This window comes from Anguilla anguilla, chromosome 2 (genome assembly GCF_013347855.1).
Source record: "Anguilla anguilla isolate fAngAng1 chromosome 2, fAngAng1.pri, whole genome shotgun sequence".
In the NCBI taxonomy this organism is placed as follows: Eukaryota; Metazoa; Chordata; class Actinopteri; order Anguilliformes; family Anguillidae; genus Anguilla; species Anguilla anguilla.
Genome location: NC_049202.1, coordinates 45018440 through 45305764, shown reverse-complemented (window position 1 = coordinate 45305764; position 287325 = coordinate 45018440). Strand labels below are relative to the sequence as shown.

Sequence of the window (287325 nt, the reverse complement as noted above, 5' to 3'; positions counted from 1 at the left end):
TACACCTCTTAAATCTTCATCAGCCCACATCAGTTCACGCTGAAACATTTTAGTCTTTCAGAGGATTAAGTTTTAATACGTTTTCACGCCCCAGCAGTTCAACCTTAAATAGAAAACTTGTTATCTCATATAGGAGAAGACCTGACCGGAGTTCACATCCTGCAGTGTCATATGTGTAGCAGAAAAAGGTTCTCGTAAATGTCAGTGATTAATGAGACAAAGGTCAAGGCTTCATACACATCTGTGGTTTTCAACAGTAATTATTCTCATTGATAATGAGCTTTCCTTTTTGAAATCTTTTGAAACAACCTTATGATTTTTTCATTCAAATTAAAAAGCCCTAAGGCTACCATTTGTTATAGTGGTTTTGGAGATGGAAATAGTAACGTTTCAAGCCACCTTTATGCAAAATTAAATTACTGAATATCTAACTACAACTTGCAATTATACGCTAGCAAACGTAAAACAATTAAATAAAACTATAAAATAAATACTTATTAGAGAAAATGAACTATATATTGAGGTAAAAATTTTAGTGAACACATTTTATAAAAACTAATGATTTCCATCAAAGTCATACAATAGTATTAACATTAAGAGGTATGTCTAGGGGGCATTCTTGTGTTTGAATGAACAAAGAACAATTGATTTCAACAGTACTCTAGTTTTTGTAAGTTGAGCACAGGAAAATTCTGCTTGTATGTACAGCTTTCAACATTAAGAGATGCCCCCTCCCCCCACCCACTCCCTCACCCCCAGCCCCTGGCCATCTATACTCTCTCCCAGAGGTGCTTGTTTATTCCTCCCTCCAGGCTGCGAGGAGAGAGCCAGGTCTGACAATGAAAGAACACACAGAACAAGAGAAGATTAAAGAGCTAAGATATAAGAAATGTACTGCTGACCAAACCATCTGTGCAATGGTTAGATTCACACACACATACACACACACATACAGGCACGCACTCACACACACAGGTACACATACAAGCATACAGTGCCGTGAAAAAGTATTTGCCCCCTTCCTGATTTCCTTTATTATTGCATATTTGCCACACTGAATGGTTTCAGGTATTTTGACAAAATGTAATATTAGACAAAGGGAACCTGAGTAAACACAAAACACATTTTTTAAATTATTATTTCACTTATACAGTGAAAAAAGGTATGAAACACCCATGTGAAAATGTAACTGCCCTCTTAAACTTAATAACTGGTTGCACCACCTTTAGCAGCAATAACAGATGCTTCCTATAATTTGATACCGATCTTTCACATCGCTCTGGAGATATTTTAGCCCACTGTTCTTACAAGAACTGCTTTAATTTCAGAGAAATTGGTAGGTTTTTTTTTTAGCATACAGACTTTGACTAGGACACTCAAATACTTTAAATTTAGTCATGAACACTGACCTTATCTGAAGCAAAAGAGGCTTCTTGAAGTTCTCTGGATGTTCTTCTGGGATCTTTAGTGACTTCCTGGAAGAGTTGTTGCTGCGCCCTTGGATAATCTTCAGCAGGCCGGCCACACCTGGGAAGATTCATCACTGTTTAAATTATTCTCTATTTGGAGATAATGGCTCTCACTGTGGTTTAGTGGAGTCTTATCGCCTTAGAAATGGCTTTGTAACCATTTCCAGGCTGATATAACAACTGATTGTAACAACATTTTCTTTTGGAATGTCCTTTGATCATGGCATAGTGTGTTTGTAGACATTTTGTGGTGACTACTTCACTCTGCTGGTAAGGTTCAATGAGTGAGGTTTAGATTCAACAGGGCTGGCTGCAATCAAGCCTGGTTGTATTCAATCAGTTGAATCTAATTATATTTGGTTAATTGGATGATCACATGGGTGATAGATAACTTTTTCATTAAATAAATGAAATAATAATCTTTAAAAGGTGTTCTAGGTTTACTCAGTTACAATATAAACACCACTTCATTAGTTACATTAAATATTATATCAGGATTGTTTAACAATTTAGGCCCCATACCTAATTATGCATTTTCAAGCTTTTTAATTTTGAGAGTTCTTCCTTGTAGTTATTTTGGTCAATTTCAATTGATTTGATTCATGGGTTGTGTGCACCCTGTTAAGACTCAGGGGTATTGTAAGATTCAAATTCAAAATCAAATCAAAATTATCCATAAAAGTCACTGAAGAAAGCAGGCTGTGTTCACAAATCACGTATCTAATTGTACATTTCAAGATTGATATATTTTTATGAATAAAAGAAAAAATCAAATACTGTTTATAAAATGAAAGTGGACTGAACCATCAGCTTTGGTTCATCACTGATCTTGTCAGATATTTCCATTAAATGCACCGTGTAGCAACTAAATGAGCAGCATCATTATGCACAAAACATACTGTGAGCACGTGTCCCAAGGTTTAAAGAAACATTACGATTGCTTCTATTTTTTTCTGTGAAAAAAGCAGTAACATCTTTCAGATATACTTAACAGGACGCACCTTATGTAAAGCTGGTAGAGAGACCACAATGGTATATCTCGGAATTAGAATTGCCTACAGGCATAGCTCAAAGCATACCATGCCTGGGGAATCAACAAGGTTAGACAGGATGACACAGTGAAGGAAGCAGCATTCTCAGATGCATGAAGAATGTCAATCAACTGAATATAAAGTAGTCCATAAAGCATATCTCATATAACTCAGAGATGCATTTTGCAGTATAAATTATATGCATTGTGTGAGAGCACAGTATTATTAAAAAAAGAATTTTAAGATTAAAAACATAGTCATCTTGAATTATCCAATACAAAACATGCTTCTTAACTTTCCAACTGGCTTCTAAGCATCTTTCACGAAACAACACATTTAATTTTATATAAAACACTTGGCACAACAATGGGCAGTTTTTCCAATTTCAGTGTCAGTGGAAATGAAGAAGTACTCAAATAAAAAAGCAACTGGAACAAAATGGAACAAAAACTGTTCGTTTTCTGAAGACAGAATCTGTAGAATTTAGGCCTATGGGAGAAGCAAACAGTGCAAGCAATTGTGGGGGCAATATTCTCAATTAAAGCATTTAATTGGTTATTCAAAAACTAATTCGACAGGGCTCAAGGGTTGAGGTTGTATATATGTATTCATACATAGACATATGCAAGACATCACCCACAAGTAAGCGAAATACTCTATTTTTTAAACCAATTTCCCTGTTTCTAGATTCTTAATCCCTTCCAGTCTAATCAAAACAGCATCATTTGGTTATTTAGACTCTCTGCAAGCATGTGTCCGGGGAGACTGACAAATAAATAGGCAAATCAATACCAGCAATGAGAGCACCTGCTGTGTTGCATGGATTGTTATAAATAAAAAATGAAGAGCTGTAAAATGCTGATAAACATTCCTCATTATCAAGTCATTTTATAAAGCAATACACAGTGGAGGGATTCATTAAGGCTGTATTTTTTGTGGAAATGAATGCAAACTACGTTTTGCAACATGTTGAATGGAACCACATGTTTCTTTACAGATATAAATTTGTGAGTGTATAAATATAGTGCATTTTAATGTACAAATGAGAATGTGTGTAAGCACTGCCAAAACGTCCACTGTTAATGCGCACTCTCTCGTCTAATTCCCCTCTTCACTGGTCTCACAGGTGTGTCAATTCATGCTGCTCGTCAAATTTGAAATTGAAAAATTGGGTTACCCTCAGTTCATTGAAACAGACAGTCTGACAAAACAATGGCACTGCACAATATGCTTACACTATATTTTGTAAAATGTCTGCAACTGACATCATGCCATTTTGCATCAGACCACCAGTAACGTAAAACATACAATTGATATTTGAATATTTACTTTAAAAAAACAATTAAACAATATTGTATTACCTAGCCGATTAAGTTAATTAGTTAGTCTCTAAAAGGCAGTTATTTCTCTTTGTTTCTCAAATTTAAAAAAACAATTGGTCCTCAAGTTCCTTTAAATGCAGTATGATGGACACAAGTACTGTAATGTGCACTGTGACTTCACTGATCTTGTGATTTACCTTTTACAATTACAGTTTTGCGAAGTATGATCATTTGTTTTTGTTTAACTGTTAAAAATGTATATGGAAGCACTAAATATGGGCTGTCAATAAGGAGAATGTGCTAAAAAGACAGTAGTACATGCCCATATTCATCTGAATCTCTTAAATAATCATTGTCTTCCCTGACACTGAAATAAACGCTTGTGAATGCCAAAATCTTGTGTGAAATAATAAATATTGATCACTCACCGATGCCCCCAAAATTTCATTCTTTAAGTCTGAAAACAATGAATTCACTGTACAAATATGTTTAATATAGTCTTTACTTGTGCTGGATTCCTGAGAAAAAAATAATCACAGAAAGTACAGAACAACTACTATTTTCTCAAAGAAATGAAAATGTATACGATAAATCATTTTGAGGCTAATATTAAAATCACAATTAAAATACAGTGTAATAAAAAAAAAAATCTGCCCAGGAAGTATAAGAAACAAAACAGAAATCAACCAACTCTTGATTATATTTTCTGGAGAAAATGCTTGAGAAACTATAATTTGCAATTGAATTTGACTTGTATAATGTATGTTTGATACAATCAACCACTGTGTCATATACAGTATATTTTATAATAAATGTGTTGGCAATACTTATTTGGAACCTTCCTGGTGTTCTTCCTGGTTGTGTTATTTAGTATGTTCTTGATGATTAGTTGTTTCACATTGTGAACATGTACTGTATTAGCTAGTACAGCAGGGGCAGTGCTCAATGACATTGAGTTATTAGCATGCTGCTAAAGTTCAAGTGGCATGCTATCTAGGTACAGTATCTTGCTCTTTTACATTCAGATCTGTATGCATTCCCTCAAGTGGAAAGTGAATCATTTACGAAGATAATACGACTATGAATAGCGTTCATACAGTAGCTCTGGAAGCCAACTGAAGCCTGTATACGTTTGCAAAATATTATATTTGTGTTTTCAATATGGCATTTAATGGTCTCCCAAACTATTATTGAAATAGCACATTTGAATGCATATACATAAATGAATAGATATTTTATTCTTAGCACACATACACATTTTAGTGTATTTCTAGGGAATAGGTTCAGCTGCCAAAAGTTAGGATAATAAAAGTCAAGTTAAAGACCCAGGGGTATTGCAAAGGTCTCCTTGGATCTTAAAGGTCAATCAGACACTAAGAAATGTTTCTAATGAATGTGAATCTTGTCACCTGGGAATATGTACTCGTGGAGCTTGTATCATTGTTTCAAATATCCGTGACCTTTAACACAAGTATTACTCCCCGCAAAGCCCGAAAGGCAGATTTGACTGGTTGGACGCCCAGGCACCACAGGGAGCAGGGATAATTATCTGTATTCAGTATTAAATAGGTCTGAAAGAGTAATTAAAAGAAAAACCTCTGGTGTGACTTCTGCAGGACTTCTTGGGCAGTCTCTGGAAGGACCTTCTTTTGAAAAGGTAGGCAGCAGCAGTCCGCTGAGTGATGCAAATCCCTTATCAATTAATGCACAATTAATCAGCATTGATAACACAGCGCTAACCTTTCCAGCTCCTGCTGTTTGCATGACATTTTGACAGTGCTTAATGGAGCGAGACAGATTTAGTCAGATCGAGAAAAATTTGGCAGTCTGCATGAACCCAAGCACTACACATTTATCCACAACTTAATTCTTTTAAAGAGAACAATGCAGTGCCAAGGTTTAGGCCAACTGTAATTAGTTATCTGGAATTGAAGTAATGATAAAGCTATATCCTGTCACAGTTGAGTGTGGACATAATAATGATTCTGCATTCCAGTTTGGTGATATACCATGTGCTTTATATGCCTCAGTAATTCTTTGCAACTAGGCTAAATAATAGCTACAATGAAATAAAAATAAGTGTTGCCTAAAGCACAGGGAAATATAGCTTTTTCCATGAGGTAGAGAAGTTTAAAAATGCATTTTAAAAATTACACAGCATTTTAAAAATTACACAGCATTTTAAAAATTACACAGCCATATAAAAATGAATGCCAATTTAAAATAATTCAATTTGGAGAAACTCACTCATCCAAGGTCCTCCAAAAGTCACAGAACAAACATGCATTTTTATGATTGTTCAGAGAAGCTGATATTTAAATATGGGCAACATGGTAATCATATAATTTAGATAACCGTGCTGAATTAATGAACGCAATGTCTACATGACACTTCAAGAGCTATAAGTCCATCATATCTTTAGTTGTCACATTTTATTATTTTGACACTAAAAAATTAAATGTGAAAAGCATTTATGGATATCATTTGATAGGTATTTTACTTTTCATAAACTACAATCAATGAATATGTGAGTGAATGGCGTGTAGGCTGCAGCACTCCCCAAGACAGGATAAGCAGATTAGATAATGGATGGATGTATGGATAATGCACTATTCAGAACCATTTAGAACCAACCAGGATGGTGTTGTCGACACTCCATATAAACGTACTATTTCAGGAGCCCTCAGCTCAAAATTCAGGTATATTTGCAATGCTAATGGCCATATTAAACTCTAGCTGACCAGTATGTGTGTTGAGGTTGCTGTTGGAATTGAAATTGTACATCCTCTATATTCCTCCACACTAGGTAATCATTACCAATGTTGTTTGATATTGACACCTGGCAAAACTCCTCTGAAATATGTTTGACTCTGTGCAAAATAACAATACGAGGAATATTTTCTATGCCATCTGATAAAGAGCATAACTCTCTTGCACCCCTTCCACATAAGCCTCCATTAAGCAAGCTTGAATGAATGAATGAGGCGGCAGACATGTCTCGTCAAACACTCAGCAACTAGGATGATTAGCCAATGGCATGTCAGAGCCTGTAGTCAGATCCATTTAACCAACTTAGCTACGCCCTTTTCATAACAATATTGCGGAGCAGTTGTGTCACCTTCTCAAATAGTTGGAGGAAGAATTGAGGAAAAAGAAGAAGGAAAATACTCAATAGGAGAATTGGAAAATAGGAACATAGATGATGGAATATATATATGTGACAACAGTGGAGAAATTAAATACATATAAGAATAAATAAATATGTGATTTGTGAGCAAAACGCTAGATATAACAAAAATATGTTATTAAGTAGAAAGAAATTGGATCTGTACTCCAGCACTCTGGATTTTAAATGAAACCAGGCTGGAACAGCTTTAATTTCAGGGTATTTACGTCCATATTGGGTGATCTTGGTAGTAATTACAGCGCTTTTTAATTATGAGGAATATCATCACACTTTATTCACTGTACGTAACATTTTAGGAATAAAGCAAGTAACTAATGTTACTGTTTCCCACTTATGTCTGTTATTATTTAGGGTATATGGTATGTAAAAAAAAAAAAAAAAATCAATTAAAGGCAGCAAACATTGGCGGATTTAAAATACATTTAAATGATGACAGCTACTACAGCTGGAAACATATATGCAAGAAATTATCCATACAGTGGTTTTGTGTCTGTTCATTCCTGTATAGGATTGTGAATCTCCAAATCAGGATCCAGAACATGTCTGTCAATAACAAAATAGCTTCTATGGGACTAAATGAAACCATTATTTAATTACATCAGCAGTTGCAAATACAAACTGTCTTCAAGCATCGTAAACAATTAGGCTATATTTCTAGAAAAGGAGAGATGACCTTGTCCCAGCTTTTTATGCAACCAGAATTAATCAAATGAATTCATTAACCAGGATGATAGAAAGTCATCATGCTATAGTAATGGTTCATGTTCCCATTTTGATATCTTCCTAAGGTTGTGCTATGGAGAGCATTTGTGACCCAAAGAAGCACACTTAATTGTTAATTTTATCTATTCATGATCAGCTTCTGTATAATGTTGAATAATAATGAATGTTATTTTACCTTGTAGCATTTTTTGAAAGCAAAAACAAAGTTGTCTTTCACTTAGAGAGACTGCAGTCTCAGACAAAATAATAACATTAAATCACAAACTCCTGAATATGAGCTCCACATCATGAGACTGTTGTATGGGCTTCTATGTCTTCGCAAGAGTATTAAAAGCCCACAACTAATATGTTATGTTATAAGAGACAAAGATTATTACCAACCCTGTGGAGTTACAGTGAGAATAGCAATACGTGAAGGTGCCCCTCAAAAGTCCAAAAGTCAGTATTTTATTAAAAAATGTATAAAAATGAACAGTGAGGGCAGACTGGCTCTGGCATGAGTGGTGGGTAGCGATGCCTGTATAATGATCCAGCGGGGAGGTTTCCCAGAGTTCCTGGCAGGAATGCCCTTCACTAAAGGGAAGGACACACTTCCAATGCACCTGCTGCTCCAGCGCCCCCGTGCACCTGCTCTGCCCCCATCATTACCCACCGTGTTTCTCCCACAGATTCATTACAGTGTCTACAAGTCACCACACAGCTTCAAACTGGTGTCACTGAAATTTGACCCTGTTCTAATAAAACACCTTGCCTGCCCATAATTTAACCTGAAGCTGGTGGCCATTTGTCCACAGCGATATTCCATCACTGAACCTACATCCATTCCCCCTCTATGTCTTGAGAAAGTTTTATGATGGACTTTTAGAAGCCCAGGTTTTAATGAACGAATGCATAAATGTCAGGGGCACTGTAAAAAAAAAGGGGCTTGTATATCCTTTTCAAGCACCATTAGGATTCTCATTCTATCCAGTGAATGTCAGACTCGGGGCATCTACAATGCCGTGATTCTAATTCTTGATGAAGTGGGATCCACGTCACAGCCTAATGACGGACAGGTCGCGGAGAATGGGTTCCTACCCAGGTAATTAGCCCTAATGAGGGCAGAGTGTGAATCTCTTCAGGGAGGTGTGAGCCCCAGCCCAGCTCTGGCGCAGGGAGGAAAATCACATTAGGCAAAGCTGAAGTCCTTGGTTCTGGACTCAGGGAGGATCCTGCAGGCCATTAATTAGACAACTCACTGACATTCACTGGCCTGGTGTGTATCCGGAGCAGAGCCACTCGAAACACAGCTAAATTATCACATGCAAGACCGAAGTGAAAAAACCTCATGGGCCTAAAAAGATGCAGGCTACTGCAACGGCACACGTGCAGCAAAACTTGGAAAAGTTATTTGAAACACAGCATCATACACTGAAAAAATGTTTCATTGCATAATCCTAAAATTTTACTTTTTTATTTTACAGTTTGTTACACTGTATATTTTTTATGCTTCCTCAACTGAAAAATGTTAGGTTCATTCTACTGAGAAAAACATACAAATATAGGTGTGACAAACAAATTTTAGGATTATGTTATGATACACTTTATGAATGTAAAATCCTGCAAGGTTTATTTTAATGGCACGGCTTGTAGAATTCAGTCAAATTAAATGTAAATGTGAAACAAGCAAAAACTGTTTATTGGGAATATGATTTCTTTGGCAGATATGCCACAAATGTTATAAATGCTTCAAAACTTGATTTGCTTATAATTCAAAACTATACATCAGTCATTTCAATGGTTCAAACTTACTTGATCTAATTACAACTTTTGAAATTGAATTACAATAGAAAACCTTGAAATGGAAACCTTTAACAGTTGCCATTTTAAATCAACTGTTCATCTCCTTAATTTTCTGCATCTGAAAATACCAGCAGACTTTGATTCCAAAAGAATAAACAAAGTACAGTTTAAATATATTTTAAATGTATTAATCTATATATCTGTATTGATAAATCTCACCAGAGCATGTTATTTGCAGCCCATGCATTCAGCAGTTGCCCCTTTACCTTAACAATGAAGAGATGAATATCACAATATAATTAAAAGAAACCCCTTACTGAGTGATTTTGTTTTTTATCAGAAATTAATTGGCACTGTGCCAAAAAATAAGACAGCCGATTAGTCGGCGCTGCGTGCTGTCACTGGTTCTCATGCTGTAGTTGTCATTGCTGACCAGGCATTGTCCAAGTAGGAAATACCAGTTTATACTGAATTTCCAGACAGATAAAATCATGAATGAATAACTGCATTAACTAATTCTTAAATGAAAGACATGCACATACATGCAACTTATGAAAGGTAGTCGAAATGACAGCTCTTAAATTAAGTCTGTATTATGGTCTAATAAAGGCAGAGACTCTTATATAATCAGGGTCCAGAGGCTACTGAAATTAGAGCAAAAACACAGTCCTACCTTGTATCCAGATTTCAATATTTCTGAACTATGATGTATGAATCTCTGTTGGCAAATGAAATAGCAGCAATACACCTAGCTGTTATAGAACAGTGGCATTTTGTCATTTTCATTTTATGAATCACATTAAGGACTTCTCAGTGTGACCTGGTTTGGATGGTAATGTGGGAAGGATAGATCAGAATTACAAAATACTTTAACAGGACTGTCACTGTGCAGAGGCTGCAGATAGGAAGCAGGCAATGGTAACATACTGTATGCACTGTACATAATCTAAAAATTAAAAATATTGTATATACATCTCTCGTATACATCTCTCTTGTAAAATATTGTATATACATATATACTGTATATGCACACACATATACTGTGTGTGTGTGTAAATCACATTAAAATCGCAAAACTAACATTTGAGAATGACTCAAGAACAAGACCAGGTTAAAACCTAGTATATGGCTGGACCATACCGGCCGAGGTCACAGACATGCGCGGTGTAACTTTATCACTCAGTCAGTCAGTCAGTCAGTCAGTCACAGACATTTGCGTTTATAGGGCTGGCCCCGCTGTTGCGGTCCAGCCAAAAATACATAATTAGAGAGAAATATTATATGGACAAATAAATAAGGCAGGCAAGAAATGAAAAAGGAAGACAAAACATAAACCTATATGCTCTACATAGCTCTGACTCTTACTGTTTGTTATATAGCACATTTTCTATAGATAATATGTGACACCCTGTATCATGCAGGCAGACTACATTCATCCATACAGCATATAGTACATAATACATAGACACGGTGTGCTATATATTTTGGCTACTGTAAGCGGCCTCAGACCTGGAATTTTTCCTAAAATAACCTTTTACCTTTCTGTAGGAGGACAGCCCATCTTTAATAAGTATGATACCTCTAAATCTCAGCTAATTGGTGGACTCTGACAGGGATCTGAAATATAAATGGAAGATGCAATAGAAACACAAATTGGAATACTGAAAGCATTTTGGTTGCTTATTCATGGTGCTCATGGTTCTAGTTCCAAATGTCTCAGATTCCAATAACCTCTATAGAAGGCAGTTTTTCATTTTATTTTCAGAAAAACTGCTGTTTTAGGCCGCAAATCATTTCAGGCCAGTAGTATTAATCTGCGTTGATGCCAGCACTCAGGTGACACGCTCTGGATCAGGTTTCAGTTAATGCATTGGAAAAGCATTAGTGCAGTACAACCCTGCCAGCTTTGGCTCCAGTCCTACGGTGTAAATGGGGTAATCTGATTACTTCATTCAAATGGCCTGCAATCTATACCACACCCCAGTGTTCCCCTGTACCATGACTACAGTACCACAAAATAGTACCATGATTAAAGGATAGCTGCACATGTTCTGATCCTTCAGCTTCCCGTCTTTTGCAGATATATGCTTTTATAATTACCCTTTTATATCCGGGCTGAGTAATGAAGCGGAGGTGTGTCGTGCTCCATGATAAATCACTGCCCAGGGGTTCCCAGTCTGGTTCCCGTCCTCTAGGACACTGAGTAATAAGCACTGCCTTCACACCCCATCAGCTGTTACAGTTGCTGAATAAACAACTACAACTTTTTTATTTTAATGAGCCAATTACAACAGCAAATAACTTCCGGGTCTTCAGAGGCATAATCCTAATTGCGTAACCAGTTTACCTGCATAAAACAATATGCAATGATTTATGACTTCAATCTGCTACAGTCCTGCAGTACTGAAATTGGGAGTAATTTTCACATTGCTGGCCTTTTCATTAACTTCATCTTGCAATTACAGTAATGCTAGTGGGACCAGTATATCTGCAATATTTGGAAAATTGATTACACTGTACAATTTGAATGAAGAAAATAGATATTCAAAATCAGTTAATGCTTTGTGATTCTCAAATTATCAAAATACTCACAAGAAATCAATTGATTGATTTGTGCATTATTACCCAAAATAGGAGAGCATTTTTAAACATTTTACGATAAAAAAAAACATTCTATTGTCTCACACGGTACTGCAAAACCATTTCAGTTTGAACTTTGGCTTTGGTAACAATTCTACTCATGCTGGCTGGGGAATACGTGGCCATGTCCTTTTCCCAACAGCTGGATAAATAGTTTTGCAGCATTCTGGAATTTTAATTAGATGGAAAGCCTGCACATTGAGTCAAGAAGAAAGCAACCAGCATCTTATTATGGACTGAAACTGAATTGTTTGCTTTGTTCTGCGCCTTTTTTGCCTGTGGTACATTATAGGAGGTAGTGGCTTCAAGACCTGGGTCAGCGTGAAAAGGGATTTACTGGGGGGAAAAAGACAAAGCCACTATCTGCACAGGAAAATCAATGTCTACATATGTTTTGCCTCACTCAGCATAGCGAAATTTAAAAAAAAAAATGAATCACAATCCCATTGGTCCCATCAGATTCATCAAATTTATGCTTACATTCTTCAGCATCAATCATTGAGAGAAGCTGCATTTGTGTCAGTATTTTTCTTAAACTTTTCAGGAAACACAAGCTACTAACTGAAGAATAAGCCAAAAAAAAGGAATGATTTTTATTTGGCTTCTTGATACATTTTAACTGGTCCCTCTTAAATATATTCCAAATGTGACTACTCATTAACAAATAAAAAAAGAAGATATCATGGGATCCATTGAGTATGAAGTGTGAATTAGAGGAATTCCAGCAGATTCCATACATCCTAAGATCTCAATCACCTGCTGGCTCTTTTATAGTCTCATTTTCACACACAAAGAGATTTTACACGTGTTACCTCAATTTTTATACCCTAGAGATTAGTGAAACAGGAAGTGATAGAAGGCCACAATAAGGCAACGATTCCTTAAAGGTCTAGGAAACGGGATTCAAATAGTGGTTATAATCCCCAGATGTGACAAATGATTGTCTTAATATTTCTTCCAAGTTTATAACTATTAAATTGTAATAAATGCAATTAGATTATCGTGACCTGTTCAGCAGACAAGGAAAGGGTGGGCGTCTATCCTGCGGTCATTAACATTCATATCTGTAAGACATCTAAACCATTTCTTGTTGCTAGATTATAGTTGGTTAGAGCAGACTGCCCCATGCGGTACCATTACACTATCAAACCAAACTAAAGAAAGCAACATAAACTAGGCTTTACCATCATATTATTAAACTCTTAGACCAGTCAATAATGTTGTAACACTGAGCTACTGTACACTAACATTAGACCTTACAGCAGTCTGGACATTACACCTGAATCAAGAAAGGCTTTGATTCCACGTGTAAGCTTGAAAGCTATTTAATTATCAGTAGTTAAAGGTAGACCTACTTACTGATCCAAATGTCTGTTCTGCAAAATGGGCACTGCGAAAACTACCTATATGGGTTATTGCAACATTGCAATACCCGCAGGATCCAGAAATAAAAACCACTTCTTGCAGGTCTTTTTATTTGTGTGAAAAGAAAAAAGCGTATTGCTTTCTCTACACCCAGAGAAGGGGCAATGGTTTGCCATTTTCAACTTAGCTTGCCTTTCCCGCACAAAATAGTGGCAAAAGAATCATTTACATATTACATATTGAAAAGATATCACTGGGCTTAGCACTTGTTAAGCTAATAAGATGTTTTTGTGGCCAACTAGTAATCTACATCTTGCAGGACAGCCTCAGTTCAGTTCATGAGGTCATCTGTGGACAGCAGTCACGGACACATCCACAGCTGCCTCCTGAAGAGTGTTTCAAATCTGTCGGACAGGTGTTTGGGGTTTTTTCTTTATTACGGTGAGAATTCTTTGATCAACTGTAGAGGTCTTCCGTGCCCTACCATGCCCTTTGTGATTTCTGAACTCACCAGGGTTCTTTCTTCTAGAAGATGTTCCAAACAATTGTTTTTGGTAAGCCTAAGTTTGGCCTATGTCTCTGATTTTGTTCTTGACAAAAGCCAATAACAGATCCCTAAAGCAATCAAAAGGAAGCAATAAAAACTAGACATAAAAATATGTCTTATACCTGCACTAAAGAAGCAACTGATCGAAAACACAGAAGACTAATCAGGACCACCAGTGACACCATTTGTCCTAAGCATTATGATGCCTTGATATTGAGTGTGTGGGGGGGGGGGGATATAAAAAAAGTGATATATTTTCTAAGAGGTGTAACAAATGTACAAACAAAAATACCCTTTAATAAAAGCTTAATAATCTGCACTTCAACCACATGTAAATGTGAATATAAATTCATCCTTCTTGACTTTTCTACAATTCAGATTACCATCCATTTACTAAACCAGCAAAACTGCATTCATGTCATTTTACATTTTGACAAAAACAAATGGAATTAATTTGAACAAAACAATTACACAATTCAGCAATTCATTTAAACAAAACAATTACAACAAAACACTTTTCATAACATGGCAAGCTCATTTTACGAGTAACTTTAGGGGGAAGATATTTTCAATATGGCAAACTAAATTTGATTCCTCAAAGGAACCTCATTAGATGACATGTAACATTATACCTGTCTCTTTTCATTAGTTTAAATGGGCCAAGCAGTGAAAACCATATCTGCTCACGTAAAATAGGGCGACTCACGTCTTTGAAACATCATGCTACATACATCATGCTATTTTCATACCCTATTTTCAACAGGGCTTCGATGATCAAATTTTGGTGAGTCTAAATTGCAGAAATGGCACCATCTTGTGGACACAGAAAATGAGACTTAACTAACCACTGATATAAAAACAATAAGAAAAAAAGTTGAAAAGTGGTCTAGTGTCTACTTTTTCATTAACATTTCACAAAATTCCACCCTGGATCTTAAAAATCGTCATGAAAGTTTGGGAAAAACTGATAAACAGTCTAACCCAGGACAAGAGTTTGGTCAGACATAAGTACACAAAGGAGATGGCACCAACACGCACGATAAACTCTTGAAATATTCAAAGAAAATGTATGAGTATTATGTTGTCCACTTTGCACAGGAAATCCTAGATAATTATTAAAGGAATAGATCAGAATGAACAGCAAAAATAAAAATAAAAAAAAATAAAAAAAAGGGGGCCTGACAACCTGGAATAAAATAAGCATTTTCCCGATTTGAAAACAATATCTCTTTTGCCATTAGGAATAACAATATACAAAACAACATCAAACAGTATTTCTCAATCTCCTTCAGTAAACATGGGATTTCTGCTGTAGAGGGGGAATCCAACATTTAGCATTGATGTATGGAGGAAGGTGGGATAAGCTTACTTCTTCTTACTAGGATAATGCTAAACTTAAGTAATATTCATCAAAGCTCATAGAACAACATGAAAAACACCATAAAAAAGCAAAGTTCTTTTTTCAATTTTATAAGTAAACCCAACCAAATAACAATTAAAACTGCACCACTAATAACACATATCAATTCAAACACATTTCTGACAAATAAAATCACATATTCCTACATTTAGCATGCTGGGTATAAAATGCAGACATTACAAAGATGTTTCTGGAAGCCGTTTAACAACAAAAATACCGTCCTTGCTTTTCAATTCACCTTGAAAATTTTTCAAAGAGCACGAGAGGCCAAATTCTGGTGAAATATTACAAGGTGATGGTGCAGAATAACATTTAGAAAGGGAATATGAACTATTGAAATTCAACCGTTTCACAATGTACATACGTGTTTTAAACCATGAACAGGTTCCAGCTATGTTCTCTATTTACAGAACACACTTAGCACAATAATATCCATTATGTGCAAAGTGCACTACTTCTGGCCAGGTGAGTGGTCTTGCCCATCTTCCTCACCCTTTTTTCCTGATACAGCCTGTTCCTCCTGTATCTCCTGGCCAGGAACGCTGTCTCCCGCTCCGCCGTCCCGCTTCAAATCCTTCGCTTCCTGTACGACAGTCTCCTTGGGTGATCCCTCAGTCTTCTGAGGCGGGGTCTGCACTTTATCCAGCTTAAGCACTTCCTGCACGTTGAACTTTCTGAACAGCATATAGTCCCGCACTACACTCACGCAGCACACATTTTTAATCACTTCAATTATGATGGTGAACTCAGGGTTAGTGAGGTCCACTTTATTTAGGGGGTTCATTTTCCCAACTAATTCTAAAAGAGAAAAAATAAAATGAATAATCAACCATTTGAGTGTGCAGACAAGCAGACAATTTACCTCAATCATTAATAACATTAAATAAATAATGCTTCAAAATGATCTTCTCATGAAGTGTAGGCAATGCTGACATGAAACTCAGTATGATGGGCCTGTGTAATGGGCCTAATATGAGATGTCATGTCTAAAGATGGCTGAATAGCATAGCAGTCAATCATACTGCCATGCATGCAACTCAGCACTGCCAAATCTCATGAACCTGATCAGCATGAAACTGGGTATGTTATGAACTAGCAATTGTGTATCTTGCCCACGTCTTAACTGAATAATCCTATTTTTGTTAGCTCCGAATTGTTTCTAGACAGCCTGCCCAATGACAAACATAAAACTGTGTCTACAAATCCTTGGTTTCAATTCTAGCCACAGCATGCTCAATTCTATATATTTTTAAAATGTAAAATAAAACTATTTAAAAAATTCGCCTAAGTCATTTTTACGAGGAGCTGAGTTATGCATGCAAAACTTAAGGTCCCCAGTTATGAAATGACAACACTGAAACATGAAATCCTTCAAGCTATTTTGATTTCGATTATTTGCAGTTAATCCCAGAAGTTATATTCATAAACATGAACACTGGATGCACAAGAAAGCTCTTATGTGGGATGGCACAACAGGTTATATTGCTGCCTTGTGTGAATCCAGCAAAATAGCTAATCAGTTTGAATCAGTTTTCAAATACTGTCAAAAACATGCAATGCTAAATACCTTTACAGAAACAGATCAACAATATATTTAGGCAAAGATTCATGCCCATTGGGGTGGCCTGCTTGAACAACTGTGCAGTTGAAGGTACTTTCCTCATCTGTACTCCTTAGCCACTCAGCTATGCCTGTGCTCATTTTGAAGTCAGTCTGTATTCTGGAGTTTCTGCTGGATTTCTTATATCAGCATGTTCCCTGTACATAGGCTTCTTTATTCTTTCATGTGTTTTGGCAGAGCATCAATGTAAGTGCTTACCTGCTAAAGCTTTAATGACCTCCTCCCTCTTATTGTGGCTACTGTTGCGGGCCTTGAAGACAATTTGAAAGGTTCCCTGGTTAGGGGTCTTGAACCATGGCTCCAGGAAGTTTTCCAGGTACTTCTCCATGTCCTCAATGAAGGCCTTACAGGTCCCGCTCACTGGCAACATCCTGAGGATGACCCGAGATTTCTTCTTTTTTGTTGTGTGCAGATCTTGCAAAATGTGATGGACAAGCTTGTCAGGATCTGAAGGAGAAGAGAACATATTCAACACAAAATAACAGACTCTGCCATGCATGTAAACACTTACACACCTGTATTTAGAATATTGTGACCATTGTAAAGTGAGAATATTTAGCTCAACCTCAAAAGCCATGCATCCCTCTGTCTTACGGAGCAACATTTAGTACCCATTTACCAAAGCCTTTTTAGTGGTATATGCAAGACACATGTAGTGCGTACTCATTACATTCATTGTTGAAACAGTTTTCTCTCATTGTTAATTTCACCTTTTACAATTCACTAGAAAAACCATCAACAGATCTGGGGGTTGGGGGTTACTTTTATTACCCCTTTGGAATGGTGGGAAGGAAAGAGAACGAGCCCCATATACACAGACTACCAGAGCTGACCAACAAATGTGGTTGTGGGATGGACATCCAGTTCCCCAAACAACTTAAATTGCTTTGGTCAGTGTTAAACTAATTAAGAATAACAACATGCATGGATGACGTAACCAGAATGCATACACAACAAAAATGGCAATCCTCACCTAAGTGTTGTGTCCTAATGAAGATGACATTATTAGCCCCACTGTCAAGAGCCTGGAAGCGCCTCTCCATCTTTTGTGTAGATGAGCGTATCTGTTTAACCTCCTTCTTCAGGGCCGCCTCTGCATCATCCTCATCCGCAGAATTATCCCCATTGCTGTCACTCTCTTCAACATCAGAAAACTGCAAAGAGGATAGATATCTTACAATATTTCCAAATTGGCAATTACCAAAAATTCAGACAGCGCTAATAAAAAAGAAACTACAAATGATGACCTAACAAGATAGCGCCGCACGTTACTACCTTCTCTGGTCCGTATAACTGTTCCGCATACTCGTTCAGGAGGCTGTAAGCTTCCGATGTACACTTCCTCTCATTCATATTACACGTAATGAGAATCCCCTGCATTCCAACCTCGAGCTCGCGTGAACCTTTATACTTTTTGGCTCCATAGTTGCCGTAGTGCCGTTTGCTCCTCTTTCTTGAGTCTTGGCTTTCGGACATTTTTCGCCTGTAAACACAACCAACTCAATCAACTGGCAGACAATACACGGGATAAACTTGACTATTAGAATAACAGATGTTCCCATTAGACTATATCGGTCATGTTAATCGACCACAAATAGTCATGTTCTGTTGCTCAGCTTTCTATACAACGGTCAACAGTTCGCTAGCTAACGTCAGTCATATATTTCTGTTTCATGTTGAATAATTATCACCAGTTAGCTAGTTATACAAAAAACTGGCCCCGTCTACAGTTAGCTAGCTAGCTCCACTTTATGGAACACCATTTCTAAATTTACTTTACTTATAGAAATTTACTTTATTTAGATTATAATTTACCAGTTTATTTATATTCAAAATAAACAGGAAAATGTGAATTCGTATAAACAAACCTATATTGCGTGGGTACAACTCTCGCTCAATTCCACACGTGCAGTTTCCCCGAGTTTCTTCCCACTGCCTTCTCGTCGCATTTGTTGACGTAAGCCTCAGCGACATCGCCTGAGGAACAGGACCATAGAGCGTACATGTGAACCATCGAGTTGAACTGGAAGGGTTGAGAACAGGGACTCCGCGATGAAGCCTAGGAAGTAACGGGAAACGGCCTCTACTGCGCATGCTTGAGAGCAAAATGGCTTGCTGCGAATTGAATTCAATGTAGAAAACCAAAGTGATTTAACAACAATACTTTCAATGGCAGGCCTAAATTTTGCCAATGAATGAATGAGTTATAGATAGTGCTTTGTATGTGAGTGTGGTGTGGGGATGGCTGGTTTAAGCAGCCACACCTGCTCTGGGTCAAGATAATTAGACCTGGCCAATTGGATAATTGGTTAAGAATTTGATAATTGGCCAGGCTTATTGGACCCGGGAACAGGAGTGGCTGCACCTGTGCGTAGTGAGGTAATCAGTGCGCACAGGTTCAATCTGCCATCCCCACACCAGTGAGTAACTTGGCATTTTTGAGATATTATATACTCTGACATCACCACTTAGGGTGAAAAAATATGCCGTAGGCCACAATATATAATAAAATAATGTTTTAAAAAAATCTTTGTGTGGTAAGAAAAAAAACTGACCTCAGAAAATAAGCGATTTTTCTTGTTAATATAATGCACAGCATTAACATATGAGTGGAAGTATTTTTACAGTATATTGCTGTCAAAAATGAACAGAGCCCAAACTGGCTTTTTCTGCTGCCCCTTTTCCACCAAGGCATTTCGAGGGCCGGTTCGGAGCCGGTGCCTAATCGTGAACCAGTTCTTCACTTTTCGACAACAAAAGAACCGGCTCTCGGCCAGGAAAAAACAAGTACCCCTTTTCCACCAATGCAAACCTAGTTCTGGTTCTGGGCTGGTGCTAGTGCCGGTTCGCTGTTGGTGCCACTTTGGTAAATGGACTGCATTTATATAGCGCTTTTATCCAAAGCGCGTTACAATTGATGCCTCTCATTCCCCAGAGCAGCTAGGGGTTACCTGTCTTGCTCAAGGACACTTCGACCAGGGCGGGGTTTGAACCAGCAACCCTCCGCCTGCCAGACAATCGGTCTTATCCCCTGAGCTATGTCGCCCCCTTTGGAACCAGTTTTCCTGGCTGAGAGCCGGTTCTTTTGCTGTCGAACAGCGAAGAACTAGTTCGCGATTAGGTACCAGCTCCGAACCGGCCCTCGAAATGCCTTGGTGGAAAAGGGGCAGGCAGTTCAGAGCTGAAAGGGGGTTGGGCAAAAACATTGCACAGGGGAGCCCTGGTCTAAAAAAAACAAAAAACGGCCGTAGAGTGTAAAAGCCCCAAAAGTAAATGCGTAGGGTAGGCCTAATCACGAAGCTGGTTACCAGGCGTTACTTTTTATGAACAAAGTACGTTTGCTAAAATGTCCTAGCTTTTGACATGATTCTGTGAAACACTGCTCGAACTGCAAACGCGCAGTTCAAAGCAAGCCAGGGCTTGGCTGTTATTTCTTGACATGCCACAGAAGACAGCGCAGCCAAAAGGTGAGCAAGTAGCCTAAGCTACAGGGTTCCTGACAACAGCTCAACTTAAACTTTTTCGGTAAAAAAATTAAATAAAAATAGTATCGGTCAATGTGCAAAGGACTACACTAAAATTGTGTTTTAGTTCACTGTATAAGAAATTACCGTTTTCTTTTCATTATGTTGTTTATTCGGAACTAGTATTTAAGATGGTCTTGCGGGGGGTTGGCCAACCCTGTCCATGGAGATCTTTCGTCGAAGAAAGCATTCAACAGCTTGAATTCTCGTTGTGTAGCTAATTAATAGAATTGGGTGTGCCAAATTAAGGTTGAAATGACAACCTATAGGACTAGATCTCAGGACAGGGTTGGGCAGAGACCCGTGTCTTTTTAAATCACTGGAAAGTGGGGTTTCAGTATCACTTTTTAATAACATGGGATTCCCACGACAAAAAAATAATGTCTTCGGTCAACTTTTGGAGGAAAATACAGTGCAACGTTTCCGGCTATTTGCATTTCTAAGACTTACCTAGGCTACTCATTTTCGGATACTAATCTCCTATGGTAAATTAGGTATTGCGAAAGCCGCATGGGCATTACCTAGCGCGCTAGCTACAACTTATGTGGATAAATAACATGACATGGCGCCCATAGTTCTCTGTTTCCATAGCTTATAGCTAGCCTATATCGCACAACATGTGTAGTCCATTCTCGATGGGTATCGCCGAGGTTCTACTGTAGTAGGTGACTAATGGGAGGTTCTGATGCGGCGCCTCACTCGCCAGTGTTTTGCTGTCAACCCACAGAACTCCACCTTTGGTTATCTCGTCTTAAACCGCCCATATGCTGTATAGTTTCTGGGGCTAGACCAAGCACTAATGTTGCTCAGATAGAGACCGCTATAAAATGCAGTTGTAGGCTACTTAATGGCTAATAATTTATAACTTCTAGGTTAGGATTGCTTGTAAAATATATCTTGAAAAAGTTTTAGACCTGTTAATTATTATCAGAGGTGGAAAGTCCAGGGGTCAGAAAGGGAAAGTCTTGCCATGTGTTTCTTCCATCCATGAATGGGCTCATTTCACAAGTTCCTGGTTGAGGAGTTGTGCTTATTCGCAAATCCAGGTGATTGGAGCAAAATACTGGGGAGGACTTTCTGAACCTGGATTTTCCACCTCTGAACCATATATCAGAATTAGCTATGCATGGCATGAAGAATAAAAATATTTTGTTCACCTTGTGCTTATTGTTCTATGTTGCAAACAATTAAATAAAAAGGTAACACATTTTTTAATCGATCGAGGTAGGCAGATCAATCAGCTCCTAATTAGGTTGGTCAGCACATGTTTGTAGTTTGTTCATACATTTTGCTTTCTTGTTATCTTGTTAATGCAATGCATGTTTGGCTTGTTATCATTTGCTTTGTCTTTGAATTCTTCATTATCTATCAAATAGTGAGTTTTAGTGGCCATGTGTCCACACTTTCACCAATTAGGATACTATGGATTCACCCCAGTCTTTGATCAGTTCAATTATTATGTTACCTCTTTTTATGTAATTGTTTGCAATATAGCATGAGCAGCACAACGTGAACATCAGACTGTTATTCTTCATGGCTTAACTATTTCTGACATAATGTGGCATAAGAGGGTAAATAATCCCTCTAGACATGAAAACAACTTAATTAAGAAAAATTAACAGCTTGTTAAAATAAACTTCTTTATAGTGAAGGGTGTTTCACAAGGTACGGTAGAAACAATATAAGCATTCAAAAACGAAAACGCTCAGAAGTAAAGCAATTAAAAATGGATGTACATGTACAGCTACTCAAAAAGACCAAAAAATAAATGGAATATTGCCCTTGATAAAGATGAGCAAAAAGCTGTAATAAAAATAACAGGTAATGAGCTGTTTTGTATGCTAGCACATTAACATAACACTGTATTATTATGAATAATATTTCATATACCCTGAAAGAATCACAACTTTTCAGTCAAGTGTGACTAACTGAAAAGAGTAAATAAAGATCATGATACACGAGAACACTATGCAAGGCGCTTGGAATTGTTCACATGCATGAGTTTATACTTCGCAGGACCATTCATGATGGTCCACCCACAGTAATCAATCTCCTGTCACAACAACAGTTACTACTTTCATGCTAATGCACAGACAAAATGGCTATCTAATCTGAAAGTCCTGCAGAGATGTAAATAATTATTATTTTGAGAAGCCACCTTCCATTTCCTTCAAGCCAGTTCAGCATTCAATACCATTTGAGGACGCTCACTGAATTTGGTTAAATTCAATGTTGAGTGATTTGCCTTAAATTTGTAATTTGTGATGAACCTTAAAATTTAATGCCCTTAATTTAAATTGGATTGGCAGGTGTAGGCTACATTTTGATTAAGGTTGATTCACCAGATTGCTCTGCCTGTCAATTAATTTGTTGAATAAGCTGGTATTTCTGAATGTAGTGAAGAAATTGAAATAAATGAATTAAAATAAATAATAAATTGGCATGTTAGATGAGTGAGGAGTTTTTGTGCTTTATATTCAGTGTTGAACATTAAATGGGACATTTAATATTGAAAATATTGACCATGACACAAAAAGCACAACCTTCTTAAACTGATGACATTGAACATTGTGCCACTCATTCAGTGCAGTGGTTGTTTTTGTTATTTGTTTGTCCCTTTTAGTTAGCACTTGATCTTTACAAATGATTTACTGCTTTACACAGGGTATTTAAAAAAGGATTGTTTTCTGTTTTTCTTTTTTCCCCCACCACGTTTCTGTAGTCATGAAAGATTCGGAAATTGCTGTACATCTGATTTAATCCTTTTTTGAAATAACATATTGTGAGCAGTCCCTTTTCTTTTCTTTTCATTTCAGAGGATGATGAGGTTTAAGTGCATAATGGGAGCGCTCTCTTTCCGTCTTGGAGTACAAATACAGAGAAAGGACATTTCATGCAGTACAAGGGCGTGGTGTCAGATCCAAAGACATAAAACAGGTTTTCCAAACAACTTCAAAGAATATGAACACCTCAGGCAGCTCTACACCCCAGAAGTACCTGACTATTTTAATTTTGCCAAGGACGTGTTGGATAAGTGGGCTGAGAAGGAGAAGGTTAATCATTTTCATAGATATAAAAAAATGTTGGCTGTGAAATTCGTTTGAATTAGTGACTTATTTGCATGTGTAGTTAATAATTGTAATGACTATATCAAAGTGTAATTCTATAGCAGACGTAATTTTGTTATAATAATTTTTTACATATATAAATTAATAACTTTTTCTTAGCGTGGAGAAAAAACTCCAAACCCGGCCCTGTGGTGGGTAAATGACCAAAGGAATGAGATCAAATGGAGTTTTGAAGAACTTGCGTTCCATTCAAGAAGAGTAGCCAATGTTCTGTCAGGTCCCTGCAAACTCCAGAAGGGAGACAGAGTGCTTTTAATCCTACCCAGAATCCCAGAGTGGTGGTTGGTAAATGTGGCATGCCTGAGAACAGGTTGGTTGAAAATAATCTTTCTATCAGTGTTGTGGCAATACCATATAGTGTGGTAAAAAAATGACAAATACACACAGTGTTATTTCATTACCATCCCAATGCAATGCAAGTCATTGTTTGTGCAGTCCCACCCTGTGATAAGATAAGGTACTTTATATTAAGTTTTCACACAACCTTGCTGATCAATAATTTGTTAAAAGGGTATATCATACATCGTGATATTGTAATATGACAATGTGAAAATCTGGATACTGTCCAAACCATAGAGCCATGTGGAAATTTTTTATATATGCTGTTTTTTTCTTCTTTTTTAGGATATACTTTAGAATATTCTTTTCATTTGATACAGTGTGATTATAACATCGTGGCAGTGTTCCATGCTATCAAAACTTTGTGAATATGTGTGCTACTACCTATACAGTCCGATTTCTCACATAGGTATGGTACTGATCCCTGGGACCACTCAACTTACAGCCAAGGATATCCTCTACAGGCTGCATACCTCCAAAGCTAAGTGCATCATAACAGATGAATCTTTGGCACCTGTACTGGATGCTGTGGCCGCTGAATGTTCTTCTCTCAAAACAAAACTCCTGGTGTCAGACAGGAAGAGAGAAGGATGGATGAACTTTGGTGAGCTTTCAAGGTAAAAACACACATGAACCTACTGAATAATGTGGAAATGAGGAGGAAAGACATACACTAAAGAACATTTTGTAAATTATATTGTTAATATCTGAGCAGCAGGAACTCAGTTTTTCAATGGTATATTTCTTCCAAAAGGACAGCATCCAGTGGCCATATCTGTGCAGAAACTAAAAGTGAAGACCCAATGGCAATCTTCTTCACCAGTGGTACTACAGGTTTTCCAAAAATGACTGAACACAGCCAATGCAGCTTTGGGATTGGGTTGACTGTCAACGGCAGGTACTTGACTTGTTGCTTAACATTTACAAATAAATATTTTGTGCCATCTCTGCCTCAAATAAAACTGTAAGAAGATTAGTTTTGTACTGTAACGCACCTCCCATCTCACTTTCTGTGCCTTCTGGTGTCACTGCATGGAGGTACTGGCTGGATTTGACAGAGCGAGATGTGTTGTGGAACACCTCAGACACGGGCTGGGCCAAGACTGCCTGGAGCAGTGTCTTTGCTGCCTGGATACAGGGAGCATGTGTGTTTGTACATCGGATGCCACGGATGGAGACCACCACAGTGCTTGAGGTATGTCTCGCAGTGGGTACACAATTATGTTTTTGGAAAAGATGACTGGGATTTACAGATTAACATAAATTATTGTGCACTTAAAATAACGAGGTGAAATTTGAATGCATAATTGCTATTTGCTGAATTTAATAGAAACTTCTTTTCACTTTGCAAAAAAAAAAAAAAAAACAATCATGCAATTTGACCAGGGTGCCCAAACATTTGCACCACTGTAACATTGCATTATGCTACCAAGGATTTACTATAGTGAAGTGATTGTGCTACAGTGAAAGCATTTGGCATTTTACCATTTCAACTACCTTTCTGTTTGCAGACACTATCCATTTATCCCATTTCGACCTTCTGTTCAACCCCAACAGCATATAGAATGCTAGTACAAGAAGACCTCTCTAGGTATAAAGTCAGCCAATGTTTTCTGTCAATTATATTTTCTAAATCGTTTAATTGCAATCCAGAGCTGGCTCCACTAAAGCAAAAATCCCATCAGAATTTAGACTGGTGTAAGGTATGTTCAGTATAATAAAATATTTAAAATCTTGTTTTATTATCTCTAAGGTACAAGTTTCAAAACTTGCAGCACTGCTTGTCTGCAGGAGAGCCCATTAACCCTGAAGTGATGCAAAAATGGGAAAGCAACACAGGACTTAATATCTATGAAGGATATGGCCAGACTGAAACTGTAAGTTGTCATTCTAAGTGAAACTCAAATGGTTCATGCTAATTACTTCACATTTATTTAGCAGATGCTTTTATCCAAAGCGACATAAAAAAAATGCATATCAAGGTCATTGGAACAACTATGAAACAGAAGTTTGATAAGGTACAGTACTAATTTTGAACAGTTATTCATAGACAAGAACACACAGTTCACACAGTGAACATTATTCTGACCTAACCTATGCCAAATCCAACTAGGGAGCAGTACAAGCTACTGTACAACATCAGGATGATAATACAAAGTACAATAAGTGCTGGAATGTTAATGTTAATAAGGTATATACAGTTCAGTCCTGAAATGCCGACTTAAGAAAATATAACTATGCATTTTTGTATCCAGGTTTTGATTGCTGGTACATTTAAAGGGATGAAAATCAAACCTGGGTCGGTCGGGAAGCCATCTCCTGCATATGATGTACAGGTAAATGGATCCACGTCATTGCTCAGCAGACGCATATGTATCCATTACAGGGTAACTAAAACAATCATTGCAATTCCCATCATTGAGGAATTGATAACATTTCTTATATGCTTTCTTTAACACTTAAATTCATGTGTTATGATGTTTTCAGGTTGTGGACGATGCTGGTGAGGTCCTGCCTTCTGGATCTGAGGGAAACCTGGCCATCAGAGTGACACCTCACAGGCCCTTCTGCCTCTTCTCTGGATACACTGTACACTCTCTGCTTTGATACGTTTGATCTATTTGATTCATCAGATGCCCTGAAAACTAGTCATCTCTGTTTATCACTTCTACAAACAGGATGACCTGGAGCGAACGGCACAATGCTACAAAGGGGATTTCTATCTGACAGGAGACCGGGGAATAATGGATGAGGACGGCTACCTTTGGTTTGTGGGTCGTTCAGATGATGTCATTCTGTCATCTGGGTAATTGCAAAAGCCCCTTTTTGAGAGTACAAAAAGATGTTGAGCAATGATCGGATGCGGTTAGCGAGCACAATTAAATTGGCTTTTTATGTTTTGTATTGTTTAACAGCAAAGGATGCACTGATCCCTGTAGTACTTAATTATTTTAATTTGTTCATTTCTCAGGTATCGTATTGGTCCTTTTGAAATAGAAAATGCACTGATTGAGCATGAAGCTGTGGCAGAATCAGCTGTGGTTAGCAGTCCTGATGCCATCCGGGGAGAGGTACCTGTTGTATTTAAGTATTCTAGTCAGTGTCCTCTGAAATGAAGATGAAAATAACCAAATTGATGTTTTCCTCTGCAGATTGTAAAGGCTTTTGTTGTACTGAAACCTGCATTTAAGTCACACAGTCAAGATCAACTCGCAACTGAACTCCAGAATCATGTTAAGAAAGTAACAGCTCCATATAAATATCCACGTAAGGTAATGACTAATTGTCCGAGACATAATTTTAAAGACATATTTTAATTGTTCAAATATTTTATACTAAATGAAACACTTTACACCCAGGATGACTTTCAGATGTTTTTCTTGTTCAGATGGAGTTTGTCGAACAACTGCCAAAGACATTGAGCGGCAAAATAAAAAGAGCTGAACTACGGAATAAAGAGTGGGGAAGACCGTGAAGTACAAAAGCCAGGTGTCTTAACTAAAATTGTAAAACTGATTGATTCGATCCTGGATGCTGATTGGCTGAGACCACGTTCTACAGCGATTGTAAAACCAATACAGTAACGGTTATTCAAACAGCCTGTTTGTAAATAGTATCACATCGCACACAAACAGTAGTTATTTTGTAACATTACCTATACCTGTGTCATCAGTGAATTGTTTCTATATGTTCTAACCATTTTATAAAAGCTATACGACACTTCAGGCCATGCTGAATCGTTAATAGTCACAGCTTCAATTCGCGTTGTGCCTAACAATGCCCCTGTAACCATGACTGTATTCACGACACTGCACGGCCTCTCGTTTTGTATCGCTTATGCCGCTCATCTTTGGCTCCTGAGTGGCATATCTGGTTTAAGGCATTTGCATGTACAGTACAGTAGAACACAAGTACATTAGAAATACAAACTTAAGAAGTAGACTGACCAATCAATCGAACATGGGTTGCACCTGAAAGTAGTATACACAATAATGCCTTTTCAAGATCTATTATAGATATGGCAGACTGGGTAAGCTCAAGGGATAATTAAAGGAGTAACATGGTGGTTTTCACACTCAGTTTTGTGTGCTATTTGCACAAGAGGCATTAAAGAAACACGATGAGTAAAGTATTATATGTCCGTTCTTTATTTATTTTTGGAGAAATATGCGTTTTAAATTTATCGTCTGATTTTCAGCCGGCTGTGAAGTTTAGGTAGCAAACAACAAGGCTGAATCCTTCTGACGTAATTTACATAGAAACTAATACGCACAGATCGCATAGTTTCACTCACTGTGGCCAAGTGGAATCGATAGCGTTTCAGAAAATATATAACTTTAAAAGGTTTAATTCAATCTTCTACTGGGACTTTTGCCGTCTATTGAGGGTGTGAAAGAAAATTTCGGTGCCGCTGACTATAATCGAATGTTTCAGATTTACCGTTCGATTGAGCAAGTATCATTCTAAGTATATTTTTATGGGTTTATTGCTGTCCCATTGTGCTAGATACTTCACATTAACCTCGTACGGCGATAAGTAAAGGCTAACAGCACAGCACCACTTAATTATTGTCACTTCTATCACCACTGTAATGAACTAAAAAAAAAAAGGCGACAAACTACCTTTTCTGTGAGAAATGTATTGTCGAGCTCACGCGCATACACTGCTGGCGACATTCTAAAGCTCTATTTTGCCCTCCCTGCTGTCAGCCAGATTGCTGTGATAGCTCATTCTAAATCATATTTGGGGACCCATGTATGACTCGTGACCCATAGTTTGTGCCGCTGGCTTAGAGGCAAGACAATGCAGATATTTGACTAATGTTAGGTTCACTTATTAGAGTGCCTTTTAAGGACTATTAGGCTATCTCTGGTTGGTTATATTAATTTATAGCTAGCTAGCTAGCATTAGTTAGTTATGTAGTTTGCTTTCATAATGTAATGTTATCGATAACGTTAGCTAGTTTGCTTTCATAAGGACGTTGTAGTTGTGGTTTTATCTTAACTTGGCTAGCTAGCTAGCAAAAATTATTATTGGATACAAGTCAATGTCCTTAGCTATCGATACTAAGTTAGCTAGCTGAGTTAGCTTCTCCCAAGATGAGCGCGTATCATGGAGGTAGCTATGGTAACAGGGCACGGTCTGTCAATCATAGCTAACTGACAGTTCTCATTACCACGCCCAGATAGTTTGGGTGAACTTTTATAGTGGGAAATTTAGGCTTGGATATATACGTTTTAAAATACATTTAAATGACTGAATAATAAAAAAAAATATGCACATTTGTTTTGTTGTTGCCTAAAGACAACTGGCAAGTGTCACAATCAACCACCATGTTACTCCTTTAAGTAATCACGTGTGTTCCTGAGCAGTTAGATTAAGTTGTTCTGCCCAGCTGTAAAATAAAGATGTTTTTCTTATGATCTGATTTGGTGGGAACTAGAAGAGTACATACATGCTTGGATCAGTGCAGAATTGTGATCAGTATGAATAGTTTTTTAGAACACAGAGTATACGTATGAGCTTGCTGCTTTGTTTCAGAGAAGGCACCATACTAATGTATTGGGAATTCTCTCCATGTTGCATGTAATAAAGAGTGCCTTATCACAGTTGTCCTTCTAAACCCAGTGTGGATTATTTCCTCAATAATTTGGATATTTTTTCCACGACATGAGTGTTAAAGGGAAACACTTTAAATTGCTGAAAACTGGATATGCACCTTGTGCCACAGTCCATCTAAAATAAACAGATTTTCAAGGGAACAAGGTTCAAAGGGAGTATTAAAAACAAAACAAATGCATAGTTATGCAAATACCATTTCAATACCCTTTAAAACAACTTCTGCAAATGCTCAGGGCAAACAATTTTAACCCTGTGTAAAATCAGGCTAGTTTTACAGCCTATTATAACCTCATCATTCACATTTTAATCCATGATATGAAATGGTAACTTTCTCTTGGTACAACACTGTAAAATTTCTTGTCTAGATGGTTTGGAAAAAAAAATACAGTTTTAGTGCTAAAATCCCATAGTGTCTGATCAAGTAATGCTCTTATGCAGAAGCCTCTAATGCAGTCAGGTTGTTGTAGACTTAATCATGCTCCACAGCTATTGACTAGTTTATGCTCATGTGTATCATTCAAATCCCTACATTGAAAGTACTTTACAGCTATTTTATTAATATGGAAAATTACTTTTATTTAAAAATATAGATTTAAAATTCTTACACTCAAAGCAAGGACGTTAATGTAGCACAGAAACTGAATAAATATGTACAAACATAATACAAGCACTTTGTTCACTTCCCTGTAAGACCAGATTCAAGACAGGAAAACTCACTTGATGTTTTACACATAAAAATGTGAAATAAGCATGTCATTAAAAAATTACATAGTAATACTGGAACACTAATTTCTCAGAGACGGTCTCCGAGCAAAATTTGTATGTGGAGAGAAACTGTTGTTACAGAAACTCTTCCCTGATGATGCAAAGCTAGTACCAGGTATAGAATACAAGGAGTGGGAAGCCACAGCTCTTGATGCAGCTTTTAAAACAGAAGACTCCCATTTGAAGAATCCACAGCTTGTTTTGTTTCCTGAGCCCATTTTCCCAATGGGGCAGCTGAAGAAAACTCTGCCATGGTTGGGTCCTCCATTTCCTACCGTCATCCTCTTGGCTCTGCGGCCACAGGTGCACAATGGAGATGTCATTTTCATAGGGCCCCTTGAGTGAAGAGATGTCCTGTTCACTGATGAAGAGAGGGGCAAGGATGGAACTGAACTCAGTCTACCTGAAGATAACCTGGGCTCAGTGGAAAAGCAGGAATCATCCTTATCCTTGTAGACTGTAAAAGACCTGGTGGGTGTGCTTGTGTTAAGTCCACAGTATTTTTCTGGACCACATGTAACCTTGGGCTTTGCAGAGCAGGACACATTTGAGAGGGGTATACGTTTACCCTTAAGTGTGCCATCTGACAAAAGCGGAGTCTTAAATACACCACTGCTGGAGGAAGAAGGTCTGTGCTTCCCAAGCGAATACACTGTTGTGTTTGAATTTTTGAAAACAATCTGTTTGGAATGGCTGCTATTAGCATTTAGTAGAGAACCATCAGTATTCAGTTGCGTACCATTTGAATCCTGTGATGTAAAAGTGTCCATGAAGGGAGCAGCAGATGTATCACTGTCCTCAAGAATCACGTCATCATATGACCGCGACTCCTCTGATTCTATCAAAAGTGGAGTTTCTGTCCATTCGCACGGCAAAGTTGCAGGGTCATTGTTTAAGTTTGCATCTGCCTCATGTGCATTTGAAATGCAGCCAATAGTCGTGGCAACCAATACCAGGCTACCTTTCGGTAATGAAGCAGCAGTTACAGACAGGGGTGATCCTTTTGAACCAAGCTGACTCACTGGTGTTGGTGCTGAGGTTTTCCCTTTAACAACTGGAGTGCTTAAACCATGAAAAAGAGTTTTTGGCAACACAAAGCTTTGATATTGATAACTCTCATGGTTGGAAGAAACGTCAAGTTTGCCCTTGTTCTCGATTGACTTGTTTTCACAATGTCCAGGCTTTGGTTGCTTCACAGCGCGTTTCTTAATTCCCACTTCTGCCACACTACGTTCACTCACATTGCCAGCGGGCCGGTTCATCTGGAACAGCTGTTTCGTCCTCAAAGGTGCCTGATGACAAATTAAAAGTTTTTATTAAAATGTTACAGTTTCATTATTAAACAATGGACAGTCAGGGGAAGAGCAGGCAAGACTAAATTCAGTACTGCCATGAAAACCTATTCACCTGAAGGGTACTGAAGGATGAGTTGCAGCATTGGGACCCATGACAAACCCACTCACCCTATCCAGACTCCTGGTCACTTTCATCAGGCAGCCATCAGTTATCATTCGCCAAGCCAAATGAGCAGTATTGCGGGCATCGTCCAAACCTTAGAAAGTTACATAAACAGTAAGCTCCATAACGCTTGGGACAAGACAATTTGTCTTAATTTGGCTCTGTACTCCGCAATTTTATATTTTTAATCAAACCTTTCACGTGTGGTTGAAGTGCAAACTCTAAGGTATTAATAAAAGGGTATTTTTTATACATTTTGGTTTCACCATCTGGAAATTACAGACCTTGATAATCTACATCTGAACAAAAACAAATAAATTAATTTTGCTTACCTGAATGCTCCCGGCCAGAAAATGTAATTCCAAGATCCTGTAGAGCCCCGTTAAGTCCTTTTGGTTTTCGATTATAAAAAAGCTGTGGAAGTATAAAACTGCCGTATGAATGTGTCAAATCCACAACACCAACTCTTGTGAACATTCTAAACTGTAAGCAATTACAAGAAAGTTTTGGTCTGCATCTAAAAAATTTGAACAAAGGAAAACATTTAAATGAAAGTTTGAGGGACGGTAAGCAGTTTTTCTGATTGTAATCCGATGTAGACCATTAATGAATAATATGGCCAGTAAATAACAGAAGATAATTAGACTTTTTTTAAAAATTATTGTTGGGACAAGAGAATGCTGAGGATGAGAGTGTTAATTGGACCTTTTTCATGAGAATATTATTTAAATATTGCATGAAGCTTAATTTGTGTGTCTATATTTTCAAAGTTGGACAACACTCAAGTTTTTATCTTGTTAGGTACTTCCTACAACTCAGAACACATTTCAAACCAATACACCATTCTGGAATTATTTGCATGGACACATCTACACATTTCAAAATGAATCATACTATTCTTTGACATTTCCAATTAGACCCACAATTAAAACTTGAGGAAAATCTGAGGAAAAAGGAAAGACCCTTACATAAATGTGTTCTAAGAGGAGAAAACTCTAGTATGAAAATAATTTGGCCTATATGTGAAAGGAGTCACATCCATTTGCATTTTCAACCATCTGCTACAGGAGCTTGGCTAAATGGTGCCATATTGCCATACCCTGTGCTTTGCATGTTTGTCTACAAACTTGCTAAATTTGAGTTTTTGAACATCGCTGTGGATTTTTTTCCAGTGGTCAAAGAAAATGAAAAAAAAAAAAAGAAATGGAACAAAACCAACAGGGGTCTCAGCATGTGTTGTTCTTGGCCCAAATTATGCATCCCGGAATATTCTTCATGGGCTCGTATTAATTTATACATTTTAATGTATAAACAAACATGGCGAGGAAATTGGATAGTGTACACCTGCAAGACTACTTGAATATTCTGACCCATGCCTAGCATTTAGCCTGTGCCCAGACAAAATAATTAAACATATTTTATCGTATAACCCACTGAAGTTCACAAATTTAAATAATTTTTTACCCCAAATTGTCATCTCGAGCTGGCCTTTTTTGGTTCGTATTTCTGTGTGCATTTCTTCCTCTTAAATTTAATACATTCACCTGAAAAGTACTTTGAAATCTCCACATAAAAAGGCTCAAATAAAATTAAGTAACTCCTACTAAATTTACCTTATAGGTTGCTCTGAGATCAATCCAGCAGTTAAATATGTCAGGTTTGCAGATTTGTTTTCTTTTGCACTCATACTGCAGACAAACTCCCAAATCCCAGTCTGTGATTAAGAAAAAAAATTAAATAAATAAAAGCAACAAAAAAACACATTTCCAATTATAGTCCACAATTTCCTGAAAATTTAAATCTTATAGCTTTAATTACAATTATACAAATAATTGGAAGTCTATCCAGTCATTTTGCAAATGTGGGGTGGGAGGGTAGTTAAATTGACTGAAATCTTATTTACTTTGTTTTCACTTTGGTTTGTTATTCAATAAATGTGAATATATTAACTGAATTCTTCTCTACCTAAAGTTTATTTTGTTTTTAAACTACAGGTGGCCTATACACACACTGTATATATACACACATGTACACATACACACACAAATTTCACTTCACTAAGAAATTAGGTCTGAACAGCATGTACTCCACCTGACCAGGTGACAAAGGCACACGGATGGCCAGTGTTTGAACAGACTTTTTCCTGAACCAGCACTATGTTATTTTCTTCCTGCAACATCTGAATCCAGCGGGTGAATCGAGACAAACAAATGTGGAGAGGTACTCCTGCTTCAACCTGTGCCTGAATGCAAAGAAAAATTCATGAGCATACATAAACTACTGAATGGAATTAAAGGTAGCCAGTTCTGAAGGACAAAAATATTACTTGTCTGATTCCAGTGAGTTCTGTACAAAACTTGGAGAGTACAGGATGCTCTTGAGGCTGCACATAGGTATGAAATTCGGATTCAATCTTCCCATTGCCGGTGTTGAGTACAACAGCTGGAAATTCAACTGCCATGGAAATAAATTTTAAAAATGATTTATTAAATCATTCCCTTTCAAGAGTTTTTTTTTTTTTTTTAATATCACTTCAGTTATTGTCTATGTTTTGATTGGCCTTTACAGTTTTTGCATGCAGTGAAGGATATTTTAGGCACTTTCAGGAGTTTGATGACCTGCCACCTTTACAATGAGCATTATTATAGTGGCATCTATAGGTTTGAGGTTTGAAGCTTATACAGTGATGTTTTCCAGAGGCTATACATATGAAGATAATGATTTGATTACATTTATTCAGGTTTATAAACATAGTTGTCATTTCATAACACAACTTATTTTATCTGGTGTGCTAACTATTTGAGGACAACGATTCATATTTTCAGTAGATTTGGGTTGTCTAAAGGTAGTTTGTTAGTGTCGCCAGGAACGTTCACTTTTGGTGGTTTTGGCCACATCTGTGGTGACTGAGGGTCACAACAGTTCGTTTTCATACTCCAAATTCCAGAGTTCCTTTGAAAACAAAGCTACACCCCCAAAGTGGCATGGTTTGCTTGGGGGTTAATTTTCTTGTAAGACAATCCAGCAGTAGCATATTTTGGAGAAATAAAATTGCCTAGAGACAGTCACCAATGTTGTTTGATACAATAATATTGAGAAATATATAAAACTTAATTTTAAAGGCAAAGTGTCAACAGTTGTGGTGTTACATTTGATAAATTGTACTGTTAGAGACATCAACCACAACAAATTAAAAAAATAAAATAAAATAAATAACTTATTTAAGCATCTAAAATATCCTTCATCGGCTGGGCCAATGAAAAACACAAAATAAGTTAAATAAATAAATAAATAAATAAATAAATAAATAAATAAATTCATTAAAAAAAAAAAAAATTAACTAAAAAAAGGGAACCATCCCTTTAATGTAAACAGTTTCCAACATTTAAATTGTAAAACAACAAATCGACTTACTTATTTCTTGACCATAATTATTCTTGTCTCCCCAACAAGTAGATTCAAAGTCTATGACAATCAGGTAAGAAAAGTGCTGCCCTAAAACACACAGAAACTCACATTAGTCAGCAAACGTTCTTTGCATTCTACTAATTATTGACACTGAAATCAACAACGCAAGCGAGTTTACGTAGCAAGCGACAACGCTTACCACAGCGCTTTTTTTCATTATTTTCACTTGAAGGTCGGCTGCGTTTCCTTATCAGTCCGAGTTCACTGTAAATAATCAATGTTACTGTTAGAAAGAAGCTTAATCCAAGCTTTAATTAGATACAAGGAACGTAGACATTCGTTTTGTCTCAAAATGTTTAACTAGCTATACTACCTAGGCTAGTTATATCCAACGATACAACTACATTAACATTAGCTTGCTAGATAAACCTTCAACCTCCTTGAAATAAACAGATTCGTACTTAGCCAGTTTCTTTGTAGCCATGACGTGTTGTACAGTCTGTATGAGTAACTTTGATAGCGAGCAATCATATTATCCAATACTAAAGAATTGTTCCGTTCTGGGCTCACAACACATGGTTCTCCCTAACCAGCTGAGTAGTGGGTGGAGAATTAAATTTAAAAATTACCGGCCCTGTTGACGTACTACTACACGTCACAACGTCACTTCCGTGCTTATCTGGATTCTGGAAAGTCAGTTATATACATAGTAGAAATTGTAGAAACAGTTCTTGTGCATACATTATGACTGATGTTTTATTTGACAGACAAAACAGAATTCTTGATCACAGACTAATTTATCATTAAAGTGACTTCACGGAACCGCGAAAAAAACATACCTAACCCAAGTGAGCGAACAATATCTAGTGTCACCACCACAGCAGTCACCACCGTAGTTAACATTTACCCTTCTCACGTCAATTAAGCAAAATGTTAATCCAAAAAAACATCTCGTTGAGTTTGCAGACGTTTATAAATGAGCCCATGAGTAAACAGTTGATTTCATGGGCTCATTTTGGAACTCCACAGTTCAAGTCTGAACCTGTTTTGCTTAGCTTAACGTTTGAGTTTCAATTTCTGTACGGTCTCTCTTTAGTTATAGTGCAACATTGCTGTCTTGTCATGTCTGCCACCATCTTTGGGAATTTCTTGCTCTACCTGTCTGGCCTGCAGGGGTAAGTAATCGAATTCCGGTCGGAAGCCAGATAGGAGATTGTTTAACTCAGTTTTCCACGTGAGGCGACGAGTACTTGCCAAGGCATGAGGTTAGGAATCCTCATACTTTAACACTATGTAACTGTTATCGTTCACAAAGGGCATGATTTGACTAACATCAATTTACAAGAAAGGGTTGGTATACTGTAGCTTCATGTAGTTAGCTAGGACAATTGCTATCATAGCAAGGTAGAGAAATACTGCAACTTGGGTAAAGTTAGCTGTTCAAAGTTTTAGCCAACATCTATTATCATTAGATATTGTTTATCTTTCATTTTACCAAGAAATGAAATTAAGAATACTTCTAGCTAGCGGAATTTGTCGATGTAAATAACTACAGAATCGATAAGACATTAAGAATTTAAAAGACTGATAATTCGTAGTAAACCAGCAGATACTAGATAGTTCGCTAGCTAGCATAATACATATTCTGTCGTAACACCTTTGCAGGCTGTCTGTTGGCGAATGGTTTCACGACTCGTTGGTCTACTGCCTCGCCTGTTTTTTGTCGTCCACTGGCGTGCAACCAAATGGCTTTTTCACACACGTTTGGACATAAAAGGAAAAGAAATGATATCTCAGATATCAGAGGTGACGTTACGAAATCAAGGAAATTGGACGAAAACACACGGGAGCCAGAATTAAATGTACAGCCTCGGGAATCTAAGGTAATACAAGGTTCTTTTTCAGTTATGTTTTGACAAGCCAATTCAGTGTATAAGACAGTAAATTATGTGAATGTGTTTAACAGGGCATTCCCCGTCTGGCGCTGTCCTGTGACGATATCCAGGAACCTATCACACAGAAACAGCTAACAGAATTAGTTCTGTTTGCTTCCTTGGGAATGAAACAACCATGGTATATTGTTGAGGCATAGTAAATGGTAAAATCTTAGATTAAATGATATTCTGTGTTTGCAATAAATACCATATTTGACATGTTTGTCCCCCTCTTTCAGTTGGTGTCATCTGGATAACCAGAAGAATGTGTCTGGAGTCAGTGTTACTGTTTTAGAAGGTCTCGGACAACTCCATTTTTACAGATATTACCTACAATTCAAAAATCTCAGAAAGCGGTACAGAATTGTAAGTGAACAGTCTAATTATCACTTATATTTTCAGCTGCTGTGTTGTATAGGGCAAAAATTGCCCCTTACTGGCATGTAAACACTGCTCACCTGTGTTTTCTCCATCCTGGTACAGTACTAAAAAGCCACTTAGCTTCTGAGCCACTGTGTTTCACTTAGCTTCAATCTTGTGGCAGAATAGGGGGTACATGTGGTATGTCTTCTACTGTTTGAATTTTCATCTGTAAGAGAGCAGTGTAATCATAGTTTCAGGATTTACTATTATTAATACGGGTGCATATTAATTTATTGCTATCTTACCTTTCAGAGATGCAGTTTTCTGAATTCTTCTGGAGCTTCCCCCGTGTTGTCAGATATATTCAATACTGAGCTGGGAATTTCTGAAAGTACTGGTCCAATACTTGTTGGAAGTGACCCTGTATCCAAAAACAACTTTGAACATCAGGAAGGTGAGATGCAACAACCAGAGAAGGCCAATTTGTGTGAATGCGTTGTGTATGCTACAGTGGGTATATTCTAAATACATGCTTTGAGCAATATAACACACTGCTATGGTCTGTCAGTAGGCACACAATGGCCAGTTGTTTTTAATTTTCTTTCTTTGCTTCCTGTGCACAAATAGCAGACCTGGGTCAAGTAGGTATTTGTTTTGGATTCAAATACATTTCTACGCTTTACTGATCTTGTCTGGTGTATTGGAACCAATTAAATGCTCTCAAAAAGTGTGAACCCTGCCTTCTGGATATATTGGCAGGCTCAGTTACACCAGGCAAGATCAACAGAGCACAGAAAGTATCTGAATCCAAAACCAATACGTATTTGACCCAGGTCTGACAAGTAGAATTGTTCTTTCTCCACAGGAAATCGAAACTGGCACCCCATTATACACAAATATGGCACAGAAACACAGGGTCTCACCAGGTACTTGTTAAGCACTGAAGAGATGGGCAGAATAGCCTTCCCCTTGAAGGGTGAGTGCACTCTTGTAAACGTGCAAACAAAATGGAGAGTGGCATTTACTGGTATGCTGTATTTCTTTGTGCTTTGGTTATTCTGTGTATCTTTGATTAGAATCTTTTCAGAAAAGCACTTTGAATTCAAAGTATGAAAAGCACAGTATAAATAAAGAAAAATGCAATGTGCTTATATATTGGGCAAGTATACAGCATTGTTGTGGTAAGCGGTGTGTTCTCACAATTTATTTGCTTTTCTCACCTCAATTTCAGGAGATCCCAGCTGTGAATCATTTCTGTGCACCGAGAGTGATGAATGTGTCACAGACAGCAGCCCCCTCTATGGACTCGACTGTGAAATGGTGTGTGAAACTCTGTTGCTTTGACACTGAGTCAGGCTGATTTGCCATTGCCATTACATGTAAAACAGTGCATATTATAAACCAAATGCTTATAAATTACTAGGAAATCATTCTTTGAATTAGGGCTGCATGGTATAGATAAAAATGATGCATATTATTGCTTAAGCAGTGGGGTTCCTCCTGGCTAATTCTATAGTTGAACTCAATAGAAAATTAGTATTAACCAAATCCATTGCTTAGGAGTTCCTTTACAACATGAAACCTTGTGGTGTGATGGTGATTCTTTTGGGCTGCTTTGATGCTCAGGATGTGGACATTTAGTGAATCATCCTCCATGTGTTCTACTGTGAAGAGTATTTTGGAGCAGGATGTGTTACACAGCTGAATTCCTGTGTACATGCATTGAAAAGGCCTGACATGATGGTCTAAATGCAAGAAACCCAGAGTAGAGCAATTCTGCTAAACAGGAAGTCCTGAATTTCTCCCAATGTGCAAGACTGCTCGACACTTACATGAAATGTTGAGTTGGTTATTGCTGCTAAAGGAGTTCTTACCAGTCAGTTAAGGAAATTAGAGGGAGACCTACTTTTTCCTGCAGATATATTAAATGTACAATTATTTTTAGTTGAGTAGATTGTCAGTGATTATGAAAAAGTTGTAACTTTTAGTGTTATTTGCTGTGTCACATCACCTATACGAGCACTTGTCGTCCTTGTGATTTAAAATCTGCAGAAAAACAAAAAATTGGCAGAGGGGGCACTGTACATCGCACTGTACCTACATGTACTGTAGCAGTTAAAATGGTTAGTTATTACAGCACATCTGCTTCCTGAAGAGCACTCTAGTCAGAATTAGGGAGCTGCATAGCCTAATCTACTATGTGGAGTTCAAGTTGCATTCAAGTTGCCATCAGTTTTTTCATTCCCACTCAAGCACTCTGTCTTGCCTAATAATGTCATATATATAATAATGAACTTTTCACTGAGTACTCCACTGAGAAAAGTTGCTCTTTGCATTTTTATACAGCCCTAAAGCAAAACAGGATGGATATGTCAATCATGTCAATGATCTTGGCCTTGTAATTACAAGAATCTTGACAGATAATTTAATGTTAGTTTGTATATAATGCTGATATGATAGGACACCCTCCAGACAGTTTTTTTCTGGAAAGTTAAATTTGTAGATTCATCTACACAAAGATTAAAAACCGTTAAAAAATTCTGGCAGCTATTGAAATCAGAAAAAAGTATGTAAACAAAATTATTTATACTGTTTTTTGGTGTCTGTTCATACCTGTTATGATGTTGTATATCTCCAAATCAACCTCACTTGCATGGTCCATGTACCAGTCTGGTCCTTCATTAGTGAAATAGCCTGCTGGAAGTATGAAACGTCTGTAAAAGTATAAGTTTGTGTCTTTGAACAATGGTAGATTTAAACATTAGGCTGTGTTTGTCACAAATACAAGTGGAGTTGACCTTTTCTTGGCTATTTTATTGATAAACGCTTTTTTTGGTCGCATTACAGGACCGTAGAAAGATATATTGAAGTAGCAACCATCCATTTTTCCACAGTTTGATATCTTAACCCAGCAGAAACATGATTTGTTTTATTCATTTTATTCTCCTGTCACTATTCCTCCTGCATCAGCAAGTTCAGCAGACTTAGTCACTGAAGCTACTTCCAGACGTGCCCATTACATTGCATTTATTTGGCAGATGCTTTTATCCAAAGCGACGTATAATAAGTGCATGCCGAAGGTCATTGGAACCACGACAAACACAGGTCCGATGAGGTACAATACTCATTTTGTAACAGTTATTCATAGTCATGAACTCATTAAGTCCAATTCACACGGTAAGCATAGGCTAGGTTAGGAAGTTATGGTAAGTTAAACTAGGCATGACAATGAGCTACATCATCAAAGTAACAATTAAAGTTCAATAAGTGGTGGGTGGAGGTAGAAGTGTAACATGAGTGCTACAGGAACAAATTAGGTTTCAAATGTTAAGAGCGATCCTAGATTGGGAGTGCCCTCCAGAGTAGTGATAGTTAGTCCGGGTACAGTCTGATGAGATGTGTCTTCCGACATCGGCAGAAGATGGGCAATGACTGAGTGGTTTGTAGAGGAACCGGGAGTTTGTTCCCCCACTGGGGAGCTAGGATGGAGAAGCTCTGTGGTTTTGGATGAGCGAGAACCATTCACCCGGATGGCAGGGAGTGCAAGCCGCCCTGCTGCAGCAGAGCGGAATGGTTGAGCTGACATGTAGGATTGAATCGTGTCCTGTAGGTAGACAGGGGCTGTCCTGTTGGCTGCATTATAGGCCAGGGTCAGGACTTCGAACCTGATCCTGGCAGTGACCGGTAGCCAGTGGAGAGACCTCAGCAGGGGGGTGAAGTGTGAGTGACGTACCCCCCACCTCTTTCAGATCACTGAGATTTTTTTCTTCTAGGCATGGTAGCCAAAATAATGGGCAGCTGCCCAACATTTTTATGCATAACCGTGAGCATTCTGTGATGTTAATTGCTTAATGAACTCAGGAACCACACCCGCGTGGAAGCACCTGCTTTCAGTATTCTTTGTATCCCGCACTTGCTCATGATTCCAGTATTTTGACAGTTGAGAAAAAGATTTGCTGCAACACTTCTTACTTGCAACACAGAAACTTTTTTTACTGACATTTAGGTCAGAGACCTTCGTCGGAGCAAACAGGTGTGAATGAAAAAACGCAAAAAAAAGGCAATATATATACGTAGAAACACATGTAAGTGGTTAGGACTAACAAAGTGACACCGTGATCAACTTATGAGATTAAAAAGGTGTGTTTAACCGAAGCAGTCTACAATTAACTCTGGTGTAGAAAAATTAACATCAGCCTATAGAGTTAAAGGGGCGTATCCATCAATCTTCCAATTAATCATGGTTAACTCATAGAGTGTGGCTACCAAAAGGTGTTCAATTTCTCTTAATTAGCGCTAGTAAAAATAAGGTTGAGACATTGTCCAAAATAGTACACCAGTAGGTTTAAACAAGATTTTAATTCATAAGTTAAATGAATTTCATCAACACAGTAGTCTCAACCTTATTTGTCATACCGCAATTGAGTGAAATTGAGCATGTAAGTGGGTAGTAAAATTAATTTGCTTCATTCACACAGCTGGTGTAAATAATGTAGACCCACCATTAAGATATCACACATCTTGCATATTGCAATAATGACAGCTTTTCAATATTTTGTTCTGTCCAACTATGAGTCTATTCCAGTGATATTCACTGTTGACTGTCAAGTTCTGCCTCTTTGTAACAAAATCTTGTGTTTCTAAACCGTATCCTTGTTTCAGTGTTTGACAGAGCGTGGAAATGAGCTGGCGCGCGTCTCCCTGGTGGACAGTGAGGGCCGCTGTCTGCTGGATGAGCTGGTAAAGCCAGAGAGCCGAATCCTGGACTACTGCACAAGGTATATAAGCACCATTACTCATGGGAATGACCTTATGCAAAAGTGTCACATTCAGTAGTGTTAGATAAGAAACAAATAATCCTGGAACAGAACAGGAAGCAGAACATTCTGAGACCTAATAGTGTCTTATATGCAGAGACATTGGACATCAGTCAGATTTCGATCTACGTAAGCATCAAGTGGAAATTTACACAGGAGTTTTAAATGTTAAAACCGTGCTTTGTGGCTGTGCTAAATGTTCTGTGTAAACTCCAGCCTTAGCCAGTTTGTTTTCTGTTACCTTCACATAGGGCATCTGCCAACACCACTTATAAAATCCTGGATGGCTGAAGTTTAGAAATGCAGTTTTCCCAATAATTTCTGGACCCCCCCCCCCCCCCCCCCCCCCCCCCCCCTCCCCAGTGTCCATCTGGATCTCATTTACGGCCATGAAGGATTCTGGGTTCAGCTGAGGTGACGCTGGAAAGAAGGGTTCACAGGGTTTGTCATTTAAGACATATTTTTTTACTCTGCTCTTCCAAGGTATTCAGGAATAACAAAAGCGTTGCTGAGACCGGTAAGGACGAGGTTGAAGGATGTCCAGGCCAAGCTGAAAGAAGTTTTGCCCCGAGATGCTGTGCTCGTCGGCCACTCTCTCAACAATGACCTGAATGCTTTAAATGTAAGAACAGCAGTTAATCTGATGTCCACAATGGCACGCGTATATGCAGGGGAAGACTATTAATGAGGATTAAGGAGTTACAGTTTGTAGTTTGCAGTATTGTTCTGTGGAGCTAGTTTCATAAAAAGATGTTCAAACATAGCACATATTTGTAAGTCATTAGAACTAAGAAAGAATAAATTAAAATACCTGACATGACATTGCACTTTAAATGGACTGTTTCCCCCCTCAGAGTAAAGGATTGAACTTAAAAGTTCAAATGTAATTATTTGCCATGCAGTGATCCCAATGATTGCCATGGGGGTTCACTGCAGTCTGAATGCCCTTAACAATGTTTCTGTTTCTCCTTCAGGTGATCCATCCTCATGTCATTGACACCTCACTTCTTTACAGAAGGGAATCTGGCCAGAGATTTAAACTGAAGTTTTTGGCAGAGGTTGTATTGAAGTGAGTAAGCTTTTTCTACCTTTACTCATTTGTCTTTCTTCCCGTAATTATCGATTTTGGCTTTCAGGCTCTAAAAGACGAGTCGCCTCTGGAGGTAGTCGTTTAGCTTTTTCGCTGTGGAAGTCCGCTTTTCTGGTAGTTCCACCCTTATTGGCACCACCATTCTCTTCATATTTCTCAGCAAGAAGATCCAGTGTGCAGAGAAGAATGGGCACAATCCCACAGAGGATGCTCTGGCTGCCTTGCAGCTGGCTCAGTACTTCATCAGCAGAGGCCCCAGAAAGGCAAGCAGGATTTTGTCCTTCACTGATGCACTCAAGTTATGCCGAGAGCTTACGGATGGACAGGATGGTGGCTGGTTCAGAGCTCTCAAAGTATTTTTTTTCCCTCCCAGGTTGTCGAGTTAAATTTGGATGGAATGTGGCAAGAATATAGCAGAGTAAATGCGACCCCCGTGAACGGGTCTAAACGCGGTCCGGCCCCACCTCCGAGTAAGATCAGGTGTGGCCTATTTCTGCAGCGGAGCACTGAACACTATGTTTGCGGTGGGAATTTGTGCTTGGCATTAACACGGTGCTCTCTTAGGTTCGGAGATGCCCTCCAGGTTACAGGTCGTTCAGCAGTTTATATCGCCAGAGCTTCAGGGAGTGATACGTCACCGGCCGCCAAGCAATTGAAGTGCAACTCGGATCAAGAGGTGAGTCTCAGTACCCTGATGGTAAGCGGTCTATCCAGGTCTTGTTAAAGAAGATATGAGGACGTCACCATAATAGTTTTATTGTTGTTGTTTTTGCTTTTTTGCAGGTCCTGTCCTCCTTCAGAAGGGAGATACCATCATGCTTTTTCACCTTGGTTGAATTCTATTCCTTTGCAGAGAAAACAAGAACCTTGTCTGACGACAATAAATATGATCACCTTTATCAGAAGGTATGTTTTATTACATGGCTAGAAAGAAGGGATCCTTATGTGGAGACACACTATTGCTCTGATTAAGGACTTTTTCTTGTCATGTTCCAGATGCTTGCCCGGCAGAGAGAGATGTGCACTGTGTACGTGGGGCCTTTACCCAAGGACTGTAGTGAGAAGTCTGTGAGGAAGCTGTTTCGGCGTTGCGGACCCATTCACTCTCTGAGGCTGACGAACGTAACACAGAGAGTAGGTTTATTCCTTAATGTCGCAGTGTATTTGTACAGGCTGTCCTTAATTGTGTTTAAGTTGACTCGCAATTACAGTGATCCATCATTTACCTTCCATGTTACTACTTACAGTGCTGGATCTTACACTTATTGGAAGGCAGCACACATACTCTGCTTACTGATGTGTGACGGTGCGTACATTCACATGGGTGTTATTAGGCCTCACTGTTGCATGGATAGTCATTTTGTCAGTGGCACCTCTATTGCGGCACAAAGAATTCTGTGAAGTGTGACCTCGCTTTGCTTTGAGGTGCTTGGGCACAGGGACTGTTTGGTTATCTCTCACCTTGCCTCAGTACATATATATTCTATTCAGGAGATAGGATGGGGGGTATCTGTAGTAGAATGCCAAACTCGGATATTATGGACTGAGAGTATGAAACTTAAATGGCATGCGTCTTACCGGAATCGAGCTAATAACTGCATTTTAAAAAAGCATTTTAAAATAGTCAAAATGGAAAGAAATGGAAATCCCAAGTATTTGGCAGGGACGAGTCTTAGCATTAATGCAGAAGTGTGCAATGTGGGGAAAATGAACTGATTGATATGAAGAATTGCCAGAACAAAATCAAACAATCTGAAAAAGGTAGACAGTCCTGAAAAGGAGATCATTTGGAAAGCCTAATCTAAAAAATTTTTTTAATTTTTTTAATGAGATCCCAATTGCTGCCGGTTTTTTGGTAAATGAAACTAATGTTTTTTAGCAAAAAATGAAAGTAGATTTTTTATAAAAATAAGGCGAGGCTAATTTAAGTGATGTTTAATCAGTAAAGAATTCAGTACATATTTGCATACATTGCTAATGCATTCTCTTGGATGCATTTTTCAATCTAAGGTTTCTCTCAATATTATATTAAGGCCCACGGGTGTGAAAAAAATGTTAAATTTACTGATAAACAGCCATAGCAGATGTGATCACAGAAGAATATTATCTAAATAATACCTAGCAGCTAGTTTTCTTCAAGAGCCGTTTGGCATTACCCTTTTCTCAGTGAATTTGTGAATTCTTATTTCAGTCTGGATATCTCCATGCACTGAGGGATGGAAGTGTTCAATGCGAGGTTCTCGTTGTCCGTCTGTCTGGTTCTTTTTACTGCAGTTCACGAATAGCTGTTCCCGATTATAAACCACACAAGGGAATGGGTCTCTCCAATGCTGTCTAGTTGAGAAGTGGTGTGATGCTACAATTTTGTACATTCATGGGACCATCAGACCTGTCCTTGTTTGGAGCACACTACTGACACCTAAAGGGATGCAGCTGGTGGCACCATTGTCTTTTATGGCTATTTTCACCACAGTTCAACATAATCCTCTGTTTGAACAAATGTGTGGTGTATTTTCTACTCTTCCATTCCAGACCCATGCGGTTGTAGTATTTGAATTGCTGGAGGGAGCTTTCCTGGCTGTGAACTCACTCCAGGACCTCATGCTGGATGGGTGCTCTGTTAAGGTATTCAGCGCTTGTAAAATGTTGTTGGTTGTGTTTTAATGATTTCGTTTGGAATCAAGATGTGCACTAATACCAATCAGTTGTGCTTAATCCCCCCATGTTTACTCTGACACGATGATGCTCCTTCTATGAATTCTTCTTCTTCTTCTCCTTCTCCTCCTCCTCCTCCTCCTCCTCCTCCTCCTTCTCCTTCTCCTTCTCCTTCTCCTCCTCCTGATGTGCTGTCATAGCTGTGTAACTGTTTTGGAATATGGAAAATGGTAAAACTTAATCACGTATCATGTTAATAGCTGACCAATGTTTGTATTATGGTCTACCTTATTCCCTGATATACATGCATATATTGTTCATATACTGAGGGTTATGATTCTCTACCTGCCAGGTTCTGAGGCCTGTCCAGGAGTCCACACTGGATTTGGAGGTGTTTCTGGGGGAACTGGAGAGGGATTTGGAGAAGGAAAATGTCATCTATGTCTCAGGAGTGTCTGAAAAAGACCTTCACCAGGTTTTCTCCCAGTTCGGCCCCATCGAGCGTGTGGTCCTGCCCAGGAAGCCCACCTCGGGAAAGTTCAGGAAGCACGCTTTCATAAGTCAGTTAATAACAAGTTCCTCTGCTAGTGGACTGCATTCAGTTCTCCTTCATATTCATGCTGAATGGAAATACCATCTACCGAATTCAGAAAGAGAAAATTAGTCGGCAGTAACGTATTTTTATTTCAGACTGTGAGCTGGAGAGACTTTGTAAGCCTCTAAATTCTCAAATAGCTTTTTTATTTTTTTATTTCAGAGTATCAGAATGCAGAGAGTGTAGAGGCTGCCTTGCGTTCATCCGCAGAATGCAATGGCGGAAAAATGAGGGTGTGCAAAGCAATGACTCCGCCTCACCTGTGCTCATGGACCGGCCAGACATATCAGTCTGTGGAGTGCGACTCAGGAGAATGCAAATCCACAGAATCTGAAGAACGAGACTGCTCTGATCAGCAGCTATGTCATGTGAGTCAGACTGCAGCACAGAGATTGCACTGGAACCCTGCCTGTTGTATCCTCTTCAGTACGAGTTTAATATCCTGAAAATGTTCTATTTTAAATAGAACATGCATAATTCCTGGAATAATCTTGGTTCTTCGGAAAAATCCATAATTGGTATTTTAGTGCATTTTAATGGTGAACAGGTTTCGTTGTTGTTCGACCAAACGTCTGAATCTAAGGATCTAAGAACCTGCTACCCTCCTGGGATTTTCACACACTACAGTCTCTAGAGTTTACAGGGAATAGTACGATAAACAAAAAAACATCTGTTAAGCGGCAGATCTGTAGGTGAATACACCTTGTTAATGAGAGTGGTCAGAGGAGAATGGGCAGACTCCCAGACTCAAATAGTGTACAGGAAATGAGAAGACAGAATTTCTATTAAATGTAATGAATTGCAGATAACAACATCTGTTTTGCAGACAACAAAAACAAGATCTTTTAATTTAGTCTTTATTTGACTACAATCTTTATTTGTATTTTATTTCTTAATTGTTGTACTGTATTATATCCTTCTTTATGTTGCGTATACATATAATTTGTTTTAATCTGTAAAGCACCTTGTTCATTGAGCTTGGGAGGTGCAATATAAAATTATTATTATTATTATAAAATGATAGGCCTAAGCTTTTGTGGATAAATTCAGTTGCGTGCTGTGCAATGTTTTTTGTGATTCTCGGCTCAGGTTACAGCAGATTAATTGGTTATCCCTTTTAGTCAAGCTCACATTAAAAGCAAAATTGTGATATAAATGATGCTAACACTAAAATCCAATGTTTAAACATGTTTTATTATCGTATCATATAATAACCATATTATCATATTTAATTTTTAAAGCAAAAATCCCAGTTACACATACTTTTTTGGGAAATGGAAAATACATTTTTTGAAGGCCCCAGGATTCCAGTTCCCAGCTTTAAATCCTACTCTGGTGGCAGTGTATTTCAGCTGTGATTGTTAACGGCTTCTACAGCCGCACTGGCCTTGTTTTGTCTTCTGAATGTACACTGTATGTGCCTCTACACAGGAGAGTGAAATGAAAGACCTGATGAGAAAACTTGACAGCAAAGTGGGGAAACTGTTCAAGGCTCTCCCGGATAAGGCCCTCAGTATAATTCTTCTTCCTGGGCAGACAAGGTAATAAAGTGCACTGTCATTGCTTGAGGCCATCGTTTGAATCCATAGTAATCCTGGAATGCTCTTACTGGATATTCTGACCGGTTATGACTTCAGATCTCTTCTGCTAACCCTCTTTAGTGTGTGTACAGTAATTAATCTTGTGCATTTTAGGGTTTGGCATCTTTAGGTTAACTCATTTCTCAAGGCATAACCAGCAAAAATATATTTATCGAGGATCACAGTAAAAGAAACTATACTCGTATATCAATATCAACATATTATATAAATCAGTAGGAAAAATGTTGTTTCAATGTACACCCTAGTCATGTAGCACATTAGTGGTAAAATTCTATATCCAAATAAATATGAATTTCCTCTATTTTGTAGTTGAAAAGGGTTGTCGGGTCTGTGATTTAGTTATTTTAGCACATTCTCCTGGGCCTTGTTTGTGATTAATACATCAAATACATTAATTCCCGCTTTCCGAGGAAGCATAAAATGACCAGCCGTCAGTCATCGTCATGCTGTGAATCAAATTACAATGAGTCATGCAAGACTGCATTGAATATCTGATTAAAATGGCAACGGATGAATTATAGGTGACAGGATGAGAACATTGTTCATTTGAATATTTTATTCCTTCATCCTGTATGAGGGCCAAGACACATTTTGTTTACATACCCTGAACATGATTTCCTCTGACAGCACTTTACATTATTGGCTTAGTAGTTTCATGGGGCTGAGGCATATGTCAAAAGATTGAAATGACAGCTGTTGCTCAGTTGCTACTCAATTGGAAAGCATGTAGACCTGTACCAAATAACACTGTGTGAAATCTAGGAGAACTCTCCAATACAGTTAATGGTCTGTTAGATAAATCTCTATGGCCTGGGTGATAGACATGGCTCCCAGTTGGCTACACTATTCCAGAAGGTTTTTTATTAATGGTGGTGCATTGAAACAGTATTACTACGTAATGCATGTATTGCTCGCCTTAAATTTAATTAATATTTTGTATGTTTTTCTATTGTATTTCAAATTAGTCAAGTTTTTCGGTAAGTACACATGTTAATTGTATCAGCCATTGTCATGCAATATAGTTCATATTGCTTTCAGTAGTAGTCTGGTCATAAACGTTTCTTTGAAAGTATTTCACATTGTTCTTCTGTACATTTCTGTTCTTCTCAACATGCCTCATAAATTGTCATTATTTTTGGCAGGACCAGTGAGCATTTCCCGGGTCTATGTTTGATCGGGGTGAAAAATGGTTCTTCCATGTGACCGAAGAAGAATTCCACGATTTCAGCAGGAATGGGACCATTGACTAGCAGTAGCATGCATCAATGCTTTGCTAGTGCAATAACTTATTTTGGTTTTCATATTTTACTTATTTTACCAAATCTTTTCCTGCAGTACTGTGATCATACTGTGTCCTAATTCTTTGCACAGTTTTAACAGTAAAATAAATTATGTTTCATATCTGTTGGTTTGTTTTATTATGAAATGTACTGATGTGTGATCAAGACTAATAGCCAGCTTGTGTTTTTGTAGGCATTTAGTGAATGTACGCATGTCACTATCAAAGAATGTTAACTAGGGTTAGTCTTTTTCCATTACAAGAGGAGATATCGTTTCTTAATGGTTCATAAAATTATTCAGCATTGTTTGGCATGCCTTGACATGATATTTAGTTTAAAATAGCTTCAGTCATTTGAGTCACTCAGGGCAGGAGAGTCTGGCTTCCGAAAACCAATCACGCAGTCCGAGTTACATTTTTTGCTTCCGTTTCTTACCGATCATGTGCTCTGTCCCGTCCATTTCTTACCAATCAAGTCTTCTCCTCTCTGCGGTTCATTTCCTACCAATCTGGACTCGTACTGCCTGTACATTTATTACCAGTAAAATCTTCCCATCTCTCTGGTCAATTTCTTACCAATCAGAACTCGTCCTGCCCGTCCATTTCTTACCAATCAAATCTTTTATTCTTTTCACAATTATTTCTTACCAGTCAGGACTTGTCATGTCTGTATGGTTCTTGCCAATCAACTGTGGCAGCACAACTTTTAAATGCACTGCGGCAAATTCCCGATGAGTGACAATATTGAAGAAAGCAGTGAAATATGTGATTCTCAGGGTAAGAAATTAAATGGTTAAAGGTTCTAGATGAAAACCAAGCTAACTGTTGTTTTATGGTAACACAATATATTACCTTCTACCACCTGATAGTAGTTTAGCTAGACTAGGTAGCTAACATTATGTTAGTGTCTAGCTAGCTAATTGAAATTTACCCGAAAGATCAGGTAACGCAACCCCATGATGTAATTAGGTTATTAGCTATCGATGTGTTAGCTATTATTATGATGTTTCTCCCTGCCCCCGCCTTTACGGCCCCTGCAGGATCAAATCATTGACCTCTTCCACTTCCTGTTCTGTAAGTTTATCTTTATTCTCCTTTCAAGCAGCTGTAATATGTAATATTTAATTTTTAATCTGACATTGCATGTGAGTGTGTCTCTGTTTCTTTGTGACATGTATGTGCCCTATACTATCAGTCCTGCACCTGCTACCAGCACCCCTCAGTCACTTCTTGTGCTGTCCTGCCTATGATCACTCCCTGTACTGTCCTGCCTGTGATCACTCCCTGTGCTGTCCTGCCTATGATCACTCCCTGTGCTGTCCTGCCTGTGATCACTCCCTGTGCTGTCCTGCCTATGATCACTCCCTGTGCTGTACTGCCTGTGATCACTCCCTGTGCTGTCCTGCCAATGATCACTTCCTGTGCTGTACTGCCTGTGATCACTCCCTGTGCTGTCCTACCTATGATCACTCCCTGTGCTGTACTACCTGTGATCGCTCCCTGTGCTGTCCTGCCTGTGATCACTCCCTGTGCTGTCCTGCCTGTGATCACTCCCTGTGCTGTCCTGCCGGCAGTTGCTGCTTCGGCATATCCTCCAGCTCCATCCCCTCTCTTGGCTTCTGGAAGTGATTCAGTTTGGTTGCCCACAGAGACAAAGCTATGCATCCCGAACCACCTGCCCCAGCTCTGATCTGCAACCAGGCCCCACCAGAGCACTTCTTCAACCACAGGCTCCTTGTGTGGATGCCCTACCACCAGTGGAAGGTCAGTTTACTCCATCCAGAATGTGGCCAGCAGCTAACTGGGTGTGGTATTTATGAGAGGGTGTGGCAGCTCCTGGACAACCAGTATTTCCTTATGTACATACCTTATGTAACCCACCTGTCATCCGGTAAGACTAACTGCAAATTCATGTGGGCAATTCAGAACTGAGGTAACGGGTCATAGCTAGTACAAAGACAGACAGTGTTAAAAGAACAGTGGCTGAAGGACATTAAAAAGAAATAATTAAAAAAAACTTGTTCATACCCTTTTGTAAATAATATTTTTAATTTGGAATTCATATATTTTCGTAACAAGTCTTTTGTGTCAATCTTGAATAAAATCCTTTGTATTAATATTTTGTGCAATTTAATAAGATTATGTTGTATTTTTTTGGCTATTGTATATTTTGCTTTGAATTTAATAGCTATAATGTGTTTTCCTATTTATTTTTTCAGTTATTTAGAAGTGTTTAACTTCTCATGCAGTTAGATATACATTTCAAAAATCCTTTAAACCAAAGGTAATACATTAGAGGTGCGTATTTACATGCTACATATTATTCATTTATTTTTATTCTGTATACATAGATGCAAATAAAGTATGAAATAGATCGTACAAATTCTTTATCTAATCATATTTGTATATGTCTCGCATGGAGATTGAACTCGCGAATTTTGCGTCTCCACCGATGTTCCCTTAAGAGGGAAATATATGCAACATATGTAAAATATATGTCGTCAACATAATTTCTCATTTAAACCGCAATACATGAAGAAAGAGCGCAGGCGCGGTGGCCAAGTGGTAAGGCGTCGGTCTCGTAAACCGAAGATCGCGGGTTCGAACCCCGTCCGTGCCTTTTTTTAAACGCGTAGTGTTCATTTTCGTCTTGCTCACCTAATAAATATTCTGCACAAGTTATTTTTCAGTAATGTCATATAATGAAGTAGTAAAATAAATAGAGCATGCGTGTTTAAAGTTACTCTGGCGCAAGTGCTGGGTGTGGATATTTAATCATCAGCGGGCTGACAAAAAAGTCAATTCTGGGTGGTAACTCTGGACTATGTTTTATTTTACGCGAAAGGATATCACATTGGGCCCCACCTCCCAAAGCTGATTTTTTTGCTGGCACCTGTCAGTGAGGTCTAACCGTCCTAACCCAGCCATAAGGTGCCCCAGACATTTCTTAACGAGTTTTCTTTTGTCCCCAGGTCGAATAAAATTTACTTTTCTGGGAGAAAAAATTAAGGCCAGAAGGGGGCAACAAATCGCCCTGAGCCTCAATATTTGTTATAACACAATATTCATAGGTGAACGCAATACACAGCGAAGCACAAAACCTGTGTGTGTGCGCGTGCGCGCGTATATAAAATTCGATTATTTAAAATATACAGGTCTAGACTGACAGGAGTGTAAACACGTGCTATAAATGTCAGTTCTTAATAATTTGTTATGCCATGATTTTGGATGATGGAAGATGCGAGAAGTGGCAGTAGGCATCTCTAAACTTGTGCAGCGCTTTGTGGCGAGTTTTATAAATGTTGTGACGTCTCTGGATTTCCAAGAATGTCAATTCCTTGTTTCTATATTTGGAGGTTGTTTCTAGGAAAATAAAATGTGTTAGAACTACACACCTCCACTCCGAGCCAGATGCGTGAAACTTGTCTCCTTTTAAAGCACCAGCACTGTCGCCAGTGCTGTCTCTTCAGAACGCTGTTTTCCACTTAGGAGCTGAGTGTCGATCCTCCTTAATTCAAACCATGAGAAGGGAGTGAAATGAGATGATCGTATATTCGGCTACTATTCTTGCTGTGGATACGTTTTGTAAAATGTTGTCTTTTTAAATCTTTATTTTCTCATGCGCCTCCCCCTCGTTTGGCCTCTTCGTACACAGTGGCGTGACCATGAAGAAATGTTTCAAGAGCAGGCGGTGGGATCTTAAAATGAGTTACCAACGCTAGACACGACTGCACTCCGCAGCATATACGTTCTTAAAGAAACAACGACATGAAATGAGACGTACGTGTCATGTTAGGCGGCTGAATTCATTGAAATTATCATGGTAAGTTTGAACGGATTCAATACTATTCTTTTCACATTTCAGAAGGGCTAATAACGTGTTTTATAGCGTGCTCACTCGCACGTCTCCTGGTTCACATGGTCGGAATAACTAGCAGGTGAGAATAATTTCTGTTTGTGGAATACAACTGGCATTATATCTGGAAATATCCGTTAAATGTTATTAGACATTGCGATTTTAGAATCGCCCTGGCTATTTTGGTGAAAATACCATTTCGCAGATGTGTAGACATTCTAATGAATAAATAATGTAGGTTTTATAGCCTTCTCATCATGTCTGAGTACAGACAGATTGTGTCTGAGCGATCTACCTGAAGTCCCCCGGGAAGCACCGAGGACACAGTCTGAGACTCAATCAGGTTAAACGCCCAGTGGTGACTTCATAATGCATAACCAGTCTCAGACTTAATATTTTATTTGGTAGAATACGGTTGGTCCTATTTATAGACTTATGCAACAACAGGCGAAGATCCACGAAAAATGCAGCGCACGTGTTGACGAATAGGCAAGGTTAAGTAATGTTGTAAAATAGTCAAATCGTTACTTCACTGGTCCTAGCCTAATCATTGTCTCAAAAGTTCCACATCGTCATTGTCAACAAAAGCAAACATGGGCCTGCGATAGTTTATTTCATGTTTTTTTAGGCAATTGCAATGTTCGTCTTTATAGCCTACAAAAGAAGAATTATATAAAGCGACTGCCAGGTTAGTTTTTACAGTAGCCTATGGGCTAGGGCTGCAGATCACTGTTAATATGCTTTGGAGCTAAACAAAGAAAAACTTGGTACATTTTTTAAATAGAAATTAACCAAATATAGTCTATTATGCTACGTTCTTGCACAAGTGTAGCCTAGCCTAGTTGTTACAAGTATTTGGTTATTGGTGATACATTACGTTCTAAAAATCGCATTTAAAGTGATCAGGGTTCAAGGCGAGCAAAGCATCCGTTGGATAGCCAGCTACGGGACAAAGAAATGGTTTGGTCGCAAGACCAACAATATAAATTACAAAACACACACACAGTTTAATTCTAGATATGCCTTGCTAGCGTTGAGGGAAATGACAAACAACGAAAAGTTATTGGCCTAGTTATGGAAAAGGGAAAAGCCCGGCGTTTTGCTTGAAATGATGCCTGTCGCTGGTGACCTCAGATACGGGATTTTGGGGGCTAGATGAGTTTTATTACAATCCAACTGGCCCGCAAAGTCCCGCTTCTGGCACGCGCTGTTTCAACAGAGAACCTCCTCCAACTTCATTAAAATTATTTAACTTCATTAATGTATATTGTCTAAGCAGGGGCCCGCTGACATTGATATAGACACTGTATAGGGAATTTGACACGGGTAACTCATCAGTGTTTGGATGCCATGGATTTTCTGTGCAGTGACTCTCTAATCTCGAGTTACAAATAATCGGTGATACACTTTCCTGATATTTTTCTTCTTTCAAAGTAACAGCAGACTGAATCGATGCAATCGGCTGACAAGCAGTAAATTAATGTTTGCAATGCCGCAGGGAGAATGAGGGGCTTTTGGGGGCAGTTGTGTTTCAATTTCACCATCATAATGCCCCTAAAAATCCTTATTGCTCTTGCACGTATCACGGTTAATGCAAACAACTAGGCTATATTCTCCAGTTAGCTTCACGAATTGCAGTTCATTGTCGTAGCCTATAGGTCAAGTTATAATGTATAGCTAGTTCCTGTATTTATTGGAATCTCGCACTTCCGCCGTATTAATAGGCAAATAAATGTGGCAGAATCTCTGCTTTTTAACTGGGATATGCTTTGTGTCCAGTGTTTTTTAAAAAAATATCGATTATGTTTTCTAAGTAACATTGTTGTTTGAGTATAATGAGCAAATTTGACCACAAATATTGAACAAATAACGAGCTGCAAATATAGGCTACTGACAACAACGTTCAGGGGTATTTATGGTAGAAATGCTTTACTCGATTTGTTAAGACGGATTTTTATAAAACTATGATTTATCACTTTGATATGTGTATTCACCCCACATGTTCTCATAGCAAATTTGCTGTTGTAAATGAAAACTGTGAATGAGCATTTTGGCCAAATATGGAATATTTGATATTCTGAATTGAATTATGCAAGCAGAATGTTTCTGTCAATGAATAAACTCTACGATAGTTTGCAACTATTGCTCCTGAAGATGCTCTTATAGAAAAATAATGATCCTTTTTTTTTTTACCTATGGGTTTGCGTGAGATCCAACACGGTGAGCCAGTGATAGCAAGAGCTGTAATTCAGCAAAGATCACGCAAAATGGATGTAAATACCCTCAAAGCTGGCAGTCTGCACTTGAACTTACATTCATTGTTTCATTTCAAATCCAATGTGCTGGAACAGACCTACAACAACAAACATTGTTTTACTGTCCAAATAATTACGGACTGCATGGTACCTCTCTTGGTCATTGAGAATTTATTTACTTAATCATTAACACACACTACACATTACACATTACATTTGGAAATGCCTTCAAAATACTTCTCTTGAACTGTAAGTTTGAATGACACCAAATGCAGTACATGTTGTCAATGAATGCATCTTAACTGTGTGTGGAAAAAGTAAACAATTTGTCATTCTTTTCTAAAAGGGTCTCAAACCCCAGGTTGGGAACTACTGCCATGTAACATGGCATACAATTTGAACAATGACCCATCACTTCATTTAAGCCACAGTGGGATAAAAAGTTAACTGTTTCAATACCATTATGGTGAAGAATATTCCTCCAGGACCGACAATGTCCCCCAAGGTACCCTTTTTTTTCATAATTTTGGCTGTTGTCAGCCTTGCAGTGGAACCTGACTCTTTGCTACCCATGCAGCTATATTTTATTTGTGTATTTATTTGGAAGAATTTTGTTTCTTTGGCAGGCTGGATGGAGGACTCATCAGTTTTCAACTGATGCCCTCTGCTTTCAGTCCTTTGGTACAAAACCCCCTTTATTATTTAATTCTACTTACTAGGCTATCTATTGAATAGTAGCTGGAGTAACATCATTGATGTCAATTACATTTACTGTTCTTTAAAGTCAAAGAGGCCTTCAAATGGATAAGAGGGCAGTATGGCCAAAAAAAGCACCAGCTGAAAAACATCAGGTGACTTAACTACAGAGTCTCATTTATAGTACAGCAAACAATTCTACTGTTGCTGCAATACATATTGAAAATAATATTAAGGAAAATATTATTAAGGAATCAAGTTTACAAAAATATAACAACATTGCAAGCAAATAGCAACACTTAAGATTAGAATTCCAGGTGTCCTATGGACACATCATGCATTATTAAGAATAAATGTGGGTAAAGAGCCAAGACAGGTAAATACAAATGTATTAAATGTTCAATTGTTGACAAAATGTAAATGCAGAACAGTTTAAAGAGGTGTGACTTTGGCAGATTATGGGATGTAAAATTGCTGTATTAGGTACCTTAAGTCAGTCACTGATAAGAGAAATCAGAGAACAAATGTATGGTCTGGTGACAGAAGATGACCTAATGGGATTAGAGTGTGAGACAAAACTAGGCATTATGTTCTTGTCTACCATTGTTTCAATCAAAGACTTCATATAGAGTTTATATCGATGCTCTTAAATATTATGGAAAGGAAACTGTTAAAGTTACTATTCCAAATAGAAATTTAACCACAAAGTTGGTACAAAACATGACATAGCATCCAAATATCCACAATGAATGGAAAAGGCAAAGTATATTGATATAACAGAGGGCAACTATAGTTGGCTTTTAATATCAATAGTTGGCAAAAATTACTTTTCAGTGTGTAATGCATAAAAGCATATATTCAGCAGTATTAAAGTTGATGTGGTTGTTGGTTAATGAAGAATTACCCAAAGAACACTTCTTGATGGCTTAATGAGTCTTCAGCTGCTAACTGAATCCCATTTTAATATCCTGCAACATACACTATTTATGGCTGGAAGATAAGGAGGAAGTCAGTGTAGTTATATTGTAGTGAGCATCTAGCCAGCAGCCATACCACCTACATCTGCCAAATGGCTGAAGCTAAGCAAGTGTGGGCTTGGTTAGTCCTTGGATGTGCAAACTTCCGTCTAGTTGAATAAACCCCAATGCCCTAGTGTGGTGATGGGGAAACTATGCTGTAGGAGATGTTGTCTTTCAGATGAGACGTTAAACTGAGGTCCTGACTCACCGTGGCCATTAAAGACCCTGTAACACTTGAGTAGGGGATTCCCTGGTGTCCTGGCTAAATTCCCAACCTGGTTCTCTCAACCAGCCATTTAATCATCCTGATTTAATTGGCCAAAAATAGTTCTCCACCTTAGTGAGTCAGTGTTCTAGTGCAAAATGGCTGCCATGCTACACATTGGTGGTGGGTGAGGTGAGCAGCTGGAAAAGTGCTATATAAATGCCATGATTCATTCATTCATTCCTCTAGCGAGTGAGAAGGAAGGGGCAGGAGAACATTTTAGTAGTTACACTCTTCCTCCAAGCTATACAATGAATAATGTAGTAGATATGCAATGCACTGCTTTTGGCAGGGGGGTGAAAAGAATGGCAATGTAACATTCGATTTATTATCACAACTGTTTGAGCATTCTTGTGGCCTGACAGCCAACGGTAGGGATAGCAAACGTTTAAAGGCAGTATACACAATATTGCTGAAAAATCTTTCCCTTGATCTTTTCCTTTTTATAATACAAAATAATTTCCTTGTATAAGTACTGTGTATGGAATACCGCATTTAGATGGAACACTAATTTTAATTTTAATATCACATGGCTATTAAAATTGCTGGGGATGCATGCAGATGACCTCGTAAGTCATTGAAATTCTGTACATTCAACAGAAGTGTGTGGTTCCTTCCCAACTGAACTGAATCTACATGACATGGCAGGGTACATTTGTCCCCACTTTCTCAAGTTTGTATTAATGGTAAAATAGTCTAAAGAAATCTCAAGTAGCACAGGGTCTGCTATTATTAATAATAGGCACATTTTTTTGCACCTACTGTATGCAGTTTAGTTTGGAGTTCTCCATATTGTCATACCTAAGAGAAATAGTTATTGCACAAAACATTCAGTAAAACTGATATGTTCAATCAATAATTCAATTTTAATGAAACTAATCTTTGATACAAGGAAAGATGTATAATAATGGAAATCATTTTTCCTCTATTGGGTATGCAATTTCTGTATGCAAGATTTTTGTTTATTACTTGGGGTGGGGGACTGTACAAAGATATTAGCAAGAACACTATTTCCCATTTCCCACCCCTTGACAACAACAAATGAAATGAGCAAATCAAAACATATTAACAACAGTCAACTACCGCAGTGAAGGACTGGCGGATTCCACCGGTGGTCATTTAGCCAGATGCAGATCAGACCAGTCTCTCTAAGTCTGCGTTGTGCAAATTCAACATGTCTTTCACTAGCTGAAACAGCAGTGTTGCTAAGCAAAAAAAAAACATTTTTTAAATGAAGCATTTACACCAGTTCTCACATAAATGTTGGGTTTCCTGCTTGGATAAGAAAGCTTTTCCAGTAGAGAATACCATTCATTGGAAAGCACCCCTTTGAAAAATGGACAGAAAAATAGAGCCATGCTTTTTTTTCATTTTTCATGAGTAAAGTCCTTTGAAAACGTATCAATATTTTAATGAAAATCATGATTGAAAACCTTCGTACAGATTCAGTTTCAGTAGAGTTTTAGGAGCGAAGGACAAAATAATATTTACAAATTGTATGAAATAGTTCCAAGCAACAGTTCGCATTGTCACAACTACAATTTAGATTCCTGACCTGACCACTTTTTTGGCTAAAATGCAACTCCCGTCTTTACAGCATTTATATTCAGCATAATCCTTGTGCAGGATCAGAGGCACAAATGTTTTGCCAGTCACTCAATTCACAAATAATTTCTCCATATAAGCAGATTAATTTACTTATGACTGTTCCGTTAACTTTAGTTGTTTGAACAATGTCAAAAGATGCATTTTGTATTTGAATGATCCGTTATAAGGGATAAGGGGCCTGTTGAATCCTTTATTCATCTGGGTTCTTCTTGGTAGTCTGCAAAATGTCAAGACCTTCATTCCAGCATTCAAACAAAGCAGCAGGCTTTCAAAGAAACTAGATCAAATCAGCCATGGTAGCTTCCATGTCAACAGAGCTCAAGAGTTTAGGGGTACTTGCATGACGACAGGGGTCAGACAGCCTACTAAAGTAAATGGCCATGAAAATAAAACAGCAGCACTTAGTGTCTTATTTTAATTGAGAAAGTGTGTTCGGTGGAGTTCTGTAGCCACACACACTGCCAAGAAACCAGGACCGAACACATTCAGCTGACCATTGCTGACAGGCGAATGGATACAATAATTAAGGGGCTGTAAATCAAGCAAATCAAGAGCGGGGCTTTACCTGCTCACCTAGCCACAGCCACCTCACACACTGGGCATTTGTACAAGCGACAATTGTAATAACCTCACCAAGTTTGAAAATAAATTTCCTGGCTCTTGTCAACATCAAGTAGAGACACATACTTGGAACAACTCTTGGCTCCACTTGCAGAGATGGCACAAAAAGTGGAGTTACACCAGATGATCCAAACATTTACACATATCTGACATTTGGAGAATAGTCTCTGTAAACTTACAGGAGTCAATACCTCAAATCTGAGGTTGGTACCGACACATGTGAATGATGTATTGAGGTGCTCAACAGGTTCCAATTTATTAGCTCTACATTCAACAGAACACGAACAAAAGAAATGCAACACTGGCATACTAAGAAACATTCTTTTATTTTTTTCCCCATTTAAGGAAATACTTTACATTTTATGGTACAAAAATGCACATATTAACACATTTTGCAAAACATTCTTTGACACAGTAGCAATGATCTGCAGGGAGTGGCTAGCACAACAAAGACTGACATGGAACAAAATTTGACATACAAAAAACCCAACTACATAACCTTTCTAGAAAAAGATGGAAAATGTCAATACGGAATAAACAACAGCATTACTGTTAGCTAAAAACTGGGAGGACTGTGGTCTACATATTTAAAAAGGAAAGACAAATGGAATTAAAATCTTACATTTTCTAATGACTCATTTTCTATTTTTACGGTATCAGTCAAGTCACATATAATAAACACCTACACATTCATTAATGTTGTTCTTATTTCAACACCATCCACTCTGTAAACACTCAGTGTGAATAACATTGGAAATTAAAACAAATAAACAAATTACAATACACAACACAACAGAAAGTGAGATCCCCCTCCTCCCAGTCACACAGCACTGTCCAAGCACAGTGAGGCATCAGTATGACCATATGAAATGTACAGCATTGTGTGGAAGATGGAAGTTCAAGGGGGGTGGGGGGTGGGTGGGTGTATGGTGTACAGCACTGATACAATCATCAGAGGGTTGTTTTTCTCCAAGAATGACATTGGGTCAAATGGGGCAAAATCTAAAGCTCTGGGGGGAAAAAAGCAAAAAAAAAAAAACTACACAACAGAAAAAGAGCAGCAGATTCATATTTCTGTGACCAACTTACACGGACCGTTTTTACCCGTTAAACACTGAAATTTTCTTATGGCTTTTTAGACTGTTGGGTGTGGCTGCCATGGGAATTGTCCGGTTTGGGGGATTTCAGCGACCTTTAAGGTTTCATGCTACCAGACATTTGGGACATCAAACAAGGTTGAAGAGGTTGTGTCAGCACCTGCAACAAAACAGAACTGAATTAGATCAAACGAAGCCTTGATCAAATGATTGCATCACAAGCCGCAATTCTGAGCAGAAAACATGTCAGTTCAGTCAGTTATGGCCATCGATGGTGCTTGCATCACCTTGCTAAGCAGGAAATACATGTTTGAAAAAATTTTATTCTTGAGGAGAAACAAAAAAGGTTTATGGGCAGTTTAATGAATCAAAACTCCTGAAAACGTAACATTGCTAGCAGTGCAATTTCCGTTTAGTTCAGAGCAGGTTTGGAAGAAAGTGGACTGAATTACCATGCTTAAAGTGATTAATACAAACAAAAACAGTTCCACATTACTTAAAAAGGAGACCGGCCATCACAGGGGTGAGACTGCTTCAAATACAAAATAAAAAATAAAAAATTCATCCTCAAAACCATCCAGTCCTTTCACAATGGCATCACTGAGAAGCCACACAGACTCCACGTGCTCACTGCTGTCTGTTCATCCCCCATGTACCCGCAGGCACCTGGGTCCTACTGCCTTTCAACAAGCACGGACCCAGCCTCCTAAGAGAGCTGATCTAACAATGCAGAAAATGGGCGACTGCGTGCCACACAACCCTGCTCGCCAGGGCATTTGTATTCAGAGATGCAAGTGGAGCTTGATGAAAAGGTACATGCCCTGCATCAATTCCCTGTAAAGTTATGACTGGCCACATCGCATTCTCTGGCTTTAATAGTCAGGCGGTTTTGACTGTTCTACTGTGTGCCCTGTGCACATGACAGACACGCTGCAGTACTTCATGCTGTCCTTCACATTCTGCCCACACGTGGTGGGGTAAGTCACTGAATTCAACAGGGTAGAGCAGATTGAGGAAGAGAGGGGGGGGGGGGGGGGGGAACCATGACAAGCCACTCAAGTGGAGCAGGGGGATAGGTTTACCCTTTCTGCCTATGCGGTTATATTTAGAGCTTCAAAAGAACCAGTGAACATTGGAAACAGGAGGCCACGATGCGCCAGACAGAAAGCATAAGAAGCCGATCCGGACTCCCAATTTGCCTTTATTCCCATTCTGTCCTAGCATAACAAACATAACCCGTTTTATTATACCGCTCATGTTTGAATTTGCCAAACTGGATTTTCTGGCAGATGCCACCATCTGAAATTATTAAATTATATAAACAATAATGAATAGTCAAAAACCATTTTCCCCTTCTTCACATTAAATTATGATAAATTGATTTGCTTTCTTATCCTGCACAAATCAAGATGTGTAAGTTAATACAGATATATCCAGAGTTTAGAAGATCACGTTACTTTGTTTTTGCATTTGTCTCACATGACTGTCTGGCCCATCAGATATTAAATCACAGCTGAAGTGAACATGTGAGCTGTTATCATGAACAGAGAGAACAGCGTAGACCATCTCAGGGTGGAAATGCTGAACAATTCTCCTTCCGAGTGCCAAAGGTCCAAAGACGACCTCTTGTCAAAATGCACGCTCAAACAGCAGCTATATGACCAGAGGAAACTGGACTTGCAGTGGGATGTTCCTTGGCACAGATGATGGAGCAGCGGGTAATGCTAAATGGACGAGGACATGGCACTGCTTCTCTTGGAAACTTTGTTAGTCTTAAACATAGGAGGGATGGTGCCGAATACAAATACCATATTCGGCAACACTGGAATAATGCATTCTTCCCGAATGTTCTCCTCCCAAATTCAGCCATTATAAGGATTCTGATCTCCCCCCCATCTCCTTGATGCGATTCGCTCAGAAGTCAGAACCAAATTTTCTCAATTAGACACACGCGCACACACAACTGCAGTCTCTGTGACTATTTTATTTCTCCAGTTTAGATAGTGATATATAAAGTCAAAATAATCTCAGAATTTTCAAGTTCTAGTTCTGCTTGGTTTGGCACTTGTGGGCATGGTTGACTTGCTTTTGATTATTAAATTATGAACCTGATTAGAGATCCTGTTCCTTTTTTCCCATGAATTACACAGAAGTTGCATTTCGTTTTTAACCTGTACGTAATCTAGAAATATCAGAATGGCAGTGATTGTATAGGGGGGATCTTGACTTTGAAAAAATATTTATAATGGAATTTAAGTGCTCTTGATACTGAAAGCCATTTCGCGAGCTTGAACTACGGATCTAGATCCGTGGTCATGTCGACAAACCGACAAACCGCTAACAAAACACTGGCCTGCGAGCACTTTTTCCCCCCCATTTCCATAAATACTACAAACGTGCACAAGAAGACTAAAACATATTCTGAAATCTGAGATGTTACAAATGGGGAACATCAATACGAAACACTTTGTGGGATATGTGCCATGGTGTACTTTTTTTTTTTTGTTCGTTTTTTTATTTAAGAGGGCCATAGCCAACCAAATGATCAAAAATCTGCGGGCACCAATCAGATTGGGCAGAGTTCACTTATCCAGACATGGGGAAGCTTTGCAGACTGGGTATATGGAATTGAGGTTGTGACTCGCAGGACCCGACACACTTTAGCATTTTTGTGTTAAGCCAAGGTATCATTTCAGCATGCACATGCCAAATTTCACCAAGAACTGTGGCAACCCACAGCACACTCATCTGAGCAATTGCAAGAGCCATACCTGGCCCAAAATGGCAAAGTGTGTACTTGGCATTATCATGCATATGAATATGGTAATGTTAAATAGTTATCTTTTTTTAAAGCCAAGACTATTTATCTCATGCTTGGTAGTTAAAGATTAGCTTTCCCTTGCAGGCTTCTAGGTCTTAACCATCAGCCTGCACAGTTATTAATACCTTCTATTCTCATATTTCAGCACTTGATTGAAAAGAAATGACCGATTTTGTTTAACAGTTTTGTACATGAGGTATTGTGAGAGAGTTCAGATTTACAAATAAAATTCTTTTGTACTAAATGTAATTTTTTTCCCCCATTCAGATAAAAGGGCTGTAATTCCGTAACATCACAAATAGCCTGGAGATGTGACCATATTACTGTGATCACAGGTATAAAAGTTTCATTTGTAAAATGAAAAATAGGGAGAAATAAGTTTATGAAATATACTGCCAGACCATTAGAGCTGGCAGGCTCTCTCTATAAATTTCAGGATCATAGAATGACATTTCAAAGACAAAAGGATCATGGAAGACAATCCCTCCCAAAATACTTTGTTAGTGCACTGCGCTGGCAGATTCTCTACATAACATATCCATGTCCTTTAATCTAGCTTTAAGAATTAAAGTTAAGAAATTGTTCAGCTACCTAACAATGGCCAATATTACAACACCTATTGATTCTGGATGTCATGGTAACCTTGGGAACATAACAGGTATTCACTAAATTTTTTGGAAACCTTGATTTACCACAGGCTAATACAGGTATGGAATTTGAAATGTCCCCAAAAAGCAAATACGATTAAAATTTCAACGTTATGAAAATGGCCATTCAAACTGGCAGCGGACTTGCTCACCTTCGGTCTTCCTCTTCTTGTTTTTGCGGCCTTTCTTGCCCTGAGTGGCAGACAGCAGAGGCCAGGTGCTGGTGTTGGCATTCCCATCCTCCTCTGTGCCATCGTAGGCCTGCTCTTCCTGAATGGGGCTCATGTTCCTTTTCTCTGCTGATGGCCTGCAAAAACAGTCACGTGAGGGAGGGGAGGGCGTATTCACAGCGGTACTGATGGAAATAGTCAAGACTACAACTCCCATCAGCACCTAAGGAAGGAAGCTCACAGTTTGCCATTCCAGAGATCTCATTCTACGTTCTCATGCTATGTGCACCTTCATGTGATACCCAAAATTAGCCTACACTCGTGCACACATCTAACAGAGGAGGAATTTTCCATTGAAGACTAAAACCTCACGATTAACATCATGTAATCACAATACACTCATCTGAGCAATGAGTGTCTTACTGACAGTGTGATGTGGTCACCAGGCATCAATTTAAATTTCACATCTTCACCTATACATTTACAGGGAATAAATGTGTGTAATGTGTACAATTACAATTTTTTAGAGGTTCTTCTAAAAAATTAGTTCCAAATAATGATTAGAATTTTGGCTACCTTAATTTGTAATCCAGTTAAAGATATTAGCCTTTAGAAGCTATCTTTATTTTAATGTCTATTTTACTTCACAACTAGTTAACAGCATGCATTAATCCATTTCAGGTCAGCCACATTATTCCACTGAAACTCAAAACTACCCAGATTCTCGTCAAACACAGCCCCCCCACCACGGTGCTGCAGGCAAACATAAATTAAGCTGTCTAAACTTAACCATCATGTGATGCCACACAGCAATTTGTGGCGCTTTAGTCATCATACTGATCAAAATGAAACAATCGGTTTTCTTCCCTCAAAGGCCATTTAAGGAATCTGGAGTAGGATTCATAAGGTCTTTGTACCACCAGCTAAACAGGCGCACAGATAGTATCCCGGCACCAGACTCACTGGTACGTGTCGATTATGACTGTAAACAAAGACCAAAGACCCATTCTCAAAGAAACTCTCTGCATGTGAAATCTGCATGTTGTTAGGAGAAAGTAAGGAGATGCAGGGGCAGAGGCAACATACTGACTTTAACCAGCTGTCTTCCGACCTGCTGTCCACAACATCAGCGTACGATGGAACCGGCCCACCCTCCGCCGTCCTGCCAGTACTCAGCGCTGCCAGGAAACACACATTTTTTTTTTTTTTTTTCTTGACAAACCTCCACAAACGAGACTGGCATTTAGTTGATATTGCATTTCGCACAATGTACTGAATACTGAAGGCCAAGAAGCCCAGGGTGCACATTTGAGCAACAGCAAATAAGCAAAAAATTTTATCTGGCACCATTCTCAAAATCCACTCCAACCTCAAGACAGTTTCAGAAGCAAATAAGTGCCGAGATAAATCTGATTCTCAGAAAAAGTATAACTGAATTGGGGGGGGAAAATGAAAAGGGAAGTCTCATTCCTACCGTCGGTTTTCATCTTTTTGTTCTTCTTGTCGACGGTGGAGTGACTCCAGGTGCCACTGTGGCTGACTGCTTCGCTACCCTCAACGTCACCCTCCTCAGGCTCGTCAGAGCCCTGCTCCTCCTGAATAGGACTGATGCTCCTCTTCCCAGTGAAGGTCCTGGCACACACATTCAGAGACATCACCACCCATCCTCCACCGTACAGGGACATGCACATTCTCCTACATAGTTTCCACAGGGCCAGCTGGTACACATTCAGTGCCTCCACATAAACAGCTTCAAGTTCAGAATACAGCTTCATATTATGTGCCAAAGGACTTTCTGGTGAACGATCACTCCTGTACTGTCTATACACTGTACAACATGCACTATCAAATTTCATTAACTCATATTCCAAATATGGCTTTGTTAGATTTCACCACAATTCACCCATTCAATAAAATGTGCATATGGACGTCCAGCAAATTCTTAAATTTGTTTGTATGGGATACTGACTCATTATATTTTACAGAACAGGCCAGTTTTTAAGATGAGCTTTAAGTGTTTTCAGGTCAGTTTGCTTTAAAAAAAAAAAAAATAAACACCAACCTTATGGACTGAAATGGCTCATCCAAGGCATTCAACAAGTACACAAGGCACTGTAATATATAACTAATAAAATGCTTCTGCAGTTCTTGCACAAAATCACACATCTGGACACAAGACTGAAAGGTATATATATATATATATATACACACACACACACACACACACACACATACACACACACACACGATACTGAAATTAGGAGACTAATATTCCCACAGATTAATGAATTTAGCAAGATTATGTAATGCATAAGGCCAATAAATACTTTAGATGAGCAGGCTGTGGGTTCAGCCAGAGTCCCTGTCTGTAATCGGTGAGCCCCTCCCCACTTCCTGAGGTCACAGCCGGGTGTCCCCTCTCTGGCGTAGGCTGTGCAGGCACGGCACACAGCCAGCATACACATTTTACTCAATGAGAAATTACCAAACTGCTATTAGTTTCCCTGTGAAAGACAGATTCCACCCTAAACCTGAGACCCTGACATCAGAACTTGCCTTAAGGTTCCTGCTTTAGTCCTAATGGAAGAACCGTGAAGCAACACTCCAGGAACTGTGAGTGAGTTTTAAGCCGTTGGAAAGAAAGGCAACCTTAACCCTTTCTGAGGAGTGCCCAGTGGCCATGGCTGGAAGCAGAAGCTAAGCTGTGCGACTTACTGGTTGTGGTTGTACCCGTAGCCGGACACTGCCGTGCTGGTGCTGCTGCTGCTGCTGTAGTGGGACTTCACCCAGCCGTCCTCAGGCCACTTCTTGCGGCTCTGCTTGTCATCCTGCCGGCTCTCCAGGTATTCGGCGTACGTCTGGATGCGGTAGCTCTCTGCATAGCGGCTGGTGTTCATGGCTGCAGAGTGGCGGCGGGGAGGGGGGGTGATTAAAAGGAAACCGCACCATGGGACATGGTGCCTGTGAGCTTAGCAACATCCCTGCAGCACAAAGCAATACCTGTAATTCCTCAACACAGATTCATATTGGTGACCAAGTGACCACAAGAGATCAATGCCCTACTGTTTGGAAAAGCACTGCATGCCAGGTAAGCAGTACCCACATTCACAATATTATGTACACATCCCTCCAGGCCCTCCAAGCTTGGCAGAGCTTACCCTTCATGCGACTGCCACACCCTGAGACTATAAAACTGCCACACCCCTTCACATGTCCGGAGTCAAATCCTCAATTTAATATGCAAACGTTTTTAAAATGGTGAAAGGGCAGTCCTACTTATTTTCAGTACCTGCCAATAATGTGTGGGAATTCAGAAACTGAGATAGAACCTAGTGCCCAAACTGGAATCACAAACTGGCATGCCAATATTGTGAGTGAGGAAGCCCTTCTACAAAGGAATCAAATGGAAAAATCACCAGCAGAAGCGTAACATGTAATTTCAGAATGGTGGATGGATCAAAGAATGTGTGCATTACCAGAGTATTACAGTCCCAGTGATTATACCAACTGACAGAGGTAATGAATACGTCACATGACAACTGCAGAAACAACTTCAAAAGCAGGCTCTTCACCTTATTCGCCTATTTAAATATTTGAGGTCTTTTGCTTGACAACAAAACTTGGAGGTCCACTGTACTGCACTCAGCATTTAATGAGCCAAGATGTTTAAACTTGCAGGGACCCTGTAATTAGAAGCAGAGCGGTAGCTGAGCCCACAGGCGGAGGAGCGAGTCTTCCACATGACTCAGCGGTTCAGAGGGAAGCCCAGAGTTCCTCGGGTTGGTGTCACTTATGAATCCTGCAGACCTGAGCAGCGGGGTCAGAGTGTTCAGGTACGCATTTGCAGAACTTCATTTTGCGCAGACCGGGAACATCGGATTTATTACATTTCTAATGCCACATCAAAAGATGACAGATTTAAATTATTATTCAGGTTGTTCAAGTTTATGTGGGGAGGAGAACCATTTTTCTTTTCCATCCTCCCTCATGCCAAATGTCACTGAAAAGCATTCGACTTGCTGTCAGAATGCCAGGGATCTGACAGATTAACAGTGGGCAAGAACATGCATGTAGACTGAAAGCAGGTGAGTCAGCCACAAAAGTAAACCAAATCAAACCAATGTTTAGTCTTGCATCAGTCCTTGGGAAATAATGAAGGGCTAGACTTAGGATAATGGCAGAAATATTTAATTTACACACTTGCCCTGGGGAGGTTGAACGGTGCTTAAGAGATATTTTCAAAATTACAATAAAAATGCATTTGTTAATGACAGTTCTGCTTGAAACATAGCTGTAGATTTTGAAGGAAGTCAAGAATTTGCAGTTTTTAAGGTTTTAGGCTATTACAGGAAAGACAAATGTGATTCTAGCATTTATTTTCCAACCTTCTGACGGTACCCTTTAGGCCTCTGGATAAAACGAAGAACATTTCTGTCGCTTCATATTTTAATCCAAGTGACTGAGCTTCAGATTGAGAATAGAGAAAAGCCCATCAGCATTTGGGAATTGACATCAATCATTTGGGACTGAAATATTTCAGTCAAAAGAAATACACCACTGAAAGCAATCAATATTCTGTCTACCAAACTGCACTGTGATGAGCTCTGCATTATGACAACATATCTGACCAGACACCAACAAGATTATCTGAATCAAATAATTTCCCAAATAACTACATTTCACACAGACATGGATGCTTGTTTACGACTCAATTGCATGTGCCCCGTCATTTATCTTTGTGCTCCACATGGAGTCCATTTCTATTTCATGCATCTAAGCAGTACTAGCCACTGTAATAAAATGCCTCTCCAGCCATTACAATTGAACTTCAGAGGCATTTGGTGAGAAAACAACCATACACTTCTGCGTAAAGTTGTTTGAGAAGTTAGTTGCGCTAGTTCAGACATGGCTAAACATTTGTTACAGTACTAACATGCCCAATTCTACAGATTTATGCCCTAAGCAGTTTTAAAAATTAAGTTACAAAATACAATATTTTATTAGATAAGTTAACACGTTATCAGTTGCTAGCATAAAAAGACTATTAAATGTGACAAACAAAATAGCAGAGTCCGGACTAGGTCTAAGCCTGATTACCAACAAGATGGGAAGCAAGTCCGACATATCACATCAAGCTATGGAAATGAACCTAAACTTAAAATGACTTTTCCAGAATGGTGTCCCCATTTGGCCCCCCAACACATTGAAATCTGTCCTTGTAATGTCCCACAGCATTCTCAAAACCACAGGGTGGATGTTAAAAACTAGTTTATAATCCTGACCAGCCCAAGATCATTTCTGTCTAAAAGCTTGAACTGTGTGCATACTATACTGTAAAATTAATGGAAGCCTATTTTGAAAAGGTGTAGCGCTGTTCATTAGGAGGAAAACCAAATCAATAAACCGCTGGCAATATTCATTCCTTTAGGTCTGACTCATACCATCTGTAAAGACTCATTGAAAAGAATTCTCCATTTGTTCTTCCAAAGTTTCAGGTCTCAAAATTACACAAAGAAATGTTGGGAATTTCCACAGTGCAGAGGGCATTCTCTATGGAGATGATCCACTTGCCAATGTCTCTGACACAAGCCGGTTATAGGAGGAGCCAGGAGGCTTTATGACAGCCCATCAAACACTTATGGTGTTGGCAGCATAACGAATGGGGACCACACAGGACATGGACTCATCTCACAGACTGGTGTTCACATTTTTTAAATCTATTAACATCTATTTTAACAATATGACAATGCATCGGTACATCAACCTCACACCGACCTGAAAATCTTCACACAAGAGAAGGCAGAGTGTCCTTTCCCCAACCACCGGCAGGCAAAACACGAATCTCAGAAAACACGTCGGGACGTGTTACTGCGCACAGAACTCTCCATTTCTCAGAGACCTTGACGTACAGTAAGACAGATATTTGGTATGTCACAGATCCCCAGGTTTCATGACGGGTTAGAACAGTTGTAAACTCACGCGTAATGCTAAGACGATAGAATGATTGACAAATAATAGGTCAAAAGATCTATATATATTTTCCCCTAATCAAAATGAATTGGCAGCTTTTGTTTAAGCAGCTGCAAGGTGAAAGTGTCACTAGGTGCTCCAGGCACTCCAAAGTTGGAGAGAAAGGAGGGAGAGAGAGCAGCCCCTCAGCGAGGAGCTATGGTCGCCGTGGTCCAGACAGAGCTCAGCGCTCCTCTGTCCCCTGCGGTGGGGCAGTGGCTTAAGGCCCACCAGCGTCGCTGGTGAAGCTGTAGTTCCCGTACCCCAGGGGGCAGCAGAAATGAGCTTGGCCGACAGCGCCTTTGTCACACCTGTACAGACAGCTGGCCTGGTTCCGATGACTCAGCCTCCTGAGCGAGGGTGTGGTGGACAGACGCCGGCGTGCGTCCCCACAGAGCGATTGTAAAGCTTATTGAAATTCATTCCGCTGTTCCGCGCGTTCAAACCGCCCTGTCAAAGTCAGCACTATTGTTTTTCAGCCGTACAGAAAAGGCTTTTCCACCCCCACTCCCAACAAACTGCAACTACGGCCAGTGCCGTGGGGATTTAACGCACTGAAGAGAAACACAACCCCTGACTGATGTGCTGAATGTGCATCAACCGAACAGTAAGTTGAGTGGACTTCATGAGCGTCTCGACCAGCTATAACAACTCAACAAAAGCAAAGTGTCTGAAAATTGCAGGCACAATTCAAAGAGGAATGCAACAGGGTATCCGAAAATGAAAAGCAGCAGTTAGGCCAGTGCCGTACAAGCACAATGTCAGCACTTAAAACACAAGCACATGAGCGGTCTCTAGAATAGTATCGGCCCTGAGCAAGTCCTGTGTCAGGTCATGAGACCAGGGGTGCAATGATGCAACACTGCACTTTCCCAATAACCTAAAAACATCTTTGCTCCAAAAAAACAGACTTCTTGGCAACGAGTAGCATATGGACTGCAAGTGGCAGGGAGGACATGCGTGTGCCAGCTGGGGTCCTTAGATAACTCCCACCTCGTGAGCGACTCTGCTCGCAGTCCTTCAGCCACGGCCTGAGGGAATCGGTGTAAACAAGCCCTGCCGATACAACGCAGTCCATGTCACGGACCGCTCAATTCTCCAAGGTGTTTAACAAAAAAAGTAAAAAAATGCATTTGTATAGGTCAGCAGCAAATTATCATTTAAATTTTTTTTTTTTAATCAGTATTTTGGTTCCCTGTGTACCTCTGAACAAAGTGCAGCACGATATGGATTGTGGTTAGAAATTCTAGTAGCAAAGTCCAGGGGTCAAAAAGTAGAAGTCCTGCCATGTGTTTCTTCCACCAATGAACTCAGCCAGCTGATGTCACCAATTAGCTCAGTTCTTCAGTCAGGAGGTGGAACCAATTGGCCAGGTGATTGGAACAAAAATATTTGAAAGGACTTTCACTTTCTGAACCTGGAATTTTCACCTCTGCTTGTGTTAGAAATCAGATGAACCATAATAATTCCCCATTCTAAAGCAGACACCAACTCTGGGTAAATGCACTACACACTAGAACTGAATATTACAAAGGTCTTTCCAAAACTGTAAATCTTCATATGTATGCTACATTTCCTACATGCTGTCATGTCCTACAGCTGTAAAGGGAAAGTGAAGGGAGGCGTTTATTTTGGCCCCTGTGTTCTTGGAGTGTTAATCTTCTCAGTAGAGCTCATGCAGGAAATACTGGACATGCTTTAAAAGAATTCTCATTTCTTCTTCAGCAGGAGTTGGCCACTTCCTGTAGCTTGCACAGCACATGAGCAGTGTGTGTGAGTCACACAAGAATCTTAATTTATCAGATTGCTGATAAATGAAAAAAGATCAGACACCAACTACAAAGTCTAACAAACTTCTAGATGCGCACAAATATCTAAACCATTGTTGCACGTAGTATATAGACGAAATAACTGCTCGCTCCCTCCAGGAGAAATAAGTAAAACAAAACTGCAAATCTTATCAAGATCTGTTCAAAGGAACACGAACACGCACACTAAAGACCTTACTTTCAGTAAGGAGTTAACTAGAAGATGAGTCAAGCTTAATGAGAAATTCTACTGTTGCAAGTCAGCTGTGTACAAATTTGAGGGGGGGAGGGAGGGGGGGGATCTCAAAGGAAATAAACAACCCAACGTGAAAATGGGGAATAAAAGGCAGCCCTCTCTCCTCTGGCCGGCCATGTGACAGCCAAAGCATATGACTTCCATAACTTCATCGCTTGTTATGCAGTGATTGCCGGACACAATCGAGCATGTGTTTCTCGAGCGTGCTCAGTGCCCAGGCTTCCTTCTCCACAGCTCAGGCCATTCGTCAGCCTTCTCCGCTCGCTCCGAAACCCATTCGGGGCCCATTCCCCCGGCCCGCCGCGATCAGAGGCTCTTCACGTGACCTCTCGGAGGAAACCGACAGACGGGCGACATACCTCAGTCTACACAGTGACTTGAAACCGAAATTAATCTAGGGCAGCTTGTGAGCAAGCTGGAATCCTCTATTCAGCTGAATTCATTCTACCGGGGAGGAAAAAAAATAAGCATTGTGCCGGGGCTATTCACGGGTTTGAACAGAAACTTTCATTTTGGGTCACAACTGAATCTGGATCAACGAAGAGCAAAAAAATTAAAATTGTCAACTAGGGTGCTTTAAGCTGACCAATGTCCCCGTTCCTGTCTGCATGTCAAAGTGGCTACATGGCTGAAGACTCAAATGATCAGCCAGTGTAATCTCCAGAAGAAAAATACAGCCATTAAAGAACAAGCCAAAGTGCCCATCAAAATGTTGGTGAGAACTAAGATAATTTACTCCATTCGTTCCATTCAGCTGAAGGCAGACTTCCCCTATGCGTGTAGTTTTAGGGATTAGTGGAACATGAGAAATATGTGTGTCTTGTGAATTAATGTTACTTTGATAGAGCAGGCCACATTACGAGCCCTACACTAGTCAGAACACACATCCATTCCCCACAGAGATGTGGTTGTGAACTACTTCAGTTGCACCCTTAAGTTCAACAAGTTATTGGATATTTTAATACACAGAGTAAACACAGACCTATGCAGCTACTGCTCTCCCACATGAACGACTAACGCACTGCAAAGCAATTTGGCCTAGGCTTTTAACAAATACACATTAATGCGCTTTCCCCATTAAAACATTTTCTTCCCGTCTGAAACAAAACATGGTTTTGCAAAATCAGCCTTAAATGGTAATTGCAACATAAGCCAAATTGCTTAGCAGTCAGACTGAATCACACGACAAGACTACAAAAGGACTTGTAATGGCCTGAAACGTGTGACTGATCCCATCTGCTGGGCATCCAGCATAACTGCATGTCTACTCTGTTGATTACATTTCATCGAGGGCCAAGACCAAAATAGAAGCTTACCAGGGACTCGTCACACACATTCCAGTGCCTTTTATAAACCTTTGCGGGGATATCCCTGACAGGAAGCTCAAAATATCCACCCGGCTTCCTGCGGCAGCCTTCTCGGGCCACAGAGGCAGGTAGCGCGCCGACGCGGTGGGCTGCGTTCCCCGCATAGCCCCCTCAGTCAGGCCCCCCACAGGCAGAGCGCGACTCCTTTTATAAGCATGCCGCGGAAGTTCGCTACTGCATTAGCTTCACATTCCCCAGATGCCCTGCGCAAAGGCGCCCTATCCGGAGGAGTCGGGCGAGCGCTGCCTCACTGGAAACGAATCAAACTGCACGCCGTTACTGAAGCCCCATACGATGGGCTGAGACACTGATGCCACTAGAGTCAAACGTCTTCGAGTTTTTTAGGAAGAGCAGAGGGCGCAGGACTGACCCTGACAACCAGGCCTGCACCTGAAGGTGGGTGCCGTTTATGGGGCAGAGAAGAGCAGCGTTGCGTCCTGTGGCCTGTGCCTGGTGGTAAATCATGATCCTCTTTTTTAACGGCCCGTTCTATTTACCTGCACTATTCTAAATATGTTTATTGAATGCCCATCAGAAGTAAATCAAAATTGAAGCTACCTCTTTGTACATTTGAACACACCCATTTCATCTGATACATGTGCCTTTCAGATTTAGCTCCAAGCATGCTTTTCTGGAGCATCACCAACCCCCCAGCTAATGGAATTAAAGCCATCTGTGCACACACAAACCAAAAAGCTAAGATCTACTTTGACTTGTGCAGACGAAAGGGAAAAAAGTGACTAAACCCCCCCAAATCTTTCCATGGATTCCAGCATTCCAGCACTGAATGAAAAGCTTCCACATCCACTGCTGTTCTTATAACCACTGAACTGGCTTACTAATAGAAGCAGAAAATGTGGTCAAAGTGTAATTTTGTGCACACCAGAGTTCAATGCGAGGTTCAGAAATGCCAATTTTCTGGTAATTTGTAGTGCTTTAATAACAATGAGGGGAAACAGACTACATTCTGCATTGTATCTGCCACCCTGTTATGAAACACTACATTGTTTCCAGTTCTTATGTAGAGAACTTTTCAACAAAGACAGAGGCCACTAATGAGAAATAAAAATGCAGGGTTGCACCTACCAATCTGCACTTGGTCCGTCTGACTCAATGACACAAATGCGGACGTATCATCAATCCAGGAAACCTGTATGTTTCCTGAAAATACGGACAAAAGGAAGTTAATGGGTGGAAGGGGGAGTAACTGAGGTCACAGTGTTAATGTTAAGGGACCCTGTGTAGATCAAGTGCAGCTCACCGAAGGCACTGAAGAGCTGGTAGAGATCGCTGGTCTTCCACTCTTTGGGAAAGGTGACATAGAGGACGTGGTCTCTTTTTGGCTGCACTGCAGAGGAGGAGTAGGAGGAGGACCACAGTTGTGCACGGCAACATGGTCAGGCAACATTGCATGTAGTTAACTCCAAAAATCAATCAATTCAGAGGGCGGATTTACATCTCAAATGTACTCACAGTCTGGACCGCTGATGTTGAGGTATGGAATATCAATGATTCTCATGAGGAAGAGCCTACAGCAAGAGAAAGCACAACATTTCCATCGAATCACTAATTGGACAATTCTGGATCCAAGTCATGCTTTCACTGCGTACATTTGAAGATTTTTGATCCAAGTCATGCTTTTAAAATGTATTGGAAGACCAGTAAAAACAGCCCATTACTTTGAAGATAGAGCCCAAAGGACAAAACAAGAAATACATCTTCAATTTGTAAATTCCAGAAGGCCGATGAACCAAAATGACTTTTGTCATTGCACCACATCAGGTTACAGAACAGACCACGTCCACATATCATAAAAATTGATTAAGGCTGTTAATTTGCACTTTGACAATAAATGACAGCAAATGGTTGGGAAATATACTACAGGCTGAAGGTATATCAAGAGCTCATTAGTTTATCTTGATACTAGCCTCAGCTTCCTTTTAAAAGCTGAGCACTAATCAATTCTCATTGCCAGTGGCAGCTTCATCTAGGCAGCAAATCCTTTCAGCTGCTGCTTACTGCCAAACAGTCAAATCCCCAAGTTATTTCTGCTTTCCATGCAGACACTGTTCATCTATGACCGTTTCAAGTTAAACAATATTGAAATGAGTGTGAAGTTATTTTCAAAATAAAAGTACAATGAAGACACTAAAAGTTGTTCACAAGTCTTTTTTGGCAAAACTTGCGAGCTAGTAGCCAACCATTTCAACAGAAACAAGCAATGGTGAAAAGCACTGACCTATGAGCTTCATCAATGGCTTGAGAAATACAGAGAAATCTTAGTCAACAATGTGGTTACCTCTCCATTAAAACATTTAGACATGATTCTAAACAAGAATTCATTCTTTCTGAAGCATAGCTGATGTAATTACAAGTAATTTGCTGCCCCCCTTTGGTGAGAAAGGAAGCCTAAAATGTAAAAGCTCCAACACAACTGAGGCATGGCACAAATATTAGAGGATATTCCTCTATAAGGAAGTTCACAGCTGTCATTCCCTGGTGGCACGCTGCCATCATGCCCTTCAGCAAGGTACAAAACCTGGATCGCTTCAGTAAACATGCGACCATGCGAAGGGTTGTGAAAGGGTTCCTAGACAAAGGCATCTGACTAAGGGATAAATAATGCTCTCCTTGTACTGAAGCCCTCTGCTTCTGTCAGTGCCAGTGAATCATTCTCAAGGACCCTGCCAGAATTCCCCTGCTACCTGTATACTACAGGACCCTGTCCAGCCAAAAGCAGCCAATTATATCCCGTCCTAAGAATGAATTGTCCTATCAGTTATAAAACCTGGCGATACAGTATTACAGTGTGATTTGTGGGTTATTACTGATTTGTCTATCTCTAGCGGTGTTTGCCTACGATTCTACTTGCTCCTTAAGTAATCTAAAAAAAACATTGCAAATGAGGCACACTTCATATTAGGCCAGCCTCCTTGCCATTAAGAACACTCCGCTGAGAGTATACAGCTATATGTGCACCTCATTTCTTTTCATTTCCTCATGCTTTTTCTCCCCATTTTGGAATGCCCAGTTGTACCCACCAGCAATCACTGTCGCACCCTCCACTATTGACTTGGCAGAGTGTAGACAAGCATGAAGCATCTCCTCCGAAGCATGTCCTCTCAACCCTGGAGGCTGCTTCTCACCACACCACAGTTCCAAAGTCGAGCTCACAGACATGAACCAGAGGAAGATGCTTCATGTGGGAGCCAAACTGATCGTGAGGCCCATCCACACATTTGAACATTCTTAACAGGATGGGCCACCCAGTAGCCCCAGCATACCTCATTTCAAAATTCATTTTGCATGAATACAATCTACTACACATTATCAGGCTATAAAACATTTACTTAAGAACAAATAGTCACAAAACCAAAGGATAAGAGAGTGCTTCCAGAATTAAACTTACTTGTTGAAAAAGGGCTCAATGAGCTTGGACCTGGCTGATATGTGCCCCTTAGGTGGAGTGAGGAAGGACCCTGAGGAAGAAGTGTCAAAAACATGTAGGATGATCCTCAAGAACTAGTCATCATTTAAGAGATTGGCTCCAATGGCCAGAATAAGTCCATTAACTAAAAATAAAACCCAGTACCCAAGTAGTTGGCCATGGAAATGAAGCACAGGCCAGTGATGTAGGCATCATAGCCTGCCTCATGGAGCTGCTCTGTAGCAGTGTCATAGCTTGGAAACCCCTCTGCACTTTCTGGAATAAATCAAACATGAAAAATGATTTCAATACAATAATTGTCAAAATCTTTAATTTGAGGACTATGGTAGCCAAAAACATATAAAAGGCATTTATTAAATGCAGGACACCAAAAATTAAACAATTTTCAACACTGTCCAATGATTTCTTACCGACTTTTGGGGCCTTGAAAGGAGTTTCTTTCAACTGCTTTTCCAGTTCTGCCAATGATGTGTTATTGATAATCTCCTACAGAGAAATGTAATCGCATATTTGTAACTTCATTCATTTTGGTATATTCATGTATATTCAGTGATTCTCTATACAAAGAACTAATCTCGACTAAGATTCTTTATATAGTCATGCATCATTTGAATTTGACTGGCAAATTGATATATCACCACATCCTTTATAAAGGACAGTTCCTACAAATTTTAGTCTGGCCACATGCATGTACCTTAATGAAAGATAACTAAAATAGTTTATACAAATGAACAAAAAGCATTTAAGGCAAAATAATTACTGCTACCACTTATACCCGTTTCACACACAAAACCTTGGAATGACATGGGATACTGAACCCGGGTTCAACCCGCATTTGAGCCATTCACACCACACTATTGTCACAGCCAAGTGCTGGGCCCTCACCGTCCAAACGACCTGGGTCCGCGTGTTAATTTCTGTACACGTTCAGTTTTATCCTGCTGATACAGCTTGGTAGCCTGCTGGCTAGTCGATACAATATATTTGCCATTACGCTGGCTTAACCTAGCATGTTAAGTCCTGAATCGATAGCCCAATGATGTGCTCCAAATATTGCAAATGCTTGGTAAAAACTATGTCCAAGTATTTTAAGTAACATATTTGTTATATAATATTCCCCATTACATATTTACCCGTGACAACTGAGAAAAACCTCTTGCGTGAATCTAGCTGTGAATCTAGCTAGCAAAAATGAAGATCATTCCCAAGGAGCTTTGTACTAATATACATAAATACACGATTGCCATCATTTATATAAAAAGTTTCTGAACATTGTTTCTGCAGGAGGGCAGTTGGAAGACTTGGAGGATCGATTCAGAAAATTAGGGACAGTAAAACACAAGAAGATCAAGAGTCGGTCAGCGAACCAAGATGAGTAACGAGGTCAACGTGGGTTGACCCCAGGTCATTGCTTTATTTTGTTTTGAAAAAGGGGTACTAATGGTCAAAGAGACTCCACAAGAGCCAAAGCCCAACAGTACAGGGTTCAAATGTGGAGAAACCGCAAGAGCCTTACTTTAAATGGTTGTGTAGATGCCATGAGTTTTGTGTCCAAAAGCCTGAAGAATAAGGGGGAGAGGCAATAAATAATCAATTAGGTTGTGGGGAATGAAAACCAAAATAAAACAAATGAAGCAAGATTAAATATTCTTACCTAGGAAAGACACACATGGTAACCTCTTTGAAGTCACTCAGGTCCTGGAATAACAAAAATATTGATATGTTTGAGATAGGGGAGGGGACAAAAATATTGAAAAAACAAATGAAAATTAAACAAAATAAAGGTTGCATTTAGTAGCTGATATTGAAGCTTTATTTTGGAAGTGCCAAATTTTTTTTTTATTATTTCATTTTTAGACGTCTTACACATAAAAACATTGTTTGTGCATAATCATTCACATTCATAATGCAACTCGGATGTAGCTTGCCATCTATACATTCAGAAGGGCAGTTTCAAAAGTTTTCTTCATGCTCCCTGACAATAGGTAATCACATCTGTATACCTGACAATCACGGAAATCAGTTCAGAAGTGCATTCCCCCATAATGCATGCAGCCAAGTAGTATTCACTCTGAAACCCACCAGCTGTGCTGTACAGCCATTGCACTGAAGAACAATTCAATGGAACCACGGCACTTTTTGCACAGCTGGTGCACACTGACTGCAGCTGTCTAACTGACCAGGAAATCACCACAGTGCAATGAGGTCAGGTATACCCTGCTAATTGGAGAACTTGTTGTTTAGCTGCAGATGCCACCTGTGAATATCACCAGACATCCTGAAGTGCTCAAAGGTAAGTCGCAACAAATTACTCAGCCTCCCTGTTTTCAAAGGTGTGAACTCGACTCACTAAGTGAACCAGCGAAAAGTAAGCCCTTGTTTTTCATTTAATGCAAGGAGTAAATAAGAAGTCCAAGCATTAGGTACCAAAATGCAGTCTCAAAGCATCTACAAAATAATTATAACTAGCATCGATTGTACAAATGTAATTTACGTTGTTGTGCGGGCGGGGGAGAGGACAATGAGATGTTGCTGGGCTTAAACCCTGGACCAGTCTAAACAGCCTGGACCACTGAAGAGTTGACGAGCCTCAAGCAACTATGAAGTCAGGATTTCCCCCAGGAAAACAGTTAGCGGTGGGCAAAGCGCCTCAGATGGCAAGTAGTGGCAGCATGAAGGGGTGAGCCGTGGCATGCTTTCACCAGGTCAAGTATAGGCTATAACAGCTAAAAAATTAACGGTTGAGATATTAACAGGTGTTTCATTCTATGACAAATTCACACCCGTTAATATCTGAACTATGAATTTTGCAGCCGTTGTGAAAGTTGCTATATTGAAATTACAACAAACTGTCATATTCCGCAAATGTCACGTCACCACAAATCAAGTTTCATACTAGTCTGCCTGCCTCAAACATAGCTCTGATATAGACAGTTGCTGTACTTCGGTTAGAATAAGCAATTTGATGAAACTGCACAAATTAAGCTCTGTGGATGTTTGTGAGTAACAGAAGCATTGTATTTGGAAATTGCTGTTGAGTTTTTCAAATATAAAATTTTGGCGCCACGAAAATACGCGTCAATAGAGTCACGCTGTCTCAAGGTGAACCGACCACTTCTAGAAAATTCATCAAATCTCTGAAAAACCATCTGGATGGATAGATAGATAGTCCTCCAGTTAAGTGAAAACATACTTTAATGTCATTTTAGAGTGAACTGTCCCTTTAAAGAAGTCAAAATCACTCGAGGTTAAATTATAAATGTGGTCATGTAGAGTTTACCTCAGGCAATGGGCAGTAGAACTGGTGGATGGTATGCATGACATCAAGAAGCATGTTGTGGCCAACAACGAGCTTTGCCTGCAAGGGGAGAGAAGAGCATTAGCACTTCCAATTCCACTGGAGTGTGACTACTTGCAAATACAAAAATGCTTACCAAAAATAATTAGATGATCAAAAGTTGAATTGAAAAAACAAAAACTTATTGTTCTATTGTATTCTTAACCTCGAAATTCAGGAGAACTGTAGCAAATATTTTACTTACAGACTTTGAAATTGCATGTATGACCCTCGAGAATCCAACAGCATCGTTCAGCTCTTCCTACAAAATGGAACAAATCACACACACACACACACACAGCTTCAGCACTTAGGAGACAAAAAACAGAATATCTATCTCTTCCCACTAAAATTTTGAATGAGCCACTAGGCATTTTTAGCGCTAAGTATTGTCCATTTTTACCTGCTCTCTCTCTTGCTTCTGCTGTTCCCTCCTTTTCCTCTCTTCATCATCCACTTTGCTGATCAGAATGTACCGCTCTTTCTAAAATGCACATCACAAGGGTCGGCAAAGCACCCAAATAACAATCAACAAAACAAGGTCTGGTTAAATTAACACGGTGATGTTTGATCCCATTACTGAAAGTGGGGTACAAGTACGGTACTGTACATGCATCAAGTTCAAAGGCCCAACTCAGCCAGCCATGAAAAAATACAGACGAAAGTAATAAAGTTCACTGCATGTGAAACAACTGCAGATATTTTCAGAACTGAATACTACCTGTCAGTAGTTTCTGTGATAGTGTGATAAAAACATGTATACACACATCAATTTTTTCTTTTTTTAAATTGATGAGCAAATAAACTACATGGCCAAAATTGTGGACACCCAACATCCAATTCAACATTTCATTCAAAATTATGGCCATTAATATAGAGTTGCGGCTATAAGAACCGCCACTCATCTGGGAAGGCTTTATACTAGAAGTTGGAGCACTGCTGCAGAGATTTGCTTCCATTCAGCCAAAAAAGCATTTATGAGGTCAGGCACTGATTGGGCGATTAGGCCTGGCTCACAGTTGGCTTTCCAATTGATCCCAAAGGTGTGTGATGGGGTTGAGGTCAGGGCTTTGCGCAGGCCAGTCGAGTTCTTCCACGCGGTTCTTAACAAAACCATTTCTACATGAACCTTGCTGTGTACCTGGGGGCACTGTCATGCTGAAATGGGAAAGGGCCTTCCCAAACTGTTGCCACAAAGTTGGAAGCACAGAACCATCTAGAATGTCACTACATTAAGATTTCCCTTCACTGGACCTAAGGGGCCTAGCCCAAACCATGAAAAACAGCCGCAGACCAAGGGGTGCGCTAGGATACTTTTGGTCATATAGTCTATTACCAAAATTAAGACCGACTTATCAAAGCAATGATCACATGCACTGTAAGATTACCTTTTCGGTTTCCATGGTTTCCACATGAAGCCCCTTAGGATACCTAAAGCAGAAAGAGAGATTTATGAAACTATTGATTTTATAACCATCTAGAACAAAAATTATAGTTTGTACCACATTTATTGAAACTTCAGTAACTAGAAAGTTTTGCCTAAACGCAATTTAGCTTCAGCTGAAAGACTCAGAACAAGTCATGTACCAACACATGATATGTTTCAGTGTAATCATACAGTCCGTGTGTGGAAGTCTTCTTTACTGCAAGTATAAGAGAGCTTTCAGCATCTTGTATTGATTCTAGACTTTTGATTGCCTTTGGAGTCTGTTATTGGCGTTCGTCAGCATAAGGACCAGAGTTGGCCAATGAAAGACAGAGGGCACAACTCTGGTCCTTATGCTTTTTTTGTACGTCGCTTTGGATAAAAGCGTCTGCCAAATGAATGTAATGTAATGTAATGAAACCCCATTTGTCCCAAACATTATGAGTCACCCAGATTCTCGCTTCCCTTCCCTGGCTGCCTGTAATGCAGGGCAGACAAACTCCACTCCTGGAGGGCCACAGTGTCTGCTGATTTTAGGTGTGTTTCATCGCAAGTAATTTATTGTCCGCACACACCTTGTTCTCAGGCCTTAATTGGCTGCTGATTGAAAGGAAACCGCAAATGCCTGCAGATACTGCGGCCCTCCAGGACAGGAGTTTGACACCCCTGCTGTAATGGCTTGAATCAAATTTAACAGACATAACTAGCATTTTCTGCCCCTCCAGTGGAAGAATGAGCTTGTCACAGGACAGTAAAGATGTCGATAGAATTACAATGCAGACTGAGGTCCACCTCTTCAGATTTCTCCTTGAAACCCCAAATCTTTTCTACCATAATATCAGCACTATCTTTAACAGTAAGGCCATTTGGATAATTTGTCAGGATAGTGGACAGTGTTGACCGCACAGTTTGATCTCACTCTCCTTGCACCATTGGCACTCATTTTATAATTATCTTTTTCTATAGTACTGCTGCTCCCATTTACCCATTGAGTGTATTTATACTCCTCAGTTAGCAAATCACTATGAAAAATGATCTGAAAAATCAAAGCAATACCATAATGTTCCATGTCACATACATTGCCACATTGTTGATGGACTGTTGTCACAAAGCCATCACGTGGATTCTGAGTGTAACAAGCATGTACAACTAAAATACAGTAATTTCTTCAAAATCTATACCAAGAAGAATTATATGTAATCTTTGTAATTACATGTAACCTGTCCAAGTATTCCGCACAAGCAAAATTAAACAGTCATCTCACCGAGAACCTTAGGAAAACTCATACTCACTTCCAATTCAAGGTTTGATAGATGAGCTTCCTCTGAAAACTAGAACATACAAATCGATTCTTTATATTGATTAGACTGATTCAAATGGCAAATTTGAGCAAATTTACAGTTAGTCCTCTCATTAACGTTTCCCTTACCCAGTGCAAGGCTCCAATTCCACACTTTTATCCGAACATTCCAGCAGGGCTTCTACCTTTTCCCTGTCAATCATACAATCACATTGTATAACTGAAGGAGATGACAGTACAAACAAGAAAATTTATTCTGAATTCACCTGCATTCTTCCTCTTCAAAAACATTATTGGTACACTTGAGAACTTCAAATACCAGGGAACTACGTAATCAAATTAATACATTAAAACATTTTTAAATCAAATTCGGACAACAAACCAGGCTTATTTAGTAAGGACTACACTTGTATACTTACACCACTTTATTAATGAAATTCTTGTGCTCCTCTGGGACACTAACTGGGCCCTTGCACGAGCTTGGTGAGATGAAAGACAGTGATGCAGCACCATTGGACTGAGACCTCTTCTCTTCAAACTGTTCCCTCAGCTGGCTCTCCTCTTCCTGGTTCAAGTATGGAATCCCTGCAGCAGAAGAGTACAGGCTATTGTTTAAGGAAAAGCAGGTTCAACAAGAACCCTTACTGCATAAAGTAAGCTCTTTAATTGAAGGAAATCTCCTACTTACCATTTCGGAACACTTTATTGAAGTCAAATCCCTGATTTGCCAGAAAATCTATACTGGAACTCTGAAATAAAGGCATGCAATTCATACTTTTGCCCCATCAATTTCTCTGCAACAATGCTGTAAACATAAGTCAAAAGTACCTGACAGATAAACTTGATGTCTGGTGAACTCCGGTTAAATGGCTTTGGAAATATATAAAAATTAAAAGACTTGATCACATACCTGTGAAAAGAACAAGAGTCATTGTGGTGACAAAATAATTAAAAAGCTACATTTCCAGTGGTGTTTAAAGTGACATTATCAACTCACTTGGATTCCAGTTGTTCGTATTTGAATGTACAAAGACCAAACTGAAAAAGTAGGAAGTCCATGGAATGCTTTAGAAACAATAAGCAGAACAAAATGTTTATTACATTATGGAAGGAAAACAAATGGAAATATCAGACAGTTGAACTGAATCTGTTAAATGGCAGTCAGCGCATTGTGCTGAATTAGTAACAACTCCGGCCATGTAACTACCGCTAGCTAAGATTGAACTTGAATGACTGACCTTTATGAAAGGTGTTGTTGCCGAGGACGACTAACGATAGCTTGGTTATAGGCAATATAAAAAATAATCTAAACTAGCTACCTTTTTCAGCTTATGATACCGTTCTTCGGGGGTATCCAATCCGTTGGTTAACGCACTAACGGAGGGTCCATCGCTGATACCTTGAAGATTTTAGACAATTAGAACATTTCATGATGCAACCCATCATATTTGTATTCGTATATTAAATTCGCCAATGAAAAAACGACATCTTTAGAAAATATTTTGAAAAGTATCTGGAGGATTTACCTGAGAACTCTCCATCTATCGCAAGAAAATCTGCTTCTTCTATTGCGCTGTAAATGGTGTTTAAACTCTCCTTAAAATCTGCAAAGGAATTCAGATTTCAAATAAACTTAAGCCGTTCCACTATCTTTACCCAGGTGCACGGTGCAGCTCTAAATGTATAGCAACACATCGATTTAACAAATAGCGTTAGCTAGCCAGTAAACGCCAGTTAGCTAGCTATACAGCCATGATTTACATTAGCGAGATAGTCATGAACAAGTGTGGCATCTAGCAAGGCAGTTAGCTAATTGCCTAAAAAATGATTAGCTAGCTAAATAAATCACGTTACGCAGACGTGGCATTTGGGAGCAAATTGCTTCCACTAAATGGGGCACTCACTTTTTCTTGTTACCTCCATCCCTGCAGAATCACAAACAAACGTATCAAGAGTTCTGCGGTTCCTCGGTCATTTAACCTTTCATTACCAAACACTTCCGGAGCTCAACTTGAAGCACGTGGTTTTACGAAGGCGGGGATGTGCGTTTGGCAGGTGGGAAACAGTGAGGGAGTTAGCTAGATTTCTCTTCTTTATTAAACATTCGATCTTATAAACAGAGATTCAACTGTTTGTCAAATTCATATTTTTCCACTTATTAAGTAATATTATTTGAACGCAGAACACACCGTGTGCATAGCTGTGTGGGTGCACTGACACTAGCTACAGAATGTATGCATTGTTTACGTAATCAAAGATACTCGTTTTTAAGTTTCCCTCGAGTAGGCCTACATAAGTGGTAGGAAAACATCGACTATTTTTTTTTACAAATCTGTTTCTACATTATCGATATCATCACGCATTCCAGAAAATAAAGGACTGTTCATTTCTTCGATTGATTTCAGTGTTAACCAACCAAAGATGAGTTAGCATATTTTGATAACCAATGGAACGTGAGCAGACGATGGCGTTTCAGCACACCGGTTGGCCACAGAAAAGTACGATATGGTGTACGTAATGAGTCTATAGGTCCATATTCGCGTAGACTGATATGCTAAGAAGTGCAGTTCTGGCTAGTTCTGTGATTTTATTAGCTATGTGTTAACTCATGAGAGCATGTTAAGTTAATGTAACCTAGTATGTCAACTGCGCAGCAAATGTCACAGCAGTTCATCGAGGTACGAAAAAGACTTCAGTTATCCAGTGCCTATATGGAATTCAGTCTGCAATCATATCTCTAACAACTTGCCAGAGAGCTGGTTAGGTAGGTGATGGAGGCCGTCTGTGTATTTGAGCACAGCTGCAAATCCGACATTATTCAGGTTTACGTTTAATGTGGTTTAATATCATAGGTGTGAGTTCTCGAATCAAAATGGAATTGACAGGTATTCTAAATTCGTTTTTATCAACTTGTATTGTTTAGCTAGCTACAATTTCCGCTTACATTTGCTTGCTAAATTATAGCTATCTGTGGCGTTTAGGGTTGCAAACGAGCAAAAAATATAGAAGACGCACAAGGCTTCGTTTTGAGGTTAGTTCGCTAAGTTAGATAACAGGCCTTGCGTTTTATTTAGATAGATAAATCGGCTGGCTATTTTACATGCTAGCAAAGTTACCGAGTGAACGAATGATTTCGAAACTGAAGTAAGCTATGTCATACAATCCACTTAACAGAGTATAGTTTATTCGTTAATTTTATGGGAACATAACTAGTCGTGCAAAGGAGCTGACTTCTCGAGTTTAAATTAGTCCGGTTTTGCACACTAGTTTACTTACGGGCTAGCTGGCAAACCAGTGAACGTAGTTTATGGCAGCTGGCAAACCAGGTTTACAGTGAACATAGTTTATTAGTTAATTGGGAACACCCTTTAACTTTTTTAAAATTATAACAATCCCATGAGCAGGCCGAAAGGAATGTACCTAGCATGAAAACATATTTCTGTATGACTTCTTCGACAGACTTCATGAGTAGGGAATTTGTCCACCTGGAGACCCAATCACCAGTTCTCAAATGAAGGGGGACGTTGACACTGATCTTGGACCATTTTCAGAGGACCCTCAGTCCATTTCTGACCCTTGCCCAAAGGCTTCCAGCAGTCTGATCTCTGAACACGAGTTCTTGTGTCACTGCTGTTATGAAATCCTAGTCAGCCCAACAACACTGAACTGTGGGCACAGTTTTTGCCGACACTGCCTTGCTCTCTGGTGGGAATCTTCGAGGAAGAATGAATGTCCGGAATGCCGAGAGAAATGGGAGGGCTTTCCCAAAGTCAATATTCTTCTGAGGTAAGTAGTAGCAGAAATAAGACATACGTTTTTATGTGTATTAGGTAACAAAGGTATAGATGAAAGTGAAAATGCAATTCAGATGGCTAATATGGCTTTAATTTTTTCATTTTCTGTTGTAAATACAAATGAAGTGGTAAAAACTAATCTTGCTGAAGTATTCTGACCCCTTGAAAGTTACCTAATTTTTCTGGATTATGAATTATTTTGGCCAAAACTGTCTTGGTCTCAGGGCAGAACCTTTTCCCTCATTTTAGCTGGATCACTCTCATGCTTTCTTGAAAACTTCAGATGTGCTTTCAGATGGTTGAGTTTTGAGTAATGGCTTCTTTGTTTCCACGCTCCCATACAGGCACTTTTTTCCTTGATTTCACTCTACTCCACAATTTTAGATTTAGAATCAATTCACATTGGGAAAAAAAGTGGTTGAAGTGCAGATTCCTAGCTTTTATGAAAGGGTATTTTTACATTTTGGTTTCACCATGTAGAAATTACAGCACTTTTTATACATAGTCGTCTGCCCCCCCCCCCCCCCCCCCACACACACACACACACACACACACACACACATTTCAGGGCACCGTAATATTAATGTTATATAAAGTAATCATGTTTTTTGGTTGATATTTCTCTTCAGCATATGAAACACATGTTCAGTTTGGTGCAGATAGGGTGAATGACTTGGCCAGTCAAGAATTTTCCAGCTTTTGGCTTGTAAAAAACTTGCTTTAGCAGCAGTTATGACCCCTGTAGTAAGTTTTGTTTACATTTGTGTCTGTTCCGTATTTGTTTCATCTTTCCAGTTTGTCAGGTTAGCTGTTTCCATGTCCGGTTACTCGGCTTGAAAAAACTGCTGTTTGCCACTTACCAGTGGAGACTAGCTCTTCAAACTCATGCTTGGTGGTATGCTTTTGGGACTTCTGGTTTCAGAATACTGAATAATTGTCCGAAGCTCAGTGTTCAAAGCCGCCCTGTGCGCAGTACCCTTTGAAGACTAGCTAGCTTTTAGTTAGATTTGGATAGGCAGATAGGGTATGTTTGGGATCATTGTCTTGCTGTTGGATGAAGTACCATCCATTGAGTTTGGAGGCATTTGCTTGATTTTGAACAGATAAGATACTTTTGTACACCTCTGAATTCATTCTGTTGCCATCAGCAGTTACATCATCAATGAAAACAAGTGAGCCAGTACCTGTGGCAGCCATACATGCCCAAACCATAACACCCCCACCATGTTTCACAGATGAGGGGGTGTTTTGAATCTTGGGCAGTTCCTTTTGGCCTCCAAACTTTGCTTGTTCTATCACCCTGATACAAGTGAATCTTGGTCTCATCTGTCCACAAGACCTTTTGCAGGTACCTTTAGATACTTATTGTAACCTGGCCATCCTGTTTTTGTGGCTAACCTCTGTGGTTCTGTTTGTGAAGTCTTCTGCAGACAGTAGTCACTGGCACATCCATGCCTCCTCTAGGGTGTTTCTGATCAGTCAGACAGGTGTTTGGGGTTTTTATTCATTATGGTAAGAATTGCGTGATCAACTGTAGAGGCCTTCTTTGGCCTACCAGGCCCTCTGCGATTACTGAGCTCACTAGTGGTCTCTTCATTCACAGTGATGTTACAAACAGTTTATAAGCCTAAAGTTTGGCCAATGTCTCTGACAGTTTTTTCTTATAGTGTGTGTATTCATGCATATATATGTATGTATGTGTGTATATAACATATAAAGTTGAAGTTTCACTCATTGCATTTTATGCCTGCTTGTCTCCCATGCTTATTTTCAGGGATGCAGTTGAGAAATTTTTCTCTGAAGTGGTGCATAGAAGGAAGGAGGAGATTCAGACCAATCCCAAAATAGCCCAGAGTCTTCTTGCCTTCCAGAGGTATGGGGATGAGCAGGCATCTCGAGGGGCGTTGTCAACTGGCCAGCGAAGAGGTGGAGGAGGATTTTTCTCTGGAGTTCTTACTGCACTCACTTGTGTGGCAGTAAGTGTTTCTCCCTCTCCCAGCAGTTATCCAGATGCATGGTTGCTTTAAATATCTTATTATGCTGAGTTTGACCTAGTGAAGTCATTTTGATAATTATTTGGTGGTTTTAACAAACTACAGTTAGCTCATTTGATATTCACATTTTAATTTAAAGAGTTGGGTTTATCTGTGTGAATATTAACATGAACATGGCTGTAACCAACATACATATACCAACAGATCTATGCTTTACATTTCATGAATGAGATGAAAATTGACCCACAACCATTTCTGGAAAGCTGGTAATGTGTATGAAATCGTGATACTTGAGGCATTTCCCCTTAACTGTTATTTACTGAAGGTTGTGTAAACAGCAGTTTACAATCAAGTCATCTCAGTCCTTTCTGTTGTCTTGGCAGGTTATGTTCTTGGTGTATCATTGGAGCAGCCGAGAGGCAGAGCATGATCTTCTAGTTCATAAACCTGTAACAAAATGGACCGCAAAAGAAGTTATCTTTTGGCTGGAGAACTTGGGGCCCTGGGCCTCTCTATACAAGGACAATTTCCTAAGAGAGCAAGTCAATGGAAGGTATATGTTTTGTTAGAGTGGAATTGATTTTTAGAACAATTTGAGGTTCGTTAGTAAATTGGGAGTCATTTGGTTCTTGCTCGTGAATTTAGTCCTGCATGGTAATGATCATCATTGAAATCGACAGACTTCTGATCATGTTGGGGGATGAGGAGCTCTCGAGGCACCCATACAGCATTGAGAACCACACACACCGGAAGGCTGTAGTGGCGGAGCTGGAGAGGGTTCGAGCTCTTGGAGTGAAGCCACCTCAGAATCTTTGGGAATATAAGGTACTGTATTGGAGAAGTATAAGTACTATTTTCGTTCTTAAAATTTTTTTTTTTTTTTTTTTTAATCTCCTATTTTATCCCATTTTTTCCCAATCCCGAGCCAAACATGCTCTCCCACTAGCAACCCTATCTGCTGACTTCAAGAGGAGATGGCAGATGGGTTTTTCCTTGCTCAAAATGATCTTTAATTGTGCTCAAGTTAGTTTACAACATTAATGTGTTAATAATGTGAATAGTACATTTTATACAGCTTTATATGGATAGTTTTTCGAAATTGTAATTCATATGCATATTTTTTGCTTTTGACTGAGCGTCTGATTCTTCAGGACATCAACGTCAGATGAATTATACTTTTTAATGGAAGTAACGATCAGATGATGACTGTTCTGTCTTTATCACAAATTCTCTTTCTAAAACAAATAGGTTATTCTCTAGGCCGTAACTGAATAGTTGAAAACATTAGACTGATAGGATGTAGTTTAGGAAACTTGGATACAGCAGCTGTGGCTTTGCATTCTTCTTCGGTTGCACCTTTCCTGGTGCATTGTGCCGATTATGATACAACGTTTTATCAGAGTAATGCCGCAATTGCAGTCACACCCTTGTAATGTTTTTTTGTGGTGACACATGGTCAGAATTTTGTGGAGGTAGCACAAAATTCGATCGAGGCGGCCGCCTCAAAATTTTCTATGCAGGAAAAACCCTTCTACTTCATCTATTCTATATATTTTCTCAAACAGCACTTTGTGTGATCAGGATGGTGGGCATAGTACAGTAGCCTGTAAGTCCTTCTCCCATATCTAAATGAAGTAATCTTTCAACAAAGGTGCTGTGTGTGCGTGCGTGTGTGTGAGCATGTACATACTGTACATTGTGTGTGTGTATATATAGTATTCTTACCCTCATCACGCGAGAAATGTAGTAAATATTTTACTGACAGACTATCACCGGGCAGGACCCCTAAAATATTTGCAGCGTGGATTCAACAAGGAGCTGAAAACTTTCCTTTGGGATATTGTGCCATGCTGACTCATGCAGTTCCTGCAGATTTTTCAGAAATGCATTCATGCTGCAAACCTTCTGTTCCACCTCATCCCAAATGTGTTCTGTTAGATTGAGATCTGTGAGTAGGAGTAGACTGAAGTCACTGTCATGTTTGTGGTACGTTTGCCAAAAAAACATTTCTCAGACCATTACACCACCACCACCAGCCTTCACTATTGATACAAGGCAGGACAGATCTATGGATTCATGTCATTTATGCCAAATTCTCACCCTACCATCTGCATGCTGCAGCAGAATTCAAGATTTGTCAGACCAGGCAAACTTTTCTCCAATCTTCAGTCATCCAGAACTCAACGCAGAACTGCTGCTCACTGGATGTTTTTTGTTTATCGCACCGTTCTCTGTAAACTGTAGAGACTAGTGTGTGTGAACCCGGGGAAGGCAGCTGTTTCTGAGACACTGGAGCCCCCTCATGGTGGAATTTAAAAGTTCTTTAATATCATAGCTTATGAAACAGCTAAATGTTTTTAAATATTTGTTATGTATTCTTTATCAGTGCTAGGACATCCTTTATGCATTACACTTACAGACTTAATTACAGGCTCATTATTGATGCTTGTCAGTCATTGTACAGTTTATAGTGTAATTCTGGTGATTCAAAGCATAACAGCCTGTGTTACTATTAGAAGAGGGTTACTGTTTACATTTATGTATTGATGAGTCGGCAGAGCAGTTTGTAAAAAAGAAAAAAAAAGGGGGACACATCTGAGGTCCGTAGGTTGATTATTGAAATGCGGAAGTTGAATTGAGCCGGGCTTGAATGGAATATTGCGTACATTTGGTTGTCTGAAAGACACAAACCTGTTCCGCTTTTACAGCACTAAGTGGTCATTATCGACATTTGCTACATGTTAATACAGTATGAGGCAGGAGTTAGAAAGCCTCACATGATTCATTTAGCAATTCATTTTAGATGGGCAGCACGTTGGCTTTCATAATTTTATTGACCAAACTGGCTGAGACATGACTAATTCTACCTAGGAACGGCTCATTATTTGAACGGCTCATTTATCTGGCTTTGTCTTTAGGCTTTAGTCCTAACTTTCTGCACCTTTGTAGAGAACAGTTTTTTTTATAGCAAAGTAGAAAAATTTAGTAAGATTTATTTTCCAAGGATAAAGAAAAGCATCTTACAGAAAAATGTAAAGGAAACCACTTTTTATACAAGTGGTTTCATCCTAAATGTATAGCAATTTTTTAAACAAAAAAAGAGCAGCTCACTTAAGATTTCTTTTTATTTAGAAATGGGGGCTGTGCTTCCAGGCCACCAACTGCAGCGAACGGATGTAAAATAAATGCACGGGGAGTTCATGTACATCAATTTCTCATGCAGTGAATCTTTCATTGCAGGCAGTGAATGCAGGTAAATCCCTGTTCTTCCTCTACGCCCTGAAGAATTCCCCTCGACTCACCATTCTATACCTCTACCTGTTCGATTACGCGGAAACATTCCTGCCTTTCCTGCACACCTGCTGCCCTGGGCAGAGGGCGGAGCAAGAGGACGATGCCCTCTTCCCTAAAGCTGCAGTAAGGGGATCAACCGTGTGCATGTGCATGGTCACTTATCTGGATTCTGTACTCATTTTATTAATGATTCTTGGTTGTATGATGTGTTTTCGATAGACTAACCTTGTTACTGTTTGGGTTGTATGTGAACCATCAAACAGCAAAATACGCTTTCATGCACTGAGTTTGGAATGTGTACATACAAGAGATACTGTTTTTCAAAAATCCATCAAATGTATTTGTTGATAAATTGGGATCATTATGTTTGCTGTCCACTCCACCTAAAGCACGGTGACCCCACCTGGAAGCAGTGGACAGAGTTCCTGGTGAAGTACTTGCTGCTCCCGTACCAGCTGATCGCTGAGTTTGCCTGGGACTGGCTGTCTGTTCACTACTGGACGGCGCGTTTCATCATCGTCAACGCCGTGCTCCTGTCCGTGCTGGAGGGCTGCGCTCTCTGGAGGCTGTGGGCGCGGTCAGAGCTAAGGTACTGCTCATCGAACTTTGGATTTCATTAAATGCACTGGCATCTGAGCTTAAAAGGGCCACCTCTTGTAAGCATGCCACTTGCTTCCATGTGCAACGTTTGCTTAGTTCTCACCAATTATCTCATTATATTAAGTGGCACTTTCATTTTCATTACATGAAAGTGGCACTTAATGTAGCCGTGCACCAGAGGTTTCCAAGTATGTATTTGTGCCCCTTGTTTGTTATTATTGGCCTTGCCTAGATGCTTTTAGCCGTTATGTTTTCGGGAAAAACCTGGAAATTGCTTAGCCAACTTTTATGGGTCCCCTTATGAAAGCTTCCCTTCCTGACTGCATAAAGCTGTGATCACAGGAACCTTAGCATCAATCAAGGAACTGCCTGAATAACCCACCCAACACATTTATAGACCTCAAATGTGTGATGCTCACAGACTCACACATTAAGGACTGATCTCATTCTCACACGCCTAGCTACAAATATCTCCTCCAAGTGACTGCTGTCTTCAGACATTCAAAAACTGAATTTTGCAGTCAAGAGTCAAGGTAGTGTTTCCCAAATTTCAATTTATCACTGCTGTGAAGAGTAATGACAGGCTTATTTATTGACCAGGAGATGTCACTAGAGAGGCAGGTGTCAAATGCTGTGCGATTAGAGGTTTGATTTCCACACTGTACTGTGATCCAGTCTATCTTCTGCTCATTCTGCTTTCTCCATATGAATAAAGGGTAAAAATGCATACACACATTTTCAATTCACTTTGCTGGAAAAGCCATGAAAGTTCACGGATGGCTAGTCTATTCTCAACAGAGTGGCACAGACACAGGTTTCAGTGTAGCTCTGTTTTGTTTCCTTGTCACCTGTTGATGTCACCTGTTTTGTTTTCAGTATTTTGGCAGCAGGTCGTTTGTATGTATTACCGCAGAGGGTTTCATTGGTATGACTTTATGTGGGAGATTGTTTGCATTAACAGTCCTTATGTGAACAGTAGCTTTTACAGGCTTATGCATTATGTTCTGTCTTCAATTTCAGGACTCTCCCTCACAGAATGTGGAGCCATTTCTGGAAAGTGTCAACTCAAGGGTTTGCTGTTGCCATATTCTGGCCAGTCATTCCTCAGTTTGTCTGCAACTGCTTGTTTTACTGGGCCTTATACTTCAACCCCATCATAAACATTGACCTTGTGGTTCAGCAACTGCTTCGTCCCGAAACTCAAGTGCCATAAGAAAGCTCGTGCTGGAGGTATTCTGGTAAGGTTTAATAAGAGAGCAACGCAATGTGAAATCAATATCAAATTCCAAGTTCCCACTTGATATTTCTACTTGTGCCACAGTAGAAGAAAACGTGATACATCAAGTTTTTATTGACTAGCTTCAACATGTAACATGCAATGGCAGCTTTTAAAATTAAGGTTTAAAGGAGTAATTGAATTTGTTGCTCACTGTTAGCTGATAAAATCAGTGTTGCAAGGAGTCCCCAGAAACTGTATACTTTGATTCTTAAGAGTGTGGTTCTCATGAGTTTAAGTTGAAAGTTCCCTGAGATACATGAAAGGCTACTGCTAAGCTCTTGGTTTGGGTTTCTGTTATGAAATGAGCAACAGTCTTTATTTTAAGGGAAGGCATATTACACATAACAAGGATATATATTTGCCTGGAATGCTCAATATAAGTGTTAGTATGACTTTGAAAAACAGTTTTCGTAGCCCGTGTTGAAAACTAACTTATCGCAATAAGCAACAAAAGATGATGACTCATCATTTCGTTGAATCCTTCATGCAATATTTTTATTGTTTTTTAAAGCATTAAGAAAATACATTGAGTTTTAGAAGTTTCTTTAACTGTCCATGTTAATTTTATGCAATTGTTCAGTGTAAAGGCCTATCTTATACTTGTTCCTGAATGTCTACCAAAAGTTGCAATTTCCATTGTCTTTTGAAATTGTTCAAGGGACGATCAGAGGTTTTCTGTTAATCATAAATGTTAATTTTTTTTTGTTTTAACTTTTGATTATATTTGCACTTAAATACTGATATAACTGTGACTTATTCATGCACCTGGGTACTTTGTTTTCCAAAATGAGTAAAAGTTTGAAAATATGAATAAAAACTTGAATTTTTAGAAAACAGTTTTGAATCACTTACTTTGTGTACAATTAACAATTTTAATTGAGAGATGATGCAACAGTGATGCAGACTGCTGCATAATTAGCTTTTGCTAGCAGGGTGCGATGTAGTGGACAGGAAGACCATGTCTCAGCATACCATGTCTCATGGACCAGTGACCCCTGGCCAGTTGGGCATCTATACTGTGTCTGTGCAAGCTACACCAGATGTGTCCTCTGACTCCATGACTGTGCAAGCAGAACTGGTAGGCAGAGCAAAAAGAAGCAAAAATTAACACTAAATGTTTCAAAGGAAAGATTGAGGCCTTTTGTCTATGCTGTACCTGAATTTACAGGGGGTATTGCAATCATTATTGGGCATTACAGATTGGAAGAAAAACGGAAAAAAGTTACATTTGGGAATCTGGTATCAACAGATGTATTTTCATAATTATATAATGAGGAGTACTTCCAGCTATACACCTATGGGCTGTGGCTACACAAGACAAGCTTTCTGAATTTCAGAAATTCATACTTAAAATTATTCTGATATATCCAAGGGCACCATTTCATTTAAATAAATGTCCCTAAACTGAGTTGTGCTATAGATACACTGACAAACCATAAAAATTTCATTTGATAAAGAAACTGCACTAAATGTTTATCTATGTATTTTATTTTTTGAAATGAAAGAGCCACGTTTATTGAATAATTCAGATTTTAATATTGTATTTATAGAATTAGTAATAACTGCATGTTGGATATTCAGGTCCACATAGGAAGTCTGGCCATACAGAATATTTTGGTATGAATGGTGCTTTTCGCAAACACCTGGCTGCCTCCTTGTCGCACTTGCAAAGCCTTTTCTCACATTTGTCCTTCAAGGCATCTGGAATAAGAGAAAAGATGAAGACCGAATTAGATCCTGCAAATAATGACCATTGGTGTGAATGGATTTGATAACTGATCCTAATCTCACATGCTGGCACAATGGATGCAGGGCTTTTTATTTTTTAAATTTTATTTATGGAAAGAAAATACCTCTGAATCCGGCTTACTGACTGCTATTTAAACACACAAAGAGGGACAGTGGAGTGGGTGCGGGAGTGAATGGTGGAGTACATTGAACAAGATGAACAATACAACACAAGCATGCTTTAGCTGAGGTACTTTTGGTTGCAAGCCATATTTTATAGTTTAGATTATGCTTTACATTCTAAGTACTCTGTATGTGTACATTGCAGTACCCTTGATTAGTCTTCACAATACGTGTTTTTTTATACAGAATGCTGTTTATTTTACGTGGAATTAAATTAGTCTTTGTGCTTTATTAAATGTTCCGGACTACAATGCTAAGACAAATAAAGTGAAATGCAGCACTTTGTCCCTGCGATGTACATACCACAGTTTGTCTCGGCTTCCTCACACGACCACTGGTACTTGTCTGTCTTTGTGTGGCAACCTGCATCCTCAGCTTTTTCATAGCAACAGTCATGTTTATGACAACACCTTCAGATGGAGAAAAAAAAATGTGTTTTGCCATTAAGTGTATCAGACATAATGATTCTCATCATTATAACTGATATTATAGGATGGTTTTTTTCTCATCACTAACTGTTCTTCCCACTTCCTTCACTTTCCAGCATTGTGTTTTATGTTTGAGTGAAAACAGGAGTTACGACTGAAAATACATGTAATGCCATGAATTAAAATGTCTGAATTATTACATGCTGGGGTCACTTTAAACTTGGGTTCATTTCAAATGAGAAGACTATCATCAAAAAATTTCCAGAGCTGTTAAGAAATATTTATCCAACCGAGAAGGAATACTATTTAATCCACCACAGCTCCCATAAATACTAGTATACCATCAGTTTGGGTTTCATTACACTCTACCTGCAGATACCTCCCATACTAGTCTGCAATCACTCCAGCTGAGAGGGTGTACATTAGCACAAGACCCATTCATTAGAGGTAAACTCTGAGGCTGTAGCTGTAGCATAGGAGAGTGGGACAAGGCCAATGACCGCAGCTTAACTTTCAGTCAGGTCTTTCAACCACACATCTCAGGTGAGCCTGGACTCCACAGCTCAGGAATAGGGCAAACACAGAAAAAAAACTTACAGATTCAATTGGATTCTTCTGATGTAATTAAGTGCATTACCCTTTCTGAGGAAAATCTGTCCAGTGTAAATTAACATATTGTTACATTAATTTATCATAAACTCTTCTCCAGAGTAACTAGAATATAGAAGAAACATAAGTGTATTCATTGATAAATATATGCAATAGTGCCCTATCTGGCTAACAGCATTCCCAGACCAGAAGGTAAAGATGCAACATCACAGAAGTGCTAGTGAAAGTAGCTATGCTTATAATATGATTATTAATCTATGTAATGAAGGGATTTAATCAAAGCAAATGAGACAAGGTATGAAACAGAAAGGAACATGATGAAAATTCAGATCCAAATTTACTTTAATGAACTTTGTACTTTGTTTCTTTTAAAAATTCTTACCTAGCATTATTAGCTCAGTGGTTGGTGTGCATAACACACAAATAAAACGGCTTTCAGGACTAAAAAGAACTGCTGACTGAGCTAAACGGTGTGGAACTGTAGGGCGTGTCTGTTGTACTCATTTGTGTGAGATGTCATCTAAGATTCCATCTTACTCATAAATGCAAGGCCACCATATGTGCTGCAAACATTACTAATTTCCAGTATGAGGTACATGACATAGAGTTGTGAAGTTTAAAGGAGCTTGGAGACCTCTTCCCTAACATTCAAGCACATGCACATGTTCTGTTTATAGTGAATAAGACAAGTTTCAGGTGGCTGTGAAAAGCCTGTGAATACAGGTGGGCCCCCCCAACACTTACATACCAGTCTGCTTTATCCCTAGGCCAGCCCTGACCACCCAGGCCACAGTAGCATCCATACATCATATAGGCAAGAGCATGCCGCCCTGTGCTGCACTTAATGAGTCCAGCCAGCTCCAGCAAGCCCCTCTTACTCCGATGGGACCTCTCTGGAGCCAAGGAAGCCATGTGTACTGTAACCCACAGAAAAAGATCAACTAACATTGCAATCAAGGCGCTAGGGGTATATCCAAATCTGAATAACCCATTTGATCGCGCACTGATAATGCATAGATAATACAGTTATGGAAATCCAATGTTAAAGAACCTACAATCTGCACAAAAAGTCAGTATTAAACTGAAACAAGTCACACTTTCCAATGATAAGAAAAACTGTAAATACACATCTCACTCTATAACTGCATGTTGGTTCCATCTAAAGTAACCTTAAGGAGTTAAGTGAAAACAATGAAAAGAAAACAATGGTGATGCGCATGTATTTTAATTAATTTCTCAATTAATACATATATTGATAGATGTATTTATTGATTATCAGTACAAATAATGGTTTAAGTTCAGCTGGGTAGTCAGAAGCCTCCTTCATGTCTGCAGGCTGCTGCTCACCTTTCCCTTACATGTGTATTATGGCCCAACGAGAATCATCTCTTGATTGCTACCAAAATTTAAAAACAGCTTTGGTAAGCACTGTCATCTCAGTTGTGTTTTGCTGTCTTGTCTTAAACCATCCACATCCAGCACAATGTGCGGGTTACGAGTAGTTTTCATTTTTAAAGATTACATAGTTTAATTGAATTTCAATTATCTCGAATGACTAAATTCACTTTATATAATTTGAATGTAAGTAAATATTTACGTACTTCAAATGTACAGGAAATTAGCAAGATTTGAGAACATAGTTTTTCAATTCACTTAAAAAAAAATACTTGAAGATTAAAATGGCATTCTGGGATGTACTCAAAATGCATTTGAACAGATTTTTTCCAAATAGAATTCTAAACTTTGAAGATAGAACTATATGTTTCGGAACATTTTATAGGAAAATATTGAAATACACAGAAAAGTGCATTTCAAATAAAATACTTGTTTTTGACCTAGGTATTCAATGAGCACGTTTAAAAAGAAACTTTTAAACTATTACTATTACCCAAACGTAAAAGAAAATAAATTGCCCTACTGAGTTACTTTTAAATCTGGTGTGAGATTATTAATTCATTTTGAATAAGTTCATTATTTGATAGCTATTCATCGTAGACCTCACCAGATGCGCATAGTTCAAGTAAAATCTTTAAAAGTACTTTATTTTTCAGGCTTGGAATTTTTTTTTTTTTTTTTTCTTTTTTACATTATTGGCTCACGTGCAGTTTCTTGGGCAAAATAAATGGAATAATGTCGACACACATATAGTGAATATCCGAACATATTTGGAGGCGAAAACTTGTTTTGTGTTCATCTGTAACTTAAAATTAAGAACATAAGCCAGCTCATCGCGATAGCAATGTTTTTGTTTCTACAAATCACTTTTTATCTTGTCATGTAATCGTACACGGTAACAATAGGCTACTTACCGCTGCAAAGAAGGATTAGCAGATACAGTGCGGTCATACTCAGGCAAAAGGGAAGCCGTTCGCGGAGAAACTAACTGATTTAGTCTACGACGGGCTGACAGAAGCGTTCTGTGAAGGTTTTATACTCCGTCGGTAAACTACTTAGGACGCTCCTGAGCATCACTCCCTTTGTAACAGCCATGATACGTCAAAAACAAATGAAGTCCAGTGACGTCTCCTAGAACCGCTCCATATAGCATCACACTTACACAAGAAAAAGTGAGTATGTAAAAGGTATTGAAACGCAGATTAATGCTGGCTTCAACAATGCACCTGAACTTGATGCGATTATACAGTACAATTCTGTACCCAGTAAAAAGATCACTGTTAAATTAACTTTTACAGAATAGGCTAAATATGGTCCCTATTGAACTCATGTAGGCTACTTTGTTAGAGTTGAGTCAACAATGGACATACCACCAATTTTCCACAGGTAATTGTTTGTGTTTTATTTTTATTCACACAATTGTAGTATTCAAGACTGCTTACATGAAAGTAAAATTTGATAACCCCGAAAAAGCAGGGACCTATAGCAGCGCTTTCCAGGATACACTTCTTTTCAAAATTTTAATATACTGTTGGCCTAGTCTACGTGCTAGCAATCATTTTCTGGAATTAAGTGTGAGTCAAGAGCTGATCACCAGTATCAAGCTTGTTTTATAGACTGTAACACAGGAGAACATTCATGTCTCCACTGAGGCATTGTTTATTCACACTTCTGAGTCTTTCCTGCCCCATCCTTTACCACGACACTGAAGTTGTCTTTTGCAGCTCTCGATTAAAAAAAAACAACAAAAATGCATGTAGCCTATGTTAAAGGGCCAAGGCTGTAATAAAGAAAGATCAAATAGACATACAAAAATGTCAGACACATTTTTTCCTCCCCAAAATCTACCTCAACATTCTGTCACGTGTACCCGAAAGTCCTGAAAATAATGTGCATCTGAAATGGTGTAGGTGAAATATTTTCACGCCGTTAAAACTCCAACCTTTTTAGATATCTCAGTTTTTGAGAAAGTTAAATTAAACATCTTTAGAGTCAATAAGAAAACAATTTACCAGTTAAAAGTTTGTTTCCCAGTGTTTTTTCTCTCTCACAATTGTGTTTATCATGATTTACATAAAGTTAATTTAACTACAATAGCAGTAACATATCATCACTGTTCCTTAACACTGTAAGATATTGAAACGATGGAAACACCTTCACAATGGAGTTATTTAGAGCTAGTTACTTTTTAAATGTAAAATGTGTGTCAAAGTGTGTCAGCATGAGGCACGTTGTGACTGCAGTTGTGACTGCTTCTATGCCCACAATCTTGTCGATTTGAAGGTGTAGATGGTGTAGATGGTCCAGCAAGAAATGGGTGAGAAATGGGTGAGTGGTCTGTTCTTAAATGCAGAAGAGGGCTTAACACAAAAGGATGCTGGTTTGATTCCCAAGTAGGACAACAACCAGAGTGTGCTAAATGCCTGTAATATTTGTGGCCAGAGGTCATATGAATTCAATTAAAATTATATATTGTAACAACATTGTTTTAAATATAAGTATGATAAATACTTTGAGCTGACAAAAACCTAAAATTTTCAGACATTGTAGGCCATGTTGATTTCTTTTAACTTATAAAATAAAGAAAATATGCAATTTGACCAAGATGGTCACAACCATGTGCCATTAAGATCGTTGGAGAATTCACAGCCTTTTGCTCTTCAGGTGCATTTCATAAATGTGCCTGATATTTGGGCCCTAATAATCTCAGGCAGCACACCAATTTCAGAACCTTGCATTCCATTCAGTATAATCACCTATACCTTGTTTTATTCAATTATTAACATGCCAATTTGAAAAGGCTTACCCTAACTCACTCTGCCGAGAAAATCGTATGTACGCTAAGGTTATGGATACCTTGATAGCGTAACCACCTACAACTTCAGCATTGTTTCCACGTGTGACTTGCGCGGCTATTCCCCCGCTAAAACGGCGTCCATTTCAGATGAGTTGTTTTGACGGCAACGAACAATATATGGGTTGATGTAAGTGATGACAAAATAGCTACCATCCCTGGTAGTTCATGAATTAACATTACATAGTTTCTTTTGCGACAGTCCCTTAATACGGTTACCCTGGATTTCAAAGCGGAAGTGTTCAGAGTACGTGGCGAAGGAGGGTTGCTTAGTGTGTATTTCAAAGAGCACATCAAGTGGGTCAATTGAAACTCTCCCATTTATGATAAGGCTGTATCCCTCCCCCCTGGTCAAGTGTATGTTTGCTGTGTAAACCTGGGAATATAAATGGGAGGGACAGGATAGCATCTGTAATGCTGCGCCGGTTACGGGTGTCTCACCGGCAGGTGGTCAATCAGATGGCCCGGAGACCTGATCTTCTGTGTGGAGCCATAGCGCTGAGCTGTCTTCTTATCCTTGCTATCAAATTAACCTGCAGGTAACCCCATTGCCGTGTGTGTTGTTGAAATTACATTAGCATCAAAACCCGGACAAACAGTTTAGTCAGCTGTTGCTAGCCAGCGTTCTGTGCAGCAAACACAAATTCACACAGTAAGTCAGCTAGCTAGCTAAATTAAAGTTAGCTTGCAAGCTAGCTAGACTAGTAGTTATAACTGAAATGTACTATCAAACCCGTGTAACGCTACTTATCTGATACCTAGTTATTTAGCTACAAGAGCGAATGAATGTTTTTTCACTCTTGTGGCTAAACTTAATGGCACAACTAAATAGAATGAAAGTTTGCTGGCTAGCTTTTCAGTTTAGACAACAGTGTCTTGTACTATAGCTGGTACAACTAGCTAACGAGCTTAATTTCCAACTGGACCCCACTCTTTTAAATTAGAATATACAGTGAACTTGCTGACAGATAAGATAGTGCTTGACTTTTTGTTTTTACCGTTCAGTCAATAAGCAAATTGTACATTTATAGCTAGATTAGTTCACCATACCTATTTCTTATCGATAAATTAATGAGAATGAATAAATGAACCAGAATCTACATTATCTAGCTAGGCGCTCGATCTGACTGAACTTGAACTTTCCCAAAATTGTAACAGTAATGTACTTTATTATGAAGTTTTATTTGACTGACGTGGCCTTTTCAGGCTGTTCATTTTAGCTGTATGCCATTCACTCATTTGAACTGTAGGTTCATCAGTTACTAACTGACGAATAACTCGGATTACTAATTTAGAATAGCGCATTTTGTGTAATGATGACGAAATAAATCCGGCAAATAAATTGAAACTATAACTTTTTATATAACTGCTTTTAACTTATCTTCCATCAGTTTTTGAACCAAATATTTAAATGAACAGAACCTTTGAACGAATGCACCCGGATATAATCGGAGTGAAGTATTTTGCGAAAAGGTAGTCAATCTCTGGATAGTGGTGATCATTCTAATGTGTTGCATAATTGATTTTTTTTTTTTTAAACCTCTGCAGCCGTGCAAAGAATGTGGTTGCCCCAGCACGACCTCCTGTTCGCTTCTTTTCCCCTGACGTCCCGGTGGTGGACCTCTTCCTGGGGCAGCTGGAGCAGGTGGAGAGGCTGCGGAGCATGGCTGAGGTCTCCCTCATCTTTCTGTATGCCCCTTGGTGTGCCCATTCTATCACTGCCAGAGAAGAGGTCCAGAAAGTTGCCAGGAGGATGTCCAAAGAGGTATATTGGGGCTGCATAGAAAAGGCTACAGAACAGTGAAACCATGTGTACCACAAATTATGTGACATCAGAATAGTGCACTATAAAGTGAACAGTGCACTATACAGTGCCCATGTACATTTTGCTATATACACTACATGGCTAGAAGTATTTGAACACAAGATCGTCACACCCATATGTGTGTGTTGAACATCTCATTCCGAAACCATGGGCATTAATATAGAGTTGGTTCCCCCTTTACTACTATAACAGCCTCCACTCTTCTGTGAAGGCTTTCCACCAGATTTTGGAACATGGCTGCGGGGATTCGCTTCCATTCAGCCACAAGAGCATTACTGAGATTGGACACTGATGTTTGGCTGTAAGGCCTGGCTCGCAGTCGGTGTTCCAATTGATACCAAAGGTGTTCCATAGGGTTGTGGTCAGGGCTCTGTGCCGGCCAGTCAAGTTCTTCCACACCAAACTTGGCAAACCATTTCTATATGGACCTCGCTTTGTACACAGAGGCATTGCCATGCTGAAACAGGAAAGTGCCTTCCCCAAACTGCTGCTGCTGCAAAGTTTGAAGCACACAATTCTCTAGAATGTCATTGTACGCTGTAGCATTAAGATTTCCCTTCATTGGAATGAAGGGGCCTTGCCCAAACTATGAAAATCAGCTCCTGACCATTATTCCTCCTCCACTAAACTTTACAGTCGCTACTGTGCATTCGGGCAGGTAGCGTACTCCTGGCATTCGCCAAACCAAAATTTGTTTGTCAGACTGGCAGGTAGTGAAGCATGATTCATCACACTAGAGAAACTTTTTCCACTGCTCCAGAGTCCAATGCATTGTGCTTTACTTACATACTTTCAAATAAAAAATAAAGCATAATTAACAATAAATACATTTATTTGATGCTCACCTTTTTTTGCATCAGTAGTAATTAGAAAGAGAATCTATGTATTGTATTATAAGGAGATTAAAAAAGCATAACTGCTAATGTTTCTCCCGGGTTCATGCCCTGTTCACTTGATCGGTCAGTCTGTAACTCTCAGGGTTGTATTTCTGAGGTAATATTATTTATTAGACTAACCAACATGACTTTGCTTTGCTCTGTGTGTTTCAGGTGCAGTTTATTGCTGTCAATTGCTGGTGGCATCATGGTAAATGCAGGAAACAGCAAAACCTCTATCAGTACCCAGTTATACATCTGTTTTACAGAAGGTAAATGACCAATATCTTTAAAGAGATCGTTTTAGCCTGTCATACGTTCACGGTATAAGCATTGCAAACAATAGCTGATTTTACATGCCATTATTCTTTGTCTGGGGAAATGTTTGCTGACCAGTAGACAGGTGTAGATTTCTTAGTTGTTAACCATTAATCACAGAAATTTCTTCTTCACATTAAGACAAACTACCTGGTTGTTCTTCGCATACTGTAGCTTACACATATCTGTTTAGTATCAGCGTGAGCTTTTGAGATTTAATGCATATACTATGTCTAGTTCTGTACTGATGGCTCATAAAACTGGTAATGCTAGGGGCTGTTTACACATGCATTTCATATGTAGACTGGAATGGGATTTGGCTAGCCAATGTTCAAATAGGTGATAGGATTTTTGTATAGTTTGACATAATTCTTATTGATGATCAGGAGTTACGGAAGACCTTAAATTTTGAATAAATCATTTCCCATTTCATTAGTCTGTCCTTATTTCAGTTTAATGATCAGAGTCATTTTTTCTCAGTGAATTTGGGCCGTTATCCATGAATAGTTGATTACTAGGCCTATTTTATATGTTTTTATCATACTGCTTGTTAATTGCTTTTTTGTGTCTTTGCTTATGCTGTAATTTCTAAACTTTGAAAGTTTCACAAAAGGGTTTTTATTGCCATCCCCTTCACACTGATAGATATTACTCGCATTTTATTCTCTTTAATATTTACATGAAAATAAATAGGTCCGGCCATAAAAGCCCACACACTGTATTGCCAATGACATCCTTCTCCCTCTGCAGATTTGGGCCAATTGAGTACAAGGGGCCCTACACAGCGGCCTATCTAGAGAGGTTTATCCACAGGGTCATCACCCCACTCACTTACCTTCCGTCTCGAGCCACACTACAAGACTTCCTCTCCTATCATGAGGTAAGTGCTTTGGTGCCAATTATTGGTGTCTAACCAGATTGATTATGCAACAAGAACAGATCCACTGCATGACTGGATGCTAGTAGTGAACTTGTGTTTAATTGTGTGTCTTTATGAAGTGGAGCCAGCTGAGCACCTCTCAGGCTGTGAATGAACCTGACATCATTCTGATGTGTACCCCTCAATAATGGCTTCCTGTGGATCTGTGTGGCCTGAAACTTCAACATCATAGACTTGCTCTGCGCTGTAATACCCAAAGTGAACAGTTTCATCACGTCTTGAACTTGCACTTGAACTTCTGCCTTCTAGTTTTCTGTGGTCACCAAGACCCAGATGGTCCCAAAATGTCACGGACAATGCGCTCAAATGCAGAAGAAGAAAAGGCTTGACCCTACTGGCTGAGTGTTATTATTGGGATCTGGATATGTGAATAGAAATGGCAGTGTAAAATACTAATGATATTAGAGTGACGAGAGGCTAGAGTGGACATAATGCCAGATCAATTTCTGGACATTGGACTGGGCCTTCTAAATTTGTAATACTATGGAATTTTAATTTTGGATGGGACAGACATGCAAGTTAACTCTTAAGAAAGATAATGGATGGATGAATGGATTTACTTATAAATATTTAGAAAAAGTAGTGTTTTATTTTTATTTGCAGTACTAGAAACAGCAAGGGCAGAACTTTTTTCTCAATAACAACTGCAGCATATAGTATTACACACTGCTGCATATTCTTTCTTATTGTCTTATTTTTCCCTCAATGAAAACTGACAGGGCAAGAACAATTCATGCTTTTTTCTATAGCTTCCGAAGCCAACATAAATAGTGCTATTGTGCACAGAAGTTGCTCAACTAGATTTTTTTCTAAATGTGAGCTGGCATCAGTCTTCCACATACCAGATGAGGGCTGTGGTTGTTTGAGCTACTCTCTTGAGACTGCACTATCAGCAGTGAAGCAAACTGGATGACAGGTGTATCCTGTCAACAGTTCCAGTTATTGTGGGCTTATAGTTTGTTCTTTATGTACTGTTTGTGCAAACACAGCCTAACTGAGGTAGCTGAATAAATTATATGAATGTTAGCAAGCTATATAATCTCACTTGCATTACGTTATTCTGTTCAGTCAATTCTTCCTTTCACATTTTAAAACCATTGTGGCATGGACTGCTGTGGTTGAGCTTGTGGTCAAGCTTTTAAGTTTTTATGGTCAGAGGCTCGATTCCTTGTTGTGGCAATTTATGTACTGCAAGCCCATCTCTCTCTGTGACCCTCTCTGCTTTCCTCCTGTCTGAATGAAGGGGAAAAAACATAAGGACGGGTATCTGCTGTCCTTTAGAAATGTGTGTGTATGTATATATATATGTGTATATATATATATATATTTTTTTTTTCCCCCCATACATCTGTTTCTATACATCTGCCTATACTTTGCTATAGCTTACTGAACAAGTACAGTAATGATTTGTTTTGTGGATACAGTGCCCTGAAGATTCTGAACGTTCCAGTGACAGTTCAGTGATAGTTTAGAGAATGTGATGTTAATGTTTGACCAGGAGATGTCTCTGTTTACTCAGTTTACATTAATTTTCAGATAAATTGAAAATTAACTGTAACATTCATTTTCAATTTTAATACATGGTCAATACATTAAATATGACAATTGGTCCAAGTAAATAGCTTTAAAACCCAGTAATCATATTGTGCTTTTTGAACACCAAAATCTGGTTACTAGTTAGATGGCTTGGCAGTCATATTTCAGTGTTGGGCCCTGGGACCCACAAATGGTTTTTGATGAATATTTAGTGAGTTCAGTCAGTGCTATATTTATAATTTAAACCTTTCAGAGAACATTGTTGTGGTCTTTTAATTTATATGGGTAAGGCTGTAAAAACGGTGTTGCTAAAAGTTCTTGTCAGGTAACAGTGATGAGGTACTGTCTGCCTGGAAAGACTAAGCTATCCAGAGATGTTTGTGACACATGGGTGACTGGTGCTTGAGTTTCCTATACCTGGCTATGTGTGAGCTGTTTTTCACATATGAGAGGGAAATGGGTGTACAGCCTCTCTGATCCTGGACCCTTTTTATTTTTAATACCCACGAGCCCTAGATTCTCATAAACTTGTAAAGTATGGCTGTAACATATAGGAATTTATGAGTCTGCTGTTGGTCTCTAAATGCATTACACGGCATGACCATTCAACCAGGTTTGTAGTAAGTCACATGCTGAAAAATCATATGTGGAACACTATATATAGTGTTCCACATCTAACAGTGACATGACAGACGTACATACGTGCCACTCATCAGCCCCCGTGTGAATGGCCATGTCAGGTATGTGTGTCTGACGCAGCCTCTCTCCCTCTCCAGCCTGGAGTAATAGGGTATTTTGAGTTCAACGCCTCGCCACAGCCTCCTGGATATACGGTTTTCCTCACTTCAGCTCTGCAGTCCCTGAGGAGGGGTAAGCCACGTCACCGGACCTCACCCACTGAACGTGGAGGCCATTTACTGTGCACTGAGAAGTAATGAGAAACGCACAATATCAAGTGTTCGTTGAGAATAGGCCTTTGTGCAAGGTGCATAGCTTGACAGTGTATCAGAAGGCATTTCATATAACATAACTTCTTAATGCCTTCCAAAAATTATAGTGAGACCTTGAGCTTATGCCTTTAATTGAATTACATTTGTTGGGCATATAGCTTGAAAATGTAGTATAGGCTGTTTTCTGACTGCCTGAGATATTTTATGATTTATGCTGCAGGAATCTATTGATATTTTTGTAATTTTGTACTTTCTACTGGTAATCACTGTCTATTCAACATCCCTTTCGCACAAGAGGGTTTAGCTATTTTGAAACGATTCAACTCAGACAAAGGATGAAAAATCAACTAAACTTTAAAAGTGACTGAATTATATTTCATAGTTTTGTATAAACTAAGTACTTCTAAGCAGTACTACGTTGGAAGTTAATTGGGTAAAGGATGTTTTTGCGTCTAAATATAGAACAGAGGTCGAGACATATTCCACAGGCAGTAAGCTGGTGATTAGTGATGATTTGAAGGGAAGTGACAAGTCAGGACTGAAATGCTCCTGAAATCTCCAGGCCTGCTTTCAAAATGAGCACTATGAGGGGAAAGCCAATTTTTCTTTGCTGGCTTTCATCTCACCATTTTATCCTACACAGATAATACATTTTAAGCCTTTCATTATTTTTGTTTTATTGATCTAGTGGTCTTAATTTTAGGAGGTAATGTGGCACAGTACTTTTTAGTTTATACATACTAAAACTTCTACTGCTCTGATGTTCATGTTGTGTTGAAGTGTTCACACCTGCTTTTCAGAAGGAATGCAATTCCCATTAAAATACTGGAAATACATAATGCTCATACATATTTTGTGTTGACCGTGTGTGTGTGTGTGTGTGTGTGTGTGTGTGTGTGTGTGTGAGAAAGAGAGCACGAGAGAGAATGTAATTATCACAAAGAATGCTTTCATGGCCCCTTCTAACTGTGACATTGTGCTGTGCACAGATTACCGAGGCGGTGTTAGATTTGGAGTGGTGACCAACAAGCACGTGGCTGAGGCGATCCCACTGCAGGAGGACGAGATGGTCTACCTGCACCGACACTTCAACAAGTCTCTGGTGAATGTGCTGCTCGCGTCATGCTGCTGGTTTTCCACTGGCAGCAGGACAAGCTCTACCTATAGCTGACATTTTTATTTTGAAGTGATTTCCTATAGCTGCTAAAAATTAAATGTGGAGAGATGGCAGCATTCAAGTCCTACTGCAGTGTTTTTAACAGTGCATCATGAAAAGTGTAGTAGGCTACATGATTTAGAGTTAGTCAGCTTTGAATTGAATGCATGAATATGGAGCAATTGAAGTGACTAGATGGCATATCCCCCCATATTTCATGATCTATCTAAGCCGCTGTCTTTAAGTATTATTGAAAAGACCTCTGCGTCATTCTAATTAGAGATCGGTGAACAGTTTAAACAAGATGAAAGCCCGTTTTAATACTGAAATATTTGTATCATTTGAGGTCAGTTTTTTTTTGTTTATCACGCGACCGTCGCTCATTCCTGGGTTATCAGTAAACGTGTCGGCTGCAGGTTGAAATGTTTCCCTGGTTGCTTGCAGGTTTTCCCGCGGGCCGAGCGCAACTTCACGTCGGAGAACATCTGCGGCTGGGCGTACGAGCACAGGGAGAGCGTGCTGCGCTGGCTGCAGCCCCACGGGGCCAAGAGCCGGCTGATGGAGCAGGAGCTGAGCAAGGGCGCCGCGCTGCTCCTCTTCCTGCCCTTTGACCCCCTGGCCGCAAGTCAGCCCCTCCTCCAGCTGGTCAGTTGGCTTCCTGTTGGGCTTTCAACAGGCCTGCACTCCGTCCGTTTTATCAGTCCCTTAACCCATTTAAGCCTGTGGGCGACTAAAGTTGCTGAAGTCTCTACCACTCTTTTTCCATCTGTGATTATTTTTTGGATGACTATAGATGCTTTAAAAAGAAATCTCTGGGAAAAATCTGGGCATTAATGGGTTAAAGTACGAAATTTATAGGGTATAGCCTGCTCCCCATGCTATTCTGTTGTATATTAAGCACACATGATTGGTGTGGTCACGTATACATGTGTTGGTGGCCACCAGTTCTCAGGCCACTTTGTGACGATTTTTTATGATGACTGCAACATATGCGTCCTATTTCCATATGATAACATGATGCATGCTTTTTTGAGGCGAGTGCACTTTTTTTCAGGAGTAGTAGTATAGCCTTGTAGCAACAATTCAGTCTAAGCAGAGTGGTTAAGAAGCCGGGGAAATGTTTCAATGGTTAGGTGTGGTGAAAGACTGTTAAGTGCAACGTCGTATTATTTAATATTTTTAAACCCAGTAGAACTTGCCAGCCAAAACCCATTATGCCATGAAACATAAATAAAACCCGTGTGTTCAGAATCAATGTATGATGCTGTGAAAGGTCTGAGAGCTCAACTGAATGTCTGTTCTGAGCATGTTTGTCTTATTTAATAATCATTTTATTTACTTAGTATTGATCAGCTCTGGTTTGTGTCCCATTACCCATGGTACAAATCATCTTAAGTACATTTTACATTGTGCCACCACTAATTAATCACGCTTTTGACCTGGAATAGTGGGACACTACAGTTATTGTCGAGTGGCACATTTCTTTGTTGTATTTTGTACGCATTTACATCATGTTCGCTGCTATCTCGAAGGTCAGGAGAAAACCCTTACCTGAAAGTACTGGTCGTGGAAACCAGTCTCACATGTTGTACAATTGCTGAGGCCATAATGTCTCAAAACCCTAGTATATATGAGTTTTAGTGCAGTATTTTTTTTTACCAAGCGGAAACCTGCCAATACTGCATGAACCAGCCTGCTAAGCTAAAAATATCAGCGCCCCTCTTCTGAGACACGGTGCGGGTAGCTGTCGCTCTGAAGGGCGAGCGATGTTAATCACATGCGTTTCTTCTGCAGCTGTGCCATTACCTGCTGTATCTGCAGATGACTTTGCAGTTTTCCACACTGAACTCTCAGACTTGAAGACAACCCTACTTAGTATAACTCACGCACAACATTATGTAGGGCATGTCTAGGGCCACCAGTTTGTCTTTACTTGTTTTCTTGCATTAACTTCAGCCCCATGTCAGGATATAGGGTGCGGTGCTTACATGTGCATGCTGATGTATAAACATACCTGACTGAGAGGCTTGGTCTTATATCACATTTGGCTCTTGGATGCTGTGAATGAACCCTGGATGAATATTTGTTTATTTATTTTATTTTCCCTTTCATAATTGTAAAATGTTCACAAGTATTAATTACTGAAAGAAAAATTACTGAAAGAAAAAACTACATTTTAAAAAATTACGCTGTTAATCTCCCCAGTTTTATATTCTTACATGTTCTACATTCTGTGCACTCTGCTGTATAACCATGGCATGATTATATAGTTGTCAGGTATTTTCTTCAATTCACAAAAATGCTTGTAAATTGTTTTGCTTGTTCTGCCAATAGGATTCTATCATGGTCTCCTCTTCTTAGATAGCAGATATTGCGCTGCAGTACCACACCTGCAATGACAGCGAGTGGTGGGAGAGCGGAGAACACCAGAGTTCCTGGGACGGCCTGTGGCAGACGAGCGGACAGCTGCCCTTCCCCAGCGCCCTCTGCTGCAACACGGTGGTCCTCCCCCGCCTGGACTCCCTCTCGCGCACGCACAACGTGTGCGAGCTCTGCCTCGACCGGTCCGCCGGAGCGGAGCCCGGCGCTGCCCAGTCCCCGCGCTGCACCTTCCACCGGATGGAGGCCGCCCTGGACTCCTTCTACCTCAGACAGAGCTCCTTCGCCCGCCTGCTGGCCCCGAGCATGGCCTGCAGCCACATAGTCAACTCCTACAGTCCCCTCAGTCGCTTCAGCGCCTGCTGCAAGACCCTTGCTCCCAGGATGACCTCCTACCCCCCACGCTCACAAGAGCCTCCTCCTCAGGCCTCAGGCACCCAGGCTGCCAATATCACAGGGCTGAAGTGCAGGACTAATAAGACCTTGAGGTTTTACGTGCTGGACTCCCACCTGCACTGGACATTTGCAGTGAGGCTGGGGGCGCAAGACCACGTCCGCCATAACGTGTTTGCTACTATAGTGGATCTGCCAGATGAAGTGCACTACATTCTTGACCACAGGGAAAGTCTCAAAGATACTCTGGGTAGGTGTTTTGTTACAGCTGATTTTGTAGCTGGTGTGGTGGGGTTTGAAAAGATCATTACCTTGCTACAGTTTGAATGCGCTGTGCTTGTGTGTAGCATTTATTAGTATCTGATGGTATTGTAAAGAGTCTTGCATTAATGAAGTGGTATGGGACATTTTTTAATGGGTCACGTGGTGCAAGGTTATATGTATAATCCCTGAATACTGACCGAGAAATTATGATCTGGTGTAAGAGGCTACTCAGTGGTGTAAGTGCATATTTCTGAGCGGCAAACCTTCTCTCTCACTCCCCTTTTTGTATTTCAGAACATTTCATCTGGAACTACAGCATTCCTTACAGTCCTCTGAAGAGGCACCTGGTAGGTGCTTCCGTGCCAAAGTCCCCGGACTCCTTAATCAGAGAAGTGACGACGGCCTCGTTCCTCAGCACAGTCATGGACCCTGAGAAGGTGATCCGTCTCTGTGCATATGCATGTCTCCTCCGGCTTTCTCTCTGACCTATACATGATATATTAATCATGTCATCACAGTTATTTCCATTGTAGTCAAAAACAATGTTTTGCAACAAAATTTATTTGTGTCACAATTTATTCCATTGCACATGCAGTTGTTTCCTTACTGTGACTGTGGTACTGTGCATCCTATGACTGTTGTGAAAGGGTTGCTTGTGTAATGTAACATGGTGTGAATTGCAAAAAATGTCAGTGTCGATGTTGCTGTTGCTGATGGAAAGTACATAGTGTAATGAAGACAGACAGAACAGGATTGCATAGACAAAATGTCCTAGATGACCCTATTTAGGCTTTAATGGTGTTATTTAACCAGGAGGTGTTTGACTGTAAACCGGTCAGCAAATTGTGTGCTGAAGCTGCACTAAAGCAGCTTCAGCACACAACAGAAAGCAGGAAGTGCTACTTCTTTCCTTCAAGCTTTAGGAAATGCAGACATTGTCTGAAATGGCAGTGGGTTGTTGCAGTTGGGTGTCTTAACTCTTTTTCTTAGTTCTTTGTTTTGTCTTGTTGCTTGATTTGACATTGTTTTCAGTTGTATGCACTGAACGGATGGAGTTGTGCTATACATAATGGCTGCCTTTGGCTGCTTTAATCTAATTCTAATCTAAAATTCTAACATTGAAGCTTGTGGAATGAAGTTTTCATGGGTACAAACCTATCCTCCCCTGCCACTTATACAGTGATACTTCAAATTTCATGAAAACAACTAAGTAAATAATAGCAGATTGCACATACAAGCCAAGAAAATGTGATTTTGTACTCAATTATGGAGATGTTACCCAATACAAATCTTATATGATGGTTTCATTTGTTTTCTTTTACATAATTCAGTGAGTATAATTGCCCTGCAGAGTATATATTTAGGCTTGATTTGATTCTGCATGGAATGACCTGAGATCAGAAAATTAGGTGCTGGGGGCCCTCCTTCTCTGACTCAGTTGAGGAAGGTGTGCATGTGTGACAGAATTTGATAGCCCCTCAAATATTATTTCAACAAAAGTGCATTTGTGTCATGCTGTAATAAAATGTGTGAAATATTCTTTCACAATATGATTTAGAGGCATCTCTAAACTCTGATGTCTGTGCTCCCTTTGTTCTCAGGATGTCTTGCTCTTCTACTACACGCACTGGTGTGGGTTTTGCACAGTCCTCAACCATATTATCATCCAGATCGCTAGGCTTTTCCAGGGGAATAGCAAAGTCACCGTTGCCAGGTAAATAGTGTGCAACCACCAGGATTTTTTTGGGCTGTAAATATTCTGTCTGGTTTTAAAGCTACAACTAACAGTTCATTCATTTGGAATTGACATGCAAAAAGCTGCAGAGTCAAGCATGTAAGGTGTGTGATCACAGCCTGTTGATGCCAGTGTTGCTTGGTTATGACTTGCATGAGGGACCTCCTGGGAAAACCAGGTTGTTATTGGAATTGATGCTAGTAACACAGCAACAACTCTTCCCTCTGGACTTAATAACTGGATCCAGATCCCCAGTGTTCTGTACTGTAGGAGGTCTTGACTTACTGTGGTACGAGCTCATGAAACCTATTAAACGAGAAGGGGTGGTGCCCTTCCATCCTTGGAAAATCCATACTGGATTTAAAGTACATGCTGACTTTCTCAGACTTGCCAGATAATCATCCTCTCAACAGAAAGTCGATTGGTCATAGAATCCCTTGCACCTTCCTTCCTTAACTTTAAAGGGCAGATTCATTCTCTGATTGACATCTAGGTCAAAGGGAAATTCCACCGCAAAACAGCATTAATATTTAACAGAACAAGGCATAACTGAGTCTCTCTTAGTGGCTGGCCAAAACGATCTCTGCACAGACATAGTGGCAGCAGCCAAATTTAGTGGAGGTATATGTTATGACCTCTGCTTATTTGGGAGGGTGGGTCATTAGAATTTTGAGAATTCCAATACTAGGCACAGGGGGCATTGAGCAAACTCACAGAGAGTTAGATGGGGTAGGTGCTGTTCCAACTGTAAACGGTACCCTCCCCCTTATCTTGCAGTAGCCGGTAAAATTTAAGTTCTTCCTTTGCAGTTTGCCACACTGCAGTGATGCAGCATTGTCTTATCTGGGAAGAGTGTGAACAGCACTAATACAATGCCTCCCTGCAGAAGGGCTGGAGATGACTACCTTAAAAGACAGCAGCTAACGGCAAAGAGAGCTGAAGTAGTGTATTTAATTACATTCTGCCTACCCAGTGTATTTAAATTTATCTAGTGTTTTCCAAACTAAAATACTGATCAGTTTCTTTTGGCCAACATTTTTAAGTATTGTGTTACAATGTAATGATTATTTGCACATCAAGAACAAATATTTTTTGTTATTACATTGTTGTACAATTCCAGAACATTATTTGTCTCAAAATGAAGACTTTACAAGGTTTGCGCTTTATGCCCTGCTACCACGGCAATCTGGCAACGATCTGTGAGGGTTCATGAGGTCTCCTGAATAACAGATATTGGGAATATTACAGAAAAAAATACTTTGACTCAATTTTATTCACATGACAAATTTGCCAAAAAAGATTTTTTTTTACACTGATGACCTATGTTTTGCGTAACACCCAAGATTTTCTGTATTGGTGCGTTCTCAGATGAAATCCTAAAGCGATAAAAGTAATTTATTTTTCTATAATGTCACTCTGTTCTAGGGTTAATGCTGCCCAGAATGACCTTCCATGGGAATTCATGGTTGACCACTTCCCCACCCTTCTCTTTTTCCCCAGGGACAGGTAAGGCTCTCCAGATTTTGTCATTTCCTGGTGAAGTATTCTGTGATGTTCTTAGTTTCAAGCACTGTCTTCATAAGGGCTTTGTCCCATGTTTTGTGGCTAATTTGGGTACATCCACATAGTAGAATCCTGTCATACAAGAGGCAGATGAATGTGGATTAAAGTGTAAGGTATTGGGATATCATTCTCTCCTTTATCTCCCAAAGTAGCAGACTGTTGCACACGTGTAGGACTCTGTCTGTCTGGCTGTCCTAGTCCGGGCCTTAATGAGCTGTTGTCCTGTTCCTTTTAGAGGTAGTGGAAACATAGGGCTGTTGCCATGGCAGGGCAGCATCAGGATCGTGTAATGTCTCATCACGTATTTATTAATTACTATGCCAAGCCAGTATATCCTGTCTCTCTTAAAACTGTATCTGCTATAATTTTCTCAGACAAAATGGCAGTTAATTCTGTGGTTAGCTTTTGAAATGTTAAATGTACAATCAAATTCATGAAAGCTCATGCTTACGTTTGCTTTGATATTACATCCTGAATGTCAGCTATTGTTGATGAACTTTAATAAATGTTAATTTATTGCCTGTATACCTGTATGAGATCTGTGGGATTGAGCTGCAGCTTTTATTTGTTGTTGTAATTGGAGACACCAGTGCAGTTAGGACATAATATGCTATTGTTCTGTCTTGACAGCAGAGTCAGATTCTTTTAGCTGTGGTTGTTGCCCGTTTTTGCCAGTTGATTGTTGTTTGGTCATGATGTTATGTTGTATGCGTGTACGTGCGTGCACCTTTTTATCCTTGTTCATTTTTAATCCCATCCCTTGCCCTCAATATTATATCTGCATTTTGTCAGGTTGTCATTGTAAATAAGAATTTTTTAATTAACCAGCCTGGTTAGTTAAAGGTTAATCAAATTAAAAATCAAGGGTTCATGGGATAATTGGTGGATCCCAACCTGAATGCAGTACATAAGCAAAGCAGATATTATGAATATCTGGGAATGTTGCCTTGTATTTAATTACCTGGAGTAAATGACATTATAATAAACAAAATCTGTATTTCTGAACTGTTCAAAATGTCAGAATAATCTTAGAAAGCAGTTAGTGAAATGTATGATTCGTCGACTAAAATGGTAACGTTCACTTTTCCAGATTTGAATATACTTGATTTTGCCTGTGTTGCTAAGAAACAGATGCCCATGGCATGATGGGGTGTGAAGTGAGGGGGAGGAGTAAGGAAATAACTGGTGTAATGTCTGATTTAAGAATCTGAGTCAGTTCTTGGGAAAGTGGTTGACGTTGCTTGCTCAAAATGGAACATGCATTTTCTGTTCCAACATTGGATGGTAGGATTACAAAATAAACTCTGAAATACAGCTAATAAATGTCAGTCCCAGGTGAATGAGTGCCTGGTGGTGCATGGCAGTACCAGAGGCTGGCCCCATGGACAGAATCAAGTGTATCTGTGCCATGTGCGTACATCTTAGGTGATGGAGGTACACTGATGCCGTAGCAGTAAGCTAATGAGGTCACAGTGAGCCCTGTGTCGTTCATGTCCTTACTGTAGCTATTGATTTGTACAAGATGTGAAATACCTTATTATGGAGAGTGAACTTACGTTTAAAGTCTAAATGTCTTAACTACTACTTGTATTTTTTCCATAGACTGCGTTGTTGCCGTTCTCGTTGTTAGTGTTAATCAGATTAACCTTCAGGGTCCAAGTTGAACTATGCGGTTGTTCCCTGCATTTGGACCGGTACTTCTCTCTAGGGGTTTCGTCATACTTGTTCCTGGTTATGGTTATACACTTTGTTGTACGTCGCTCTGGATAAGAGCGTCTGCCAAATGCCTGTAATGTAATGTAAATGTGAGCCAGTTGCATGTTCAATCTTTGCTCTTTGTCTTACATAAAGCCATTTGGGTGTGATGTCTGTAATGAGATATTGCACATTTGATTGGGGTGAACTGAGTTTAATTTGTGTACACCGTCCTTTTTGCGCAGGAAGCACCTGAGCGTGAAGTTCCCGGAGGACCTACCCGTCACCCTGCCGAACCTGGTGCGCTTCGTCCTGCGCCACTCTGGCCTCCTGCATCGGGACGGGACGCGGGCGGGGCTCGTGGAGGCGGAGCTGCGGCGGCTGCAGGCGGACGTGCGCCTGCTCCAGGGCGCGCGGGAGCAGCTGTCAGAGCAGCTGGCCCAGCTGCGGCAGGAGAAGCTCCGGCTCTCCCTCCAAACGCTGGCGCTGGAGTCGCACAACGCCGAGCTGCAGCGGCAGGGCCGGCGCCTGGAGGCGCTCTACCAGGAAAAGAGCCAGCAGCTGACGGACGCGGTCGGCAAGCTGCGGGCCCTGGCCGACGCCTCCGAGAGCCTGCTCGCCGAGAACGCGCTGCTCAAAATCCTGCTGGCCTCCGTTAAGGAGAAGGCCCACCTGGAGCCCGGCGCGGAGCGGGACTTCACTGGGGAGGGGGCTGAGCAGGACCTGAGGACCCACGGCCACTCCTGAAGGCCACCGGGACACACACTGACTTTTTAAATGACGGGCCTTTTGACGCCCAAGATGTACATTTAGAAAATGTCTGTCTGTTTGAGTTGCTTCCTGCCAAGAAGCTTTTGAATGTTTTTTTTTTTTTTTTTTTTTGTTAAATTAATCTATTTTTACAAATTCTTCAGAAATCACTAAGCATATGTTCTTATGTGAGTATTCAGGTATGAAGAACAAAAAGATGCTGCATTGTTTACAAAAATAATATTGCACAGATTTTTACAGATTAAACTGTTTAATTTAATTTACACCCGAGTTATTTATTGAAGTGAATCTGCGTAGGTGCAAGACACAAATTAGGCTCAGTTTATGCAGGCATTTAAGAATAATGTCTGAACATTATGGTCAAATGATCACAGAAGGCAGTCGCCATCACTTAATTTTAGGGAAAGCAAATTGTTGTCCTGTTTATTAATACCCAGCACACCATGAAAATGGGGATCACATGAACATTACACATAAATTTTTGCAACACAATCTCTAGCATATAAATATAACTTGGGATGACGTCAGCTGCAGGGCAGTTATTGGCACATAGAAACACACAGTTCCTGAACATGCTGGCTTCCAGGAATGAAATGGCAAATCTGCTTTGCAACTTCCACCAGCCATGGAGCATCACGCTATACTGTAATGCCCTAAATGTTAAATTCACGTACCCATTCGTGTACCCATTAATGTATAAACTTGGCAGGTGACACAATCATCAGAAATGTGACTGGTTTCAGATTTTAAATTTGACTAGCATCCTGTCAGTAAGACGAGACACAGGAAATTAATAAATGGGCAATATTACCAAAGCGCCGTATAAAAATACATTTCCTTATCAATTAATAAAGTCTTCTCTAGCTTACAAATGGAAAGCAACAAAGTAATAAATACACAACCCTGTGAACAATGAATTTTTAAATATAACACAGCAATACTTTAAGGATAACTGTACAGTTCAAACAAAAAATGTTAATTATTCATTTTCTTAAGTTAATTGAGAGGAGTAAATGAAACATCTCATTGACTGAAACATCCAAATATAAAGCAGCACGATTTCAGCAAATGACGAGCCTTCTGGATATTCTAGCATTGCTTGAAACAGCAACTTGGAAATCCATCATGAGCTCATCCTTTACTTTTGGAGAAACAAACAAGCTGCCAGCTATTGGCCAAAAGGGCAGCTGTTGTGCATGTAAAACATCTCTTTGATTAACATTTAGTCTCCAAAGATATTTTACCACAGCAAAAAAACACAGAACGAGCCATCTGGGGTCAATCCAAACAGGATGTGCCAGTTACCATTACAAACACAAAGTCTTAATACCATCACAGAGGTCTCATCATAATTGTCTGACAACAATCTTAATATTGTCCAGGTAAGTTCTGTAACACCAATTCTGACATTCACTTCTTTGAAAAGTGCAAGCCATTCACTTTGATTCCATGTCAATGCAGTGCTCTGGGCATGGCAACATAATCTGCAGGTTTCACATCGTCTTTGCTTTTCCAGCAAAAATGTTCAACTAAAGATTGAATTCACAGAGATACATTAGTGCTTCACATTACATATAAAATGTATTTAAAAATGATAAAAAGAAACCATGAAAAGAAAGGTGTGATTGATAAATACAGGGTTGCTCAGTGCATGCAATTGTTTCAGCATTGATTACAAAGTTGAGAGGCACCTCTACCTCAAGACATGCCTTTCCTATTTACTTGGGAGTGTGAGATGTGAAAAAGCAACTTATGAACGCATCTAGTGCTGCTCACTGTAAAACACATACACATACACATACACATACAAAGGACCTGAGAGGACTTTACAATGAAATGTTGGAAAGCAGTTCATACAGTGTGCACATGTGGGCCCATGTGTTCTGGAACAGGCCAGACTGGGTTAACTGTGGCTTTCAGGGCCATTGGGAGTGAGCTTGGTCTTGTGTTCCACCCGCGGGCCCTTGGCAGAGTACTGCACCAACAGGAAGGGCTCCTTAGTCTCACCTTCTCCCACAATGCTCTCCTCGTCCTCTGACTGGCCGATGCGCTGCAGGCGAAGGTAGCACCAGCACCCCAGGATGAGGGCGCCCAGGGCAGCAATGGCAATGAGTATGACGATGACAGTCACCACCCCAGTGGTGGGACTGTGGTCCATGATAGACATGGCTGGACAGATACAGAGGGCAGGCTGGGATGAGCTGGATTTCTCAGTGTGGATCGTGTGGTCTCAAAAGGGTTTGCTATTCTGATTCTTGCTTCTTACAGGTCCTGTTGTGAAGCCTACAACAAACAGAAGAAAACCCACTTCAGCTGAAATCCATAATTTAGTATGGGTAGTCGAGGTCTATGCCATTGTGAAAGGATAACCTACCCCATATATTAATTCTTAATATAACCATACTTCTAGTATCTATTTCATTGAGGCTTTTTAATAATTAACTTTTGATAATTACTGTCTTTCGTTAAAATTATCGAAAGGGTATCTACTTTATTTCCATGAGAGGTAATTTCAAAATAATAGCTAAGAGACAGATTTATTTCTACTTTTATGTACTGTATCAGATTCTCAGTGGTTCAAAAGGTTACATACACTTCGTTAGTATTTGGTGGCATTGTATTTTAATTGCCTAGCATGAATCAAACACTTGTGGTAGTCTTCTACAAGCTTCTCACAACACTTTTCCAGAATTTTTGCCCATTCCTCCAGACAGAACTGGTGTAACTCAGTCAGATTTGTGGGCCTCCTTGCTCAGACATGCTTTTTCAGTTCAGTCCACACATTTTCTATGGGATTCAGGTCAGGGCTTTGTGATGGCCACTCCAATACTTTCACTTTATTATCTTTAAGCCATGTTACAACTTTGGAGGTATGCTTACGATCATTGTCCTGCTGGAAGACCCAGTTGCGACCAAGTTTCAACTTTCTAGCTGATATCTTGAGGTGTTGCTTCAGTATTTATAGATAATCCTCCTTCCTCATGACGCCATCTATTTTCTGAAGTGCACCAGTCCCTTTTCCGGCAACACACCCCCACAACATGATGCTGCTACCCCCATGGTTCACAGTTGGGAAGGCGTTCTTTGGATTGAAAGCCTCACCCTTTTCCCTCCATACATAGCGCTGATCATTATGGCCAAACAGTTCAATTTTTGTTTCATCTGACCAGAGAACACTCCTCCAAAAGGCTAGGTCTTCGTCTTGGTGATCACCTGCAAACTTCATTCTGACTTTTGTATGCCAGTCTTGCAGTAGAGACTTCTTCCTTGCATGACAGCCTTTCAGGCCACGGTGATGTATGATTCTCTTAATGGTGGATGTAGATACTTTGGTACCTGATGCCTCCAACTCCTTCACCAGTTCCTTTGTTGTTGTCTTGGGGTTCAGTTGAACCTTTCAGGCAAAAGTTTGTTCAACCCTCGGAGTTAATTTGTGCCTCTTTCCTGAACGATGCAGTGTCTGTGTGGTCCCAAGATTTTTATGTTTGCATACAATTGTTTGTACAGATGCTTGTGGTACATTCAGTTGTTTGTAAATTGCTCCTAAGGAGGAACCGGACTTGTGGAGGTCCACAATTTTTTTATGAGGTCTTGGCTAAGTTGCTTGGATTTTCCCATGGTATCAAGGGCAAAAAGGCAGTGTCTCTAAAGGTAGGCCCTTAAATACAGCCACAGGTGCCAACTCCAACTCCTAATTATGACAACTGACCAATGAGAAGTCATTAAATCAATTTCTGGAATCTTCCAGACTGTTTAATGAGACAGTCAACTTAGTGTATGTAAACTTTTGACCCACTGGAATTCTGATAGTGATAGTAGTGAATTAAAGCTGAAATAAATCTGTCTCTAATTGATTGTTTTAAAATTACCTCTGATGTGCTAGTAGATGCCCTAATTGACTTTCCAAAAGAAATGTATGGCAACATGAAATGTGCAAAGTTGTAAAAAAAACTGAGTTTGAATATCTTTAGCCTAGGTGTATGTAAACTTTTGGCCTCAACTATAAATACCTCAAACAAGCAAATATGATCTGGTGTGTCTATATACGTAGTGCTTCAGTAAGTTGTGTTAAGGTCATTTTAAAAGTGATACAAATTTCTTGTTTTCTTTTATGTCTGGTAGGTAACTCCTGACGTTTTACACATATCAAATCACATAGGCTACACGATTGTTTACTGGTTAAAGAAAGACACTTGAAACATGCTTTAAACAGGAGAATATTTCTAAAAAGCTCAGTACAGACAACCAAAAATGTCAATACACCATGTCTAGGACAAAAATGCTTAAAAAACAACAAAAGCATTTGAATGTTTGAACTGCATATCAAATGTTGTGATTTATGGAAATGAAATAACATCATTACGAGTTAAAATATGTAGGCTACAATTTATAATCTGTATCCGTGTGAAAATTAAACCTACAGACAGACGTGTTGGCTGCGTCACACATTGTAACGAGTGGGACACGGAAATTACTTCGTCTCGGTCTCGATGGAATGTATTTGTTGCGTTAACAGGAACTTGCCAAAGCATAGAATATTCCATCATTGTTAGCCTTGCTGGCCAGTGAATCGTACATGGTACACTCTCTACATAAATAATAAACATTTACAAACTTTACATGAGAATTTACAATGCATCAAATGGCACTCCCTCAGTTTGACTGCAGGTAACACAGATTTGCAGTTACAACACTACAGAAATGTAGCCTACAGTATACTTCCAGTGTCAAAGGCTCCGTGAATATGGATATCAACGTAGTAGCCATCAAATTAGCAAGCAAAAACTGAGTATCATATAGGCCTTTTGTAAATATTGTGAATTCAGTGTTAATATACAGTCAGCATCTGACGAAATACAAATAGCGAAATAAAAACGAAAAGCAAAATTATTATCTGCAATAGCTCGCAGCTGAAAAAAAAAATGCTCACCGTGTTTTGGGTTTCTTTTTGTACCAGAAGAGTACTGCTTGGGAAACGGTTTTCCATATACTGCTATTATATTTCTCTCACGTAGACTTGTAGGTTAATGACTTTATCTAGTTATGCAATGCGTTGTATTTTATAGATCCATTATATCCTAGGCTGATTGTAATCCATAAAATAGCGCACGTTTCTGTAGTCAACGTTTTTGCAGAATATACCTTCATGCTTTGACTTCTCCGATCAACGACCCGCCCCCCGGTCTGTGGCGTCGAAGCACGATAGTGCGGCAAGCACTGAACAGTATAAGAACGGCAAAAGTAGCAGCAGCTCGTTAACATAAAGAAGGGCCTAACACAGGAAATGAGATCATGCATAAATTCAAACCAATGGCCAATGAAACTTAAGGAATCATTTGACAACAAAACACGCCAGATGAGCGTGGAGGATAGCTACCGTATCCCCAAGACTCAATATTTGCGGAGATTTCCAAATGCTACGTCCCAGTAAGTGTTCAATGGACATATGTATTAAGCTTTGTAGCACACTGATTTGAAAATATAGAATAATAACTTGAAAAGTTAAATAAAAATAACAAGATTGAAATAGAACACAAATTATATATTCCATCTTGCCATCTTGTCCTAACAAGTTTGTGAAAACCCACAAGTGAACATTTAAATCAGGGGTCTGCAATCTTATCCAGAAAGGGCCGTTGTGGGCGCAGGCTTTTGTTCCAACCAAGCAGTAACACACCTGATTCTACTAATCAACCACTTGGAATCTTTGCTAAGCACCTTGATTAGTAGAATCAGGTGTGTACCTGCCCAGTTGGAACAAAAGCCTGCGCCCACACCGGCCCTTTCTGGATAAGATTGAGGACCCCTGATTTAAATAATTAATAATACACCCGAGTTATTGAATAATTATTTGACGTTTCATTACAAATTTTATTAAAGCAGGAGTTAAACTAGAATAGATTTTTTCCTGCTATCCAGTGCTTAATCTGTTCTTCACTAAGAATCCTACACTCCAATGATAACATCGTTTCACAGACAAAATATATGGCAAAACAACTTTAATGAAAAGTATTTCCAGGAAAATATTATAGTAATTATTGTACAAACTTATCCCAATGTGTACTTTGTTTCATATCTGCTGCAGGAAAGTCCACAGTAAATTTTCCAGTGTTAGTTCAACTGTAACAGATGACATGTGGCCCAACTTGGTAAAGAGTTGAATTAACACCGCACATTTTATTGTGTGCAATGCTGTTCAATGCCGTATCACATTTCTCTGTTTGTATTTCCTATGCTTATTGAATTATTATTGAGGCTAACAACATCTAGCGGTCCAAACCAGTGTTGTATCAGTGCAATCAAGATGTCCTCGTATTATCAGGAAACTCATTTTATTTTAACAAGGGGCTACATCTGTCAGAAATTGTAAATGAGAAACACTCATGTGGCAAGCACACACCAACAGGCAGATTTGTAAAACAGTTATTGAACAAATCTGTAGAATTTCAAGGTTAATATCAACCCAGCTCCTGGTCCAAGCAACGGTACTGTCCCGCCTGGACTACTGCAACTCCCTTCTGGCTGGCCTTCCGGCATCCGCCATCAGACCCCTGCAACTCATCCAGAATGCTGCAGCTCGTCTGGTGTTCAACCTCCCCAGACACTCCCACGTCACTCCCCTGCTCACTACCCTCCACTGGCTGCCTGCTATGGCTCGGATCAAATTCAAAACATTGGTCCAAGCATACCAGGCAGTCAAGGGGTCAGCTCCAGCATACCTCCGTAAGATTTTCAAACCATACATGCAAGCCAGACCCCTCCGTTCGGCTACCTCAGGACGTCTGGCACCTCCCTGTCTTCGCACTTGCGCCTCACGGTCACGTCTCCTGCCTGTTCTGGCTCCTCGATGGTGGAATGACCTTCCCATGGAAGTCAAAACAGCGGAGACCCTGACCACCTTCAAGCAGCGACTGAAGACTCACCTCTTCAGGTTGCACCTCTCCTCACCCCTCCCTACCTCCCTGTAGCATCCAATTGACTATGTATCCTTAGGAATGTAGCTAGGTAAGCTGTTTTTTAGTTTATTGTAGTTACAGTACTCGCTTAACTACTGCCTGTTTTATTTTTATAGACAACTTTTTGTTGTGTCAACAAGATTACCTACAGGGTCCAAGTTAAACTATGCGGTTGCTCCCTGCACTTGGAACTGTACTTTGCTCTAGGGTTTTCAGCGCACTTGTAACTGGTTACATTTATACACTTTGTTGTACGTCGCTCTGGATAAGAGAGTCTGCCAAATGCCTGTAATGTAATGTAATATAATATTGCTCCATTATGTAGAATTTCTACACATTATTTTTTTGACCTAATTGACCTGTGAGACCCAAGTATCTGTTCTGAGGATGGCTAAGGTCTTTGAACTTTCTTGTGACAGAAATGTCAGCTCAAGATGTGATTGAGCTAATTACATAATTAAGAGCAGAAGTTGAGACAACATCCTGAACTGAATAGCAATTGTTTTCCCAAGGTTTGATATCTTTCTGTGCTATGGAGAACACAAACAGAATGTACCACGTGACCCAAACAGACCTTTTAGCTTGAAAGGTATTTTAAAAGTAGTTTGATCCACCAGGAACCAGGAGCACCATTTCACCACTTCAGGAGCACTTACTTCCTTTTACCACCACTCAGTAAAACCAACAAAGCAGACTTTACTGAGATATGGTTCCAGACTAATCTGGATCTTTTGACTGCATATGACCTTAAACAGTGCATTTGACTCCAGCCCAAAGTCTCCAAATCTACCATAATACGTAACCTCCATGACAGTAGGCTTTTTGGTGAAGACTCGGTTATCTATTTTCCCATGAGATTACCAAATACCAGTTTCTCTAAAATTATTATTGGTAAAAATGATACTTTCTTGCAATAAACATGGGCAGATTGTCCTCACAGCCTTTTGAACTTTTGAACTATCACACATCACATTCAAAATGGCAGATTTAAACAATCCAAGATAACATTAAAGAAGAGAGGTCATGCATGTCAATTTATAGCTTTCTTTATTTGATACTGTTTTTTTATTATATGAGAAAGGAACTGCACAGTAAAATGACCAGTGTTAATTCGACTCTAACATTGTTAATTCAACTATTAACAGATAACATGTGGTCCCTCTCTAGAATGTTGTCTGTTAAGTGTCGAATTAACACTGTTAGAGCTGAATTAACACTGGACATTTCACTGTGTGTTAATATAAACACAAATGCATTTAAATTCAAAATGTAATTTGAACATTTATCTACATTGAAACACTGTTGAATTACAAGTCTTTCCTCAGTATTAGTGGAAACTTCAATATTGTTCAGAGCTACAATGTGTGCAAATGTTCCCTGAGCAGAAACTGATTTAATTCTACTCTTTTTTTGTAATCAGTGCTGATTTTACACCATTTAGCAGCCAGGTTAGAGAAAGAAAGGTAAACTATTATTTAAAAACAATTTAAAAATCTTTAACATCTACTAAGAGAATATATGTAACATGTACTGCTATTACTCATTTATATGTACAATACTTCATTATAGTAACAGAGGTAAAGAACAAAAAACTGTCATGTTCAAGTGAATGTTATTTATAAATCACGGTAGTGTCTGCAGGGTAGTGAAGGCCAAGGCGAGTAAAAGATACAGAACATGAGATGGTTTTTTAGTTGATCCATCGTGACCTAAAAAGGAGAAAAAAATACATCAATAAACACAGGTCAATAACACTAAATACGAAAGCTTATTGCAGGATATTCTGCCACAGGACATAAAAGTCGACTTGACTCTTGACTCTTTCTTCCTTGTCCCACACTTCTCCACTTTCAAGACAAAGAAAGAGCACCACAAATCACTCCCCAGAGTTTAGGGCGCAAAGCAAAAAATTGTTAGGTAAGGGATAAACGGTGATGTCTTTCATGTAGAAGAGACCTTAAAGAATAGGAATATGATGGTAATTATGAAAAAGGTTAAACATTTGTTGTACCTGAATTTTACGAAAACATGTTAAACCATGTGGGTTATATGTGAGTAAAAGGTAGAAATGACCAAGGGGCAGGGCAGTTATTAGCACAATTCTTTTACCATAAAGTGACATCTCAACTATATGGTAGAGATTAGGTTATGAAAAAACTGAATTAATAATTATTAATTATTGCTATTTGGACTTTTCTTAGGAATCTATGGTTAAATTAATTTGTTCCTCAGCTATTTCAATGAGCAACAGTTAAAGGTTAAAAAAAGCAAGTTCAGAAGTAATAATTAATGATGTAATACACCAAAACTATTTTAAATACATGAATTATCATTTCATGACAAATTCATTCATTCCTCCATTTGCACCGGATTACCTGGATTTTTGCCTAATTTACAATGATATTAAAAGCCATGGAATATAATAAAACTTGTGGAAACTGATTGATGGAACTTTACCACTTGTTGTTGTTGTGGATGTTGACGTTGACCCTCCCGTTGCTGTTGTTGTGGTATTGATAACACCAACTCCTGTTGGGACTGGGTCATCTCTGCCCCCAATGATATCCAAACCAAGACTATTCAATTCAGATTTGAATTGATTTGAAATCCAGTTTGCAACAACAGTCTGGTTCTCAAAGTTCTTCAAATCGGGGAGGTTTACACCCAAAAGCAATTTTACATCATTCACTGTTAGAGCCTGTAAAGTTGGAGAAATAATTTCTTTAATATTTTAAAACACAATCAGAAAAACTGCTACAGATTACAATTAAATTAAATATCACTAAAAATGGGTCCTGTGTAATGTGAGGTGAAAAAATGTGTGAGGAGAAACATCAAACAGTGCTTAATAGCCCAACAATCAGTCAAACTTTAAACAAAATATATCTCATAAATACTTAATATAGCATACATAATGCCTTCATAAACTTGACATAATGGCTTAAATCATACATAAGCAAATGTCATGCTTAATAAAGGGTGACAACAATTTCTTATGCAACATGGTATGCCAAATGTGACATAATCAACAATGTCACCTGGCTAATGGCGAAACATAAAACATATAGGATAGAGGATACTAGGCTAACTGACATAACTCATGATTAGGGACATCAGTTTGTCTTCACCGTGTGACCTGCCGGGATTAAAACTCGCATTTCAATGGTTATCCTCAGGGGTCCCCATAGGCACTCCAACGACACAGTAAAGTGACTATTCATGCAATTGAGTTTCTAATTGAGACATTTATAAACAGGAAGAGTCAGGAAGGAAAGTGAACACGGATAGAAGTTTATATGCTGTGAAACGCATGTCCTTGAGCCAGTGGTCCTCACTCTTGGTACTGGAGAGCCGCTTGGTCTGCTGGCTTTAATTGTTACTCAGCACTTGAGTAGTACAGCAAACAAATAGTTAAAGGAGTTGATTACACATTTAATTCAGGTCATCTGGTTTTTTGGCTCTGAATCAGTCACTGATCTTAAGGAAAAAAAACCTAGCAGACTCTGTGACTGAGAGACTGTGGCTCTCCAGGACCAGGATTGCATATCACTCAGTAAAAAGACATGTGAATTCATATAAAGCAAGGTGTTCCCAGTGTTATCTGAAGAGAGCCAGTGTGGGTGCCAGTTTTGTTTTAGCCCAACCCTTGACACTTGATTCTATTTAAGATTTAAGACGATGATTAGTGTAATTAATTAAATTATTAATTTATTTTGTTGTTTTAAACTTTAAATTTTGCGCAAGTTAAATGTTATATAACTGCTCTCATTTTTAATGCAGGCATTTCTAACTGCTTCATGCCCCGTCCAACATTAAAAATACTGCAGCATGTTCACAGTATCAAGAAATTGAACTGAATTTAACGTGTCGCAAATAAACATTGCTGTCAATCATTATCTGTGCTTAATTAATGCAAATTACTTTATCAACTTAAATTGTTGAGACGGTGCAAATGGGATAATTGCTTGTGAAGGGGCTTGTCAGAGAGGATATCATGACCTCCAGCTGGCGGAGGACTGAAGTACCATGTGAGAAAACAGAGGGAAACAAACTGGTGGTCCAACTCATGATGTCACTTGAAGCCAAGAAGCAATCCAAATCAACCTAAGGGAAGTTAGTCCCCTTGAATAGCTAATAGTACTTAGTGATGAAAATGCCCTTTAGATGCTCTCATCTACTCTTGGCTCACAAAGTGACATGAACCTTCAGTCCTTCCACAATTCACCCGTCCACTGGACTCTGAGGTGATGTCCCTGACTCTGCACCACGTATGAACTTGTTTTGTTTAAGAAATGTATGGCTTTCCACCCTAATACCAGAGTTATAACTTATGTTGTCATTTCTTTCATGAAACATCCACTACTCCTTTTGGTCGCATGTTATAGGTTAGATCACATTTGATAGAAGACATTATGTCCCCCTTTATGAATCATATTTACTTATGTATGGTCCATGTCATGCCATTATGTCATGTTTAAGAATATGCTGTATAAAGCCTGTCATGTCTATACTTACATTGATGACATTTTCATCCAAACTTGTGAATGTTGAAATATCCATACTAACATTGGATGCTGTCAGTCTTCTTATGTATGCCTCTGGAGCACCACCTACATAGTTGCAGCGAATAAAGAACATCAGGGGATTCCACATCAAGGTTCTACAGTGACAGCTTAGCAAGGTCTCATAATCACAGCAAATGCAAACAATAGTATCAAAAGTGAAATGGATTTTCTCTTCATCACTCAAAATCCTGCCACTTTGCTTTTATTGCATTGGGTTCTTTCAAATACTTGCAATGTTTCCAAATGTGCCATACAAAAACATATATTGTGCATTCACATTTTTCATACTCACCAAGAAACTGTTCTATGAGTTGGTACTCTGTCAATGAGATGGTATTTCGGTTTGAGTAAGCTTGGTTGGCAATAATGAACAAGGCTTTTTGTTTCTCAGTAGAGCAATTTGACAAGGACAATGCATTTGCATTCCTGCAGGAAAAGAATTAAGAACCAACCAAATAAAAAACAAAGAATTAGTTCATCTGGAGTCTTGCTTTATAAACTTTTTCATACAAAGATGAATAAAGATATTTTTCCTATCTGTTTAATTGTAAATATTCTTACTGACAATAAAGACTGGAGGTTCAGTATACCATTCTCACCTCAGGCTGCTTGGAGTGATACCTTCCAGTACATTGGTATCAAGCGAGCACAGGTTTGCCCCTCCTATTGCATTCAATTCAGCAGTCCCCAGACTGTTGCCTGCAGTGCTTAAGTATTTTGTGATGATGGCCTTACTCTAAAAGACAGATTAAACAAATAAGCTGTTGAGAGTCTGTGAATGAAGTTCATGTTCCATGATGCATAGTTTCTTCAAACATACTGTACACAGTATATCCAATGTGCTGGAGTACAGGACCAAAACAACAACAATCATGTCACTGTATAAACAATAACAGACTGCACTGTACACACACAAACATACTCAATTCACTGGTCCTCATCTGCAGATTTCTAGTCTTGTTCATAAAGTAAATTCTACACACATTTAATAAATGCAGACATAGCCATCCCATTTCAGGGCACCATAATGGGACATATTAATGTTATGTAAATGATTAGAAATAGTCATGTTTAGAATATTGTCCCATATCCTCTGCAAGCAATGGCTGCTTGAAGTCTGTGACCCACAGACATCACCAAGTGCTGAGTATCTTCTCTGGTGATGCTCTACCAGGCCGGTACTGAGGCCATTTTCAGCTCCTGCCAGTTGCCTTATGTTTGCTTTTCAGCATATGAAACACATTTCAATTGGATTTAGATTGGGTAACTGACTTGGCAAGTCAATAATTCCAGTTTTTGGCTTTGAAAAACTCCTTTGTTGCTTTAGCAGTATAGTATGTTTTGGATCATTGTCTTGGCATACAATGAGTTTTGAGACATTTTCTTGAATTTGAGAATATTAAGATGCTCTTGGTGGCTTTTTTTAGTTACTTCTGAGCAATTTGTAAACTGGCCATTTTGTCCTTTTTTTACATCTTGCACTGTAGCCTCTGTAGTTCTGTTTCTGAAGTCACTGACATACCCACAACATTTGAAAACTTAAAAAATTGAGTATTGGAATTGGAATTGACTTATTTCGCTTTAAAAAATCGGCAATCAGAATCGGCTATAAAAATTAATGATGGGTGCACCCCTATATATTTTAATAAAAGCTGAGAATATGCACTTTGACCATATGTGAATTTTTGGATTATAATTTCCAGGCATTATGGATCTCACAGAGACACAATATTGCTAGCGAGCTACCTTATCTGGTTCCCACTGGCCATCATCTGAAACCATCAAAGCATCAAGAGTGTCAATATTGGTGACATTCCAGTTGTTAATGTCATCTATTGAGGCTACACGAGAAACTGCCCCAAGACCTTGAACCTGCTCATCTGCAATGCCTTTGGGGTATGCCTGAGAAAGAAGAACAACAGCACATAAATATGGCACTTTGGGTGCATGGTAGTCCCCTGCAGACCATTCCCAGTGTGTATGCTGATATCATCTTAATATCTTTGACGCAAATGTATAACAGACAGGCATTATTGAATATACTTTTCATAGTGACATCATGTTTGAGCGAGTGAACTTGTAAACTAGAAACAAATGTGAACAAAGTATTAATTCTCAGCTGCTTGGCAGAAGTGTGTTTCCTAGTTCTGATGTGTAGGAATATTTATGCTCCAGGTGAGCTGAAAGGTTTATGTTCATGCATGCGTAATTCGAGAGAAATATACATAATCTTACTCAACAGTAAAGAGAAAATTAGACATTATAGACATTACAGACATTTGTATAAATGTAACAGTAATCACTTTACATTGTGAGTTTATTAATTCAAGTTGTTATTACCTCTGTACGCTGTAAACCCCCCTACTTGTTAAAGCGCAGATGAGAATACCTGATTCAATTTGTCCAAAATGATCCTTTGAAAATCATCGTCGTCCACTTTCATAGTGAGGCCTGCCAGATTGTCTTTCACAGTTGAAACACTCAAACAAGCGTTGAACTGTGAGGCATCATATCCAAAGGGGAAGGCATCATCGCTTATGACAACTTGGGTGATACTGCCTGCAGTGCAGTCACTTGCTTAAAAGACAATTAGTCAATAAAAGAGATTAGAGACAACCCGATTTTAGAGGTCATGACTGACCAACTCATTATTGGTACAAATGATAAAGGGAATCACAATCATTGTTCTGATATTATTTTCAGCATTTCACAACACAAACCAATATATAACACTGATTTGTTTGTGAAATAAGAATCTTTCTTTAAATTATGTTTGGACTTTGTACTGATAAAATGATTTCATAATATATAGAAGTATACTGTACAATATGCCAGTTATTGCTGCTTTGGTCTGTAACATACTTTTAAACTTATGGCAGTATATTTTTCTTGTGTAAAGGTAAGCAATAACTTGCAGTTTTCCCCTTAATTATGGCACAAAATTGATTAATATGTGTGAGATGCCAATCTTCATTGTTTTTTCAGCAGGGTATCTTACCAGATCCCCAAATAATCAAAGGGAGGTTTTACGTTTATCATGCATATTTACTATGCACCTTACTTATAGCAGTACTTCCTTCATGAAAAATTATTTTAAAATGATTTTGTAGTTATTTCAAACTATTATGAAAATGCACTTTGGTAGTCAAATCGGGCATAAATTCAAGCTATTTTAGGAATGTAAATTATACATGAAATTTCTCAAAGAAAATTATGCTGTCATGATTTACCAACAACTGTTCCTACTGACCTGCTGCACGTTTTGATCGTAAAGACCTATTACATTCTCTGAACATTCTTTTTAATTTTCTCTTTTCTCTTCTGTCTCTTCTCTGTGCTTTCATGAAATACTTGAGGAATCTTTTTTTGACTCTCTGTTTGGAAAAAAAGACAAAGTAAGTATTTGCAGAGTCAATCAAAGAAAAGGCAACAGTTGAACAGGCCCACTAACAGTAGCAACTGTAACAAACATATAATTAACTTAAACTCACCCTATTGAATTGACTCCAGAAGTCAGTTTTCATGTACAATGGTAGAATTCCCAGGTCTTTCAAAGTTTGTACATCCCATGTTGAAGGGTGTCTGTAAAAAAGAACATCATCATATAAACACATAGTATTTTTGTATGTTTTATATATCCATAATTGTTATAATTGTTGGCTTGCAAGACAAATGTGTCTTCTGCTTGGCCTGAAGAAGTATGGAACCTCGATAAAACTTTAGCAGTGTTTCTGGAATTTCCTTAAAATGTGAGGTCTCACCTAACGACATACAGTATTATGTATACAGTATCTACTCAGCGGAATTTCTTTTTTTGTACTACAAACGTTTATGTCTACATACCCATACTGAGTGTTTCCAGTCAACAAAACCTTCTGCACAGATGAAATCTGTACTTCAGAGAGGTCTTTGCAGTTCTTCAGTTTCTCCAGGATCAAGGGGTCAGAGTTCTCAATGTAGGACCCGTCCAGTGTGCAACACATGTTGCCCAGTATTTCCACATTTGTTCTGTTGATGCTTGTTCCTCTTATACCCTGAAATAAATAGAGTTCCCAGACAAAACAACAGTCTGTTGTATTAAACATGATTGCAGTAGTCGTCTAGAATCTTAAGGGCTTTTCAAACAAATGTGAAGCATTACAGGCATTGTGGAATTGCAAGTAAATCCATGCGACTCACGAGGCAGCTCTTGGCATTGTCCAGCAAGGCGTCTTTTTTCGCCTTTAAGGCATCAGATAGAACAGAGTAGTCCGCAGCTCCAGTTTCTGTAAAATATGCTTTGCACTTTCCCTGCACAGTGTTGTAACTAGGAGAATAATTACAATACAACATATTCAGTTAGAATTTCTGTTGTCCTGAAACAAGGACATATAGTGTCATTGATGCAATGCACCATTCAGCTACTTGAGTGCTAATAGCATCCCCCTGTGGAGAATCTTCAGCCTGCTAAACATGAGTGAGTTACAAGCCAGTTTCATGCATCTAAATAAAAACATGACAGAATTTTTTTTTTTTGATTAAAAAAAACATCCTGTTTAGGCTAGTAGTAATTTTACCTAAAATTAGGCCAATAGTAATTTTGCCTTTGGTTTTACCAATGAATGAACAAAATCAATGAAAGTATTCAGGGGAATTAATGGTAACTGTATATCCTGCCTAACAGTTTTCTTTAGTACTGCAGATTTGTATTATTTCCTGACCAGAATCATTCAGTCTTGTTCTCTTTTGAAGGACTGGAATGAAATGCTATGCCATACTATCATATTTATGCTATTTGTGTCATCCTGGCACAGACAATATATATTTTTTTACATAAAATTTATTTTGATATTTTGAGTAGACGTGAAATAATAATGAATATAAATAATCTTTATATTTCCATATTTGTGCACCATTTGTGACAGGGCTTGATGAGACATAAACAGCTACAGTAAACTTTCACAATTAACTGTATTTCAGATCGTAAATTAGGTGTACAATATATATATATACTCACTGGAAAATACTGTCAAGGGGACTTACTTGTAATACAGCAGCATATCAGGTGGATATTGCTGGAAGCTGTCTGTGTCAAAGTCTTTGATATAGTTGTACATGCAGGTTAACTATAGAACAGAAGCATTTGTTAATCCACAACCTCATTACTCTCATAAACATGTATGTTTATGTCACAGTTGTTCTACTTATAACTCATGTACCTGTTATGTGAATTTATTATTATTTTTTTTTTTTTAAAACAACTGTGCAGCATTGTATTTACTCTGTGTACTTACTTGCGTCTCTCTTAGAACCACCCTGTTCACACCCGATCGTCTGCAGGCTCTGATAAGATTTCTGACTTTAATTCTTGAGAATTTCTGCACTCGGGTGCATGTGAATCCTTGTAACACAGCTGTTGACATTCTAAAAGGAAATGTATCAGTAATCAGATGCTGCACAGCATAGCATGATTGTGAGAAGGTCATTTATAATTGCTCAAAATGTGCTAAAGTGAAGTAATAACACATACCTATTTGACTCAGTGAAACCTGTAGCCACCACATCAAAGAACAGAACAGCCTGTAAAGAAAAAACAAAGTATGAAGCATAATGATACCAGGTGGCAAATGTCAACCCTTCTATGAAGCCTTTACATATGTCTATGACTCAGTAAACTTTGCTTTTTGTTAAGCATCTCAATTACCTTGCATTCCTGCGGTACTAACACAGAAAATACAACAAACTGAATGGAACATCTTTCCTCTCTGGAACATTTGAAACATTTACACAAGTCTGCAATAGCAATTTTGACAGCTCTGGTCCCCAAATTTATGGCTTATATTGCAAAGAACACAAACCCCAGCTGAGTCAAAGAGGACTAAATACTAATTGTATTTTAATACTAAATACCTGCATTGTAATGTAACTTGCCCGGTCTAGGTCAGACCGTAACAATAAATAAATGTAAAGGGAACAGAAAGGGAAAAGGGTAATGGAAATGGCTTTTGAAAATGGACAAGCAACTCCAGTCCCTACCCAACCAAAGAGAATATAGCAAGAGCCTATCTAGTCTTCAAAGTTTTGCCAGGTTTGGGGTGGCTTTAAATGCTGGCCAAACAGCAAGCTAGTTAGTTAAGACACTGTGTGCCATATTTAGATCTGTGAATTTGATTTGACTAACAGGAAGAAGCCACAATATTAGTAGCTAGCAAATAAATAACAAAACAAAAACCAAAAATTTTCCAAAAACTTTGCAAAAAAATATTTGACATGCTAGTTTCATAGCCAGATAAATTACCATAAATATTGTCATTATTGTTTTCCAAATAGAAAGCAACCAAATATTATGAATTATTATTAAGTATTTGCTGCTTCTTATCCCACCACCAGTTCACAAGTTAAGCTTGCACAGACATGAGTTTGAGGAAGGCACTCCATGTGCGGAGGAACAGGCAGCTTACTGACCAGCACAAGTCACTAGTGAGTGATTTAATCCTGCCAAAAAGAGACCCTCCCATCCCTGGGAAACACTAGAACCAACTGTGTGTCCCCATGGGGCTGTCAGCCACCGATGGCATGGGGAAAGATACACAACTGTTTGGCCCATCCATGCACTAGAACAGTGCCTTAACAGAATGACTCACTCAGAAGCTCTCAGTGGAGTGTATTTTAACTGGCCAGAGCTAATATAACTGAATATTATAGAATTATACCAATGAGCATTACTCTAAAATGTGATTTCACAATATACAATACCCTTTACCAAATGGTACAATACCTGTTCATATTTCCATTTTTTCAAGTTAACTTTTTCAAATGATTCAGGGGAAAACTCCAACAGTGTCCGTGGAATTTCTGTTCCCATCGTATCTGGAACATTTTCCAGTAGTTTTGCTGGCGTGCTGCTGACACTGATAATCTTTTATAACAAAACAGAGACAAAGAGAGAATTTCAGGAAAGTCACTGCAAGTGAAGGAAGGAACAAATGCATATGAGATTTTGAAGTGAAACACAATTCCACAAATTCTGCATAATTTGTCATTATGCAAAATTGTCACAATTTCCACAAATTGTCAGTGGATATACTGTACTTGTACACTGCAAAAACCAAAAAAAGAAAAGTTATTTTTGTCTTATATTTAGTCTTAATAATTAATTTCTATTACTTCTTGCTAAATACAGCAAAGAAAAAAAAAAAAGAAGAAAAATTCCAATGAGGTGAGAGAGTTTGATTAATTTCATGAGTTGCCAATGGGGTATTTTCACTTGTCCAACAAAAAGTAACTTAAAAAACAAGCTAATATTTTGTACTTGAGAACTTATAAAAATAAGATTTAAAATCTCATAAGACAAAGGAAAGGAAGGAAGCCTTTTCTCTCTCTGTGTTTTAGCAGCGGTTATGCTGCCAAGTTATGTGCCTAACCAAAGTGGTAGTGATGATATCCCATTTTAACTGCTACCCTAAGGTATATGGACCTCAAAATTGTACTCCAGAACAATACTGTATGAAATTTTGAATAGCCAAAGTTTCCACATACACACTGCAATCTAATGCACGCCATGATTTCAGAGCACATTGTCTGTGATTCTCCTGTCACAGTCACCGCTTGAGACCAAGCTCACTCAACCGGCCAAATAACCACTAAACTCACACACGGTACCTGAAATCTGTGCAGAATCTTACAACCACACAACTTTCTACAGTTCACACCAAGAACGGATTTAGTCACCCTTATTTAAACCTACTAAATAACTTATCTTTCCTGTACCGTGGTGACCAAAACTGCAGTCAATACTATAGTCTGATTAAACAAAGGATTAAATGTATGATATCAATAAATACTTTATTGATTTATGGGGTTTTCAAAGTTTTATATTCCAACATCCTGCTGGTCTTTTTTTTTTTTTTACTGATACAGCGGGATGCCTGGATACTGATTCACCTTCCCTTCAGGAGATCATGTTGCATACTTTTTGCAAATAAATCTGACACCACTTTAGGGTTACTGAGAACCCACCTTCCTCTCTGGCATGTAATTTAATACATGAGGGATATGAGTCTGAATGCATACATATTTGACAAGCTGTAATATACTTTCTAAAAGTATATTACAAGATGTATATTGTATATTTGTATGTATCTATATTGTAAGATGTATAAGTATATTGGAAGATGCCCATAGAACTGCGTCACACAATATAGATTTACTTACCTTGCTGACATAGGTTCGTTGTATGATTTGTGGGGCAGCCAGAATGTTTGTGATGAAGCCTGGATTCTGAGATGTTAGTAGAATTTCAGTGGAGTCTATATTTTGGATTACATTGGATGGAACACCCATCACTAGTGATCCAAGTTGCTGTAGTTGAAAACCAGTGATAATCTGTTGGCAAAAAAAGAAGACATTTAAAGGAAATAAGAACACAAAGAGCCATTTTAAAGAGCTATTGTGACTAAAGGTCTATGTGCCAAAAATTCTTTCACATTTATAATTGTAGGTCTAAGCCAGCATTTTATGTCATCAAGTTCAGCTTGCCTGCTCAAAATAAAATCTTTGCTGCACTGTTGTTAGATGGCTCGATATAGGATATGTGAGGCATTTTGCAATTGGTCTCTAGCCAACAACTGAAGTTTTTTAACGATAAACATTTTAAAATATAATTTTTATAATCAACTAATATATGAAACAGATTGTCTGGAGAAAGAGGTTATGTAATTGTTTTCTCATAAGAAGGTATAATTTAAAAAGTTTTCTTCTATGGGCAAATTCTATTGTTTCAAACCACTCCCTAGTCCAGTCACTTTTTTTGCGGTGGGTGGGACTTTAACACTATATCCATTCACAGTCCATGACACATTACACAATTCAAATAGCTATGTCAAAGCAACTACAAGAGGGAATAATAATTGAATATTCTATTAATACCACTCCCAATATTGAAAGGGTGGTTAAAGGGTGGTGCAGAACAACTTAACAATAATATTCAGTCATTAATATTTCATTAATCGTTGTAGAGGTGAAGAGAAAATAGTTAGCATAATAAATACCGCAAAGTTGGCTTTCAGCAACTTTTTTACTATTGTTATTGACTGTCCCAGGTTCCAGTCAGTCACAGTGCTCAGTGTTGGAAGAGATGATACAATATCAGATGGTGGAACTGCTGAAATCTGTCCAGGTGTGAGCCCAACACTCTCTTTTCCAAGAGCTGTGATTATATCCGAGTTGATGGTTTGGAAATTTCCAGCCAGAGCTGTGGATACCTGAAAGAGATATGATCATTAGGAATTGGTTTCTTCATTACATTTCTGCATACATCTGTACACTGTCTATTCACTTTCTTCAGTACGTTCTTGAATTGGTTATCCTGATTAAGTGTACATTTTAGCGATTGTTTTATGGATTGCTTTCACTTTTTCTAAAGAGAGAGATGTTCACCTCTGGGTCAACTTCACTGCAGGACTGGGTTAGGTTGTGGAGAATGATCATGCTCTCATCTGCGTTTAATTGTGAAAATGCTGAGCCTGGGGCACCACATCGGAAATGCATTGGAAGTCTGTAGAGCGTAAACACATTTTGAAAACATTTATAGGGCAACAAGTTTTCCTCAATTTTAACTCATGTCTGAGTAGCAAATAGAGTAGCACTGTAGAATTAGTGGTGATAAATGAATATAATCTTTTGCTTTTCAATTTTAGGTTTTCAGAGATGGCTTGTGAACCACACTCACAACAAGGGGTTAAAGTTGCTATCTTCCAAGTAAATGAGCTCAGTGTAATAGGATGTGACATTCTCAGGAATGCTGGAATGATTGAAGAGCTCCACATTGGCAAGGTTGGTAGAGAAGACTTGAAGCTGTAATGGATAAATATAGGGAACAGGAAAATACAGGTTACGCACATTCATTGTTATATAAATGATGAAAAAAAGATGAATATGTATAATTTATATTTAACATGTTAACTGGCAAATAACAGTCAAAATAAAGCAGACACTGGCAAAACTGTTGAAGTTTATATACAATACAGTCACAATTAATCCCCCCAGGGATTAATATTTTCAGATAGCTATCCTGAAAGTTTAGAGTATATATAATCCTTAATTATATTTATTATTTTTGTTCATATGTTGTTATATTGTTATTCACTTATATTGGTAGGCAAACACAATGCATTTTTTTTACATATTGGTATCTCATCAGTGATTGCTGAATGGGTGTATCCATATTGTTAGAGAGATCATGCATTACCTGTTCTGTAGTACAAAATGTGTTGAGATCATCCAGAGTAATGTATGCTATGAACCTTCCAATGTAATTGGCAAACCAAGCTTTAGAGTTCAGTTGTGGATGAGTAGCATTGTAACACTTGGGTTTTGTTCCTAAATGATAAAAAACATGAATGTACACAATGAATAATGTCAATATATGAATGTCCTGAAAATTACTAAACAAAAATAAGCAGACTCTGGATCCAATATGAAACAGTCACATAACCCATATATGCTTTTCTGTATTTGTAAGAACATATGGAGACATTAAATACCATCCATTTACTTCATGGTGCCACAACCTTCAAGACAACCTCCATGATTCTGTCAGCATACTTGAAACGTACATGTTTCTTTTTGGTGGCGATCAGAACAAAAAAGAAATCAGGTAAAATGGTTTATGCTTCAAATGAAGTTCCCAGCCAGAAAATTGTGGTGATCGGGTAATTTTGTGAGGCACAGTCCATGAAGCACTCTCAACCAATACACAAAACCACCATGAGGCCCAGGATTCGATTCCCAGCTATGGCACTTTCTGTACTGTGATTGCATCTCTATTTGTATTCTGTAACCCTCTCTGCTTTCCCCCTGTCTGAATGAAGTGAGGAAAAATACAAAAGCATGGGTGGACTGCCCATGGTTCTTTTAAAATGTGTGTATTCATGTGTTCCATGTAATCAGCAAGGTATTCATTCAAAAGTTGACCTTTGCCTTGTCTCACGTTGTTCTCTGTGGTTGTGGAAAAGTGGTCAGGACTAGCAACAAAATAATTAGTACAATGTGGGCTACTGCCCTTGTATCTCACAGCCACTGAAAACACAGTTCACCATGAAGGCCTTCTCAGACTGCTTGCTTTGCTGTCACTACACTCATCATAAAACTGTTAATTTATGCAATTTCTTTAATAGGAACATTGCACATTGGTTTCATTTTAGTGTTCACATTCATGTTAATGCGCTCAAATTAGTGTGCTAATTTCATTTGTAGTCCATGGGCAGGTTAAAACAGAAACTAGTATTACTGTATGCCAACTAGCTAGCTAAATGACCTTATAATTGAGCAAGTCAATAAAGGCAGTGACAAATGTCAATGAACTTACAGTAAGTGAAAAATAATAAATGAAAAGTACTAATATTTCCTTTCGTGTATGACAGTTTAGTACACTGTTTTATTTAGTCTCATACCTAAAAATGGATGAGATGTCATATGAACCACTATGAGGCAAGAGTCTACTGTACTACTGGTCTAATTCTATGACTTGTCAGTGGTCTTAATAACCAACACGACCCCAGACCTCATATCCTTAGATTTTCTTCACACACAACTCAGCTTCTGTGCTAGTTTCATGGTGCTTAGAAGTACAAATTGAATTGTGAATTAGCCCTAAACTACTAAACTTGGTTATCTGACACCTGGTTTCACTTGCTCTAGGTAAGTGGGCAAGCCATATTGAACCCTGGAATAAATCTGGTAATATAAATGGTAACTGTCCACTTGAGTATACTGGAGGGGAAGAAAAAACACTCACTCTCAAAATAACTTACCAGTGTTGAGATAAGTCTTGATGGTGCCATACACATCTTCCCTTGTAAAATCTGCATTGTTATACTTGTAACTGTCTCCAAGAGCAAAGACACTGAAAAAACATCAATCATAGTAATTTACAAAAAAACCTCATAAATATTAGCGTGTGAATTGTGCTGCTTTCGGTTTGCATGAACATTTGACACTGAGGCTTACATTTTCCTGAAGGGAAGACATTTGGCATTTAGTGTCTCAGTGGAGCTGATGAGATCCTTAGTGAGGAATGTCAGGTAGAGCTTCAGTCTCTTCTCAAACCAAAGATCAACCTCTGTTTCATTCTCACTGCTCAGAGCTAAAGGCCAGACACAGGGCAAGATTGATCTTCTCACATTATCAGGAATATCCCCCTGCTGAAAGGACAAAAAAAATGAATAACCAATTGATGAAATTTTGTATAGCATCATTCAATATTCACCATTGACAACATGTAGTATTACAGATTGCTATGCAAAGCTCAAACAGTTGTTGTGATTGAAAATAAACACAAAGTTGGAAGAGGCAAAAGAAAGCATAATAGATTATGCTTCATTAATCACCGAATATAAAATGGAATACAGCAATAAAAGTTAAACAGCAATGAAACCATGATGGTATGACACAATAACATTTAAACAAGATAAACACAAAAATTGCATTGCAAATAATCTTTCATTGCAAATAAATAATGTGAATAATCCATACAGATGAGCCTTTGAGCATAAGGCACTTTAAAGGTAAGCTGTTTTTAGCTGCATGTTGGGACATTATCACTCCATATTCCATGTGCCATCAGTGCGTGATTTGATTGTAAAACTGAATGTCCAGCACTTACAGTTTCCAGGAAGTTAGGAGTGCTATCATAGTTATTAAAAATAGTGCAGATTCCTTCACTGTTGTCAACAACTTTGGGTCGCATGAAAAAGGCGGTGAGGTCAGAGGGCGGGATGGAGTTAATCAACTGTAAGAGAACACAGAGCATGGGTGAAAAAGAGTCAAACATCCAACAACTGTCAAACCAAAGTTCAAAGAAACTTAAGTGTCTTGTTTAAAATGGTAAGTGTGCTTTCAGTTTACCTCTGATCTTTGACCTTCTGGCATTAGTGAGATGAACGTAGTTAAATTTGGGAACTCAAAGCTGAGGAAGGACCTTTCCAAGAACAAATAGAAGCTGCCATTTGTATAACAACGTAGGGGAACTGGTTCTGCGAAGAAACAATTTCAAAAGAAAAGTTATTCCTTTTTCAAGCATTTTCAAACATTCTTTTTTGATCTTTGTTTCAAAATTTAGACTCCCTAACTATAAGCCTGACCCATTCCCGCAACATCTGCAGTCTTGTTGGGAAGGGCGCAGACTAGTATGAACGTCTTCCAAAATGCACTAGTTCTTTTTCTTCTTCGGTTCATCAACTCAGCTGTGCAACTGACCTGTTGTCTAAATATTCAATTGACCAGAATCACAACTGCCTGGTTAAGAGGGCCTAATAAAGTGGTGACCCAAATGACTAATAAAATGCACCCTTCCTCAGACAATACAGTAGTGTCCTCTCACAATTTCCCAAATCATTGTTTCAACCCCTGGTAATACTTGCCTGACACTCAACCTGTGCCTACAGGCCTATTGTTGTCATAAGTGCTTTTAGCAAATGAGCCACTTCAAATTCAGCCCAAGGGAAATGGGAAGGAGTGAAATTCATGGCACATAACCCAGTGAATGTGCACTATAAGTTAATACCTTTGAGTGAAGTGAGTATGTGGCTGTAGACCTCTCTCTGTGTATCACTGTGCAGGGTAGAGCGAATGGAATTCAGCAGCTGAACTCTGAAATCAGTAAAAAAATATAAATTGAAATATATCCCATGAGAAACTAATAGTCTTGAATCTGATGTCAATTCAAATTGCATGAAGAGTGGCTCAAAGCAACAAAAATTTACATTTGAAAAGCTTAACAGCAAAATAAGGCCAACTGATCACACTCAAGAGCCACAAAACAAACAAACAAAAAAAATCACTACAAAATGCACGTATTGAGGGCCATGAATGTTGGTCCTGATGAGGTCCGTTGTAACAGGGAGAGCTGCAGTAAATATCTAGAAAACTCATAAAATCTCTATCTGGATGGATAGGAACCTCAGGGTAAGTGGAAATATAGTTTTATTTTATTTCTGGGTGAAATTATCCTTTAACATGTGTTGCCTATGTTGTGTTGGGGAAGTAAAGATATGTTTTATTTTCTGAATCCAGCAGTTACAACTGTCAAAGCCCTTGTTAAAATGTTCAGCACACTGAATACCGAACACAAGTGGTACTGCGTGCTAGAACCCCTGACTTAACTGACATGTAAAATATATTTTACGTGAATTAATTAAATAATTATTATTTAAAATGACAATTATCAATTAAATCGCCAAATTCGTTGACAGGTCAGTCTAGAATAACCTGGAGGAATCAATCAATAAGTCAAAACAAACTGTATCAGGTCTTAAGATATAATAGCAACTTCACAGGCGTGGAAGAAAATGATGCAGCGCCAGGTAAATGGAGAGCATGTACAGTATTTGGTAAATTTAATGTCTTCAATTTAATGTATATATCTGTAAACATGCAGATCAAACAAGTTGAACTTACGCATGTTGGCTTGTGACGCATTGTCTTTCTTTTACAATGGTAAAGAAGGGTGCCACATGATTCAATGACAAATTTGCCAACAAGGGCCTGAGTCTGTTCTGGAGCCAGGCTAGTATCTCAGCATCACTGACAGATGAAAGGTTCCCCCTGTCGAAAACCTGCTGGAGCATTGCTGAACGAACTGATGTTGGGAACACATTTTCATGACCCTAAAAGAGAGACACAGTGGAATTTGATTGGATAACAGATAAATGACACAGTTTCTTTATCCCCACTGTGCTACCTGATCTATCCAGGTTGGTCTGACATGGTGCCGTCCATGTTGAGAGGCTGTCTGGAAATCAAACACACAACCTTTCTACTCTGACCAGGCCTACTGGGTCTACAACCCTCAGCCAAACAATACTGAGCTGCTGAATTGGCATACTCTTATGTAGAGTTACTTTTTCCTTTTTCCAACTTTATGTTTATAAGTTCATTTAAAAATGAGGATACTTCATATTTGTTTGCCTGGGTGTGAAATTCTCACCCTGAGAGCACTTGTCGGCAACCATGAAGGCCAGATGAGTGAAGCCTTGGATAAGCCTTAAAAATACATACAGCTCATTTGCTGCAACTAGAGTATGCTCATCTGCACTCACAAATTAGCTACATTACAGTTTCAGAAAATAGTGAACCAAAAAATTAATGTAGTATTCTGACCTACTGTACATATCCCTACATTCATTTTGAAAATCATCCAAATTGTTTGAGTAATGCCAAAATTAACATAACCCAAACCATATATTTGCAATTCTAAGTTTAGATCCAAGTGCAAATGAAGAGGATTTCATTCTATGCCAGCAGGTCTCTTGAAGATGCTTACATTCTGACCTGTAGAGCATGTGATATACAAATACATAACAATATGTATCAGTATTATCTCACCTGAATAGCTGGAGAAACTATATCAAAGAAAGTTGCTAGATCAATAGCTTTTACATGGCCCATTAGTTCAGTGACATCGCCAGGGCTGTTCAACTGTCCAGGAGTAGAAGCAACCTCTGATAGTTGATTTAGGCTCAAACGAGACAAAGCATCCATCTACAGAGCAAATAAACAAAACCATGGATTACAATCTACATGGAGGTGTCAAACTCAACCAAAAGTGAGGGCTATGTAAAGAATAGTAAATTAAATCAAATCACTGGGGTATGGGTGGTGGGGATGAGATTGTGAATGTGTTTGTGGTTACAATGCACACAGGTAGCCATAACATCCTATTTACAGTATATAGCTTGCTTGTTAGTTATTGCTAGATAACTGGATAATTTTAAACTTACAAGTATCATTGCTGCTCAATATCGGGAAGATGTAAAAATAAGTACTTGTCATCTTCTCAGGCTAGCAGCTATTTAAAAGTTGCGCCTCACTGTAAGTTTATTAGGAACAGAGTAAATCTTGAATGCGCAAATGCAATATTATTGTTTGGGTCTTTGTAACAGTCTGTTAATGTCACGTTTAAGAGAAGGAAAAATGGCACAAGCTAGATGGCTAGCCTGTTCTGATGAGTACGAACAGCAACAAACTTATTAACATCATGTTTAAAAGGGAAAAAAAACGGCACTCATTAGATGGCTAGCCTGTTCTGATCATTATGAACATTAAAATATAAATGATTTCTTTACTTTACAAACACAATTTATGGAAACACATACTGAAAGATCAAAGAAGTTTTTCCTGTCTGTTTGTTGCAGTGGTGCAAACAATAAACGTATTAATGTCAGGTGAAACAGAAGGCAAATGTGTTAAAGTGCAAAAGCTCAAAAACAGCAGTTTTAATTTGTTAGTTGAACACAATAGTACAATTTTCCAATTGTAAACAGCTGGCTGAAGTGTTGTTATGATACTTTTCATAAACTTGTTGTCAGCACTTATGTGTGAAAGGTCTATTAGATTAACAATGAGAGCAGGGGGGCATGCTCTTCACTTCACCGATGCTGCTCACTGTGACCGCATGCAAATGAACCATGAACCAAACGTCAGCTCTATTTCACGGTCCAGATTTCATTGATTATCTGGACTGATATGTGGGCTGGATCAAAATTTGTGGGTGGCTGTGTCTGTACTTTGTTCTAATCACACAATTCACAAAAACCAGTTGGTAGATTTCATCAGTGAAATCAGCTGGGTGAGTTCATGGGTGGAAGAAACACATGGCAGGAATTCTACTTGTCTATTTGTTTTTAATCTCATTACGTTTCATATAAATGACAGTATTTTAAAATTTTGGCATATTTGTGAAATTATGTTAAAATGTTCCTTTTGTTCGCTATCTGAATGCACTGCAGCACATTTAAGTGTGTGAATCATCAATAAACAAAATAGTACCGGTGAAAAGCCCATATGTAGTCTTCGGAAATCCATGACAGATGCAAAGTCAATGAAACGTCCAAAGTTTCTTTCCAGCCAATCAGCACTCCCATGTGTACCAGAAATACAACCTGGGTCTGGCAGAATGTCATACATGCACATGTTACATATAAAATAGAACCAAGCACTAATTTAATCTCATTTTAAAAATAAATGTTCAATGAAAATTCAATTTTACAAATATAGTATATTTTATGTTGCTGAAAGCAGTAGGCACAGTATAACACTTCAGCTTTTAAATAAACATATAATTCAGTTTTAATGAAGCAAATACCTGATGTATCATTCTGGGATAGAAATATGTCAATGAATTCAGTATAGATCAATATCTTTTGGTATCTGTCCATTTCTGCATAATGTTGCCCGAGAATCTTCACTCTGAAAAGTAGAAGGACCATGGGAAAGATGATGATGAAAACTGGCCATTTATTCATCCCACCACTCACTTCAAATTCACAGTAAATTGTGTGTAAAGTGGGAGCTACAATGGGTAAATAGCACAATGCAAGCTGCCATTTAAGCAATGGCAATTCAAAATAATAAAACGTGCAACACCCCAGCTGATACAGCTTAATCATTAAAGATTAATGAGAAAATATAAGATTTGTATGAAAATACACAATGCATAAAACCATACATACACAGCTTGGTAGGTCTGGCAGCTGAAATTCTTGGTGCTGAGACAGGACAGGAACTCTCTTGAAACAGATGGTAAAAATGGCTTGAGCTTCATCTGAAACCACTGGTCGATGAAATCCAGGTCTCTCAATTCTGCTGCGCTGAAGCTGTCAATTCTGATTTCACCAATCACTTCTAAGACATGGGATGTGGATGGGTTGCTGGAACTGGCCATCTATAAATATAATTTATATGAAGGCCTTTTTTAAAGTTCAGTGACAGTATGATAACTGTATACAAACAGAAAATAAATGTTTACATTCTGTTACCATGTTAGAGAACAGGTCAAGGGCTTCATCCAGTATTCCAGACACCTTTGTGAGAAACAGCTTCCAGGTTTCTTTTGAACTGGTAACATTACTCTTCAGTTTGCATTGCAGTAGTGTCACCAGATGTTGTGCTGTTAAACCTATGGGCTGAAAAACATCAAAATAGTCACAGTTGAACTAGGAGAAATGCAAATGCTACTGCATAACACATTTCATTATCAATTTAAAATACAAGATAACATTGAATTTATTTGAATGGGAACAAAGAAAAATGTGGAAGAACATCGCTAACTGGTTACTTCGTATTATCATTATAAAGTGAAACAGCATATAAAAACATGATGTTTAACAGAAGGAAAAATAACACTCACTAGCTCTCTAGCCTGTTCTGATCATTAAATATAAATGATCCCTCTATTTTGCAACATACTTTATGCAAACACATATTGAACGAATAAGGAAATTGCTGTTAAAAAAATATTAACCTTACGTAACGTAATGTTATCTGTATCTCTATTCTGGAAAATAGAGGCATTCAAATATTAATTATTCTGCTCCTTTACAAATATAATTTCTGGAAGCACATACAAAAAGATCGAGGACATTCAATCTGTGTGTTAGTTGCAGCGGTGCAAATGACAAACTTATTAATGTCACATTAAACAGAAAGAAAAATGTTTTAACGACTGTTTTAATTTGCTAGCTGAGCCTCATGGGACAATAGTTCAACTGTTAACAAATAATATATCAGCGAGAATAGTTGAAATATTGGGGGACTAAGATATAATATGTCTATGATTATTAGTTATAGTGTAACAGTAAATCTGTCATTAAATTGTATTTTCTAAATAAAACTGCTTCTCAAAACACAATCACTTCTTAAAAGAAATCATACCGAAACGCAGGCATACTGTTCAATGCTGAAACTACAGAGCACTTCTGTTATTGATCCATCTCGAATATTGCGCTGCAGGACAGAGCTGTGGATAAATTAAATAAAATATTCAGAAATCATTATAAAAATATTTGGCTCTGGGTCAATAACAATATCCAATCACTTAAGTGAATTCAATATAATAATGATATAAATTTACAAGAGCTGCATGTATTTCTTTTTACTATTCAAACAGAAATGGGCTGGGCTTTGGTAATACACACCTGTTCACTCCAGCACAGCTTACTGTCTCTATAAATAAAATAGTAAGTTCATGTTATGTTACTGAGTGAAAAAATATGTGCATACATTAATGTATCTACTGCAGACAAGACAAAGTGTGAGACTTACCATTCACTGGTGTTATGTCACACTAAAAAGGAATGGAAATAAAGCCAGATCAATAATCTCTAAACCATCAATTGATTTTTTATGAGAGAACAACTACATATTTGCAATTGGTATTTTAAGCTTAATACAGGGTGACTTTTACTCTCACCATCCTGCACTGTTTAAATAGTGTTTTTAAACCCCACAAGTTGTGGCAACTAAGCAGTCATCAACTTAGGGGCATTAGAACACAGTTTAATATGTAAATGCAATTTAAATCTGCTTACTATGGAAGAGTAATAGGACCATTATCAAGGAAAGATGCTTGTTTTTCAAGAATAGGCGGAATTTTAAGACTAAAGTCAAAATTCCTCAATTTGAACAGATGCAACTTTCACTGTCTTTAAAGTCCATACGCTAATTATAACTCTGTGCTGATCTAAAAGACATAATTTTCTGGTTATTGGAACCAGTTCTAAAGCACAATTTCACCAACTCCTTGATTGAAGGCATATCTATTGTGCTAATGCTGCTGAAGAGTTTGACATTGGCCCTGGTGGCCTACTCAACTTTCGTCTCAAAAACTTTCACTTAATTCATGAAACCTATCAAAGGATATGATTACCTCTCCACTGAAAACCACTGCCAGGCAATCTAAAGGGAAAAAAAACAAAGCCATTAAATGTTGCATGTTTTATTGTAATGTTTAAAGCGAAGTACAGCTGGTGAATAGGAAAAATATTTAGTCCTATCAGAATAACGTTTAGCCAAATGAATATACACTATATACATGATATTTTTGTATTATGAGGTGGCGCAATTAAAAAAAAGGCTATGTTTGAGTAAAAAGCTTACTGTGAGGAACAATTCCCAGTAGCGCTTCAGTGCTGGATGTGATGGTTAACACTAATTCAACTGGTACCAGTGACAATGCCTGGTTAAGCTGGTTGAAACTGATGGAGAAAATTTTTTTATGTCATTATTAAGATCAAATATAAGTTTCTTATGATTCAAAAGTTCTTACTAAATCCTAAACAAGTGTAAACTTACATTGCTTTGTAGGAATCACAACTGATATTTGCCTGAAATAACAAAAATAACCACTTGATTTTGGTCAGGTTTCAGAACTATATCAGTCATATAGTCAAGATGTAATAATAAATGACTATGTTTACAGTACATGCACACTAACATTTCAATGTTAATGCAAGTAGCATACTTCAGTATCTTAGAATGCATATACATGTGAATGTATTCAGTGAAGTTTTCTATTTTAGGCAGCAAATCCCATAAACAAGCATCAACTACCCTTTTTATGAAAATACACATTACTGGAGAGTTACAAGTTTCATGTATATTTGATAGTTTTGAAAACTACATACAAATATCTTTCAGAATGTGAAAACATTCAAACCAAAATATGAAAGAATTTAAATGTAAAAAATTGGTTCAAAAGATAAACCACCGTTTCATTTAAGAGGCCATTACCGTTGCTGAAAACATGACAAGGTACTGTAGAAACTCATTGAGGTTCCTCTTTGTTGGAGATTCCAGCAAGTGGTCAAACACTGCGTTGATGATAACTTTCTGTGCTGGTCCAGTTTCAGGAAACACAACAAGCTCAGCTGCCTGCCTTGCCGAGAGAATAGGCAGGGCTTCCAACTGAAGAAAAGAAAAGAAAAGAAACAAATGTTTATAGATACAATTTTCAAGCAAAAGATCATCATTTACATCTGAGCACATGGTCAACTTTTTGGTTTTAATTGCAGTATTCAGTTATTAAACTCAGAGGCGTCACTAGGGGGGTGCGGGGAGTGCGGACCGCACCGGGCGACACCATCAGAGGGGGGTGACACCGAAATGACTGTTTTGTGTAGCGACGGGTTGTACAAGAAAACAAGTCACTCAAACACTTTCTAGGTGTTCAGGTGAAAACCGGGCTTCATATGTTTGAAAAGTGAAAGGACATAGCCAGGTTAAATTCTGTTAAAACCTGAGCTATATTGGGGTACCCTAGTCCCTTCATGTCAAAACTTCACTTCACCTAGATTTCCATCGCTCTAGTCATCTAGAAAATGTATAAATTTACCTTGAATTTACCCTGATTACCCTTGTAATTTACCCTGAAGCCTTACCGGGGCAAACTCTTGATTTAATGTCAGCAGGGTTTTAAGGGGCACAAGAACAGAGAATGGTCCAAAGTTCTTGTGCAACCAGTCCACACTTCCATTAGTACTGGAGACACAGGCACGATCTGTGAGAAAATAAGAAATAAATAACACTTACATCACCAGTAAGAAGTTAAATTTGTTCAACTAAAATAATTCTCAGTCATGTGAAAATTATTTCAACTCATGATAGATTTCTAAATAAAGATATTTTTCTTTCAAACAGAAAATAACAAGCCAATGTTATGTTATATACAATATATTTCTAATCTATGACAAATTATATTGTTCTCATGTGACACTTTCTATTTCGATTCTGTGCCAAATTATCTTCAAACATAAATGAACAAGCTTCTGTGTTCACACCTGAGGTGGTCCGTGATAAGAGAGGAAGGATGAAGTTTTCGGACACCAACTCCTGCTTCATTTGCTCCATTCGAGGAAACTGAAAGGTGAACTCCTTCATCCTTTAAAAGAAATTATTTAAAAAATATGTGAATGCCTTTTGGTATCATAAGCATTTTTGTTTTGTAGAAAGCAATGTACATCATCAACCTTCCAAGAGCAAAATACAGGAAAAAATACTCTTATTACCTAAAATGAGTTATGACAAGGTAAATAATGTCTTTACATACACTTGTTGGTAAGTCTCACAGCTGAAGTTCTTGGTGTTGAGACAGTGCAAAAACTCTCCAGACACAGATGACAAAAATGGTCTTAGATATCCATGGAACCACTTGTTGATGAACTCTGCATCTGCCAGCTGTACTTCACTGAATCTGTCAATTCTGATTTCTCCAAGTATTTCCAGAAAATGGGACGTGGAAGGGCTGGTGATGTGGAATGACTGAAAACATAAAAAAATAGAATTGTTCTTTTTTAAAACCTGGAGTAATGGCTGTAATAAAATTATAAATATGGTGTATGATAAATAATTCTCTTTCATTACCATGTTAGAGAAGATATTCAGAGCTTCATTCAGGACTCCAGAGGCTTTAGTGAGGAACACCTTCCAGGTTTCTTTTGAGTAGGTCATGTTGCTGGGCAGTTTGCATTTCAACAGCTTGACAAGGTTTTCCGCAGTGAAATGAATGAGCTTCATGGAAGGGAAAAAAATCAGAAGCATTGCACACAAATAGCCACACTTAACTGCATCATGAATGAAGTAGACGTTCAATTTCAACTCATCATTCATTGTGAAGGGTTCAACAATTGATTGGCTACATAGTCTCATTTGGTTTAGTGTGTTCTCAGCTCATTTTAAAATATATTTTCCACAATCAATGCTTTCATTAGAAGAGTGTTTATTTCACCAATTAAGCTAAAGTCAAATCACAGATTTCTAATTTACCGATGAACAGGCATATTGTTCAATGTCAAAATGGCACAGCTCCTCTGTTTTATTTCCACTGTCCAGGTAATGCTGTAGTTCAGAGCTGTATGATGCCAAAAAAAAAAAAAAAATGGTACAAAATCAGCATTTATTTCACCTTTCACAGCAATTTATGTGATTGGAGAAAAAGATAAACAATACACACCTGCTGATGTCAGCACAAACTCTAGTCTCTGCAAATAATAAACAAAGAGCAGGAAAAATGTTAAAATGATTCTATGCCAACATAAACCAGAAAAACAACGCATAATTGTAAAATTAAACAAAAACTTAACTTACCATTGTGTGGAGTCACTGAGCACTATGAAAAGGAAAGAATGAAATTACCCATCGTGAATTTGGAAATTAATACATCTCCTCCATTAGTTTTAATCCTTGCAGTGATAATACCCAAGTCATTTTAGTAAAATTTTATACTGAATATTATTTCTGTTTATAAAAAAAATGAAATACTTATAATAGAACATTTCAAGTGATAATATGAAAGGTCATAATTTTTTCTTTGGAAGGGTACGCTTACCCCAGTAACATCAGGAATGCAGTCTGTTCCAAAATGTAAAAACACAATACAAAACCATAAAGTAAATCTCATGAATACATGGAATATGTTTCTCAAACTAATGACAACAATTAATTTCACATATTTCACAGTAGTTTGCTTGTCATTACATTCGTTTATTGAACTCTGGCAGCAAGATGTAGCCTACTGACCTTCTGGAGCAGTTTTCATGAGCTCATTTATACTGGCCCAAATGTCTGGCTCTAACTCCTGTGGTCCCAGTGGCAATGCCTGGTAAAGCTTACTGAATCTAAAAAGGAAAAGTGATTCTATGAATTAAAATATATTTCTCTTTATAGAAATGTATTACAGATATATTTAAAGGTGCAAAATGTGATGCAAAAATTGTGTTTTATGACTCACATTGTTTTGTAGGAGTCACAGTTAATAATTGTCTGTAAAAGAAAAATGATTGCTTTAATAAGCTGTAAACAATCAGGGCAGAAAGCTACAGCCGGTTAAGTTACGCTAGGAACATTTTCAAGATGTCACCTTCTTACTGTATGCTGCATACTGTAAACACTTACTGTATGTTTAGGAAAAAAAGATGTGCATAAAGCAATGGAAGCATTACCTCTGTTGAAAACAGGATGAGGTAATGCAGGAACTCCTTGAAAGTCCTCTTATCTGGTGATTCCTGCAAGTGGTCAAACACTGTGCTGATAATGACATCTTTCTGTGGAGGTCCAGTTAGTGGAAACACAACCAGCTCAGCAATCTGCTTTGTTGAAAGAACAGGCAGGGCTTCCAGCTGGAAAAAAAACAGAAGAGACAAAGACTTCAAATATTTACACAAAATATTCAAAAAAAGTAACACTTTACACTTGAACATCTGAGTTTGCACTCTTTGTGTTTAAATGTCTCTATTAAAGAAAACCTACTAAAATGATTGAAAAGACACCAAATTCCAAAGACACTTCATACAATGTTTTTAAGATTCATTAATCATATCGGATCATTAAAATGTTAAAATGAGTAGAAGCTTTATAAACAATATAAAGCCTTGTGTTTAATTAATACAAGTCCATGCAACGATGAACTTTATGTATTGATAGTGTCTACAGCATTTGAGTGTCAGAAGGAAAAGGGAAGCAGTTTTTCCCTTACAGGGGATAAGTCTTGATTTAATGCCAGCAGGGTTTTAAGGGGCACAAGGAGTGAAAATGGTCCAAAGTTCTTGCGCAGCCAGTCCACACTTCCGTTAGTACTGGAGACACAGCCAGGATCTGAGGGGAAATCAGAAAGATGTAACAGTGAATTAGTTATGAAAAGATAATTGGTCACCACTGTGATTATCCTCAACCCAATGGAAATCATTTCAACTCACGTGACACCCTCTATTTCTAATCTGTGACAAATAATCTTCAAACATAAATAAACAAGCCACTGTGTTCACACCTGAAGTGTTCCGTGATAAGAGAGGAAGGATGAAGTTTTCGGACACCAACTCCTGCTTCATTTGCTCCATTCGAGGAAACTGAAAGGTGAACTCCTTCATCCTTTAAAAGAAATTATTTAAAAAATATGTGAATGCATTTTGGTATCATAAGCATTTTTTGTTTTGTAGAAAGCAATGTACATCATCAACCTTCCAAGAGCAAAATACAGGAAAAAATACTCTTATTACCTAAAATGAGTTATGACAAGGTAAATAATGTCTTTACATACACTTGTTGGTAAGTCTCACAGCTGAAGTTCTTGGTGTTGAGACAGTGCAAAAACTCTCCAGACACAGATGACAAAAATGGTCTTAGATATCCATGGAACCACTTGCTGATGAAATCTGCATCTGCCAGCTGTACTTCACTGAATCTGTCAATTCTGATTTCTCCAAGTATTTCCAGAAAATGGGACGTGGAAGGGCTGGTGATGTGGAATGACTGAAAACATAAAAAAATAGAATTGTTCTTTTTTAAAACCTGGAGTAATGGCTGTAATAAAATTATAAATATGGTGTATGATAAATAATTCTCTTTCATTACCATGTTAGAGAAGATATTCAGAGCTTCATTCAGGACTCCAGAGGCTTTAGTGAGGAACACCTTCCAGGTTTCTTTTGAGTAGGTCATGTTGCTGGGCAGTTTGCATTTCAACAGACTGACAAGGTTTTCCGCAGTGAAATGAATGAGCTTCATGGAAGGGAAAAAAATCAGAAGCATTGCACACAAATAGCCACACTTAACTGCATCATGAATGAAGTAGACGTTTAATTTCAACTCATCATTCATTGTGAAGGGTTCAACAATTGATTGGCTACATAGTCTCATTTGGTTTAGTGTGTTCTCAGCTCATTTAAAATATATTTTCCACAATCAATGCTTTCATTAGAAGAGTGTTTATTTCACCAATTAAGCTAAAGTCAAATCACAGATTTCTAATTTACCGATGAACAGGCATATTGTTCAATGTCAAAATGGCACAGCTCCTCTGTTTTATTTCCACTGTCCAGGTAATGCTGTAGTTCAGAGCTGTATGATGCCAAAAAAAAAAAAATGGTACAAAATCAGCATTTATTTTACCTTTCACAGCAATTTATGTGATTGGAGAAAAAGATAAACAATACACACCTGCTGATGTCAGCACAAACTCTAGTCTCTGCAAATAATAAACAAAGAGCAGGAAAAATGTTAAAATGATTCTATGCCAACATAAACCAGAAAAACAACGCATAATTGTAAAATTAAACAAAAACTTAACTTACCATTGTGTGGAGTCACTGAGCACTATGAAAAGGAAAGAATGAAATTACCCATCGTGAATTTGGAAATTAATACATCTCCTCCATTAGTTTTAATCCTTGCAGTGATAATACCCAAGTCATTTTAGTAGAATTTTATACTGAATATTATTTCTGTTTATAAACAAAATGAAATACTTATAATAGAACATTTCAAGTGATACTATGAAAGGTCATATTTTTTTCTTTGGAAGGGTACGCTTACCCCAGTAACATCAGGCATGCAATCTGTTCCAAAATGTAAAAACACAATATAAAACCATAAAGTAAATCTCATGAATAAATGGCATATGTTTCTCAAACAAATTACAACAATTAATTTCACATATTTCACAGTAGTTTGCTTGTCATTACATTCGTTTATTGAACTCTGGCAGCAAGATATAGCCTACTGACCTTCTGGAGCAGTTTTCATGAGTTCATTTATACTGGCCCAAATGTCTGGCTCTAACTCCTGTGGTCCCAGTGGCAATGCCTGGTAAAGCTTACTGAATCTAAAAAGGAAAAGTGATTCTATGAATTAAAATATATTTCTCTTTATAGAAATGTATTACAGATATATTTAAAGGTGCAAAATGTGATGCAAAAATTGTGTTTTATGACTCACATTGTTTTGTAGGAGTCACAGTTAATAATTGTCTGTAAAAGAAAAATGATTGCTTTAATAGGCTGTGAACAATCAGGGCAGAAAGCTACAGCCGGTTAAGTTACGCTAGGAACATTTTCAAGATGTCACCTTCTTACTGTATGCTGCATACTGTAAACACTTACTGTATGTTTAGGAAAAAAAGATGTGCATAAAGCAATGGAAGCATTACCTCTGTTGAAAACAGGATGAGGTAATGCAGGAACTCCTTGAAAGTCCTCTTATCTGGTGATTCCAGCAAGTGGTCAAACACTGTGTTGATAATGACATCTTTCTGTGAAGGTCCAGTTTGTGGAAACACAACCAGCTCAGCAATCTGCTTTGTTGAAAGAACAGGCAGGGCTTCCAGCTGGAAAAAAAACAGAAGAGACAAAGACTTCAAATATTAACACAAAATTTTCAAAAAAAAGTAACACTTTACACCTGAACATCTGAGTTTGCACTCTTTGTGTTTAAATGTCTCTATTAAAGAAAACCTACTAAAATGATTGAAAAGACACCAAATTCCAAAGACACTTCATACAATGTTTTTTAAGATTCATTAATCATATCGGATCATTAAAATGTTAAAATGAGTAGAAGCTTTATAAACAATATAAAGCCTTGTGTTTAATTAATACAAGTCCATGCAAAGATGAACTTTATGTATTGATAGTGTCTACAGTATTTGAGTGTCAGAAGGAAAAGGGAAGCAGTTTTTCCCTTACAGGGGATAAGTCTTGATTTAATGCCAGCAGGGTTTTAAGGGGCACAAGGAGTGAAAATGGTCCAAAGTTCTTGCGCAGCCAGTCCACACTTCCGTTAGTACTGGAGACACAGCCAGGATCTGAGGGGAAATCAGAAAGATGTAACAGTGAATAAGTTATGAAAAGATAATTGGTCACCACTGTGATTATCCTCAACCCAATGGAAATCATTTCAACTCACGTGACACCCTCTATTTCTAATCTGTGACAAATAATCTTCAAACATAAATAAACAAGCCACTGTGTTCACACCTGAAGTGTTCCGTGATAAGAGAGGAAGGATGAAGTTTTCGGACACCAACTCCTGCTTCATTTGCTCCATTCGAGGAAACTGAAAGGTGAACTCCTTCATCCTTTAAAGGAAATTATTTAAAAAATATGTGAATGCATTTTGGTATCATAAGCATTTTTTGTTTTGTAGAAAGCAATGTACATCATCAACCTTCCAAGAGCAAAATACAGGAAAAAATACTCTTATTACCTAAAATGAGTTATAACAAGGTAAATAATGTCTTTACATACACTTGTTGGTAAGTCTCACAGCTGAAGTTCTTGGTGTTGAGACAGTGCAAAAACTCTCCAGACACAGATGACAAAAATGGTCTTAGATATCCATTGAACCACTCGTTGATGAAATCTGCATCTGCCAGCTGTACTTCACTGAATCTGTCAATTCTGATTTCTCCAAGTATTTCCAGAAAATGGGACGTGGAAGGGCTGGTGATGTGGAATGACTGAAAACATAAAAAAATAGAATTGTTCTTTTTTAAAACCTGGAGTAATGGCTGTAATAAAATTATAAATATGGTGTATGATAAATAATTCTTTTTCATTACCATGTTAGAGAAGATATTCAGAGCTTCATTCAGGACTCCAGAGGCTTTAGTGAGGAACACCTTCCAGGTTTCTTTTGAGTAGGTCATGTTGCTGGGCAGTTTGCATTTCAACAGCTTGACAAGGTTTTCCGCAGTGAAATGAAGGAGCTTCATGGGAGGGAAAAATCAGAAGCATTGAATAAAAGTACAGTTTTACTTTCCACTTCTCAGTCACTGCCAAGGGTTAAAAATGAATTAGCTACAGTGGCATGCAAAAGGTTTGGCACCCTGGGTCAAATTGCATGTTTTGTAGATTTTCTAAGTGAAAAAATGTTAAAGCAACCTCTGCAGTGAGATATGTAAGCACATAGTGTTAATGTTAGATAAAAGCAGCTATCATAATAATGTTAGTTAAAAGACGTTTTTGCATGGGAGCGCATAAAACTTCAAATCGGGGTTCTTGTCTTTGTTTTTCAGACAGCCCGCCACACAACGACATTGTGGCATTTTTAGTCTTGATAATCCACTGACTCTTAAATATTAACTCTGTGGAATGCATCAGGTTGTTTACCCCTATTGTGAGCACGGCCTTCATTGTGTGATGTGTTATGCACTGTCTCTATTTTACTTTATTACCAAAATGACAATGTACTTTTAATGGAAGCCCACATCTGCTGAAAATAAAGGTGGTTTTTGCAAACAACACATTTGGAGTTCTTTTTGTGTTCAAAAAATATGACAGGAATCGCAACCAGGATTCAATAAGAAGAATCGGAACGGTAACCAGAATCGATAAAATCCCTTGTACCCAGAAGTTGTCTTAACTTCTTTTCACATAGAGATTCAACAACACATGCAAGGTTGCCCAAAATGTCAATACCACTATACATAGAAGACTGATATTATATGCGCTAATTTCTCACATCCTGTAATCACTCTAAATGCTTTCATTATAAGAGTGTATATTCCACCATTTAAGCCACTGTCACATTACTGGTCACTGATTTCTAACTTACTGATGAACAGGCATATTGTTCAATGTCAAAATGGCACAGCTCCTCAGTTTTATTTCCACTGTCCAGGTAATGCTGTAGTTCAGTACTGTATGATGGCAAAAAATGTACAAAATCAGCATTTATTTCACCTTCCACAGCAATTTATGAGAATGGAGAAAAAGATAAACAATACACACCTGCTGATATCAGCACAAACTCTACTCTCTGCAAATAATAAACAAAGAACACAAATAAGGTTGACATTATGTTATGCCAACATAAACCAGAAAAACAATGCATAATTGTAAAATTAAGTTAAAACTTAACTTACCATTGTGTGGAGTCACTGAGCACTAAACAGAGGAAAGAATTAATGTTACCCATAGTGAATTTGGAAAACAATAAATCTCCATAAGTTTTAATCCTTGCAGTGATAATACCCAAGTAATTTTAGTAGAATTTTATACTGAATATTATTTCTATTTATAAAAAAAAAAAAAAACCTATCATAGAACATTTCAAGTGATACTATGAAAGGTCATAATTTTTTCTTTGGAAGGGTAGGCTTACCCCAGTAACATCAGGCATGCAATCTGTTCCAAAATGTAAAAACACAAAATATAAAACCATAAAGTAAATCTCATGAATAAATGGCATATGTTTCTCAAACTAACGACAACAATTAATTTAACATATTTCACAGTAGTTTGCTTGTCATTACATTCGTTTATTGAACTCTGGCAGCAAGATGTAGCCTACTGACCTTCTGGAGCAGTTTTCATGAGTTCATTTATACTGGCCCAAATGTCTGGCTCTAACTCCTGTGGTCCCAGTGGCAATGCCTGGTAAAGCTTTCTGAATCTAAAAAGGAAAAGTGATTCTATGAATTAAAATATATTTCTCTTTATAGAAATGTATTACAGATATATTTAAAGGTGCAAAATGTGATGCAAAAATTGTGTTTTATGACTCACATTGTTTTGTAGGAGTCACAGTTAATAATCGTCTGTAAAAGAAAAATGATTGCTTTAATAGGTTGTGAACAATCAGGGCAGAAAGCTACAGCCGGTTAAGTTACACTAGAAACATTTTGAAGATATCACCTTCATACTGTATGCTGCATACTATAAACACTTACTGTATGTTTAGGGAAAAAAGATGTGCATAAAGCAATGGAAGCATTACCTCTGTTGAAAACAGGATGAGGTAATGCAGGAACTCCTTGAAAGTCTTCTTATCTGGTGATTCCAGCAAGTGGTCAAACACAGTGTTGATAATGACATCTTTCTGTGGAGGTCCAGTTTGTGGAAACACAACCAGCTCTGCCATCTGCTTTGTTGAAAGAACAGGCAGGGCTTCCAGCTGAAAAAAACAGAGGAGACAAAAACTTCAAATATTTACACAAAATTTTCAAAAAAAGTCACACTTTCAGCATCTGAGTTTGCACTCTTAGGGTTTAAATGCCTCTATCAAAGAAAAACCTATTAAAATGATCAAAAAGACACTTCATACAATGTTTTTAAGATTCATTAATCATATTGGGTCATTAAAATGTTAAAATGAGTAGAAGCTTTATAAACGGTATAAAGACTTGGGTTTTATTTATACATGTCCATGCAAAGATAAACTTTAAGCATTCATTGTGTCTACAGTATATGAATGTCAAAAGGAAGAGGGAAGCAGTTTTTCCCTTACAGGGGATAAGTCTTGATTTAATGCCAGCAGGGTTTTAAGGGGCACAAAGACAGAAAATGGTCCAAAATTCTTGTGCAGCCAGTCCACACTTCCATTAGTACTGGAGACACAGGCAGGATCTGAGGGGAAATCAGAAACATGTAACAGTGAATTAGTAACAGTAAGGAAGTAAAACTCATGTGCCATTATAATTTAACTTTATTAAAAACATATATAATACATATACAATCTGTGGCAAATTATATAGGATTATGTTTTCGCAAATGTAAATGAGAAAACCACTGTGTCCACACCTGAAGCATTGCGTGACAAGAAAGGGAGGATGAAGTATTTGGACACCAACTTCTGTCTCATCTGGGTCATGTTAGGGAACTGAAAGCTGAACTCCTTCACCCTTTAAAATGAATCATTTAAAAATATGTGAATATTATGAGAGGTAACAGATTATTGTAGTATGAAAAATAAATACACATCTTGCACTTTTGTTACAGTGTTGCAAATCCATAATATTCTCCAATCACAAAATGAGTTATGACTAGTGCCACCAGTTTGTCTCCCTTAGTTTTCTTGCATGGTACCTCACTCCTCCACCAGCTAGAGGTTGTGAAAGGTCTTTGTCAAGCTACTTCTCAAATAATTATCCCATTTGCACCACCTCAGAAATTTAAGTTGATAAATTAATTGCCACTAATTAGGTGCAGATGATGATTGACAGCAATGTTTACAAGCGACACTCATATGTTAAATGCAGTTTGATTACTTACTATCGAGGGCATGCTACAGTACTTCCAACTGTTGTACAGGGGCATGTTAAGTTTGGTTAGAAGCAGTGGGAAATGCCCAAATAAAAAATGAGAGCAGTTATAAAACATCTAACATGCAAGCACAAGTTAAATAAAAAAGAAATTCACGATTAAACTAACAAATCATAGCCTTCGACGAAGCCGTTAAGTCAGTGGTCTCAAACTCATTGCCATGGAGGGCCGTGTGTACGCAGGTTTTCATTCCAACCAATTAATCCTGCCTTAATTGATTCCAATTACTCATTCAGCCATATGCATTTAACTGCATTGAAGCATAGAATATAATCAAGTTTTTATTTAAACAATGCGGGTCACCATAGACGTTGGGTCATCATTATGTGCAAACCTGCATCCCTAATTCAGCAAATTACTGAACTACTTATATAATCAAGATCTGAGGCTGGAATAAAAACCAGCATATACACGGCCCTCCATGGCACTGAGTTTGAGACCACTGCCTTAAGTGGAATCAGGTGTCTTCACGCTGGTCTAAAAGAAAAACCTGCACCGACCCTGGTCCTTTTTTGGATAAGATTTTACACCCTTGCTTTATATGGAGGCATTTTGCTTTTTACTGCAGTGATATTCAGTCCTGGTCCTGGAGAGCCACAGAGCCAGCTGTTTTTTTTTTGTTCCCCCCCCCCCCCTTAAGACCAGAAACCAATTCCAACCCAAGAAACCTGATGACCTGAGTTTACTGTGTAATCAACTACTTTAACTGATCGATTGCTGTGTTACTCAAGTTCTGAGTAACAAGGAAAGCCAGCAGACTCTGCGGCTCTCCAGGACCAAGAATGAGGACCATTGTCTCAAAACCATGCCTTTCATAGCACTTAAACCCCCATCCATGTTTACTTTCCTTAATGACTATCCCCATATTTGATCAACTAATTATCTCAATTAAAAATCCAATTGTATGATTAGTCAATTGACTGTGCCATTGGAGTGCTTCTGGAAAGCACTGGATGATAATCATTGAAACACAAGTTTAAATCCCTGCAGGTCAAATAATGGAGCAAAAAAAAAAAACTGCTGGCTCTAGTTATGGCATGATAAGTAATGTCTTCACTTACACATGTTGGTAGGTTTCACAGGTGAAATTCTTGGTGTTGAGACAGTGCAAAAATTCTCCAGACACAAATGACAAAAATGGTCTTAGATATCCATTGAACCACTCGTTGATGAAATCTGCATCTGCCAGCTGTACTTCACTGAATCTGTCAATTCTGATTTCTCCAAGTATTTCCAGAAACTGGGACGTGGAAGGGCTGGTGATGTGGAATGACTGAAAAAATAAAAAATAGAATTGTTCTTTTTGTAAACCTGGAGTAATTGTTGCAATAAAATTATAAATATGGTGTATGGTAAATAATTCTCTTTCATTACCATGTTAGAGAAAATATTCAGAGCTTCATTCAGGACTCCAGAGGCTTTAATGAGAAACACCTTCCAGGATTCTTTTGAGTAGGTCATGTTGCTGGGCAGTTTGCATTTCAACAGACTGACAAGGTTTTCTGCAGTGAAATGAGCGAGCTTCATAGAAGGGAAAAATCAGAAGCATTAAATATGTTTCCACACTCATAACTGCATCATGAATGAGGTAATGTTTTACTTTCAACTCATCATTCTTTGTTTTAATGGGGTAGGCATATTATTTCAGATTATCTCAGCTTATTTTCATGTTTTCACTATAAAGGCTTTCATCACAAGACTGTTTATTCCAACAATTAAGCCAATGTCAAATTACCGGTCACAGAGCTTTAACTTACAGATGCACAGGCATATTGCTCAATGTCAAAATGGCACAGCTCCTCAGTTTTATTTCCAGTGTCCAGGTAATGCTGTAGTTCAGAGCTGTGTTAAACCACAGAAAAATTGTACAAAATCAGCATTTATTTTTCCTTCTACAACAATTTATGTGATTGGAGAAAACAATAACAATAAACATAAACAATACGCACCTGTCGACATCAGCACAAACTCTAGTTTCTGCAAAAAGCAAAGACCAGGAATTATAGTGAAACAACTCTATTGCAATATGGATTAGAAAAAGCAATGCAGAAATGAAGAAGTTTTGTAAAACTTACCATTGTGTGGAGTTAATGAGCACTAGGAAAAGGAAACATTACCCATATGAAATTACCCACAATGCATTGGGAAGATCATGTCTTCCATTAGTTTAAAAATGAAATTTTAACATTTAAAAATTTTTACATGACAAGGAAAGATAGACTTACCCCAGGAACATCAGGCATGCAATCTGTTCCAGAATGCAAATACACAACATAAAACCATTAAGGAAATCATATGAATAATTATAATCTGTTTCTCAAACAACTGGTAAGTAATTTCATACATTTAATGATAGTTTTCCTGTCAGTAAATTATTGAAAACTGACAGTAAGATGTAGCCTACTGACCTTCTGGAGCAGTCAGCATGAGCTCATTTATACTGGCCCAAACATCTGGCTCTATGTCCTGTGGTACTGATGGCAATGCCTGGTAAAGCCTACTGAATCTATGAGGGAAATGTGGGCAAATTAAAATATATTCCCTTTATAGAATTGATTACACATAATTAAAGCTGTGGTATGACTCACATTGTTTTGTAGGAGTTACAGTTGATTTCGGTCTGTAAAAGGAAACATGATTGCTTTAATAGGCTGTGAACAAGGGCAGAAAGGTTGTTTTTACCTTTAACAGGTTGTAAATGATCAGTGAGGAAAGATAATTTACCTGAACTTAAACTAGCAACATTTTCAAGATGTCTGAGACATATACTATAAAATGTAAGCACATAAGTTTAGTTATAAGATATGCACAAACAATTAAATTCATTACCTCTGTTGAAAACAGGATGAGGTAATGTAGGAACTCCATCAAGGTCTGCTTATCTGGTGATTCCAGCAAGTGGTCAAACACTGTGTTGATAATGACATCTTTCTGTGGAAGTCCAGATTCTGGAGATGCAACCAGCTCCGCCATCTGCTTTGCTGAGAGGGCAGGCAGGGCTTCCAGCTGAAAAGAGAAGACGCCAAATTCTCTCGTCTTAACAAATGCACTTTACAAATAAAACACAAAGACTGAAGATCAGGATGATGGTTAAACATATTATTGAGCTGAACATGTAACTGTTTGCCAGCATACTTGTACACTTGACATTATGGAACCATATTCTGTCATTAAGGCTTACTGCATCAAAGTCCTGAGTGAAGGTCTGGAGGTCTTTCAGAGGCAGAATGACAGAAAATGCTCCAAAGTTCTTGTGCAGCCAGTCCAAACTTCCATTAGTACTGATGAAACAGGCAGGATCTGAAAGAAAAGCAGTCATAAACAGCATTGAATCAGTCACAGTAAGGTAGTCTACTTTTTACTGGACATTCTGCTAATATTTTCAATCAAAACAAAAATATTTAAATAAATTTGTCATCTCTTCTGTTGAGTCTTTAATTAAATGTATTCTTTTCTCAAAATGAAATGAATTAACCACATGTTTGTACCTGAAGTGTTCCGGGACAAGAAAGGAAAGATGAAGTATCTGGCAACCAACTCCTGTCTCATTTCCTCCATATGAGGGAACTGAAAACTGAACTCCTTCACCCTTTAAATGAAATGATTTAAAAATGTGTGAATGTTTTGGTAAGATGAGCATTTTCATGGTGCTGAAAGCAATGCACATATTCAACTTTCCATGAGCAAAATACAGGAAAAATTACTTTTACTACATAAAATGAGCGTTAAGAAAAGGTAAATAATGTCTTTACATACACTTGTTGGTAAGTCTCACAGCTGAAGTTCTTGGTGCCCAGACAGCGCAAAAACTCTCCGGACACAGATGACAAAAATGGTCTTAGATTTCCATGGAACCACTTGTCGATTAAATCTACATCTGCCAGCTGTATATCGGAGAATTCATCAATTCTGAGTTCACCAAGTATGTCCAGGAAATGGGATGTCGAAAGACTGGTGATGTGGGACGTCTAAAAATGTGAAAAATAAATATGTTATTTTTCAAGCCCAGAGTTTGGCTTGTGATAAGAAGGTTAAACCGGTGTACAGTAATTTATGATTTTTTCTTACCATGTTAGAGAAGATGCTCAGAGCTTCATCAAGGACTCCAGAGACCTTAGTGAGGAACACTTTCCAAGTTTCTTTGGAGTCCATCATGTTACTGGGTAACTTGCATTTCAGCAGCGTGACAAGATTTTCAGCTCCGAGTGGCATGAGCTTCACATTTGGAATGTAAGATAAGACATTCAATAAAAAACAACATTATGAATGAGTAAACTGTACTTTCAGTTAATGATTATTCACTATTAAATTTTTTAAAAAGAATTTTTAAGTTAGGCAAAACAATAAACGGGAAACACCTCATTTCATGCCTAATACATCTTTCCTAAAGATGCATTTCTTTGCAATAGCCATCATTTTATCATTAATTGTTAGAAGGAAGTGATGAAATTTACCGATGAACAGGTATATTGATCGATGGAGAAGTGGCACAGCATGTTGGTCATATTTCCAGTGTCCAGGTAATGTTGGAGTTCAGTGCTGAACAAATAAATACATTTCACATTCACTGAGTACACTCTTTGTTATTGTGTATGGTCTCATACTGGATTTAATTTACACATACATTCAACACTGCTGTAGTTGTAATAAAGAAAAAGAAAAAAATCTAAGCAATATGAACAGAACAAACCTGTTGACTCTGGCGCAAACTCTGGTTTCTGCAAAAAGCACAAGAATACCAATAAATAAATACAAATATTGAAATTAAATGCTGGCAAAAAGATGTAACTGAATTCTGTTGTAAAATGTAATTTACCATTGTATGATGTCACTGAGCACTGAAAAGAAGAACATATGAAATTACATATGCAGAATTGTAAATGATTATTCATTAATGCATGTATAATTGCATCTATGATGCACTGGTCTGTTTTGAGAAAATAACACTTTTTTAAAGAATATTCCAATAGCAATGACACCAACAAATACATATTCAAATTTTTCTTCCAAGTAAAGATAGGCTTACCCCATTATTTCCAAGAATGCAATCTTTAAAAAAAATAAAAAATAAAATAAATTAATTAAGAGACATTCATATACATACAGTAGAGCATTATTTAAATTACATCAGCTTCATTAAGCTGAAACAAATTAATTTGCGCAATTTAGTAATAATTAATTATCACTGTATCAATACATACAAATAATTGGACATTATATAGCACCCTGACCTTCTGGAGCTCTCTGCATGAGCTCATTCATACTGGCCCGTATGACCGGCTCAAGTTCCCTTGGTACTGATGGCAAGGCCTGGTCCAGCCTCCCAAGGCTACAAGATAAATAGTGATTACATTATTAAATCCATGTATAATTCATAGACACTCAAGGCACTTACCACTGTGTTTCTGACCACGATACTTACATTGTATTGTAAGATTCACAGCTGATCAGTGCCTGAAAAGGAATTAGTGCATTATAAGAGGCTGTGAAAGAACCCAATTTCGTCATTGCCTTATTGTTAAATATCTGAAATTGTTTTGCAATATATTTAATTTGGTCAAAGCAACAACAAATTAAAGATAATCAAAATAGCACCACCTATCTGATTAAATTACATGAGTAAAAAAATTTTAAAACACTACCTCTGTTGAAAACAGGATGAGGTAATGTAGGAACTCCATGAAGGTCCGCTTATCTGGTGATTCCAGCAAGTGGTCAAACACTGTGTTGATAATGACATCTTTCTGCGGAGGTCCAGATTCTGGAGATGCAACCAGCTCCGCCATCTGCTTTGCTGAGAGGGCAGGCAGGGTTTCCAGCTGAAAAGGGAAGACACCAAATTCTCTCGTCTTAACAAATGCACTTTGCAAATAAAACACAAAGACTGAAGATCAGGATGCTGGGTAAACATTTTATTGAGCTGAACATGTAACTGTTTGCCAGCATACTTGTACACTTGACATTATGGAACCATATTCTGTCATTAAGGCTTACTGGATCGAAGTCCTGAGTGAAGGTCAGGAGGTCTTTCAGAGGCAGAATGACAGAAAATGCTCCAAAGTTCTTGTGCAGCCAGTCCAAACTTCCATTAGTACTGATGAAACAGGCAGGATCTGAAAGAAAAGCAGTCATAAATAGCATTGAATCAGTCACAGTAAGGTAGTCTACTTTTTACTGTACATTCTGCTAATATTTTCAATCAAAACAAAAATATTTAAATAAATTTGTCATCTCTTCTGTTGAGTCTTTAGTTAAATGCATTCTTTTCTCAAAATGAAATGAATTAACCACATGTTTGTACCTGAAGTGTTCCGGGACAAGAAAGGAAAGATGAAGTATCTGGCAACCAACTCCTGTCTCATTTCCTCCATATGAGGGAACTGAAAACTGAACTCCTTCATCCTTTAAATGAAATGATTTAAAAATGTGTGAAAGTTTTGGTATGATGAGCATTTTCATGGTGCAGAAAGCAATGCACATATTCAACTTTCCAAGAGCAAAATACAGGAAAAAATACTCTTACTACATAAAATGAGCATTAAGAAAAGGTAAATAATGTCTTTACATACACTTGTTGGTAAGTCTCACAGCTGAAGTTCTTGGTGCCCAGACAACGCAAAAACTCTCCGGACACAGATGACAAAAATGGTCTTAGATTTCCATGGAACCACTTGTCGATTAAATCTACATCTGCCAGCTGTATATCGGAGAATTCATCAATTCTGAGTTCACCAAGTATGTCCAGGAAATGGGATGTCGAAAGACTGGTGATGTGGGACGTCTAAAAATGTGAAAAATAAATATGTTATTTTTCAAACCCAGAGTTTGGCTTGTGATAAGAAGGTTAAACCGGTGTACAGTAATTTATGATTTTTTCTTACCATGTTAGAGAAGATGCTCAGAGCTTCATCAAGGACTCCAGAGACCTTAGTGAGGAACACTTTCCAAGTTTCTTTGGAGTCCATCATGTTACTGGGTAACTTGCATTTCAGCAGCGTGACAAGATTTTCAGCTCCGAGTGGCATGAGCTTCACATTTGGAATGTAAGATAAGACATTCAATAAAAAACAACATTATGAATGAGTAAACTGTACTTTCAGTTAATGATTATTCACTATTAAATTTTTTAAAAAGAATTTTTAAGTTAGGCAAAACAATAAACGGGAAACACCTCATTTCATGCCTAATACATCTTTCCTAAAGATGCATTTCTTTGCAATAGCCATAATTTTATAATTAATTGGCAGAAGAAAGTGATGAAATTTACCGATGAACAGGCATATTGATCGATGGAGAAGTGGCACAGCATGTTGGTCATATTTCCAGTGTCCAGGTAATGTTGGAGTTCAGTGCTGAACAAATAAATACATTTCACATTCACTGAGTACACTCTTTGTTATTGTGTATGGTCTCATACTGGATTTAATTTACACATACATTCAACACTGCTGTAGTTGTAATAAAGAAAAAGAAAAAAATCTAAGCAATATGAACAGAACAAACCTGTTGACTCTGGCGCAAACTCTGGTTTCTGCAAAAATCACAAGAATACCAATAAATAAATACAAATATTGAAATTAAATGCTGGCAAAAAGATGTAACTGAATTCTGTTGTAAAATGTAATTTACCATTGTATGATGTCACTGGGCACTGAAAAGAAGAACGTATGAAATTACATATGCAGAATTGTAAATGATTATTCATTAATGCATGTATAATTGCATCTATGATGCACTGGTTTGTTTTGAGAAAATAAAAAAGAATTTAGGACAGAATCATTTCATTTTATAATGAATATCAAATACTCCAGTTGATCTTCCAAGAAAAGATAGGCTTACCCCATTATTTCCAAGAATGCAATCTTCAAGAAAAAAAAAAAAAAAAACATAAATTAAAAGACATTCATATACAGTAGAGCATTATTGAAATTAAGTCAGCTTCACTAAGCTGAAAGTAACTAATTTATGCAATTTAGTAATAGTTAATTATCAGTGTTTCACTACATATGAATAATTGGACGTTATAAGCATTATATAGCACACTGACCTTCTGGAGCTCTCTGCATGAGCTCATTCATACTGGCTCGTATGACCGGCTCAGGTTCCCTTGGTACTGATGGCAAGGCCTGGTCCAGCCTCCCAAGGCTACAAGATAAATAGTGATTACATTATTAAACCCATGTATCATTCATAGACACTCAAGGCACTTACCACTGTGTTTCTGACCATGATACTTACATTGTATTGTAAGATTCACAGCTGATCAGTGCCTGAAAAAGAATTAGTGCAATATAAGAGGCTGTGAAAGAACCCAATTTCGTCATTGCCTTATTGTTAAATATCTGAAATTGTTTTGCAATATATTTAATTTGGTCAAAGCAACAATCAATTAAAGATAAACAAAATAGCACCACCTATCTGATCAAATTACATGAGTACAAAAAATTAAAAACACTACCTCTGTTGAAAACAGGATAAGGTAATGTAGGAACTCCTTGAGGTTTCTCTCCTTTGGCGATTCCAGCAAGTGCTCAAACACGGTGTTGATAACAACATATTTCTGCGGTGGTCCAGATTCAGGAGAAGCAACCAGCTCTGCCATCTGCTTTGCTGAGAGAGCAGGCAAGGCTTCCAGCTGAAAAGAGAAGACACCCAATTCTCTCGTCTTAAGAAATGCACATTTCACATAGAACACAAAAACTGAAGATCAAAATACTGGGTATACATTTTATTGAGCTGAATATGTAACTGTTTGCCAGCATACTTGTACACTTGACATTATGGAACCATATTCTGTCATTAAGGCTTACTGGATCAAAGTCCTGAGTGAAGGTCTGGAGGTCTTTCAGAGGCAGAATGACAGAAAATGCTCCAAAGTTTTTGTGCAGCCAGTCCAAGCTTCCATTAGTACTGGCGAAACAGGCAGGATCTGATAAGAAAACAGTCATAAATAACACGGAATCAGTCACAGTAAGGCAATCTGCTTTTTACTGTACATACTGTTATTATTTTCAATCAAAAGAAAAAAGATTTAAATTAATTTGTCATTTTTTATGTTGAGTCTTTAATAAACTGTATTCTTTTCTCAAAATTAAATGAATTAACCACACGTTTGTACCTGAAGTGTTCCGTAACAAGAACGGAAAGATGAAGTATCTGGCAACCAACTTCTGCCTCATTTCCTCCATATGAGGGAACTGAAAACTGAACTCCTTCACCCTTTAAATGAAATGATTTAAAAATACCTGAATGTTTTGGTAAGATGAGCATTTTATGGTGTAGAAAGCAGTGCACATATTCAACTTTCCAGGAGCAAAATACAGGAAAAAATACTCTTACTACATAAAATGAGCGTTAAGAAAAGGTAAATAATGTCTTTACATACACTTGTTGGTAAGTCTCACAGCTGAAGTTCTTGGTGCCCAGACAGCGTAAAAACTCTCCGGACACAGATGACAAAAATGGTCTTAGATTTCCATGGAACCACTTGTCGATTAAATCTACATCTGCCAGCTGTATATCGGAGAATTCATCAATTCTGAGTTCGCCAAGTATGTCCAGGAAATGGGATGTCGAAAGACTGGTGATGTGGGACGTCTAAAAATGTGAAAAATAAATATGTTATTTTTCAAGCCCAGAGTTTGGCTTGTGATAAGAAGGTTAAACTGGTGTACAGTAATTTATGATTTTTTCTTACCATGTTAGAGAAGATGCTCAGCGCTTCATCAAGGACTCCAGAGACCTTAGTGAGGAACACTTTCCAAGTTTCTTTGGAGTCCATCATGTTGCTGGGCAACTTGCATTTCAGCAGCGTGACAAGATTTTCAGCTCCGAGTGGCATGAGCTTCACATTTGGAATGTAAGATAAGACATTGAATAAAAAACAACATTATGAATGAGTAAACTGTACTTTCAGTTAATGATTATTCACTATTAAATGTTTAAAAAAGAATTTTTAAGTTAGGCAAAACAATAAACGGGAAACACCTCATTTCATGCCTAATACATCTTTCCTAAAGATGCATTTCTTTGCAATAGCCATAATTTTATAATTAATTGGCAGAAGAAAGTGATGAAATTTACCGATGAACAGGCATATTGATCGATGGAGAAGTGGCACAGCATGTTGGTCATATTTCCAGTGTCCAGGTAATGTTGGAGTTCAGTGCTGAACAAATAAATACATTTCACATTCACTGAGTACACTCTTTGTTATTGTGTATGGTCTCATACTGGATTTAATTTACACATACATTCAACACTGCTGTAGTTGTAATAAAGAAAAAGAAAAAAATCTAAGCAATATGAACAGAACAAACCTGTTGACTCTGGCGCAAACTCTGGTTTCTGCAAAAATCACAAGAATACCAATAAATAAATACAAATATTGAAATTAAATGCTGGCAAAAAGATGTAACTGAATTCTGTTGTAAAATGTAATTTACCATTGTATGATGTCACTGGGCACTGAAAAGAAGAACGTATGAAATTACATATGCAGAATTGTAAATGATTATTCATTAATGCATGTATAATTGCATCTAATGATGCACTGGTTTGTTTTGAGAAAATAACACTTTTTTAAAGAATATTCCAATTAGCAATGACTCCAACAAATAAATATTCAAGTTTTTCATCCAAGTAAAGATAGGCTTACCCCATTATTTCCAAGAATGCAATCTTCAAAAAAAAAAAAAAAAAAAAAAATTAATTAAGAGACATTCATATTGAGTAGAGCATTATTTAAATTACATCAGCTTCACTAAGCTGAAACTAATTAATTTGCGCAATTTAGTAATAATTAATTATCACTGTATCAATACATACAAATAATTGGACATTATATAGCACACTGACCTTCTGGAGCTCTCTGCATGAGCTCATTCATACTGGCCCGTATGACCGGCTCAAGTTCCCTTGGTACTGATGGCAAGGCCTGGTTCAGCCTCCCTAGGCTAATGAGGTAAATAGTGATAACATTATTAAACCATGTATAATTCATAGACACTCAAGGCACTTACCACTGTGTTTCTGACCATGATACTTACATTGTATTGTAAGATTCACAGCTGATCAGTGCCTGAAAAAGAATTAGTGCATTATAAGAGGCTGTGAAAGAACCAAATTGCGTCATTGTTTTATTGTTAAATATCTGAAATTGTTGTGCAATATATTTAATTTGGTCAAAGCAACAACAAATTAAAGATAATCAAAATAGCACCACCTATCTGATTAAATTACATGAGTAAAAATTTTTTAAAACACTACCTCTGTTGAAAACAGGATGAGGTAATGTAGGAACTCCATCAAGGTCTGCTTATCTGATGATTCCAGCAAGTGGTCAAACACTGTGTTGATAATGACATCTTTCTGCGGAGGTCCAGATTCTGGAGATGCAACCAGCTCCGCCATCTGCTTTGCTGAGAGGGCAGGCAGGGCTTCCAGCTGAAAAGAGAAGACACCAAATTCTCTCGTCTTAACAAATGCACTTTGCAAATAAAACACAAAGACTGAAGATCAGGATGCTGGGTAAACATTTTATTGAGCTGAACATGTAACTGTTTGCCAGCATACTTGTACACTTGACATTATGGAACCATATTCTGTCATTAAGGCTTACTGGATCAAAGTCCTGAGTGAAGGTCAGGAGGTCTTTCAGAGGCAGAATGACAGAAAATGCTCCAAAGTTCTTGTGCAGCCAGTCCAAACTTCCATTAGTACTGATGAAACAGGCAGGATCTGATAAGAAAACAGTCATAAATAACACGGAATCAGTCACAGTAAGGCAATCTGCTTTTTACTGTACATACTGTTATTATTTTCAATCAAAAGAAAAAAGATTTAAATTAATTTGTCATTTTTTATGTTGAGTCTTTAATAAACTGTATTCTTTTCTCAAAATTAAATGAATTAACCACACGTTTGTACCTGAAGTGTTCCGTAACAAGAACGGAAAGATGAAGTATCTGGCAACCAACTTCTGCCTCATTTCCTCCATATGAGGGAACTGAAAACTGAACTCCTTCACCCTTTAAATGAAATGATTTAAAAATACCTGAATGTTTTGGTAAGATGAGCATTTTATGGTGTAGAAAGCAGTGCACATATTCAACTTTCCAGGAGCAAAATACAGGAAAAAATACTCTTACTACATAAAATGAGCGTTAAGAAAAGGTAAATAATGTCTTTACATACACTTGTTGGTAAGTCTCACAGCTGAAGTTCTTGGTGCCCAGACAGCGTAAAAACTCTCCGGACACAGATGACAAAAATGGTCTTAGATTTCCATGGAACCACTTGTCGATTAAATCTACATCTGCCAGCTGTATATCGGAGAATTCATCAATTCTGAGTTCGCCAAGTATGTCCAGGAAATGGGATGTCGAAAGACTGGTGATGTGGGACGTCTAAAAATGTGAAAAATAAACGTTATTTTTTAAACCCAGAGTTTGGCTTGTGATAAGAAGATTAAACTGGTGCACAGTAATTTATGATTTTTTCTTACCATGTTAGAGAAGATGCTCAGAGCTTCATCAAGGACTCCAGAGACCTTAGTGAGGAACACTTTCCAAGTTTCTTTGGAGTCCATCATGTTACTGGGTAACTTGCATTTCAGCAGCATGACAAGTTTCTCAGCTTCGAGTGGCATGAGCTTCACATTCGGAATGTAAGATAAGACATTGAATAAAAAACAACATTATGAATGAGTAAACTGTACTTTCAGTTAATGATTATTCACTATTAAATGTTTAAAAAAGAATTTTTAAGTTAGGCAAAACAATAAATGGGAAACACCTCATTTCATGCCTAATACATCTTTCCTAAAGATGCATTTCTTTGCAATAGCCATAATTTTATCATTAATTGGTAGAAGGAAGTGATGAAATTTACCGATGAACAGGCATATTGATCGATGGAGAAGTGGCACAGCATGTTGGTCATATTTCCAGTGTCCAGGTAATGTTGGAGTTCAGTGCTGAACAAATAAATACATTTCACATTCACTGAGTACACTCTTTGTTATTGTGTATGGTCTCATACTGGATTTAATTTACACATACATTCAACACTGCTGTAGTTGTAATAAAGAAAAAGAAAAAAATCTAAGCAATATGAACAGAACAAACCTGTTGACTCTGGCGCAAACTCTGGTTTCTGCAAAAATCACAAGAATACCAATAAATAAATACAAATATTGAAATTAAATGCTGGCAAAAAGATGTAACTGAATTCTGTTGTAAAATGTAATTTACCATTGTATGATGTCACTGGGCACTGAAAAGAAGAACGTATGAAATTACATATGCAGAATTGTAAATGATTATTCATTAATGCATGTATAATTGCATCTATGATGCACTGGTTTGTTTTGAGAAAATAACACTTTTTTAAAGAATATTCCAATAGCAATGACTCCAACAAATAAATATTCAAGTTTTTCATCCAAGTAAAGATAGGCTTACCCCATTATTTCCAAGAATGCAATCTTCAAAAAAAAAAAAAAAAAAAAAAAATTAATTAAGAGACATTCATATTGAGTAGAGCATTATTTAAATTACATCAGCTTCACTAAGCTGAAACTAATTAATTTGCGCAATTTAGTAATAATTAATTATCACTGTATCAATACATACAAATAATTGGACATTATATAGCACCCTGACCTTCTGGAGCTCTCTGCATGAGCTCATTCATACTGGCCCGTATGACCGGCTCAAGTTCCCTTGGTACTGATGGCAAGGCCTGGTCCAGCCTCCCAAGGCTACAAGATAAATAGTGATAACATTATTAAACCATGTATAATTCATAGACACTCAAGGCACTTACCACTGTGTTTCTGACCATGATACTTACATTGTATTGTAAGATTCACAGCTGATCAGTGCCTGAAAAAGAATTAGTGCATTATAAGAGGCTGTGAAAGAACCAAATTGCGTCATTGTTTTATTGTTAAATATCTGAAATTGTTGTGCAATATATTTAATTTGGTCAAAGCAACAACAAATTAAAGATAATCAAAATAGCACCACCTATCTGATTAAATTACATGAGTAAAAAATTTTTAAAACACTACCTCTGTTGAAAACAGGATGAGGTAATGTAGGAACTCCATGAAGGTCCGCTTATCTGGTGATTCCAGCAAGTGGTCAAACACTGTGTTGATAATGACATCTTTCTGCGGAGGTCCAGATTCTGGAGATGCAACCAGCTCCGCCATCTGCTTTGCTGAGAGGGCAGGCAGGGCTTCCAGCTGAAAAGAGAAGACACCAAATTCTCTCGTCTTAACAAATGCACTTTGCAAATAAAACACAAAGACTGAAGATCAGGATGCTGGGTAAACATTTTATTGCGCTGAACATGTAACTGTTTGCCAGCATACTTGTACACTTGACATTATGGAACCATATTCTGTCATTAAGGCTTACTGGATCAAAGTCCTGAGTGAAGGTCAGGAGGTCTTTCAGAGGCAGAATGACAGAAAATGCTCCAAAGTTCTTGTGCAGCCAGTCCAAACTTCCATTAGTACTGATGAAACAGGCAGGATCTGAAAGAAAAGCAGTCATAAATAGCATTGAGTCAGTCACAGTAAGGTAGTCTACTTTTTACTGTACATTCTGCTAATATTTTCAATCAAAACAGAAATATTTAAATAAATTTGTCATCTCTTCTGTTGAGTCTTTAGTTAAATGCATTCTTTTCTCAAAATGAAATGAATTAACCACATGTTTGTACCTGAAGTGTTCTGGGACAAGAAAGGAAAGATGAAGTATCTGGCAACCAACTCCTGTCTCATTTCCTCCATATGAGGGAACTGAAAACTGAACTCCTTCATCCTTTAAATTAAATGATTTAAAAATGTGTGAATGTTTTGGTAAGATGAGCATTTTGATGGTGCAGAAAGCAATGCACATATTCAACTTTCCAAGAGCAAAATACAGGAAAAAATACTCTTACTACATAAAATGAGCGTTAAGAAAAGGTAAATAATGTCTTTACATACACTTGTTGGTAAGTCTCACAGCTGAAGTTCTTGGTGCCCAGACAGCGTAAAAACTCCCCGGACACAGATGACAAAAATGGTCTTAGATTTCCATGGAACCACTTGTCGATTAAATCTACATCTGCCAGCTGTATATCGGAGAATTCATCAATTCTGAGTTCGCCAAGTATGTCCAGGAAATGGGATGTCGAAAGACTGGTGACGTGGGACGTCTAAAAATGTGAAAAATAAATGTTATTTTTTAAACCCAGAGTTTGGCTTGTGATAAGAAGATTAAACTGGTGCACAGTAATTTATGATTTTTTCTTACCATGTTAGAGAAGATGCTCAGAGCTTCATCAAGGACTCCAGAGACCTTAGTGAGGAACACTTTCCAAGTTTCTTTTGAGTCCATCATGTTGCTGGGCAACTTGCATTTCAGCAGCGTGACAAGATTTTCAGCTCCGAGTGGCATGAGCTTCACATTTGAAATGTAAGACAAGACATTCAATAAAAAACAATATTTGGAAAGAAAAAAACTGTGCTTTCAGTTAATAATTATTCACTATCAAATGCTTAAAAATGACATTTTAAGCAGGGCAATAACAAAATAGTGAAACAGCTCCTTTCATGTCTTATACATCATTCCTGCAGTTGTTTTTTTTTTGGCATTCGTCTTCATCCTCTAATTAAACGACAGAAGAAAAGTGAAACATTTGAAATTACCGATGAGCAAGCATATTGACCAATGGAGAAGTGACACAGCATGTTGGTTATATTTCCAGCGTCCAGGAAGTGTTGGAGCTCAGTGCTGTACAGTATCAAAGAAATAAAAACAATTTTATATTCACTGAATATAGCCTTTATTATTGTTTATGGACTCATATTGGATTTCATTTACACATATATTCAACAGTTTTACCTATAATATAAAAATTTAAAAATTCAAAGCAGTATCAATGGAACAAACCTGTTGACGCTGGCACAAACTCTGGTTTCTGCAAAAAGCACAAGAATACCAGACAATAAATACAAATACTGAAATTAAATACTGGCAAAAAATATTACTTAATTTTCTTGTAAGATACAAGTCATTTACCGTTGTATGATGTCACTGGGCACTGAAAAGAAAAAAGAATGAAATTACCAATGAAGCATTGTAAATTATTATTCATTAATGCATGTATAATTGCATTAATATTGCACTTGTCTGTGTTGAGAAAATAAAAAAGAATTTAGGACAGAATCTTTTGACTTGATGAAGAATATCAAATACTCCAGTTGTTCTTCCATGGAAAGACAGGCTTACCCCAACATGTCCAAGAATGCAATCTTCAAAAAAAAAAAAAAAACATAAATTAAAAGACATTCATATACAGTAGAGCATACATAAAATTACATCAGCTTCACTAAGCTGAAACAAATTATTTTGCACAATTTAGTAATTGTTCATTATCACTGTATCACTACATATGAATAATGGGATGGCATAAGCATAATATAGCACACTGACCTTCTGGAGCTCTCTGCATGAGCTCATTCATACTGGCCCGTATGACCGGCTCAAGTTCCCTTGGTACTGATGGCAAGGCCTGATCCAGCCTCCCAAGGCTATGAGGTAAATAGTGATAACATTATTAAACCATGTATCATTCATAGACACTCAATGCACTTACCACTGCGTTTCTGACCATGATACTCACATTATATTGTAAGATTCACAGCTGATTAGTGCCTGAAAAGAATTAATGAGTTTTAAGAGGCTGTGAAACAACCCAATTTCGTCATTGCCTTATTGTTAAATATCTAAAATTGTTTTTCAATGTTTATTTTGGGAAAACCAAGCATTAATTAAAGATAAACAAAATAGCACCACAAAGCTGATGAACTAACATGAGTAAAATTAATTACAAACACTACCTCTGTTGAAAACAGGATGAGGTAATGTAGGAACTCCTTGAGGTTTCCCTCCTTTGGCAATTCCAGCAAGTGGTCAAACACTGTGTTGATAACAACATTTTTCTGTGGAGGTCCAGATTCAGGAGATGCAACCAGCTCTGCCATCTGCTTTGCTGAGAGAGCAGGCAAGGCTTCCAGCTGAATAAAGGAGAATACCATGACTACAGACACCATACAATGCACTAAACTCATACAGTTCTTTGGTGGCAATAAATCAGATGTTAGTATAGTAGTATGTTTTGCATTGATTCTTTATTTTGACCATGGATGTTTTCTGCATGTTGAGATTTTTCCATTAAGTGGGATTCATTCATTTCAATTGCATTTTGGTAATACTTACAGCAGAGAAGTTTGAATGCAAATCAAAGAAGTGCTGAAGAGGTGCAAAGACAGAAAATTTTCCAAAATTCTCAATCACCCATTCAAGACTGCTTGTTGAGGAAATGCAGCTGGAATCTTAAATAAAAGCACATTAAAATTACTTACTGTGAGAAATTAATTTACATTCATGCTGTAATGGTAAAATGCTTTGTGCATAATAAAGAGCACAAACAACCACTGACAACAATACCTGAATATTTGTGTCGCAACAGGAATGGGTGAATAAAGTGAGTATATATTAATTGCTGCTTCATTTCGTCCATTAATGAGATGTGATCACTCAGCTCCATGACACTGAAAATGGGGTAATAAGAGCATGCAATCAGCATGAGAACATACTGTAACACACTAAAACAGTAGCTTAAAATGATAGCGTCCCTGGTAGGAGATGGGAGATTTCAAAATGTGTATTGAAATATTGATCTCTCCTAATCAGTGACATTATGCATCAGTGGCTATTCTTTCAGTTATACTGTGCATTACTGTGCACTGTGCAAGCCCAGCTGCTTCTTTATCACTTGTATCTGCTGCATTACTTTGTTCACAGTTATCTACATGCAGGCCTGATCCTAGTTTTGAAAACCATCATCGGCAAGGTTTTGAGCCCTTAATAAAGGGACACATGTCTAAGTCACAGTAATCACATGAGAAGATTCCTTAGGAATACAGAAAGCACTGTGTACACATACAGAACTTGGAAGGTTTCACAGCTGAAATTCTTGTTGCTGAGGCAGAAGAGGAAGTCTTTTGACACAGACGGCAGGAGGGGCTTGAGTTTTATCTGAAACCACAGCCCAATGTACTCCGCATCATGAAGATTCTCATCGGTGAAGCTGCCTGTTTGGAGCTTTCCAAACAAATCCATGAAGTGGGACTCAGCAGCGCTGAAATTCTGAAATGAAACAACCTTTCAGACTAATGAAGTAACTAAATATGTTTTAACACTCAAAAATAACTTCTGTTGATTTCCATGTTCTTTTAAATGGCCTTGATACAGTGCTAGTTAGAACAAAGATTATTACATATGCTTTATATCGTAGCAAGTATTAACAAAAAAAGAAGTAATTATTTTTATCTTACCAATGTGGAGTACTGTCCAACCAATGAGTTGAGCATTTGTGAAAGCTCAATTACAAGCACCCTCATATTTTCTTCAGTTAAGGTCAGATTCGTGTGGCTAACACATCTTAAGACATAAGCCAGATTTTCTACTGCACTGGGAATCTGGAATAGGAAACAAATGATTAAATCTATAAAAATATGTTCTCTACATAAAATAATATAGGCTATGCTTTAAAAAAAAAACAAAAATAAAGTAATATCTGCGCCCGGAATTGAGGAAGTATAACTCTACAAGCATTCAAAAGATAAACGGTCACTTCAGCTTGAAAAAACAATATTTATGACAAGGTTCTCATTTTCTTTGTCGTCCCCAATCATGAAATTCACCCACCTAAGCTATTGCTGTAAGTTACCCAAACCCCAAACACCAGTTAGCTATTGCCTACAGTTTAACTTGTAACTATGTTTGTATCTCATGGTTCATACATTTATATGCATTATTATTATTATTATTATTATTATTATTATTATCATTATTAGTTACTCATAACAAACACAGTACAAAAAGACAAAAAGAAACAATATTTCAATAAAAGCACAATTTCAATGCACAAAAATAATGAGTTACACATACAGAGCACGGTCTATATGACATTAATTAAAACTCTAGGAATGCCGTTATAAGTACTGTTATCAAAATGAGGCCAAGTTACAACAAACAATACAGACAAATTAACCTTTGTTCTCCAAAGCAATTCTTCCTAATGTTTCCTAAATTATTTCAAATGTGCCACACCCAGAAACACCCCAACCATTTTAGAATAGCAAATAGTGGTAAAGGTGCATGAATTTGGCAAATGTGTTTGTTATCATCGGGGTCAGATTAAACTTCCCTGGGAAACCTCACTCTGGCAAACATTGCATTTAATTTAAAACCAAATATAAGATAAATTAACTTTATCTCATGATTGGTGATCAATGAACCTAATTTGAGGAAAGTTTTATTTTTATTTATCCCACTGAATTTCTTTGGATAGTTTACAAGTACAAGTACAAAAATGCTGGATAGTTTACAGTAGTGTACAAGTACAAAATGCTGTGCATACTATAGAACATTATTTCAACATGGAGACTGGCACATTAGCTTGGCTGGAATTTAAAAAAATGTGTGTGGGCTGATGTTTGTTTCCATTTCGCAAGATTTTATGACACCTCAGGAGATGATGATTGATGGAAGTCAACAGTAATCCTCCTAGAAGTGTTCTAGAATGACTGCATCAGATGACTTGTCATAACTGTTATAACAAAAGTGCAACTGAGTGATTTGACCACATTCACAACTGCAGGGAACCAAGCTGGGATCTGGTGAAGTAAGGCCATCATTTCTATAATAACTAGTAACTTATTCCTGGATAACATGATAGGAAAAGGAACTCACAGAGCATGAGTGTTCCTCAATGGTGACACTGCATTCATCTGGTGCATCTGATTCACCAGCATTCAGGTTGGAAGTCAAAGAGCTGCAAATAAAATAAAATAAAATAAAATAAAATAAAATAAAATAAAATAAAATAAAATAAAATAAAATAAAACAAATAAATGCAAGCAAAGCGTAGATTTCAGAATTACAGGGATTTCTGTGACTTTGTATTAGGGAAAATATTATTATTAGGGTGATGATTTTGGTTGTGTGTTTTTGTTATACCCAAGAAGAAAATTAATTTTAAAAGTATAAAAACTGACACTGAGTTAATACAAACAAAACTAACACAAATAAATACAAAACTATACTGTAATTTAGATACTTCTCAAGTTCTAAAATTTGAAACTGTATCTCAAACTCACAAGGAGGAAAAGCTATTGAGACATGCCTTATTCTTTAGCAAACAAAGAATTTAAAAATCTAGGTAAAAAAATCTGACAACTGAGGTTTTCATTGCTTTTATAAAATGATACGCACACAAATATTAATGATGCAGTAAATAAATGGTAAGGTAGATAGTTTGCTAACTAGAAAATTAGACAAGACTAATCTCCTTATTCTCCATGAAATCTTTTCACATGACGATAATACAGTTTGACTGCGGTGTCCCTTAGCTACACATGCCACATTTCCCTTGCTACTTTGAGAAAAACACAATCTAGCTAGCTACAGTAGCTTGCTATCTTGCTAGTTTTCTTTGTTGAGTTGAAGATGCAACAGACAGTACTATTCATCTCGAAGAGATTAATACAGAGAGGTGTACAGAAAGGTGGCCTTTTGTTCACCTGATGACAAGGCTGAGAAGTGGCAGCGAGTTCTGTTAATGGCAAAGAGGTCTTTGAAATTTTCTTTGAGAAGTTTTTAGCTAAAATCTTTCATACTGAAGATTTCTCCAAAAATAATTGTATAATACTATGGTCACCTTTGTTAATATGTTATATATAGTTGCTACGTCATGTTATTGTATTCAAAAGAAGCTCTAGGTAAGTGTAAAGTAAACTGCCAAATGGGATTTATGAGATAGTATTCTTTAAGTTCTATCATAGCATATCATACTCACAAGAGGTTGTAGAAGACAGCAGTGAGGTCCATTGGGATCTCAGTCTGACTGTCAGGCAGGAAGCGTTTTAATACAGGAACCACTACTTGCTGGAACCAGTCATCTATATCAGTGATGTCAAAGTTGCCAAATGAGGAAGACTGGGTGGGCTTAATCTCATTCTCCACTGTGCCGTTTTCGGTGAAGTGTCCGGCCAGCTCTGCCAGGGTCCAATTAATCATAGCCTGGGCCAGTGTGGTGCTTTTCAATGAGGTCAAGTTTGGCTGCAGTGAACAGTAAAGGTGTCACCATATAGAATGTAATAAATGAAATGTCCTAGGAGGACATGCAGAAAAGTTTGCTAGGCCTTAATCAGCTTTCATGGACAATTAATATATTTAAAAATACGGAATTGAACTAAACAAAATTACAATAATCATCTTACATCTTTTATCAAGAAAATAAGATATATCACCCATAAAATCTACATATAATGATCTATCCTTTATATTCTACTATTCTCTATCCATTATTTACATTATATGATTGAACAATTGCATCAGTTTAAAGTATCTCTTTGGCACATAGTAATTTAACTTCTTGTGTACACTAATATAAATAAATATAATATAAATGCATATATAAATGCATATAAATCAATTACTTATTTTGAGTCTGATCATGCTGGAAATTGTCCACAAAAAAGAAAATGACTGAGTTTTTGAACATTTTTGAATTTTGACGAAAATAAAAGTGTGGGTGTAACTGACTTAGAAATTTAATTCTGTGAATGTGTTATTGTTTGTGAAAACACAAGGGGAGGTATATTCATTTTATGACCCCCTTTTATCCAGTTTTTTTTTGTTTCTCTCAGATTTGTAGGCCCGTCTCTTGCTACAATATTTGATCAATTTGGGAGAATGCTGAGAAGCATAAACCTTCGTCCAAAGCACCTGAAATCAGTCAGTGCTTGTTTTTATTCTGTAGTCTGCCAACTGAGCTAGCCATTGTGTTAGAGGAGTACACTTCATGTCTTCCTGCTCAGTTACACAGGAACAACTGACCTGCCTTCTTTGGACAGCGCAGTGCTATGGCAAATTATTATCAATAAACACAGTCAGGCTTGTGGTTCCATTCGGACCGATTATAGTGAGGACATACCTGTGGTTTCAGGGATATTCTGTTTCAAAGGTTAAAACTATTGGCAGCAAAAGAAAATGGATGATTTCACATTTGTGTGTATGTGAACTGGATAAAAAGCACAGTACCTGATGAGTGAGTGATACGAACTCCTTGACAAAACTTCCCAGTGGCTTAAAGAACACCAGAAAGCCATTTAATGCCTGAAATTAGACAACAGTGAACACTTTAGTTTGCAGGTATCGCTTTAGCTCATTGGCCAACCTGTGATTGCTCATGCATAGTTCATATAATTACACCACAAATTGTGCCCCCCACAAGGTACCGTTTGAAGACCATTATGTTGACTTGGCATGGGATGGCTGGGCCCCGGTGTGGATCCATGGAGAATGGGTGCCGATGTGGTCATGTTATAAAGGGGTCTTGATGCATTCATGTGCTGGCTTTCTTGCAGAGGTTTGATCAAGCTCTCAAAGACCAGGTTGATGGTCCCATTGTCTAGGCCACCGACCTCCGGGTGCAGAATCAGCTCAGCCTTCTGCTCTGGTGTGAGAAGATGCAGGACTTCCAGCTGAAAGGACAAGCCAAGCCATTCATTTAATAATGTATGTTGCCCTTATATTCGTACCAAATAATGCCGATAAATTCCTGTAAATTACACATATTTTATAAGAACTTACTCCACTGAAAACAATGTTCAATGCTGTGAAGTCTTTGAAATGGGCCATGGCAGAAAAGGACCCAAAGTTCTTCATGAGCCAGTCTTCACTGTTCTCCAAATGAGCAACACAACCTTTAACAAGAAAACAGAGAACAGTGACTTGCTGCTTTAACAAATAAGATGACACTTACTCCCACCTCTTACTGGGGCCTCATATATAAAACAAATACAATGTCAAACATATTTCATCCTAAATTGTGTTTATGTCAAAATCCACACCGACATTTGATTTATATACCTGCTTTGTAAATTATACTTTTTCCTATGAAACTCGCACAAATTCTATAAATGAGGCTCCTGAAAACACAAGTGTAAAATTGAATGAATGTATGACATCAACAGGACAAATCATTAATCCTTTTATGGTTCACTGGAAGTTTTATGTTTTTGTGGTCTTTTGTTAATATTTATGTGTTGAGTTTTGAAAAATTGATATAATGATTTTTTCATTCATCTGTTAGGATTTCAAAATTTGATGTTGCCATTTGTTATTTTGTGGGTGTTTTTCCACCTCACCATGTTTGACTGGATTTAGCTACACATTAAATAAATATCTGTTTAGAAATGTATTACAGAATGACAACTGCCAATATCTGAAAAGATGAGGTTAGAAATCTGTAAGTGGCAAACACCTGCTGTACCATTCCTCGCTAGGAAGGGGTACATGAAAAACATGTAGATCCACCTCTGCCGGACAGGGTCCATGTTTGAAAAATGAAGGCTTAACTCTTTCACCCTGCAGAAAATACAGAATATAACAGAGTCATTATGTTTAATCTTGAAAACATTTGATCACTTTTGTTTCACAAAGGAATGCAAAGGCAACTACACATTTGAACACAATACACCAAAGCAGACCAGAGAAATATCCTGACTGGCAAAATGTAATATAGATTTTCAATGGCAAACACAACATACGTATAACAGTGGAAAAAATAAAGAGAACCATACACAGCCTGGTAGGTCTCACAGCTGAAATTTTTGGAGCTGAGACAGGATAGAAACTTTCGAGTCACAGTTGACAGAAGAGGCTTTAGCTTGACCTGGAACCACAGCTTAACAAAATCCAAATCATGGAACTGCTCAGCTTCTGTGTTTACACCGATCCCGCCCGCCAGCTCCAGGATGGGGCCCTGACTAAAGCTGGATCTCTATGTGAAAAACAGCCGTGACAGTAGTTACTTATAACATGACATTTCTCATGGTGTTGCTGTAACACAACATCACATTCATAAATGAATGGAACAGTACAAGAGTGTGCTTGCTACAGTGTAACTTACCATAAAGGAGTAGACACCCAAGGCTGTGTCTATTACTCCTTTCAGATTCTTCATGTGATCCACGCTGTTTTCAGACATGATGACAGGCAGTCCAACACACTGTAAGAAGCTTCTCACGGTTGAAGTTGTTGACTTGAGGGAAAAAAGTACAACAAAGAATGGAAAAAGATTGAAAGCTTTTTACCATTGTACAACATGTACTGATCGCACACAAATGCACAATGCGTGGAATTTGAAGAATAGCTATGTAAAGAATTTCCTTCTGTTCTCAAAACGTCAGAGCTATTTTGACTGATGAGCGTGACCGCTTTTCACATTCAACAAAATATGAAGATTAAAAAAGGGAGTGCGGCAGGAACTGCCATTTGACATACGTCTAAAGCCTTATCTACATTGCACGCATCATGCGTGTATGCGTCACATAAAAGAGGCTCAGAATGTCGCCTGAGTGTCCGCAAGGATTCAGTTTGCCTTTCATCTCTTTCTCCAGTTGGCCACATTACTTAGGGTTGCATTTACTTTAGTTTTGCATTTTGTCTACCACTCCCTCCCTACAGCCCCAGGTAGTGTCGCTCGCATGTCCTCTCAGAATTGTATATCTGTATAGTTGTATTGTCGACATATTTAATTTACTCCATGCACACAATAGAATGGACACGTGCAAAAGAGAAAAAAATGACTCTTTCAGGAATGTCTTGCTTCATTTAAGCCTTTTTTAAAGTCTGTGTGATGTTCACATCTGGAGTTATAAAGCTTTAAATAGGGTACCCCCTAAATGGGCAAGGATTGGCAAGATTTGGCATGTGCGCTAAGGGGTTAAGAGACAAGATTCACAAGTACTCACTTCAAACAAAAGAAGTAAATTGTATGAATGGCAAACTCACAGGAAAACATCCAGATTGTGTAACAGTGCTGTTGCACATTCCAGCAGTGCCATGTCCATTGTTAGTGCTGGAACAAAGAACACAGTCACATTGTGTAAAGTGGTAGATTCTCACAAATGGGGACTTTTTCCCCTGCCACCCCCTTTCTATCCCAGGTAGCTTAGCTCATGCTCTCTGAGAATTATCCACCCCTCCACAATCTCTAGCAAGTGTTATATTTGTGTGTTAAAATAGCCCACACCCGCAACTTATTATCACTTCAGAAAACAGATTGCTACCTTTAAACATTATTTTATGAAACCATAAATGTGGTCAGCATTACATATATTGCATGCATTCAATAGAATAGACCTGTGCAACAAAAGTGTTTGATTTGTAATTAGTGCTTCAGGAACTATTAACACAGTTCACCAACTAATTTTGGTAGAAGGTGAACTTTAAATTGGTGAGACAGAACATATCATTGGAACAATTATTTTTTGATAAAGTATTTACAGTTTGTACTTTTGATGTGATATTCTGCTTGCATATTGATGAGTCAGTGTATCAAGGGTATGCCAAGACTCACCTGTTGGTGTCTGAACATTCAGTTCCTAGAAAAAAAATATATAGTTATTTGGGAAATTGGCGTAATTAAATAAGGAACTGCTCTTTAAACATAAAGCATACAATTATGCCTGTGTATGACCTTACCATTGGGATACATTGGGAGACACTAGGAAACAGAACATAAAACATATATCCATGTTAGTTTCTGACCAAGACACACGGATTTTTAGTGATCATACAAGTACACATGTACATGGTGCTTGTTTCAATTCTCATTCAACTGTTAACAAATTAGACAAAAAAGTAGAAGTATACAAAAGCCTTCTCCGGTGTTAATTTGCCTTGTATTTTTAAGTGTTTGGTTTTACACGTGCCCACATGTTTCTATGAGTAACCTTTTTTAAATTAAAGTTACCTCCTGTTCATGCAAATAATTCCTACATACCATAGTGACAACACAGATTGCTGACATTCAACAAAATGGCCCCTACTTTATGAGTAAGTCCGATTTACAGCTTCAGGGTAATTGGATGTTTTGGAATTGCAATCTTTGGTTCCTTTGTCAGCTTAGCAATATATGAACTTATTCCATTAACAATGTTCACTCCTTCTTGTTTGCTAATTGAATGGATAATGCCGTTGATGGAATGAAAGATAATTATATTTTCCAATTTTACCAATATAAGGATGGCCAAACTATTCCCACATTGTGGTCTCATTACAGCACATGCACGACATGGTAATATTATATAAATGTATTGACTGTGTTCTTATGGGTAGGAATGTTAACTTGCATTTCACTTGGTTGTCTGTCAATGTTTTTATTTCTATTCTAAACACAGCTGGACATTCCCAGTAAGATTTTTGAATGATTAGACATTATTTATGCACGTCCCCTCTATTAATATACTATACATCAACAATAATCTTCAATTGGCCTGAAGATGTTCCAGAAGCACCACACTCAGACATGCCAGATTCACAGCCATATAGGAGTGGCTTTAATTTGACGAAAAACAATCAGCGAAAGGTAATTATGAAAATAGTACTTACAGTGATGTTAAAAGTACAACCTCTTTCAATTCTATGGTTTTACATATTGGAACAGAACTAACTCTCATCTAGTCCTCACCAATCCCTAACAGTAGATAGGTCAAACCTCTTACGTGAAATAGCAAATAACAGATTGAACTTTCATTATTTATTCAAAACCAAAAATAAGTCATTTTTCCACATCTCTGTATTCCACATCATTTATATAGCTGGACTTATGCAGAATTATTTGCACCTAAAACAGTAATTCAAAGAATAGTTAAATACATCATTACACAGTGAAATTATTACATTACTATAAGATAAACCAACTGTACCTGAGAAGACACATATTTATTGAAGCAACCTAAAAAAAGATTAAAAGAAAAATATTAAACAATGTTCAAGTTGACAAGAGTTTTTATTCTGGAATAATATAGTGACAATATAAAGATTGTGACTTGGACAACTTAGTCAACATCCCACTCACCAAATCCTATGGCTCCTATGTAGATGAGGAGAAAATGGGGCCACATGATGACAGTGTAATGTTGGTCATTGAATGACTGAGAATTCTGTATTCAACAAATGGAAACACACCTGAACAACACATCTCTAATTCATGGAGAGCAGTTCATTTTGCAAATACTTTGTGCTAATCAAAATACCAAGCACTTTACTTATAGATAGGGCTTGAATATTTTGTTTTTATTTGATAATAACCTAAAAACAGTTCGATTTTTTTATCACAAGGTACATTTGAAACATTCACAAATTCAACTTGTATACATACAAAATGTATTCATATATTAATACTGAAAGCTTCTGGTTTACTTAATGTGTACACTGTATATGAATCAACATATTGAAGTTGACAGCAGAACATGGTGTGCATGTCAATATCTCCAGTAATCTGTGGGTGCAATGCAAAAACTGCCTGTTTTTTCTGTTTTTTTCTTCAAATGACACATAGGCTAAATATTGTCTTCCTGTTAATTCTGAAAACTATAAATACATTACTTTGTGAAAAATATCATAATTAATGGGGATACTTGTCCTCTCAATGAAAACATGCACTTGCTAAAAAAAGGCTCCAAGGCTCTGGAATATTATTTCAGATCAGATCATGGTTACAGAATCTTTCATATTTTAATACTGTTTTAACTATGAGTACCCCTTCAATAAATCAATAAGATTTTGCACTGTAATACAAGTTAATCTGTTGTTAAGATGTGGGCAAGGAATAGTTAACATACATAGCTAGTTAATGCTGGGGCAATGTTAACCTTACTGCTTTAGACAATTATTTGCTTGGAGATAGCCAACATTAAAAAAGCAAACTTGTCTTTGGGAATGCAAAAAGCTTCCTTATATACCTATTTTTGGTGCACAAGACTGCTATCAGCATGCAACACCATTTCACTGAAATAAAACATGCTGTATTAAGTCATGTATTCCCAACGTTAGTCTATAAGAAACACAATTACACCTCTCTCAAAATTCATATTTACAGATACAATTTATTAAGAATAATAAACCACCAGCATAATCACATATATTTGCAAGTCAGAATACATCATTTCCAACCTGCACTGAAACTACAGCTAGTAGTACATATGTTGATACAGTGGGTATTACAAATATGAATATCAAAACAGTTTTGCTTAAAATAATAAAGGGTCATGGCAACAAAATAAATTATACGCAAAATCCTTACTAAACATTCTATATTTTCTATTGCGTGTATGACAAATGGTCCTCTTAATCAATGCTTAAAAATAACAACAGGTACATTCAGTATTCTTACCTAATCACAGCAGTCCTTAAAAACAGCAGTTCGGCAAGGCTTGAATTCTATATATGTTGTAACTGCTGTTTTCCACTTAAGTAGGTTCAATAAAGTACAGTTATGAATTCCTTAATGTGGGATCAGGTACAGGTGTACAGCTGCAAGACAGCCAAGAATGTACTACATAACTGTGAAAATAATCCTCCAAGACACTACCCTACCACGCCCACAAGGACTGACAAGCGCAACTGACATAATTATGGCGTAAAACTATGCTTATGTGCAATGTGCATGTGATACTTTTAGGTGATCATTGTACTGTCCTTTTGCACAAATAATAAAAATGCTGCTCATTTCTGGTTTGACTTGTTATAACTTGTCTGTCTACTTCAGGTGTACAGTATGTTACCAGTAAACAAACTATAATCGCTATTACAATCTATTCAGGCTCAGGGTCCTACACACTCTTTATTCTTTTTGTGTTAAGGGCTTCAGCCCCTTACTGATTTCTAAAACTCTGACATGATTATGTGGCCTCACTCAAAAGACAAAGCACTTGTGCCTTTTTCAATGCATATGACACTGTGCACATGCAACCTGATTCTAAATTAAATCCCCTGATGAAACTCCTTTCTGTAGTCAACAACAGTCAACAACAACTACAATATGTACTGCACTATTCCATAGCACTTTGCCATAACAAACCGTAACATTTAAAAAAAAAAAAAAAAAAAAAAAAAAAATTACAAGTGATGTTGTTTTATAATCTGTTTTCTCAGATTATAAAATATATTTTATATAGACAAGTATAGTATAAATAAGCACTGTTCATTAAAAAAAAAAAAAATAGAATACCCAGTGAATAAATAAAAATAAAAAAAACACCACAATTTTTATTAAACAACCAATCAATGACAATCAAGTGGAAACTTACCAGCACTTTTTGAAGAGAAAGCTGTGCGTGACACTTCTTGTGGTCTTAGGTAAGGTGACACGAGACACCCAGATACCAGGAAGCACTTTAGAAAAGGAGGGAGGTACACAAAGGGCTAAGAGATCACTGGGGGTGTGAACTATCTAATTTTGGAGGTGAAAACTTGAAACCATTCAAAGAATAGATAATTATATATGCATTAACAACCATAACACAAAATAATGTTTAACTGAACAATTATTTGAATTTCTGTAGGAATGACCTTCATTACTGTCAGTAGTACAATGGATGGCAGGCCAGTAATTTTCCAATTGTAACTCCATTGCCCAAGAGACTATAGGCACTGTAGTTCCCTTGAGTCTATTTATTTCAGTTGGATCTGAGTACATGACAGCGACTGCTTGAACACTGCTTTATCTCTCTCACTGTGAACATAAACTGTATGGCTGAGGGGCAAAAAAAAAAAAGTTCTACAAAGGAGCTGAAATTACAGTGGATGGAGCAGCAGATTGTTTCAAACTGCTGTAAAATGTGACATTTACTTACCACGTATGTTGCTTGCATTAGTATAATAAAAAAAGTTACAGAGATAGAAATAACTTTTGTATTTGGAAAGTTTAAAAAGTGTTTGAAAAAATTTGAAAGTTTCTATTAAATGACAAAATATGAGTTTAAACCTTGCTCCAAGATAATATTCTTCATATAGAATTTGCCCAAATTTTACAGGTGATGAATTAACAGGAAAATGTGATCACATCCATGCGTATAATTACGATTTCTATATGACTACTGCCTTAAACCATAATATTGAAATTATATGTAAGTATACCTTTTCTTACCAAGAAGACATTCCAAAAGAATTTTATTGTGGCTTGCAGCATTTGTCAGCTTTGCAGGTGCAATGCCCTGGCAAATGGGCACTTTATCCCCTCACCCCAAATTCCATGAAGTAACACTACCATAGCCAGGACTAAATAAAGTAACAACAGAATTTGTACACTTGAGAATTTGTACACTTGTGTAGAATTCTTGAGTTAAAAATGCCTAAAATGTACTTTTTCAGTGTTTAAAAATACATTCAATCATAGGAATCTGGCAACCCTCCCTCCAACTCAAATTCATCAAACAAAGTATTATAGAGTATTTCTGCCATTGATTTTACAATATTAGAATATTAGGATATTAGAAAATTGGTCAAAACACCATTTGTCCCATCCATAAAAAGATCAGATCTACTTACTGGATCTACTAATTCATACTGAGAACCACATTGGATTTGAAATAAAACAATGAATATGGGCTTAAAGTGTGGAGTGTTTGAGTTAGTTTGAGCGCATTTACATGTATATTGGGTGATCTGTTACAGCCTTTTTTGTACATAGTCCCCCTTTATAGGGGAGCAAAAGTAAGTGGACACTCAGTTGTTTCTTGGCCAGCTGTGGGAGCAGTTGGGGTGGCAGGAGTGGGAGCAGGAAAACATAGGATAGATAGAAGGTGTGGAAGAGGGGAATAGGAATCCGGGTGGAGAAGAGGGCGATCAGTACGCCCCTTTATATAGCTGGACATTGTGTTTTGATGCATATGCAACCATTTCCTAGAATCTAGTTTACATAAAAATAAACCAGGCCTATTTTCAATGTAAGATCATGCAATAAATACACAAAATCAACCAATTTGGTGGCACAGGAGGCTACATTATAAATGCCATAGAAATACAATGTTTCTAATACCCAACTCATGTTTAAAAAAAAAAATTATTAGGATAGTGCATGTAGTAAAGGTATCTTCTAGCAAAGTGCAATTGTGAAATACAACTTGTGTATGGTAAATTAGAACCTTACTGCTTGATAGAGGCAATGGTGGGGGGTTTGTTTTTCACAGGTAAAAGATTTAATGAGGAAGCAACAGTAACTAAGGAAGGGGTTCGGGGAGTGGTCAGCTAACACAGAGCTATGCCTCTTAGAATAATTTTATGAGGTTTAAACTTTTAACGTGATGTTCGCTTGCTCATAGAAGACATAGCTCCACAACATCCTCAAAAAACAAAATTTATAATCCATACTACGATTGCACCACCAGTAGTGCTTATATGTTTAAAATGGTTGTATTTCCGTACTTGGTAGACAGCATTTCAACCTCAGAAAAATGTTGGCCAAGCATTAGAGACCTGTGACAAATAGGTGTGGTCTTACAGTATTATTATTTTCCAGGCGACCATGCTCACAAGTCTCTAAACTATACAAATGGACAAGACAAAATACAAAATATTAATAGGTTGTATAATACCTTTATTTCTTTATGTGCAAAGATACATTATAAAGTAGGAGTGGGGAGGAATTGAGCATATGCTTAATCATTCAAGTTTTATGTGTATAACTGATTACATAGTAGAGATTTCACTTAACACAATGGGCCTCAAATTAACACAATGGGCCTCCAACTGTAACTCATTCTTTGAAGAAGATAGAAATCATAAATAATACATATCTTTATTACATTTCAGAACAATACAGAATTTTTGTTTTTAGTGTAGCAGCTGAGTTTAGGGCTCTATAGTTTGTCTTCAACTCAATGAGAAAACCAAACATTGAGGAACACGTTCATATGGACTATATGGGAATGAAGACTATTATTTTTTCCTCTTGAGGGAGCTGCATCAATATTCCATTTTACTCAGAGTCGCAAACACCACAAAAGCACACTGCGATGATTAATCTACAAAGTACACTGTTCTGAAAGTATCAATTAAAATCAGTTGTAATTCGACAACAATGTACAAGCAACATCCAAAAATACATAGCAGAAGAGAGCCCAAACCAGAGAAATATATTAATCAGTTTTGCAAATGTTCAGGTAAATGGTTTCCTTTGTTCTACTTATCATGTTCATCAGTGAGCAAGAGACTTTGAAGTACTCTAAAATTACAGCTGCGTGATGATCATCAACCACAGGAAGAAGGGGAGAAATGCACTGCTTGGTCTAGGGTGTGTACTGCTGCTACTTGTTTCATTGCCTAAAGACAGATTGAAAATAATTATTCCATGATTATTATATGGAAGGGTATTTCATATCCTAGTAGCCAATGGTGCATTCTCACTAACAGTAAATAGGACACCAGAAAACATAAGTAAACTCTTTTTGAATTAAACGAACTGGAGAGTTCTTACCTGATGCAGAGGTGCTTGCTGCTATAGTTACCATTGTTGTTGTTGTTGTTTCTGTTGTGTTGTTCATTGCCGTGGCATTGCTATTGAGCCCTGCCACTGTAGGAGAGGGAGGGTCTTGTTTTCCACCAATGAGATTCAGACTTAACCTGTTGAGCTCTGACTGAAACTGCAATCCGACCCATTCTTGTACGATGGTATCATTCTCAAAGGTTTTCAGATCAGCTAAGCTGTTGCCTAGAAGTCCTTGGACCTCATCCACTGTGAGATTCTACAAAATCAAGAGAAAATTATAAATGGGACACTTACTTGTTGAATTAGTACTGTTAATGTGTTCACAATGCTGATGGTGGCTTTAGATTAAGGGTATTTTATTAGGAGGAAAAGCCTTCTTATATTATTGATCACACTATATCATACATTTGCTGATCTATACATTTCATAGCACTATCAAGACATTCTTACAAATGTAAACAAATCCAAACAGTCACTAAAACAACATATACTGTGAAAACTGTTTCATGAGACAAAATCAAAAATAAAATTTTATTGATAACTGTGTTCATCTCTTGATTTAGTACAGTTTGAAATTAATTCCACACTAACCAAGAGAACATCCTGGTTGAGACTCTTCAAAGTTTCTATATCCATGCTGAGGTTCTGGGCAGACACTTTTCTTATGTCATCTATGGGGGCACCACCTAAATGAATAAATGAAAATATTTGATTGTTGGAAAATATTCTGTATGTAAAATACAGATAGATATACAGTAGTTATCAATACACTGTGTATTTAATATTACTATAACATCTTATTGTTAATAACTAAAATTATGTGTTTATATGTTGATACATATAGCATTTTAAAACTAAAAAAATAATTTAAAAAAATATTATTCTCCTCTGACTGAGCATGATATGAAACTATGAAAACTGCAGGTCCAGCAGTTTGTGGCATGACAAGTTTGAGGAAAAGAAAAAAATGAAAAACATGAAACAAGAATTATAACTTGTTTTTCAGGTACCACCGACATAGAGGATGACATTCAGCCAAAGATAAAATCTCACCAAGATAGGATTTGATGAGCTGGAAAAAAGCACCAGTATCAGTACTCAAAGTGCTGAAGGAGCTGTTAGCGATGCGGTAGATCTCTTTCTTCTGCTCAGGGACGCAAGACGAAATGTCCAAAGCATTGGCCTCGCTTAAGAGAAAGACCATGTGTCAATACATTTGTGCTATAGTACAGATACAAATACCTTTGGCACACATCTCGTATTAGTGAGCATCATCCTCACCTCAAGCTGCTTGGGGTGATACGTTTCAGGACACTGGTATTTAGCGAGCACAGGTTTGCCCCTCCTACTGCATTCAATTCAGCAGTCCCCAGACTGTTGCCCGCAGTGCTTAAGTATTTTGTGATGATGGCCTTACTCTAAAAGTCAAATTGGACAAATGAGCTGCCAGGAGCCTGTGAATAATGTCAGTGTTTCATAACAAAGCACGTGTATATACATCACATTCTGTGGTGCATCGTTATTTTAATGTTTTAACACTGTGTGAGGTGTCTTAAACTGTAGGTAGTAAGAAAGATCACAAGAAATGTTGTAAAACAACAAATTACCTGATCTGACTCCCATTGGCCATCTTCTGTCAGCATGAGAGCAGCAAGAGTATCAAGACTGGTGACATTCCAGTTGTTAATGTCATCTATTGAGGCTACACGAGAAACTGGCCCAAGAACTTGAACCTGCTCATCTGCAATGCCTGTGGGGTATGCCTGAGAAAGAACAGTATACTTCAAGCACAGTCCACTATATTAGTGTTATTTTTTTAAGGCTTACTACTTTTAACCTCAGCAGCATCATTGACAGTAATGACATTGGCTGTTTCATTCACAATAATGAAAAGAGATACAATTATGTATTATAACCACTTTTACCTGATTTAATTTGGCCAAAATTATTTTCTGAAAGTCTGCATTAGCAACCTTTTCAGTGAGAGCTTCCAAATTATCTTTCACAATTTTGACATCCAGGCAGAGATCAAACTGGGATGCATCATACCCAAAAGGAAATGCTCCATCACTTATAGTAGACTGGGTAATGTTGCCAATAGTGCACCCTGTAAATATAATGAAAAAATAATGAAAACAATTAAAAGCAAAATGTTAGGTTAGCTGGCCATATATATATATATATATATATATATTATATATATATAATTAGATAATTAGATAATTGCACCTGCTGCACGTTTAGATCTCACAGATCTCACAGAATTTGACTGTTTGAACAGGCTCTTCAGTTTTTTCTTCTCTGTCTTGTTTCTCCTGAGTTGTGGCAGGTATACTTTGAGGAATTTCCTTTTCACTGACTGTTAACACAGACAAAAAACATTTGAGTCTTTGTGATGTTGAAATGTGAAGATCTTTTTGCTTAATTCAAGATAAATAAAAAGTGACTTACACTATCAAATCTATCCCAGAAATCTTTTGTTAGGTATAGTGGAAGTATTCCAAGGTCTTCCAGGGTTTGGCGATTCCATGTGGAAGCATTTCTGAGTTACCGAAATAAAGGGTATATACAAAAAAAAATTAGCATTGAAGTGAAGCTACTAAGTATATTGTGAATCTATGGAACTAACTTTAGTTAAAATTTATTGTTTTCATTTTGGGCACACTGCACTTTTTGATGTAAAAAATAGATGTCTTAATTGGAAAAGAACAAAGGAACTCCTGCTGACACAAAAGGTGTTGCTTAAAGTTTCTGCTGTTTGCTGTTAGTTTTTCAGCTATACACCACTGCATTACGCTTTGCAATTTTAAAATGTCAATACTTTCCCAATATAATTAGTGGACTGCATTTATTGGATTGCATAATTTACATCATCATATATTTTAAAAACAGAATAAATAAAAACTCAAAAGAAGATAAATCTTAAAATTAAAATGGAACGGATAGCCTAACAATTTTGAACTATGGGAAAGCATATCTATTAAGAGTATAAGAGGAGTGAATTTCTTGCTGAATGTAGTAGTCCATGTTTACATACTGGAAGCAATTTATTGTCAATGTTTACATATTGGAGGTTATCATGTCTACATACCCATACTTAGTGTTTCCAGTCAACAAAACCTTCTGCACAGATGCAATCTGTATTTCAGAGAGGTCTTTGCAGTTCTTAAGTTTCTCCAGGATCAAGGGGTCAGAGTTCTCAATGTAGGACCCGTCCAGTGTGCAACACATGTTGCCCAGTATTTCCACATTTGTTCTGTTGATGCTTGTTCCTCTTATACCCTGGAAAAACGTAAATGTTCATTGCATGGATGTTAATTTAAAAAAACCTTAATGGTCTAACGATGTCTTTTATTTACTATTTATTTATTTACTTTTATTTACTTATATCAGAAAATTGTTTTTCAAGACCCCTTTTAAAAATGGAGCTTTTCAGATTTTTAAATTGAATCGGAGCTCTGAGCATTATATACAGTACTGCATATGTTCATAAAATCAATATGGCAGGACAAAAACAACATAGACAAATTTTTTGTTGTAGATCAGTGTTACGTTTTAAATATAAAAATGTACGGTGGCCCAAGTAAGATGACTGGATACTGAAAATGAGGTTGCCTTGAAAAGTATACCAGTAATTGCATATTACATACTGTACAGTTTTTAAAACATTTTTATTTCTTTCTATATTTTAATAGGTGGCACAATTTAACAGAGCACTGAGATAATTTGATTATCTGGCCGAATAGATCAACTGGATTTATGTGTTTCAAAATAAACAAACGTTTTTGTTACAGTGCTCATTTTGCTTGTGCAAGATGTATAGATAGAGTGTTGTCCTGTGACAATGTTTCATATTGATATCAATACTTTGGTTGTAGGACCAATTGTAGCATGTGTATATTAACAGATAGTGAGTATATTGTTGGACAGATAACTTTTTTTACATTTAAAGCTGAGATATATGGTGTATGTGATACCAGACACACACACACACACACACACACACACACACCATTTTCTGCATATTCAAATCTCTCATTTATGGCTTACTGTGGTACTATGATAGCAACACAAAACCACCTTGTTTTCAAATATACCCCCAGATTCAGCTCAATCCCAATGGATTGAAATGTCCATGCTTAACGATCAACCTTCTATCAGTTCCCCCCCACACCCCCACATGCATCCAGGCTTGCCACATGGATTCATGAATTGTCATCCCTAATTTCTTTAATCACAAATGCTTTCAATCTTTCCTGTAGGTTTTGCCACCTGATCTCGGTACATAATAAGCCATTTACGTGCTATTAACAGAAATATGCAGAGCTGTAGTATTGAAGACTGTTCTTGGACTCAAGACTGGCCTCAATATTAAATTTCTCTGCTTCATCTTGGACTGATCGGTCATGAGTTTCACAGTAAAAACCTCATATTGGCTAATATCTGAACTCCCATGCCAGCTCATTACACAGTGAAAAACTACTGTGTTGTGATAAACTTGGTTAATCTGGGAAGGTTTATTTGCCTTTGATTGAACAACATTTGGTCACAAAAAGGTATTGACTCCATTTATGTTCAGTTATGCTTCTACTGATAATACTCACCAGACAGCCTTTTGCATTGTTCAACAAATTAACTTCTTTGTTCAATACTTTGGACAAGACACTGAAGTCTGCTGCCCCAGTTGCTGTAAAGTATGAATTGCATTGGACTTGTCCCACCTTCTCATAACTGAAAAAGAAAAATACCACATTTGACAACCATAAACACTGAACAAATGCATGTCCCCCCTAAAAACACAAGTTCAGTCTCATATTTGTATTTGATTTCATGTATTTATTACAGATTATATTTTCATATTCAAAAATGTTCAGTGTAAAAATAAAATGTAAATTGTAAAAAAGGGCAAAACCCCTGTGCACAGATGATAAGATTACACAGCACTGACCAAAAAGTAGTCAGTACTCTGTCCAGAACAGTCACCTATGTTTACTCACAAGAGAAGATGCCACACTTTAATCAACTTACTTGTAATACAGCAACATATCTGATGGGTAATCGGTAAAGATCTCTGGCCCGTCATTTTTGATATAATTGTACATGCAGGTCAGCTGTAAAACAGTATGTTAATGCATCTTGATTTTAAACTTCATTGCATTAAACTAATAACTTAAATACATTGTTAATCTATTGTGAAATGGATATAGTGGCAGATGCTATTTAGCATTTTTAGGAATGTTTATTAATTACAATAATTTGATGCAAAGAATTGATTTTAAAATGTTCTATATTTAAATTGAAGGGTTGATTCTGACAGTTATGGAGACAGGGTTTAATGACAGATACGAGCTTCAAGAACAGCTTCAAGAAAATATGAATAATAGAAAGAGTTAGAACTAGCATTATTTATTTAATTTCAATTATTACATTTTTTTAAGGTGCTTTTTTTAATACTTACTTGACTCTCCTTCAGCACCACCTTCCTTCGATTTTGCCTTGGCCTGCAAGCTCTGATAAGTTTCCTGACTTTTGAAAAGTCAACAGTTCGTACTCCACTACAGGAAAATCCTTGCAACACAGATGGTGTGAGTCTGCAATGATAAAAACATTTCTGATATTGTACACTGTGCAATAAATATATACTTATATGCTTAAAAATTTTACTGTGTCTTGTAAGCTGAATCACACATAATTTCTGAACAAACTTACATTTCAGAATCATTACTGCCATGTGCGACTTTTTCAAAGAACACAGAAGCCTAAAAAAAAGCATTAGGTCAAAAGATGAACTTTCAAACTCAGATATGTTGCCTGTTCCAACAACCATAGAATTACTTTCTTTGCAATTAAAGAGTCTAACACAGTGCAGCCCATAAGTATTTGGACAGTGACAATTTCTGTTGTTTTGCCTCTGTATTCCACATTTGATTTGAAATGAAACAATGAATATGAGGTTACAGTGCAGACTGTCAGCTTTCATTTTAGGGTTGTAATTCCCACAAGCGTCAACTGATATGGATATAAATACCTTCAAATGAAAGCTGACAGTCAGCAATTTAACCTCATATTCATTGTTTTTCAAATCCAATACACTGCAGTACTGAGCCAAAACTACTTTGTCACTGTTTAAATATGTAGGCTATGAACTGCACTGTATTTAATTACATTGTTTACAATGCATGTATACTGTATGTAGTAAGAAAAATCTTGTTCAATTTAACACTGTATCAAGGTGAAATGTGGTAAAACGTTGCACATTAGCAACAACTCCTGGTCTGTATTCAACATAGCCATCACTATTTGTGCTCATTATTATTATTATTATTATTATTATTATAATGGGGGATATGTGAATATCTTCAGCAGGCAGACATCTTAAAAAGTGAGCTGGTTAAATCTTAACAATACCTGGTCTTGAGTCCATGTTTTCTGATTTATTTTCTGTACTTCCACAGGTCCTTGAGAGAAAGTTAGCAAAACGCTTGGGATTTCAGCAGCCATTTCATCAGGCACATTTTGTAGCACAATATTTGGGTCTCGGTTTACCGTGATAATCTTCAGAAACAGCCAGAAAAAAGGGAAGGGATAATAATTAAGCATTGGCAAAACTGTAGATAAATAAAATAAATATTTTATTCATTTTCAAAATCAGAATTTGCAATGTTCAGTAAGTCAAGCATTTCACCTTGCTGACATAGGTGTTCTGTAAAATCTTTGGGGCATTTTTCATGTTCTTGATAAAGGTTGGATTTTGAGCAGTAGTGATAAGTTCAGAAGGGGGAATGCTGGTAAAACTGGCAGAGGGAACACCTCCTACTATTGTTCCCAGTGACAGCAAGGAGGTGGCGTCCTTAATCTGTTGATGAAAAATATCTTCTTATTGTAAAACAATCACAATAACAACCACATATTTTCAAATTTGTGCAGAAAAGATCAAACAATGCATGCAGACGGCCAAGAAACTGAAATACCACACACCATGTAGAACTATGTTACCTTAAAGCCGCCAGTGGTTAGGGCCCGTACAAGTGAGCTGGACTGTCCCTGGTTCCAGCCTTGGACATCACTTAGCGTTTGAAGAGATGACAGGAGAACAGATGGCGGAGTTCCTTTAATCTGTCCAGCTGTTAGTCCGGTACTCTGCTGTCCTAAAGATTCTATTGCCACCTTGCTGATGGTTACAAAATTTTCTGCCAAGGCTGCAGATACCTAAAAGAAATGTATTGCAAAAAATTTGAAGGGATTATGACATTTGGAGCATGTAATTGAAAGAATCTTAACTTCAATCCTGTAGTCAACATGGCTGATTAACTTGAAAAATGCCTGAGGCAGTGATGTTCACACACTTTAATAAATACTGAAACACAATCTGGTTGCCATTGCTATTCATTTTATTGTTTACCGAGATGATTTGATGGATTTCTTGACAGTAGCAAAGCTTACCTCGGGATCAGCGCTATCGTTGCAGAAGCTGTTCAGAACGTCCAAGATGGCAATACTCTCATCTTGGTTCAGTGACATATATGCTGAGCTTGGGACTTCACAAAGAAAATTTCCAGGAAGTCTACAAGAAAGAAAAAAATGTGAAAATGAAAGCATTTCCCTTTACATAAATAGGATATCCTACGTATTTAATAATTATACTACTATATTATATGCCTTATATAATATTCTTTACTAGTGCCATGATTCTTTGACCACTGTGTAACAAACGATACATTTCACATATCAACATGATGAGCACATTTTGCTCCACAGAGGGTCTTCACAAGGAGAGTATGATGAAGATCCAGCGTGGGTCAAAACACTGATCATGTTACTGTGGTGAGCAATAGACATTATGAAACTATTTTTACTGTGCCCAGACCTTTTCCCATTTCCTTTTTTCATTTTTTAACCAATGGTTAAAACAATATGTCTGGATATAACTATGCAATCTGACAGCACATAAATAACAGGTCTAGAACAGAGCATATCTAGTAGAGAGCACTGTCTGAGACTAATTTACAGAAGTCTTTAGAAAGGAACTTACAAAAGGGGACTAAAGTTGGGGTTCTGTGTGTATATTTGTAATGTGTAAAAAGAAGTGACATTCTCAGGTATGGCTGGGTTGTTGAAAATCTGGATATTTTTTGGATCCTCCAAAAAGATGTTAATCTGTTATACAGGGAACACACACATTTTATTTTTATTTATTCCACATCAAATCATTTGAATATTCAGAAAATATCAGGCATGTTTTCTAATGATAAAAGTTACTACTAAACATAGTGAAATCAAGCTCTAGTCATGTGCTGGCTATTACTTTCAGTTTAACCATTCAGTTTCTTTTTGTTATTACATTAATTCAATTTGACTACTAAAGCATGTCTGTTAAGTGTACTTGGTCAGTGGAGACGAATGTGTTGAGATCAGCCAGGGAAATGAAGGTCACAAAGACGCCAATGTAATTGGCAAACCAAGCAGTGGAATTCAGCTGTGGGTCTGAAGCATTATAACACCTGGGCTTTGTGCCTAAGGAAAATGAAAAAAAAAAATCATCATAGTACTCATTAATGTTAGGGTTTGAATTTAACATACCATAACATATCAGTGGTTTTATTTCAATCAGAGGCTGAACAGGTTTGTAATACAATATCCTTCACGTGATATACCTCCCTTGTTCAAAAAAGACTCACCTGTGCTGAGATAGGACTTAATGGTCTTGTACACATCTTCCTGTCCAAAATCTGAGCTATTATAGTTGGAATTGTTTCCTAGAACAGAGACACTATGCAAACAGAAATATAGATTAAGACACAAAACTTGGCAGGGGTGCATGCTTAGCCTATTTATTACGCTTGCACTCGACAGTCAGTGAGAAGACACTGAATGGGTAACTGTTGCAAAAGATTGTTGTGCAGCAACCAAAGAATGTGTGCTTCCCCCCTGGATTAATTTAACTTGTTAAAACTACAGGTAGTAACTCCACCATCGCCTGTCAATCCATTTGGAACAACAAACAAGATGTAGCTAGCAAACAGTATTCCAGACATGAGCACTAAACAAAAACAACAGTGATGGACATTTACATTTTCCTAAAGGGCAGACATTTGGCATTCAGTGTCTCAGTAGAGCTGATGAGATCCTTAGTGAGGAATGTCAGGTAGAGCTTCAGTCTCTTCTCAAACCAAAGATCAACCTCTGTTTCATTCTCACTGCTCAGAGCTAAAGGCCAGACACAGGGCAAGATTGATCTTCTCGCATCATCAGGAATATCCCCCTGCTGAAAAGACAAATAAGTTTTAGGATATGTACAGAAATGTAAATATTAGGCAAGCCTGTACAGTTTAGATATCAAAGATGAGCAGGCTGGTGTGTTTGATCCTTCGATTATGGCTGATGTTTGATTGCAGTGTGTTGCCAAAATTAATTTTCTACATCACAAGCGGCAGGCCTGTCAGAACAATTATAAGGGCAAGACTTTGCCCTCACGTCATAGTTTAGAGACCAGTAGTTTATATCATAATTCAGTGATACGACTTTTCAGATGAATATCCAAAATCAAACATAAAATATTTTCTTACCATTTCCAAGAAGTCAGGAGTCCTGTTGTAGTTATTGAAGATTATGCACAGTTCTGCCTCTTTGTCAATGACTTTTGGGTGACTGAGGAAGCTACTGAGCTCAGATGGCTGGATGGAGTTGATCAGCTACAACACAAAACAGCACATTTCCATTGCTAGCACACAAAGCCTGCCATGCTGAGAATGTAGGTTAAAATGAAACATAAACAATTTTATTTTATTACCTCAGGTTTACGATGGCTTGGCATTAGAGACAGGAAGGTTGTAAGGTTAGGATTTCCAAAGTGAACAAAAGTGCTTCTCAGGAACAAATAGAAACTGCCCTTTTCATAGCAATGAATTGGTGTTGGTTCTGTATAGAAACAAAAATCATGGTATAAAACAACTTATTATTATGACGATAAAAACAATATCTAATGCTGCCATCAATGGGCCTCATTCATGAACCATGTGTACAATCACACTTGATCCAAAACTGCGTGTAAGAATGTTTCCAAGAACATTTCGGCATTCATGATTATTTTCTTATCTGTATTTGTTCATGGCTGTTTCCATGGCTGTTTCCATGCAAATTGCAAAACATGAACAGGATTGTGCATAAAACTCACAAACAGCCAGCCTTCATCATCTCATACTCCTGGGATATGCACAAAAACAAAGATCTGCACATGTCATGAATCTTGTATTTTTTTTCGTAGGAACATTTTCAAGCACGAAAGTAAGAATAATTCTTTTAAAGTTTTGTAAATGAGGCCCATTATCTCAATTTGAGAAAACTGAAGAACGAAAAAAACAAAGTTTTTAAAAATTATTTCAGGATTACAATGATTACTACCAAAAATCATGGCTATCAGCGTTAAGTACTGGACTGATTATAAATTAGAGATGGATTTGTAAGAACAACCGAACTACATTTCCAAACATTCCACAGGAAATGCAAGTCATGTCAACAACACTGCCCCCAGTGTGACATCTGGTTATACTGAACCAATCCTGCAAGCCGGAAACTTGTAACAGGCCATACAATTTAAAACCAGGTAATAAAACTGAGCGAATATTGTCTGCCTCTCCCTGCCCTAGGCCAGGAGCTAGGACTTTGTCCTTGGAGTCCTCACACCCTGTGGAACTTCCAAAGGCCTAGCTATCTCCAGAGTGCTCACAACTCTGTGAAACTATCCTAAATTCCAAGGCTTGCAGAACAAAACAGTTACTTTCCACCATAATTAGGCAATGCCAACTCAGACCTTTTGACTAAGTACCATAACTCACATGGAACCTAGCTTACACCCAGTGCTGTGTTGGCTAACCACAAGAATCTCCAGCAAAACACACTTTTCCAAGGAGAAAACAAACTTTTCCAACCAGAAAAAGGAGCATCTTCAGACCGACCGGACAAGAAAACAGCACATATAGAAGACCCCAGCCTGTGTGGAGAATTGACCATTGGTTTCCCTTATTGAAAAACAGTTGTCATTTTTAAAAATTAATTTACTCAAATTTAAAAGCCATATTCCTCTGCTGTCAGTACCTTTGAGTGAAAACAGTATCTTGCTGAAAATTTCATTTTTTGTGTCTTCATTCAAGGTAGATCGGACAGAATCCAGTAAATTCACACTGTGGAAAAAGTAATACATTTTACACAAAGCTTCTATTATATGAATAGAGCTAAATGTAAGCAGAATACATTTAAAATAAAAGGCTCAATTGTTACTGTTAACCCTAAGAGGATACAAGGGTTTGTTCCCAGAAGGTATTCATTGCTCTTGCAAGCATTATTTTCCCAAGTTTTCATCCGATGTCACCTCCAGGGCACTGTACCCATATACAATAACAGCGGATTTGCTTCTGGACAGTCCTGTGACTTTGGTCCTGTAAGTGTTTGTAAATACATGTTTCACATAGTGAATAATAATTTATCTCAGTATCAGCATAGAACAATTATGTCCTTACGTTTCTTGGCTTGTGTTGCAACTCCTGTTTTGCACAATATTAAAGAAAACAGCCACTTGACTTGCTGTCAGATTTTGAATCAGGGGGCTCAGCCTAACTCTGAGCCACACCAGAATTTCGGTATCTGCAATAGATGGGGCAGACAGATTTCCTTTATCGATAACCTCCTGGAGCATTGCAGATTTCACTTCATATGAGTAATTGGCTTCATTTTCCTGTGAGAAAACATATTTTGAAATTAGCTGCTTATACACATAAAAGTTAGTCAGCAACTGACTAAAGGTGCAGAAAAAAGCTCGCTCTTAGGAAATACTTAAACATGTTTTTAATGCTTAAAATGATGTTTCGGCCACCATGGACTTCATTAGATTGAAGATATTGATGAGCCATATCCAAGCTAGAAAGCCCATTTGATCTTAATCAATCGCTGTCACATATGCCTCAACATAACTGAATTTATATAACTTCATACCTGAATGGCTGGGGAAACAATGTCGAAGAAAGCTCCAAAATTGGCAGGATGGATCGCAGCTATGATCTTGTTGACGTCCTTGGATGTTTTCAGTTGTCTAGGCGTGGCAGCCAGTTGTGCAATATGTGTCTCCGTCAGCAGATCAACAATATCCACCTGGAGATTGTCAATGAAAGATGTATCAAAAGTATGTCCTGAGCAAACAAAAATGTAACATTTTATGAGTGACTGTAAAACATTACTAACTCCATTGAAATCCTTGTTCAATTTTAGAAAGTCAGTGTATGATGCATGAACTCTGAATTGTCCAAAATTCTGTACAAGCCAGTTTCTGTCGTTAGCATCAACAAGGACACACGAGGAGCCTGGAACAGAGTAAACCAAGTGGGTTAAACATGCTCACATATAGACCGGCACATATACAGAAGCAGTCTTATTTATTTATTTATTTATTTAATGTTTATTTGATAGGGACAGGTACATTTAAACATAGATTATTGACAAACAATATTCAATGCAATGTATCACAGCATTTATAGCATATGCTAATTTCCGATGCTTGTCCCTAGCTGGGCTTTTCAAACACATACACATACAGCACAAAATCATATAATCATAAAACACATACAATAAACTACTAGAGCATTATTAAATACATTAAAATTGAGTAAAGATATCGTAAAATTTAATGAAAACCTATAAATTCATAACACTCATCACATATGATTACACGACTGGGTGCATTTTAAAAATTCAAATGTTCAAATGTCTTCAAATGTTTTAAACAAAAGGGCTTGTGATAGGCAACTCCACATATGCTTACCCTGTGTTGGTCTGGCTGACAAATAATTCAAGGCAAAGCTGTAAATGTTTTGAGACTGTTCATTTGATAAGGAGGCAACCACATTGCCAAAACCTTTTATTCTGAAAAAAAGAAAAGAAGACTTCCCATTTAAGCCCATGTTGAATAATGCCTGTTGCTCAGACATAGAACTATAATTATACTATATGATCAAAAATGAAGCAGATGAAACTTACATAGCATGATAGGAGTCACAGCTAATGTTCTTTGGAATGACAGCCAAGCTGTGAGAGTTAATCCCTGGCAGAAGCAGAGCAAGATTAACCTGGAACCACACTGTGAAGTTGTTTGGTTCAAAGATGTGGAACATGGAAGTCAGGGCAGTCAGAGTCAGGTTAAGCAAGGTGTCTCTCACAGCAGTGTTGCTGATGACTGTCAGGTTTCTCTAAAAAATGGAACAGAATATGATAACATCAGAAAAACACAGAGACAGCATAGAGATAAGCCATTTGCAAAGCATCTGAGCATTACCTGTAGAAATAAAAACATTAAACAAGCTTCTCACCTGATTGGTGGCATCAACAAAAGCATCAAAGAACATTTCAAGCTGTCTGTCAGGAGGGGAATTCAGCAAGCTTGCAAACACCTCCCGGACAATAGTTTCATTATCAAGAGCACCAGTTCTTGGGTCTAGTAGCAGGTTAACTTTCTGGTCTGGAGAGAGGCTGTCCAGCTAAGAGGAAGAGATATAATAGAGATATTTGCATAGGACAGAGGGGAGATACATAGAAATGACTTTTTTGAAACATTGTTATTTCCCATTTACAGGTAAATTTAAGATGAAATGCTAAATGCTGTTATTTACATAAAAGTATATGTGATGCTAAAACTGGTGGAAAAGCAATTATTTTATTCATTTATAAGCCACCAACTCATTGCTGCAGAATTAGACAGGATAGGTGATTCTTGGGAGCAAATTACAATTCTCAGGGGGGTATATCGACGGACAGATTCACTATGTCATTTTGGGATGTATCGTAATAAAAGTTGTATGACCTAATACATTCAGAACTTACTCTCAGCACAATGCGACAGTAACCCAAATGCAAAAGTCTTTGCTAGCTTCAGAACAGTGTCTGCGTCTGTACTAATGTCATAAACTCAGTCTGCAGTCTCGTTAGAAAGGCTGCTAACGTTAAACTCGGTGAAAATGCTGAAAGCAGAACTGTCTAATGTGTGGGTGTATTTTATTTGGATTTCAGAAATATAAACAAGTTTCCCAAAAAGATTTTACAGATACAAAAGAAATAGTTTAAATGTTTTATTTTTAGTTAGCCAGAAAGCCAGTGCAATGAGTTATAAGTTTGCTTCAGTCCAAGTGGGATTTAAACCCGGGTCTATCAGTCATCCAAAAGGTAATGGATGACTGAAGCTACAACAACGGTTGCTTTCTGACAGCCACCTCTTAAGTTTCCATACTAGCCTGTCTGCACAACATAATCTTTGTACTTTCAATATAGCTAGTTGTTAGAAATTTACTTTTTTTTTAAAGTGCACAACTGTTTTTAAATGCAGGGTTGAGATAATTGGTGTAATTCACCTCGTAGAACAAAGCGTGAAAATGTGAAAGTTGAAATATAGGCTAGCTGGCTGACAAAGTAATCTGTTTCTGATGTGGTTGACATCAATCTAACATAATGTGGATTGATCCCAGCTGATGATGAGGTCTGAGTGATGTTATACTGTGTATCAACACTCATGGATTGTATGTCCAATCACAATGCCCGGTCGGAACTAACTGCTGTATAATAAATACTTCTCATCAAGTTCTGCCCTTCTGGACCTTTTGCCTTATTTTGTGCTCAAACTAAACTGCTGAAAGTGGATCTGGCCATGCCCTAAATGCACTTGTGCATTGTTCCTTAGACCATGCAGTAAGATCTTTGAAATACAACCCATAGAAAATCTGCTGCTGCAAGGTTACTATAATATAATTCTACTACTAATAAACCTGTGAAAAAAATACAATCAAAATGTCTTTCCTGTCAATCTTGTGTACGGCTAATGATGAAATATAATAATTGAATATTTATTGTGTTACTTAAAAATGTAACTATTAAGCACATTTTTCATGTTTTATTCTTATGGTGTGTGAGACTATATGTATGATTGTGTTTTTTTCAAGTCAAGCCATATGTTTCTAGCAAACATTCCACTATACATGCCGTCATAATTTAAAATTATTGATATTTCACTAGGCTATTTTGCAGATTTTAGGAAAAGAACACTTCTGTTCAATAGAGAAACAAAAATATATATTTGCATGAACAGGACTAAAGATTTGACACAAAAATGTATGCTATGTATCTAATGACTTGTAATGGTCAACTTTTATTCGTATTGACTGTATTACAAAAAATATTAAAAGCGAAACACACTTACATCATGATCTCCATCACTAGGAGTTGGTGTGGGAGCGCTATCCTTGCAGCCTTTTCAGAAAAATACAGAAATAAGTTATGTAAGAGCTACAATGGTTATATGCATAGTTAATATAACCACTCTTTACTCAGGACTCTACTCTTGAGTGTAACAACAAAAATATAGCCTATATACTGTACATTCACACACTCATGTAGTGCCCTCCAAAATAATTCTTCAAACCTTTAATAAATATGAGCAAAGAAGGCTTTAAAGTACACCTCTTGCTGTTCAGATAAGCCAATGCCTGCTATACAAAATACTACTGTAACACAGAGAGCATGGGGTGGTCTGATAAACAAGCTATGTTCTAAATGGGTACTTGTCAGATTGAGTTTAAAATAGCGCCTGACCTAGCTAACAGCGTTAGCTTGAATACAAGCGGAGGCATTTTGGATTACAGAAACATGTACATAGACAAGAAAACCATACAGATGCCAGTATTGGATATAGTGAAAGTGAATGCAATGTAAGTACATTATATATAGACATTTAAAACTTTTTTCAGAATGATTTATTTTGTGATCTGAGGTATTGTTCTGAAAGCTGAACGGGTATATATTTTTTGATGTAAAAAATAAATGAGACCAAGTAACTAGAAAGTATAAAACATAGGTTTTATGATGTGGGTTTCTGTTTCATAAGTGACTGGAGGGGTGGGGAGGCTCCTTTAATTTTACTGCCATTTATTGCTCTGAGCGCTGATAACGGAATGAGTGGCTTTGGCTGTAAAGGAGTCTATTGTAGGCGCTGAGCTCGAATTTGCGGCGTGTTTTTGGCCCATTTAAAATATTATGGATCTTTGCCTGGTGCTACGGATGTTGTGCCACCAGGGCGCAATAGAGAACGTATTACATTGCAAAGACATCTAGATTTAAATACTCAAATTAATTAAGCTTCACAAATTGGCCTCTTTCTGATTTCCACCATTAAAACTATAAAAATCTCCATGTTTCCTGATCATGGCATGTTCACAATATCACTGTGGGGACATATTGCTGCTAAGAATGTAAGTGGTATCCACTGCTAGAAATCATGTGAAATTACTAATTTATTCAGGGATAAACAAGGGTGATTCCCTTTGGAGGCATAAGGTAGTTCAGCTACTTGTAACTTCTCAAAATTTGTCAGATTTTACTGGGAGAATTCAGCCTGGTTTTGACTATTTCCTCATTTTTGCAGTTTTCCACAAATTCCATAATCCCCTGGGATTCTGGGGTGTAATGTACAATGACCACTGCCCTGGATCTAAAATGAACGATTGCAAAAAGATGAAACCCAAACACACCCCTCTTCATCCCAAGTACCAGAATTTGAATCATCTTTCCCAATTAGGATGAAAACAATAAAAACCGATTGTTCTCCGGGATCCAAAAAATGGATATGATCCAACATTTGTCTTAATCAGAAACTTCCGGAAACTCTGACAAACAATTTAATGGAATAATTTTTATTATTTTCTTAACAAACACAGACAGATGATTTCAGCAATCACTACAACAAATAGCCCAAACTAAATGTGAGAAGAAAAATTGAAATAATTGCATTTAGATGTCAGTCAAATTAAGGACAAATGTTGATCAATTACAGGCCAATCTTTATATTATGTGCATTCTACTTTTATCAAAATGTATATTATATTAATAATTTATTTGTTCATGACAACTATTACATTTTGTGAATAAAGTTTCTTTTTACCAGGATATTCCATAAGGTCCAACAAAAAAGCATTTACTGTAAATATTACAAAGAATATAGTGATATGATATAGAGCAGTGGTCTCCAACCCTGGTCCTGGAGAGCTACAGGGTCTGCTGGCTTTCATAGTGAATCTGCACTTCACGAATCAATTAGGGCAGGTGATTACACAGTTAACTCAACTCACCTGGTGTCTTGGGTCTCAATTGGGTTCTGATTTTAAGGTGAAAACAAAAACCAGCAGACGCTGTAGCTCTCCAGGACCAGGGTTGGAGAACACTGATATAAAGAGATGCCAACAAACTTAAGGGACTCGGAATCAGGATTTACTGTGTTGAATCCAAACCCCGCTTGAGTTCGGTAGTGCTACCGAGTACCCTATTTATGGAAAAAATGCTGAATAATTACTTACCTTTTGGAACTCTCTGTATCAAAATTTCCCTGCTTGAAGCAATGCCCTGCGTGAGTTCAGGTGGAAGAGATGCCAAACTTTGATCAAGCCCTTTCAATCTTAGGAAAAACAAGAGAGAGTTAATGAACGGTCAATTCTGTGGTCCTACCATTTTACATCAATGTCTTCCATTTCAGGGTTGATGAACCATTGAAAGACAGCCAGAACACACTTACATGGCATGGTAGGAGTCACAGCTGATATTCATGGGGATTACAACCAAGCTTCCAGGATTAAAGCTGGCCAGAAGGACAACCAGGTTGACTTGGAACCAGAGAGCAAAGTCACTCGGTTCAAAGACGGGGAATTGCGGAGCCAGTGCCATCAAAGTCAAGTTTAGCATTGTGTCTCTTACGCGCGGGTTTTCAATGACTTTCACATTTTCCTAAAAAAGGGAACGGTTCAAAATTAAGAACGTTATACAGTGCAGCGTACGTGGCCAAGGACATCTGCACTAAACGTATTGTTATTATAACACTGGCCATGTGTCTCATCAGAAATGAAACCCAAGCTTGAAGTGAAATTATTCACCTCCTCTGTGGCCTCCACAAAAGCTTCATAGAACTCTTCAAGTTCTTCAAGTTCCTCCTCCTCTGGAGATTCCAGCAAACTGTTGAAAATAATCCTCACGGTGGTTTCGTTCTCCAAAGCATTGCTACTGGGGTCAAGAATCAGAACTGCTTTTTGCTCCGGGGAGAGAGTGTCCAGAACCTCCAACTAAGGAGAGATGAAAGACAAATGACACATTTCCAGATTTCTCTGGCCACTGCAATGAAATGCTGAGCATCAGCAGTGGTCACTTGAATGGTAAAATAACAATGACAGTCTTGTACTTTAGCTATAAAGAACCTGTATAAAAATGACATTTATAGTACCCCTGTGATGTTTAAATCTTTCAGGTCTGAATAGGTTACATCCTCGGAGAATGGTCCCAAATTTATTTGTAGAAAGTCAGCATCATTTTGGATGTTCTCTCTGCACGCTATAAGAGGAGAAATATGCATTTTTTGATCACAATAGAGAATATACAGTATGCATGTTAAACTGAATGTGGAAAGTAGAATCCGTTTGAATGTGGACTCTTCAATCAAACAGAGCTCTGTTGTCAGAACAAAGGATCAAACCAGATGTGAAAAAATGCGACTGTGCACTGGAGTGCTTGCGAGAAGCCCACCTGGTTCACGGATTTGGTGAGCAGATTCTTTGAGGTGGTCCACTAAAACCTGTGCAATTTCCCGTTTTCTATGCGATTCCATGTTTTCAGAGACCTTGCCTATTCCTCCAACGCTGCAAAGGAGAGAAAGAAAAAATTCTGAATTTGAAACTTCTCATTTTGACGATGGTGTCATCGCACAGTCCTTTCGAATCCTGTGACGAAATCATTTTAACCCATCTGAATGTCAACGATATGTTCTCTTTCCACAGCTATTCCAGTCATGGTCCATAGTTGAAGTGGGATTCCAACTCACATGATGTGGTAATTGGTGCAGCTGATGTTTGAGATAGCGATGGAAAGCATCTCTGCTTTAATACTTGGGAGGACAAGAATCAGCTTGACATGGAACCAGAGCATCCAGTCTTGGCCTTCAAATTCTGGGAACTTCATTTTGATGATGTGGAAGGTGCGAGTCATCATAATGTCTCTTACAGCAGGCTTGATTTCTGGGAGCTGGTGAAAAACAATGCAACAAGATCATCTAAAAGTCAGATCTCTCTACAGGGACATTTAAATGGGCTCGAAAAAGGACCTTGAACTCAACGCACTGTTGCGAGCCTCAAAACCCAGCCCTGCTTCCCCTGTAATGAGGACTGTGCTCGTGAAAAGCTTTTTCACTTTCCCTTCTCAGGTTGAATACCTCTGAACGCGTGGACAGTTGAGTCAGATACTCATCGATGTTCCGGAAAGGGTCTTCTGTCTCCAGTTGGTCAAATACAGTGTTGATCTGATCTGTGTTCTTCAGCGCTCCCGAAATCACTGTCAGGTCTGCTGTCTGAGTTGGGGTCAGCAGGGCCAATGTTTCGAACTGCAAACCAGAATGGGAAAAGGATGCTTCACCATCTCAGCTAAAAGCATTGCTGCCAAGGAGTTGTACTCAAGACAAAAGAGAAATCAGAGGACCTTCTTAGCTGACTTACGCTGGAGAAATTGTCATTGAGTCTGACCAAATCTTCCAGCGGAGCGAAGACAGTAAAGTTTCCAAAGTTCTTCTGAAGCCAGTCTGTGCTGCCATCGGTGCTAGAGAGGCAGCTGGGATCTGGAGAGGAAACACGACAGAGATGTAATTCAACAGTCTACTTTGTGCATCCACAAATTGAACCTTCCATATCAACACTTATAAAATTTGCTCAGATCAGAAGCTGGAGCATTTGTAAGCCTAATCCTCAGCCAAACTGGGAATGATAACGACTTTATACGTGGGCCTTAGATTTCAGTATGACAAATACCTGAAGTGTCATTCCTCGAAAGGAAGAGATGGATGAAGTGAGTGTAGACAAATCGCTCTTGCTTTCTGTCCAAGGATGAGATTTGTTCACTCAGTGCTCTCACCCTGAAATTGAGAGGAACATAAAGCTCACGGTAATGCTACCACCTGCTGGCATCTTCATTAATTATTCACAACCCCTGTATGCAATCATAACAAAGGAACGTATATCTATGCTTACACGGCCTGGTAGGTCTCACAGCTGAAGTTCTTAGTACTGAGGCAGGAGAGGAACTCTTTGGACACAGATGGAATGAACGGTTTGAGCTTAATATCAAACCACATTTTGATGAAGCTGACATTTTGTAGCTCTTCCTCGGTGAAGTTACTGATTTTAACTTCTCCAATTACATCTAGCACCTCTGGCACGAATGGACTATTGATGGTGGAGGTCTGTGAAAGCAAAAATGTGTCTTTACAAGGAGGCCTGCATCGATTGCACCCAACACCAACATCATTGTCCGTAAGTTTCTCTGTGAAAAATCTCTACATCAGAATATTTGAAAAACACTTGAGATTGTCATTGTAACTGGGATGTATCAATATGTATCAAAATCACAAGTCTTCAAAGACCCATTGTATCAAGCTGCACATGTGTGTATTCAATGGAGAATAAGATGCTGATTACTCAAACTACTAATTTACTTTGTTTGCATATTGAATTACATTTCTGTGAGAATGCGCAAGTTATTGTACCATGAGTGAATAACGGTCTAGAGCCTCATCCAGGGCACTTGACATTTTGGTGAAGAACAGCTTCCAGGTTTCCAAAGAGTAAGTCAAATTGCTGTGACACAAATTGAGAAACGTTAAAAACATTACTGGCATTTAAAAAAATAATATCTCACAAATCCTTCTACTTCACATTATTATTTTCAGGCAACTTAGAAAATAATTGAGGAAGAACATACACTACTGTTAGCTTCGACAACATGCCTCAGAGAAAATAAGTCAAGCCAGAGTTCTCTCTCACTCTTACTCTCTCTCTCTCTCTCTCACACACACACACACACACACACACACACACACAAACACACTCGGGCGCACACATGCACACACACACACACACACCCAAACACACAACGCACCTGTTGATTTCAGCACAAATGCTTGCTTCTGCAAAACATGAAAATTAAGAATGACCAGTATGATATATACAGTTGATGAAACAAGACACTTATTTAATTGTATTTGTATGTAGAAATGTCTACATTACTCTTGCCAAAAGTGACTTACCTTTCACTGGTGTTTCTTTGCACTGCGGAAAGAGAAAACAGGGTATTATTCCCACAACTCACGTCGAATTGAAACACGAGCCAAACGTGTGCCTTTTCCAGTAGCTGACATTTGCACAGAAACCTCCATACATCCTATAATTCTTCCCTATTTTGCATTCTGAAAGTATTATTTTTCTGTGTTTACCCATATCAAAAGAATGCAGAAAATAAATTATGTCAATGAAGAGCAATAATCATCTGAATACCGGTTATACCAACAAATGCAAACTTACCTCACCCACAACAGGGATCTCATTGCAACCTTTTATTTAAAAAAAAAATGGAGAAAAAAAAAACATGGGACTAGTCATTAATAAGACCTTGACATCTTAGACAGCATAAAAAAATCAATAATAGTTCCTTTTAAGTAGTTGTACTTTAAGTAGTGTTTCCCCACAACTTTCATGACTGCCTTTTTCTTTGGGAAAATGTTGAATAATTACTTACCTTTTGGAACTCTCTGTATCAAAATTTCCCTGCTTGAAGCAATGCCCTGCGTGAGTTCAGGTGGAAGAGATGCCAAACTTTGATCAAGCCCTTTCAATCTTAGGAAAAACAAGAGAGAGTTAATGAACGGTCAATTCTGTGGTCCTACCATTTTACATCAATGTCTTCCATTTCAGGGTTGATGAACCATTGAAAGACAGCCAGAACACACTTACATGGCATGGTAGGAGTCACAGCTGATATTCATGGGGATTACAACCAAGCTTCCAGGATTAAAGCTGGCCAGAAGGACAACCAGGTTGACTTGGAACCAGAGAGCAAAGTCACTCGGTTCAAAGACGGGGAATTGCGGAGCCAGTGCCATCAAAGTCAAGTTTAGCATTGTGTCTCTTACGCGCGGGTTTTCAATGACTTTCACATTTTCCTAAAAAAGGGAACGGTTCAAAATTAAGAACGTTATACAGTGCAGCGTACGTGGCCAAGGACATCTGCATTAAACGTATTGTTATTATAACACTGGCCATGTGTCTCATCAGAAATGAAACCCAAGCTTGAAGTGAAATTATTCACCTCCTCTGTGGCCTCCACAAAAGCTTCATAGAACTCTTCAAGTTCTTCAAGTTCCTCCTCCTCTGGAGATTCCAGCAAACTGTTGAAAATAATCCTCACGGTGGTTTCGTTCTCCAAAGCATTGCTACTGGGGTCAAGAATCAGAACTGCTTTTTGCTCCGGGGAGAGAGTGTCCAGAACCTCCATCTGCATGGTGATTAGTTCCAAGAGACATTTTTCAAAATCCATCGATCCATCCATTATCTATACCTGCTTATCCTAGGCATGGTCACCGGGGTGCTGGTGCCTATCCCATTGTGCATTGGGTGAGTGGCAGAAATTTACCCTGGATAATCTAGGCTAGGCTAATCTATCGCAGAGCACACACAGCATTCACTCACACACTCACTCCTATGGGCAATTTAGAGTGTCCAATTAGCCTACCTGGTCATCTTTGGACTATGGGAGGATATCGGAGCACCCCATGGAAACCTACACGGACATCAGGAGAACATGCATACTCCACACAGAAAGTCCCAGGCTGGATTCAAACCTACGATTTTCCGTTTCTGTGTGGCGACAGTGCTACACACTGCACCACCATGCTGCCCCTATTTTTCAAAATGCACAGATAATCTTCAATGTGTTTTCTTCTCATTTTAGTAATATCAAGATTATTATTGAATTATATTAAACAAAATGAAAGACTTGGCAGTTTACTAAATAGATTGCTTGATGAATTAAGGTACTTACTGCAGAGAAGTTTTTGTTTACACGGAGAAAGTCTTTCAGACTTGCCAATACAGAAAATTGTCCATAATTTAATTGTAACCATTCCTCATTCCCATTTGTGCCTGATATGCATGCAGGATCTGCAAAAAAGTTTCAAAAGTATATTAATTTTCATTGGAGAAAAACAAGCGATCTTTCCGTTTCTAATGGAAAATCTGAAGCAGTCCTAACCTGATGTTTCTGTCCTTGAGAGGAAGACATTGATGAAATGAGTGTATATAATTTGTTGTTTTATTTTTCCCGTAGATTGGAATTCATGATTAAATCCTTTCACTCTGTAATTTTAGGAAGAATGGTTGTCACCTTAGTAAGCCTTTGGCAAAAATAGTGAGCATAATCAATGTAAATCTTGGCATGTTACAATACTGGTTTCACATACATGGTCTGGTAGGTTGCACAACTCAAGCCTTTAGAACTCAAATTAGATATGAACTCTTCTGACACAAATGGGAGGAGTGGCTTTAGTTTGATCTGGAACCACAACTTGATGAAATTCACATTTTGGAGATTGTCAGCAGTGAGGGTGTTTAGATCTCCAAATACATGAAGCACATCGGGGTCTGATCTGTTGTTAGTCTAAAAATAAAAACAAATAATTATGTCTAGGTCATTTAAACAGAACAGCGCCACCCAATAAGTTACATAAACAAAAAAGTTCCACATGTAAAAATCAAAAAGAGTTTCCTTATTGGAAATTTTTGAGAGTAAAACATTAATGGGATTTCTTGGTTTTATTGCACATTTAAATTTGTATTTTTCATTCATTTAATGTAGCTTGATGTGATGGTACAATCAGAAATCTATAAGAATACATTTCTATTGATTATGAATATCGATATTCTTAGCTGGAGTTACATAAATATTTTACTATACCAGATGAAAGTGGAGTGTGATAACTGATTCCATTATTTGTCTGAGTTCACTTTGGACAATTTGCAGTTTTTCATCAGTGAAGTTTTCATTATTTCGAGCACAAAATACAACATGGTCTGTAAGATTGTCCAGTGCATTTGAAATCTGAATTAAAACAGATAGCAGAGAAGACAACAAAAATCAAAACTTAGGACATGAATTAATACCATTTCCCATGTGATATGAATACCAAGAATAATTAATAAATGAACCAAGGACATCTGTGTTTTGAGTTAAAACTTGTTTGACTTTTTGTTTTTTTTTCTATAGACATTTTTAACTTTAGACATGACAAGGTCAGTACATTAGGCATAGACATATGTTGCAGTGAAATATTTTTACTTTTTATTTATGGTTTTTTTTTCCAGATAATTTTGTTTAAGTTTTACTTTGTTGTGTGCACCAATATGATTAGCTATGATACATTTAGAGGGAGAGTTTCAGTCAGCACCTCATTCCCCATCACATTGTTCAAGAGGGGCTGCCCTGGTCAATCTGGAACCTATGGCTTACCTGCACCAACTGTGTAAATAGAGCAGTCCTCTGGAGAAAAGATTGTATACTGTTTGCTGAGAGCAAAGAAACAGCATGTGACGACATATTTAAATGTTGTGCATGCTGATCCGGTTTTGATTTTGCAATATTTTGCAGTGATATAATGTAACTCTCCAAATAGGGAGGAAAATCAGATTAAAATATTTTTTTTGACAGATATGCTAATGTTATTATGTATTATGCTATTATTTCACTATTTTATACTTGAAATTGACAGTTAACTGACTACAAAATAATGCTAATAGTCATTATTTTGCTGGTTTTGCTAGAAATCCTGGTGATTAGCTAATGAGTACAAAACTTAATTTGTACTCTTTATTTTGTGTAAATGAAACAATACATCAGTGTGTAAGGCAAGGACATTTAATTATTTAAATGTTGGAGCTCCATAAAAATAGCGTATACTCAGATGAGTTCATTACTTTGTTCTTCTCCCATAAGTAGACACACAACAATGCTGTTGATGTACTTCATTCTGTATTTTTAATAAAGCTTACTAAAAAAGTTGCTTGATCAACATTTTTTCCTCCACAGGAGTCAGCAGAGAAAAGTCCAACTGAATGAGAAAACCTATAAAGAAAGCAAATATTACCTTTTTGGTTATAGGAGAAATTACTTAAATATTTTTGCATTTTGCAGATATTCTTATCCAGAGTAACTCACAAATTGGAAAACAGTGTGTTCACAAAATGATAGTAATGAGCATGTGCACATACCCATCTCCCAAACCACATTTCAGTGTTTCTAGAACAAGAAATGTCAAAAAAAAAGTCAAACATTTTAATCATTCATATTTTGCAAGTTATATTATTCATTATATGAACATGTCATAAGTAGATTTTTGATCTTACCATTTATTGTGGTTCTGTTGCACTGTGGAACACAGAAAAACGTGAATTATTGTCATTTAAGAGTAGATACTTAAGTTAACAGGTTTGCTCATAGTACTTAAGACTGAACAGTCTAAATGGACCGGGAGATTGTTTTGGAAGTGTATATATTTAAAGGATGAAATAAAAACAATGGATTGAATAATACATAAATGTCGACATGCAAGTATAATTAAATCATAAAGTTATTTCCTGCTAATTAGCTTAATTTGTTTCAGACTATTATTGGTCCTTTCACGAATGGGGGTTCAAAAAATGATTGAATATTGACAGGTTTAATCCTCCAAACTGCACGTTTATTGAAGTCAAGAGTGAATAAAATTGTAAATTGATAACATTACCTGAGCAGAGGCCAGGGGAGTGCCAAAGCCTAAAATGATTCAAAATCAATAAAATAAATATTTACAATTCACAGCTCTATAAAATACTTTTGAGAGATTAGATAATATTGCCTTTTTTAATAACTTATGTTTGTTGAAACTCACCGATGCCAACGAGAGCCAGGGTAAAGGCAAGCACAGGGAGAGAGAGGTCCTTCATTGTTACACTGACATTTGGTTCACCAACTCACTGCGTGAAAAACAAGCTTTTGCTTTAGTCCTGTATGTTTATAAATGTGATCATAAATAAATCACTGAAAGCATGAAACATTTTTATTATATACTATATGACATGTCATTTTGGTAATCTGTGAAAACATATTTTAAATAATTTGCACAAAATATAAAGAACATATACATACAACATTAGAGGATTATAGTTCACCAATGAACATTATAAATCAAATTTAAACTAGGGATGCCATGTTTCATGCAGAAAAACCAAACCATTCAGTTTGCCATCCACTGTGTGGTTCCTTGCGCGTAATTGATTTGGTTAGTTTGTTTCAAAATCCTCTCCGAAAATCTAGCTATGGCACTCTTTGTACTTTTTTAATCTGTCATTTAAAGATCACATTTGATTCAGTTTCTGTTTGATGTCACTTAGAATAAGGAATGCAAAGAGATAACTCATGCTTTTTGTTTAAATTAAAAATCCAGCAGAACTGTTTACACAGGATAAGTTGTGACCAGTACAGCTCATAGCTGAAATACCAGTCAGTCCATCATTTTGCGAAAGGGGCTATATGCACAATAGAATATTGATGTGTTTCTGGTGAAATTTCAGTCAGCTCAGTAACTTCCTTTTTATGTGAAACAATTACAGTAGTAGTGAAACAACTCGTAAGTAGCAGAAACTACATAATCATAATATTTTGAGGATCTCGAATTACCTCCATTTTCAGAAAAGTTATCCCCATTTTCAAAAAAATATTTTTAAATTTTATGACAGTTAATATATTGATTTTCAAGCATGATCTCCAGGAAAACCATTTAAATATCAGTGGCATAAAATTTAAATGGAGGTCATGATTGTTGACAGCCTTAACCTATAATGTGGGTGTTCTTTTCTATCTGTAAATAACAAAGTGGGACTTTTCCTTTTGATAGAAAACCTCTTTTTTTTTTTTTTTTTTTGCTCTTCCTGTTGCTGCATTTACCCTGATTAGCTGGTCTCAATTGTGGTTGCTGTAGGGAAAATCTGGGACTTTGTACGCATGTGTCTATGGTTATCTGGAAACATGCGAGTAAGGAAGCTATGCAAAGCAATTGGTGAAACTGCATTGATTACTGTTAATTTTCTTTACGTGTTTTAATATTTGTACTATAGTGTTTTAAAAGTAAATTTTTTTGTATAAATTTTGTGCATAGAACTTCCCAGTAGCACCTATAGCAGCTTTTTAGCCCTTTTGCACTCTCCCCTTTTTGGGGAGTCAGGTCATAGTGGATACATGGTGGTGGGGCCAGGAAGCTTAGGTTTTGTTTGGTTTGGAGTTGGTTTTCGCACTAGTAGTGACTACTATGCACCAACGTGGGCTTTTTGGTTTCTTGCTTCCCCTGTGCCCTGCAGCCACTCCCTGGGCTCATTACAATTGCTTATTTTGCTTCCTTGGATCCTTTCCTCACATCATTTCATTGCTTCCTTAGCTCCACCCAATGGAGTACACAAGGAAACGATGTAAAATGGACTTGCTCTTTCAAGCCTCAGTTTGAAGCCACGGCAATTACAGACATGGCAGATAAGGAGGAGTGGATCCACAGTCATGTATTTATGTAACTCATTCCAAAAAAATACTTTGGCAAAGGAGGCGCTCACAACTCTGGGACCCTCCTCTCTCCAAACTCCTTCAAGGAGCATTTAATGGATTGGAACGCCCTTAAAGATGGTGGACCTCAATTGATTTCCAGGTCAGGTGAAGACCGACAGATAAAATAAGTGACTGGAATGAGCCCCTTGTTCCTGACTGACCCAGTTTTTCCTCCAAGGTCCTTCCAGCCCTTTGGTGCTATTGACTGCAATGGCTGTTTAAAAACCCACTTGTGGGTTGCTAGTTTTTTATGGATATTTAATGTGTTGGCAATAAAGAATCAAACTTAAAGCCGCATTGTTGTGTCCTCAATAGAGCTACACTGCAACAGCATTTTGAGCCTGCACTTTGTGTCTCTCCTGCTCTTTATTAATAAGCAACCTGTGTCTACTTGCTTTAAACTTTCTTGGACACCCCCCTCCCATACAGAAATGGGGGTTTCATAGTCAAGATTGTTAGTGTACCCATCATGTGGTAGGGTCTTATAAGGAATGACTGCACTTTTACCCCTGATCTTTTCACTTGAGTTGCCATTTTAAGTCACTCTGGATAAGAGCTACAAAATTCCTAAAATAAAGTGAGTGATGACCAGCGGAGGTCACTGGCGAACCTGCCCTCCCTAGTTGATACTAAAAGTATGAACCCTTATGGGGCCAAACATCACAATCCATACTTACAGTCTGGACTTGATTTCAGATCACAGGGTGCATCCATAAATTGCAACTGCATTAACAGGATGAGCCACCTCAAAGAACCTTAATTATTTTTCTCTCATGAAGCCTTCTGAAAATGTAAGGGAAATGCAAGACATTTGGGCAAGTTAATTTAATATCCTGAAAGAATGCTGCTCTGCATTCCAGCATGGCAGGAACTGGCTTTTCTGGGTAGGCATGTATGGTCTACTCCCTATACTCTAATACTCTGATACTTGGTAAATTTGCTATAGTAGTCTAAGAGAGTAGTTCTATGACTAAGGCAAAAAGAAGTGATGATAAAAGAAAGCCCTGTCTTGTGATCTGTCAATTTGGAAACTACAGAATAAAAGGCCATTGGTGGTTGCCACCATACTGAGGTTAGAGTATAACAACATGACTAAATTTAAGAAAAATTTAGAGGGTGGCAAAAAGGAATAAAATACAAACAATTATAATTGTTACATTACAGGCATTTAGCAGATGCTCTTATCCAGAGTGACTTACACAATGATTTACATCGCATTTACATTGCATCCATTTGCACAGCTGGATATACACTGAGGCAATGCAGGTTGGGTACCTTGCTCAAGGGTGCAACAGCGGTGTCCTACCTAGGAATTGAACCTTACAATACCAGCTCCTTACCCAATGTACTACACAGCCGCTCCGGCTTATGGCTTAGAAAATGGTCAGAAATGCATTCCCAAATCCTGTCAAGCTTGCCGTATTGCTGAATTCATGGGACAACAAAAAAGCCTTCCTATCTTATTCTTTCAATAAAATGTTTCATCATTGAAAAGAGATGCTTACCTGTATTACAGCCCATCAGTAATAAAGATGTCTAAATAAGGTTCTTCTTATGTCTTAGGCTCTGGAATGAAGTGGCACCTTTGTTATCACTCAGCTTTGAATTTTTTTTTTAGGGTGTGGTAAAGATGACAAAAAGGAGGAGCAATGTGAATGTCAAACTGAACTAAAAGACTGTCTCTTAGCTATTATTCTGAAATTACCTCTTATGGAAATAAAGTAGATACCCTAATTGACTTAACACAGGAAATGTATGGTAACATGAAATGTGTGGAGTTGTGTGAAATTGAGTTTGAATGCCTAAAGCCCAGGTGTATGTAAACTTTTGGCCTCAACTGTACATTTCCCTACTGATAATGCAAATGTTGTGCCACTATTTAAACATCTGCTTCATTCAGATTGACAATGTCTTTTCTTTACCTTCATTTCAGTACTTTACCAAAAGTGAAAATGTAAATGCTTTTTGGATTTGGGATTTCATTTTATGTGGGGGAGTCACTCCAATCCTGCCAAAATGTCATTTCGGTTTTATTCAAATTAGCTGCTCAAGGGTTTAAATTGTTAATGAAATCTGAAATTTTCATTAACATTTTCTGTGTGTGCACATGATAAGTCAGCAAAATAGCAAAGAGTACAATTAAATTAACATTAACAAAATAGCATTTACATTTTGGCAGGTTTATACTTCCATATGAGGTATCTTTAGACATTTTTTTATTTATGAGGTGCTTATTGCAAGGTTCTTCTTATGAGCAATCTTTTTTGTTTGCTTGTTGTTTCATATGTAGACAAGTACCTTCTTTAAGTGATTAAAACGAAATGGCACTTCAGTTTAAGTTATATGAATGTTAACACCCTCCTTACACCATATTTCACTCCAAATATAGAGTTTCAAGACAGGAAAGTCATGTATTTAAACATTTTCTCATAATGGCAAACAATAACCAGGGATAGCAGAAATAACCTTTCAATCAATTATTTCTTCATGTTTATGAGGATTCCACCCCAAGACAACACAGCACTGATACAAAGCACCGATCTCCCTGTACTGTATGTGTGTCTGTCTTTGACAGTGTGAAACTTGATCTTGTTATTACAATTAAAATGAGTAATTTATTCATTTGCGTTGCAGCCCAAACCCTACACACATTCAGAAAACCGGGAGTTATTTGCTGAACACAACAGATAAAAATGGTATTGTAAAAATGGTGATGCAATAAATGTTCCAGAAGGTCAAGTCTCCTTGACTTTCCATAACTTTCATTGGTACAGCTCTGCTCCTCATGTTGGCAAATGCCAACAACAGACTCAAAAAGCAACCAATAGCCTAGAATCAAGACTAGATATTGATAGCTCTCTTATACTTAAGATAAAGAAGCTATTAAACACACCTGACTAATCAGAAACACCTGGGAAATCATTTGTCCCCAACATTATGACACTCTGAAATGGATAAAAAGTACTGTCATTTCTATATGGTGAAACCAAAATGTATTAAAATACATTAAACTTTCATAAAAGAATGAAAATCTGCACTAAGACACTGGGGAGCCATATATATATATATACACACCGATCAGCCACACCCTTAAAACCACCTGCATTTTTCAGATTTTTTCTGATTTAATATTTTCTTTTCTCTGTTCGTAATCAAACAATTTACACGTGGCCAAACAAAAGAGTCATGTTTTGTATTTGGTTGCATATCCTTTGCATGCCATGACTTCCTGATGTCTGTGACCTATCAACATCATCAGAGTCTGGATATCTCATTGTCAGGTTGTCCTACAAGGGATACACAAACTCTTTGCATTTGAATGGATCACTATGGGAATTGGGGGGTGGGACTATATTCAACTGTAAATTATGCTGATACAGTATGGAACACATTTGTTGGCTAAATGAGCCTCAAACCACCATGCTGCTGCCAGATATGCAGTAGATACTACAAGCATTGTTTCTCATGATTAATTTTCCAATTGAACTCAATGGAAAAAATAGTCAGGAGAAACAATGCTTGTATATATATATATATATATATATATATATATATATATATATATATATAGTACAGTTGGAGAGGTCAGATAGAGGCCACGAGGAGTGCCTGACTGGTGCTTGTAGAAACTGAAGAGCCATTCATTTCCATATGTAAAAAAAGTAAATGTGAGCATATTGTCAAACTTGAAAGTTTCACAGCTATAGATTGAACTGAGAAAAAATGGTACTGAGTGAGCAGACAAACCAGTTCCTTCAGTTCTTTAAGTTCGGTCAGTGATTAATTCCTTCGGTTCTTTTACTTCTGTTCATTAATTTGTTCAAGAAAGACATCATCAGTCCCTTTTCTTTACTTCTCTTTCAGTTCATAAATGGATACATGTTCTCATCCAGTGATTGTTTCGGGTGTATAAGTTCAGTGATTACTCACTTATATGACTTTTATTAAACAGAGCTTCTCATATATTCTGTTTAGCCTTTTCAATTCGAGTCAGAGCGGGACATTACTCAGCAGGAAAGCACCAAGGACAGCCCTCATAAAATAAATCAAAACGATGAAGATCGGAATAGACGATAGTAGGGCATAAGACTAGAGATTGTGTCTCTGCAGAAACTATTCGTCTATGCCAACAGATGGAAAAGTTCCCTGTTGTAAAGAGCTGCGCTTGCAGCAGCTGTTCAAAGTCACTTTACCATATGGGTCAAACTATAGTTTTTGATTAAACTAAAACGTGTCATCATCCCCATTAAATTAATTAACGTAACGTTATTGTACATATACAATGTGGATCAATAATAACGTTACGATAGGAGCGTAAACCTATGATAACAGCCTACCTTCTTTAAATGCATAATCCCTAAATGATAATACATGCTTATACATTAAGATGTTTATTGAATCCACCCTATTCACAGATATCCCGTGTATCACATCACACACAAATTCTGTGGCATTGTATTGATATTTTTCACTATTAATAACTGCAACTGCTGGAAAAAAACAACTGAGGAAATCTCCAGCGCAACCATTTTACATCATCTACCCAAAGTGCACTGTGCGTCTAAAATAACGACAAGGTCAAAATTTCTATTGAAAGGTGGTGTTTAAAGAAAAAAAAAAAAAAAAAAAAAACTGAAATCTTTTGTGTGGTTTTTACAACATGTTTCCATGGTTGATAGAATTTACAACATGTTAAGCCATACAAGTCTTAACAGCCGGGGTTCCCTTAAAGCACAATTGAAAAAAATGATTTTGTTCATAAGAATACGAGCATCAATAGAACTGTATTGGCTCCATGGAATGGTGGGCCTAACATTTTTTATATTTATACAGTTCGTGTAAGAAGTAAATCTTGCATTACTAGATGCAAAAGTTAACAGAGTTTCCATATATTTAGGGTGAAAGCTATGATTGCTAAAAATGTTCCTTTACTGAAATCCTGATATTTTGGACTAATGACTGTAAAAATCTAATGTATTTACTAGGCCAGATATTTACCACTTAAGTATTGTATGGTACAAATTCCTTGCATTTTGCGATGTAGGCCCAGTTGTTCAAGTGAGAAACTGGGACTTGATTTAGTCATCGATCAATAATTGAAAACAGCATTAACTAGTTTATAGCTTTAACACATACATTTGTAGCCACATGTTATTTACCACAATAGCATTAGTAAAACAACCTGACACACTGCATAGTGTTATACAGTATTTGCCAACTATGTGGTGAAGATAAGAGTGTGGAAGAAATAAAATTGTATTTAAAGGGCAGAGAAACCAATGTGATGATGATCAGCACCTTTCAGGTTAGGACATATTTACCATACTAAAAATATGTGAGATATCTGATACTCTTCTGCTGTCACAGCTGTCATCATATTTGACGCCTCCCTGTCCTTAGATTATAACCTTATAATTATAACACAGATCAGAGAACAGCATTCTTTCTCCTGAAATAGCATACATTTCACAGACTCTGCCATGACAGGACTGACAACAACAGTGCATGGACTGATAACTTTGGTGGGCCCTGTGCCAAATCACTGTAAAAGCTTACGTTACTCCTGTTCTTGTATCAATGCACTGTCCTCCAGTCAAATTCAGAACTGTGCTTATGATTTATCTGTCTTTATAGATATTTAACATGGTTCAGCCTATCTAGAAGAACTGCTTTCCATTTAGAATCCCTCACATTCACTTTCTGTCTGTCCCAAGCGATTCCAGACTCCTGTACCTAAAACTTTCTTTCATTTCAATAAATGCTTTTGTCCTACACAGAGTCTGTGTGCGCTCATTCAAAATGCATAAACTCAATGCATTCATGCTATGTATGGGTAAAATGAAGGATGATGAATCACTCATTTTAATGAACATTGGTGATTTAAAACATTTATTTTAAAAATTATTTTAATTCAATAGGCAGGCATAATCTCAAAATGCCTAACATACTGAGGGAGCCATGAGTCACTGTTAGTCAACATTACAGCTCTCCAGATTAAACCAGTTCCACTCTGTGAGGTACACCCAACATTACAAGGCACATTAAATACAATATATCCTTAAGTGCACCCAGTTGCATATCTAATGTGTATTTTAAGGACATAGTTACTATGTTTGCACTTTAATTTATAACTATAAATAAAATGCTCAGAAGCAGGGATGGATCCCCCCCCCCCCCCCCCCCCCAAAAAAAGAAATTTTTCCTCTGCCCCATAAACTTAGCAGAGAACTAACCTTACATGCACAAATTACATTCATGGACAGGTCCTTGCCTTTCAGACACATTAAAGATCAGAGAAAACATGTTTACTTCTGTAGTGCCATCTGTTTTATATATTGTTCAATAAGCTCATTGCGATCATGGTTAATGCGTTTTTGTTTTTTACAATAGTGATCTGTGATCATGTCAAACTTAGCCTATATTCTACAGAAAATGTATTATTGAAACTATTCAATTATATAATTTGTGGTCATTTTGTTGGCGCTAGAGTTATTTTCTGACATGCAAAGATTGTTGGAAAATATATCTGTGCATGATGTTGTCCAATGTCAAGTGTCTATTTGTCATAACTGTTGGCTTGCTTGCGTGGTCAATTATTTATGTTAGCTAGCTAGCTGAGGAAGAGAGCAAAGAGGAGTCCTATATACTAGCTACAACTAAGCATATAAAAAATGCCTTATAAAAAAATGTCAAAAAAAGTTTTTCTGACCATGGATATATAACAACCTTCCGTGCACAACTGCTGTCATTCAGGACATGTTTTAAAACTGAGATCCTCCAAATGAGTGAGTAGATAAAGTGCATTTCAAGCAGACTTGTGTTGAGTTTCTGGTGTTGCCAGCATGTTATAGGCCTAGTTTGAATTGGGCAGCTGCCATGTGTCTCAACAATAGTTTTTTTAAATTTAGTGTATATAGTCAAGTGGAAGTGCTAAACAGTACATTAGCAGTACATTTCAGGAGTCATCTTGTCACAAGAATCTCTGGATTTCTTTTTTTTTTTTTTCTGGGCATGTTCATAATTAATGCAATTACTTCTGTTTGGCATCCATGATGTTTTTCCCCAGGTTCAGCTGAAAAACAATCTATGTAATTCAAACAACACATTTGTTTTCTTGGGGTATTCCTATGGTGTTTCTATAGTGTTGGGTTGTATGACAGTAGACAGTCAAACAAAAGGATGTGTTGTAATCATTTTTCTTATCTGACATCAAACCGTGAGAATGCATGGGTGTAACCTTTCTGCTGCTGGGAATGTAATGAATGTAGCCAGTAATTCACAGGTCAGAATTATTTTTGTCTCATTGTCATTGTGACACACAGAAAAAAATATACACATCTTTGTGTGCCCTGCAGTAGATTGGCAACCTGTCCAGGGTGTATTCCTTATGGTAAGATGGAAAAACACAAGGACAGGTTACTTTAAATAATTTTGAATACATTGCAGTATTGATTTGGAATATGGCATGTTTAATTTGTGTGAGCTAAGATAGTATTGATATCAGTACTTTAAGTGGCACTGTAAAAGTTCAGTACTTTTTCGTTTTTACACATATTTTTGTATTCAAATAGTTTTCAAAGTGTATACACAATCTTGACCCTCTCCCTACTTCATTTTCTAAGGCTACTTTTAACTGCTTAGTTCAATGTTCAATGTATTGAGGACAAATAATGTGAATATCCCAACATTTTCTGCAGCAAAAGAAAGATCAAATTGAGGTAATTACATTTGGTAGTACAGCTAAGAGAAAATAACTTAAGGTTCAACTTGATACTCTGTCTCTTAGGTATAAGGATCAAGCTAAGTATCTTGGTGTCATTATGGATGCTGACTTTTAATAGCCATATAAACAGTGTCACAAGATCAGCTTTTTTATCACCTTAAAAACATATCAAAAATTAGGTTATGTATCAAAACCGGACTTAGAGAAACTGGTGCATGTTTTTATTACCAGCATATCACAGACCTGCCAACCTTAGGAAAATATTTTGAGTACCAGAATAGTCAGTGTAACGCTTAGTTCACATGCTTTCGCACCACTTCGCTTTGCATGCACACACAAGCCTTTCTTCATAATTCTAGTTTTGACTGTTAAATTGACCTGATTCTAAAATATCACTTGCACTGCACTGGGCTATATTATGATATACTTTCAAGTCAAAAGTTAGAGTACACCTGCTTAAAACAATTTTTTCATGATTAATATTTTATTATATGATATGTGTGCTTATACAAACTGATAACCATAAGTGAATTGAATTCACTTATTTAATAAAAATGGAAATAATTTATTTTGTATATTGTAACATATGTTTTCATTTTCAAGTATTTACAGAAACTTATGTTGTAATGTAAAAAAAAAAAAAGAAGCTTGTTGCGATGTAAAACACTGTCAATTATGAATAAAACCAAGTTTCTGTTCATGATTTCCATTTTTATTTAATAATTCAATAATTGAATCAGCTTATATAGGCACACATCATATAGGCCTAATGAAAAAAATAGTATTCGATTGAAAAATTATCTAAGAATGTAGGCTTTTTTTAACTAGAGGTCTAGCTAAATTATTACCTGAAGCTCCTTGGTGGCTAATGTCAAAATCATAATTGCACAATGTGCAAAGTGCATGGTGCGGAAGTTTTGAGGGGCGGAGGCATGGCCATTGCTCCTGATATTTTGCGAGGAACTTCTGGGGGGCATGGACTCACTTCTTTTTAGTAGGTCTGCTGCTCTCTCTGTCTCCTTGTTAGTATCCTCGTAATCTGACGTCATGATTATTTTATAACTGCAAGGCTGGTCGGGTGACTGGCTGCAATAATAGGAATTATTTGCTACGTTAGCAGTCTGTAGTCAAACACCTTTACAGTGATCACTTTGCTCCAACAGAGCGTGCGTGTCAAAGTTTGAACAGGGAGTCTCCGTAGCGTTTGAGTTACTGCAGCTAAATTACTCCATCAGTTATTCACACGTCTCGTAACGAGGCTAAATCGCATGTGAGCTACTACTACGACTAACTATATACACAAATTTATCTCATTAGGATATACCCCTTGAAATGCATCATCTCGTAAAGTTGCCGAACATGTTTTAACGTTTTATATGTTAACATTACAGTCACATTTTTGTGCTTGATTATCACTCCCCACTTCCCATTTTACCTCCGCAATGCAGCGTTACGCCTCGGTGGATAATAAAGTACCGCTGCGTATAAGTGGATGTTGAGTGGGTCGGGGAGGGGTTACAGAACCACAAGCACAAGGTCGTAGCATCTGGTTCAATTCGAGGGATGTAGTTTCAATACCGAATAAATGTACGGTATTGTTTTGTATTAATTGGTTGTTTTCCGAAATTAAATTACAATTTTTTTTTTGCGTAGTTTCGGTCTCAGCCCCGAACTGTGGAGAGCAGCAAAAAATGTAAAATAACTAAAATCTTTCATGTGGTTTTTATAACATATTTCATAATTTAAGGCATTTACACCATATTAAGACCTACACGTCTTAACATGCGGGGTTCCCTTTAAAGGCATATCTTTAATTGGCGTCAGTGATCTTGCTTGGGGAATTTCATACACCAAAAGAAAGCGGAACATAAAAATGTCCTAGAATATTTATTTTCTTAAATAAGTTTATTTCTTCAAGAATGACTGGGAGAAAAAAATATCGACATCTTATGTACAATTCTATCATTGGTTTTCATTAGGCTTCCTTTAAAAACATATGATGAAGTGTGCCAATAAAATGGGATCCAGCAACTTATTTGTCTTAAGAAAAAGCCCATAACAAAACACAGTGTCTGGCTTTCATGGTTCTTCATGACAGAGTTTTTCTTGACACTTTGTTCACTTTAGTTTTGTTCTGTATCAGATCTTCATTGTCAGGGAGGCAAATTTAAAAATATTGCCATTTTCCCAGGACTGTGTCTTTGATTGCATCTACATATTGTGCAGGCACCCAATATACCCAATACTGAGAAGCTTCTGTAGGACCAAGCTGAAATGCCTAGGAAAAAGTACAGAACAAACAAATCATTCTTTAAATATTTGTAAAGAAATACAATGAAAAGTCTCACTTTTAAATTGTACTTTAAAATGCTAATATTATGCATTAGTTATTTGAGGCAATATTTAAAAGTAGAACCACAAGACTGAGTTATGGACAGTCAACCGAACAGAGTATGAACTCTCAAATAATATGTGCTTACACACTGTTTCATGATCCTTACAGATTCTCTTTATCTCTGATGGAAAAACAGTCGGCATTTTGCAGTTGTCAGCTGTCTACTTCAGGAAGGTTATTCTATTTGGCGCATGCATGTGTTAACTGCATCATGCCCATTGAAAAAGGCAATAAAGCTGACATATTTGCCATGATCCCAGCTTATACTTTTTTTGATTAACTCAATAATAAAAAAGCCAATATTTTTCTAATCCAATATTTATATATTTGAGAGTAGCCCATTTTGTTCTTTAAGTATGGCTTGAATAACATAAGTAAACATTCCATTAAAGGATGCAATGAACAATCTAAACTTCATTTTAAATGACAAATAGTTTTGAGCAATCCCCAAGTCCCAAATGGTACATGTCTACGAGGCTCTACTCTATTCAAGAGCACTCCCTGTTAAATTAAAAATGATTTAGTACTGAGGCAAAGTGAGCCACAACAAAGGCTGAGTGAAACTAATACATCTTTATATATGTGTATATACATCCACACACACACACACACACACACACACACACACACACACACACACACACACACACACACACACACACACACACACACACACACACACACACACACACACACACACACACACACACACACACACACACACACACACACACACACACACACACACTCAGTGAGCTCCATAATGTTTGGGAAGACATTAAACTCCACAATTTCACAGTACCACAATGTTTGCGACATATTAATGTTATGTAAATGAAAGTAGTCACGTTTAGTTCTTTGTTGCATATCCTTTGCATGCAATGACCGCTTGAAGTCTGTGATGCATAAACATCACTAGGTGCTGAGCATCTTCTCTGATGATACTCTGCCAGGCCTCTTACTGCAGCCATCTTCAGCTCCAGTTTCATTTGAGGGCTCATCGGCTTAAGTTGTCTCTTCAGCATATGTATGTTCAATTGGATTCAGATCAGGTGAATGACTTAGTCAGTCAATAATGATGTCCAATGAGTTTTGAGGCATTTGCTTGTACTTGAGCAGATAAGATGCTTCTGTACAATTCAGAATTCATTCTGCTGCTGCTAACAGCAGTTATGTCATCAATGAAGACAAGTGAGCCAGTACCTGCGGCAGGTACACATGTCCAAACCATAACCATAACATGTCCACCACCATGTTTCACAGATGAGGGGGGGTGCTTTGGATCTTGGGCACTTCCTTTTGGTCTCCACACTTTGCTCTTGCCATCACTGTGATCCCAGTGAATGCTGGTCTTTTTCCCAGAACTCTGTAGGATCTTTTAGGCACTTCTTAGCAGACTGTAACCTGGCTATCCTTCTTTGGCAGATAACTAGTGGTTTGCTTCTTGCAGTTGTTGAGAGTCGAGCACTGAACCTAGGGGGATAGTGCAGGCTATGTCGGATTTGCAGTTATTGACGTTAATAAACTGATGTCTGTCTGAAAGGTATGATTTCAACCAGGAGAGTGCTGTGCCAGTAATGCTAATGGAGCACTCAATCCAAAAGTGGAGGATGGAATGGTTGAGGGTGTCCAGAGAACAGGTGGGAGTCTTCATTCTCATCAAAACTTTGCTGAGGTCAGCAGCAGTGATTGGGGAGAAAGGGGATAGGGTAAGCCTAAGGCCTATGTCTCTTTTTCTTAATTCTCAGCCTCATAATGTCTTCCTTGACTTTCATTGGCACAACTCTGGTCCGCATGTTGACAAACGCCAATATTAGACTCCAAACGCAATCAAAAGCCTATCTGACTAATCACCTGACTAATCAGAAACACCTATGAAGCCATTTGTCCCAAACATTATGGTGCCCTGAAATGGGGAAGCTATGTACAAAAAGTTTAGTAAGATCTACAACATGGTGAAATCAAAATGTACAAAAATACCATTTAATAAAAGCTGGGAATCTGCACTTTAACCACACGTTACTACTAGGGCAGTGTATTGGCAAGAATCTGGCGATATGATACGTATTATGATACAGGGGTTACGATTCAATATAATGTGATACTGTAAGCAAGGCGATATATTGCGATTTTTTAAATCTAATTTTAGGAAAACTGTCATAGTATAAAGAACACCCCACATATGAATAAAATCTGAGTTTTATTTTTCTTATGCAATCAGAACAGTGCGGTGCGCCCTTATGCTACTTCCTGTCTCAGTTTACATTGTTAAGTTGGAGTGGAAGAGTCAAATGGCAGAAGATAGATTACAACACTGCTATCTAGCGGTCGGGGGTTTAAACACAACACAAAATGGAAACTAATAATTAAAAATCGATAGTGTTTTTGAGAATCGACACAGTATCACAAAACATAATACCGCAATACTCAAGTGTATCAATATTTTCTTACACCCCTAGTTACTACACATTAAAATTGTGGAGTACAGACCCAAATCAAGAAAAAATGAATAGCCTTCGTCTCAAACATTAAGGAGCTCACTGTGTATACAATACAAGGACAAGTTAATATGACAAAACCCATGACCTGTAGATTTTAGAAACTGTAGAAGAGAGCTTTGTAGCATGTTTACCTACCATCATATAATAGTCCTCATGACCTTCAATTGGTTCAGTCACCACGTTCTTGATGGAGCCCATTGGAATTTTTTCAGTTCGTTCTGTGAGATAAAAAAAAAACATGGGATTTATTAAATAAGTATTTAGTAATATAATCACTACACTATTTTTCAGAAGCAAAATAATACAAATTGACTGTGGGTGTATGATCCATTTCCATAGTGGCTGGAGGTTAGGTTAGGGACAAAGAACAAGACTTGTTGGTTATATATGGGATCACAAAACAAACAATCTACAGCCCACATATAGCAGTCTCAATATTGGTCAGAAATGTAAGTGTTAGGACACAAATGAGTGTCTAGCTCAGAAAATTAAATTCAAGCTTTAGCATGCCACGGAATAGAGAAAGATGTAGTTTAAATTCAGCAACTTTCCTATCTCATGCCTCAGATTTCCCTTTTAAGGTCAAGCCCACTTTGGGCACCAAGGTCAAATCAGGCAGTATGAGCAAAAGGTTATGAAGGCATCACAGCCAAGAAGCATCCCATTAATACAATCAAAGGTCACAAGAAAACAAAACATGGCAGGTACTGGTAAATTCCCAGATTATATGTGCATGGTTGCATATTATTTTCAGACATATTTATACAAACATATAGAAAAATCTTTGTGCACTAAAATAAATTTATATTATTAACATACATATTTTAATCTATACTGTACTATACTTTGTAAACAATCTATACCAAGGGTGTCCCAATCTTCTCTGAAAATGGTTGATGTGGGCGCAGGTTTTTGTTCAACTAATTAACTACTCTTGGTGTTCAATCAATACCTTGATAAGTAGAATCTGGTGTTATGATTGGACACCCCTAATTGATGCAGTATTTATATTTATATTTCTGTATTGTTATCCTTGCTCTGACACAGTTGCTGTATACATTTGTTTATTTAAAATATGGCAGGTACCATTGTATCCAGTGTCTGGCGAAAATGACAAATTTAATCCACAATGTTTATTTAAGGTTAAATGACTATTTTAGTCATTAAAGGTGGAAGTTACCTGTATATTTACAAGATCGATCTGTAAGGACCCTGCTTGCAATAAAACTAACACTTTTGTTATTCAAAAATGTTTTTATTCAACATTTTAAAAAGAATTACAGTTATGAAAAGTTAATGAAAGCATTCACCTCATTCCTCCATGTGAATTATCTCCAACTCAATATAATGTGAGTCTGAGCTCTGGCACAAAACACTACAGATGCAGACCTTCTTGTTTTTAAGCCATTCCTTTGCACTCATGGTCATTGGCTGTTGGAACATCAATCTTTGCCATAAATGCAGATCTTTTGTAGACTGAAATAAGTATTCCTCAAGGATTTGCCTGTATCCATCTTCCCATTCCTGAAAAGCAACCCCAGAGACCGAGGCTGCCACCCCCCATACTTGACAGTAGGGATGGTGTAACCTGGGTGATAGGCTTTGTTTGGTTTGCATCAAACATAGCACATTGCTTTCAGACCAAAGAGCTCAACATGAGTCTCATAAGATCACAAAATATTCCCCCAGGTGTCAGGATCTGTCATGGCGTCTGTCAAACTCCACACAACGTAATGTTGGCCTTTCTCAGAAATGCCCACCTAGCCACTCTGCCAAAGAGGAGAGATTTTTGTGAAGACCTGAAGAGATTACTGATCTCTGGAAAGTTTCTCCCACTTCAGCTAATGAGCTCTCCAACTCTGTCAGTATTGTAGCTGGCCTCTTAGTCAGTCCTTTAACAATTGCCCTTCTTGTCAGGTTGCTTATTTTGGTAGGACCGCCTGATCTTGGTTGTGTATGGATTGTGCCATATTTTTTACAATGAAAAATAAGTCCATATTGATATAACGGTGCTCTTAGGAAGGCTCAAAGCTTTGCCAATCTTTCCATAACCTTCTCCAGATTTTGCCTCCTAACAGCTTCATTCCAGTCAGTTGCTTGATCTTCATGACAGTGTAACTGATCTAATGTTCTCTTTCAGTTATGAGTACTCACAGTCAGAATATATATTCTACAATCATGCAACTGAACCAAGGTAAATTTGAAATAAAAAAGGTGGACCTCTTTAACATATCTTTATAATTGATAGTTGATAATACAAAAGGGATGAAAACATTCAAATGAATGACATTTTGTTAATTTAATTCAGCCGTTTGTTTCATTTTGACATTATAGAGGGCACTTATATAGGAGTAGGAAAAAATAAAAATACAATCAAATTAATATTAAATTTGCCTGCTGAACTATGGGGAAACAAACAGGACATATCTGGACTTATGTGACTAAATTAACCACCCCATGGCAGGCTCTCACCCTTTGTTCCAATCCAAAGCTGGTCTTGTTCCAGCTTGAAGGTGAGTCGTACTTTTCCGCCTGATTTGTTGTACATCCCTGACAAAGGCACAGTTGGCAAACGCTCCTGTTTAACAAATGAAAAATGGCTTTTTTGGTCATTAGTAGAACAAAACACCCCTCAAAACACCCTGTCACACTCAGTGAATACAAAGTGAGAGAGAACTGAAAAGAAAGCAATGCAAAATAGACACATCAGAAAAGTACATATCCTTTTGAAGAGCCGATGGAATGCAATTTCATGTTCCGATATGGCGCACTGCACACTGAAGTGATATCATACTCAAAATCTTGGATATGTTGTTCATGGCAGATGCAAATTCAATAGCTCTGAATTCACCATGTAGTGAGTGTGCCATCTGCCTGGACAACTCACACTATGATAGCAAGCACTAGTAAGCTAGAAGTAGACAGAGGGTTTATTAAAGTGATGTTGGCATGGAAATCGAAGAGAAACACATAATCTACAAGGGGCAACTGTAATTGAAAGTGTATTTTCATTGACTGTGACATATGTGCATGATGAGGAGCAAAACAGACAAGCAACTCTGAATCAGTTAGCTACAAAAATCAATTTAGGACAATGGCAGTCTCATCAAAAACAGGCCACTGAGAACTTCAGAGAGGAATACTACGTTGGCGTTTCATTTATTTTGGCAGTTACCTGTAGCTAGCCAGCATCCATATAACTAACTACAACCATAAAGCATACTATCATGATCCTGCAGTGATGAGCTTAAAAAAAAGAGTGAGAAGGTTTGGAAATAGGAAATTCCAATATTAATTCTAGAACCAAAGAAGAGGTAGATCTTCTCTCTGCAAAAGATGAAGATTGCAGTTCTCCATTTTTTAAATCTAAAAAATAATTATGCTCACCACAACAACAGACTGCTGTTGGATTACTAGCATTGTTGTTAGCTGGCTAGACCTCTAACAACAATTCACAGATTCACTAGCTTCTGTTATATTACTTGGCTAGTTTGAGTCTTGTATGCTATGTCACAGACAGAAATGTTAAATAAAGGGCATTATGAAAGGGATATGGCCTAATAAAAGCTCAGTTTCTCTATATTTTTACTCTAAGTTTTATTTATTTTTAAATCATTCTCTCCATGAGTCCAGCATTGGTAATCCCTTAATAGCACATAATCCCAAAACTGTTCTGTTAACAACCATCCCAAAATGAATCACCTGAATTATTTTATCAATTGTCTAATTATAAAAAATGGTAGACTGACTTCAATATAAAGATACAATGCGCTTAATGTTCCAATCAAATTTAGGGAATGAAAATTCATAAAATTGAGAGGAAAAACAGTGCATGCTTGCATTGAGAGAATTAGGACAAATTCATGAGATGGTTGTATCACATTTTCAAAAATTATGACATGACATCATACACTGTGTTACACTGCAGGGAACAATTTATGGCAGAAGACGCTTTTCAACAATTTTCACACAAAAGGGCATTGTGGCATTTTTCAAACTATACAGACTGCATTTATTCATTTTTACTAAGGTAAGCCAAGGTTTTTTTTTCATTTTATATCAAGGAACAAGGTTAAACTTAAGTGTGAAATGGAAATGATTGTCATTTTTACAATATTTTGTGGGAAAAAAACATAGGCTAAGACCTATAACAATAATTTGACACCACTGTGTGGTTGATTTTGGCAGATATAATGCTTTCTGAATTTGATCCATGATTAATTAAAGGAGAAAATGAGTCCTGTCCTCGCTGTTCACACCTGGTCATATCAATGATATGCTGATCCATAGGCTAACAATGAACAATAAATACATTTTCAGTTCTCCCAGTATTTTATCATATATATCATCCAATTTAAAATATAATGTCATACTTTAAATGACTGTGAAAACATTTATACTGGCCGTTTCAACAGTCCAGCAGTACATAGGTTAGATATAATCCCCAACAAATGTTAAGACTTTCTTGCATTGAAAGCAATTAAATGCCCTGATTATAAATTTCAGTGTTATGATAGGCTACTGTTAATTAGAACTAATTAATTCAGTTTGCAAGGCATAAATTGTAAATACAGGTAGGGATTTAAAATGATAATAACAGTAATGTATTGACACATAAGGACAGAATTTAGAGCATCTATAGAACAAATAAATGCTACCTCGTTATCTGCGAAATCATCACCAAAGTAAATAATCTTCCTAATGTCTTGGTGCTACAGGTGACTACAAAGTCTCCACATTTAATGGTACTCTACACAGTGCTAGCACTTATTACAGCAGAGACTATCACCATTTACAGCATCAAGCTGTTAATGAATGTTAAGTTATTGTCATGGAGGCATAAGCATTTGGACTGAATACTGACAGGTTGCCATGTACATATCATTCTATCAGTAGGGGAAGCAGGAGTGATTGTATCAAGAACAGAGCTTTACATAGAGAGACTAGCCAACTATTTAGTAAGCCTTTGGAATTTTTATTTCTGATCTATTCCTGATAGTTAATTTATAGATTTATGATTATCAACTAAATAAAGGCACTGTTTGCCTGCTCTCACTTACAGTACAGAAAATTAGCCTGGAGCTGAAAGAAACACTGTCTAGTCTCACAGGATTCCCATAGATATGTCAGGCCCAAACTCAATGACATAACTTATCCTATAGCATTCAATGCTAGAAAATTATTTTTTAAATAGGACATAAGGTTATACCTACTATCTTTTATTTTTATGACTGGTTTTCAATTTTTGACAGTATTGCTGAGATCCATATAATATCATAAAGCATACTTTTACAATCATAAAATAATTAATTAAAAGAGCAACTTTTTTCAGACATTTAATTACATGAAAAAACAAACAGGTTTACAGGTTTTCCCTTAAATTAACTACAAAACTGCTGTTTTCAATCTCTATTAAAGACGTGTACTGTAAAATGTCAAGCAATGGTGTAAATGAGATTCTAGATGGTTTACAATGTTAAACTTGAACCTGGTACTTCAATATTTTATTTCCCAAATATGGCACCAGAAATGACAGCAAGCATCATTCATTAGACAAACCAATAAATCTCTGTTACGATGAGTATTTATTACGAAAGTTATTAGATCAAATATAGCTGCTGAAATTTCACTAATTTCACTAATGCCCTCCAAAAGTATGGTAAGAGTAGAGTGAAATTAAGGCTGGGCAATATACTGCAACAACAATTATAGAATGCACTAATGGTCGTCGCCACCGCGTGGTGTATTGCCTTTATTTCCATCTTTTAATCTTGAATTATACCTGATGAACAACCATGCCTCAGAGGCTGTGTGAAATGCTTCTGGAAAATCCATTTTAAAACCACGAAGAGCTCACTGCTCTTTTATGCGTGAACGATCCATACAAAAGGGAACACTTAAGCAACAGTTAACACCTGTCAATCAACAACAACGGTCTGTTAACAATTTTCCACAGCTGAAAATTGGTGACACAACACGAAAACTGTTGTTTCTGTAGAACAGTACAACATATATGCATACAGCAAATATCTGGAAGTCAAAAATCTGGAGCTTAGATGAAAAAAGTGTGAAATTGTTCAGTTTCAAATCTTGGAAAGAGTTAAAAGATCAACTCCCAGAAAAGAGTCAGTTTAACTCTGGACTAGAGTCTATTCGAGGGTCATACACGTACACTCAAACTGTACTCTTTTCTCATATTCATCTTTTGATCGCAAATACAAATGCCTTAAGTATATAGCAAAAATAACAAATTTCACTCTACCATTACCATACCTTCGGAGGCCACAGTATCTCTTATAGACAGCATTAATGTGCTAAGTAAGACACTGAATATTCAGACTGAGTTTCTATAGTAACTTAACCCTTCCCGGCAGCTGTAGTTTATGGAGCCTATACTGGGCAGAGTGAATGATAAACCCAAACAATTACTTATATTTCAGTAGATCTCCATTGAACTCTTAGCAGCGTAATATTTCAAATCTCAACCTGTGTCGGGCATTAATGTGTAACAAAACAGAACACACAGATGTGGACTCCAAATACATGACATGTGAGGTGTATGCACAGTGAAAGCACAGTTGTTTTTCACTTGTGAACATTGATAATATGCGAACGTTACATCAAAACCTATAACTCTAGCACAGATTCCATCACAGAAAATTACTATTTTAAAAGACAGTTAATATTTTTGTAAGCTCAAAGATTCGACAATGATAAAATTCTATACTCGGTAACTTCAACTGGGCATTGCAAACTGAGAAAAAAAATTAATCTAGTTGGATTAAAAATCTTCACCTGTTACATTTGGTAACAGCATTAAGTAGTTGATAAACCAATTTTTCGCCAGGAACAAAATGTTGGTGACTCTTTAAACACACCAGCACACCGTCTGTCAAAGCTGAGACAATACACCACATTTCTAAATAGTAGCATACTCACCTTGATTCCTTTTAGAGAGGGCATAATATCTTCAGGTTTTCCTTTATCCAGCACTTTTCTGTGTTGCTGAAATAGAAGAGAACTTTGGTATGTGACAGCTATCTTTCACATCATGGGCAGCCTAAAGATTCCACAATATTGATTACTACACCATGCAAGGAAGACCGTCTGAGAACACTGTTGGGGCGTTGGATTTGTAATTTATCCAGAGGAAAGAGTGCCCCCTACTGGCCCACCATTATTTCAACACTTTAACCTAGTTTTCCAAGGATTTCCCCCAGTAGATTGAGTGAAACTTTATTTTTCTCTTTATTTTATAAATGTGTATATGCAAGTGTATGCTTGCTTTCCTATGAATATTTTATGCATGTTTTTTCACTTAATTTTATACATTTATATATATGCAAGTGTGCATTTTTGTATAAAGCACATTGGATTTCCTTGTGTATGAAATGTGCTATATAAATAAACTTGAACTTGAAAGACAACATACATATGTATCCTTATTTATGGGCAGGGTGTATATTGCAAAAGATGTTCATGATTCAATATTCTGTTTAATAGAGGAATATCCACCATGTCTAATCCTGGTACTCATACACTAGCTTACTGGGTTACGGTTATCTGACTAAGTTGTTTACATGTCATGTCTTAGTCAGAATACTTTTCAAATATACTTACTTTTTGTTGACATAAAGGCTCTTTTTTATTTTCTTCAGCTTTTACCTCTTGCTGAACAACTTCTTTGGGTGTATTGACTGCTAGTACATCATTAATTGTGGATCCCACAACCATTATTTTTGCACCATTTGTTACTTTGATTTCCCGTAGCGTCTTGTCTTCTGGCAGCAATCCCTTGTACATCACTTTTTGCATAGCAGGGGGAAGACCTAAAAAGTAAAGAAACATTTTGTTTTGATTGTTACAACTGAAGAAAGAGAGTGGAAGTCCTAGGTGAAGAAAGTGTTTGTGTACTGCATCTTTGGTGCTCTGTATCAAGTTACTGTAACTATTGAGCAGTTTGTTACCTGTTAGGGAGTTAATTTTCTCTTTCAGGTTGGCTCCTGTTCCATCAAGAGAGATTTTTAAATCATACTTGTTCTTGTTCCAGATAATTTTCAAGTCCACCATTTCTTTATCCTCAACAGTTTCCCCCCCATTGCTGACAGGGATTTCACTGTCTGTCCGAGATTCTTGTGCACAGCCGGCTGGGCTTCCACCTTCACAAACATTTCCATACTGTTCCTCAATGGCATCTTCAGTTTTCACCATACCTTCAGCTCCTGAAAAGAAATGTCTTTATTGCATTTAAGTACAGTACAATTACATAAAACTGATAGCTAACTTACATGTCCAATCAAATTTATTTTAATGCAATACCAAATCAATGGTACTCTTTATATATACAGCACCCTCCATACTGGTTTTTTTAAACTGGTTTGATTTTTAAACCACAATTTTAGATGTGGTTGAAGTGCAGATTCTCCGCTTTTATTAAAGGGTGTTTTTATATAGGCTATTTTTGTTTCACCATGTATAAATTACAGCACTTTTTAATACATTGCCATCCCACCCCCCCCCGCCCTATTTCAGGGCACCACTCAAGACTGTCTTTTCCCCTGCAGACAGACGATTCTCCTTCGGTGTTGACCTCAGACCTTAATCAATGTTTCTTAGGTTTAAATGTTGTTATATTGTTATCTTCTTTGCATAATTTATGGTTAAATTGCAAGCTGAGCAAAACAAATTGTACATACACTGTCGGTATGCAGTGTACCAGGCAGACACTACTTCTTTTGTTTGCTCAGACATTCTTTTTCAGCATTTAAACTGCCACCCATGTTCATTTCCCCTCCTCTGACTCTCATATTAGGTCAACTAACTATTTTATAAACATCTCAGTTACAAGCTCCATTGTATGATTAGTCACTTGACAATGCTGTTGGAGTGCCCACAGGGACCCCTGGATGATATCCACTGAAATATAAATAGGAATTCTGCAGTGGTGGAAACAAACTCGAGGCCTCAGTTAAAATCTAAGTAATTATCTCCATGAGTTAAGATTGTAGCCTCGATAAAACATAACATGGAAGTTGCACTTCAATACGTACCACTGGTACCAATCAGGCGCATACGTGTTCCACCTCATGTATTATTAATAGAAAACTTTTTTTCAGCACAACCCCCCATCCCCCTCCCTTAATGGCAAAAGATGACATTACTTATACATGCGCACAAAATATGCATATTGAGAAGCTAACTGGTTGGTTATTACGACTAAATATCATTAGCTAAGTTATCAAGTCTCACGTTACATAGAAGCCAGTAAACATCTTTAGTTAGGAATCTTGTGCTAGCTGGCTTGCTTCCATTGAAGCCTGACGACGTAAGTATCGTTAGCCTCGCTAGATGACATGACAGATCCGCTTACTTTCTGTATTCAGCTAAAATGCGACACTATTTTCCACAGGCAAGTTACCCAACTTCCTCAGAACGATGAACGTCATCTAATGTCACTTACTAACTAGCAGTTAGCCAAATAAAAATGATGGGAACTTACTAGCTAGCTATCATAACTGGAAAGCTGGGCAGCTCAGTTTGCTTATCACGTTAGCTAGCGTACCTGTATGTTACCAGTTGACCAAAAACTATTTTGGCTAAAAATAATCAACAGGCTACATGGTTTGCAAACAAAACCGAAACTGTTTGCTAGCTAGCTACTCTTGGTGTTAGCAGTACCATATTTTGAACTCATTAGTTTGCTAGCTATTGCTTGCTATACACAAATCTTACTTAGAGTACAGTTAGCGGTTAACTAACAGCTAGCTACGGAACAGAAACTATTATTTCTATACCAATGCAATAGGACACATGTGATTAAAAATGCACTACTCATTATTCTCGACACCATCTAACGAGAAATATAGCGATATATAGCATTTAGCTTTGTTACCAACAGTACCCACCGCACTCAGACGCCATGATGATTGTGTACAATAATACAGCCACTGACGTTGTGCCTTCTGGGAAACGTAGCTCGCTAAGGTTTGCCAGCTACCTAATGGTCTTAAAGAGCAAGGACTTCAGTTCTGGTGCAGATTCCCAAGGATAAATTAATGTTACTCCAAATCTCATTTTCGAAAATGTTGGTGGCATATAATTCTTCCTCAGCTGCACTTTTGATTTAAATAAAAACTCTCTTAGTAGCCAATTTCCATAAACAGGTTTATTATCCTGGCAATTTATTTACAAGCATACTTTTTCTTCCCACAAATGCTTTATCCGGAACAATAAGTAAGATTTCAAAATATAACGTTATTCGACAACGGGTTTAAGAACGGTATTCCATTGGTATTCTATTGGTGGCACCGTTATTAAAAGAGAACTGTAATTGTCCTATGTAGAATTTCTTTACAATTTGGTATTCCAATTACTGTAAAAGAATATGCTGTTGCTTTTGATCCCTTACCCGCAGGCCTATTGAGGCTATTACGCTGTAACAATGTTAATAATATTGTTGTGCATGTGAATACTTCAGTGTTAATTTATTGCTAGATGGGGTAGACATCAAACATAAGAAATGCGACAACCAGATACTTTCAACATTTATACATGTCACTAATGAACATAGTATTTTTTATTTCAATTTTTTTGTAAATACGAGATGGAAACTATCTCTTTTGATTAATGAATACCTCAATACCGGAATGTTTTTGTATAGTTGATGGTGAATCACTTGTTTATGTGCCATTAACCAGAAAGTGTGCACCTTGTGTTTTGACCAGTATTTGCATATGGGCCACATACTAAGTATGCAGTAAGAAAGGCACTCAGCTAACACCCCGCGGCCTGTTCTGCCAGTCTCGTGCTTGTGTAGGCTCTATTTGCGTTACCTGCTTAATAAAAGGGTGCAATATGGCTCAATCTAGAGATCCGCCTGGTCTGTCCCTCACTGAAATTGCAACATTTGTGTCAAGAGTGGGTCTTCAAATTGAAGAAAAACTTTCACACCTGTGCGAGAGAGAGCCAGAGAAGATGAGAAAAAGGTCCATGAGTCGAGGTCCGAATGCTAGCTACAGGAACTCTGGTAGATATCCCTGGCTCACAACCCACAGGTAAGGGGAACTCTCTGCCAGATCCCACAAGCCAGGCTACCAAGCTTAAATCATGGGGCCAAGCTGTTAGCCGTGAGGAGGACGGTGGAGCCCCTGGCTGCGAAAGAGGAGGCCAGGAGAACCTTTTGCTAGCCCCAGTGGGGCATCCCCGACGAGTTGTTTTGACCTGGCTAGCAGAGCCCCTGGCTATGGCCCAGCTAGCATGGGGAGGTGCCCCGCTTACTGCAAAAGTACAGAGGTTTGATGGAAATGGGAGCTGGACAGCATATCTGGTGCAATTTAACTTCATCATGGAACCAGCAGACTGGAGCTGGCAGGAGAGAGGCTTCAACCTGGTGGCATCCCTGGAAGCAGCCTGGACATTAGCAATGGGGAGCCCCCATCATTCGACAGCCTCAGTGTGCTGCTGGTCAGGTGGGTTTGCAGAGGCAACCTCCATCATTGCTCTAAAAGAACAGTTGCATATTAAAGAAGGCAACTGGAGGAGAAAGTGAGCCTCTACACTGCTGATGTGCAGTGGCTAATTCAATGAGCCTACCCACAGCTCAGCGGCTCAGCTAGAGACAGCTAGAGTCTGGCCCTCAACATTCTTATGGGGGCTCCATCCAGCGCACTTGAGGCAGCAGGTCTGTATTGCCTGCCCAAACAGCCTGAAGGAAGTACTAGCCTAAGCTGAGAGTTTGAAGGCAACTCTGAATGACCATCACAGCAACAGTGCACTCCAGTCTGTTCGTAGGAGAGTCAGCTCTGAGGAAAGGGCCAGTCAGGTAATGATGTCAGTTCCGTCCAGGGCAGTGGCGGCTCCACAAGACTTCTGGTGCTGGTGGTGCAGCAAGAAGGGTCAACTGATAAGAGAGTGTGAATGGAGGTGTTACACTGACAGGGAAATATCACAGCAGCTGGGAAATGGGGGTAAATGGTAAATGGTAAATGGACTGCATTTATATAGCGCTTTTATCCAAAGCGCTTTACAATTGATGCCTCTCATTCGCCAGAGCAGTTAGGGGTTAGGGGTTAGGTGTCTTGCTCAAGGACACTTCGACACGCCCAGGGTGGGGTTTGAACCGGCAACCCTCCGACTGCCAGACAATCGGTCTTACCTCCTGAGCTATGTCGCCCCGGGGCAGTCTACTGTCACTATGTGGGCAGACGTGCACCAAGGAGAAAAGGGTAACCCACTTAGGCTGTAACAACAATAGCATTTATGTGTATTGAGAAGTGGCTGGGACACCAGTAACCACTCTTACTGATAGAGTCTCTACTATTAGTTTGATTCAGTCGGGGCTGTTAGCATGTGGCACGCCATGGGTAACCGTGGACATTAAACTAGGAGCAGTAACCAGGGAGACGGCAAACATGTTTGGTTGCTGTAAGCTACCCTTGTGCTTAGGCCTGGCCACTACTGAGTAAGAACTTATTTTAAGCTGACATCACCGATCCCTGTACACTTGGCCTGGATGCTCTAGCCAGTGCTAGGGTGAACACTGACAGAACCAAGTGGTTTGCCATTCTTAAAGGCTGGTGCCTGCCCTAACCCTCTTCAAGTTACTATGGTGGTGCAGCATGGACAGCGAGCAGCTGAACTGTCGCTCCTGCTCAGAAGAACTAGAACAGAAGAGCTAGCGTAGCACAGTAGTGAGATGTATTTGTTTGCAGACTAAAGACAGCGAATGCATTGTCACATGACATTTATACAGGTACAACCCCGCCTATCCATCAGCGGCCATGGTGCCTTCCCCTGGCACAGAGAGTGGAAGTATTTGCCTCTTTGCTTCTCCATCATTTTGCATATTCAAACATGTACATACATAGAGTCAAGCATTCAAATAACAATTACATATAAGAAGAAACAAAACAGGACAAAATTAAATAATAAATAAATAACAAACATATATCAAAGGCACTTCGTAGAAGTTTGACACGTTTTCATTACACATTAGGTAGGTTATATTATAGAGGACTAATGTGGCCTACATTTTAATCTTTCTGCTTGTTTATTTTTCATAAACATCAATGATTGAAAGTACAATGTCAATTCGTTAAAAAAAAACAAAAAAAAAAACAAATGTACGGTTTTTAGGAATCTATATTTGTGGATAAAAAATGTTGCCAAATAATCAAATTATTAACTATAAACTGTAATTCGAGTTTTGAGGTACAATACGCGATTGGAATGCTCCCGATGAATAATCACATTGATAACGCGTGATTCCAGACGTCACACATATGTGTCACACGTGACACATGTGCCCTTGCATAGTAGGAAAGGAGGCAATGAAAGTACACGGAAGGATAAAATAAGCGATTGGAATGAACCCCGTATCTTCTTTTTCGGATAAGTAATTCTGGTCATGCGCCGAGTTTCCCCGGGGTCATTGAGTTCCTGTATAGGAAAGCTCTTAAAATGTATTCTACAGTCCTGTAGCCTGATCACTGTCTCAAAGTTTAAGGTAAAACGTCAAGTTACTCAAGTAGCCTACACGAAGCCACAACGCATTGGTGGTAGTAAAACTATCCAGTGCAGCAATGACAGATTAACGTCTTGCACCATAGTTATCAATTTAATTTTGATTTGTTGTTGAAGTTGATTCCTATAAACATTTAATTTAAAAATGTTTTATTTTTCCTGAAAATTTGAATCCAATATGCAGATTGAAAAAAAAAAAATGATATTAAGAACCAAATTTAAGGTACCTCAGCTGATTTCAGTGTAACCACTATTCCACCGCCTGTGTAGCTAAATTATATGTGTTGGAAGTACAGGCGGAGTAATGAGTGCAACTGCCTGTCCGCACTTTCTAATCTAGAAGGAAATTATTTTGTCTGATTTTGGTATATTCTACTGAAGCTGTGAAGTTACCTGATGGCAGACCTAAGGACATTTAATGTTGTCATATTGGGAATCGGTTTCCTCCTAATATTTACTGCTTTTACAACATGCGGAAACATTGAAGTAAGTAATAAGGTTGTTTTTGCTAACACTAACGGTTTTCAAAACGGAGAACTGAGGGGAGAGATAACGTTTCTTATTAGAGCTTAGTGTAGCTAAGTTTCAAGTTCAAAGGAGCCGCTTTAAACACAAATGTTACTAACGTATTGGAAATCTTACTAGTTTCATTACATTCCTGGAGTGTCTAACGTCACTGTGTGTTTTAACTACCAACTGTGTAGTACTTAGTTTAAACATTCACTAAGTTACTTTAGTAAGTTGAAAATGAACTTCAGCTGATTTTCAACCAAATAGGAATTATACCCGTATCCAATAGGAAAGCTGTAAACCAAATACAACTACTGTGCATTTCAGTAGGCATAATGATGTATGAAATTCTGTATAGTACAATAATATTTATTTAAAAAAAAATTTATTTAAAAAAAAAAAAAATTTTTACTTACAGACTTACTGTATTTATTGTATAGCTGGTTTCCTCCGGGTATTTCGATTTCCTCCCACAGTCCAAAGACATATAGGTAGTTTATTGGAGACTCTAAATTGCCCATAGGTATGAGTGTGTAAGTGAATGGTGTATATTCCTGGCTCTTGCCCAATGCACGCTGATATAGGCTCCAGCAGGTATATATAAATATAGCGGCTTTTTAATCTGAGCTTTATTAATTTATGCAGATGGATGTCTGTTGTGTGGAACATGGCCAGGCACCTCTCCCGTTTTAAATCTGCTCCTCCAGGCTATTAATTATGATTATCCAATACAAATGTCTCAAACAAGAATAACCAGATCATTGTTTAAAAGATATACTATAATGGTACATATTATTGCAATGCATTAATTAAAAAATGCATTTGTAAGATTGTTCATTTTAATTCACTGATATATTTATGCTCATATGCATTCTTTTATAGTTGTGGTTTCATTAAATTCCTTTAAAAATCGCATGTGATCAGTGTTAGACTAATGCTCCCTTTGTTCAAAATAGTCGGCTTGTTGTTAGTGATATCTTATGACATACTTAAGATTGTAGTTGCACTAAAATCTGGCCTCAGGGAAAAATATGCCTTTCTGCATTGTAACATGGCCCCAATTTTTCATGTATTTTGCTACCGACTTTGTTAGCAACAGACTGAATTCCTAAATTTTGGTTTCTGTTTTATATACAGTTAAATGCAAAAGTATTATTGTTTTGGCACTGTACTTGTAGCACATTGGATTTGAAATAAAACTGCACTTTAACCTCATATGTATTGTTTGATTTCAAATTCAATGTGCTGGAGTACAGGCCAAAACATGCAGAATTGTCTCACTGTCACAAGACTTCTGCATTTAACTGTATATAAGATGGAATAACTTTGTCACACTAATATTTCTTTCATTTTCTTCCTTAAAGCAAACCATCATTAAAAGCCTAGCAAATGAAAGCTTTGTGGGAAGTGGCTATCATAGGTAAGACTGATAACCTACCTCATTGAATCAATATTAATCATATACATACATAACTGATACCACAGTGTGGTTTGCCGTTTCATTGGATAACCAGTTTCAACTATTCTTCTTTTCTTTGTTATTTAAACAGTTGTAGTTTGGCAGTTGCTGATCTTGTGTTTTTGTATTACAAAATGTTTTTCACAAGGCAAGAGAAAATGAAATACTTATGTTGTCATTTAGTATGACTGACAATTTTGACTGGTGACATGAAGGTAACACATTTTGCTCTTCTTGCAGTCTTGGTATTATATATGGGGTTTTTTCAGCTTCAAATTTGTTAGCCCCCACTGTTGTAGCAATAATTGGACCACGATCAACTTTAATTCTCAGTGGTGTAATTTACAGGTGAGTATAACTGTTTTTATTTGACATGTTTTTATATACTGTTCACCTAATATTTGGTGCAGAATGTGCTCAATAATGTTTCTCCACATTCTTTCATTCATTCCTCATGGTGATTGGCCTTTAAAAGTTCAGTTGTTTATTTTGTGGTATCTAGTAATCTCCCAAATAACCAACCTCAATGGGACCAAAGGGAGGTGGATACATGGTTGGACAAACCATGAAACTGAATTATTTGAACCACCCCTTGTAAAAAAGCTTGTTTATAACCAAATTATTTGATTTAACTGATTACAGTATGAAGTATTATTTTCAATATAACATTATTATTGGCCAATGATAATTCAAATAGGCCTAATAAAAAATTAACAAATAACTGTTACTCACAAATGACAAGGCCCGTAGTTACAGCACTGGAGGTGATTTACGCCTTATTCAGAAATCGGGCACGTACTGTAAGGGTTCTGAAATTAGAAGAATTCATTAGTCATTGTTTGACAGTATGTCAAAATCAATCATATATTGATTGGGGATTGGGGGGGTCCAGTAGTCATTGCTTGCACCAAAAGCTTAAGAATGGACATACCGTTATATAGACAACTCCACATGCCTAAAAGTTGGCACTTTGGGAAGCTGTCAATCTCAAATAGAAATTGACAATAAATGAGGGCATTGGTAAATCCAGCATGGTTTATGTGGGAGTTTACTGAAAAGGTAAAGGAAAGACGTACAAATGTGTATTTACTGTTAACTACACTTTATAATACTATTATTACTGTTAATACTAATATAAAGGATCCCATGGGTGTCTTTGTGTTGACATTTTATATTTTCAACATTTCTCTATCCAATCTACAGTTGCTATATTGCTGTGTTCATCAGCCCAACAACATGGTCCTTGTACTTCACCTCAGTTCTCATTGGTATTGGAGCAGCAAGTAGGTTGTTAAATGTTTAATGTGTTATATTTGTAAAGGACATTATAACATTTGGTTGTTTGTGAACTGTTGTTAAAATGCTGATGAAAAAACCTCATACTTTCAAAGTGATAAGTCCTGTACACAGTCATGCTGGTTCCTACTCCAATGGCCTGTACAGTCCCCAGATCGTAATCCAATAGAGCACCTTTGGAATGAGTTGTGCATGATTGTGCAGCCAAAAAAATATGCAGAAACTGCATGAAGCTATTGAGTCAGCATGGACCAAAATCCATGGCCTCGTCAAAGGTGAAAGGGGGTCCTATGCTGTACTAGATTGATCTACCTAATAAAGTGGATGCCTACTGTACTAAATAGGTGTACCTAATAAAATATATTTAGTATGTGTGTATATAATATATAGTTCATATCAAAATTCAGGTGTGCAATGCCAGGAACCATAAATGTATTGCCAGTGGGTAACTGCATCTTTGATCACGTCAGTGGTAGAATTGTAGTACTGCATCTACACATCAATGACAAAATAGCTTTCTTTCTGACTGCCTTTCCCTTAGTGCTCTGGACAGCTCAAGGAAATTATCTTGTGCAGAACTCCAGTGTTTCAACGATCAACAGGAACGCAGGAGTATTTTGGAGTCTTTTACAGTGCAGGTATGGGGCAGAAAGATATATCTTCACACTTGACAGATGGGGTTACGTAAGGTTTCTGAAGGGAGAAGTCATCTGAGTCACTGAGCATCTAAGGTCTTAAGCAAGACGGATAAAAAGTCAAACATGAACATTTTCCCCGTCGATATTGTGAAAAGCTGTTCTGCGGTGTAGAAATGTGTTATCAAAACAAGTGTAACACTACAACACCCTGAGCCTTTAAAAGTTGAATTTGCTGCACATACAACTAGCAATCATTGTAGTAATAAAAAACATGTTTGGGACAGGGCCTTTAAAGATGAATAAATTTTTGCAGTCATTATGCTCATTTTTAAAAGCAGCTTTTGATCGATCTTGATAAGATCAATCAGCAGCATTGGGCCTCTGCTTGGGGTTGTGATTCACAATATCTGTTCCAAAGGTATTTGGATATTTTTTAATTGTTGCTAGATTTACTGCCAGATTCACTGAAATATCATCATTCTATTACTATTATTTTTTTTGTGGATGGACAAAGTACTTTCTGATATTGATGGTCACAATTATAACGGTTTAAATTGATTTCCTTTTTCCTAGGCCTGCTGTTATTTTTACGTATTCTTACATTCTTATTTTTTCATTATTCCAGTATGCTTTTTGGCAATCTGTATATCGTTTTAGATTGGAATGGAAAAACTGAAATTACAGGTAAAATTCTTACTGTACAATATTCTAGTCATGACATGATTACACCCACGCACACGCAGAAATTAACAGCATCATTAACTTCAATTCAGTGGCTTGTCTATGAATAATCACTTGTCTTTGGATACCTCTTCTCCACAGAGAGTAACAGGAAGACTATATTTGTGATTCTATTGGTCCTCTCAATTTTGGGAACGCTGAGCTTCACTGTGCTGAGAAAGCCCTCGCTACAGGAAGAAATTTTGTCTGAAGAAGAAGGGCGATCATTGATTTCAATTCATGTGAAGTAAACATTTAACCTCATTGTACAGTTTCACCATATACTTATTACGTACTTTGGATTGTTGTTACGACAAATTGCATTTTCAATGAGTAAATGTAAACTGAAATTTTGAGGTAACTAAAATTTTGTTTAGTTACCTCACCAATTTCCTGTGAGGTCACTTCACAGTTTTTGCACTCTAACAAGGCATTCGTTAGCACAACCACTCCTCACCCAGGAAAAACTTGTTCAATTTCTGCCTGTTCCCTGCCAAATTTGTTTGCTGGATGCATAGTGCAAATTACCCAAAAACCTCAATGCAAATTGTTTTTTTTGTGTAGAGGCAGTGGCTTATTATTTTCAGGGTGGCTGGACTATAGCAGAGCGCATAGCTGGTCTGTTGATTATTGAAAAACTTATTTTATCTTTTTTTAATTCTTTAAATTTCTATATCTGTAAGGTTTCTTCATGATATGGAGTGTGGATTATCCATAACTTTTGGTGCATTTAGCTTCATTTTCACTGCATTCTGATGGAATCAAATCATGTACTTGTCTCACAGATATATGCAGAGAGCAACTTCTGCTGTCAATGAAGCCAAGTCTGAATTAAGTAAGCTTTTCTGTCTATCATTACGATCCATAACATATTTTGTAACTAGTTTAAAGTGACCCTAATATTGATGTAATCACACTGTACCTACCACATTCATGCATAGGTACAGTGTAATTATTATTTGCATACATTTTCAGTCATGACTTACAATGGTAATTCTCTTCATAGCTTTTGTAATTATATATGTGTAACAATCATTTAGAATATTCTCTAAAATCGTGTGAGAAATGAGTGCCTTGTTTTGAACAAACTGGGCCGAATCCACAGTGGAAAGCTGATACTACTTACACAGAAGGGATAGCCTTCAATATGTGATGCAAAGATTAGTAGGATTTCCACCTTACATTTATGACTGTGAAAAAGAAGAAAAATTGCTTCATTTTTTTTTACCATCCAATTTTATCTAACTTCTATAAAATGGAAATCTTGATTTGAATATCCCGGTGCATCCCTGTTGACATCTGAGTTGCCTGCGCAGTTGTTAAAGAGGTTTGTTTCAAAGGAATAAATAACCTGCTGGAGGTTTGCTTTTATTATGGCCAATCAAATCGACTGCTTTCTTTGCCTTTAATACTACTGCATCAAGGCCATATGAAATTACAGTAGCAGTTTCTTATTGTGTGATATATTTTGGCGATACAGTCACCGCATGCTGCACTGTGATAGATTGGCGACCTGTCCATGGTGTATTCCTGCCTCTCACCCAGTGCATGCTGGGGTAGACTCCAGTACCCCCTGTGACCTTGACCACGAATAAGCTGTTAAGGTTTTATATTTTATTCTTACCTAGATATAAGCCTACAGTATAATACTTACTGTATTATTTGTAGGGACACAAGTTTATACAGTATAGGTCATGTGACTCAAAATGATTTCAATTTGCATTACCAGCTTAATCCCTATGGGGTATATATAATTATATGTAATTTATTGTCAAAATCACCTGACTAATTATTAGTGATCAGTTGTGACCCCCATGAAAGCAATGTTAGTTCATATTTGTGCATTGGTCAGAGCACCAAAACAGCACAATGTCCCAATGTTAGACATTCTGACAACCATAGGACACTAGCATCACTAACACCATTTCACAAGTCCATGAACAATCTATCTAGACTGTGGGGAGAAGGCTAGCATTGGCATTGTATGACCTTACAGGCATGGTGGCATTATGTTAGGAATCAACTTTCATGTTATCCATTCTGTTATGACAAAGTGCATTGGGTCATATTAATATTGCCTATGACTTCATATGTGACTTTTTTCACTTCACAGGAACAATGCTGCAACTATTTCAGACTAGAGTTATACTCCTCTTAAGTTCCTGCATGGCATACAGTGGTAAGTACAGTGTTTTACTCAAATATTAATTCTTATTCAGCCTCATGGGTTTAAATGCACTGTCACACTTTTCCAGGACTGGAGCTGACCTTCTACAGTGGCGTGTATGGAACCTGCATTGGTGCCACAACCCATTTTGGAAAGAAGGCCAAAAGCTTGATTGGGCTCTCTGGGATTTTAGTGGGGATTGGAGAGATAGTTGGTAGGTTTATGGTGCCAGTTCAGACCTGTAACAGTTTAGACCCTTAACAGAAAGCATTTATCAGCCTGAGGGATTACAGAGCTGTTTCTCTCCTCAGGTGGAGGCTTGTTCGGGCTGATGTGCAAGCATAACCGCTTTAGACGCACTTCTGTTGTCATCTTGGGAATGGTGGCTCATTTCATTGCCTTTTACCTCATCTTCCTCAGTATCCCAAATGATGCCTCAGTGGTTGTTAAAACCAGCACACAGCATGAGCCATATCTGGTCCCAAGGTATACCATCTTGCCCATCTACTATGCATTGCAGGACTTCAGGAAGCTTTGAAGAATATAACATATAATTGTTCTGAGCATAAAATATTGCTGTCGCTTCAGGGACTGTTGGTTACAGGGATGGGACAGTCCATTCAAAGTTTAAAGTTATTTAATGTTAATGTTATAAATAGGGTTATAAGAAACATATGGAATTATCTTTCACTCTTTTCCTTTAATAATAGAACATAAGAGAAACTTATGTCACCTGTTCTCTCTTCAGTGTGCCAATTGCCCTGCTGTGTAGTTTTTTGCTTGGACTGGGAGACAGCTGTTTCAACGCACAGCTTTACAGCCTTCTGGGATGTGTGTTTGCTGAAAAAAGTGCAGCAGCATTTAACATCTTCAAATTAATTCAGGTAGTACCTCAAAATTAAAATGCATTATGTTTTTTTAGATACTGGAAAATTTGACTGAAATAGACAGGAATTTTTAAGTAATCCAAATAAAGTAATAAACATGTCCTTTGCTGTGTGTATTTTGCTTCCATCATTAATGGGCTTTCTCTCTAACAGTCCCTGTGTGCTGCAGGGGCATTTTTCTACAGTGGGTACCTCCTGCTGTCCTGGCAACTTCTGGCCATGGTGCTTCTTGGGATTTCTGGAACTTTCTGCTTCTTCTTGGTGGAAAAGATGCAAGATGCACCCATAGATTTCCCGGAACATTAACTTTTGTCTTCATAATTTAAAATGTAAATTTGCGCTACACTAATCATGTAACATTGAATTTATTTTGAACTTTTTGATATTATTCTTTTAAAGAACTGAAGTGTTATTTACCTGCAGCACTACAATTCAGCATATCGAAATAATCTTTGAACTAAAATCATGATTACTTGAAGATGGAAATCATTGCTTTGCAGATTTGTAGTCTTGTATGCCATCCATTCAAATGCATTTCACTTAGTTTTCTTGTTACAGTTGTATAAAGCATAAAGTATTGCTGACCAAATGTAATATCGTAAATGCTTTGTTTTCTAGCCACTCATTATTTACCGTATATGCAATTGTATAAAACATAATTTCTTCCAAAAATCCCCCAGAAAAGGATTCTGGTTCATAGACTCTGATAATGTTAGTATAGTTAACAACTGTTGACAATTCTCTGGGCTGTGTAAGAAGTATGCTTAAGATTTCCATTGTCATACTCCCTAGAAAGAGTCAAACTTTTAAAATTCTCTGGTAAATAGTACAGTGGTGCTTCTAAATAGTACAGTAAAAATTGGGACCAGTCAATTTTGTTTTCAACAAGAGTCAGGAGACACATGTCAGTTGTGTTGATTGTTGGTCTTGGCCCACCAGTTGGTAAACTGGTGTTTGATATACCTGCTGTCCTTTACATTAATATTGGACAGCAGGTATGCCATACGCCAATTTAAGTTAATCCAGGTCGTCACACAGTGTCTTACCCTCCTGTTTGTGCTGATTCTAGTTCTTTTGACTTTCAGAGCAATTCCATTTATGCAGTCTGTAAGGCTGTCAATTCCATTGATTCTAAAAAAAAAACCACCTGGACCTGATGGCCTAGATTCATATTTTATAAAGATTGCCACTGATTTAATTGTTGATCTTCATATTGTTAAACTCTCCCTTACTAATAAGATCCCAGTAGTTTGGTAATCTGATTTTAAAAAGGAGAGATCCCTCTGATTTGAACAAGTACTGCCCTATTTATAACATTTCCCTGTTTGCTATGGTCTTGGAATCCCTGGTTAACATCCAATTAATTTTTTTTCTTGTAGCCTAAGTGACAACATTCTCTGCTCTTTTCAGTCTGGGTCCTGGGCTGAATATAGTACTCTCACTGCTGCTACTCTTGGTTTTAATTATATAGTCCAGGCCCTAGACTGCAAAAAAACAACAAAAAAACACATTGTGCTGGTTTGTTTATCGACCTTTCAGAAGCATTTGTTACTGTACAGTAAGACTGTAGTGCGCGTGCTGAGGGCAAACCGGGCAGACATCGGAGCTCCCATTCAAATGAATGGGGAATTTCAGACTTTTGAAGGCAAACCGAAACTTCCCCGACGCTATTCTATCCTAGATTAACGATCGTTACGTTTCATATGAAAAAGAAGATAGTAAACATATGTAAAATGTAATTAAACATGAACAAGATAATAAATAAAACAAGAACTATTTCCGCAAGACATCTGGACCAAAACAACCATGCTACACATAATGAAATGTCATAATGAAATGTCACAACAAATCGACCGATGAGGTTTTCTTTGGTAGTTAAATCACCTTCGTGATGGCCATAAAGCTCTTACCATAGATTTAGAAACGCTCTTACCCTCAACATGCGCAGTTTCACATTACTTCCTCAGCATATCTAGTTAATTATGCATGTTTATGGTTCTGATTTACAATCTATCGATTGGATGTTGGGGTGGAAAGTAGGCGGAGCATGTAGAAAACGATACTGATGGGAGATGGAGTTACCGGCCAAAGATTGAGGGCTTGTTTGCAGGAGCTGTAGACTTCATTTCCCAGTATTCATAGTACGCAAGGGCGACGATTGCGTCTTCTCTGCACTTGGTCTTAGGTCAACTTTTCCCTCTGCACAAATCGGGTATCAATGTAAAACTTATGTAAAACTAATATCATAATATATAATAGTAATAATAATCCGGCGTCAGATGATGAGGGTACTACGTACGATAATTCATTCAGTCATAACACGTCTTTTTTGATTCAGTCCTTTCTTTTTTTTGAAACACCACTATGGAGCATTAGCTAGTTAGCAAAATAACTCGATGCTTTTGAGCTCACCATTGCCAAAGTATGTACTTAGCACCGTGCTTGAACTTTATGTCATCATGCTGTGTACGTTTTGCTGTAAGGACTAGTAGACGAAGTAATCGCGTGAGATGCTGGAGAGAACAGATCTTAGGATATGTGTATGTGGAACATGGACAAACTCGTGGGAATCAAACCTCTGCATTCACATGGAACGGTCGCAGTCACAAAAATAAAGATGTTCTGTTAAGTGGGGGTCTGCAGAGGCGACAGACTTCGTCTGAAAGCGGGAATGCAAGGGTCAGATTTGCTCCAAGTCCAACAGGTATGGTGACTTATGGTGTTGGTCCTTGGCTAGTTTGATTTGACAATTGAATATCCTGTATCTTATCGTATACGGATTGAAGGAGCGATTAAAATCATCGTGACACTTTTAAATCTGATTGTCCATATAACTAAGGAAGTGGCTATCATAAGTGAATTGTCACGTTAGTAATTTAGCGTTACAATATGAGATTTTGCCCTGTACTGTGGAAAGGACATTCAGCAGTGTTAAAGAAAATCATTTTGCTGTAGGTTTTCTGCACCTGGGTGGACTGCGCACTGCCCTTTATAATTTCATTTTTGCCAAGAAACATGGCGGTACGTTCATTTTAAGGATGGAAGACACTGATCAGAGCCGGCTGGTTCGAGGTGCTGCAGACGGGATAGAGGATATGCTGGAATGGGCGGGTAAGCTCCACTGGTTTTCAAAAAAGAGACTGTTACACCCGCACAGAAAGCATTGGCTGTTTAATTCATACTGTAGTGTCAGGATTTTTTTTTTGTTGGACAAACGTTATGTTTGTTGTGTTGGAATACACGTGTCATGCAAGTTCAGTCTCATGTTAAAGATAATAGCAGGCTTGTTCATCTGAAAAAAATGTTCTATGATTTAATGTTGACTATTTCCTCTTGACTGGAAATAATGTGAACTGAAATTATGTGTACAGAAATAATGTGTTTGCTCTGAAAGCTCTGAGGCTATGGGAAATGTCAGCTGAGATATGAGCTGTAGAATTTGTGCACACCATGGAATTATTATTATTAATAAATGACAATGTTTGTCACTACTATTTCTTATTTGGTCAAAACAATATTTTTCCCTCATACAGGGATACCCCCAGATGAAAGCCCTCGAAAAGGAGGTAACTTTGGTCCTTATCAACAGTCACAGAGACTGGATGTGTACAGCCAAGCAGCTCAGGAACTAGTGGACAAAGGGGATGCCTATCACTGTTTCTGCTCTCCACAGAGGCTTGAGTTATTGAAAAAAGAAGCCCTTCGAAGCAGGCAGACCCCTCGGTATGTGCTGACGACGGCTGACATAGTTACTTCCCATTTGGAACATTTCCGTATTAATTTTCCTGGAAACACTAGTGGCTTCTCTTGTTCACACAGACAGCGATTATCCGATGTAATGGTTAGTGTTCACATGGCGGTGCCAGTAATTTTTGTCTGAATGAGTGGCTGTCAAATACATGAAAACTGCTATGGATGTTGGTCAAGAGTCAGTTAAAACATATGCAGTAACAAAGAGTTATGGTTTTAACTAGCTAGCTACTTACTCATGCTAGCAAATAAAAAGTGAATCATAACTGCTTATGTCCTGCCATATTTTAATGTGCACATAGTGTAGACATATGGAATCTTTATAATCACATAAAATGAACACATGCAGTGAAAGGGTAATGTTGACAGCATGTGCTGTATAGCTAGTAAGATGTAATTTCTTAGCAGTATGTGCACCATTTATTTTCTAAATCTAGTATGTTCTGGCAAAACAGATCAATAAACATTCCAGCATGGGTCTTCTCTATCACAAGCAATCTACTGAATACCGAATAATAAGCATTCAGGAGTCACAAGACTGTTTTAAAGCCTTTTAGGATCTTATGCAACAATGACGGAAATGCAGTCTCAGTCTAAAAGCACAGAATTGGACATGCAGTAGGCCTACATTAAAATTCAAGACTAAAGAGCCAACCACATATAGCCTATCAGATATACAGAAATCTAATATATGTGATTGGCTCTTCAGTCTTGAATTTTAATTCATATCACATGCATATAAACAGGGCCTTATATTCTTTCTTTTTTTTCCAGATAACACAAATTAGTATTTTGTGACAGAGTGGGGTTGGAGAATAAGTGTGGAATTAATGCAGCTCATATTGTAAACTCTGCCATTTGTTGGTTTGCTTGCAGGTATGATAACAGGTGCCGGCACTTGCGACCAGACCAGGTGGCAGAAAAGCTGAGTCAGGGGCTGCCCCATGTGGTCCGCTTCCGCCTGCAGGAGGGTGTGGAGCCCTTCAATGACATGGTGTTTGGCTGGAATAGGCACGAGGTGGCCACTGTGGAAGGGGACCCCGTCATCATGAAAGCCGATGGCTTCCCCACGTACCACCTGGCCAACGTGGTGGACGACCATCACATGCGGATCAGCCACGTGCTGAGGGGCACGGAGTGGCTCATCTCTACCTCTAAACACCTGCTGATGTACAAGGCCTTCGGTTGGACGCCACCCACCTTTGGACACCTGCCCCTTCTGCTGAACAAGGATGGTAGCAAGCTCTCCAAACGCCAGGGCGACATCTTCATTGAACACTTTGCCAAAGCAGGGACTTTGCCTGAGGCACTGCTTGATATTATAACAAACTGTGGGTCAGGATTTACAAGTGAGACCTGTCATTATATATTTTTGTGTTGTCATTAGCATTGCTTAGTTTAGTATTGACATTTAGTTTATCAATATGTGTTATTGCCATATTAGTGTTATTCGGTTTAATGCTGGGCTGCAGAAATCATTTCTCTTGAACACATATAGCTTAGATGGTATAAATGTTTGGCTTCATTACATTAGTGAATTGTCATTTCTTTGTGGTATATATTTCAACTAAATTATGCTCTTGTATTGCTCACATGCTGTTTGCCAAAATTGCCACAAGATGGTGCAAGAATTTTTTCCCTCAATTAAACTTTTATATTCTGTTCTTCAAACAGCAGACAATCGTTCAGGGAGGAAGCTTGATGAAATGATTTCTGAATTTGATGCATCAAGAATAACAACCCACTCTGCTCTTTTGGATCTAGACAAGCTGTCTGAGTTTAATAGGTGAGTCAGTTACTGAATTAGTCTACAATTGTATTACTGTGTCAAAATTACAATTCAGGACTTCAATTATATGTATGTAATTGCAGCATGTTAATTGTTGGCTGATATGTATTGGAACTCAAAACACTGAACTCAAAAAGGCCCAAAGAAATCAAGCTTAGGGGTGTAACCCTGGGTAGTATGATAAGAAACTATTGTATAATAAACTATATTATAAACAATGTATTTATAGTTTTAACATATTTTCCCCGTTTTTTTCTCCCCAATTCGGAATGCATTGCATACGTCAATGCTCATTGCTGCAGCCTCCACTGTTGATTTGTGAGAGTGCAGAAAACACATGCTCTCTTCTAAAGCATGTGATGTCAGCTGCCCTTGTTACCACACCATAGTTTGCAAATTGGGCTTGCACAGAGTCTGAGGATATTTTATGCACAGCTTAGGAAAGGCGATAAAATATGTATTGTTTTTTGAAAATGTGTACTAAGAAATGAGAGATGTTAAAAGCTTATTTTGGTTTTAAAATAATGAGTCCAGTTTGTAGACAGCTGTACTATGGAATTAGATTCATTCCCACTACCACAAACTAATATGTCATACGGGTGAATGGTTAAATTTAAATTTTTTTCTTATCCAAGAAAATTTGTGCAGTCCCTTACGAAATGCATAGTGATGCTGTAATGTTGTTTTGCTTGCTTTACCTTACTATAATGTTATAATGTTATTTATTAATGAGGACATTGTTCCTGAAATAACGATTTGCGTGTTTATTCTGTAGGATTCATTTGATGCAGAGAATTAATGATGAGCAGAAGTGTGATTTCCTGGTGAAGGACTTGCAGGGCCTCATTGAGCAGACTTACGGACCACAGGTCCAAGAGAGCGAAGTCCTGCACAGCGAGTACATTAAGCGCGTCCTTCACCTTCGAAAGGTAATATTTTTGCCGATTTGCTTCCACACTCCTTTCTCTTTCAGAAAACCCCCTCTCTGTGCAATCCAGATTATGTTAGTGAGGCCAACCATGATGACCCATGTTTGCAACTCATGTCCACAGGATGGCAGCAACACCTTCCTCCTAGCCTTTATTTCTCAATGATATTGTCCCACAGATGCACCAAAATCAGATTTCATTTATTTCATATTTTAAAAACAAGGAACGTCTTAATTGTACAACTGTCACGGAATAATAAATATTTTAAATGGTTACATTTTGTTTGGATGGGACGAAAAAATACTAGTCAAGGAATGTAACATTGTAGTATGAAATCTAGCATGTGCAAGATACATTCATATTAGCAGTGGCAATTGTGAAGGCAGTCTCTTTAATATTATGCCCTTTATTTGCACATTTTAGTTTCGGACCTTATGACTTTCTGAGTATTGGAACCTGACTTGTTTTGGGACTGGACCTTCATGTCAGGAGGAAAATGATACTGAGTTATGCAATATTATATCATATATTAGGTCTCAGTTAAGAATTTGAGTACTAATTGCTGTTTTATTAATTGTCACATATATCTGTCAAAAACTGTCAAAATTGTTTGTAGGCTGCAGACAGTTCTGTTGAGTTTTTCACAAATTTTGAACTTTATTCAGGCTGTGAGAAAGGGTTGACCTTTTCCTTGCCATTATATTCCCTTAGTGCTTCTCTCTCAATACTTTATAGGCTGTTAAGTTACTTATTTAGGAAAAGTAGTCATCAAGAGTATAGGCTGGGTCATAAAAACTGGGCTTTTGTTGGGTACTTGCTCAGCATAGTTCTTCTGCATTAGTGCTTTAGTGATGTTACATATGTACTCGCTGGTCTAGAAATGTTGTTTGCCAGTTCTGGCACCATTACTTGTGTAAGTCATGTGAATGGGTTTATGTTCTCCTACCTTGTAAATGGCTCTGGATTTGAACATCTGCTAAATGAATGTAATGTAATGGGTCGTTGTCACCTGACTGTGACCAAGATTTCACAGCGGTGGGACACTATTGCCATCGCCCTGACAAGGTTGGGGTGAGTTTAAATTGAGGTGTGTTTTTAGGTGATCACATTTATTCATATATTGGCTTCTCCTAACAATGCAGTAATGGGCCCATAGGGTAACAGCTGTTGTCAATGAGAGATATACCTGTACTCCTACCAGCACTAGTTCTCCAGTTATGTGTTGTGATGTCTCTTCTGTGGGCATCTCCCTTTTGTGATTTTGAATAGCACCATAACATAAACGCCTGATCATGCCCTAGATTGGTATTAGCGATCAAGTGATTCCGAGTTGCTCATGTGTTTTGCCTTGTGTCCTCGAACCAATACACAAACACCCCAGTGAAAGAGAATGCATTTCTGACCACAGTTGCCCAGTTCATGATGTCCTTTGGGCTTCCATTGCCAGTATCACTTTGGCTACTGTTCTTTGTGTAGCATCAGCAAGTTCAGCAGTCTTTGTCTCTGAAGCCTGCTGGATGTCCTCCAACAAACACCCCATTTCTAAGATCCCTCCTTTTAGCCATGACAGTCAAATGCCAAAGCATGATGGAATGTTAATTTCTTAATTCAGGAGCCATACTTGTGTGGAAGCACCTGCACTGCTGTGTGGAAGCTGACCTTTATGTCTGACTTTGAAGCAGCCAGACCATTGCATAGACAGAGCTCTCCATGTTGTCAACTGACAGCTCCCCATAATACCTTTAGTTCAAGATGAATTAATATCGCTTTAAGAGCCAAGTGCCTTGTCAATACATAAAAAGACCCACATCAATTTTTATCACATCACTCATATTACGCCCAGGTACACAAGCAGGCAATCACAAACAAAGACGAACATAGACTAATCAGTTTGTTTAATTTCTGACACCATAGTTTAACTGGAATTTCTGGTTGCATTGACTGATCATTTTGTTGCACTGATTTTCCTTCTTTAAAAGCAATCACAACCTTCGTGAAGTTATGAATTGAAACTGGAACTTACTTCTAACTAGAAAAACCCAATAAGGGCTCAATTCAGGAGAGATGTTGCTAAGGTGACATGGCAGTGTGGCACAGTGGGGTGGGGGGGTTATTGCAGGTAATTCTATATTACGGTATGTCTGTGGTAATACATTTTTGCCATTTCTGTGGTTGATGTTTAAAATAAAATTTTGTTTGGTATTGTCACTAATTTATTAGTTAATTTGTTTCTCTTCTTGAAAGGGGCACATAACTCGTCTCCAAGACTTGGTGACTCCTGCCTACTCCTACCTGTGGATGAGACCCTCTATTCCTTTTGGGAAGCTTGAAGCAGTCTCCTCTGAAGCACATACCATTCTCACCCTTGTGTTGGAGTAAGCACACACTTATTCAAACTCAGTTTGCTGTAGAAGGGATATGGAGAGTCATACAGCTACAGTTCCAAATTGTAACTACACCTGTTCCTGGAACAACTTCTGGAATGCCCACACTACTACACACACATCATCTGAATCAGAAGGCAGCCAGCCACTACTTGTTTTTACTCAGCAGCCTACCAACAGAACTGCAGCCATTGTGCTTGAGGACTGCTCCACTTGAGCAGCTGTCACAGACAGACAAGAGCTGGTCTGATGGACCAGTGGATGTTCTGCAGTGTTGTGGCATGAAGCTGGAAATGGCTTGCCAGCTGTGGGTTACATTATTGTACTAAGGGCTACTTCTTTAGCTGGATATGCCATTCGCAAGCCCTTTGGTCTTTGGCTTATTTCATTTCATCGAATTTTCAAGTAGTCCTCTTTCAGGGGCTACATTTGTATGGGAACAGAAATGCTTTTTAATTAATACTGATTGCACTGTTATTAAAATCAGCTAATGTTGCCTCAAATCAGTTGATCGTACTGTTCAAGAACTGCAGAATGGCACCTTGAATTTTTCATTGTCTCTTAAGTTTGCGTGGAATTTTTTTGTTGAATGGAATGTTTGAAATGTGCCTTGTTTCTGCAGGTTGATTGAGAAGGAAGATAAAGAGTTTACTCTTGAGTGCCTGAGTTTGGAGTTGAAAAGACTGGCAAAAAAAATGAAAGTAACAAAATACAGTGAAATGATGAAGTTTCTGCGCTTAGCTCTCAGTGGCCAGCAGGTAATTCAGATGCATTTTGACAGTTTATTTCATTTAGAAACAACATTAAGAATGTCTCTTACCCATTAAGTGTTTAAAGATGACTTTTATTAAATAAAAAATGTACTAATATTGTAAAAAGTATCTCATAGTATATCCAGTTATGTGAAAATTAAAATACATAAGCATCAAATTAATCTAAAAGTGTTCATTTAAATATTGTATTGCTAATATAACAGTATGTTTAAAATGAATATTCCATATGTTTTGTCATTCATTTTATAGCAAGGACCAAGTGTTGCCGAAATGATGGTTTCGTTGGGATCCAAAGAAATTTGCAATCGTTTGCAGAGACTGCTGTAAGACTGACTGAAAACTTGAAGAATTTCATTTACATTGTAATATTGCATACCGATTACATTGCATACTCATCAATCAACACCTCGTCAAAAATTATGGTTACCTATCTTAAATCATACCCATTACTACCCTTAGTGAACTTTCAATGATTAAACCTAGACTACATACAGTAATGTACATGAATATTATTTGTATGATATGCAGAAAATGAAAAGTGAGATGTACAACTATGACTCTTTAACCCAATTAAACAATGCTACTGTACAACAATGGTGCTATATAATGTGTTTTATTTTTCTCAGTCACTTGCACATCAGCTTCCCCTTCATTTGTAATTTTTGCTTGTTTGTGGGCCCACAAGACATTGCCTGACTGAAGCAAAGGTTTTGGGTGCGCAGAGGAACCTCTACACATTCCACGCCTTACATGTGGAATGTTGTAATGTCAGATAAAATTATTTTGTCGTTATACTCTACTTTCAGCCTACACAGACAAAGAGTTTTTTTTCCTATTTAAACTATCCTGACAAGGACCTAACATTTATGTCCCACCTTAACAGATTTCTGAAGTATAGGTAATGGCTGCTACGATAAGACACAAGTAAAACATTGCCAACTGTGATAAAAGTAGAACTAAACAGGAATGATGTTGACCACATTGTTCATAAAGGATTTGTATCTGTATTGGTGGAAAATGTGTAAATATTCTTCGCTACATACAGTGAATCTTACGTGTGTTCTTGAGTGATGTGGCACGGTCATAAAATGCCACTTTTCCAACAAGTCTGTCAAATTTCTGCCCTGGTCAACTGCAAGTGCTACTATTAGCAACAGGTCTGCCACAAAGCAGTAGGCCACACAAGCTGCATGGGACCACCGAGTTCTGAAGCATGTAAAAATGAATAAATGGCGATGACAATACTGACAAATATTTTGGCCTATTAAATAAATACTGAAAATAACAAACCTATCCAAACATATCTGCCTCATTATGGTACTATATGTTTGTGGGTCAGATGAAGCCAAATAAGTAATAGATTCAGTAATATAATTTACAATGTTAAATACAATGCTAAACAAAATAACAACAATAATGAATTTTATTCATGATGTGCTTTTCACACACCCAAAGCACTGCATGCAGACAATTGTTCGATAGTGTAGTAATGTTTACAGTTTTTAAGTGTAACAGCTGAATTACAGACTATTTACATTATAGATTACTGGTATTTGACACTTTTGTAGCACACATGAAGTTTGAATGACTACATTCTCTTCAGATGGAAAAAACACTGGGCCAAGTTTCATTAAATAATTTAGGAAACGTTTGGTAGCATTGCTTCAGGGCTTCTCTAATTTGTGTGATATAAGATGGCCAATATTGTTTGTTCTAACTTGGCCTCTTTTTGATAACAGTACTGTTAACGACAGGCATAGATTTTGCTAGTTTTATTTAATGATTTATAGACTGCTTTGTTACATTTCTATACGTTGAAAACGAGTACTTGTTGAGATGCTACATACAATACAGAGCAGACTGTCCTGCAAATCATCTACAAATGAAGCAAATAAAAAAAGGTCCTAGCACTGAAAATTCAGATGCCAGTCAAATGGGAGTCACATGCTCTAACCAGAGGCTGCCTCTGAAGTCAACACAAGACGCAGTGTAGTTTTAGTATGGTTACCGTGAACTGATGAGGACATGGCGGCTAGCGAAGAGGGGGAAACTTTAGAATCTTGGCTGAGTAAGTTTTGGAATAAAATGTCAGCAATACAACCTCTTGAAAATGTAGACAAAATCAGGTTGTACTGTCGCATCTGAATAGATTTGCCAGCATTACACTAAAATTATGTCGCAAATAGCTATTTTCTGAGATATAAATTTAGTTCCTTAATTTATTAGGCTATAGGCGAATCTACTTCTGGTAACGCCAGATAGCCAATGTTGCGAAACTTTGTTGGTGATCTGTCTGTTGGTGGACGTATTTCTCGTTGCAAGAAATATACATCCCGGCATGGCACATTACAATAATATGCTGTCATAACGTTAGCTAGCTAGTCTACTGTATTAATGGGTGGCTTGCTAATATTGAATTTAGGCTGGTTTACGGCTACTTAACTTGCGCTTTAAAACGAAAACTTCGTGTTATTTGCGTAGTACTTCAACCGTATAGTTTGCATCGCGCGAAATTAAGTTTAAAAGAATAAAAAGTTTATAAACACTGGGTTTACTGCGTTAGTTATTGTAGTTAAGCCAGAAAAGAAGAAAACAGGAAGTGACAGAAAGTAGGCTATCATACGCAAACCCTCTGAACTGGTTGGTAGCGGGTGTTAGATTAAAATTTGTTTAAACATGAATCCCAATTAGCATTATAGGTGGGATAAAGTTGTTGATTGATTATGTTTAACTTGTCACTTATTTAGCTGCAGAGATAACTAAGTGACGACAATATTTAAAAGTTGAGTGCCATATTTCCTGTATGATTGGTTCTACGTAGCCTATGCTACTCTGACAGGTTCAAGAGCCTATAGCGCCTTGAGATCATTTTGTCCGAAACGAAACGAAACGCTATCGAATTTATGGAGTGTCTGAACTGTTAAAATGTATTATTTTTTATGTTTGATATCATGCTGTGTAAATCTTAAACTATGCTTAATGCATTTCTCTAAATTGCTGGGCCATCGTTCAAGTGAGCATTTCTAAATAAGATTTGTGCAGAATCATGCCCATGTATATAAGCAGCTGACCGCTTGCATAAACACCCAAGCAGTTGTTTAGGGCCACAATAATCCCTGGCCCATACAATTCAAGTTTGTTTATTTATTTATTTATTTATTTATTGATTTATTTATTTGAACACATTTTAATTGTACAGTATTCAACCCTGCTTCCTATGGAAGACCCATGTGACTAAAACTGTCAATAATATATAGGAAATTCTTAGGAATAACCCCTTGAGATGTACCATCTCGTTTTCAAGGGGGTCCTAAACGACAATAATACAATATAAGCACAATTAAACAAAACATTTAACAAAAAAAACAAAATAACAAGATAATTAAACAATACCAAATGTGACAACAGACAAACAAGCAAAAAAAAAAAAAAAAAAAAAGTAAATATCAAATAATAAGACATGCAAAATCAGGAGATCATTCTCCAAGCAGAGCATGAAAATGGATCATTCATTCATAGATTATTGAAAATTATTAATTATTATGTCAGTGATAGCATTAGGTAATAAAGTTGTAAAACATAATTATAATTCTAGAGGTGTTATTGTGGACAGCTGATCCTATAATAAGAAGACAGGGCATTTTTGAACAAGTGAAAAGATGATATGGATCGAATATTTACAGGTAGATTATTCCAATCAGAGGGAGCTTCAAACATAAAGGCTTTCTTAGCTATTGATTTAGAGACTGCAGGAACAGAAAAAACGAGCTGTATAGAGTGTCTCAATTGATAATGCGAGGAGAAAGGTACTATAAACTGTTTTAAATAGTGAGGGTAATTGAAATGCATACATTTAAAAAAATACTTAATTGATAATGAAATAAATATAAGCAAAGGAATAAATATCTATGATTTATGTCTCTTATTTATTTCATGGTGTTTTTATTTCCAAAGGACACTTTGCGCATGGACTCTTTTCATTTCCTTCTGTAGCCTATTTTTTTCAACGCGTTTATTTCGAAACGATTTGGCCAGTCAGTAGACATGGGAGGGGCGGGGTCAGCTATGACCATGAAACCTGATTTATACTTTGTCGCAGGACCCTTGCGACAAGTGTCACATGACCTATATGGTCTATGCGCATGACGAAAATGACGTATTTTCAACTAAAAAAAGTGTCTCTTTCTCCTTAATGGCTTGAATCCAATTTTTCTCATCAGTGGCTCGTTCTTTTAGCACAGGAGCACATAAAACTTCAGAACTGAGTTCTTGGCCTTGTTATTTATACAGCCCAGTGAGCCCACCACACAACAAGTCTTAGGCATTTTCACAATCTTGTAAATCCACCGACTGCTAATAATAACTCCATGGTGCACAACAGATTTTCTCTCATCGTGGGCGTGACCTTTATTGTGTGACTTCATTCTGCTGGCTTGGCCGCTTCCATGTTGACTGACAGGTCATTTTGAAACGCATACATAAATATGCCTAGAAATAAATACGTTCAGAAATTAATGATAATGTGCTAAGTGACCTTCAGAAATAAAACACCATGAAATAAATAAGACATGAAATAGGTATTTATTTCATTTTACAAAATGTAATTATTTGTTTCATTGCTTGTTTATTTATTCCATTATCAATTGATTATTACTGACAGTTATTTATTTATTTAATTTTGTCATGTTTGGTCTTGCATAGCTTTGGGGCTACAACAGCATTATTGTTTAGGGCAGCTGTGCAAAGCAGAATGTTGGCTACTGCTATAATGAGGTTCAGTATTAATGATTAATGCTTATATGATATGTACTATATAACTCCTGAATGGATTCACAGATTTGCACAAGATTTTGTGGAAAGGTTGGTCATGAGCCAAAGAAGAGGTCACATGTTTGTGTGAGGGTGTGTGAGGGGGCGTGGCAATGGGCGTAGCCTATCACAAAAAGGTGCATAACTCCTGAATGAATTCACAGATTTGCACAAGATTTTCTGGAAAGGTTGGTCATGAAACAAAGAAGAGGTCACGTGTTTGTTTGAGGGTGTGTGCGTGGATGCATGCACATATGGATGCATGCGCGTCTGCGGTCGCAGCTATTGCGGATTCGCGCTTGTTCTTTAATACCATGTTAATGTATTTGCATAGTGTGCACACCAGTTATATGCTTGTCAGCCATACTTGCCGGTTCATCAGCAAGAATGACAAATATCCCTTGCCCTGACCTTTACATGCTATATTTGATGCATGGATGTGAACTTGAATCTCATTCCTGAATTACACACAACAAATGCCACTGATGATTGTGAAGTGACTAGCATTTCATCAGATGTGGCTTCTGTAATTTTGTCTGCGGCTATTTTAGCTAACTGCTGATGAACAAACACAGTTTGGATTTTTTACCGTTTTCAGTCCCCACCACGCTTCTTTGTCAGTAAGGTCCACATTCTGACCCCCTCACCTTTTATAATTTCAGTGCACAGCCATTGCACATTTTTGTAATGTTGTGTCAATTGCATAGAAGACTTGGTAGAACTCACATACCGTGACCTAAATTAATAATTTGCAAAACAAATTGCCTTAAACCTTTTTATCTGAATGTTTCCAGATAAAGCTACAGACCCTAGTAACCCGGCTGATCGATGGGATTGTATTCAGGGATTCTATGAACAGGTTAACAAGGAGCTTGAAGGGTGAGTAGAGTAAATGTGTACTGAAAATCTACAGATGGGATTATTGATTGCCTATCCAAACATATTTTGGTTGTAGACATCACTACTAGTTACCCAATAAGAAAATATTGGCCCTGCCCTGAGCATTGAAGCAATGTTTGTTGTATTAATTTCCTGGCTATTTAATACCGTCCGTGCCTTAATCTTTCTCTCATCCTTCTCTTATCAGAGAACACAATTGCTGCATTGATTTATGCATTTAGATTCAGATGCAGAATGTTCAGCTTGATAGCTGAGCAAAGAGCCCAGCAACAGCAGTTTTGTGAATGGAAACATTTGCCACCATTGTGGCGAATTAACGAGTGATATTTTTAAATAGTTTTTAAGACTCCTAGCAAAATTCCTCTCTTAGCCAGAGGTGAGAGGGACTGGTAAGGGTACATTTTTCAAAGGCAGCTGCATTGATTATTATAGGCGATAAAACACAGAAAATGCAGTTGACATGCTGCAGCTGGACGTGGCAGAAATTGCAGAGATCGCAGTGGAAATAGCATGCAGATAACAAAGGATGTATTGTTGATGCATGTTTTGCATGCTGTCTGAGACATCCAGTCCCCATCCATTTGCTTGTCTTAATGAATATGTGTTGGGCAACATGAATGGGTGTTGAAAGTGAAGTAGTACCCTATTTGGATCTTAAATGTCTGGTCTGGCAATATTATGTTTTCACAGGCCACAAATTGCGATGCGCCTTCTTGCTCACAAGATCCAGTCACCCCAGGAGAAGGAGGCCTTGCAGGCACTAACAGTGAGATTTCTTATTATAGTTCTTACAGTAATGGCCCATTAATCACCAGGTATTGCAGCTTCACATGAGGCATAGTATGTGGTTTGATATCTGCCTGAAATCCAAGTGTAACTTGAATTTCTGGTTACGGCTAATGATATCCTACATTTTTAATAGCCAGTTGCTTTGCACTTTCCCATAATTCAATTTCCCGCCAAGCGTGTATGTTCTGATTTGAATAGCTGGCTAAGCCTACAAATGTCTGCTGTGAAGAATGAGCCACATAATTAGCAAGGACCCTTGAACATAAAGTTTAATTCTGTACATTTTGTTTTCTTTACAAGCCTAATATTTGAATACCATGACATATGTTGAGGCAGGGGGTGGACAGATCATAAATTGATGTCATAGTCTTCTGGGCTACCAGGCAGCCACATGTGGTAGCAGAGCCTATCTTTTCATAGTCCAGATATATACTGGTATTCTGTAATATACTGCTGGTGAGTTAAAAAAAAAAAAAAAAAAAAAAAAGAAGTTAGGAAATTTCATTATTCACTTTGTCAGGAAAGTGACATCATAAGCAGAGGTCTTACTTTCTCCTTCACAGGCATACTCTCTTTTTTCTATACATTGTTTTGAAACAAGAAGCAGATTTAATAAACATAACTTTCTTGCTGCTCTGTATTATTATCATAATATCATACTAATAAAAAACACTGACTATATACAGTATCTGGCTTGGTTAAACTAAGATATCCCTATTAGTCTGGGCGAATGACACATTTAAAATTTTAATGTGGTGAGGTATTTCTTTAATAAGGTTTCTTTTGCCTTAATGCAAACAGTAATCATTTTTTAGGCATCATGAAGAGAGGTTGTCCATTTGCAAGCATGGACTACTGCTAGTGTGCCTGAACTAATGTTTGTTAGTTCTAAGGGGAATTTCAGAAATTAGCCTATATCTCAGCTCTCCTGTTAAAATAATCAGTGCATTGCCTAATCGGGAACCCACCTCATCTAACTAGTTGCATGACTAATAATTTCAGCCAATCAGAGTTTTCAAAAAGAGCCAAGAGGATTTAATTGTGGTCCCCTTGGCTATGATGTGTCACAGTTGAGTAGGTCGGGACAGGAATATGGTAGTCCCAGGCATCCACACTATGCTACTGATTTGTCCACCTTTGTGAAAAGAGGCTTTGTCTTACAAAAAGGCTCAGTGGAAATAAAAAGTAAACTACATTTTGACTTATCGGTCATCTGAATTACAGACTTTACATTTGACATTGTTCTTAATAGTGGTTCAGATGCTGTTATTTCTTTTAAATCATACTTGTTTCTATGATTTATTTACATTTAAACTACAATTTCATTATTAAAAATGATTATGCCTTGTTTAAAGCATCCCCAGGCTTGGAAATGTAAATGTATAAAATATTTAAGAGAGACTTCCTTTTCTGCTTAGTCAGAGGGTTCTTTATAGGAGTCATTATCATGCCATGTCCTGTCATGTGAGTATTGTCAGGTGATTTTGTCTAAAATTATGCTTCCTTTTCAGTTGTAGCTGATGACATTGATAAAATAAATTAAAAAATGCAGACAAAATAGTTTCAAACAAAGGCATAATTTCAACATAGAAGTTCTTAACCATATTGCAATATAATTAAATACAAAGCTATCCCAAAGCTATCCCACATCCCAATTATTTCTTAGCTTCCTGTATTTAAAATTGTAGTAACACATTGTTTGGATTTTCCTTCAGACAGATAATGGATGACATTTTACAGTTTAAAGTCTGATTGTAGCATTAGCAAGACAGGGAGAGAGCACTGCTGTTGTAACAAAGTAGAAAGACTGGCTGCACATGACTGGGTTCTTGATATTTGTGAACATGAAATATATTTCCACCATGTGAAAAAAACAAACAAAAAAAAGATATTTATGTATTGAAAATATTTGTCATATTTGTGAATCGCAACATTCCTTCCATAATTGTCCTCATATGAGTGAATTTTCCTACAGGCTTAAGTTTTTGTTTCCATTTGTGTTCACTTTCATTCAGTAGTAAGCTTAGATGATTAAGTATGCTTTCAATAAATCCTGTTTCTATTTACGTGAATATGATGTTAAAATGAATTGTATTTATTTTTTGAACACCTGCATTCCAAGTCCTCACATTTCTGTATTTCCTTTAGGTGTTAGAAGCCTGCATGAACAATTGCGGCAAGCGATTTCACAGTGAGGCTGGAAAGTTCCGCTTCCTGAATGAAATGATCAAAGTGTTGTCACAAAAGGTATTGTGATAACTGTTTGACATAACATTTGAACAGAACTGTATCAATTTTAAATTTGAACAATTCAGCGTTAAGCATGGAGATGTACGGCATGGTTATTTATTCACTTACTGACTACCACTTCTACAGTATTTAGGCATGTGGACCACAGCTGAGGTCAAACAAAAGGTGACAGAGGTCCTATACAGCTGGACTCAGTGGCTTAAAGATGAGGTTAAGATCCAGGAAGCCTACTCCATGCTAAAGAAACAAGGTGTGTAGACCGTGGTTTGTTTTGTGTTCTGTATTTATTTGCCTCTTGTAGACTTGTAGCTGCTTTAGGAAATCAGTTGTAGCATGGTAAATGGACTGCATTTATATAGCGCTTTTATCCAAAGCGCTTTAGAATTGATGCCTCTCATTCGCCAGAGCAGTTAGAGGTTAGGGGTTAGGTGTCTTGCTCAAGGACACTTTGACATGCCCAGGGCGGGGTTTGAACCGGCAACCCTCCGACTGCCAGACAATCGGTCTTACCTCCTGAGCTATATAGCCCCCCAGTAGCAGTGTGTGATTAGACATTTTGTTCTTTTTTGTGGAGTATGAGACTCATATAACACGGAATAAGAATGTAGGCCTGATTGTGAAAACTTGAGTGAGTGGTTTCTCTGTAATACTTAATTAACAGAATAGAACATACATATATGGTGTACAATGAAAGCTGACTCCTGGAACTTTTTAAATTAAAATGATCACAGGACAAAGATAATTATAATGTCAAACAAGAATGATGACTACCATTGGAACGGGTTTCAGAATGAGTGTATAGAAGCAGCCCCAAATATAAAACATTGCTGCTCAAATCACCAATTCCTTTATTACTCTCTGTAAACAAATCAGAATGCTTCAAGACCTTTACAATCTGAAATAAAAGCCCCCCAGACCCATCGTAGACGTTTTGCAGAAATATTTATTTGCAAAACTATCCCTTTTCAGGGATGTCTGAAATGACAGGCATTAGTTTTAAGTGTATCACTAGTTAGCAAATTGCTTACATTGCAAGATGTAAATGAAACCACAGAATACACAACAAAACAGTTAATGGTTTTATTTAATAGAGTAGTTCTTTGTGCCAGGCTTTTGGTTTTTGAGTGAAAGAGTTCACTTTTTTTAAATAACAGACATATACATCATTGTAATAGTAAGTTTTTTATGTGATGTGATTTAACCTGTATGAGAACAGGGCCATCTCCAAGAGCTTTATTTAGGATGCCTTGTCATTTTCTCAGGTATTATAAAGAAAGACCCCAAGTTACCCGAGAATGTGGTAATGCCGCCTCTGTCTCCGAGAACAGGGGAGTCTGTGTTTGATGATGAAGAGAAATCAAAGGTGAAAATTTCATTAGAACCCTGTTGCAAGAAGTTGATTCATGTGCAACCATTTTGATTGCATCATTGGGTCAACACTGTTTACCACCTCAGCTTCCATTGCCTGAACTTATGTTGAAATTAGTACCATTGTACTGTATGTGGCATCCTGATTAGGTGTTACATCTGTCAAGACTGTGCTGTTAAGTATAAAGTGCTGGTTGCTGACAATGTCATTTGGAGCAAGAGATTTACTGCCAGGTATGGGACAAAAGCTGTTAAACTTATTCTCTTTTGTCATGGCTGAACATTAGAATTTGCTAATGTCATGAACACTTGTATATTAAATGTTTATTCAAAGAATAGACTTTGCAAGCTGCATAACTGTCATTTGGCTTTTACTGTAAATACAAAGATACTGTTTTTCTTTATCAGAATATGTTTCAAGGAAAGCATTTTATTGTATTAGTATTGGTGTTTAAAAATTTAACGTACTCTTTTACCACTGTATCTGTGTGCCTACAGTAAATATGCTAAGCAGAGGTTGTATTTTTTTCCAGTTACTGGCAAGACTCTTGAAAAGCAGACACCCTGATGATCTTCAGGCAGCCAACAGGCTTATCAAGAACACCATGAAGGAAGTGAGTATAATTGGCACTGGGTCATTTACAGTACACAATGACCATTTACTACTATCCCATGTGAATGGAATAGTCTGCTAGTAACTCATTTCAGTTGGTTCAATTTCTCTTTGCCGGCAAAAAAAGTAGATGCACAAAAGTACCTTTGGTGGGTGCAGAATGCAAGTTCAGAATGACACTGATCCTGAAAGCATGTTCAGGAGCTCTCCTGTCATGAGTAAATGACACCCAATCACAGATAGCAGGGATCACTTTAACTATGCTTCATTTCTGACAGGAGCAAGAGAAGATGGAGAAGGTGTCCAAACGCATTACTACCATGGAGGAGGTTGAGAGAAACACCAAGCACCTGAAAGAGCTGCTGGAGAATCACAGGAGGGGTGAATCTTCCGAAGAACAGTTAGAGGAGATGAGGGTGGGCCGTGTGTGTGTGCTTGTGCTGCGTGTGCGCGTCTGCATCAGTGTGTTCGTGTATATGCTGGACGGGTGGGTTCACAGCAGCTGTTGCATGGGTGTGCAACTCCTGTCCTCACTGACCACAATCCAGAACATTTTATTGGTTTCTCAATAACTCCGGCTTCTCAAGAGCAACAGAGGTGCTAAAGTCAAACAATGAATTAATTCAGGTTGCTAATTAAGACTGTTATTGCTGGAGTGAAAGCCGGATGCCCTTCAGCCAGGACACCAGGACTGCAGTGTGGCAGCCTTGAGTCAAATTAGAGACAGGAGACAAAGCATGCGGGTCTTTGTCTTGATTACTGCAGTCGTCTTAATAGTTTTTGGTTAATGGATTGGTAATTGCCTATTAAAGCTTGCTACTGCAAGACATTTTTTATCTGTTACTATTAGTATTCCCAACCATAATTGTAGAAGTGATTGTGGACTTTTCTTTGTGCAATCTCGTTTGAATCAAAAATGAATTAAGCCCTTCATTGTGATCAAGAGGAGCGTAGTTAATGTCATTTTTGTTCCTGACAAGCAAGATGGCTTGTTGAACTGTAAGAAGAGAGGATGAGAGAGGATAGTCAGACTGGTGCCTGAATAATCAGTGATCCTATTTCTATTTCACTTGGGTGCCCTAAATGACGAAAGCAGAATTGTCTTGGTATTGTAATTTTTTATTGTTTTTTGTTGCTGTATGTTTCCTGTGTTTGTTCCTATGAGTGCGCTGCAGTGTACACCCTTTATGTCATTAGACATTTATTATTATTATTATTATCATCATTATTATTTAATGTATCTTGTTCTTATTCTCTTGTCTCTGCCGCAGAATCTTTATGAGCAATGTGACAAACTGCGTCCCACTCTCTTCCGCTTTGCCAGTGACACGGTGGACGATGATGACGCATTAGGTACTCATGATTCCCGAAAAAACACCATTGTCTTCTTAAATGGATCACTTTGCTCTGGCATTGCACATTACTACAATTAATAGAATGTTCAGTTGTGTCAATGCTACCGCAGTGAATGAGTAGACTTGTTGTCTTAAAACACAGACATTGGGCCTATACAAGACCGGGCATGTTGTCCCGGGGCCTGGAAGAAGGGGGCTCCCAACGGTCTATGTATGCGTGGCAAATAATATTTTCTCAGGCCTGGGAATAAAATAATAATATTATTTTACTCAGGAATTTCACCAGGAAGCCCTGCACAAGACTTTTCTTAAATTCTTACTTTTATTCTGAAGAAAAGATTCAGCAAAAAAAAACAGAGTTTTAGAAATCGTCAGGCCTTCAATTATGTGAATATCCCAGGTGTATGAGATCTTAATTGTTTATAAATTGGATGCGTGTGCCTTTTCATGTTGATTAGCATAAGGAAACACCCTAATAATGGCATGAAAAGGATTCTGAATTAAGCGTTGTGTGCAAAGGATCTCCCTAAGGCATGATTAGCCAAGAAATCTAAAAGCCACAGATATGCCATTGTTTTGGGATTGGCTGTGTGCTTGTGAGTCTTTATATACAGTATCATCATCAGTCACTTTTATCAATAAACAAAAGGAAAATACATGTGTTCACAACCAGTTTTTTCCATCTTAAACTAAGATGAAAACTATGATAATGAAAAAAATATTATTGTAAACTCAAAAGTTTTTGAATTAAATGAAAATTAACTAAAACATGCAAAGCTGCTCTTAATGCTAACTAAAACTAAAAATCTAAATCAATTTTTGTAAATGAAATTGAAAACTAAAAAACTGGTGAAAACTTTGATTATTCTGATTTATTCTGGTTTATTAATGTAGGTAAAATAAATATAATAAAGCATTCCAAATAAAAACTTCTTCAGCATATATTCTTTTATGTTTCCAAATACACAGAGATTTTGATCATGCCAAAGAACAAATTCAGATGAGAAAAAAAGTGATGAATCCCAAAATGTTTGTGGAAATGTAAGCACAGTTGATCAAATCTAATCATACCCATGTTTTGTGAATGAGGCCCATTACCAGTTTTTGCTCTTTTTCTGCTACTCTGTAAAGCTTTTTTGTGACCGTTTTCTGTAAAATACACTAGACAAATAAAATTGATTTATCTCTGTGTGGAATTTTAGTATATTGAGCTGTCTTTAAAATATTTGTCTGATTCGCTTTGTCTGCACTCTCATTTTCAGCTGAAATTCTCCAAGCAAACGATAAACTAACGTTGGTTGTCAATTTGTACCAAGAGATGTTCGGAAACAGTGATGTCAATGGAAACAGCCGAAGCGATCACTCCAAAAGCAAAGGTATCACTTCTCTAGCCTTTCCAACTGTGTCCTCAGAGTATGCATCGAATTGTCATTTACCAACCAGTTGTTTGCCTGCTGCTCATAGTGTGCGCATCATTAACCGCATTTCTTTGATGTTTTGCATTGTACAGGTCCTGAAAGTCCCAAGGAGATAAAGAGCTACCATCTGATAGATCTGTCAGTGCTGGATTCTACATTGACAGACAGCACCAGTCCACCTAGAACTACACACAGCAGCTCTCTGTCTCTGCTGGACGAGGAGCTCATGTCACTAGGTCTGTGGCTTCTGGTGCTCCCTGCTACTCACCACACCCTCTCTATAGGGTTGTTGTTTGGGACATCCACTTTCACTCCCCATCTGTAACACGTCGCAGAGTCAAAAGTTCTTCTCACGACAGATGGGGTGCTCCGGTGTGGCCTGTCATCTAGCATGCAGTGCAGGATGTGTGATATTGATGGTGTGTTATTGTGTGTGGTGAAGAGATGTTGCTGTAGGTAATGAAAGGCTCTTTGCAGGACTAAATGATCCATCTCTGACAGAAACCCAGAAGAGTTCGGGAAAACACTGTGATGAACTGAGTCAGGTACAGTCTTTTCATTTATTTATTAGTATAGCTTGCGTTTTCTCTGTGTCCGACCTATATTCCTTTAATTTTCTTTTATAATATTTTTTATTGCTATTTTAAAATTGTAATACTGCTTAGTTACTATTTATTTATCATAATAATGAATTCATATTATTGCAGATGTCTATTGGGTATGTAATAGGGTTGTACAAAGAAATTAACATATGATGCTGATTTGAATGATTACAGTTGTACATTAAAATTCACATGGAATGCAAGTAATATTTTACTGTATGTATCTAGTGCTGCTCAGAAAATGCTACTATATCTAATTTGGTAACGCAATGTTGTTTAGGTCTATAAAGCTGTTTGCAAAGGTTGTAACACTGGTCCGCTGGAGAGAAAAATAAGTAATTACATAAATTATGTTAATGTAACATTAACATAGTTCGACACTCACAGCTCACTGATTGCCATTAGCATTGTTTGAAGCCTAAGCAGAGTTTGGAGAACAGTGTGTCAGTAAGAAAAGAATATAGAAATATCAGTTTTTCTGCTTGAATCTGGAGCAATAGGCTTGCAGACAGGCAGCAAAGCACACACTTTTGTTTCCCATACACAATGACCAATAGCATAAGCCACAAGCTTTATTTAAAATACAACTGCTAACACCATACCCACATGCCATGGGGTAACAAAAAAATACATGTAGAAACAGAAAAAGACATTGATTTTATAAAAATGCAGAAAAAAGAAGAAAATTAAATGCCAATGTGATGAATTAGGTGAGCATTCCAAATACATTGTGATCCAGAATCAAAGGGGCTTATGGGATGTGGAGTATGGAGTGCGGAAAGACGAATTATGTTTAAATATGTATGCATACATGAAAAGGCACACAGAACCAAATATTTGTAGTACAGATACAAATATACAGATATGTTATTAAAATGTATTAACTTGTTTAGATCAACCATGTCTCTTCCATTATACATTATCAACAATCTATTAAAGTGTGTTTCAGAGATAATTGCCTCTAGTACTAACTTTATTAAGGTTATGAATTTGGAGTTTGGCAAGCCTGCTACTGTAGTTCTGATTGGGCTTTTTTTGTGCACAAATGGAGGACATAAAAACAAATCTCGTTGTTTTTTTTTTTGTTCTCATTGGCTGAGGCTGCCTGATCTCAGCTGTGTTTCTGTTTTTGATGTGATAAAACCAAAAAAGCCTTTGAAAATATGTTGTTGCTGAAAAAACATTTGCTATAAAGCAATTTTTCTGTCTGTGCCAGGGTCTTAAGTATGCCACACTCTAACAATTGTGCTCATCTGAATAATTGAATATGATCTTTCAGTTTTTAATGACTGAAGTGGCCTTTGTATCGTTTCAGCTTTGGAATGAAGGTAGCTCAGGCATCCTGGGGCAGAATACTGCGTTCACAGGGAAGGTGGAAAAGAGGGGAGAGGGAAGCATATTGAAAGCCCGGGGGTCTGGTGGGGACTCCGACTCTTCTCCCACAGGCTCTATCACACTCTCAGCACAGCACAGCTGGTAAGAGATAGTAAGTGCCTACTGTAGCCAAAAATGTCTATTTATGACATTTTTGTAGCACAGCTTTCAACATTATCCCCAAACCAGCCCATCAAAATACAGCTGGTCTGATTTTTGTCACAAACTGCTTTACCTGTTAGGATACATTTATTGTTGTTACAGTCTGTTCATTATTTTTTGGTATTTTTGCGCTAATAGAAGATATTAACTGGTATAGTGGCTCATTTTGTCTTATTTCATTTTTACTAGGCCAGTTCACCAGCCCAGGTCTGTTTTGAGTGACCTTCAGAATCAGCCAGTCAGTTCCCCAACAAAATTCAGCGCCCCAGCTGCCGAAAGATCCTTATCAGATGTATTTGTTTCTTTGGAATCTATAAAGCCAAGTAAGTCCCTACTGTACTGCAAGAAGTTGTTATTTATAGAAGATAGACATTTTATGCAGAATCCGTAGTTACCCTTAAGTTTAATGTACGTATATAATGTCCTGTATTGATCACTGAAAGGGCTGCACACTGTCAGCTGTATTTGGATGACCATTTCAGTCATGATCTGTTACCATTGTTTCTTAGGTAACACTGCTCCCATCGTGGCCTATGACAAAAGTGGAATTCGTGTGATGCTGCACTTTGCCAAAGATAGTCCCGTTGGGCGACCTGATGTAGCCGTCTTGGTGGTCTCCATGCTGAGCACCTCCCCCATCCCTGTTAGAGATGTGGTGTTCCAGGCAGCAGTACCAAAGGTAGGAAACACATTTACATATAAACACATTTACATATAAGCCCTTAGGAGAGGAATTTCACAGTAGTCCTACACAGTGACTCTTTAAATGGATCCCATAGCAGATGCTAAAGTGATCATTAGATGTTGGATTACGGTAGTGATATCTTTCTTGAGATTACAGTCTCAAACTGAGTTAACAAAGATACCAGAGATACCTTTCATTTGAATAATTTTGATAATACAATCCCTTGTACAATCCATGTGTGTCAGTTTGCGCGTGGGTGTTTGAATGAGAGGCTAGCAGATCACTAAGCATCATTCCTGTCCCTGTAATTCCCAGAGTATGAGGGTGAAGCTGCAGTCAGCCACTGGGTCAGAACTGCCGGCCTACAACCCCATCGTGCCCCCTGCAGTCATCTCCCAAATTCTGCTTCTGTCCAACCCTCTCAGAGTGAGTTCACTACGCCCCCACATACTCTGAAACCCGCCGGCCTGCCTGCATCCGTTTTACAGGGGGAAATGTAATGTAAATGCTCTAAACGCGACAGGAGTGCCTGAACAGAGTGCCCAATTTCTGCAGGGATATTAAAGCCATACATAAAGCCAGGAAGCCTTGTCAAATTATGCACTTCCTGTCGCCATAAAAAAAGCCATAACTGATGCTACAAAATTAAATGGACCTTATGAAGATTCAGCCTTTCAGACATTCTTTTTTTTTGGAGGATGACTTCAAGGAAATGTGTACTATGGAATGGAGTACCCTTTATGGTTATAGTTAGTTCAAGAGCAGCTGTATTAGTAGTTGAAGTTGGTTAATCCAAAGACATGCAAGGATTAGTTTACTCACACGAACAGTTGCAGTGTTACGACATGACTGAAAACCTGTGTAATATGAACCTGCATATAAGAGTTATCATGATTAACAACAAAATTATTTATAATTTTCCAAAAAACATTCAATCTGTGAAAATAAGGGTTATAAAACATTATTATTATTGTTATTGTTATTATTATTATTATTATTATTATTAATAACCTTTATTGAACCAGGGTAGTCACACTGAGAATGACATCTCTGCAAGTGATTATGTCACATTATGTACAAAATTATGAGGTTATTATAAGAATCATCACCTTTATATTCTTTCATTCTCCTCCCTTTTAAACTTCGCTGCCACGGTACTATTTAAATGGCAACACAACTTTGTATGAATTGGGCTAATGGTATTTGTTTGTGGTTTGTTTGTTCTCACAGGAGAAGGTGCGTTTACGATACAAGCTAACATTCACCCATGGAGAGCAGAAGACCAGTGAGCAGGGTGACATAGAAAACTTCCCTGATATGAGCTCTTGGACCAGCTGGTGACCCCCCTCCAGAGCAAAGAACTTGGGGTCAATGGAGAGATGCAGTGGCCACTGCAGAGATAATGCATTCTCAGATTGTGAGAAGTGTTACCAATGCATTACAATCAAATTGATATGTCATTATATTGATATAGTTGGAGTCATAGCAAATAATTGCAGCATTTTTTCAGTCTTTATTTTTTGAGCCCTTCAAAACCATGGAGTCTCATGTTGTTGGCAGTTTTGCTGCCAAAGAGCACCAAACAACAATCGATTGACCCACTGCTGTTACAGGGATACTGTGATCTCTTCACCTCAGATAAATCTGTTTGAATAACAGATTAATGAAAGTGTGGTAGACATTATGATTCCTTAAAAAGGCTTTATGAATGATTCAGTTTTTTGGTGATAAAGAGAACGTGGTACGAATAGATGCAAAATGAGTTTGTTTATTTTGAATGTAATATTGAGCTTTTTTGGGCACTGGTTTGTCTGGTCATGAACATACCAGAACTATTATGTGCCATTATAGTGCCATTATACATTACGTACCTGATGACAAGGATTTTCTATGCAATGGATCATGGTGATGAGATGCTTAACTTCCAGTCTTTTGTTTCAGAAACATGGTACGATACATTTCTTTCACTTGTCCTTATAAATCAGGTAAAAACCCTGCATAAATAGTTGATCCCGAGAACCAGGACTTTGAAAGATGTGTGCTACGTGCCAATGACATGTTTGCTTCCATTAAGACATGCCTGCATTACGTATTTTAGATAATTTATTATTGTTAAAGTTGTGTCATGTGGCTTTATTGAAAAATAAAAGTTCCAAAGCAAAAATGTGAAAAATTCTTGAAATGATGTAGGTCAATAAAATGTTTGCTCAAGCTGCCTTTGAATCAGTAGTTGACTTGTCTGACTCAAAGATATACGGTAATAGTGTTGTAAGAGAATTTTGGTGCAGGGTGTTACGTTTGTATTCTCTTTTTTCTTGTTAATTATATGCTCATTTCTGATTGGGGATAAGTGACTTCTTCGAGTGAAAATACCACTTGATAGTCTTTATGCAGGGAGAGGTGTGTTGCCAGCCAGTAGCGTAGCCTGGCAGTTCACCCAAAAATAATATAAAGCTATATTTCCACTTTCGTGGAGTGCTATATATCCATCCAGATAGATTCGCTGAGAGGTGATGAGTTTTCTATAAATGCGCTGCAGCTCACCCTGATAGAACCTCAAAACTTTTTATTTGAAAAACTCAATGGAAACACCTCTTTCCAAATGTAATGAAAAGGTTACTCATGAACATCCACAGACCATCCAGATTGCATGCATAGACCTTGTCCTATAAAACTGGTGCTGAAAGATCTCAGAAAATATCAATAACTTCAGACCCATTTCCCTTCGTCGCTGAAGCATTTGAGCATTTTGCTTCTCAATTTACGGACTAGCTTACTTCCAGCCATCTCTGAAGCCTTTCAGTTTGGCTTCCACCCTAACCACAACTTTACTTAAAGCCACCAACCATCTAAGTGCAGCAAACTCTGGTCTGATAAATATCTTAATCTTACTTGACGACAGATGACACCCAACTTTACATTAGCTCTCCTCTTTCCTCACATTCTCTCACCGACTGCTTGCACAAAATTAAAACCTGGATGACTGTGAGAGATAAATATAAAATGGACTTTGTATTTGTGTTTAATCAAACTCTGTACTCTGTCAATATGTTCTTGCAAGATGTTTTTGTGCTTACTGGCAGACAGTAGTTGCTCAAGGTAGCCTGAGGCAAGGGGGGGAAGCATCTATCTAACGGAACTCTTCTGACTCCTCGCACACAAGGAGGACTCCGGCCTTGAGAGACAGGAACGAATCTGCTCCCCTCTCCTCGTCCTGTGTGTATGAGAAAGGAGCAGCTAGACAAGCAGTAATGGAAGAGTATAACAGACTGCCTCAAATTCTATCTGCAAGCAAAGGTCATTTGACCAAAGTATATTATACACTGCTGAATCTCAAGCTAGTTGAGAACTGCTACCTCCTATTTGATCAAATATAATAAAGAACTTATTCTGTGTGATTAACTTGAAGGTACAGTTTATCTTCCTTTTTGAGTTTATGTGTGATTTCCATGACACTGACCCACAACTTTATACACCTCAACTATAACAAGTCTATAATCATGCTTAGTCGGCTCCAAATCTGTCTTGTCCAAAACTCCTCACTTGAACATTCCCATTGACAATGTCTATTTGCTCACTTCGCTCCTCCTGTTCAGGCCTGCCCACGATTGCGTCCTCAAACCTTACATTCAGTTGTGCTGCACCGAAACTTTGGAACTCACTTCCCCTTCACATTCTGATGCATTCTTTTGACTAAAAAAACTGCTCAAGTCCCAGTTATTTAAGCATACACACACGCACACATAAATATATTACCTTTTTCTTTTTTACTAATGATTTATATTGTTTCTTCCTAACCCAACATATTTATTTATTTATTTACTTATACTCTATTTATACTTGTGTTCTTTGATATAGTCTCAACATTGATTTAATAATGCTTTTTATATATTTGGATAAAATAAATACATATACTTTATCTTGTAGCTTAATGAACACTTTAAATGTAAAAAAAAAAAGTGAGTGCATAGGTTATTTAAAAGATGAGCAGCTTTTAGCATTCTCTGATACTCAAGATGCAACATGATCTGAACATGGAAGTCTAGGAGTTGAACCCCATTGATTTAAAATATATTATAGATTAAATACCCAGTTTAAGAAGCTTGCATTTGTTTACTTTTTGGTACAAAAAGTTTTTTTAATAAACTTTCATTTTGCTATGCCATTTACATTGTTTTTATATCTGATTCTAACTGATTATGTGAAGTGCTATGCAAATAAGGTTTAATATTGTTATTGTTACAATTTGGATGAACTTTATTTTGCCCATCATTAGGCCAGTGCTGAAGAACTCCAGGACCCATAGGTCCAAAACGACCCTATATCATCAAAGATCCACCACAATATTTCACCATAGGTATGACATCCTTTTCAACATAAACATCATTCTAATGCTAAAGCCACCACTTGTGTGCCTACTCTTTGTCAAGGATGTGAACAGTTATAGAGTGCCTTGTAGCTGTAATTCATGTAATTCATGGTTATTTGTGATCTGTAGGCTTGCAGGTGTGGCCCAATATCTTTCTACTCCCATACTCGTGTGGTGGTCTAAATCATTTAAGAGGCTGCAGCTAATGATTCTAGTCACCAGTAGATGGCAGCATTTGATATTTTTCTTTGCTATTTTTCTTCATTTTTATTTTGTACCTTGCAGAAGCAGCCAGGACAGCCATCAGCCATCTCTTTCTTGGTTTTGGATTCTTTTGTTGTTATTTAGCTCACCTTTACATGAACCTTTACTGTTTGAAGTGCAGTGTGCCAGATTTGTCCCTAAAACAGCCATTGGCGGCTGTCACAAGTGTTTAAAGGTTCAAATTAGTTACCAGGTGTTTCCCTGTCATTCAAGGTGTAAGGTATGTACCATAGAAATAAAATAAAAAAACATCTGACTCCTATTATTCATTGCAGTAATATAATTTTCACCATGTTTAATGTCTTCACTTTGCACTTGCAGAGATGTGTATTTTCAAAAAATTGAGCATAAAAGATATTAAGAATTATGAATTAAGGCATGCTGAATTAAGTCTCCTTACACCGTATTTTATATAGCTTAATTTTTTTAATCCTTGCAGCATCTTCTTATTTTGGCCTCTGACAATCACAGCACCTATATTTTCAAGTATAGTAGAACCAAGTACAGTTCCAACATATTGACACTTTTTGGGAATGGAAGTCCTCTTAATTTCCAAAGTGAATTTAAAATGCAGAATGTTTTTTCTGGCTTTTTTATTCTTTACACGTTCATATTTTGTCAATAACCAACAATCACTCTAATCACCAGCTGGATCTCAGAAATTTCTTCTTTTTTTGCCAGCTTTCTAACCTTTTTGTTACTGATAACTAAGCAAAAGTAAGGAAAGTTTCTGGCTGCATCAAAAAAGACACAGGATGAGAGAACATTTAAGAGGGAACAGTGCTCTACTAATTAGAGGATGACATTATACCCAGCTTAAATTAAACTACTTGTAGCACTATTATAAATAAAAGCATCTGTCTTTGTGTTGAGTCATGCATTAAAATGTGCTGTACAGGAAAAGATACAAGAAAAGATACAAAACCCAAGATGCAATTAAAGTGGGAGAGTTGTGACAAATGTCCATTGCACACTTCTTTGCATCAATGATAATATCAGAGATAATCTGCAACATGATTGTGATGCTTTTGTCTCTATTAAACCATTGAAAGTAATAAAAAGTATGGTTCACAAAGTACCTGCAGTTCACAGTCAACATATATATTTTTAACTTAAAAATAATGACTATTAATAGATGTGAGCAAAACCCGTTATTTTATTTGTGAATTCACAGATAATTTGAGACTAAGACCTGTTTTTGAACAAAAACATGTACTCAGATGATTAACATAGTGCATTGCCTCAAAGGTGAAATATTACATTACATTACATTACAGGCATTTAGCAGGCGCTCTTATCCAGAGTGACGTACACAACTTTTACATAGCATTTTTTACATTGTATCCATTTATACAGCTGGATATATACTGAAGCAATTTTTGGTTAAGTACCTTGCTCAAGGGTACAACGGCAGTGTCCTTACGCGGGAATCGAACCTGCGACCTTTCGGTTACAAGCCCAGTTCCTTACCCACTGTGCCACACTCTGTCCCATAATGCAGCAGAGAAGAGGAAACTTGCTGTAGCCCTGGCATCAAACATGAAACGTCATGTTTTGCAACTAAAAACATGTTTGCTAGTGGCACACACCCCTTCTTCCTCG

General features: G+C 37.8%; 16 protein-coding genes and 1 non-coding gene across 52 annotated transcripts; 8 read left to right on the top strand and 9 right to left on the bottom strand.

The window, feature by feature from the left end:
- Positions 1-13468: 13468 nt before the first annotated feature.
- On the bottom strand, positions 13469-19131 carry thumpd1 (THUMP domain containing 1). The gene is made up of 5 exons (XM_035403874.1): positions 18976-19131; positions 18383-18590; positions 18081-18261; positions 17306-17554; positions 13469-16284 (listed from the first exon to the last, which is right to left on the bottom strand). Exons 2-5 carry the CDS (start codon positions 18581-18583, stop codon positions 15938-15940), a joined length of 978 nt encoding a protein of 325 aa, XP_035259765.1. The 5' UTR covers positions 18584-18590; positions 18976-19131; the 3' UTR covers positions 13469-15937.
- A 1194-nt stretch (positions 19132-20325) lies between these two features.
- On the top strand, positions 20326-28272 carry acsm3 (acyl-CoA synthetase medium chain family member 3). Its single transcript, XM_035403873.1, has 14 exons — positions 20326-20574; positions 23448-23684; positions 23859-24069; positions 24508-24715; positions 24853-24996; positions 25137-25293; positions 25610-25689; positions 25852-25975; positions 26354-26434; positions 26586-26687; positions 26777-26904; positions 27070-27169; positions 27251-27370; positions 27487-28272. The coding sequence occupies exons 2-14, from the start codon at positions 23451-23453 to the stop codon at positions 27571-27573; spliced, it is 1776 nt and encodes a 591-aa protein (XP_035259764.1). The 5' UTR covers positions 20326-20574; positions 23448-23450; the 3' UTR covers positions 27574-28272.
- Positions 28273-29380: 1108 nt separating this feature from the next.
- Positions 29381-35966, bottom strand: eri2 (ERI1 exoribonuclease family member 2). Of its 2 annotated transcripts, none has more exons than XM_035403871.1 (9): positions 35813-35966; positions 35551-35615; positions 35358-35438; positions 34270-34397; positions 34035-34185; positions 33557-33657; positions 32276-32357; positions 31949-32037; positions 29381-31777 (listed from the first exon to the last, which is right to left on the bottom strand). In XM_035403871.1, the coding sequence occupies exons 1-9, from the start codon at positions 35833-35835 to the stop codon at positions 30506-30508; spliced, it is 1992 nt and encodes a 663-aa protein (XP_035259762.1). In that variant the 5' UTR covers positions 35836-35966; the 3' UTR covers positions 29381-30505. The 2 variants fall into 2 exon arrangements, with proteins under 2 accessions (XP_035259762.1, XP_035259763.1); XM_035403872.1 differs by having other exon boundaries at positions 31645-31777; positions 31893-32037.
- Positions 35967-36047: 81 nt separating this feature from the next.
- On the top strand, positions 36048-49809 carry LOC118220178 (RNA exonuclease 5-like). Of its 3 annotated transcripts, none has more exons than XM_035403869.1 (20): positions 36048-36526; positions 37017-37234; positions 37318-37424; positions 37525-37651; positions 37961-38102; positions 38514-38624; positions 38880-38968; positions 42311-42426; positions 42949-43087; positions 43440-43534; positions 43716-43818; positions 43929-44035; positions 44120-44231; positions 44339-44461; positions 44552-44689; positions 46088-46180; positions 46563-46770; positions 46968-47173; positions 48237-48346; positions 49549-49809. In XM_035403869.1, the coding sequence occupies exons 2-20, from the start codon at positions 37097-37099 to the stop codon at positions 49607-49609; spliced, it is 2325 nt and encodes a 774-aa protein (XP_035259760.1). In that variant the 5' UTR covers positions 36048-36526; positions 37017-37096; the 3' UTR covers positions 49610-49809. The 3 variants fall into 3 exon arrangements, with proteins under 3 accessions (XP_035259760.1, XP_035259758.1, XP_035259759.1); XM_035403867.1 differs by lacking the exon at positions 36048-36526 and adding an exon at positions 36546-36616; XM_035403868.1 differs by lacking the exon at positions 36048-36526 and adding an exon at positions 36567-36701.
- Positions 49810-52233: 2424 nt separating this feature from the next.
- Positions 52234-52305, top strand: trnat-cgu. The gene has a single exon. It is a non-coding gene; the product is annotated as a tRNA-Thr (tRNA).
- An 8007-nt stretch (positions 52306-60312) lies between these two features.
- On the bottom strand, positions 60313-85734 carry parn (poly(A)-specific ribonuclease (deadenylation nuclease)). Of its 2 annotated transcripts, none has more exons than XM_035403129.1 (26): positions 85596-85734; positions 85218-85295; positions 85011-85090; positions 84689-84756; positions 84520-84601; positions 84380-84440; positions 84111-84276; positions 83821-83883; positions 83684-83722; positions 82354-82396; positions 81369-81449; positions 81171-81227; positions 80909-80986; positions 79283-79326; positions 79145-79187; positions 78039-78114; positions 77773-77883; positions 77590-77659; positions 75654-75709; positions 75442-75528; positions 75267-75341; positions 67456-67639; positions 66215-66372; positions 65827-65918; positions 64723-64877; positions 60313-61262 (listed from the first exon to the last, which is right to left on the bottom strand). In XM_035403129.1, the coding sequence occupies exons 1-26, from the start codon at positions 85612-85614 to the stop codon at positions 61256-61258; spliced, it is 2073 nt and encodes a 690-aa protein (XP_035259020.1). In that variant the 5' UTR covers positions 85615-85734; the 3' UTR covers positions 60313-61255. The 2 variants fall into 2 exon arrangements, with proteins under 2 accessions (XP_035259020.1, XP_035259019.1); XM_035403128.1 differs by having other exon boundaries at positions 65831-65918.
- LOC118219752 (bifunctional apoptosis regulator-like) lies at positions 79849-95486 on the top strand. Of its 7 annotated transcripts, XM_035403133.1 has the most exons (9): positions 79849-79921; positions 84242-84344; positions 87151-87477; positions 89260-89461; positions 89863-90032; positions 90160-90304; positions 92720-92896; positions 93163-93362; positions 94394-95486. In XM_035403133.1, the coding sequence occupies exons 3-9, from the start codon at positions 87203-87205 to the stop codon at positions 94584-94586; spliced, it is 1362 nt and encodes a 453-aa protein (XP_035259024.1). In that variant the 5' UTR covers positions 79849-79921; positions 84242-84344; positions 87151-87202; the 3' UTR covers positions 94587-95486. The 7 variants fall into 7 exon arrangements, with proteins under 7 accessions (XP_035259024.1, XP_035259028.1, XP_035259025.1 ...); XM_035403137.1 differs by lacking the exon at positions 84242-84344 and having other exon boundaries at positions 79901-79921; XM_035403134.1 differs by lacking the exons at positions 79849-79921; positions 84242-84344 and adding an exon at positions 85658-85746.
- A 678-nt stretch (positions 95487-96164) lies between these two features.
- LOC118221580 (phospholipase A2-like) lies at positions 96165-100142 on the bottom strand. Of its 2 annotated transcripts, XM_035406787.1 has the most exons (5): positions 99910-100142; positions 98349-98517; positions 96867-96973; positions 96506-96528; positions 96310-96353 (listed from the first exon to the last, which is right to left on the bottom strand). In XM_035406787.1, exons 1-5 carry the CDS (start codon positions 99944-99946, stop codon positions 96345-96347), a joined length of 345 nt encoding a protein of 114 aa, XP_035262678.1. In that variant the 5' UTR covers positions 99947-100142; the 3' UTR covers positions 96310-96344. The 2 variants fall into 2 exon arrangements, with proteins under 2 accessions (XP_035262677.1, XP_035262678.1); XM_035406786.1 differs by lacking the exon at positions 96506-96528 and having other exon boundaries at positions 96165-96353; positions 99910-100136.
- A 1933-nt stretch (positions 100143-102075) lies between these two features.
- txndc11 (thioredoxin domain containing 11) lies at positions 102076-118512 on the top strand. Its single transcript, XM_035405404.1, has 12 exons — positions 102076-102388; positions 103398-103614; positions 104724-104821; positions 105618-105747; positions 108120-108213; positions 109283-109395; positions 109894-110094; positions 111811-112471; positions 112780-112922; positions 114087-114199; positions 115646-115726; positions 117724-118512. Exons 1-12 carry the CDS (start codon positions 102264-102266, stop codon positions 118223-118225), a joined length of 2478 nt encoding a protein of 825 aa, XP_035261295.1. The 5' UTR covers positions 102076-102263; the 3' UTR covers positions 118226-118512.
- A 128-nt stretch (positions 118513-118640) lies between these two features.
- On the bottom strand, positions 118641-123526 carry LOC118220934 (stannin). Of its 2 annotated transcripts, none has more exons than XM_035405406.1 (2): positions 123392-123526; positions 118641-120532 (listed from the first exon to the last, which is right to left on the bottom strand). In XM_035405406.1, exon 2 carries the CDS (start codon positions 120414-120416, stop codon positions 120153-120155), a length of 264 nt encoding a protein of 87 aa, XP_035261297.1. In that variant the 5' UTR covers positions 120417-120532; positions 123392-123526; the 3' UTR covers positions 118641-120152. The 2 variants fall into 2 exon arrangements, with proteins under 2 accessions (XP_035261297.1, XP_035261296.1); XM_035405405.1 differs by having other exon boundaries at positions 123180-123495.
- A 2709-nt stretch (positions 123527-126235) lies between these two features.
- Positions 126236-190670, bottom strand: mslnb (mesothelin b). Of its 12 annotated transcripts, none has more exons than XM_035406322.1 (144): positions 190632-190670; positions 188399-188483; positions 188247-188275; positions 187021-187042; positions 186896-186920; positions 186328-186394; positions 185444-185575; positions 185115-185314; positions 184796-184899; positions 184123-184235; positions 183768-184013; positions 183571-183645; positions 182324-182586; positions 181219-181300; positions 179799-179942; positions 179408-179610; positions 178909-179012; positions 178678-178793; positions 178299-178475; positions 178082-178113; positions 177892-177989; positions 177688-177710; positions 177478-177499; positions 177349-177376; positions 177105-177189; positions 176710-176856; positions 176400-176611; positions 176132-176232; positions 175825-175943; positions 175473-175649; positions 175253-175284; positions 175063-175160; positions 174862-174884; positions 174652-174673; positions 174526-174553; positions 174290-174374; positions 173904-174050; positions 173594-173805; positions 173327-173427; positions 173019-173137; positions 172667-172843; positions 172447-172478; positions 172256-172353; positions 172056-172078; positions 171844-171865; positions 171718-171745; positions 171482-171566; positions 171096-171242; positions 170784-170995; positions 170517-170617; positions 170209-170327; positions 169857-170033; positions 169637-169668; positions 169446-169543; positions 169238-169260; positions 169028-169049; positions 168902-168929; positions 168666-168750; positions 168280-168426; positions 167968-168179; positions 167700-167800; positions 167393-167511; positions 167041-167217; positions 163987-164018; positions 163807-163904; positions 163624-163646; positions 163474-163495; positions 163348-163375; positions 163156-163240; positions 162773-162919; positions 162460-162671; positions 160877-160977; positions 160584-160702; positions 160074-160250; positions 159863-159894; positions 159652-159749; positions 159459-159481; positions 159220-159241; positions 159086-159113; positions 158910-158994; positions 157915-158061; positions 157601-157812; positions 157331-157431; positions 157040-157158; positions 156505-156681; positions 156294-156325; positions 156083-156180; positions 155892-155914; positions 155651-155672; positions 155517-155544; positions 155333-155417; positions 154932-155078; positions 154618-154829; positions 154348-154448; positions 154057-154175; positions 153524-153700; positions 153313-153344; positions 153102-153199; positions 152911-152933; positions 152670-152691; positions 152536-152563; positions 152349-152433; positions 151947-152093; positions 151633-151844; positions 151364-151464; positions 150965-151083; positions 150318-150491; positions 149880-149911; positions 149685-149782; positions 149455-149483; positions 148851-148872; positions 148724-148751; positions 148461-148545; positions 147566-147712; positions 147260-147471; positions 146893-146996; positions 146577-146695; positions 145134-145289; positions 144207-144415; positions 143314-143399; positions 142656-142783; positions 142414-142539; positions 141759-141952; positions 141563-141654; positions 139999-140129; positions 139480-139604; positions 139188-139305; positions 138800-139012; positions 137964-138134; positions 136528-136668; positions 135280-135329; positions 135044-135173; positions 134793-134875; positions 133950-134076; positions 133614-133804; positions 133262-133352; positions 133021-133144; positions 132160-132347; positions 131517-131672; positions 130370-130506; positions 130063-130196; positions 129721-129815; positions 127663-127903; positions 126236-126914 (listed from the first exon to the last, which is right to left on the bottom strand). In XM_035406322.1, exons 2-144 carry the CDS (start codon positions 188442-188444, stop codon positions 126829-126831), a joined length of 15096 nt encoding a protein of 5031 aa, XP_035262213.1. In that variant the 5' UTR covers positions 188445-188483; positions 190632-190670; the 3' UTR covers positions 126236-126828. The 12 variants fall into 12 exon arrangements, with proteins under 12 accessions (XP_035262213.1, XP_035262212.1, XP_035262214.1 ...); XM_035406321.1 differs by lacking the exon at positions 190632-190670 and adding an exon at positions 189716-189893; XM_035406323.1 differs by lacking the exon at positions 190632-190670 and adding an exon at positions 189716-189893 and having other exon boundaries at positions 184805-184899.
- Positions 190671-192893: 2223 nt separating this feature from the next.
- LOC118219721 lies at positions 192894-214502 on the bottom strand. Of its 2 annotated transcripts, XM_035403058.1 has the most exons (43): positions 214410-214502; positions 213895-214106; positions 213676-213779; positions 213367-213485; positions 213087-213254; positions 212700-212899; positions 212405-212517; positions 212106-212212; positions 211762-211947; positions 211407-211615; positions 211192-211289; positions 209043-209092; positions 207166-207333; positions 206837-207045; positions 206622-206722; positions 206045-206163; positions 205799-205954; positions 205327-205541; positions 204905-204990; positions 203601-203728; positions 203377-203502; positions 202882-203075; positions 202489-202580; positions 202194-202324; positions 201843-201967; positions 201254-201374; positions 200807-201019; positions 200496-200666; positions 200219-200365; positions 199520-199569; positions 199269-199401; positions 198839-198921; positions 198415-198541; positions 196902-197092; positions 196262-196352; positions 196040-196169; positions 195736-195917; positions 195418-195573; positions 195092-195228; positions 194864-194997; positions 194402-194496; positions 193799-194066; positions 192894-193644 (listed from the first exon to the last, which is right to left on the bottom strand). In XM_035403058.1, exons 1-43 carry the CDS (start codon positions 214452-214454, stop codon positions 193553-193555), a joined length of 5982 nt encoding a protein of 1993 aa, XP_035258949.1. In that variant the 5' UTR covers positions 214455-214502; the 3' UTR covers positions 192894-193552. The 2 variants fall into 2 exon arrangements, with proteins under 2 accessions (XP_035258949.1, XP_035258950.1); XM_035403059.1 differs by lacking the exons at positions 192894-193644; positions 193799-194066; positions 194402-194496; positions 195092-195228 and having other exon boundaries at positions 194870-194997.
- Positions 214493-216247, bottom strand: LOC118220365. The gene is made up of 7 exons (XM_035404233.1): positions 216008-216247; positions 215653-215861; positions 215438-215535; positions 215224-215252; positions 214950-214971; positions 214785-214829; positions 214493-214500 (listed from the first exon to the last, which is right to left on the bottom strand). Exons 1-7 carry the CDS (start codon positions 216245-216247, stop codon positions 214493-214495), a joined length of 651 nt encoding a protein of 216 aa, XP_035260124.1.
- Positions 216248-230917: 14670 nt separating this feature from the next.
- On the bottom strand, positions 230918-257103 carry LOC118221319 (ubiquitin domain-containing protein UBFD1-like). Of its 3 annotated transcripts, none has more exons than XM_035406280.1 (7): positions 257074-257103; positions 241910-242164; positions 241563-241771; positions 240882-240947; positions 236415-236520; positions 234078-234160; positions 230918-231324 (listed from the first exon to the last, which is right to left on the bottom strand). In XM_035406280.1, exons 2-7 carry the CDS (start codon positions 242151-242153, stop codon positions 231214-231216), a joined length of 819 nt encoding a protein of 272 aa, XP_035262171.1. In that variant the 5' UTR covers positions 242154-242164; positions 257074-257103; the 3' UTR covers positions 230918-231213. The 3 variants fall into 3 exon arrangements, with proteins under 3 accessions (XP_035262171.1, XP_035262170.1, XP_035262169.1); XM_035406279.1 differs by lacking the exon at positions 257074-257103 and adding an exon at positions 250165-250185; XM_035406278.1 differs by lacking the exon at positions 257074-257103 and adding an exon at positions 243848-243941.
- LOC118221317 (UNC93-like protein MFSD11) lies at positions 247121-255805 on the top strand. 6 transcript variants are annotated; one of them, XM_035406277.1, is made up of 13 exons: positions 247121-247446; positions 249338-249393; positions 249673-249780; positions 250636-250715; positions 251270-251366; positions 251992-252050; positions 252189-252333; positions 252872-252921; positions 254200-254265; positions 254342-254467; positions 254674-254739; positions 255002-255137; positions 255310-255436. In XM_035406277.1, exons 1-12 carry the CDS (start codon positions 247348-247350, stop codon positions 255130-255132), a joined length of 1083 nt encoding a protein of 360 aa, XP_035262168.1. In that variant the 5' UTR covers positions 247121-247347; the 3' UTR covers positions 255133-255137; positions 255310-255436. The 6 variants fall into 6 exon arrangements, with proteins under 6 accessions (XP_035262168.1, XP_035262165.1, XP_035262167.1 ...); XM_035406274.1 differs by having other exon boundaries at positions 254565-254739; positions 255310-255433; XM_035406276.1 differs by having other exon boundaries at positions 255294-255382.
- Positions 257104-257276: 173 nt separating the features above from the next.
- On the top strand, positions 257277-265359 carry ears2 (glutamyl-tRNA synthetase 2, mitochondrial). Of its 4 annotated transcripts, none has more exons than XM_035398274.1 (9): positions 257277-257844; positions 258152-258251; positions 258674-258863; positions 259767-260239; positions 260565-260676; positions 261455-261608; positions 263853-263983; positions 264615-264750; positions 265015-265359. In XM_035398274.1, the coding sequence occupies exons 1-9, from the start codon at positions 257812-257814 to the stop codon at positions 265090-265092; spliced, it is 1407 nt and encodes a 468-aa protein (XP_035254165.1). In that variant the 5' UTR covers positions 257277-257811; the 3' UTR covers positions 265093-265359. The 4 variants fall into 4 exon arrangements, with proteins under 4 accessions (XP_035254165.1, XP_035254157.1, XP_035254173.1 ...); XM_035398266.1 differs by having other exon boundaries at positions 258096-258251; positions 260568-260676; XM_035398282.1 differs by having other exon boundaries at positions 257278-257844; positions 258178-258251.
- Positions 265360-266683: 1324 nt separating this feature from the next.
- Positions 266684-283313, top strand: LOC118221216 (ADP-ribosylation factor-binding protein GGA3-like). Of its 2 annotated transcripts, none has more exons than XM_035406071.1 (17): positions 266684-266833; positions 270369-270453; positions 271165-271240; positions 273412-273510; positions 273640-273763; positions 274776-274876; positions 275415-275495; positions 275773-275910; positions 276766-276847; positions 278112-278225; positions 278360-278503; positions 278769-278812; positions 280185-280345; positions 280595-280728; positions 280915-281084; positions 281406-281516; positions 282321-283313. In XM_035406071.1, the coding sequence occupies exons 1-17, from the start codon at positions 266791-266793 to the stop codon at positions 282429-282431; spliced, it is 1818 nt and encodes a 605-aa protein (XP_035261962.1). In that variant the 5' UTR covers positions 266684-266790; the 3' UTR covers positions 282432-283313. The 2 variants fall into 2 exon arrangements, with proteins under 2 accessions (XP_035261962.1, XP_035261961.1); XM_035406070.1 differs by having other exon boundaries at positions 278745-278812.
- The last annotated feature ends 4012 nt before the right edge of the window (positions 283314-287325 follow it).

Excerpts from the sequence above, each read along its gene's own strand:
- LOC118221580 (XM_035406786.1), bottom strand. The coding sequence starts at position 99,946 with ATGACCGCACTGTATCTGCTAATCCTTCTTTGCAGCG. Across the intron at positions 98,518-99,909 it reads GCTAATCCTTCTTTGCAGCG|TACACATGGCTTCCTTGGCT; the intron begins GTAAGTAGCCTA and ends TGTGGGTTACAG. Across the intron at positions 96,354-96,866 it reads GGAAGCCGAGACAAACTGTG|ATGCCTTGAAGGACAAATGT; the intron begins GTATGTACATCG and ends CTCTTATTCCAG.
- txndc11 (XM_035405404.1), top strand. The coding sequence starts at position 102,264 with ATGCTGCGCCGGTTACGGGTGTCTCACCGGCAGGTGGTCAATCAGATG. Across the intron at positions 103,615-104,723 it reads CCAGGAGGATGTCCAAAGAG|GTGCAGTTTATTGCTGTCAA; the intron begins GTATATTGGGGC and ends TGTGTGTTTCAG. Across the intron at positions 105,748-108,119 it reads ACTTCCTCTCCTATCATGAG|CCTGGAGTAATAGGGTATTT; the intron begins GTAAGTGCTTTG and ends CTCCCTCTCCAG.
- parn (XM_035403128.1), bottom strand. Across the intron at positions 64,878-65,830 it reads TCGGAAGACAGCTGGTTAAA|GCCATCAGCAGAGAAAAGGA; the intron begins GTCAGTATGTTG and ends CTGTTTTTGCAG. Across the intron at positions 61,263-64,722 it reads CAAGAAGAGGAAGACCGAAG|GTGCTGACACAACCTCTTCA; the intron begins GTGAGCAAGTCC and ends GTTTTGTTGCAG.
- thumpd1 (XM_035403874.1), bottom strand. The coding sequence starts at position 18,583 with ATGTCCGAAAGCCAAGACTCAAGAAAGAGGAGCAAACGGCACTACGGC. Across the intron at positions 17,555-18,080 it reads CATTAGGACACAACACTTAG|ATCCTGACAAGCTTGTCCAT; the intron begins GTGAGGATTGCC and ends CTTCTCCTTCAG. Across the intron at positions 16,285-17,305 it reads GGTCATTAAAGCTTTAGCAG|AATTAGTTGGGAAAATGAAC; the intron begins GTAAGCACTTAC and ends TTTCTCTTTTAG.
- LOC118220178 (XM_035403869.1), top strand. The coding sequence starts at position 37,097 with ATGGCTTTTTCACACACGTTTGGACATAAAAGGAAAAGAAATGATATC. Across the intron at positions 43,088-43,439 it reads ATGACCTGAATGCTTTAAAT|GTGATCCATCCTCATGTCAT; the intron begins GTAAGAACAGCA and ends TTTCTCCTTCAG. Across the intron at positions 44,462-44,551 it reads ATGATCACCTTTATCAGAAG|ATGCTTGCCCGGCAGAGAGA; the intron begins GTATGTTTTATT and ends GTCATGTTCCAG.
- LOC118219721 (XM_035403058.1), bottom strand. The coding sequence starts at position 214,454 with ATGTCAAGTGCCCTGGATGAGGCTCTAGACCGTTATTCACTCATG. Across the intron at positions 211,948-212,105 it reads AAGATTTAAACATCACAGGG|TTGGAGGTTCTGGACACTCT; the intron begins GTACTATAAATG and ends ATCTCTCCTTAG. Across the intron at positions 209,093-211,191 it reads GATACAGAGAGTTCCAAAAG|GCTGCAAGGATAGCGCTCCC; the intron begins GTAAGTAATTAT and ends TTTTCTGAAAAG.
- LOC118221216 (XM_035406070.1), top strand. The coding sequence starts at position 266,791 with ATGGCGGCTAGCGAAGAGGGGGAAACTTTAGAATCTTGGCTGA. Across the intron at positions 273,764-274,775 it reads CTCCATGCTAAAGAAACAAG|GTATTATAAAGAAAGACCCC; the intron begins GTGTGTAGACCG and ends TCATTTTCTCAG. Across the intron at positions 278,813-280,184 it reads ACTGTGATGAACTGAGTCAG|CTTTGGAATGAAGGTAGCTC; the intron begins GTACAGTCTTTT and ends GTATCGTTTCAG.
- eri2 (XM_035403871.1), bottom strand. The coding sequence starts at position 35,835 with ATGGCTACAAAGAAACTGGCTAA. Across the intron at positions 34,186-34,269 it reads AACTCACTGGAATCAGACAA|GCACAGGTTGAAGCAGGAGT; the intron begins GTAATATTTTTG and ends CTTTGCATTCAG. Across the intron at positions 32,038-32,275 it reads TTCTGGCCGGGAGCATTCAG|GTTTGGACGATGCCCGCAAT; the intron begins GTAAGCAAAATT and ends TAACTTTCTAAG.
- LOC118220934 (XM_035405406.1), bottom strand. The coding sequence starts at position 120,416 with ATGTCTATCATGGACCACAGTCCCACCACTGGGGTGGTGACTGTCATC.
- acsm3 (XM_035403873.1), top strand. The coding sequence starts at position 23,451 with ATGATGAGGTTTAAGTGCATAATGGGAGCGCTCTCTTTCCGTCTTGGA. Across the intron at positions 25,976-26,353 it reads GATATGGCCAGACTGAAACT|GTTTTGATTGCTGGTACATT; the intron begins GTAAGTTGTCAT and ends TTTTGTATCCAG. Across the intron at positions 26,435-26,585 it reads CTCCTGCATATGATGTACAG|GTTGTGGACGATGCTGGTGA; the intron begins GTAAATGGATCC and ends TGATGTTTTCAG.
- LOC118220365 (XM_035404233.1), bottom strand. The coding sequence starts at position 216,247 with ATGGATGGATCGATGGATTTTGAAAAATGTCTCTTGGAACTAATCACC. Across the intron at positions 215,862-216,007 it reads TTGTGGAGGCCACAGAGGAG|GAAAATGTGAAAGTCATTGA; the intron begins GTGAATAATTTC and ends TCCCTTTTTTAG. Across the intron at positions 214,830-214,949 it reads CAAAGAAACACCAGTGAAAG|AAGCAAGCATTTGTGCTGAA; the intron begins GTAAGTCACTTT and ends CATGTTTTGCAG.
- LOC118219752 (XM_035403133.1), top strand. The coding sequence starts at position 87,203 with ATGAAGGGGGACGTTGACACTGATCTTGGACCATTTTCAGAGGACCCT. Across the intron at positions 90,033-90,159 it reads AGAGAGCAAGTCAATGGAAG|ACTTCTGATCATGTTGGGGG; the intron begins GTATATGTTTTG and ends TGAAATCGACAG. Across the intron at positions 92,897-93,162 it reads CCCTCTTCCCTAAAGCTGCA|CACGGTGACCCCACCTGGAA; the intron begins GTAAGGGGATCA and ends CTCCACCTAAAG.
- ears2 (XM_035398256.1), top strand. The coding sequence starts at position 257,565 with ATGTACTTAGCACCGTGCTTGAACTTTATGTCATCATGCTGTGTACGT. Across the intron at positions 260,677-261,454 it reads AAGCTGTCTGAGTTTAATAG|GATTCATTTGATGCAGAGAA; the intron begins GTGAGTCAGTTA and ends TTTATTCTGTAG. Across the intron at positions 261,609-263,852 it reads GCGTCCTTCACCTTCGAAAG|GGGCACATAACTCGTCTCCA; the intron begins GTAATATTTTTG and ends TCTTCTTGAAAG.
- LOC118221319 (XM_035406278.1), bottom strand. Across the intron at positions 241,772-241,909 it reads GAAAATTAACTCCCTAACAG|GTCTTCCCCCTGCTATGCAA; the intron begins GTAACAAACTGC and ends TTTACTTTTTAG. Across the intron at positions 234,161-236,414 it reads GCTTTGGATTGGAACAAAGG|AACGAACTGAAAAAATTCCA; the intron begins GTGAGAGCCTGC and ends TTTATCTCACAG.
- mslnb (XM_035406322.1), bottom strand. The coding sequence starts at position 188,444 with ATGTGGCCCCATTTTCTCCTCATCTACATAGGAGCCATAGGATTTG. Across the intron at positions 168,427-168,665 it reads ATCAATATGCCTGTTCATCG|CTCATGCCACTCGGAGCTGA; the intron begins GTAAATTTCATC and ends CCAAATGTGAAG. Across the intron at positions 138,135-138,799 it reads TGCTGAAAGCCAACTTTGCG|ATTATCACTGGTTTTCAACT; the intron begins GTATTTATTATG and ends TTTTGCCAACAG.
- LOC118221317 (XM_035406271.1), top strand. The coding sequence starts at position 247,348 with ATGCGCCGAGTTTCCCCGGGGTCATTGAGTTCCTGTATAGGAAAGCTC. Across the intron at positions 251,367-251,991 it reads TGGAGTCTTTTACAGTGCAG|TATGCTTTTTGGCAATCTGT; the intron begins GTATGGGGCAGA and ends TCATTATTCCAG. Across the intron at positions 252,922-254,199 it reads TGAAGCCAAGTCTGAATTAA|GAACAATGCTGCAACTATTT; the intron begins GTAAGCTTTTCT and ends TTCACTTCACAG.